Source organism: Phascolarctos cinereus, unplaced genomic scaffold (genome assembly GCF_003287225.1).
Source record: "Phascolarctos cinereus isolate Bilbo 61053 unplaced genomic scaffold, phaCin_HiC Scaffold_4;HRSCAF=312, whole genome shotgun sequence".
NCBI classification, from domain to species: domain Eukaryota; kingdom Metazoa; phylum Chordata; class Mammalia; order Diprotodontia; family Phascolarctidae; genus Phascolarctos; species Phascolarctos cinereus.
This window is the reverse complement of record NW_027555847.1, coordinates 663247157-663515846: the sequence shown is the minus strand read 5'-3', so window position 1 is coordinate 663515846 and position 268690 is coordinate 663247157. Positions and strand designations below refer to the sequence as shown.

The following is a 268690-nucleotide window of genomic DNA, read 5'->3' as shown; positions in this document are numbered from 1 at the left end:
GTGGTGTTTTAGAGAAAAAGCTATCTTGCCAAAGTTCACCCTTCTCTTGGGCATCTGGATCCCATCTTCTGGACTCTCTCCTCAGAGAATGTGCCCCATCAACCTTCCTCTCTCTCTCCCATAGCCAATCTCTCCCTCTCCATTGAATCCTTCCCTCCCATTCCCCTCCCCCAACCATGTTCAACTCTCTTCTGCTCTTAAATAAAGGAATATAAACAATAATGGACAGCTAGGTAGCTCTGTGGATAGAGCACCAGCCTGGAGTCAGGAAGACCTAAGTTTAAAACCAACCTCAGACACTTAGTAGCTGTGTGACCCTGGGCAAGTCACTTAACCCCATTACCTCAAAAAAATTTTTTTTTAATTTCTCTACCTCCACAGCAGATGGAGCATTGGATTTAGAGTTTGAAGACCCAGGTTCAAGTCTTAACTGTACCACTGTGTGTGCTGTGTGACCTTGGTTAAGTTACTCATTTTTCTGGGTCTCAGTACCCTCACCTATTAAATGGGGAGAAGCATGTCTCCCTCCTTCACAGAGCTATTGACAGGATCAAAGGAGATAACAAATGTAAAACCTTTTGTAAACTGTAAATTGGCATATAAATGGCCAGTTACTACTATTATTATAGTTTTTACACAGGTGTATCCCATCTCTCCTGTTATACTTCTGGGCATTGGGACAAGTTGACATCCCAGCTCTGCTATTAACTCTGTGTGTGTGTGTGTGTGTGTGTGTGTGTGTGTGTGTGTGTGTGTGTGTGTGTGTGCATGTGCCTTTCTGAGTCTCAGTCTTTCCATTTGTAGAATGGGTACCCAGCAGGGACTTAGAGAAGGGATGGCTATAGGAAAGAACATCTCCCTGCCAGATGGGGTCTCTAAGGATCCAGCCACCATGTCAGGGCCCAGCATTTCCCTTTTCCCCCTGGTCCCTGCCCTCCTCCCATCTGACTCATTGTCCTCAGGGACCGGGAACAGTAAACTCACTCTGACACATGGCTTATAAAACATGGATGTCAAGAAGCCTGTAGTGGGCCCTGAGAGTGTCTGATGCCACTTCCAATTAATTCTGGATTTTTCATTAAACCATTATTAAAAGCCAAGCAGACAGCGGGAAGAAGGCACTGTGACTGGGGCAGTATATTAAGGAGCCTGGCCTTGCCTCAGGATACTTTATGATCTGTCTCTGGCAATTATAGCCAAGCCTTATGAAGGGCCAAGCAGGAGAACTTTGAATTCATAGAATTGTGGAATGTTAGAGTAACAGAATCTTAGAAACTAGAACCGTATAATATTAATAACTGGCAATTTATATGTCACATTAGAATTTACCAAGCATGGGGTAGGTGACACAGTAGAGAGAGCACTGGTCCTGAAGTCAGGAGGACCTGAGTTCAAATCCGGCCTCAGACCAAACACTTGACACTTACTAGCTGTGTGACCCTGGGCAAGTCACTTAACCCCAATTGCCAAAAAAAAAAAATTTACCAAGCGAGTTACAGACATTTACTCATTTGATCCTCACGCCACCTTATGAGGTAGTTATAAGAATTATTATTATCCCCATTTTACAGATGAGGAAACTGAATTTCAAAGAGGTTCAGACTTGTGTCTGGAGCAGGATTCAAACCTAGGTTCTCTTTTAACTCCAAGACAAATTAGAACACCAAACCTTAGAATTTTAAAATCATAGACCCTTACGTATCAGAGACATGAATCTTTACCATTGGGACATGGTTGACTCTACCCCTCTGAGCTTAAATGCCAGCACTGGAAAGAGTCATTGCTCCCCCTACTCCACCCCTTTCTTTGACAAATAGCTCAGGCCAACTTATGTAACCTACCCCATCAGTCCCAGAGAAAGGTAGAAGGCAGAAAGGCAAATAGAATAAAGCAGGAGTGCCTTTCCAACCCGCCCCCCCACATATTCTAGAGGGATGCTGACATGAGCAGGTGGTACCTCACTAGGACGCTAGGGAAGGGAACACATATGCTGGGTGTATGTTTTCACTCTAAGCCAGCCAGCAGTGGGAAATAGAACCTTGGCCCCACCTTCAGCCCTAATTTATGTAATTAACAAGATGTTCTGTACCCTGATACCTTTATCAGATGAGGCTGCCTCCTTGATTAAGTTATAGAATCAATCAAAGGTGTAAACTTGTTGTGACCAAATTCCTATGCGACTCCATTGAATCAATCAATCAAAGGTATAAACTACATCCAGTGAGAATTGAATGAAAGTAGATGATAACAGACAGGGAATGTCTTTTGGTTGGTTGAAGAGAATCAATCATACCCTGTGGAGATTGGCTAAAATAGCAAGCCAGTTCAGAATGTAGAGGATCAGTCCAGTGGTCAGCCAAAATCCTCACAGGAAATGGCTTAAGGAGAAGGAGAAGAGAGTCTCTGTCTCCTCACCCCTCGCTGCACACTCCCGACACACACTACCACCCAAAGGATGACCTGATGAGCTGGACTTCCAGTTGGTACTGACACAGTAGCCCAAGAATAGCAATGGCCAATGGCAGCTGCTGCATTGAGGAGCAAGAACAAAGATTAGACATAATAATGTCCATTGACCAACTGACTACCAAGAAAAGGAAGCTCTATGGGGGTCACTGAGGCTCAGAGCCCTGCAGAAAGAACATGCCCCAAAGGAGAATTTCTCCCACAAAGGGAGAAAAGGACTTTCAAAAACCAAGAGCTGTAAGTTACCCCTTTGTCACATGCATCCTCTAAGCCTGAACCCATTCTCCCCAGGAACCTTGCATGCGCTGAAGCAAAGCGTGCCCCAGATTTTAGAAGGGATTGTTTCTATGACAACCGACCTTCTTATACCTGCTAAATAAATACGGTTTTCTAAGAGCTAATTACCTTTGGCTGGATAATCGAGCAAATGTACTAGAAATGACCCTGAGTAATTCCTAGAAGCTTGAAGGAAGATGTAGTCAACCACCCACTGGGGACCCAACCTACTAGTGTAAGGGGGAGTTTGGGAAGCAGGCTGGAGAGGTGTGCTCCACTGGCCAAACAAGATGAGTATAGGTTCCCACAGTCACCTAAGGTGGCTTGGTATGGGCAGTGGAGCTCTGGGACCCAAGGATAAAAGAAGATAGATACAGCCAAGAGGCAGTCAGACTCCCAGAGGACAAAATTGCTGTAACACTCTCAGTTGGGGTCCCCCATTTCTCATCAGCTGCACTGCTTTTGGACTTCTACATCATACTCCTGTGCCAGGAACCTTTCCCCCTCCCCAGCATTTTCTCCCCCACGTCCCCCTTTTCAGCTTCCTTTTGTGTTCTGCCTTCCTTGAAGTGAGGGACTGTCTTTGTTTTTATTTCTATTTGTACCCCCAGCACTTGGGACAGTGCCTGGTACATAGTAAGTGCTTAATTCATGTCTATTGATGGACTACCAGCATAATTAATTGCTCAGTTGTCACATTGCTTGAGTGAGTTAGACTTTAGAGATAACTGAGCAGAGAGACAGCTGACTGGTAGATGCTGATGGGAGGCAAAGCTACTCTGGTAACTGATGGGGCAGAAGGTAAGGGTTTATTCTTACCTTTCCCCTTGATGGAACCCTACCAAAAGAATTACTATAAGGTACACTATATAGGTCTCTAGGGTAAGGGGAAAAGGAGACCCATCAGAAGGGGGGAAAGGAATCTTTTTTTTTTTAAAAAGAGTTTTATTTATAGCCTTTGTTTTCACATTGCCATTGTTTCCCCCATTATCTCTCTTCCAGAAAGCCATCCCTTATGATAAAGGTTTTTTAGAAGAGGACAAAGAGAAAAAACCCCCAACAAACCAATATGCATATTTTTTAAAAAGTGACATTATACAAAATGTTCCACACCTGTGAACACCCCCCCCCACTTCTTCAAAGGAACAAGGGGAGGGATCTGATTGTCCTTCTTCAGGGTCTGAGCTCTCTCTTTATCATTTTGCAAAGCTCAGTTTCCACCATTTTGGAGGTATTATTCTTTCCAATCACACTGCTGTAGTCCGTTGGTTTTTGGTTCAGCTTACTCTTCAATGCATCATTTTATGTCTTTCTATACTTCTGTGTATTCAACATGTTTATCTTTTCTTACAGTGATATCGCATTACATTCATGTACCACAATTTATTTAGCCATTTTCCAATCAATGGACATCTACTTTCTTTCCAATTCTTTGCTACCACAAAAAAAAGCGCTGCTATAAATATTCTGCTGTGTATGGGGACTTTCTTTTCATCAATGACCTTCTAGGGAAAGAAGCCTAATCATGGGATCACTGGGTCAAAGGGTTTGGATGTTTTAGTCACTTTCTTTGCCTGATTCCAAATCAGTTTTTAAAATGGCTGTACTAATTCATGGCTCCATCAATAATGCATTAGGGTGTCTGTCTTTCCACAACCCCTCAACCCTGACTATTTTCATCTGCTGCCATCTTTGCCAGTTTGCTAGGGGTGAGGGTTGTTTTGATTTGATTTGAATTTTTCTTAATAGTAGTGATTTGGACCATTCTTTCATATGGTTGTTAATAGTCCTGTCATTCTTCTTTTGAGAACTGTTTGCTCATATGCAGTTCTGTGATCCAGCAATGCCAACTCCCTTGCTGCTCCTCACTCTTGACATTCCATCTCTCAACAACCCTATTCCTTGTCTTTGCCACCTGGCTTCCCTAGCTTCCTTCAAGTCCCAGCTAAAATCCCATTTTTTCTGCAAGCAGCCTTTCCCCACTTCCCATAATAAGAGTCCATCCCCTTTGTGGGTTATCTCCAATGTATCTTGTACATATCTTGTTTGTACATAGGTATTTGTATGTTGTCCCTCCTATTAGACTGAGAGCAGGGACTGGTATATCCCTAGCACTTAGCACAGTGCCCTACATGTAGAAAGATCCTAATACATATTTGTTGACTTGTCTTCACTATTGGGGAATGTCTTTTGGTCTCATATGTTTCTGATAGCTGTCTATTGAGCTTGGATACCAAACCCTTATCACAAATATTTAATACAATTTTTTTCAAAGCCTGTTGCTTCCTAAATGTGTTAAATTTGTTTGTACAGAAGCTTTTCAATTTCATGTAACCAAAATTATCTATTTTATCTTTTGTAATTAGCTCTGTCTCTTGTTTAGTTAAGAATTCATTGCCTGCCCATAGCTAGGAGACGTATGTGAGCTACTTTTCTTTTAATTTTTTTGTGGTATGATCATTATTATTGATGTCATAATTTTATATTTGTTGTGGAATATGGTGTAAAATGTTGATCTAGCCAATTTGTGACAGACTGCTTTCCAATTTTCCAGCAGTCCTTGTTAAAGAGGGAGTTCTTTCCTAGGTAACTTATGTTTTGGGGTTTATCAAATACTGAGTTATTGAGTTCAACTATTTCCCATTCTTCCTTTTCTAATCTGTTTCTTCATTATACTTTTCAGGGTTTTTTAAACCAGCACCAAATGCTTTTTACAATTGCTCATTTATAAAATGGTTTGAGGTCTGGAAGTCTGTCTCCCCAGAAAGGAGTTCTTTTAACTCTCTTTAGGCCTGGGTATGAGTCTTATGAATATGTTCTTTATTTTATGCCATATGAACAGAGTGCTTGTAAGGGGAGCTGGTACTACCAGTGGAGAGCTCCAGAAGATGCCATTTTCTACCCCATCAGAGCAAACAATCCAGATTACGTGAGAAGTTCCCAAAGTAGACCTGGGACTTTCCCATCAAGAGAGAGCCTCTGACGCAAGAATTATGCTTAGAATAGCAGAACCTTAGAATCACAATCACAGAATTTCAGAACCTGATAATATGAGACCCTTAGAAATGTTGTGGGGCAGGTAGGTGGCGCAGTGGATAGGGCACCGGCCCTGAAGTCAGGAGGACCTGAGTTCAAATCTGACCTCAGACCAAACACTTGACACTTACTGGTTGTGCAACCCTAGGCAAGTCACTTAACCCCAGTTGCCTAAAAAAAAAACCACATCATTAGAAATGTAACATTGTAGACTATTACACCATTAGATATTATGATCATAGGATCCTATGCCCTTAGAATAATAGAAACTTAGAATCACCAGATGTCAGAGCTAGAGGACTTTTGAGACTTTGAGGTTCCTCAGGAAAGGGAAGTAGCTTGCCTGGGGTGATCCAGAGAATTAGTGACAAGACGGAGCTAGAAGTGGAGTGGAGGGAGTCCATAGTAAGGAGAAGCTCAATGTACATCACTGGAGTCACACAAGTGACTGACACAGCACCTGTATCTAATCGCCCATGTCCTAAGGACGGTGGGGCCTGGGTTTGGGAGAGGAGAGGGGAGGAACAGGTTCAGGCCACCAGTGAGGAAAGAGAAAATAATTCTAGGATCCCTCTAAGAAAAAAAATCAAGGATGTGAGAATTTCTCTGACCAGCTAAGAGACCCCAGCCTTGAACCGCTGCAGAGAAGCGGGAGGAAAGCTGATGAAGCAGCAGAGACAGAGATCAAACGTCGGTTTGCAGGTGCACATAAGTCCCCTCAAGCATGGAGGAGCCCCTCAGTCTGTTCCCACCCGCCTCCCTCGATACCCCGAGACCAATGACCTCTACGTACTTAGGAGCCCACACAGTCCCCCAATTACAGTTCAGGCGGACAGAGTTGTACACTTTTCCTTCTGTCCTGTCACAAGACCTCCTGGGAGATCAGCAGGACATACACTGCCATCCCTTTTTTACAGAGGGAAAATGAGAACCAGAATCTGTAGATGGTCTCAAAGGCCCCTGCAAGATCCAGTGCTCAATACTTTAAGGTTCTAAAGCCAGGGGTGCGGAACCTGCAGCCTCCGGGCCACATGTGGCCCCCTGGGTCCTCAAGTTCGGCCCTTTGACTGAGTCCAAACTTCACAGAACAAATCCCCTCAATAAAAGGATGTTGTTGCCCTAGAATAAGGTTTTCACTTAGTAGCCCTAGACTAAGGAGAACCTGAGTTCAAATTCAGTCTCAGACACTTACTAGCTATGTGACCCTGGGCAAGTCCCTTAACCCCAATTGCCTTCAGAGAGAGAGAGAGAGAGAGAGAGAGAGAGAGAGAGAGAGAGAGAGAGAGAGAGAGAGAGAGAGAGAGAGAGAAAGGAATTGCCCTGTAGAAGACTGATGAAACTTAATTTTCCCAGCCCTAGAAGATAAAACTGGGAGATGTAGAGAAAAGTTGCAGAAAGGTTTCAGGTCATTGTAATGAAAAGCATCCTAACAATGAGAGCCATCCCAAAGTGGAATGGGATGCCTGAAGAGGTAGTGAGTTCCCTGTCACTGGAGGGAGGGACCTACTTTGTCCCCTCTAGGGACAAAACTTGTATGAATGAGTCCAATCCTTTTGCTATATGACAGCCTCTCAAATACGCCAAATAACTATCATATTCAGGGAATCTAGGTGGCATTGTGGAGAGAGTATCAGCTCTGGAGTCAGGAGGACCCGAGTTCAAATTTGACCTCAGACACTTACTAGCTGTGTGACGCTGGGCAAGACCCAATTGTCTAAAATAAATAAATAAATAACTGTCATATTCTCCCTAAGTGTTTCCTTCTCCAGGTCGAATATCCCCAGTTTATTCCTCCGACCTTGCATGACAGAGTCTCGAGTCCCCTCACCGTCCAAATCTTCCTCCTCTGGATTTTCTCCAGTTTGTCTACGGCCTTGTTAAAATGTGAGACATAGAATGGAATACAGGACCCCAGAGGCGATCTGACCGGGGCTGAGTACAATGGAATCCTCACCTTTCTAGTTCTGCATTCTAGGCCTCTTTTTTTTAATGAACAAAAATCCACCTTCTCTCCCTCTTCCCCTGCCCCACTGATAAAGAAAGAAAAACAAAATCCTTATAACAAATACATACTGTTGCTATTGTTCTGTAATTTCAATTTTGTCTGACTCTTTGTGACTCCATTTGGGGTTTTCTTGACAAAGACACTGAAGTGGTTTGCCATTTCCTTCTCCAAATAAGGAAACTGAAGCAAACAAGGATAAGTGACTTGCCCAGGGTCACACACCTAGTAGGTGTCTGAGGCCAGAGAGGAACTCGGGTCTTCCTGAGTCCAGGCCCAGCACTTTATCCACTTTAACCACCTTGCAGCCTACAAATACGCATAGTCAAGCAAAATAAATTCCCCTGGCTATGTTAAAAAAAAATCTCAATCTTCTCCCTGAGTCATCACATTTTTGTCAGGAAGTGGGAAACATGTTTCATCATGAGTTATCGGGCCTCTCAGTGCAGACTTACAAGTGCATTAGCTTTTTTTTTTTAATCAACTGTCCCACATAAGCTCATATGGAGCTGAACATCCACTAAAACACTCAGATCTTTTTCACATGCACTAGTTTCAGTTTTGAACCCCAGTGTAAGATTTCACATTCAAGGGGGCAGCTAGGTGGCACAGCGCATACAGCACTGGCCCTGAAGTCAGGAGGACCTGAGTTCAAATCTGTCCTTAGACCAAACACTTGACGCTTGCTAGCTGTGTGACCCTGGGCAAGTCACTTAACCCCAATAGCCTTAAAAAAAATTTCACATTCATCTCTGTCAAACTTAATCTAAGTAGATGTGGTCCATTACTCTAGCCTATGGAGATCCTTTTAGATCTGATTCTTTCATTCATCACATTAGCTAACCTCATCTTCATGTTACTTCTAAATAATACTAAAATGATAATAACAGCTACCATTTATATGGCACCTTCATGTTTTGCAAAGTGCTATTTACAAACATTATCCCATTTGATTCTCACGACAACTCTGGGAGATAAGTGCTATTATTACCCTCATTTTCCAGGCCCAGCCCTTGATCCACAACACTGCCATCTACACTGTTATCCAAGTCATTGGTACTAAACAGCACAGAATCAAGAATGGCTCCCTGGAGCACCCTGCCAGGGACGGCCTTCCAATTAGACATCACCTATTAAATGGGTCTGCTAATTCAAGCAATTCTGAATTCTCTGCTAGCGAGAATAACAGGCACCTTTTTCAGATGCCTTCCTTCAATCTAAATACATTAGATCTGTAGCATTTCTCCAACCTACTGATTCTCTAATCCTGTCAAAAAAAAAAAAAGATATCACTTGGGTGTGACCTATTCTTGAAGAAGCCATACTAGCTCTTCATGATTGCTGCTTCCCTTTCTAAATGCTCATAAACCATCCTTTTAATAATATATTCCAGAATTTTGCCAAGAATCAAATTTAAGTATACTATACCTCAATTTGATTCAAGATTTAAGAACTCAGTATTGTAGGTAGAAAACTGAAAAATGACCCAGTATTTGCCCAAGATCAAGGAATAGACATGACGGGAGACAGAGGAAAGAAGAGACTACCTGAGTATAAGTAAGAATAATGGGGGGGGCAGCTAGGTGGCACAGTGGATAGAGCACCAGCCTTGGAATCAGGAGGACCTGAGTTCAAATTTGGCCTCAGACACATAACATTCACTAGCTGTGTGACTCTGGGCAAGTCACTTAATCCCAATTGCCTCATACACACACACACACAAAAAAATGATAGGAGAACATGAAGGGAGCACAGGTGACATCCAAACAAAGGACAATAAGACATTTGAGGAGAAAGTGAGGATTTTCAGCTAGGGGATGAGGGGATGCTTCAGAAGCTGGATTGTACCTTGAAAGAGAAGGATGTAAACAGGCAGGAATAAAAATAGGAGCATAGATTTAAAAATGGAAAGGACCTTAGAGGTCATCAGGTTCCAGATTAAGGAGAAGTCTATAGGAATACCTAAAGGATGGACAAGAATAGAGGATGAGGAACAGTTCAGTTTAGCTGGAAATTCAGAGCCAGACTATGGAAGTTCTTGAAGGGCAAGACGAGGTTGTTAATTTTATCCTATGGGAAATGGGAAAGTCACTTAAGTTTTTTGAGCTGGAGAGCTGCCCTTTGAAGGATAAATTGGAGAGAAGAGACAATGGAGGCAGGACGACCAGGAAGAAGGTTATGGCAGCATCTCAGAAGAGAAGTGATGAGGGCCTGAGCTAGACGGGTAACAATGAGAATGGAGAGACAGGGCAGGGGTGGAAGACATCATGGAGATGGAATACATAGAATGTGGCTGTGGAGGGTGATCAAAGAAAGTCAGCGATGGGCCTCAATTTCTTCCTCTTTAAAATGAGACAACTGGCTCTATTCCCAAAGAGACCAAAAAAAGAAAAGAAAAATGTGGAAAAAAAATATTTATAGCAGCTCTTTTTGTGATGACAAAGAACTAGACAGGGAGGGGACACCTATCAAGTGGGGAATGAATGGCTGAATAACTTACGATATGTGAGTGAAATGGAGTGAAATGGAGTACCTTTGTGTCGTTAAGTCACAGAGGTGTCAAACTCAGGCTCTAACACCTGAGAATGAGCCAGATTAAAATGCAACTGGGAAATGTTTAACAAAATAAATAAAAAATACAACATAATACAGATAATGTTGATTTGTGGTTTTCCACTGCTTTTCGGGGTCCATTTACATTTGAGGTTGACGCTATAAGATTTGGCAAAAGGGATGGGTCCAAAGAAACCTGAGAAGACTTGCATGAACTGATGCAGAATGAAGTGAGCAGAAATAATTTATACAATAAAAACAACATGGTAAAGGGGGAAAACTGAGCAACACAATGATAAACCGTGATTCCAGAGGACCAGTGATAAAGGATGCTACCCACTTCCTGACAGAGACGTGATGGATTCAGAGAAGGAGACATATATTTGTTTTAGACACGGACAACAAAGGAATTTGTTTTACTTGACTGCATATTTATTATAAGGCTTTTGATTTTCTTTGTTTCTCAGTGGGGAAGAGGGAGAAGAAAATAGATTTTCACTAATGAAAAATTTAAATTAAAATTATAAATAAATGAAGTGAAACAGCTGGATTAAAGGATCTCTAAAGTTCCTTCCAGCTCTAAATTCCACAATGATCCTTTGTCTCTGAGGTTTCAAGGCAGCGTAACGTAGAGGGTATGATGGGAAATACCAGATATGAAGTCAGAACACTAGGGTTCACATTCTGGCTTTGCCATGTATTAGTTGTGTGATGTGGGACAAATTTCTTCCTCTTCCTAAGTCACCTCATTTTTCTCATCTCCAAAATGAGGGGATTGTACCTCTCCAGCCCTGAAAAACTGTGAGCCTATGACCAAAAAGACAGATTAAATGCCCTCTGAGATCCCAGCCCTGAGATTCCCTGAGCCCCTGAATGCTGGATCATGAGTGGAAGGGCACGTTATCAGCCCAGTTCTCTTTCCTAACACCTTTCTCCACTACGTCCACCTCAGGCTGAATCTAGACTCTCCCACCGGGGGATGTTCAGCCTTTTCCTCGCTGATAAATTGAGAGCTAGGCTGACAAAAAGCCTGACTTTGGTAGCATAGTCATTTGCATAATCATTTGCATAGCTCTACATGAGTTCCTCATCAAACTGTTCTGTTAAGTAGACAGACTTTTTTGCTGTCTTTAGATCTATTATTCCTTGAAGTTCCTCCCTTCCCTGCCCCCCACCCCTGCTAAATCCCTTATGGAATTCCCAAGCAGGAGGGCATATCATGTGGTTTATGGTCACACTATGTGGTGTGGAAGCCCAGCTTTATTAGAGATATCAGATAGACATTATGCATTTGAGCAGGAGAGTGATAGGATTTAAGGGATTTAAATGGGGCCTTGAATTTCATCTTCATTTTACAGATGAGGAAACTGAGGCCAAGGAAAGGTGAGTGATTTAGGTAAAGTCACACAGATAGTAGGTAGGAGAGTCATAATTTGAACAGAGGCCTTTTGACACCAGATAATAATAATAGCAGATAGATAGATAGATAGATAGATAGATAGATAGATAGATAGATAGATAGATGGATAGATGGATGGATGGATGGATGGATGGATGGATGGATAGATAGATAGATAGATAGATAGATAGATAGATAGATAGATAGATAGATAGATAGATAGATAGATAGATGGATGGATGGATGGATGGATGGATGGATGGATGGATGGATAGATAGATGGACAGATAGATAGTGTGTACTATGTGCCAGGCACTAAGCTAAGCACTTTACAATTATTATCTCATTTGATCCCTACAACCCTGTTGGTAGGTGATATTATTTCCCCCATTTTAAAGATGGTAAAACTGAGGCACACAGGAGTTAAATGACTTGCCTAGGGTCACACAGCTTGTAAGCATCTGAGGCTGAATTTGAAGTCAGGTCTTCCTGACTCTAGCACTGTTACACACTGCACCACCTAGCTGCCACAAATCTAGTGTACTTTTCATATCACCACAAAGTCTTAGTAATGAGTCTTGCCAAGGTGCTAATAATAATAATAGCTAACGTTTATACAACACTTTAAGGTTTGCAAAGCACTTTACAAATACTATCTCATTTTATCCTCACAACAACTCTGGGAGGTATGTACTATTATTATCCCCCCATTTTACAGATGGGGAAACTGAGGCTAAGTGACTTGCCCAGGGTAATATGGCTATTGAGTTTCTAAAGCTGGATTTGAACTTGGGCCTTTGTGAGGACAGGCCTGATGGTCTACCCACTGCACCATCTAGCTGCACAGGCCAAGGCAGTTGCACTGCCACAGCCCTCTCCCTTCCCCCTCCCCTCCCTTCCCCTCTTTGTTCCACACCCTTTCTTCCCTTCCCCTTCTCTCTCCTTCCTTTCTCTCTCCTCTCTTTCTCTCTCCCTCTCCCTCTTCTCCCTTCCTCTCCACCCTCTCCTCTCCCCTCCTCTCCTCTCTCACATTCCAGACCTTGTTTCTTCCTCACACCCAAAGATTGGAAGGGCAAGGATTATCATGCCCATTTTCCAGATTGGGAAACCAAAGCCCAGGGAGATGAGGTCTCATAGCGAAACAGTGGCAGAACAGGGATTGGAACCAAGGCTTCCAAGCCATAGCCTGGCCGTGTCCACAACAGAAACTGGGAAAGAAGAATGAGGAATAGGGGCAGGTAGGTGGCACAGTGGAGAGACCACTGCCCTGAAGACAGGAGGACCTGAGTTCAAATCCAGCCTCAGACCAAACACTTGCCACTTATTAGCTGTGTGACCCTGGGCAAGTCACTTAACCTCAACTGCCTTTAAAAAAAAAAGAAAAGAATGAAGAAGAAGAATGAGGAATAGCAGGCAATGGAGAGGTGCTGAAGATTTATGAGCAGACAAATGAGAAGACCAACGAACAAGCATTTATTAAGCGCTTACTGTGTGCCAGGCTCTGTGCTAAGTGCTGGGGATTATCAAGCAAAAGCAGAAACAGTCTGAGGAAGTTTTAATGGCCCATATGTTCACTTGAGTCAATTTAGCAATATGCTACGTTCAGGTTATGTTAAATTAATGGAGTCATAAGAGACAATATGGTATAGGGGCTAGAGTGTGGCTTCGGCATCAGGAAGTCCTGGGTTCAAATCCTGTCTCTAACGTATATTGGCTTAGTGACTATGGGCAAGTCATGACCTCTCAGTGACACAGGCAACTCTCTAAGATCCTTAGTCCAGGGCCTGATATATAGTAGGTGCTTAATATATGCTTATTGATCTGGAAGTTACCGATAAGTTGCTAATGTGCCTCAGTAGAGGGAATTATTTCCACATCAGGAGTGCCCTTCTTGATGAAATCACAGTCTTAGATGGCAACCCCTCAACACAATAGTTTCCTATACTCTACCCTGGTCAGACTGCATCTGAAATATTTTGCTCAATTCTGGGTTATCATGTATAAGAGAAATTAAGATTAAATTTGTCCTGCTTTGCCCCAGAGAGCAGCAACAGACTGGCATTGCAGAGCGGCCAAGTTAGACTCAATATAAGGGAAAACCTAATAAATGATTAGTGCTATCCAAAAATGGAAAGGGCTACCTCTTGAGGTAGTGAGTTCCCCATCCCTGGAGGCTTCAAGAGAATTCTGGATGACTACTTGTGAGGAATGTTGCAGATTGCATTCCTGTTCAGGCATAAATTGGACCAGATGCCCTCGGGGGCCCTTCCAGCTCCGAGATTCTGTGAAGATTTACAGGGGCAACAGGATAGAGGTGGAGGGGAGGGGACTGGAGGCAAAGCGAGCAATTAGCTTTTATGAGTATCTGAGTGAGAAGGCAGGAAGAGCTGAACTAACATGGCATCGGGAGTGGAGAGGAGGGGATGGAGAAGAGAGAAATTGTGCATATTGAAACAGCAGGATTGAGGAACAGATTGAATACAGAATGGGGGTGGGGGACTGTGGGAAGAGTCAAAGATGACTTTGGCTGAGGTTTCCAGCCTGGATGACTGGGAAAATGGCGGTGCCCTTAACAGAAAAAAAGGAATCTTGGAGAAAGGGCACGCTGAGAAGGAAAGGTGATGAATTCAGCTTTGGGCAGATGGATTTGGGGGAAGGGAGCAAAGGGACCTCCCGCCGGCGGTTAGAAATACTGTGCAGGGGCTCTGAACAGAGATTGGCAAGGGTGGGGGGGGCAAAGAGGGGGAGAGATATCGATTTGGGAGTCATAGGGACCATGGTGTTTAGATTTCATAGGAACCTTAGCGAGCACCTGTCCAAGCCCCTATTTTTTTTAAAAAAAGGAAGAAACTGAGGTCTACAGATGTTAAGTGGTTTCCTTAAGTTCACATAGGTAGCAAGTGGAATTCAAAACTGGACCCTCAAACTCTAAATCCAATGCTATTTCCCCAAATCATCTGCCTAGTGGTGACAACTGAAGACCAAGTGTGAGGGTCCATGGGGAGGCAGGAAGAGAATGTCTCAGACGCAGAACAGTTTTCAGCCCTGGGATGGCAGGGGAGGGATGAGGCGACCGTTTGCTACTGAATATTACCATCTAGTGGCCAGGTCAGTATCCTACAGACGTTTAACTTGGTCTAGCACAGATTACTAGAGGATGAGGTTGGGAAGGATAATATGAAGGGGAAGGGGGGGGGTGTGAAATGTCACAAGTATTGCTGTGATTCAGTTCAGAAAGGGAAGTGGCACCTCCCCAGGTAGAGATTCCAGCTCTCTGCCTCTGAAGACTTCCAAAGACTTCTCATCCGCCCCAACTTCCTGAGGTGGGGGTGGAGGGCAATTAGGAAAAGGGCTGTCCAAATGGAATCTGCAGTTGCTATGGGACAGTGTTGTCAGGGAGATGGAAGAGAGACAAAAAGACAGAGACAGGCAGAGAGATGGAGATTAGGGAAGGCAGGGGGAGAGGAGAGAAGAGAGACAGAGACAGAGAGATTGGGGAGGAGGAGAGGGGAGACAGAGCAGGGAAGAGAAGAGGGAAACAGATGAACAGAGAGATAGAGGGGTAGAGAAGCAAGGAGAGAGAGCTAGAGAGATTGGGAAGGAGGAGAGGTGGAGAGGGGAGAGAGAGAAGAAAGAGAAGAGGGAGATAGACGGGCAAGGACAGAGACATAGATAGAGCTAGAGCTAGAAAAGTTGGGGGAAGGAGGGAGAGAGGGGAGATGGAGCAGGGAGGACAGCAGTAACAAAAAGACAGAGACAGAGATTGGGGGAGGAGAAGGAGGAGGAGGAGGAAGAGGAGAAGAAGAAGAGGAGGAGGAGGAAGAGGAGGAGAAGAGGAGGGGGGAGAGGAGGAGAAGGAAGAGGAGAAGAGGAGGAGGAGGACAAGAGAATGTCCAAACCCCTTTGCTTGGCATTCAAAGCCCTGCACAGTCTGATGCCACCTGACTTTTCCAACCTTCTCTCATATTCCTCCCCTTCATACACTCTGACAAACAGAATAACTCTCATCATCTCCTGCCCCCTACAGCTCTCCAGCCCCCATGATTGTGCTCACAAGACTTTTCCCTAAACCTGGAATGCCCTGCCTGCTGAATTCCTATTCATCTTGTAAAGCCTTTAAAGGATCCTGCGGCTTCTCTTTGAAGTCCAGTTCAGATGCCATCTTGTCCAGAAAGCCATATCTTTCTTCCTCTCCTCTTTGTGGATAATAACCTCTCCCTCTCCCCAACCATAAGTGGCACTTTGTCCATCTCAGCTGCTCTGTTCTTGTACTACTGCATAGTTTCATTTTCTGTGTTTCTGTCTTACCCCCTACTGGACTGTGCGCTCCATGAGGGCAGGGACCACATTTTATCTAGACTCTGTATGTCCTCCAGCAATCAGCATAGGGGTTCTTTGCACAAGAGGTGCTTAATCAATGACTGTAGATTTTATTTGAGAGACAGAGATGTAGAGGAAAAAAAGAGGAGAGAGAGAGAGAGAAGTGGAGGGGAGAGGAGAGGAGAGGATGGGGGGGAAGGGAGAGGAGAAGGGGAGGGGAGGGGAGGGGAGAGAGACTGGGACAGAGGTGGGGAAGGAGGGAAGGAGAAGGACAGACAGACAGACACAACAGAGACAGAGGACAGAGACAAAGATGGAGAGAGACATAGAGAGAGGTTCTGGACCCAGTGCTGCCTGGTGCTGCTGTTGCTGTTTTGGTCACTTTGCAGATAAGTCAGGCTGGGTAGAGGGCAGGAAGATACCTGGTCCAGGGTAAAAAAAAAAAAGCCCCGAGATGACTCAGGTTGTGCCCCTGCAGGAGACCCTGCAAGAGCTGCAGGTGCTGGAAGCAGGAATTTGGGAAGTGGAGCATTAGGCAGCAGAGTGTGACTCTTTGGCGCCACCTGATGGGAGCAGGGAAGAAGCGCACCTACTCCCCAAAGCCGCCCTGCCCGCGCTTTGGACCACCTTGCCCAGCACCCAGGCCAATCTTCCCTGCCAACGTTAAGAAAAAACCCGCTCCAATCGCTGCTGCTGCTCCTTCTCCATAATGCCTAGAGCTAGGCCTTGACAGGGGCAGGAATGGGGGTTGGGGGAGGGGGGAGGATTGAGGAGCCTCCTCCTGTTTTCCTTCTTATTCATTCTCCTTTTCTCCACCCCCCTCCGCCCCTCTCTGTCTCTGTCTGTCTCTCTCTGTCCCTGTCTCTGTCTCTGTCTCTGTCTTGCTCTATCTCTGTCCTTGTCCCTGTCTCTCTCTGTCTCTCTCTCTCTTCCCTCCCTCTTCTCTCTTTGTCTTAGGTGAAGGAAAAAGCTTTGAGGACCTGGGCTCCTAGACCTGACGCTTACTGCCTGTGTAATCTTAGACAAGTCACTCCAACTCTCTGGGCCTCAGTTTCTTCATCTGTAAAAATGAGGGGGATGGACTCAATGATCTTTAAGGTCCCCTTTCAGTTTTCTCTATCTCTTACCTGTCTTTCTCTTCCCCCTGTATCTTTCCTTACATTATTTCTTCAACCCCTTTCCATCTTGTTTTCTAGTCTCCAGTTCTTTCCCTTTCTTTCTCTCTCTCTCTCCTCTCTCTCTCTCTCTCTCTCTCTCTCTCTCTCTCTCTCTCTCCTCTCTCTTCTCTCTCTCTCTCTCTCTCCTCTCTCTCTCTCTCTCTCTCTCTCTCTCTCTCTCTCTCTCTCTCTCTCTCTCTCTCTCTCTCTCTCTCTCTCTCTCTCTCTCTCTCCCCTCCCTCCCTTCCTCCCCTTGTATAGCTATCTCCTTTCTATTTCTCTTTTCTGTTACCCTCCTCTCTCTGTCTCGGTCTCTTTCTATCTCTATCTCTCCCTTTTTCCTCCCCCTCTGTCTAGCCATACCTTCTCTCCCCTCTCTCTCCCACTTGTCTCTCTGTTCCATACCATCTCTTGTCTCTGTCTCTGGGTCTCTCTTCTCCCCATTTTAACACATCCGGAGCTGCGCCCAACCAGCACCTCCTGGAACCTTCTGGTGTTTTCCCTAATCAAAGTTAATTGGGAAGGGGGGTTGTCTCCAGCCTTTGCTGGCTGCCTCTAATCCATGGCCTGGCAGTGTTATTAAGATGATATTTTAGTATTTCCCATCATCCTGGCGCTAAGTGACTCAGCCCCAGGGGGAGGTGTTGGAGCAGAATGATTAACCAAATTAGCATTTTGGAGACACACTTCACAGACTCCCTTTGGCAGAGATTAAATTCTTCCCCTGCCAGCACCCTCAACCTGTTGAGAAGATAACATGGTGGTCCCCTTTTGCCTTGGTCTGACTCTGTCCTTTCCTTCCTTCCTTCAATAAATGAATCCCCTCATGTAGGCAGAACTTTGTGCTGAATGCGGGGGGGGGGGACACAAAGTTTAGCAAGACCTGCTCCCTGCCCTGATGGAGTAGGAGGATGTGACATACAAAGAAATCATTTGAATGTACCATATCCCATGACTGGTGTATCAGGCAAACACAGGCTAGCCTCAGGCTGTGGCATTACTATAAGAGGATTTGCACACAGGAGGTGATGTAGAGGTGAGTATCTAGGACCTGTAGAGTTGGGAAAGGAGAGCCATTCCAAAGCCAGGATGAGAGAGAGAGAGACAGAGAAAGAGAAAAAGGGACAGAGAGAGAAAGAGGGAGGGAGGGAGGGAGAGAGAGAGAGAGAGAGAGAGAGAGAGAGAAGAGAGAGAGAGAGAGAGAGGATGTTGCACTGGTACCTGGGAAATGTAAGGACACCTAAAGGCAGGCCACTACCTCATTGCATGGACCCTCAATGGAAGATTTATAGAAGAACACGGAAAAGGGCTGGTATAACACAAGATAAGAAGGGTCTGTGGATTATGATTTCATTCTATCCCATCTTTTACAATAGATTGCCTCCTCTATCATTCCCACTTTCTCTTTAACCTTTGATTGTTCCCTATCTACTAGATGCTTTCCTACCACCTACAAATATGCCCATGTCTACCCCATCCTACCAAAAAAAAAAAACAAAACACCTCACCTCACTGGATCTGTCCCTATCCTCTAGCTATCATCCTATATCTCTTCTTCCTTTCATGGCTATATTCCTTGAAAAGACCATCTACACTCCACTTCCTTTCCTCTCAATCTTTTCTTAATTCTTCGGAGTCTGATTTTCAATCTCACCAATCAACTGAAACTGCTCTCGTCAAAGTTACTTATGTCTTAATTGCCAAGTCTAATGTCCTTTTCCCGATTTTCATCCTTTTCAGCCTCAAAACACTCAAGCTGTTCCTTGATACATTCTTTTATTTAGGTTTTCATGACACTTCCCTCTTTTGGTTCTCTTCCTACCTGTTCGATTACTCTTCAGTCTCCTTTGCTGGATCTTTATCCAGATCTCACCCACCAAGGATGGATGTCTCCTAAGGCTCTCTTCTCTTTCTTCTCCGTTCTCTAGTATGTGAAAGGGAATAATGTGGAATCAAAAGGTAGGAAGGGGCCAGATGGCAAAGGACTTCATAAGCTTTATTTTTCTTCTTTTATTTTAAAAGCTAAACAGAGGATTTTATATTGAGCCTGGAAGTAATAGAGAGCCACTAGAGTTGATTGAATAGGGAGGTGACATGGTCAGACCTGCACTTTATCAACTTGACAGGAGATCAATCAAGTTAAAAGGTGAGTGGATGGGAGACTGGAGTGGGGAGAGACTTAAGGTGAGGAGACCAACCAATAGCTTCATTGCAATAGTTCAAATGTGAGGCGATGAGGGCCCGCACCAGGATTGTAGAAGTGTCAGGGGATAGAAGGGAGTATGTATTAGAGCTATTACAAAGATAGAAAGGAGAGAAGTTGGCAACCAGTTGGATGTAGGGCATGAGAGAGAGTGAGAGAGTCATGGACTGGGCTGGATTTGAAGTTATATGCAATGACTATGGATATTTATTACAAGGGTTTCATTCTTTTTTCATTTTCTTTATACGGGGAATAGGGAGGGAGAAAAAAATAAATATTTATTCATTGGAAAATTAAATGAAAGCAATGGTACTATTTGAGGTACACTACCAAAAATGGAATCAGGAGAGTCTTCCTGGAGGAGGTGGGGTTGAGCTTTAAAAAGCTGGGCAGGAATGGGCCAAGATGGTGAGGAGACCCATTTGAGCCAGCAGGAACAGTTCAAAGTCTAGTTGACATGCATCTCTTATCCATTTGGTTTTTCCAGTGTGGATTGCTAAGCTATCTCTTTTGAATGCTCAAGAATCTCATCTAGGAGCTCAATAGTGTTTTGAGCTTAACTCAATGAGAAATCAAGTCAATAAGCATCTGTTAAGCACCTACTATGCGTCAGACACTGCCAAATGCTGGGGATACAAAGAAAGGCAAAACCAGTCCCCGCCCTCAAGGAGCTCACCGTTTAATGGAGGAAGTAACACGCAGACCACTATGTACAAACAAGATGCCCACAGAACAAACTGGAGAAAATCACCAAAGGAAAGCATCAGTGTCAAGGGGGATCAGGGAAGGCTTCCAGCAGGAGCAATTTTAACCGGGACTTGAAGGAAGCCAAGGAAGCCAGGAGGTCGACATGAGGAGGGAGAGCTTTCCACACACGGGGGTCAGCCAGTGAAAATGTCTGGAGTTGTAAAAAGGTAAAAGGAACAGCAGAAGAACAGTGTCGCTGGATTGTAGAGAATGCAGCGGGGACTAAGGTCTAAGAAGGCTGGAAAGGCAGGAAGGGGTCAGGTTATGAAGGGTTTTAAAATCTAAACAGAAGATCTTATATTTGACCCTGGAGGTGATAGGGAACCACTAGAGGTGATTGAGTAGGGGAGTGACATGGTCAGATCTGTACTTTACAGAGATCAGTTTGACTGGTTAGTGGACAATAGTCTGGAATGGGGACAGATTTGAGTCACGGAGACTCATTTTAATCAGTGGGCTATTACAATAGCCCAGGTATAAGATAATGAGGGCCTGTTTCAGCCTGGTGGCAGCGTCAGAGGAAAGCAATGTTGTAAAGGCAAAACTGACAGGCCTTGGCAACAGACTCAATACAGGGGATGAGAGAATGAGGAATTGAGGATGACACCTAGGTGTCATCCCGCCAGGTGATCTTCAGAATCTTCCTAAGACGATTCAAATGGAAGCGATTCCGTTTCCTGGCATGGCGCTGGTAGACCATCAAGGTAAGTGCACTTATCCACAATATTCAAAACTTCTCCATTTGTTGTAACTGATGGTCACACACATGGATGGAGTGATCCTGGCTAATGGAGCGCCTGTGTTTTCTTGGTGTTAACTGTTAGGCCAAAATCAGCACCAGCAGCAGAGAATCTCAGCTTCAGAGGCTGCATCGAGCATACAATTATCTGCAAACAAAACACCATGCACCAACACTCCTTCCACTTCAGTCTTGGCTTGTAGCCTTTTCAAGTTGAAGAATTTACCATCAGCGTGGTAGCTGACCTTGATGCCACGTTCGTCCTCGTTGAAGGCATTTGACAATGTGGCAGAAAACATCATGCTAAAAAGCATGGGAACAAGCACACAGTCTTGTTTCACTCCACGGGTGACTGAGAAAATGCGAGCACATTGTCCATCATCCAGAACCCGGGCAAGCATGCCATCATGAAATTGATGTACGATGCCGATGAACTTCTCCGGGCAACCAAATTTTGACAATTTTTCATAAGCCCTCTCAACTGACAGTATCAAAGGCCTTGGTCAGATCTACACACATTGTGTACAGACCTCTGTTCTGCTCCTGGCATTTCTAGTGCAGTTGTCGGGCAGCAAACACCACGTTGACCATTCCTTGACCCTTTCTCAAATCACACTGGCTCTCAGGCAGATGACCATCTTCCAGGTAAAGGATCAGTCTATGAAGGAGGACGCTGGCAAGAATCTTGCCAGCAGTAAGAGAGAGACCCCCGTGATTGTCACAGGACAATCTATTTCCTTGTCTCTTCTTACAATCACATAGTTTATTAAATGCCAATGTTTGCTGCGAGGGTACATCCACGAAGTTTTATTGTGTTCACATAAATGGAAGATGTTGTCGGTGATGAGAAAGAAGGTCATTGAGACACACAAGTCTTCAGTAGTAAGTGACCATTGCCCTTGCTGTTTCCAACTCCATTCCTCCCAAGGACTCCCTGACATGTCTGGTAGTCTGTGCCTACTCCTGAATTAAAGTCACCCAGAATTATAAGCTTGTCCTCTTTTGGCACATTGATGATAAGGATCGCCAGGTTTTCATAAAAATTTTTCTGTGGGGGCAGCTACGTGGTGCAGTGGATAGAGTACCTGAAGTACCTCTTGAAGTCAGAAGGACCTGAGTTCAAATCCAGCCTCTAGACCAAACACTTAACACTTACTAGCTGTGTGACCCTGGGCAAGTCACTTAACCCCAATTGCCTAAAAAGTTAAAAAAAATTTTTTTTTTAATTTCTCTGATCTCATCAGGGTTTATCATCGTGGGAGCATAGACACTAATGATGGTGGCATGACATTTTCCTGCAAGTGGCAATCGCATTGTCATGAGCCTATCATTCACTCCTTTTGGTAGGCATATAAGCTTGTTGACTAGATTAGTTTTGATTACAAAACCTACACCAGCTTCACAGCCCTCCCCTTCACTGTGACCACTCCAGAAGAATGTGTATCCAGCTCTGACTTTAGTAAGCTGGCCTTCGTCTGTCAGCCTTGTTTCACTCAGGGCTGCAATACCTGCTGAGTTCTCTTGCAACAAGAGCTGTTCGTTTTTCAGATCTACTGTGTTATCAAAGCGTGCACACATTCCATGTGCCGATGGTGAGTGGAATCATCTTTGCAGAAGTTTTTGCATGTTTCTTTGTGTTTTGACCGCAGGGTGGGATCCCCACCCGCTGCAGTAATCAGGCCAGGGCTGGGTAAGTAGACAATTTTTAGGGCATCTCCTCTAGCCCCTTCCTCACATCAGTAAGTGTGATTCTTAAAAGACTGCTCAAACACCCAGGAGGCTGCCAAATCCCACTGCTGCTTCCAGTGAGAAGACTGTATAGCCTGGGCTGCCTACGTACAGGGTTGTGACTACAGCTCCCAGTGTATCCACACCTGCTGCTTCATCCCTTGCCTGTCACCACAGGACTTGGAGATAGGTAAAAATGGCAAAATGGCATGGGTGATGTCTTTTGATTCACGCATACATTGGAGTTAAGTGAGACAGGGCTGCACAATGCCATCAGCCTCACTCTCTCTTCCAGAGTTGCCACAGTCCAATGGCAGGACAGAGTTAAGATGGTTCGACATGCAGTGGATGACCTTGGCTTCTTCAATGTCTAACCAAGCTCTGAATGCTCCACAGCGCCTGCTGCCTTCATGGCCATTGGAACAAATTGTTCTCATCCGCACATTCCACCAGAAGTCTTCACATGCTTGGGGCAGACACCCCCCTAACTGACCTTCAGTTACACTCAACCTGGCTTAGCCCGTCTGCTCAAACAGTTTACTGGGGCACGGCCACTGTGCAGGGTACAGCTTCTTGGAGCCACAGATCAAAGTCAGGTGGATCAGGTGGACACCAAAGGTGGAAAGCAGCCCTGAAAAAGGATCAGCAGGTCTCACACCAGAGGTACTAGTCTTCCCTGAACACACCCTACTTACACCCTTGATAAGAACTAGAGGGGATGGCAAAACGTAGAGCAATTAAAGCTGGTCACATGGAAAAGATTAGCTTCCTTAAGCAATCCTAATACCCACAGCAGACAGCATTGGATAGCTGAAAGAGCATCGGACAGAGTCAGGAGATGTGGATTCAAATCCCAACTTTGACACATACTGGCTGTATGTCAATACTGATTGATTGAATCACTTCATCTCATTAAATTCCATTTTCCTCATCTGTAAAATGGGGGCAATAACATCTACATTAACTCTTTCCTAGGGTTGTTGTGAAACTGCTTTAAAAACCTTAAAGGAATTAGGATAAGCACTAGACCTGTGATTTCATTGATGTGAAATGCAGGTGGGCACCTTCTCTGTAACGTATGGTATGACTTGTCAAGAGCCCTGAGAGAGTAAGTGATTTAAAGCATTGTGGAAATGGGAGTTATTTTTAGTAATAGTTATTTGTTGAATTGCAGAGCGGAGGGAGAAGTCAAGTAGAAGAGGACCAACCTTCCTCATGCTGCCTCAGTAGAGATAGTGAAGCAGAAGGAACCATAGATATCTAAGCTGGGAAAGACCTTAAAGATTGCCTAGTTCAGGGGGTCCTCACCTTATTTGTCTCCTGGTAACCCTTTGGGCAGTCTAGTGAAGCCTAGGGGCCCCTTTTTAGAAGAATATTTCTCAATGGATAAAATTCATAGGATTGCAAGGGAAACCAATGAAATTGAAACTGTTTTATATATATATATATATATATATATATATATAGATATATATACATAGTGATATAGTTCATGGACCCACTGAAATTTATCTATGGAAATCTACTGAGGCAGCAAGGTGGCACAGTGGATTGAGCACTGGACCTGAAGTTAGGAAGACTAGAGTTTCCCTACATAGAATATAGATTCCCTATGTACTTATATTCCCTACATACTTACCGAGTGACTGAGACAGGGCAAGTCATTTAACCTGTGTATGCCTCAGTTTCCTCATCTGCAAAATTGGTGTAGTAATGATAGCACCTGCCTTCCCAGGGTTGTTGTGAGGATAAAATGAGACAATATTTGTAAAGTACTTTGCAAACCTTGAGTTGCCATATAAATGCTAAAGATGCTGTTATGATTAGTTATTACTCTCTTCTATGGTTCAACATGACCTACTTCAACCATATATGGAATATTTTGTTCACTCTCATTTTAGGAAAGGCATTGATCCAAAGAAGAAGGGTGACTGGAGTGGAAAGGGGATTGGGGATTATGCCATAGGATGATTCATTGATGGAGCTAGAGAAGTTGATCCTGGAAAAGAGGAGGCCTCAGAGCAGCCCAGTCACCAGTGGGATCTTGTCTTCTGAGTGTAATGGAGTTTTGGCACCTGTGCAGTTATATCAGCTTTCTCAGCAGATGCAATCTCTCCACATGGAAGACAGTAGGGAACTTGCTTCTTGGAGAACTGAGCTGATGTGAAAGGAAAGTGTTCTGGAGAGACCGTGGAGCAGGGATAGACATTTCTATAACTGGTTCTAATTGACTAAATCAGCTCAAGTGATAAAGGAAAGGTTCTTTAACTGGTTTATCATCAGCATCATCTAATTCTTCTGTTGTCTTGCTAGGTCTTGAGAGATCACAGTGACTTTTTGCTCATGGCATCTGATGAGAAACCATGCAGGGAAGAGGAAAGATGTCGGGGCCTTCTCTCTTCTGAAGTCATGCTCTGCTTTCTATGATTCCCTATGCTTCAGTATGTCTTCTGAGGCAGGATGAAAAACGGTGGTCCCCTTCCATTTGCTTTCTCTCTCTCCTCTTCTCAACAAATACTCATTACTAACAATAATTCCCATTCCTAAAGCAGCCCTAAAAAACAGACCTATAGTTCTTGACTTTTTCATATGTTCTTTTCCATTCTCAGTGAAAGGAATAAAGTCTCCAACCCTGAGAGTTTCAAAAGGTTGAGAGAGTGAACCATAGAAATGTGGGAATCCAGGATGGGTGCTGTGGCATCAATGCTCCAGTGAGTAAGAAGCAACCTTTGAGGAGATCTTTGGGAACTCAGCCCAGTAGAAGCTGAAATGAGTACTTATCTGACGTAGAGGTTACCTTTGGAGATGAACTTGGTGGTACCAATCCTATGTAGGAATTGAGTTAATGTGAGCCTACTCTTCTGGAGACTGAGGTGGTATAGAGGAGAATATAACTTTGAGGTAATGGGAAAATGTACATTTATTCTGGCAATGTCTTTGGAGTAAATATCTTTTATAAAAGCCACTTGATAGTAAGTGGTTAAATGGAACAAGGGTGCTAATCATTGGCCTCTAACAACAGGGAAAACACAGCTACTCGGAGCACAAGCTGATGGGAAGAAAAAGAGATACCTTAAACACTCAGCTATCCCCTGGAATCTCAAGGGGGCAGCTAGGTGGCACACTGCATAGAGTGCTGGGCCTGGAGTCAGAAAGACTCATTTTCCTGAGTTCAAATCTGATCTCAGACACTTACTAGCTCTGTAACCCTGAGCAAGTCACTTAACCCTGTTTGCCTCAGTTTCCTCATCTGTAAAATGATCTAGAGAAGGAAATGGCAAGAAAATTCCAAATAGACTCACGAAGAATCGGACATGACTGAAAATTACTGAACAACAAGGGAAAGATGTAGTTGACTCAGCCAGAATGCATGTGTGAGGCCTCATCTGGGATAAAATTGGACCCTATGCATTTGTGGGGACCCCTCTAGAGAACCTCTACCTGAGACTTTGGGTTTGGGATATGCTAGTTTACGAGATCCTAGACAAATTGGCAAAAAAATAAAATAAAATGAAAATTTAGTCTGTAACTATGCAGTCAGTTTTCCAGTGTGTTCCCTCACAAGTTAACACCATTGAAGTGATTTTGTAAAATGCTATTATTTGCTAATGTATTGAATATTAAATCCTGATAGTTGTTGCATTACTGCATACTTACTGATATTAAGTCTGATATTAGAAATGTGGAGTTCATACTGCTAGAACGCTGGTGCCCCATTGAGAAATGTTCACAATTTTCTGTGTTCAGTGACCTAGACTGCTCACCCTATTCTTAGATCCTCATGTCCTGCAAGTCCATAGGGTGAGGTTTGCCCGTGTGTCTGGAAACACCAAGAAATTAACTCCTCTAGCTTAGTTCTTTCTTTGTGGGAGGCTTGCCTGTCTTTGGGTCTTACTTGACTTTGTTTTGCTGTTTTCTCTAATTGAGGCCTCTTGTCCTATTGAATAATTCCATTCAATATTCCATTTGGATTATCCTTGCAGTGGCAGGGATCCATTGAGAGAAATTTCAGGTGCTCTTTGGAATGAAGACCCAAGGAAATATACCTGAACCTCTAAGGGGGCCACCCATAGTACAGGTGTCTTTGTGAAGTTAAGTGCTATTATAATCTCCATTTTACAATTGAGGAAACTGAGGCAGTGATAGGTTAAATGACTTGCCCAGGATCACAAAGCCAGTAAGTATCTGAGGCTGGATTTGAACTCAGGTCTTCCTGGCTTCCTGACTCCAGGCCATGACTCTACCCACTAGTTGCCCCAAAAGGTTCTAGGAGTCTTTGGTTTGGTCTGGCTACAATAGAAATGATAGGAATAGGTAAACAATCAACATATTTTATGAGGTTTGACACTGAGAACCTATCATAGAATTATAGCTAAGCTCTCCTCCAGAACACCTCCAAACAGATCTAGAAAATGCACCAGACCGAGTCCTGATCAGGAAATCCAAGAAAAAAAAAATCACAGTCATTTTTCCAGCCCAGGTCATTGATAGGGAGACAGACGGAGAGGTCTGCAGATACTGGGAATTGCTCAGGAAGAGGCTGTGAATCAGGGAAAGAATAAGTTCCAAATCCAGCAAAGAAGAGCCTATCTTTATGCACAGTATAGGAACAGATGCCAACTTAGGTTCTCTTGCTCACTACCCATTTCTGGGTCACAGATCCAGGGCTAAATAAGGAAGAAATCTGCCTCTAGGAGTGATATTCCAGACTGAGGTATAGTCATGGGCCCTAGGCTGTATACCGAACAAGGGGTTAGTTCAAAAGCAAGTAGCAGCTGTGCGGTTCTGACCCTAGGAGAGTGGGGTCTCAGTTCTAGCCTCTAGCCCAATCTGAAACCTGCAGTGAAGTAACCAGTGCGAGAACACCAGACCAAGGTGGAGCCCACAGTTCTATCACTTTGAACCAATAGAGCTTTCCAGCTGGTTATTAATGGCTGAGTACAGCAGCGGTCTACTGGAACTCCAACCCAGTGCAAGCCATCAGGAGTGTTGCACAGACCCAAACCCGGGTTAGGAACTTGCAAACCTCAGACCAGAAAGGCAGTGATCAAACTTTGTCCTGGATCAGACCTCTTAGGGAGCACTGAAAGCTTGCAGGTCCCCAGCCTGGGCTGTCCCTGCAATCCTAGAATAGCACGACACTCAACATCCCCTAGAAAGCATCAGTACCAGCACAAACACTCCTACCAGAAATGCACAGAACCTGGCTTTAACAGAAAGTCTGAAGTCAGCAAGTAAGTAGACTGGAAGAATGGACAAGCCAAGGTACACACCCAGAAGAAGAGAATAACTCCAGAACATCTACAAACAAAGCCTCAAAGAAACACACAGCCTGGGCACAAATTCAACTAAAATTCTTGCAAGAGATAAGGTGAGTGTTTTAATAAGAAATGAGAGCACTAGAATGCTTATCTTAACTGCTAGGTTCGGGGCAGCTAGGTGGCCCAGTAAATAGAGCACCGGACCTGGAGTCAGGAGGACCTGAGTTCAAATCCAGCCTCAGACACATAACACTTACTAGCTGTGTGACAACTGCCTCACCAAAAAAAATAATAATAATAATAACTGCTAGGTTCCAAGCAGTTTTCCATAAGTTGCACTGAAGGGATCAGTCTCAGTGTTGGAAAAAACAGGAAATACTCAACAGCCCAATCTATACCACATGAGACTAAATTTGTTGTCTGGTTTGTTTTTATTACTAAAGCAATACCAAAGATTTCAGGGCCTACCCTGCTGAAGGACCTCAAATAACTACTTCCATAAGGTCTCTCCCATGCTCTAGACCTCTCACTAGCTCCCTATTATATAGCCCCATCCAAACCTAGAGCTCCTTGATTTGGCTTTCAAGGATCAAAAAATCTTAGGGCTGTAAGAGATTTAAGAGATCATCTATTCCAACCCCTCCAGCTTGCAAATGGGGAAACTGAGGTCCAGAGCTAGAAAGTGACATGCCCAAGTCACAAAAGTTGGAACCTGAAAAGGAAAGGAAACAGGGAATTGTCTCTGTATAGAGCTTAGACACAGTGTAGGAAACACAGCAGCAGGGACACCCTAGAGACCATAGGAGACAAAATCCAAAAAGGGACCCCATAATAAAACCCACAGACTCTGATTTGTTGTTGAGTCATTTTTCACTATGTCTGACTCTTCATGACCCCATATGGGGTTTTCTTGGCAAAGATAAGTGGTGTGCCACTTCCTTCTCCAACTCATTTTACAGATGAGGAAACTGAGGCAAAGACGGTGAAGTGACTTGCCCAGAGTCTCACAGCTAGTAAGTGTCTGAGGCCAGATTTGAACTCGGGTCTTCCTAACTCCAGGCCTGCTGCCCTATCCACTGTGCCACTTAGCTGCCCCTGCCTTAAAGTAGATTAAGCAAAAATAACCAGAGACAAATATCTTTACAGGAGAAGAGGAAGACAAAAAAAAATTGGGGGGAAGGGTAGAGAAGCAGTATTAAAGATATATGGAAGAAAATATAACCCTAACTCTCATTACTTTAAATGTGAATGAATTAAAAAAGCCAATGTACATGACTGAAAAATTACTAAACAATAACTTCTTGACTCTAAGCCCAGCCCTTGAAAATGGTTCTATTTAGGGACTGCTAGGTGGATAAAGCCCTACCCTTCCCCCCACCCCCAACCTGGAGTCTAGAAGACCTGAGTTCAAATATGGCCTGACATACTAGCTGTGTGACCCTGGGCAAGTCACTTAACCTTTGTCTGTCTCAGTTCCCTCATCTGTGAAATGAGCTGGAGAAGGAAATGACAATATCCCTGTTCAATGACCATCTGATCATAAACACAAGACAGGAGTGTAAAACAAGGACCATCAGAGGCAATAAAGAGTTCAAGATGAAGAGAAATGTCTTGTGGTAATAAGGTCCTCCAGATGCTTCTATTTGCAGATGACATTATATTGGTTGCATAAAGCCCTGGAATATTGGAGAGCCTCCTGGAAGAGATCGATAACCACTCACAAGGGTTAGGTTGGACCATCCACTCAGGACAGATCAAGTGGTTGAAGAATGTCTACTGCCCAGATTATGACAAGAGCTTATCCATCATCATGTATATTTGGGACAGACAGTGCCGTACAGTATAGAACTGGACCCAGAATTAAACAGGTGGAGGAAGGAAGGTTAGGTTGCCTTTAGCAAGAAGGATTGCTTCTAAGATCAAACGTAAGCGCCTCTTTTATTTTTAAAACTCTTCACAACCTGGAACCAACTTACCTTTCCAATCTTACTATACATCACTCCTCTTCCAACGCTCTACAGTACGGCCAGAAGAAGAATTTATGTACCGATTGAAGGTTTGTGAAACACTTTACAAATACCTCATTTGACTCTCCTCACTAGAACCCTGAGGGGTGGGAGCTTATTATCCTCATTTGACAGGTGAAACAATTGAGGCTGAGAAAGGTTAAATGACTTGCCCAAGGTCATGGAGTAAACATCTGGGGCTGGGTTTGAACTTGGGTCTTTCTGACTCCAATTCACTGTGTCTCTGATCCCCTAGCTACTAGTGCCTTCTCCTCATAGATTTGCCTGGTTATTTATTCTCTGTATATTTTGTATATGTGTCTTTATGTACACAGGATTACAGAACCTGAGAGGCGGAAGGGACCTTGGTAACCATCTAGTCCATCTCAAATGAAAGGAATCCCCACCATCACATACCATACAAGCGATTGTCTAGCCCAGGGGTGAGGAATCTGTGGCCTCGAGGCCACATGTGGCCCTCTAGGTCCTCAAGTGTGGCCCTTTGAGTCTAAACTTCACAGAACAAATCCCCATGTTCTGTAAAACTTGGACTCTGTCAAAAGGCTGCACCCAAGGACCTAGAAGGCCACAGGTGGCCTGATGACCTCCAAGAAAAGATTGGTTATCACCTCTCAAGGCAGCCCATGCTGCCTTGGGGCTCCAATCGTCAGGAAGTTTGTCCGTGGCTTCAACCCTCAATTTGTCTCTTTGCAAATTCTACCTATTGCTCCCAGATACTTGAAGGCAGCTATCACATTCCCCCTCAAGTCTTCTCTTTTCTAGGCTAGACACACCCATTTCCTTCCATGGTGCCTCATAAGACTTCAGTAGGCTCAGTGCCCTTCCCTCTCCTGGCAGCCCTCCCACTCTAAATGACCAATGTCCTTCATTAACCATAGAACCTAAAACTGAACACAATACTCTAGATGAAGTCTAGTGAGGGCAGACTACAGTGGGACCATAAGTCTTCTCCTCAATCCTGGACGCTATGCCTCTTTTCATGCAGTCCATGTTGTCTCCTTCATTCAGCTGTGAAAGTGATCTTCCTATAGCAACAGGCTTGATCATGTTACCTCCTACTCAACTAACTCCAGTGGATCCCTATTACTTCCAGTATCAAATATAAAATCCTGTTTGACTTTTTTTTTATTTTTCTTTTTCTAGGCAGTTGGGGTTAAGTGACTTGCCCAGGGTCACACAGCTAGTGTCAAGTGTTTGGTCTGAGGTCACATTTGAACTCAGGTCCTTCTGACTTCAGGGTCAGCGCTCTATCCACTGCGCCACCCAGCTGCCCCTCTCTGCTTGACTTTTAAAGTCCTTCATAATTTGGTCCCTTCCTACCTTTCCAATCTTCTTACACTGTACTCCATGTACTGTATGATCCAGCAAACACTGGCCTGCTTGCTGTCTCTTGAATAAGATAGTCCATCTCCTGACTACGGGCATTTCCACTGGCTGTCCCCCATTCCTGAAATTCTCTCTCCTCAGCTCCACCTTTTGGCTTCCCTAGCTTCCTTCAAGACTCCCCTCAGATCCCACCTTCTCCAAGACTCTGGTCTCCTCCATGGGTGACTGCCTTTTCTCTGAGTTCACCTCCCATCTTCCCAGTTGTTGTACAGTTGTTTTCAGTCCTGTCTGATTCTTTGGGGTTTTCTTGGCAGAGATACTGGAGTTGCTTGCCATTTCCTTTTCCAGCTTATTTTACAGATGAGGCAAACTGGGTTAAGTGACTTGCCCAGGGTCACACAGCTAGTAAGTGTCTGAAGCTAGATTTCAACTCAGGAAGATAAGTCTTCCTGACTCCAAGCCCAACATTCTATCCACTGCACCACCTAGCCGCCCTGTACATATCTCACACAGATGTACAGTCTCCCTGAAGGCAGGGAATGTACTTGTACCTTTGTCTCCTCAGTGCTCGGCAGAGCGCCCAGCCCATAGTAAATGTTTAATAAATGCTTGCTGCTGTTGAAGATGATGACATATATAGTAGGCATTTCGTAAATACTTATTGATTAATTGAGGAAATCACTAAGTTCCTTTGATGATCCGCAGCTTCACCAAGAAAGAAGGCCCATCTGTTCAATACAAATATTCTAATGGTGGTATATGGCTGCCTGACAGGAGACACAGAAGTCTACAAAACACTGAAGAGCACTCCCACAAAGAAGGCAATGGTGGATGTGACATCTCACCTGCAACCTATCCCCAAGGGAGAACTTCAAAGAATGGGAACGCAAGACAGCACCCAGAAAAAGCACAGTAGGGAGAAATCAAGGACAAACTTCAGCGCATTGGCCTCACCCATTTTTGTGAGTTTATGAATGTGGACAAGAGCGACACAGGATGGAGGGGTTGCAATTCACAACAGACGAGAGTACAGCTCTATTTGAAAACTTATCTATTGTGCTCTAGGAAATGATGAATAGGCGGATTTCAGAAAAACCTGGAAAGACTTACATGGACTGATGCAAAGCGAAGCGAGCAGAACAGAACATTGCATACAGTAACAGCAATACTGCATGATGATCAGCTGTGAATGACTTAAGCATTCTCAGCAATACAATGATCCAAGACAATTCCAAAGGACTCATGATGAAAAATGCTGTCCACCTCCAGAGAATGAACTGATGGGACCTTGAATGTAGATCAAGGCATACTATTTTTCACTTTCTTTACTTTTTTTTTTTGAGTTTTTTTTTCCCCTTTTGGGTCCGTGTCTTCTTTCACATCATGACTCATACGGTAACATGTTCTGCATGACTGAACATGCACAGCCTACATTAAATTGTTTACCGTCTCAGAGAGGGAGAAAGTGAGGAAGGGAGAAAATTTGGAACTCAAAATTTTTTAAAAATAAATGTTAAAAATTATTTTCACCTGTACTTGGGGGAAAAAAATATCATTTAAAAAAAACTTTAAGTATAGTTTGTAAAGATGAAGTCGTGCGGTGGGAAGAGCGTTGCACCTGGAATCACAGGGCCTGTATTTGAATCCTGGTTCTGTTCCTTACTATCTTTGTGGCACTTCGTCGCAAGTGCTTTTACTTACTTCTCTCAGCGCCAGTTGGTTCATCTGTAAAATGAGGGATAGTAAATGATCTCTAAGGTCCCACAATTCTGATCAGTTTTCTGACAACCATTTTGTGAGGCTGAGAAGGGTATTGTTATCCCCATTTTGTAGAGGAGTAAACTGAGGTTCCTAGCAGTAAAATCACTTGCCCAAGCTTGCATATTTGGTTTAGCCAGATCTCAAATCCAGGACTATGCTGTCTCTCTTATCTACCATATGATTCTCTCTCTCCATCACCCTACCTGAGGGGAGCTGAATAATTAAAGATCTAGGAGGGGGCAGCTAGGTGGCGCAGTGGATGGAGCACCAGCCCTGAAGTCAGGAGGACCTGAGCTCAAATCTGACCTCAAACCAAACACCTGACACTTACTAGCTGTGTTACCTTGGGCAAGTCACTTAACCCCAATTGCCTAAAAAATCTTGAATAAAAAAATCTAGGAGACAGTAAATCACACAGTGACTTACCTGATGTTCCTTGTTCATGACATTACATTTCCCACCTCTGAACCTCTGTCAAGACTGGAATGCTGTCTTTCTTCCACCACTTAGAACCCTTAGATCCCTTCAAGTCTCAACTTAAGTGCTAACCTCTTTACACTGGGCCTTCCTTGATTCCCACCAACCTGAAAAATTTACTTTGCATTTATTTTGCATTTACTTATGTGAGTACATGTGATTTCTCCCAATAGAATATAAGCTCTCTGAGGAGCTTGAGATTGGGGCTGCTTTATTTTTTTGTCTTCATTATCTCTGCTGCCTAGCACAGTGCCCAGCACATAGTAAATGTTTAATGAACATTTGTCAAACTGCATTGATTTGAACAGTGTGACAGCCTTCAGAAGGTTGGGAACAGCAGGCCAAATTCAACAGTCAGTCACATAACTTTAGCTGGTGTGTGCTACTGGTCTTGAGATTTCAGCTTTTCAGTTAACCAAAGCTCCCAGTGAGAATTCAAAAATCTCCCCTTGGAGACATGAAGGAATTATTTCCAAATCTGTAGCAACAGTAAAGTGAGGGATGTTGAATTTAGTCAGCTATGCCTGCAGGCTTTCCTACATGACATGGGGCTCAGAGCAGACCGCTCTCCAAAAATGACTCAGAGCCCCCACTCAGGCAGGAAAGCTCAGAGAATTGCTACCCATTTCAATTCCAACCCCCAAAAGCTTCGTGGTGTATCCACCAACCTGCTTTTAATGTTTTTTTATCTCACCCGCTACCTGGAGAGTGGATTTTCAAATTCACTTTTAGAACAGAACATGCCAGAAGGAAAACTGGAGCATTTTGTGAGGACGGACAATAGTTCAGAGAGCTCAAGCAGGGACACTGACAGATTTCTAGGGACAGTGGAAGGGACAGCCAGGTTTCCAGGGTCCTATTTGGACCATTTTTAACTCTCAAATGACTAGCAGCAGTTTGGCCCAGGGAAAAAACTAGGAATATGTCAGTTCTAAAATCCATCAAAAGTATGCATCAGTTGCAGATAAGTATGGGAGGAGAAGGGTATGAAGCACTCAGTTCAAGATGTTATGACCATCCATGGTAGATGGCACCTTGGACCTAATTCTGGAAAACCCCCACTGAAACAGGACTAATTAATCCATTCCTAGGGCATTTTCAGGTTTAGCAAAGACTTTCTTCACAACAACCCTATGAGATAGGGAGTGCAAGTCCCATGATCTCTATTTTTCAGAGGGACAGAGATACTAAACAGAAATGAATTTCACAGGGTAAGAGAAAGCTCTAGTAACTGGAAGGATTGGGAAAGGTCCCTCTTAAGAGGCGGCACTTCACATTTTGTGGGTACTGATGGATCACAAGGCCACGGCTGTGCCTTGGTGACACCTTGACGTTGCCCACCCCTCCTTCTCCTAATCATCCATTACTCAGCACAGTATTTCCTTGATAAACAAGTTGCAGCCTACTCATACTAAGCATGCATCTCTCCCTTGTCTTTTTAATGACCTGAAACTTGAATTCTCTGATGACCTTAAGATTCCCACGGTCTCCAGCCATCAAGTTAACAAGCATTTATCAGGTACCTACTATGTGCCAGGCACCATGTTAAGCACTTGGGGATACAAAGAAGCTCTGTAAAAAGAGTAATTTTAAAAAGATGAGCTTCTGTTCAGGGAGAAACTTGGGCTCATTAAAAGCACTGCACTATTTCCCAAATGGAATCCAGACTACTCTCCTGTTACATGCTGGGTCCTGTTTGGTGTTCACTGGCAGTCTCTAATCAAGACAGCTGTACTGATGGCCAAGCTACAGGCTGCCCCATTCAACCATATCTTATGATCTTTAGACAATAAGCTGAGTTTATTTTTTAGCCCGTCGATGCCTCATGACAATTTTCTAAGACTATAAATTACTGATTTGCAGCGACACTGAAAAAGTCAACAGGCCCACCTCCCCCTGCCCCACAAAAATGATTTTTCTAGGCATTTGATATTATCCCCTTTTTTCACATATGATGGATGAAAAGTGTTGTTCCAATTCACAAGTCTGAATGCCAGATGTTCAGATTCTAGTTGTGTGACCTTCGGCAAGCAACTTGAACTCTCTAGACTTTCTTTACCCTTAAAATTGGAAGATTGCACCAAACGATGTCCCTTCTGATTTTAACATTGTGAACCTATGAAGAAGGCAGGAAATTACCAAGAGTCCCAGATCTGCAAGAAGAGGACCAGAGTTCAATCTCACCTTTGCTCCTTGAACTTGCCATACAAATCACAACTCCCCTTGCCTTGTTTTCCTGTTGTAATGACAAGAGATGTCCTCAGTTATTTCTAAGGAACCTAATTTGAAACTTGACAACTTACACTTCTGAATTATTTCCACTTCACAATACCACCACTGAAGACCTCAATACCATCCTTCAAGTGAAAGCTAGATGACCACCCATCTTCTACTGGGGACTTGTGTTCAGGTAATGAGTTGCATTGCATGGCCTCCCAAAACCCCTCCAACACTGAGATCCTGGGGTAATTAAACCTTTGTCCTTGAAGGCTATGTCGAGTGAACCACCAAACTGGAAAGACTTCACCTAAACACTTGGGAATGGACTGTCATCTGAGAAATGGCCTAGGGAATCATGAGATGGTCACTAGAAAGCTGGGACCAAGGGTTATTTTTTTATCATAGTAACGCAGACGTTTGTAGCTATTTCATAAGAAGTATCAATGCCAATAAAAATCACACTATCTCTGAAATACTGAAATACAAATAGTTGTCTCAGTAAATGACCTTCTATTATCTGTGATTTTCATCATTTGAAACTGTTCACTACATGGTCCCTGGGGACCCTAACAACATACTTAAATTACTTATCCCAAAGCTAATTTCAAAAGTTTTAGGTTTCTAATGGGGAGAGCTGAATAAATTGAAAACCTCGTCATGCTTATCATAATCCTGTTGTAGGATCTGCTGTTTAACAAAGATATAAAAGGAGCAAAAGTACCAGGCCCTGGAGACATTGCAAACCTTTTAAGATTATATGATTTCTAAGATACTTTTCAGCTCTAATTTCTGCGATCCTAGGATCCAATTAGCAAGCACTGATTACAGGTACCTACTATGTGACAGGCACTGTGGCAAAGTGATGAAGAGACATGGAGAAAAATCAAACAGCTCGCGTTCTCAAATAGCTTGTACTCTATTGGAGAAGACATAGAATACTTAAGCATATACAGAATAAATATGGGGTAGGTCAGGGAAAATGGGTGGGCACTAACTACTGGGGTGGAGGGTGGGATCAGGAAAAGCTTCATGCATTAAATAGTGCTTGAACTGTTTTGAAGACTCTATGAGGCAGAGGTGTGTGTGTTGAGAATACACCATTCAATGCATGAGGACAGCCAGCTCAAAGAGATAGGAGGCAAAGCATCATTGAACAGTCAAGGTAAAACTGGATAGAGTGCAGGGAAAAGGAGTAATGTACTAATGAGTATGGAATAGTAGATTGGGGCCAGATCATGAGAGACTAATACTGTCAGATATAGCTATGTACCACACTTCTTACTAACAAGAACTTTTGAAGTATCAGAGTACATAAGGAAAAGGGAATTGCCTCGGTTCCAGTAGATCTGAATTCCTCTACCACGGACTTGTTTTGTGATGTTGCTGGCAACCTTTCCCCTATGGGTCTTGGTTTCCCCATTCATCTGGTTAATAATGTTGTGTAATTCAGACACTGAAACTGAGGGATCAGCAGTGAGGAGGAGGAGGAGGAGGAGATGGTGTGTAACATTCAAGACAACACAGTGGCTTCAGCTCCCAACAAGTAAATGATGGGGCAAGACAGCATTTTTGGACTTCAATTGTGTAATAAAGCTTTATCAAACTCCAGAGAAACAAAAGAACAGTAGTAACTGTAAACTTTTATTAATGGAAAATGGAATGCTTCATTAACAGAAACTCTTTAAAGAAATGGTATGAACAAAAACACATTTATTACAAAAAAACCCAAATAAGTTCACATTGTATTGAGCTACAATATGGGGGCAGAGTTTAAAAAAAAAAGACCCACAAGTCCAAGGGAACCCTGGCTAAAAGAACTCAATACTGCCGCCACCTAACACCAAAACAACAAGTTACTACTTAGTATCGGCGGGTGAAGTGAGGGTGACTGCCTCGGTTGGCTCTGTCCTGTCCTCCAAATCCTCTGCCTTGCATTGCACCACCCTGCATCACGTGGCCCTGGGAGTTTCCACCTTGCGCAAAGCCGCCACGCCTAGGAACAAATTCAAACTGTTTTCCTTGAAGTGTTTTTTAAAAGTTTTCATTGCAACATTGTTCAGTATGATTCTGTAGCATTTACATCTCTCTTGATTTTTTTTTTCCCCTCTTGATCAGATGCACCAGATGAGAAAAGCACTACACACACACACTGAATTCCAGGAAACTGAAGAAGGTTATTTGCATAAGTTGGAAATATCTGATTTGTTTTCAAAACATTCAACCAAGCAAGTTGAACTAACATGCAAAAGAGAGAGTGTGTGTTTAAAAGGGAGAGCAAGTGAAGAAGCAGGAACAAATCAACTATCGTCGGACAAAACTTCTTACCCCGACATTCCTCCCCGATTCACCATGTGGCCTGGTCCTGAGTGACCAGACATGCCTCTCTCACCACCTAGAAAATATGAAAAAAAGTTTTCAAATATTTGAATGTGACTTAAAAGATAATTTTATTTTGAGATTCCCAGAGTTTAGATGGTATACATGTGAGAGAAAGAAAAAAGGGACCTAGGTCACATTAGGGAATCTCCAAACTGGTAAGTTTCATAGTAAATTGGCCCCATACCTTGCCACCTCTCATGATCTCGGCCCATCATTCCTCCGTCCACGCTGCCCTGCCAAGACCGATCCTGATGATCTTCTATCCTTTGGGTGTGATCTCCCCACTCACGGCCACCCCTTTACCAATAAATGAATAAATGATAAAATAAAATTACTTAGATGACATTTTTGGTTCTTGTATAACTATTCCTTATAGTATTTATTTAATGACAGTCAATTTCTCTAATCGAAACTGAGATAGGGCGGTAAAAAGTTTGATGGCCAGTTTCAGATGCTGTCAGACATTTAATCTCTCAGGGCCTCAGTTTCTTTCCTTTATTAGAATAGGACTAGACAAAGAGAATATGGTTCTTTTTGCTATTCCTGATCTAATAAAGACCAACAGCTGCTCTAATGCTACTTTCCAAATTGTAATGTCAAAATTAGATAGGCATAGATAATCTGTATCCTAAAACTAAAATCCTAAATTGGTACACAGTTTACAAAGCCCACGTGAATCTCACTGTCGTTAGGGCAAACACACCAACATGTAAAAGATATCTTGATTTTTATTAACTTCCCATGTATAATATCAGTATAGCCTGTATAGTAAAGGAATATATGTGACAGCTTAATTGGCTTGATTTTCAAAGGTAGACTATGATGAAGTCACAGAGAATCGTACAATTATATGTAATTATATCAGACAGGCTCAGCCTATAGTCATAATAAAATATTAATATTGTTTAATATGCTTGGGCAAATCCTCATCTTTAAGTTTTCTGATGATTTTTCAGGCAAAACTGATTAAATCAGAAGGGACAGGAGCATTTACACCAACTTATCTCCAACATCAGAGCTCCCATAGACTCTTTCTGACACTTAACAATTAAAACCTATGCACCAGAGCAAAAACTGTTAAAAGAACCCAAGTTCCAAACTTGAGAAAAAGGATTTCAAGCCAGAAGAGACCTCAGAGATACTTCAGTCCAATGCCATCATTTTACAGATATGGAATGTAAGGCTCAGATAGATTTAATTACTTCTCTTTTCAATATCAAGCCAAAGCAAGTCAAGAAGTATTTATTTATTGCCTTCTATGTTATCAGGCACTCTGCTAGTTGCTAAATACAAAGAAAAGTAGAACACAGTCCCTGCTCTCGTGAAGCTCAAACTCTCATGGGGGAGACAACATACAAATACCTGTATAAACAATAGATATATACATACATACAGGATAGATATAATAAATAGAGAAAAGGCACTAAAATTAAGGACTGGGAAATAAGAATGAATGTCAAAGAGAGTGACAGTGTCAAATACTGCAAAGAAGCCAAGAAGGTTGAAAATTGAGAAAGGGCCCTTCATTTTGGTGATTAAGAACTCATTGGTAACTTATTGTTTCAGCTGAATGATGAGGTTAGAAGCCACACTGCAGAGAGTTAAGAGATTGTGGACCATCTTTCTTCAGAGGGGTATAGCTATAGTAGGGAGGAGAGATATAACTCTATTTCTGCCTGCCCTCATCTAATCTGTATAGCTCTCACAGTTATTTCCACACTTGCCTCTCCCATTAGACTGTGAGCTCCTAGAGGGCTTGGACTATTTTTTGCCTTTCTTTGAATCCTCAGCACTTAGTATAGTGCCTGGCACACAGTAAGCAATTACAGATAGTTCTTTATGTAAATCACACTATGCAAAATTAGACTTTATGCAAAGAAGTCTACTGAGGGAGAAGGGCAGGGAGGAGTCACATAAGAGTGGGAGATAAGGGAACCACCTCAGGGGCTTCCACTTCCCAAGATGAATTAAAGAAAGTTGCTTTGGGGGTAAAAAAAGAACGTAACAGAAACATGTACGAAGAGAGTATGGGAAAAAAGTGTGCCCACAGTTCATACCCAATTTTCATGTATTTGACAAAGATAAAATGTTCAAGGAATTGAGTAACAAAATAGTAAAATTGGCACATGAATTGGAGCTAGAAGTGGATAAGAATAATGTAGACAAGTCAACTGAGTCTCCTGGAGAAGAAATGTTGAATGAGGATCTGACAGAGCAGCTAGCTACAAAGACTACAGAAGAAGAAAGGGAAGCTTAGGAACCCTCAGCTGAACCAAAAAAGTTCACAAGTGGCAGAAACACTGCATCACTGGAGTGAAAAAAGATATCCAAACATCTCCTGATAATTTAATAAAAAAAAGTTGTACAGCCAGCCACCAGTGAGAAAGCCTAGACGCAGGGGTTGGGGAAGGAACAATATACTGCACATCTATGCTAACTTTACTATACAGTACTGAGCAAACATTATTATTAACTTTATCCTTCATTTCATTATTCTGTTTATTATCACAGCACAGTATTTAATATATCTGCATTCTAGTACATTTTGTGACCTGAATAAAGGTATTACTTTGTGTGTATCTTTGTTATATAGGCTAAGTGAAGTGGGTGGGTAGGGGCAAATTTGCATCACATAGAGGTCTGTGGAACAGTCCACTTATGTAAAGGGAGAACTGTCTGTACTTAATAAACAAATGCTTAACTGACTTGCCCAAGATCAGATAATTACTAAACTCAAGCAGGATCTAAGTCCACAGATTCCAAATGTGAAGTACTATCCACTGCAATGGAGTTAAAAATGGGGTGGGGGTGGGGATGGGGGAGAAGAAAAACTCTCTCTGTTGCCGACAGAAAGATCTTACACCAAACAACTGAGATTATACCAATGAAGTGTGATGAACAGGTCTGATGGCTAGAAGTGTTGGAAAGGAACTAGATATGGAGTCAGAAGACCTGGGTTCAAATCTCAGCTGGCACGACTGGCAAATCCCTTAACATCTATGAGACTCAATTTCCTCATCTGTAAAACAGCTACAATATTTGCACTGTCTACTTCACAGGTTGTGAAGTAACCATTTTGTAAAGCGTAAAGGAGCAAAAGAAATGCAAGCTATAATTTTCATCACCATCAAGAAATGTTAAAATTATGTTCAGTACACTCTAAGAAAATTGGGAGGCGTGTATGTGTAAAGATTTCCATCAAAAAGCAGCTAAAGTAAACTTTAAAAGATTTTCAGTAAGATTCTGTTTTGGAATGCCATAATGCATGATGCTAGGCACCTTTGTCTTTCCTTTGAAGATGGGAGTTGTTTCGTAGTAAATGGCCCTGAATACCTCAAGCAGTTTTAAACAAAAAGCCAGAATTGGGTAAAACTCCCAGATTTCCAAGCCAAAACCAAGTAGGCCTGGCTGCTCCCTACTGAAGAATATTCTTCTAGGCAAAACTGTCTCACTGAACTGAATTGTTAAGAGGACTAGTATGGCCACTAGACTGCCAATAGCATGAAATACGACACAAAAACATCCGGCGCATGTAATTTTTCTCCTTAACATTGCTAACCTGGGTGGTGGAGGTGGCAGTCCCCTTCCTTCACTCATTCTCTTGTCAGAACCATAGCTGCCCCACCCATCTCGTGAGTCCCGTCCGTGGCGCTCTGGTCCTCCATGGCGATCATCTGCATAGTGCTAAAAGGTAGAAAAGTAACACAATAACGCTCTGTTGTTCATTAGATTGCTAACACCCACGCAGAACAAAATACCAATCCTTCTAATTCACTTTTACGCCATGCTTTAACTTTGCAAAGCTACCTTTCCTCGTGACAATCCTATGTGCAAGATGACGAAACTTCCAGTGAAAATGGTAAACAAACTTGCCCCAAAGTCATACCAACTAGTAAGTATCAGGGCTAGGATTTGAACCTTAATCTAAGTTCAGTCCTCTTCCAACTGAAAAACACTGCCTCACCACCTTTTTTGTGTTAGCGTTAGTTTTGTGCTAGTCACTTCAAAGTTAGGCTTCACTGAATAGACCTGTTACTGACATTTAAGATGTAAGATTTAGCTTAAAAACTCATTTCATTACCATTCCACTTCAGTCATCAGCTTGAACACCATTTTTTACACAGCTAGATCCCAAAGAGTGTAGATGAATCCTGTCAAGTGGTCATGTGTATTCAAGTTGGTACCATTTAAAGTTAAAATTATGTAAAATATGGCAACTGGTTCCAATCTTGTGGAAACATGCCATGTGAATTTAACTAATAAAACCACTTCACTGGATTTGCTACTCATACTAATGGGGACCCAGGTCTAGCCTCTTACTATGTTATAGGACTCCTAACTTTTTTTTTCTTTCACAAATGACACCCGTATTTAATTTAGAAAAAAGATGTTCCTTAGCATCACCCATCCCCCCATCCCCTGCCCCCACTGGCTACCTCTTGCTTGAACACCCCAGCTCACAGGCACAAGGATGTTAGCCTACTCCTAAAACATACCTTCTGACCTTTCAGCTAGGTAGTGCAGTGGAAGCTGGGCTGGATTCAAATCTAACCTCAAATACTTAACTAGCTTGTTGACCCTGGGAAAACTACTTAATATCTCAGCCTCAGTTTCCTCATTTGTAAAATGGGGATAATAACAGCATCAATCTCCCAGGACAGTCATTAGGGTCAAATGAAATATCGTTTGTAAAGTACTTAAAGTACCGGGTACATAGTAGGCACTTAAAAAACACTTGTTTCCTTCCTTCTCAACTAACTGGTAAAAGTTCCTATTTCTGTTCTGCTGAATAAAGCTATGTAATAATGACAGCTTTAGAGAATCAGGAAGTAACTACACGACTTATAATAAAATGATATTCATGGATAAAGAATATAATACTCAAACTTATTTGATGAGGTAGCACCTTTCCACCTTTCAACAGAAAAAAGTTAACAAATCAAAAGGGACACAAAATATATTTGGACCTTGACACACACCCCTGTGATCAATATGAAGAATTTTGGTTAGAATACCCATTGCTATTAGACTACCATCAACTTGCAAAAAACAACAACAACAACAACATTCTGATAACAAAGGTAGTTGTGGAAATGAAAACTATTAACATCATGATTATGAATCATGGCTCTGGAAAATATTCAAGACAAACCAAAGAAATGAATCAAAGCTCTCATATACCTTCCTCAATCTTTTGATATGATATTGACTAACTTATTAGAGGAATCAAACATGGCCTAATCTATCAAGCCAGCCCACTCCAATCATCCTCGAGCATTCCATACTCTACATCACTTGGCTCTCCAGAGACCATGCTCCAGGGGCTTATTCCGCTCACCCACCTCTGGCCCTACACTGTTCAGACTGTTTGGTATGTGAGGGAATTCACATGGGCCACACGACCTGCTGACAATCAGTGCAGTAGAGCAGAGGTTCCAAACATGCAGTTCACAGGCCTGCAGCACTCTCAACTACAGCCTGAACCTGATTCAAATGTAACTGGGAAACATTTAACAAAACGAATAAAATAAGACACAGATAACTAACGTTACATTTTTAAACTAAGTCAATATGCAGCCCACAGGGATCCTTATCTCCAGATCAGTGGTTCTCATTTCTATTTTGGTGTGACACCACTGCAGTAGAGCACTGGGCTTGGAATCAATGAAATCCAGGTTCAAATCCCAGCTGACACTTACTAGCATGTGACCCTGGGTATATTATTTAAGCTGCCTGGGACTCATTCTTTCATCTGTAAAACAAAGGGCTGAACTCAGTGACTTCTAAAATCCACTTTCAGCTCTAAATCTATGATCCTATAAAACCTTCTAATAAAATATTCATTTGGCCCTGAATATTCTATCACATGACTGTCAACTTTCTCACAAACACATCCTTTCTTCATAACACTGAACACCTTCAACACAGACACTGCGCCATACTTTTTTAGTACCTGCTCCCCTAACCCCGTATCTAGAATGTCTAGTGGCAGGCACTTGTACACAAGAACTTAGGTGTTTTTTTTTTAAATCAGATTCTTATCAGTTATTTTGACTCTCTATAGTTAATAAGTAAAAAAAAAGTAACTCACACTTTTTTTGATTTACCAAGTACTCTTCCTCATCTCTGTCCCCCTCCCTATCCAATGAGGTGTATGGCACAGATATTGTTCCTATTCTATATTTAATCCCCAAAGGAATGAAAAAAGCTAGCCAAGGTCACAGAGCTAATGAATGCTGGAGTCTGGCTTTGCACCTACGCCTTGTGATTTCAAGTCAAGGGCTCCGCTGCGATACCCACCCTGTCACTAATTCTGCCATACTAATAATCATCAGGAGGAGCTCAAGTCTAAAAGTTACTTAAACTACCAAGAAGAGTGAATGTGTTAGAAGGAGATCTCAAGATTTAACTCACCTGCCCATCTCTTTCTCCCATGACTGACCTTGAACCTTCCCTCCTGGGAAACAAAAACAATTATTAAAATACCAATGGGTAATTCTTTCTATCATTCTCATGAAGTCTAAATCAGATTTCTGAAGTGAAATCTAACACTATTTCCACAAGGCACAGATTTCATTTCTAACCAATTTTCCAGGGAAAAAAATGAAGTGACTCTAATGCTTAGATACCCTTGCAAAAATCTTCCACAACCACCTCTATTTACTCAAATCTCTGACATGAAACTTCACACCACTGAGACAGAACTTCAATCATTTATGAAGTGGTCAAAGGGAACAAAGATAGCCCAGATGAATACAAAATCTACAGAAGTGCCAAAACTTCTGACTGTTAACTAACAAGTCCAATTCTCTTCTACCAAATATTTTCCCAGAGCTAACAATAATAAATAATGAAATTAACTACCTTACGATTCATCTTTCATCTCTTTTCCTTTCTTTCCTCTGGTAGAAGAGCTAATGAGCACTGAAATGGCCAAAAGACAGGCAGCTCAAAGTAGAGCTATAGGATTCACAGAATCAAAAATTTGGAACTAATTCCACAAAGCAGGCACATCCCTATTTAAAATAGGGACTGATTCATATGGCCAGTTTCCCAAAATTTAGATCCTAATGGGAAATGAAATATACTCTGCCTTTTGTACTTTATTCTCTTTGCTAGATCTGTGAAGGAACCCTGGGTATTATCAGTGGAAGGGAAACATCTGATGATTTAAATTAAAATGTAGAAGTCTAAAAAACATGGAGTAGCTATGGAAGAATGAAATGGTGTGGGTAAATGTGAGTGACTCAAAGATAAATCTTAGACAACCTAATATTTTCTGAAAATTGAGACTAATTTATTTATTTTTTTAATGGACCAATGGACCTAAAAGGAAACACCAAAATGTCAGGCCAAGAACCTGGTTTGTATAAAAAGAATGATGGACTATGACTAGATTCTGGTACTAATTAACTGCCTGTGCTCAAGGAAAGAACAACCTGAGAAAACTGACATTACCATATGTTTCATAAGCGAGAAAGAACAAAAACAATTATTAAAATATCAATGGGTAGTGCTTTCTATCATTCTCATGAACTCTAAATCAAATTTCTGAAGTGAAATCTAACATTATTTCCACAAGGCACAGATTTCATTTCTAACCAATTTTCCAGGGAGAAAAATCTAATGCTTAGATACCCTAGCAAAAATATTCCACTATCAGCTTTGAAACTATTGTTCTGTAAGTTTGCTCAGCAACTTCTACATGCCATCCAATCTGTTCATTGTATCTAAGAAGGGATCATAGATTCAGCAAGTCAAAAGTTCTTGGTTAACATGTTCCAAAAGTAAAGCTCAATCACAAAGAACAATTTTACAACTGCATCTATGTCCTATTCAGAAAACAAAATGCCTAAATACCTGAGCCTACATTTCTGAGCATGAAGAGAATGAGAAGGGCTAACCTGTCTACTGAGTGGTCCTGGTACCGGCTCCGGTCCCTGTGGTCAAAATCATGAAAACGATCTTGTCGGCTGAACTCAGATCGGTATCTGTCATCGAGAGCAGCTCGTTTTCCTTCTGGCCAATATTCCTCTCGTCTGTTTGTATTCCCAAAAAAAAAAGTAGTTAATTTAAGAAAAAGAATAAAAGAAAAAAGGGAAGAAAAAGCACTCTCTCTAGACCAAGTCTCATTTAAAATGTCCTGCAGGGCTGATCTCTGTACATTCAATCATTATCATTTTGATCTGATAAATTAAAATCCCTCAAACTGCCAAGAAGCGTACTGGCATTCTAATTTGACAATCTCAAGAAAAAGACTGCTGTGAGCTAATTGTATAAAGACAGTTAACACCCTTATCCCTGCATGTGTTTGAACAAGAGTGAAATGAAATATTTGATTCTCCTGGAATGATAAAGCATGACTTTCTACCTTGAATGTCTACCTACCCTAAACTGAGCCTCTTCCCAAGTTTCCTATAAAGCCAACATAATTAAAACAGGGAATACCTATTAGGATACTATCCAATTACCTTTTGTTGAATTTTGCAGGAAAATTAGACTCAAAGCTAGTAGGGTGATAATTACCAATTTATTGCCAATGGTATATTGAAGAACAATAAACTTACTTTTTAAATCCATGGACAAGTTTCTTTAATACCCTTTACTCATCCTTTCTTCAGCTGTACAAAGGATGTACTGGACTAAGGCTACCAAAGCAATTTAGGCATAATCGATATTTAAGGTTTTTTCAAGACAAATATCTTAACAAGTAATGGAACTGGAGAAACTCAAAGGAATTATCTTCAGGTAGGGACTGAGGTGTCCTAAGGTGCTTCTCAACTCTAAGAGCGATTTTAAAAGGATCAGTTAAGACCCTTCAGAAAGTATCAGCTGCCAAGAACACTTACAAGGACCTCAATCCAAAAGAAATGAATCATTCAATAACTTCATGGCGAAAAAATTATAAATTTCTATGGCTCACTATGTTCCAAACAATGTATCAAGATATGGCAACCGATATATTTCTATAACTATACTTCCACCAACTTTCAATTATACATGCTAAAAGAGAAATGAAAATAATCAACACCACTTCTCCCACCTTTCAAATAGACTCTTACTGTAACCCGAGATCCCCAGTTTCCTTCAAGGTCCAACTCAAATGTTACAACCTCCACAAAGCCAAGCCTGACAGTCAATGTCAGGTCAAAACTGGCTGGACTCTTCCCATTCCCCATCTCCCCATCAGTTACATGTGCCTATGTTTTTCCCCTAAATTGTAAACTCCTTGAGAACACGGCCTATGTCACAATCATCTTTGTATCCCCAGCACCTGAATGATGCACAAACAAGAACATGGGGCACGACTGATCATCCTTCCACAAAAGCAGCTGCCCTTACCTTGAATCTACATCATAAGGTCTTCTCAGAGCAGGCCTCCGCTCCTGTTCATAGCGTAACTGCTCCTGCTGGCGCCGAAGCTCCTCTCTCTCCCTATGGATCCGTTCCTGCTCTTTCCTCCTTTCTTGCTCCACACGAATTCTCTCCCTCTCTAGTCTCTCTCTCTCCATTCGCTCTCGTTCAAGCCGCTGCCTCTGACACTCGAGCCTCACACGTTCCCGCTGCAGCCTGGCTTTCTCTTTTCGTTCTCGGAAGGCATCGATTCGCTGCTCCCGCTCCCGCTGCTCTCGTTCTCTGGTTAAACACAAATATTCCTGAGCGGGAACCCTTCTCGTTGAGCTCACAATTTCTTTCAACAAGAGATAACCTCACTACTCAACTGTTCATTAACACACAAAATAAGCACTTTCTCCAAAATGTAAAGACGTAAAAATGTTTTGTTTTGTTTTTCAACACTGACTGCTTGTCCTTTTCAACTAGTCAGAAGATAGCAATATTGTCACACTCATTTGCTCAATGCTGATCCGTACATAATTTACATAGGAAAAATTTAACACATAAAAAACTTACAGAATGAACTAAAGAGAGAATTAAGGGAGAAAATATTCACTAAAGCATTAAAAAATTAATCTCTAAATCAAAATAGATGATGTTTTCGGAAGCAGGAAAAAGAAGGCTGTGGTAGTAGAATAGGCATCGGATTCAGTCAGAAAAGGTCCCCATGTATCATATGAGCCCCACTTTCCTAGGTTGTAAAGAAAATCAGTATGATCACAAGACTGTATAAAGCATTTTATAAGACATAAATGTAATGAAATCATTACACTGATAAGCAAAATCTCTACACAGAGTAGAAATGTCCATTTCTAAGTACATGAATTTTTCTATGTGGAGTCATCTTTTACAAAGTCCTTTAAGTCTAATGAATATCCCTAAAAATGATAATAACCACATGGTATGTATGGTATTACACAGTCTTTTCTTCACACAAATTCTATGATTGTTATTATGTCATACAATGTATAATTAAGTATCACGCCCATTTTTACTGATGACGAAATTGAGGCTGGGAAAGAAAGATAAAATTGCTCGTGGTTATACTCCTATAATTAGAGCGGGGATATGAGCTTAGGTCTCCTCCTCTAACAGATTTTCTACTATGTAATGCCCAAGCTTCCATATAGCTACCAAATAGACTTTCAAAATGTATTTTTAAAAAGACAACCTGCTATCAGCTTAAAGTATTCCTAAATGTTAGGTATGCTGAAAGTCCTTTGTTACATTAAATGATGATTAAACATATAATCTGACATAAGATAGGAAGCTGAGACCCGAAGGTGGTATGATAACCAAAAGCTATAAAAACTTTTTTCCCCACCCTTAAATGTAGAGTATTTAAATGAAGCACAGGAATTTTTTAATAGTCAAGACTTCTTACAGCATGACAGACATTGATCCGTCTCCTTCCTGTAGTACAATTAAACTATGACTGCCCAAACTGGCCATTTTTATTTGAGAATACCTTTGGGATCAGTGATTAGAACCTGTCAAAACTAGAGACATTCAAGAGTAAGTCTGAGGACTGGGACTGGCTTTGCCTTTTGTTGTATTCCTAGTGCTTAGCATAGTGTCTGACACATAATTAGCACTTAATAAATGCTTGCTGACTTGGCTGGCTGAGAGCCTCTTTCATCAAAATAATAACCACTTCAAGTCACACAGACCAAGTTCCAACTTCTTCATAGAGCCCCTCTGTCACAATTTACTTATAGTACTCTCCTTTCTTCTGTCAGATGAAAATGTGAAGATTAACACGCTGATATTAAACAGAATGGGTTGCCTTGAGAGACAGTAAACTCCCCCTTCGTGGATTCCCACTTGTTAGCTATGTTGTAGGAGGGACTGTTGCTTAGGTACTGGTTAGAACAAAAACCTCTAAGAGTTGGTGATCTGGTCTGCTGGTGCTAAAAACATAATGAATGTATTTAAGTGTCCAACCTGAAATGAAACTGAAGTCTCTCTCCAAATACTGATGAGGAAAAAAAACAGTAACTTACTCCAGGAGAAAAAAAGGCCAACACTTTATTTTGGCTCTCTACTCACCTCCGCCTTTCAGTTTCCCTGATTTCTCGTTCTCGTTGCCTTTGCCGTTCCCGCTCCCGTTGTTCTTTGATCTTATCGAATGACAAAATGTCTCTCTTTTCTTTGCTTTCTGATTTTCGATCCTGACTTTTAGAGCTCTGTTTACCAAAGTTTTTTCAAAAATTAATCTCAAAAGTCTAATAATAGCAAATAATCAGTGAAAATAAAATATCCATATTTGAATCATAGTAAGATCATTTGTCCCATTTAACTTATATGAAGTATCATAATTCCTGAATAAGAAAGAGGTTTAAAGATGAGAGTATAAATACAATATAAATCCAAGGAGTTTAACTGAGTACATGCAGCTGCCTACAGGCAATCCAGTCCACTAATCAAGTAAATAAGTTTCAGGCAATGCCATTCATTCACATACATAAAGAAAATTAGGCCTTCAAAATTCAAAAAGAAAAAATAAAAACAAAAACAAATTCAGAAATGTCCAAAAACTCATGTGCAATGAATCTTCTCCTACAGTAACATTTCTGGGACAAAATACTTTTGTAATTCAATAGAATATTAGTTTTTGAGAGCAACCACCTACTTACATAGGATACGTCTAGGTAAAATAGCTATGATTTGATATGACAAGTGCAGTTAAACTTACTGTAATTACTAGTTAACTGAATTTTTCACTTTTCTACCAGTCATTCTGTCCTTTTTTTTTTTTTTGACTGGGCAATGGGGTTAAGTGACTTGCCCAGGGTCACACAGCTAGTGAGTATTTAGTGTCTGAGGCCACATATGAACCCAAGTACTCCTGAATCCAGGGCCAAAGCTCTATCCACTGCACCACCTAGTTGCCCCACTCTACCAGTCATTCTGACTGGACAAAAAAGTCTTAAGAAGAAGAAACCTAATATTGCAAATGGCCTAATGAGGCAAGGACAACTTCCATAAATCCTGCTGTTCTTGACATTCTTTGAAAATCTGAAGCTTATCAATTTATATGAGAACTGGCTAAGAAAAAGTTCAGCTAATTTAATAACCATTCTAGATACAATGTGTAAAAGCGTTTTGTTTTTTAAAAAGGTTACAGCTGCCGTCATGAAAAAAAAAATCAAATAGCACACTACTACGTTAAACACCTAAGTGTAGAATACAAGATCACAGGAAATGCAGCACACCATCTAATAGTATGGAAGACAACTTTAAAAGGAATTCTAGTTTACTTTCTGGTTAATTTAATAGGGCTTTATTAAATTAACCAAAAAAAATTTAAACTGCTATTAAATTAACCAACGAGTAAAACTTACCTTTTAACTTGGAAAGTCTGTGCCTTTCCCTTGCAATGGTGAGCTGTATTTCCTGTGTCAATTTACTTCACAGAAGGAGGTGTGGTCTGATGGAGTATCAGCAAAATGGGGGCAGATATTTTGAAAACATGTTTTAGATCTTAATTCTGTGTACGTACATATAATTTCAGTTAAAAAAAAGGATGTATCGGGATGATCTATACTTGCTGAATCATTCATAAAACGGATTGTTAAGTGGAACTGGAATACTGCGTTAAGAATATGAGAGTTAAGAAGGAATCTTTATGATGTTCTGGCACTTCAGGACAACCACTGGTTTAAATTCTCCTAACCAAGGATTATTCTAAGACAATTGTGCTGCCTCATAACCGAAGGCTCTCTCTCATCTCTATTCTCTCCCCTTTCCCTCTAAAAGATAAAATTTGGATTTTTTTAAAAAAAGATGAACATACTAAAAAATCTGTTTCACATGTCAAGCCATCACTGATATTTAAACACATTACACACAAAACCAATAAACACTCTTATATTTCCAAACTATAACATGTAAAAGTGCCTTAGGACACTCTTAATTTACAAGATCAAATAATAATTTTCATAACATAAATCCAAAATGTTTTTACATGCCCCTCACAGAGAAACTGGATCCAAACATGATACTTACCCGATCTTTAGACCTGGTTGTGGTTTTCACACTAATGACAGGCTCCCCCTTTGACTTGTCCATTACAACTGTCCGTTCTGTCCCTCTGCTTCCTTCAGATAACAGATGACAAAACAGCACTAGTTATGTGGTTGTCTTCCAACTTTCTATGATCTAGTATTTAATTCTCAAAATTTTGCTTAAAATTCTAAACTTTATCATTAAAAATAATTTTTATCATTTGAAATTGTTCTCATGCAATATTTACTATTTGTTATAAATATAGCAGAAATGTTAAGATTGGCATACTTCCAATTCTGAGATTAAGATTTCATGTTCTATGGGAGCCAAGATGGCAGAGTAAAAAGGTAGTCGCTCTCACCCTCCCCTATCAACCTCTGAAAACCCAGAAAATATCACCCTAGAAAAAAAAAAACAAACCCTGGAACAGCTGAACTAGAAGAAAGAAGGGAAACAGCAGTGCAGCAGCCCAGCAAATGGGTCTCCCAGTGCCTCAGCAAAAATAAGGGAAGCAGCACTACAAAGGGCACCAGGAGAATAAGCACCCCGCAGCATTCATCTGAAAGGAGCTGAAGAAAGCAAGCTAGAGTCTTCCTTAAGTCCCAGCCTTGCTGATTCCAACCCGACACCAGGTAAGCTGTCAGAACCCTACAGCCTCCAACTGTCAACCAGGAAGAGATCCTGAAGCCCAGGTGGTAGAGCAGGCAAACACCAACACCTGGACCTCCAAGTGCCTGAGTGAGGGTGGGAAAACCGGTGGAAACCAGCTCAGAAAACCACCAGGTGCCAAAGGAATCTCCCAGTGCATTAGCAGAAACGAGGGAGGCAGCATTGCAAGGGTTCTCAGGCAGATAAACACCCTGCAGCACTCATCTAAAAGGAGCTGAAGAAAGTTAAAGGAAAGGAAAAGCAGGCAACCTAGAATTGCCTGAAAGTTCCAGCCTTGCTGATTCCAGCCCAACACGAGGTAAGCTGCCAAAACCCTACAGCCTCCAATTGCCAACATAAGAGGCCCCAGCACACAAAGCCAGTGACCAAGACTTAGGCTCCCAACACAAGAAGCTTGGGCCAGTGCCCTCTGCTCCCCCGCAGGAGAGTTAAATCTCTTTAAAGGCCAGGGAATAAAGAAAGCATGAGTAAAAAGAAACGTACCATAGATTCACATTACAAGAAGAGTGGAGATCAAGACAGAAATTCTGAAGAGGACAACCTTGTCAACAAACCCACAGCTGCAACATCAAAAGGGAATATGAACTGGTCTGAAGCCCAAAAAGCCTTCTTAGAAGAGCTCAAGAAGGATTTTAAAAGTCTAATGAGAGAGGTAGAAGAGTCCTTAAAAAATACAATTGGCCAATTGGAAAAAAAGTACACTGAAGAAAACAAGTCCCTAAAAACACAATTGGCAAACTGGAAAAAAAGTACACTGAAGAAAACAAATCCCTTAAAAATACAATTGGCCAATTGAAGAAGGAAGTACAAAAACTAACAGAAGAAAACAATCTGTTAAAAACTAGAATTGGACAAATGGAAACTAATGACTCTATGAGAGAGCAAGAATCAGTCAAACAGAAACAAAAAAATGAAAAATGATGAAAACATAAAATATCTCATCGGTAAAACAACTGACCTAAAAAAAACCGATCCAGAAGAAACAATTTAAAAATCATTGGACTACCTGAAAATCATGATGAGAAAAAGAGCCTGGAAATCATAAAGGAAAACTGCCCTGAAGTCCTAGAACCAGAAGGTAAAATAACCATAGAAAGAATACACCACTCACTACCTGAAAGAGATCCCAAATTGACAACGCCAAGGAATATAATAGCAAAATTCCAAAATTACCAGATGAAAGAGAAGGTGCTGCAAGCAGCCAGAAAGAAACAATTTAAATATCATGGAACCACAGTCAGGATTACACAGGACCTTGCAGCTTCTACATTAAAAGACCGCAGGGTGTGGAACATGATATTCTGTAAGGCAAAGGAGCTTGGATTGCAGCCAAGGATCAACTACCCTGCAAAATTGAGCATGATTTTTCAAGGGAGGAGATAGATATTCAACAAAATAGGGAACTTCCAAACCTTCCTCATAAAAAGACCAGAGCTCATCAAGTACAAGATTCAAGAGAGACATAAAAAGGTAAATGAGACAGAAAGATACACAATGTTTGTTAATAAGGGCAGACTGTTTACATCCCTACAAGGGAAGATGACACTTGCAACTCTTGAGAACTGTATTGTTATTACACCATGTTAAAGGAGTATACATAAAGGGTGGATATTAGTTGACTTTGATGTAATGATAAAAAAAAATCTAATCAAGTGGGTTAAATGGATCCAAGTAAGTGGATTAGTCTGATCTTAGAAAATGTACCGAGAAAGGAGGCAGACAAGGGTAAATGATATTACAGGAAAAGACAGAAAATCCTATTACAGCAGAGGGAAAGAAGGGAGGGGGAAGAGCACTGTTTGAACCTTGCTCTCATCAGATTTGGCTCAAGAAGGGAATAACATAATCAGTTAGGTATGGAATCTAACTTGCCCTGTGGGCAGTAGGAGGGAAAAAGGGAAAGAAAAGGGAAGGGGGATGGAAGGGAGGGAAGATGCGGTGGGGGCGAAGGATAATAGAAGGGAGGAGACACTGAAGGAGGCGGTGGTCAAAAGCAAAGTACTGGTGAGGGGGGGAAGGGAGAGAGGAGAAAGAAAAGCATAAACAGGGGAAAAAAGGATGGAGAAAAAGACACAGACAGTAATCATAACTGTGAAAGTTGAATCGCTATCTTTTTTTTCTCTTCTGTTGAGTTCTGTTTCCTCTTTCTGATGGTTCCTCCTATTGGTTTTAATTTTTACTTACAACTTCACTAATGTGAAAATATGTTTAATAGGAATGTAAATGTATAGCCTATATCAGATTGTGCACCGTCTGGGGGGGGGGGGAGAAAAATTTTGAACTCAAAAGCATATAGAAGTGATTGTTGATAAATTAAAATTAATTAATAAAATTTAAAAAAAAAGATTTCATGTTCTGGGTGTGAAAAATAGCTAACTGTAGAACGTTACTTTTAAGTTGATTTTTTTAAAAAGCCCCTGCAACCATATTTAAAAACTTAAGTTTCTCTAGTAAGATGATCTGTCCCTTTGTATAGAAGCACATATATATACCCTGTGGATTTCTACTACTCCTTACAATGTCACAGTAAAATCCAGGATAACAAAGTTATTGATTTTTATTCCTCCCACACATTTTAAGAGTGCTGCAGAATCCTAGCCTATGTTCTCTAAATCAATGCCCTGCTGTTCCCCTGCACAGACTGACAAAGTGAAATAGATATGTTCACTTCCCCTACATTTATCTTGGGATATTAAATGCTTCAAAATCTATTTTCTTTCCCTAAAGCAAAACAATCTAACTCTACCTTCCAGAAGTTATCTACTTGATTAAATTTGCAATACTTGCCAGCCATCTTTAAAACAACTTGTTTGACATCAGATTGCATCTCAGATAAATTATCACAAACATTTAGAATCCAGCATGTAACAATGTGCAAAAAATTCCAATGCGTCTAAAAAGCAGGGCTGGGTCCAACATAGTGTAGAATTATATACACATACACACAGACAGACAGACACACAAAATGAAGCTCACAAAGTATTAGGAGGAACCTTTAATTACTACTGGCCTGATTCTTGCCACCCTCACTTCCCCATATCTTATCATTTTGCCTTCATGGGAAAGGGAGGCATATGTGATGGCAAGAAAAGGTTCAGTATATATTCTATTTAATAATATGTTTAATTTAAATGCTTGCAATTACATAAAACTGATAAAAAACCAAGTCTATTATTATTGTTGTTAAGATGATTGCCCTAGTCCTACACAATTCTTAATCTATTAAAAAAGAAAGCAAGAATTCAGGAGTCAAAGTTTACCTACAAACACGAGTAATTCTTAATGTTAATGTTTTCAGATTTCTGGCAACTTGTTTAAAAAAAAAAAAAGGCAATGCCAGGCTATATGAGAAGACCTATATGAAGACACAGAGATTAGCAGCTGCAAAACTATAGACATACTTTTAAAAACTTTGACTCTTTTTAAGGAAAAAACCGAAAACAGCAGTTTCACACTGATTTAGAAGGGAAACAAGCAAATGTACTCTATGCTTATTTATTATATGCTAATTCAACTGGTGCTCCTCAGTTAAATGGAAAGGGTTTCACGTAAAGATTCAGTATATATGTAAATTTTTATTGATGATTATAAACTTTTAAAATTTTTCTTAAAGTCAATTTCATCATTGAAGGAAAGCTGCTTTCCTGAATTTTCACCTGGTACTTCTTTTCTGGATTTTCTATAAATAGCAAAACTCAGCAACTAACTGCTGAGATACATTCTCAGGATATATCTAATACCACTGACTAGTTTAGTTCCTTTTAATTAACCCCAAGATGATTTACCTGATTTGGTGGCTCTAGAACGATCTGCTGACCCAGGTTTCAGTTCATCAGGGTCTTTTTCATCCCTCCTGTCTTCAGACCTCTTATCATCCTTTTTCTCACTCTTAATCACAGTTCTGTTTAAAAAAAAAAAAAGCAGAGCAATAAGACTCAAGTACCTAAAAAATAAGCTCTGCATTTTTCAGGATGGAATTCTCATTAAAAGGATCTAAACACATCGCACCCTTCCCTCCTCCTAAATTCCAGCACCTCCCTAACAAACCTATGATCAAATACAAAATCTCTGTCATTTAAAGCCCTTCTTAACCTGCCTCCCCCCCCCCCCATTTCCAATCTCCACTCATTCCACCTACGGATGTCACTAGACTCCTGACAGCTCCTTGAAGAAGACACACCATCTCTCAAAGCCAGGTATTTTCTCTGGCTGTCCCTCACACCTAGAGTACTCTCCCTCCTCATCATTGACTCCTGGTTTCTTTTAAGTCTCAGTTAAAACTGCACATTCTACATGAAACCTTTCCCAATCCCGCTCAATTCTAGTTGTCTTCCTCCATTAATTATTTTCTATTTATGACACACAGAGCTTGTGTGCACATATTTGTTTGGGCTGTGTCCCTCATTAGAATATGAACTCCTTGAGAGCAGGGGCTGTCTTTTACCTTTCTTGTACCCCAGTGCTTAGAACAGTGCCTGGCACATAATAGGCACTTTACGTGTTATGTAAATATGACAGCTGTTATCATTATTGCTCTTCCTACATCTCTTCCACCCACTATGTTTTCCTTCTTGACCACCAGCATGTCCTCACTGTACCACATTTTGGCATTCATATTTGGTATTATTTTTTAGCTGTTTAATAGATGCTTTCTCACGTCAACAAGACAGATCATAAGCTCCTTGAGCTGGCATCCTCCACAACATCACCAGGCACACTAGGAACTTAAAAATCTCTCTCCAATGATTCAAACACCTCATTTGGCCAGGCTCCCATATTCTACCACCTTAGATTCTAACCAATACTTTCTACAAAGTCTTATATGAAAAAATGCTTATGAAATTATAGGTTTTGTTTCCAAGTATAAGAAGCTAATTTAGGGCAGCTAGGTGGCGCAGTGGCTAGAGCACTGGCTCTGAAGTCAGGAGGACCTGAGTTCAAACCCAGCCTCAGACCAAACATCTTCCTGAGTTCAAATCTGGCCTCAGACACTTACTGGCTGTGTGACCCTGGGCAAGTCACTTAACCCCAATTGCCTAAAAATTAAAAAATTTAAAGATTTTTAAAAAGCTAATTCAGCTGACATCTATAATTCATTGTCCTACAAGCAGCTGTTTGGTCAAGATGTTGCAAACTTGCAGTTCCACATTTAATGTCCAAGGTCTATCTATCAGTAATAACGACACAAGTATTCTACTCTAAAACATTTCCCGTGAGAGCAACAAAAAGAAAATAAAACAACTATGACTGTTTCATGAGCCTGACAAGTACTGTTCAAGAGGTTCAGTTTCAGCATTTGAGTAAAACTAGATAATGGCAAACAAATTATGTTGCCAGTATGTGGAAAACAGGAAGCATCTGCTGGGCTTACCTGTGAAGCAGGCACCCTGTGCAGTGTGAGGGATACAAGCACTTCTTTAAAATCATAATTCACACAAATAAAGTGAAAAGAAAAATGTACAATTTTAATGATTCTAGTTCTTTAACGATCTAAGTACTAAGAGAACTTAATTTCATGATTTAAAAAAAAAACCCTCTTTTCAACATCATCTTGGTGAAAGAGTACAGAGGCAAGCCACAACACAAATACTAACTATACCAAATACATAAAAGGGAAATGTGCTCCAGAGAACCAGCAAGGGTACTACTGTGGAAAGAGAATTCACCTGAGAACCAAAACCTCAATCACTTACTGTGTGACCCTCGGTTAACTCACCTGTCTGGGTCTCAGCTGCCTCCTTTATAATGAAGAAATTGGACTACATGATCTTTAGCCATAAATCTATGATCCTATGATCTCTAAGTACAGATCTTATGACAAAACATACTTTCCGGTAATTCCCTCCACTGGTGTTGCTACTGCTGATGTAGTTTCCATACCACTGTAACACACCTGTAAAGGGTCCTTTTCCAAGTCTTCCTCCCTGTCCCACAACCCATAAAGTACCAAAGAACAACATTTTTAAAACTCCTTTACCTTTCAGGCCGGGAGTCAGTGGAATGATGTCTTTCCCCGCTGCCTGATTTTTCCTTTTTTATTTCACAGTCTTTGCGGTCAGAAGGTTTCTTCCCAGCAGGCTCATTTTTGGCCTAAAATTAATTTGGCCAGAAATGATGAACAGGGAAGGTCTTTCATTTATATGATACACAGCAGTACATAACTGCCACCACTTACTTTTTCTACTGAGATCATTCTTCCATGTAATTCTGTTCGGTGAAGGTGGTTAATACACTTTGTGGCTTCATCAGATGTTGACATCGTAACAAAACCATAACACCGTGCCCCTGGACTACGAGCATTAGTTACCACTTTGGCTCCAACAACCTTTAAGGAAACAATTTCTTTTTAAGTTTTAAAATTTTACACAAAAGTAACCTGACAAATTGTTCAAACTGATAACAAGCCAATAACATCCAAAAGTTGTCATCATTATACTTGTCACTGCTATAGGAAGTACTCCTTAAAACTGTAAAAGCTCCTTACAATCAACTGAACAAAATGATAGGTGAAGATTAAGGGTCCCTGCCCGTCATACGGGAAAAAGCAAAGTTCAAATTCAAATAATTAGTGTTACATACAACCTCACTAAAGACATCTTGGTGACTCAGTCAGAATCTCTCTCATTCTGCCCATTTTCTTATGCCTATTTCAGTGTTCCCATGGAATCACACAGAATAGTTCATCCCTGTTTCTCACTCCCCAACCTGTTTGTAACTCATACCACAAGCTAAGGCCCCCATCCTTCAAAGGACTTCACATGTATGTGAGGGTATCTAAGAGACTGTACTAAAGATGAGGCAAAATGCAAAAAAAGCATAGCACTAGAACATGGCAGCATATCACCAAGTTTCTAATTTCAATCCAGAGAGGTAGCTCTGCCACCAATTTTAAGTATGCCATTAGACGAGTCCTTGAACCTGTCTTGGCAACAGCTTCCTGATCTGCAAAATGAAAAGTCTGGACCAAATGATCTCAAGTTCCTCCTAGTTTTAACATTTTAGGATTGAGACTACTGCTATGTCCCCTGTCAGCCCTTTAAATTATATAAGTAATTTATAATTACATAAATCAGGGGGTCACCGATGCCAGGACGCATAAGCTCATGTGAATTCTCACTTCTTCCATTAGGCAAACCTTAAAATCCAAAACTTGCTTTACATGGATATTGTTTCCTATGTTTATGACAAGTTAGGTCCAAATGAACACAGGCAGTTACTACTAAAAAAAAAACCAACAACAAACACTCTTATGGATAGGAACTAGACCCATGATTTTATTAGTGTAGGGAGCTCTCAGATGCAACAACTACATTTACCAATGAAGGCTGCCTAGGGCATCTCCTAGGTTAAGCTGACTTGCTCAGGGTCATGAAGCTAAAAGTGTAGGGGTGGGACTTGAAGCTCAGTCTTCCTAGTTCCAAGGTCAGCTCTCTGTCCACTGTATCACACTGCTCAATAAAGCACAACAAAACTATTACTGCTATACTTGTAGGTATAATGCTTTTCTCAGTTCCTATCTGTAAGTCACATCTAATTGTGTTAAAACTGGCCAAGGAAACAACCTGAAGAACCCAGTAAAAAAATCTTAGCAAGTACTTTGTTGAGTGGTCACGTTTGGAGTCTTTACTCTCCAATAGGGTTATGGCTCCTTCCTTTCATGAAGCAAAGGAGTATAAAATCTAGCACAATAGAAGATTTAGAAATCTTGCAAGGAAACTTTAACCTGTATTCCACCCCCCACACCACTGCCATGTCCCACTAAGAGGGCAGAATGATATAGTAGAAAGAATACTGGAATCATCATATAACACTAGCTATGTAACTTTCAGCACTAACAGCAGCAGCTAACAGGTGCCAGCACTGTGCTAAGCACTTCACAAATATTATCTCATTTGATCCTCACAACAACCCCGGGAGGTAGGTGCTATTATTATTCCATTTTACAGGTGAGGAAACTGAGGCAACAGTGGTTAAGTGACTTGCCCAGGATCCCACAGCTAGAAAATATGTAAGGTTAGATCTGAACTTGGGTCTTCCTGACTACAAGCACAATGTTCTATCTACTGCACCATCTAGCTATATGTATAATGTTAGACTGTCCCCAATGCCTGGAATGCCTTCCTACCCTCATGTCAGTAACAATAACAATGATGACAATAATAATAATAATAAGATTTGAAAAACACTTTATGTGTTATTATCCTTATTATATTACATATTGACCTATTACTGTTCCCATTTTACCGATGAGGAAACTGAGGCTTGGGTTAAATGACTCACCAAGGGTCATATAGCCAGTAAATGTTTGAAACAGAATTTGAGCTCAGATCTTAAAGCTCCAAATTCAGTATTCTACCCACTTTACCACCTGCTCCTCTGCCTCTCAGAATTCCTGGTAACCTTTATGGCTAAGTTCAAGTGCCACCTCCTATGTGAGGCCTTTTCTGACCTGTTCTAGCGCCCTCCTTCTTATCTCCAAATTACTTCATAAATATTTTGTGTTTATCTTTGCCCATATTATTTTCCCCTAATAGAATGTAAGTTTCTTTTGGGAAAAGACTCCTAACATTTTTGTTGTTGTGTCCTTAGTGCGGGGCACAGAAGTAATAAGGGAAGGTAATGAGATATCATCTAAGGCTCTCTCCAGCCCCAATAATACATAAATCTATAAAATCCTTACCACTGAGACACTGGTGACTACTAGTACATCAAATCAAATCACCCTTAAATGGTGGAAAACATAAAGCACATTTCAACAATTCATCTACTTATAAATTTTTCAACTAGCTACCTTGAACACACACACAAAATGAACAGCATTCATCAGCAAACTATTTCTATTCTTTCTTAGAATCAGGAATTCAGCAAGGCAATGATTAGTTAGGTCCTACATGCCAAGACCAGTTAACATCGAGTCCACTGACATCTCAGTTGTTTGTGACTGGACCCTTCCGAGAAAGATGCAATGAACTGTACTGTCCATGGGATAATATTCGGAGTCTATTATAAAATGTCATGTCTTGCCTATATGTAGTTTTCACCAAGAAATAAAAGGCTACAAGTTAACTTGGTGACTTGGAAAAGTCAACTGGAGTGAACCAACGTGAAAGCAAACGCAGTGGAAATTCTTCACAATCCGATCAATGTAGACCGATAAAGATGTTAGAGGGCTAATAGAGAAGTTGGCTGACCCCCTTCCCCTCAGCTACAGGTTTAGAAGGAGGCATACCATTTTTAGACAGGTAAAATGGTTGTTCTGCTTCACTAGCTATTTTAAGGGGAGCTTCTATTCAGAGACAGGAAGAGAAGCATTAATTCAGAAGGGATAGTGATGTAAACAAAGAAAATATCAGCGATTAAAATTTGTTCAAAGTGCTCTGGGAAATATCTCTACTATTTCAGATTAAAATTATTCATTTAAATCTAGCTACAATTGGGGGCCAGGTGGTACAGGACCTTACCTTTCCATATTTGCTGAAAAGGTTCTTCAAGTCTGTGGCTCTGGTAGTTGAAGAGAGTCCACTAACCCACAAATTCCTACCAGAACTGCTACTAGCACGACCTAAATTCAAAAAGAAAATATTATAGCTTTACCAGAAACTGTTATTTAAAAACAAACAAAAAAGCCCACTTCAACACAACTTCAACTTTCTGAGTTCAAGCTCCTCAGTAATTTCCAAAGCTTTTCAGGATATCAAATAAAAAATCTTTGTGGTAGCAGTAAGTTACTTTATACATGCATCTCACCAGAATAGTAAACATGATTAAAAGCACCAAGCTCCAGTAACAAGATGCAAATGGTTTCTATTTGTCAGGCAACCCTCTAAGACTGGTAATTTAATTTTAATAATCAAAATTTTTTGCCATTGAGTTCACCAGTCAGGAAAAAAAAATTACCATGATGCTATAATACGGCCTTTTATCATTTCACTGGGAGATGACAGCCACCTTCAAAAACCAAATGCTAATTCTCAAATATTCAAAAGCTAGCCTTATTCATAATAAAATTAAGTAGTATTCTGCAGTCCTAGCGAAATTTTCCATCAGTGGAAAATTGATTTTCAAAACTAAGTTTCAAAATAGTCTGCATCTTTGAATCATATCTTTAAAAGGTGTCAATAGAAATGATATAAATTTAAGGAATAATCCTCTGCTTCCAAAATAGGGAAAATATATAATCAATTTATCCATCCCATAAGTAAAAGCATACCTCTGTCATCCTTCAAGGTTGGTTTTATATCTGTGTCGTCCTCAACAGAGCTAAAGACAAAAGTTAATGTTACTCAAGCAGGAAAAAGCATTAGGAAAACTAACTCAAAAAAAGTATGGCATGTGCTACAACTTAATACCTACCAGAAAATTAGGTCTGAAATAAAAATTTAAAAGACAGCTTTGCAAACTTGTATCGGAAATCTGACAAAATGTAATAAGTCAGATTCCTAAAGTCAATTCTCTTTAGCTGAAGATGACAATTAGGAACAATTTAAACACACAACCATATTAGGTTGAGAAAAGGAAAGAAATCAAATCACCCATTAAAAATGCACAAAAGGGAAATAAAACAAACTCTAGAAGTAAACTACAATTTCATCAGTCTGGCTGGCCAACTGAAGAAAACAGCTTATGTGTGTCATTAAATGACCAATGAAAAAAAGATAGCATCTGGTCTAGAACTGAGAAAAAACAAACCTCATTTTCTGATCACCGCCCTCATTGGTAGAGGACTCTTTAGTAGCAGATGAATCTTCGTTATTAGCTTCATCTTCACTTTTCTTAACGTCTTCTTTGCTATCTTTGGTTTCAGGGCTTGAGGCTTTCTCTGGCGTTTCCTGGGCTTCCTCGCTAGAAGCTTCTGCATTTTCTGATGCTCTGCTACTCTGATCAGTTAGGTTCTCTACCACTACAGTGTCAGAGTCCATTTTCTCTTCATCTACTTTCTGCTCGCTTTTCTCCCTTTTCACTATATCTGAGTGCTTTTCTGCCTTCCTGGCAATTGCTTGTGTTGACTCGCTGTCCAAATCTAATGCATCCTCCTCTGGATGAGCGGTGACAAAATTGTCCTCTTCCTCTGCAAGCTTTTTGTTTGGCCCCACGCTACTTGCATCCTGTGAAAATGGCTGCTCCAGGTCGGAACCTTCTTCTTTTAGTGGGTCAGACTTACAAGTTTCCCCCAAAATGTCGAGTATTTTCTCATTTTCTATGGATTTAACAGGAATAGAATGGCACAAGGTTTAATTACCAGGGAAATAAAGCAATCACAAATGCGGAACTGGCACGGCTGCCACACTAACATGAAGAGAACTGCTAGCTACACAGAGATTGGAAAACCCTGATGTACACAAACTTATACTGTTTAAAACTACCTGCACTCCAACAGTCTAATATATTGAGCCTCAAAAAACTACAGGGAAGATAAAAGGACCCCAAAGATTTAACCCCCAAAACCCTTCTGGCTGTTCCTTGATATTCTTCTTGACAATGTTGTTCACGTCTCACTCTTCACACTTAGCTTCCAAAGTCCAAGGTCTTTAACCGAAAGTATCACCATTCACTGACAGCTCAATTTCGAAATTTCTTTTGAATTTCTTTTAACAGAACAGTCCAACATGAAAACCAGAAACTCTTCCAACGGTGCAGGAGTATTATTTGCAGTCCAGAAAGGGAACAATACGTTTGGAATTCTCATGTAGAAACTGTCTTTCCTCTTCTGGAATCCAGTTACTTCTTATGTTTTTTAACTTCCCCTACAACAGTTTTAAACTGCCTGAACTGCTTTAATCAAAACTATCAAATAAAGATATTGCACAATATCACAAGATCTGTTTCATGTGTAGAAGTAAAAAGAATGACTGGGGCAAATTATTTCAAGATCAGTTAAAAGAATGTGGTTAAAAAGATGTAAATAACCATTTCATCTCAACAAATATTTTACCTCAACTAACCAGAACACAACTTCCACAGATCTGGTGATATGACTGGGTTTCCAATCTCTGATCCTTGTATGATCCGGATTGTCCACCATTAAAATAACACACAACAGTCACACTTCTTTAAAAAAAAAAAGCTTAAAAAAAAAAGATTAGTGGGGAAATTGCCAAGCCATAGCTCTCATGTTTCTATTTAACAGTACCTGGCTCCAAGGGTGGTTCTTCATTTCCTATGAAGAAAAACAAAGCAAAGCACCATAACCAATCATTTTCCATAGTAGGTAGAACAACAAGTTACCTAACAATTTACAGGACAGTGCCTCTAGAAAACAAATTGTTTCACTTAAAAAATAATTTTAAGTTAGCTTTAGACATTTTCAATTTTATTTTCCTTGACACAAATTCTTCATCTAATTCACAAGAACCAATTGCTACAGAACTGTGGTGTCCCATGTTTTCCGAATGCACACCTCAACCAGTAAAACGCTTTTGAGCAGACAGCCCCAGTATGTGTATTCACAAATCACACACGTAATACTGTGACTGTTTCACCTACAACAAAACTGAGATTGGGGGTTAAGGAAGAAAGACAAAACTTCCCATGGGGGCAACGTGGAGGGCAGGGAGTGGAGGAACAGGGGAATTTCCCTAATAGTACTTCTATATAGGTGCCTTGGCATCCTTAGGTTTTTAACTGACCCGAAGGGTTGATGGCAAGAGATAGGAGGGGAGATAGCAGCTTAAAAATTAGGAAGGGGGTGGAATGTCAGGGAATAATGATTTTTAGTTATGGCTTATATGAAAGCTCTATGAATGGTTACTACAAAGAGGGTGATATCTAAACCAACTTCCCACCCTCCAATGGGATATTTGGGGTCATGTCTCAATCCTCATTTTTGAGACTGTAGAAATAGATTATTAAAGCCTCTCTTTCTGGACTCACTCAATTTTGTCTCTATGCAGATCTGCTTTTGCCCAGTTCAAGCAGAAAACTATTAGCCTGTGAAGCTGCCAAAAACAACCATTTAGAACAAGGGATATGACTCAAATTATATCATTTAAAATTATCTTAAACTGTACGGAGTATCAGAAAAACACAAGTTTCTACCAATGCAAAACTATAATCTTGGACTAGAGAAGGCTATGTTAAATGTTGGTCAAACTCAGGTAGATCCCATCCCAATGGAAAATCTTCAGGCACAGGCCAGATGGTAGACTTTCCTGAGGACTAGTGTAGCCACCTGACAAGAGGCTCACCATCAGAAAGCTAGCCATTAAGTAATGACTGCTTTGAGTCATGCCAATCCACGAAGACTATCCACTAAGGCATGGAGAGAAGCCCAAATCTGGAGGATGTACCCAACACTGAGGAAACAAATCTTTAAAAAATCTTTGCATATTTCTGTTGCTATTATTTCTATGATTTTCAGTTTCAGATACCTTCCACACACTTTCACATCTGACTAATTTCACATATTTTTCACTTGACCTCGTTTACCAAATTGTACACTAGAGTTCAACATCCTAATGCTATTATTACCCAATGAATCAGTTTTCAATTGTTGCGTCCCAAGTTCCAGGATTTGGAACCTGGGAATTGAGCCCCATGATCTGCCATTTAGTATTTGAACTTTCAGACACCTAAACCTTTCTGGATTTTAGTATCTTTATACCTAAAATAAGAGAACTAGATTTTCTAAGACTCCTCTAATTCCAAACTTCTTGGTTCATATTTTGGTCATGAATTTACCCCAAACATTCATTACAGTTGTTCCTATAATAGTATACTGATCTAGTCTGAGATCATTCTCCTTTTCCTATAACTGCCTTATAACTTATCATGAGGTGATAAGGTCCTGCAACAAGGTAGTAGTAGCAATGAGAAGAGAAAGAAGGAGATAGGTGCAAGAAACATTTTGGAAAATAAGTGGATAGGACTGAAAAGCAAAAATATATAGAATATTAGAAAAATGCTGGAACAAGAGGGTGTGGGGGCCTGAAATCCTGGTTCTGCTATTTATACTACATGTGTGATCTTAGGTTACAATTCACTTTTCTGGGCTTCAGTTCCTTCATCTGTAAAACGAAGGGGATAGACTAGATAATCTGAGGTTCCTTTCAGTTCTAAATCTAGATACTAAGATCCTAAGAACCAAAAGATAATTTACCTGTATTATAGTGAAGTCTGATGATGAAGCATCCAAATTGTTTCCAACTCCTTCTCCAGTCACCTGAAAGAGTAAATGAAAGATTACCTCACAGAAACCAAAAGAATCATACCTTTGCCATCAGATGTCTGAATAAGACATTAATCTTCTAAGAGGAAAAAAAACCAAACCACCAGTCTGTTTACTTTCCAGACATCATATCTGACTCATGTAGGCCACATTCCAGTAGATTTGAATCAAAGCAACAAAGAAAAATTACATTACTTTCTATTTCTATTTTTTCTGCTTTAAAATTGCAAATTAAAATGGAACTTAGTAATTAGAAACTTTTAAAATTCAGGAAAATGCATTAAATAGAACTTCTGAGGTTCTTTTTACCTCTAAATCTAGGGAAAACTGTTAAGGAAAATTCCAAACATCTTCAGTGGGGGAGGGGAGAGAAAGGAAGTAAGAAGGGACCCAGAGGTATTATTTTATCCATATGAAGGCTCTACAGCGCTGGAAGGCTAAGTGATCTTCCCATGGTCACACAACTAATCTGTCTTATATAACAGTTCCCTTTTCTATTTTCTAAGTTTGAAATGTTTACTGAAGTTACAAGGAAAGAAAACAGATGCTGTAAATACAGAAATGCTCATACAAGTCTGCAAAGAAGAAATAACACAGCCCTATTACACAATTCCAATTGTGCTCACTTATTCTCAGCTGAAAGAATGCTAAGAATTACATTTCCCCCCCCAACTCAAGTGTTTAAGCTCAGTCCTGTAATTCAAATTCACTACAGTTTACAGTTGATTATAAATCTTACAAAAAATATTAATTCCAATACAAAATGTCCACACCAAGATGACCAGATGGTCCTAAGGCTGCAAAAAAAAAAAGATTCTTGCTGAAGTAATAGTTAATCAGCTCTCTAACAACTTTTATTACGATGCAGATAATGTATTAAGTACTTGAAAGGATTAAACCCATCTCCCTGCCAAAAATGTAACAAGATAAAAGGTCAAATACTGACAATGGAAACTAAATTCAAGCTATCCTTTACAGTTGATAAGCTCTACATAAGTGTTAAATGGACATAATTAGTCTCATATCCCACAAATTTTTAGACCCCAAATTAAGTCTTTATTGACAATGATAACAATATCTATTTGATTTAAAATACTTTGATTCCACATATGTAGGAGATGCTACAGCAATGCTTGTATTTCTTTGAATTTTAAAAATGTTTTGGTACATTTCTGAGATGTTTCCAAGTTACCTACAGTATGTTCTGTAAGCTGATCTGGAAGTTGTTTCAATTCTGCATCAGCATTTTCTTTACTATCAGACAAGGAGTCAAGAATATTATCAGCACTGTAGTCTTCACCACAGTCAGCAGCACTGCCATTATCTATTTCAGTCTCATCTAACACACTAATATCCATCATGTCTATATCCTGCAAGTTATCCAAACTTGTTTCATTGTCCTCCTGCAAAAACAAAAAAAGTATATATAATAGCTACTTGGACTGAAATGCAGAACTAGTATATTACACCACCAAAATGATTCCACTTACCTGTCCATCTCCAGAATCTTCCTCTAGTCCATTATCTTCAGCACCCTCTTCCTCTGGCTTACGCCCTAACAACAGTATAATTGTGAAATATCATACATTCTTATAGAAATTCTCTTCTCATACCTAATTCATCTTTGCAAAAACTGCAAGAGACTTAACAGCTCAACTTCTTTTAGTATAATTCAAACTAAGAATGAATTTCATGAAGTATCCAAATTCTTTTTGCTGTGAAGTAGTAGTTTAACATTAGTCATTACTAGTTTAACATTAGTTATTACTAGAATACCAGCTAAGAGGCTGCAATCTCAAGTTGTGTGAGGGTTTTAAAAACACAAAAAAATTCAGCGCTACCCTTTGATCTGCTCATAAAATACTTGCTGACACCTGCTGTATCACAAAGTAAAGATCCTGAAATGACCTCAAACTCACAGCAACACCTTAGGCATCAAATTCACCTCATCTATGCAAAGTACCACTAATATTTAAACACTCAGTCTAAAAAACCCAGTCACTCATTCACAATAGGGCAGGTTCCAGGAATAAGGTAGAACAATCGCCATGGGGGGGGAAGGGGGCAGGAGGAAGGGAGAAGGAGAGAAGGGCAGGATGAGACACACAACTAAATGTATCAACAAAAATGTGACCAAAATCAATAACTACATAAACATAAGCAATTTTCCTTCAAAATTATCACCAAGGTACTGTACAGCTGCCTTTGTTATTCAAAGGAAAAGCAGACCACTTATGGAGGGGGGAGGGGGAGGAAGGGAGTACGCAGGGCAAAAAGATTAAAAAATGGAGGGGGGAGACATTTCTTCCTGCTCTCCCAGATATGAAAACAGGAAATTGAGTACAACTGCGATACTTTATCTTTAAAGAAAGGCAGTTTATTCAGTTGTTGGAATAGGTCCAATTGCGGCCCATGGCTTCCAGAAGACAATATAATTTCTTAACAGAATAATTAAGACCTAATTTAAAGACATCATGTTAAATTTTAGTAGAATTGGTCCTAATCAAAAACACAATTATGATATCCAGAGCCACCGACCAAAATGCTTTTAAAAATAATTTTTATATTTCTAAGTTAGAATATTAATATAAGCCTTTTAAGAAAGAATTTAAACTCTAAGCAGTTTTGAGTCATTCAAAATTTTAATCTTGAGCCATCTCTAGACAGCAATTTGAAAAACTTGGCTAAGTTCTGTTGTATTCCAAACCCTTATTTTAAGTGCTGGTAACTTTGACTTGAATCTTGAATTTTACATTCAACTGCATGAGAAATCGCAAATCATACTGAAAAGGCTCAAAGTTCTCTCATATCTAATTTCAGAGCTGCACACTAATAAAATTTCTGATGAAGCAGATTAACATCCGACCACAAGCATTATTTATATTTCCCCAGGGCAAATAAAATTAGCATTCTGAAACCCTGACATATTCTCTTCTTCATTATAAATGAAAATAAAGATATGGATTGTAATAGTGGCAATGAATCATAACAAGCATTTGTTAAGAGTCTTAACTATGTGTAAGCCGGGTCCTAAGCATAAAACAGTTCCTGCCCTCAAAAAGAGATAAAATGTAAGCATATACAAAATACAATGTCATGTTTCAGAGAAAAACAGAAAAGACTTCATATAAGGGGTAGTGATTAAGCCAAGTTCTGAAGAAAACTATGGATTCTAAGAGGGAACGTACTTCAGAAATGAGGGACAGTCATTCCAAAGATTAGAGTCTTATATAAGAAACAGTAAGGCAAAAACCCTAGTTTGTGAAAGCAGAATGATATATAAAGTTGGAAAAATAGGTTGGAACTAGATTGTAGAGGGCTTTAAATGACAAACAGGACTTTACACTGCTTCGAAATTTACCCAGTAATAGAGAGACATGGTCAGAAGTATGTTTTAGGAAAATCACTTTGGCAAACTAATAGCATGGATTGGAGAGGAGACCAATTAGGCTACTGAACTAGGGTGGTACTTGTGTGAAAAGGGAGGGGAGGAAAGAGAAGGACAGAGGAGTGGAAGGAAAGGAAGAAGCATTTATTAGCACATACTAAGTGCTTTACAAATATTATCTCTTTTGATCTTTGCAACCACCCTAGGTGGTAGGTGCTATTATTATCCCCATTTTACAGATGAGTAAACTAGGCAGATAGAAGTTATATAACTTGTCCAGGGTCACACAGCTAGGAAGTTCCTGAGACTAAATTTGAACTCAGGTCTTCCTGACTCCAAACCCAGTGACCCATCCACTGAGGACATACAGGAGAGGCATAAAATTATAATCATGGAAACTCTTGGTTATATGGGGTAAGAGAATGAGTGTATACTGGGTGACTGGAGGGATCATGGTGCCCACAAGTAAAATAGGAAAGTTAGGAAGGGTGGTTTTGAGGGGAAAATGAGTTGCTTTGAGATGCCTATGGGGATATTTAAACTTATTATGACTAAAAACTTTTTTAAAAAAAAACACACCTAATTTTAGACCTTATAAACTGTCAAAATTTTAGTTTTAGAAAACATATCCAAATTTACAAGGACTTTAATGCACTATAAGAGTTTAACTTCCAAAGACAGCTGTAGAGTTATAAAAATAAATGAATAAAACTAATCTAGGTTAAAATTTTATATAGTGCCAGCAATAATTTTCTACTCTGATTTTCTAAGCAATGTCCTCCACTGCTTGTAGTAGAGTCACACTTTATTAACAATAGCTGCTTTTAAATTTCTTCCCAAGAAAATGAACAATTCAGTGCTTCTATTGTCTTGCACACAAAATCTAAGTGCTTTAGTCTTTCTAAATTTTATCAAATTGATAGCTTAAAAGCACATACTAAGGTCCTGTCTTATTTATAAATTCCTTAGTACACAATACATGTACACAAACAAAAGGAATCTTTTACTTTCATAATCATGTCATCATAATTTTTTATACCATAATTTAGGTGAATGGGCTAATACTGTTCAGTTGACTGCCCTGGATATGACCTCTCAACAGCAGCGCCACCTCAACTGCAAGCAGTGACTCAAAGGAAAAGATGGGTTTTCCACAAAGACTACATGAATACCTAGAAGAAATGAAGCAAGAGATAAAAAATAATAATAATAATAATAATAAAAGGAAATAAAAGCTCAGGAGCAAAGAATAAGGAGAATAAATAGTTCAGAAGATAGTGGTAAATCTTACCCAAGAAACAGAATCCCTGAAAACTAGAACAGACCAAACAGAAATCAATGACTCTGTGAGACAGCAAGAAATATTAGAACAAAATCTAAAGATTGGGGGAAAAAAAAAGTAAGCTATCTGGCATCATAAATAACTGACCTGGAAAACAGGTCAAGGAGGTATTAATTTAAGAATCATCAGACTCCCTAAAAACCCTTTTTAAAAAAAGCCTTAACACTACATTTCAAGAAATCATAAATGGAAACTGCCCAGATCTATTAGAACCAGAAACCAAAACAAAGAAACAATCCAAAAATGAAAAGTCCTGGGAATATCACAGACAAAATTATGAATCCCCATAGCAAAAAAACAAAAAAACAAAAAAACCAAAAAACACTGCAAGCATCCTGAAAGAAGCAAGTCAAGTACCAAGAAACCAGTTAGGATCACACAAGACCTGGTAGTCTCTACTGCTTATGAGAGGAGATCTTGGAAAATTCCAAAAGGCAAATGATAGACTTACAAACAAAAATAACTTACCCTGCAAAGCTGAATATAATCTATAAGGGGAGAGGGGGAGGGAAATGGACTACAGGGGTTTCAAGCTTTTCTGATAGAAAGACCAGAGGTAAGAAATTACATTGAAATACAAATACAAGAAAAAATGCCAATACTACCTAAATTAATTTACTTCTTCAATGCTAAACCAAACTATCAAAGGATCATTTTGTAAAACTAGAAAAAAATGACAAAATTCATTTGAAGAATCAATAGATCAAGAATCTCAAGGGAAGTTTTTTTTTAAAAGCAAAAAGGGGGCCCAGCAGTACCAGATTCCCAAACTTATAAAAAAAAAAAGTAATTACCAAAACAATTTTATACTAATTTAAAAATAGAGAGGTTGACCACTCAAACACATATGGTATACAACATGCCAAAGTAATCTACTTTAATAACCTAGTGTTTGATAAACCCAAAGATCCCAGGTACTAGGGTAAGGTCCATTTGACAAAAAATGCTGAGAAAACTGCGTAGCAGTCTAACAGAAACTAGGTTTAGACTAACATCTTAAATCTTATATCAAGATAAGCTCCAAATGGACACACAACTTAGCTATAAAAGATGACATTACAAATTAGAAGAACGAGGAAAAAATTACCTTTCAGATCTATGACCAAAGGACAGACAATCACTTAAGATAAAATGGACAATTTTGATTACATAAAATTAAAGCTTTTGCATAAACAAATCCAACACAACTAAGATTAGAAAGGAAACAGTTAACTGGTGGGGGAAAACCCTTGCAACAAATTTTCTCTGATAAAAGCCTCATTTATAAGATATATAAGGAACAGATTCAAATCGGTAAGAATAAGAGCTATCTGCCAATTGATAATAGTCAAAGGATATTAATATGCAATTCTCAAGTTTTCTATAGCCATGAGAAAATGCTACATATCATTCATAATTAGAGAAATGCAAATTAAAGCAACTCTGAGTCCCCACTTCACACCCATCAGATTGGCAAAGTAGACAAAAAAGTTAACTGACTGGTGTTAGGAAATAAAACCAGAATACTAATACATTATTGGTGGAGCTGTGAATTGGTTTAGCTATTCATGAAAGCAATCTGAAATTATGCCAGAAAGTTATTAAATTGCGACTATCCTCTGACCCAGTTATACCACTATTAGGTCTATACTCCAAGGAGACCAAACAAAGAGAAAAAGACTCATGTGTACAAAAATATTTATAGTAGCCTTTTATGTTGTAGGAAAGAACTGATGCAGAGTGAAATGACACAAATCAGAAGAATAACTTATACAATAACTGTAACACTGTAAGGACAAAAACTTTGAAAGACTTAAGAACTCTATCAATGAGTATCCACAATTCTAGAAGACTGCTGATGAAACATGCTGTCCACCTCCTAATAAAGAGGTGAAGGATTTAGGGTGCAGAATGAGATATATATATTTCTTGGACTAGGCCAATAAAGTAATATTTTCTCTGACTATTCATATTCATTATAAGGGTTATTTTTCTTATTTTTTCCAGTGGAAGGGGGGAGAGGTAGGTAAAGAAAAAATAATGCTTGGTAATTGAAATAAAAAATTTGCTTTAGGGAGTAGTAGACTTATTTTGTTCTGAGAGTTCTAAGATAAGAAATACACCAATGGAAAGAGAATGGGGTGAGACTTGCTATTTTCATAATCACTGTGCATGAGTATAAAAAAATGGAGAAAGCAGTAATGGAAGCAGGCATCTAATAAAGCTCACTCATAAAATGGATAAAATAGGGCTAAATGTAGATACCACTTGGTGCAGAAATACATAAAACTCAAATGGAAGTAGGGAGAGAGGGTTAAGAGGGAAGATAATACCACAAGGAAAACAAACTTCTTGACAGTGAAGTGGGGGGCGGGGGGAGAAGGAAGGGGAAAAAAGATCTAAGAGGATACTCATCAATGGCAAAACAGATTATGGTATATGAATGTAATGGAACAATATTTCATCATAGGAAATGACAAAAAAGATGAATGCAGAAAATCAAGGGGGTAGTATAAACTGATGTAAAGTTAGCAGAACCAGAACAATTCATACAAGGACAACAATACCATAAAAGAAAACAACTTTGATCACTGCATTGACTAGAGTTCTTGTCTTTCAATCAGTTATCCCATGTACATGTATATGGAGAAGTATGTTACCTACCTCCTAACCACCTCCTGAGGTAAGTGACTCAAGATGTAGGAGGAAACATATCATTTAGGGGCATAGCTACTACACTGATCATTTCCTTGATTTATGGTTATTTGTTACATGGGTTTTTTTCCCCCTTCAGTTTTCAATTGGGGAGAAAGGAGCTGGGAAGATAGGATGTTAGAAATAATGTCCAAAAAAACCCCACAAAAGAATATGGCAACTAAAACAATTTTTAAAATGCACAGGAAGGAACCGAAAAATGTTTAGAAGGAAGCACAAAGAGAACAGTTTTGAAAATAACAAAAAATTTTCATTTTTTAAAAAAACAGTATGGAGACTGTTTCACATACAATCTCTGATATTTTTCCATTAATATATGGAATTTTTAAAATATTTAAATTCAGAATAAAAAATATTAAGGAATATTTATCAAAGGAAGAAAAAACAGTACTACCTGAGCTAAAAATGTTACTATGTAAAGCCATAATAATAGGATATATTTATATAATATCTCTGTGACAGGAAAACTTAAAATTGTACACAATGGAACATAAGTGCCCATATCAAAATAATCACAATATGCTAGCCTGCTCTAGCCCATCAGTCCTAAAATGGATCAAAATTTGGGAAGGAAAAGGAATGTGAACAGTATTTTTTGATGATCCAAAGTATTTGGTAAGTGTTCTTACAGATATACTATTTTCAAAGGACCAGTTAATTCACATTAACATTCTAGTCAACTGATATCAACATGCCAGTCAACTGACTAATGTGTTTCTTCCTCATTTGAAAATCAGGCAACATAAATTCCACTTTCCCCAACTATCTCAAACACATGGTCAAGATCAAATGAGATAATATAAGTCAAAGTACTTAATTTTTTATTTAAAAGCCATATGAAAATGAAAACTCTTATAACTGTTATCAAGAGCGTAATTATTAAATAAAACTGGAATTAGGTACACTGGTAACTCTATCAGCCTGTGGGCATTTGAAAGCACCTGCTTGGCTCTCTGCCTAGTTCAACTAAATGCTAATCTAAACTCACTTTTCAAAAACGTAAAATCAAAACTACATTAATCTGAGAAATACAGCCAAAATGTAAACAGAAAAGGTGTTCTCTGCCTTCTCCAGTTCACCAAAACCTCTATCTTGAGTTTGCACACATACCTTTCATACACCTCTTTGCAATTTTCTTGCTGGTAGCTTCTGATGCAATCTCAATTTCATCAGGATCACCCCCTTCTTCCTCAATAGCCTATTAAGATATTAGTTTCATGAGAACTTATTAGGTGCATGACATTATGTGCTTTACTAGCAATAAACTTTTGCTGTAATAAACATTTGGTTCCCTTACTCTTGTTCTGCTGGTCTGGCTGGGCAAGAACTCCAGAAGTCAAGAGTCAGGTAAACTTCACTATCACATCCCAAGATGGCTTATATTCGTTTGAAGTGATGATTTACATTTCTTAACGGACACTGGACTTAAACCCAGGACGTTCATTTATGTGTACTGCATGTATTTACCAGTGATTTTTGGAAAGTTCACCAGAAACCAACAGGTTGTTTGAACTTTGTACCGCGTGAGAGAAAGGTACTGATCGGGGCAAAAGGTCAAAGGGTCGCGGCTCTGTGCAGAATAACCACTCTCCAAGCCGGATGGACAGCAGCCAGAGCCCTTAGAACATTCAGTACTCTCTCCCTAGTTCTCTCCCTCCCACCCAGACACAAACTTCCCAGCATGTCGGTTCCCCAAGAATCCGGGTCCGTTCCAGCGCGCTCGTTCCCCAGATTTTTCCTGGCAGGGTGGGGTGAGCAAGTTGACAAGGGCTGCTGGGGGGGGGCGCGCGCCGCAGAAAAAGGTGCCAGGACCCGAGCAAAGGGGCGTGCCCCCCCCCTTACCCCAGCCTCAAATACGCGTGCGCGGCGACAGGCTCACGCACGGGCCTCGTCTTCTTCTCCCCCCGCCCCCTCCAAACCGATAGCCGGGGCCCCGGATGTGCCCCGGTCCCTCACCTTCTTGAGTCGGTCCATCAGGACACTCTTGTTGCCGCCGGTGTCCAGGTTCCGCTTCTTCAGCTCGGCCCGGAGGTCGATCACTCGCAGATCGCTTAGCCTCCGGGTCCCGGTCTCCGAAGAGCCGGAGCCGAGACCCGCCGAGCCAGATCCCGAATCGCCCGCCACTGACAGAGCCTCTGCCATCCTGGGTGCCCTGTCTTCGCTGCCCACCTCACCACACACAGCAGTCGCTGCGGCAGTTCCGAACACAAAATGGCGCCGTTTGCGAGGAAAACGCACTAGCCTGCCTCCTTTCCGGTTACGCATGCGCGCCAACCGACTTGGCTTTTTTTTCCTCCCCTCTCTCACGGAGGGAGTTTGCACATGCGTGCGGTAGGAGCGCACGCAAATCACCCACGTGATACACAGACGTATCCAAGGCTCCTCCCACACCAACTTGCGCTACGCATGTGCTCTATTACTTGAGGGCGGGAGTTCGCTTGGGTTTTGAGCGCTTGCGCATCTAGACAGTGAAGCTCCTTCCTTCCCTCCTTCCTGGTTACAGAGGGGCAGAGCGCATGCGTCTGGGGAGGAGGTGGGGCGCCTCCCGAAAAGAACCACCTTCTCGGCGCGCGCGCAGTGACGCCACGGGTGGGGGAGGCTGGTGCCGCTCCCTCGCAAGCGGCGCCATTTTGTGTTCCTAGCTGTGGCAGTCGCCCGAATCGTGCGAGTTGGGCGGCGGAGGTAGGACCCTTCGGGATGGCGGAGATTTTGTCAGGCGCAGGCGATTCCAGTTCTGTCACTGCAGGGCTCAGCTCCGCCTCCTCAGAGACCGGGACCCGGCGGTTAAGCGATCTGCGGGTGATTGACCTCCGGGCCGAGCTGAAGAAGCGGAACCTGGACAGCGGCGGCAACAAGAGCGTCTTGATGGACCGACTCAAGAAGGTGGAGCCTCTTAGGGCCTAGTCGAGTGTGAGGGTTGGGAGAATGGATGGGGGAGGGGGGGGTTGAGAGAGTGGCCGGGTCGCCATAGCCGCGGGCCTCGCCGCGCACGCGCACGCGCGCTGGGGGCTGGGCGGGCCCTCGAGCTCCCCCGCCATAGCGCCCTCCTCGCAGTCCCCACCCCTGGCCGTAGAGCTCCGCGCGCCCCGCCCATCCCCGTCTCGTACGTCCCGAGGCTCGGGCCAGGGGGCGCCGAAGTGAGTGCCTGCTGGGGGCCGGAATCCGCTATGCCGGGGCTTCTTAGTCTGGGCTCGGTGGAAGGATTTCGGGGAGTCAGGGGAAACTGAGAAAACTAGGTAGGGGCGGGGGAGAGAAGAATTACTTCTCGACTTCGATATCATCGGGTTCTTATGGTAATTTTGTGTGCTTTATATGTTTAAAAGTAATCCAGGGAGGAGTCCATAGGCTTCGACAGACAAATTGGTTAAGGATTTTTATGCTAGATCTTGGAGGAGAAAGGAAATAGGTGCTGAGATGGCCCGAGACTTCTAGGAGTTTTTATAATCGATTGGGTTTGGGGTGGCTTAGAGATAAGTCTAGTGTACAATACTTGGGTGAATTAGCTTATTGCTAAACAAAGTGCTGTGGGTTGTCTGAAGGGGAAGGTGAGGGGGCAGGGAGAGACAACAAAGTCAGGTTCCTGGGGAAAGTGGGACATATGAGTTGAGTTTTAAGAAGAGGGGGTCGTCCTAGGACTTGGGAACAGTGTGAGAGCAAAGATCATTGCTAGAGTCGAACCTTACAGATAGTATAGACCGCTGAACGTTGAGGGCAAGGGGCTGTTTTGATTTGGTCTTTGCATTCCTCCATCCTAGCAGTGCTAGTACTTGGTAGATATACTTAATAAAATGTTTGTTGAACTGAATCTCATTTTACAGATGAGGAAATTGAGACCCAGAGAGGTAAAGTAGCTTCCTAAGTTCACACAGCTAGTAAGTAGACCTACAATATAAACCCTAGTCCTACCTTAGTGCCAAATTGTATGCTGTGCTGCTTTGTCTGCAGAGGTTTGAGAGCCCAGTTTTTGTGTACTGTGGATAAAGTAATCCTGTATATCCGGAGCAGAGAGTTCATAGGAAGGAGTAACTAGGTAAGATAAGAGCGGGGCCAGATTGTAGAGGGACTTGAGTGCTGGAAAGAGGAATTTTAATTTTACTGGGACAATAAGAAGCCATTGCAGATACTGTAGCAAAGAAGTATGGTGAGATCCAGATCTTCCCCCTCCATGGTGATTATGATAATAACGCCTTATACGATTTCATGAGCTTTTGTACATTGTCTCCTGTCTTTAAGCCATTTAATGAAAAAACATTTTGGGGCCCTTGCCATTCAGTTGCTTTCCATAAGCATTAAATGCCACCTAGGTGTCATATACTGGTAGGCACTGAGGATTCAAAAACAAAACAGTCCTTGCCTTCTAGAAGCTTAAATTTTATTGGGGGCAGTGACATGCAGCGTGTATAGAGGTAACATACAAAGTATTTTGTGCACAGCATCATCAGTAGGGGTGACTGTACTTTGAGATTAGTAGATGATTTCTTCATCTCTAGTTAAGTGGTTTTTCATAAAAAGGAGACACTGACCTTGCCTTCTGTAGGTAACAGTTTATGGTGGGGGACGAGTAGTGGGGTAGAACCATCCCAGGAAGGTGAGACAGTGTTATCTTCATTTGGGGGGGGAGGCAGAAACTGGAGTCGTTCAGTTTTTTACCCTAGGTTTAAGGGGGCAACAAAGGTGGGAGATAAAGAAGTAGATACAAAGATAGAAGTTAGGTGACAGCTCATTTCAGAAGTTCAAGAAATCTTGTGCTCTTTACACAAATTAGATCGTATCTTATAAACAGAACATATAGGTGATTTTTTGTAACTTCTTTTTCCCCTTCAGGACATATCCTTTATGTAACCTTATTTCATATGGGGAAAAAATGGATGCAAGGGTACAACTGTCCAGCTTTTGAGATGGAGAATATTCCACATCTTGCCTCAGGCAATATCTAGAGTCAGCCTACTATTCAGTTCTTAGTGGTGTTGATTTATGTTTTGTTTTTTAAAGTTGGGCCTATTGGTCTAATTCACTTGGTTGCTTCCCAGGAAGGGGTATGGTTGCTTCTGACCATGTTTCCAGGGTAAACCTAGCTCTGGGAAAAATTGATCTTTTCAATTCATTTCAATATACATTCACTAAGCATGAGCTAGGCAATGGAGATACAAAATCAAATGATAGCTGACACCCAAGTAGCACTTTAAAATATGTAAAGTATATATCCTCTCATTTGAGCCTCAAAACAATGCTGTGAGGCAAATACTTTGTCATTATTATTTTCTATTTTAGTGATAAAAAAGCTTGGACTCAGAGAAATTAAATCATACTGCTGGTAAATGTCAGAGGTGGGGTTTAAACCCAGATGACTCCTGACACTGTTCCCGCTATAGTATACTTCATCTTCAAAACAAAAGTCTTTGCCCTCAAGGTTATGCAATTAACTTTCACTTCGTTTCTAAATTATGACACACTTAATAAACCCTGCTCCCAAATCCAGTACTACAGGCAGTAAACTAGTTTTTCATTCTGTTAAGTTTTTAATGACTTGAAACTAGCCAGTTACAAATTACTATGGTCCTGTGGTAAATACTGTAGTTATCTGCAATTTTACACATAAAAAAGAAAATAATGAAATGGGGCTTCATTGTCACTAGTAAAATTTAGGTGGCAAAGTTGGGTCTCAAGCATAGATTAAACATTTCTCTTACCTGCCAGTTAATCACAGAATGTGAGAGTTGAAAGAGGCCTCAGCAGCATCTTTCCCAATCCCTAAGTGAAAGGATTGTATATTAGGACATGCCTTACAACATGGTTTACCTGGCTCTGGTAAAAGACTTCAGAGGGAGATAGTGGCTTTTAGTTTCTTTCTGTCAGCAAGTGGGAACAGGCCTGGCCTCAGAGTCAGAGAGGACCGAATCTGAATCCAGCCTCTTGACATTTCCTGACCCTGTCACCCAGCTGCTCAGTGCCTTTGGCAAAGAAGATGCTGTCTGTAATTTTTAGAGCAAGTTTGCTTACCTGAGAGTTACCTGTACTACTGATTATAGTTCTTATCCCTATCCATATTCCTTTGTACCGTTTTTATTGGGAAAATTTGGATTGATGTTCATTCCTTCCCTCTCCTTGTAGGTTCGAGTGGCCAGAAAAAGCTTTTTATACCAAAAGATTCCTGTCTAGGAGACAGGACACCCCAAAAATAAAAGCTGGGAAGCTTAAAGGGCAATTCAACTCCTCTTGACATCTTTAAGTAGATCACTTCCTTTCTAGTGTAGAATGAGGACCAGATGCAATTTGAGTACATAATAAATTGAATTTTAATAATGCTTCATTGCATTTCTCATAGATTTAAATTTTAGGTGACATATAGTCCAGATCCCCTATTTTACCAGTGAAAAAACAGAGCCAAAAAAGACATGTGTTTTGAAATGATTTTATACAGAAATGATGACTTTTTAAGTTAATGAAATTGTTTTTATTAGATAGTATTCCGTTTTAAGATAAGTAATCAGGAACTGTATTTAAAGTTTACGTGCTATCATTTTTAGTCAACATGTATTCTATATTTTTAATAGGCAATTGAAGATGAAGGCGGTAATCCTGATGAAATTGAAATTACATCTGAAGGAAGCAAGAAAACAACTCCAAAGAGACCCAGCAAAGGTATTAAGTCATAAAATAAACTTGATCCGACCTTAAGAACCAAATTCAAAATGTGCTTTGCTTCTCCCTTTTTCTTCCATGTGTTTTACTTTTGAGTAAGAATCTTGTTTCTCTAATCAGAAGATTGATGTAGTGCTGGAGTGAGGTATTTTAGTTTTTGCCACCTTCCCTGTAATGCATTTGGTTCCCATGGTATCCATGGTACTCCAAGGAGTATTAAAAACAAACAGATGTTAAGAATGATTCCCTATTGCATTCATTTTCTTCACTGGGACTGCCAGTGAGCCCCAGTGCCCTTAGGAATTTATATCCCCTCTTATATAACTCTTAGCTTTAATTGGCACCTTCCTATTGCTTTAGCTTAACAAAAAATTATTTCCCTGGTAGACAGTATAAATAGGCTATTCAATAGGAGTGAATTGGCTCTACATAAGGACATAGACCTGTTTGAACTACAGCTATTTCAAGATTGAGCCAACTAAATTGATTCATGTAACAAACATTTATTGAGTACCAGTTACGCCCCAAGGCCCTGTCCTGGGGGTAGGGGTCTTAGAAAGAAGATATGATCGCTCCCTTGCCAGTACCTACAATCTCTTCAGGAAGGTAAGTTAAATAATCAGTTGAATCTCTTTCTCAAATTTTCCTGATGTACTTTGGATCTACTTTATTCCTGTCACTGTATTTAAAGTTAATTATGTGCTTGTTGCTTCCCCCTTAGCAAACAAGGGCTAATTTTTTAATCTTGTTATCCAGCCCTCCTAGAAAATTACTGAATGCGTAGTGTCCATTCTTGATTTGTACCAGGATGGTACTTCTAGTGAATGAAGCAACTTAATTTTTCTGTCGAAATTGAGAGCATAAAACCACTATAATAAAATTCTTGCCATTGTGTAAAGAAGCCAGTCCAAAATAGCCAAATATCGATTTGAATTCATGGGGAGCCTGTTTTAATGAATAAATTGGAATGAGTTCTAATAAGCAAACTATTGTTTTTGTGTGCAAAGTTGTGTTGAGGGTACTACTGATTTAAAATGTTCCCCTAAAATCTTTGTGAACTCATTTGTATGGCAGACCTTTGTAAAATGGCTGTTGCATCTCTCCAGTTTAGTCTTTTGGAATAAACATGAATTTCATATTAAACACAATTTAGTTAAGTTTTGCTGTCATTTAAAATAAAGGGTAAGTTTAGCAGTTTACGTTAAATCAGTGCTTTATATTGGATATGTTTAAGATAATGAAACATAAGCCAGAAGTAACATTTTTTTGTGTGGAATACTTAGTGATCAACATTGAGAAGTTTGTTCACTTTATGTAAAACAGGGAAAAGTATTGCAGATAAGAAATTAGTGACCAGATTGTGTAGAGTTCGGACAGTATTGTAATATGAAGGGCCTTGAAAAGCAAATTTAGACTTATCTTAGGCTACAGTGCAGTTATTCATATTCACTTTCTATTCATATTTATTTTCTGTTACTTTGAAGTATGTAAAACCACGTTTCAAATTATTTTTGTAACTCCTGAAAATAAGATGTACATGTATGACTTAAACCTACAACACAACTTTTGAGTGTCACATTATTTCCATACCGTTTTGGATGGTGACAGGAATTAACTAGGCATGTATTCTGAAAAATAAACTCAGTTGAGGTCACAAAAGCCACTAATCATTTTAGTCACTTCTTATTAAGAGAGATCTGTGTTCAGATTTCACTACTTGATGAATACTGGTCTGGTTACTGTGGGGTAAGTCACTTAACCTCTCAGTGCTTTAGGCATTTCTTTAATTCTGTGAAGTTGCAGCCAGCGTGCCAACCTGTACGTGTAAAGGAAGTTTCCTCGCATCAGAAGTCCATTCCCTAGGGGTTTTATCTAATTGAGGGAATCCTGTTCCTTTGAAATCAGTTAAAGAAAGATGTTTAAGGTGCATTATTTGTAAATGTTTGCGAGACAGTGACATAAAGCCAAGCAGATTATATAAATGTCAGCTAGACTATTGACTCAAGGAGCTAATTGTACTTGCTGGCTTTTCTGTTGTGGAGTCTTAGGAAGAGTTGGTATTTATTTGTACTGAAGTGATAAAACTTTGTCAGATAGCTCTTCATAAAAATATTGAAAGTCCTCACTTGTAGGTGAATTTCATTGTACTGCACTTAGATGTGTTCAAGAATCTCATTTGTGAGTCAGAGCTTTGAAATTAGAACACCCTTTCTCCTTAGAAGCAATATAATAGATGTTGGTTAGATTTTTAGTCTAGCCTAAATTATGTAACCCATAATGTAACTGGACTCTAGTACTCAGTACTAGTATAGCAGTTCTATTTCAAGTATCTTAAGGGTTTAAATAGACTTGTGAGCTAGCCTGCTGACCTACACTCAATTTTATAACCTTTGTAACGGAAAAGTATTTTTTGTGAATGCATGGGGGGAATCACTGGCATTGAGAAAACATCTCTCCTCCTTAATTCTTAAAGTTTCCCACTAAGAAAGGAAAGGGCTCATTTATTTTTTTTTTAACACGTTTAAATATTATCACCACCTTATCCCATGTGATAAGTACCATTTGTTTCAATTCAGGGAGTTCTGTGATTGTTTTATTTGAACGTTAAAGCTTTAAAAGCAATAATTTGCTTTTGATTAATTGGGGTATATGAGAATGAAGATTATTTGTTCTGATAAAATTTTATTACACTTTTTCACATTGCAAACTTACTTCAGCAGGACGAAAAACAGAAGAAGAGGGTGCTGAAGATAATGGACTGGAGGAAAACTCTGGAGATGAACAGGTATATAGATTCTGGTTGAAGGTGCAAATTAGTAGTTAAGCATTTTAATCCAAATACCTATCACATGCTTTTCCCCCCCCTTCCCCCCATTCTTCTTCTTACAGGAAGATGTTGAAACAAGTATGGATAATTTTCGAGATATTGACATGATGGATATCAGTGTCTTAGATGAAGCCGAAATAGATAATGGGAGTGCTGTAGATTGCGGAGAGGACTACAGTGCTGATAATATTCTTGACTCCCTATCTGATAGTAAAGAAAATGCTGATGCAGAAATGAAGGAGTTTCCAGATCAGCTTACAGAACATGCTGTAGGTAACTTGGAAACATCTCAAAAATGTACCAAAATGGTTCTGTGGCTGCATTATTTTGGTAATCCTAAAAACTACCATCATGGTGGAATGCATCTCTTAAATGTGTGGAATCCAATTGTTTTTAATGACCAATGAAATGGAACACTGGTACATGACAGCAAGTGCAGAACACCCCAAAAAGTGGTCTTGTTTTGTTCAAAAGTAACATCTTTTAGCTAAATGCCTCTCTGGTTGTGTGCTATTGTTTTGTATACAGCATTAGATTTTAAAGTAACACCATTTTTACATTTTGAATGTTGGGCCAAATTAAGGCCTGCATGCTACCATAAGGCTCGAATAAAAGAAGAGTTCAGGATTGTGTTTTTCTTATCTAGCCCCATGGCAGGGGGCCATAATTCTAGCTATTTTAAACTTTACTCAGTCAAAGCTTGTTTCATTTTGGAAACATAAAATGGGATTAAATGATGGTAGGAAAGTGTATCTTGTCTATGAGCTATTCTGTTTGCATATGAGTCTGATAGTATTTAAGGTATACTAACAAAATTTTAAAGATGGAAGGAACCTTGAGACATGATCTAGTCCAGCCTGATAATTTTACAACTGAGGAGACTGATACCAGAGAATTTGAATTGTTTGCTCAGTCTCATAAGGCAGTGACAGAATAGGAATGAGAACCCAGGATTTTCTTCACTAAACCACTGCCACATAAAAGTGAGGCACACTCTTGATTTTCACACAGAATGAAAGGCAGTCAAAAAAAGAGCAATGTGGCATTTCTTATGGAAGTCAAACATCTTTATATGTTAGTGTATAAAGGTGTGAATTTAAAAAACAAGTTATACGTTACAGTGAGCGTTGTACCCTTTAGAATTAACTGTTTGAGGTTTCTTTCAATGATGGTGCCAGTGCCCAACTGGAACTCCTCTTCCAGAAATGCCTTCAGAGCCTGTCATATGCTTTGGAATAGCCTTCATTTTGTCCAGTCTTTGTACTTGGGTATTGGATTTGATTTTAGGAAAAAGAGCCAAAGTTATTCAAGGTTGGTGAGTAAGGTAAGTGGTCAAAATGAATTTGTATTCTTTTGGGGTCCAAATGAAGTGACGTGAAATAACACTGATTTTCTTACGTGGCTCATAAATTGGTCCAAAATAAGTGTTTTGAACAACACTAGAATTATCAGAGTAGTAGTATTGCCTTCTGAACTGTCTGCATTGGCAATAAGTAGCACTTATTTAAATGTAAGATGTTCAATATCATATGAAATCTTATATTTTAGATAAAGAACTTTGGTTTTTTGAATACAAGGTTTTATTCCTTTAATGAATGATAAAATGTTCTTTGCTTGTTTTGCAGGTGGCGGACAAGGAGAGTGTAAACAATTTAGATACTTCATCATCTGACTTCACTGTGGTGCAGGTAAAATTCTAATATGTCCACTTTAACGTTACAATGCAGTGAGTCCAGTTTGTGTTATGCAAAATATTTTCACGAGCAACATTTTTTAAGCACCTGCCATGTACCTTTAGGAAATAAAGACAACAGCAAACATCCCTACCTTGAGGAGATGAAATTCTTCCTGTGAAGACCACATGTACCCAAATGGTTCTGTGGCTGCTTTATTTTGTAATCTTAAAAATTACCAAGGACCTTAAATTATACTTGAGGAGTTAAATAACTATCAGGAAATGTCTCAGGTGGACAGTGGCACCTGAGCTAAGCCTTGAGGAAAATTAAACTTTGGGGCAGCTAAGTAGCGCAGTGGATAGAGTACCGGCCCTGGATTCAGGAGGACCTGAGTTCAAATGCAGCCTCAGACACATGACACTTAACTAGCTGTGTGACCCTGGGCAAGTCACTTAATCCTATTGCCTAACCAAAAAAAAGAAAAAGAAAATTAAACTATATAAAAGAAACTTTAGGTGAGAAGCATGGAAGTTGCAAGTGTGTGGGACCTGGGACAATGGGACATCCTTGGAAGAAAGGGAGGCCAGCCATGGACACTCTCAGCCCAAGTAGGCTGATTGAGCTGGAATAGCAATTGTATCAAATGAAATAAATCTCAAAAGGTATCCTGAGTTAAAAACGTCACACTTTGTGTCTAAATAAAACAAAAGTTACGCTGCTTTAAGTCATGACATTGAGACGTTTTATGATACCATCTATGCAACAAGCATTCATTGTTGCTTCTCCACATCAACACTGCTGTCTTCTCCTCATATAGTGGATAGAAAGGGGTTATTCTCTTTCTTATTGCTATTTAGCTGAAGGCTATATTGAACTACCTGTAACTGATAAGAAAATGTTTCCTCTGGGAGTTAGTTTATTTCTTTGATATATTTTGATTATTGAGGGGCCTGAGTGGCTATTTTTAATTAGCTAGAAGGAATTTTTACTTTGCCTTTAAATAAGATCATCTTTGTCAGGGTGAGATTAAGGTGGTAGACTGAGTGAGACCTGGAGATAGGAGGCTGTGAAAATCATGGAATTATAATCTAGGCGAAGTGTTGACAGAGCTGTGAAAAGGGAAACTCTTAGTGGCACTAGTGTGCCTTTTAAAAAGGCACAGGTGCATCTTGTACAAAGATGGATGAATTCAATGAGTGAAAAAGCATTTATTAAATATTTACCATGTGCAGAGCACAGTGCTAGAGATACAAATAGAAAAGTGAAGATAGTCCTGTGCTCTAGGAGCTCACATTTTGATAGAGTCCACACATAAGAAGTCTAAGGGTGCAGCAAAAAGGCAGATAGTGATATGTTTTACCTCTCTTGATGCCAGTTTTGTCTGTGGTTATTGTCAGGGATGGCATGCCCATTTTCCACGGTGGTTGTTTCCATGAATGATGGAAGTCTGTGCTAGAAACAAAATCAGTGGGGCAGCTAGGTGGCACAGTGGATAGAGCACCAGCCCTTGAGTCAGGAGGACCTGAGTTCAAATCCATCCTCAGACCAAACACTTGACACTTAACTAGTTGTGTGACCCTGGGCAAGTCACTTAACCCCAATTGCCAAAAAAAAAAAAAGGAAGAAGGAAACAGAATCGGTGATCTGATGAGACCACTTCTCATCAGAGTGCTTCTATCATTATACAAAGATGTATAAGAAACTATTTTGCTTGTCAGTTTGTCTGGATTGTGTGAAAAATTAAAAGAAATGGTTCCAGATATTTCTGCTTTACACATGTAACTTGGTTTCTTCTGTGGATTGCTTAAATGCATATCTTGAGTTTTTTTATGGCTAGTAGCCTACATAAATTTAAACTATGGGAATAAATTTATCTTAGGTTAAACCTTGCTTTCGACTGTTGGATGTATCCAATTCAACAAGCATTTATTAAGTACTAATCTGCAAAACACTTTAGTGAACCATTTTTACGGAAACATTTGAAGCGTAGTCAGTTCTTGTAGATCTCATTTTATATTTCTCTTCCCAGATTGAGCCAAAGCATCTGCCCCTAAAGAATCAATGAACCAGGAACCTTCCTTGTTTTGTTTGTTTTTGTGTCTGAGAAGATGTACTCTGTTCTTAGTTTGAAGTTGGGGGGGGGCAAGGGAGAATCTGGGCAAGGGATTTCAACTGACCTTTATAGGGTATTTTCATTATTTTAAGTTATATAGATTTTATGATCAGTGTAATAGCTAATCAAATGTAATTTTAAAACATCTTCCAGAGCCTCAAACAAGATTCGTGGGTTGGTTTGCAGTTTGACTAGATGGCTTCTGAGGTTCTTTCTAACTCTAAGGCCTTATGGTGCTGTCGTCTTTTTTGTTGTTGTTTTGTTTTTTTATAATGTAAAGCAGAAATATATAACTTTAGGTCGGTTATTCATGCTCATCCCTGCATTACAACTTATCGGTGCGCATCTTGTATTAACAGTGTATTAATAGCACCTAGTGCATAATTACTGCTTATGGCCTTGAGGGACTCCTTTTACCCTGACGTTGCATAGTACTTCTATCTGTTTCATCAAGAAAACACTTTGAAAATCCAAACATGTTCCCATTTTTCCCCCCTATTGAGGCTGTTGTAAGTTACACCTTTACTTAGGCTGGCATTTTGTAGCACTCTGAAAGGGGAGCTTCACAAGAATCATGAGATTGAGTTAGAACTAAAAGGGAATTTAGATATCAGCTAATCTAGCTAGCCATTTCATTTTCTAGATGAAGAAACTGAGGCTGAGGTCCAGAGAAGTAAAATGAATTGCCCATAATTCTGCAGATAGAAACAACTAGAATTCAAACCCAGGTCTTCTGATTTCAAATTCAGTCCTCTTTCTGCAACATCGTAAAGCAGGAAAGCCTAAGAGATTCCTAGTTCACCTTTGGGTCTTCATAGTAGGACTTTGTTATTTTGTTGGACATGAATTCCCAGATCACCAGACATGCCAGTTCTCAAATGTAAGTACAAAAACATCCTTAAGGCATGTAGAAATGATTTTCAAATACTCTGCATATTGGATTATCTGCATTTCTGATCCACCTCCATCTGAATTATCAAAAGTTGACCACTGTTTCAGAAATATGCTGTATTATTGATTCCTGAAAAGCCTATGACTAAAAGAAAGAATAGCTTGTATGTACAAATCCTATTTCAAGTTTATTAATAATACTTACTGTTGTTAAAGGCCCACATCTCCTGCTTATTAATGGTACTCCAAAATTTGGGAGAACAGGGTGCAGAAGGGAGATTGCTTGCTGTGGAGGTTTCTTTCCCAAGGTGAATAGTTTACCTTAACCTGGACCAGTATCTTCAAAAATATTTTTACTCTGTAATTTGCATTTTTCAGGGTTATAGTTTTCCATTCTTGTTTAGTATTTTTAAAAAACTATAAGCTTCATTCGTTTGGCAATGCCTTTTTTTTCTCTTTTTTGTGTTACAGGAGATTGAAGATCCATCCTTGGAGCCAGGTACTGTTAAATCAGAAACCAGAAGCAAGGGTTTGAAACCATTTCAATTTTCCACCTTCTAATTTTAAATCCTTAATTATTATTATCAATATTATTATTTCCTAGTAATTACCTTACTATGGTGTTCATTGTTCTGATGGTGGACAATCCCAATCATACCAGGATCATAGAGATTGGAAACCCAGTCATATCACCAGATCTGTGAAAGTGGAGGCTTTATCGTTTTATGTAACAATGTCTGGGAGATGGATTATCCCATTCACTTTAATAAATATTAATTAGATGAATATAAAGAGTTTGCCTTACTCTTAAAAGGTTTTGCACACCAAAACAGATCTTGTGATATTTTGCAATATCTTTATTTGATAGTTTTGATTAAAGCAGTTCAGGCAATTTAAAACTGTTGTGGGGAACTAAATTTAAAATACTAAGAAGTAACTGGATTCCAGAAGAGGAAAGATTTTCTTCATGAAATGTCAAAACAAATACTGTTCACTTTCTGGACTGCAAATAATACTCCTGCACCGTTGGAAGAGTTTCTGGTTTTCATATTGGACTGTTCTGTTAAAAGAAATTCAAAAGAAATTTCGAAATTGAGCTGTCAGTGAATGATGGTACATTCAGTTATACACGTTGGACTTGGAAGCTAAATTTTGAAGAGCCGTATATAAACAGCAACATAATGAAGACTGTCAAGAATCAGCCAGAAGGTTTTTAGGGGTTAATCTCTGGGATCCTTTTCACTTCCCTCTAGGTTGACACTTTTTTAATATACTATACTGTTGGAATGCAGGTAGTTTTAAACAGTGTAAGTTTGTGTACGTCAGGGTTTTCCAATCTCTGTGTAGCTAGCAGTTCTCTTCGTGTTAGTGTGGCAGCCGTGCCAGTTCCGCATTTGTGATTGCTTTATTTCCCTGGTAATTAAACCTTGTGCCATTCTATTCCTGTTAAATCCATAGAAAATGAGAAAATACTCGACATTTTGGGGGAAACTTGTAAGTCTGACCCACTAAAAGAAGAAGGTTCCGACCTGGAGCAGCCATTTTCACAGGATGCAAGTAGCGTGGGGCCAAACAAAAAGCTTGCAGAGGAAGAGGACAATTTTGTCACCGCTCATCCAGAGGAGGATGCATTAGATTTGGACAGCGAGTCAACACAAGCAATTGCCAGGAAGGCAGAAAAGCACTCAGATATAGTGAAAAGGGAGAAAAGCGAGCAGAAAGTAGATGAAGAGAAAATGGACTCTGACACTGTAGTGGTAGAGAACCTAACTGATCAGAGTAGCAGAGCATCAGAAAATGCAGAAGCTTCTAGCGAGGAAGCCCAGGAAACGCCAGAGAAAGCCTCAAGCCCTGAAACCAAAGATAGCAAAGAAGACGTTAAGAAAAGTGAAGATGAAGCTAATAACGAAGATTCATCTGCTACTAAAGAGTCCTCTACCAATGAGGGCGGTGATCAGAAAATGAGGTTTGTTTTTTCTCAGTTCTAGACCAGATGCTATCTTTTTTTCATTGGTCATTTAATGACACACATAAGCTGTTTTCTTCAATTGGCCAGCCAGACTGATGAAATTGTAACTTATTTATAGAAAATCTGATTGGTTTCTTTGTGTGTTTTAAAACATTTATAATTTTTTTTCCCTTTCTCAACCTACTATGGTTGTTTTCTATAACCTTTCCTAGTTAGCTTTAATCCAACAATTAATTAACTCCTCTAAGAGTCTGACATCTTAGTTCTTGGGTCAGATTTCCAATGCAAGTTTGCCAGGTATCTTTTATTTCAAAACTAAATTTCTGGTAGGTATGCAACTATAGCACGTATATTATACTTTTTTAGTTAGTTTTCTATATGTTTTTTTCCATGCTTATATAACATTAACTTTTGTCTCTAGCTCTTTTGAAGAGGACTCAGATACCAAAAGAGTCTCCAAAGATGAAAAAGGTATTGTGTCAGATTATGGGATGTTCTCTTTAACTTCAGTAGTGGTTATAGAATTTACTTGTACCCCATAATAAGTCAATTCATCGTTACACGAATTTGTAATGTTTTCATTGGGGAAGAAATTTTCCTATTTGATATTGTCATTTATTTCATAGAATACCCCAGGTGAGAAAATTCCATTACAGAGTGGTTAAGTGTCATAGAAGGGGCCATATTTATAGGATTATATAAATCTAGAGCAGGCCTACGATATTTGAGGGGTGATGTAGCTTAATTCCCTTGTTTGATACATTAGGAAATTAAAGCACCATGAAGTTAAATGTTTGCCCAAGGAAATAGAAAGGTACAAGAGTATTATTGTTTTAGAATCTCAGAGGCCTTCTAGTCTCACATGGGACCTAAAAAGGAATCTCCTCTCATACTTGAGAAGTGATTGTCTTGCCACTGCTTTAAGACCTCCAGTGCTGGGCAGCCCACCGCCTATAAGGGTAACACATTCAACTAGAAAATTAGAAATATTTCTCTTTATATCAAGCCTAAATTTGCCTCTTTGGAACTTTTACATATGTCCTGTGGGATCCAGGCATACTTTACCTCAGAGTTAAAATAACTTAGCTCTTAGTTGGCAGGAGGCTGTTAATTCACATTTTGGATTTTATACATTTTCAAGCCACTCTCCAGCTTGAATAGTTGTGGTTTGCATGTATGTAAAGAAATTCAGATAGTAGGCTTTGGAAATCCAACTTCTACACTTTGAAAAAAAATTCTGGCATCAAATAATTTTGGATTATTTGGTATTTGGATTATCCACACCTATTCTGTATTAGTGTCATTAATTGAAAAGTAATTTTATTGGCTGTAATCACTGGTTAATAGGTTTGAGTGAAACAGCTTCAAGATAGAAGAACACACTAAAGCAAAGAAAGAGGTAGTGATTTCATAGAGAATTTTTATATTAATGTTGTGTCTTCTTGACTTGAGAAAAATGGGCTTTAGTGATAATTGAGAATGCCTCTTCTTATCCCTTACAGCTCCCATAAAAATTTCTAGTCATGTGTTAGTGCCATCTAGAAATTGTTAACTGTCTTTGTGTGCACATGTGCTTGTGTGTGCTTTAGTCTTTCAGAGTTTCCTGAAGGACTTGTAGTCTCCAAAACACTAATTATTGGCTGAAATTTTCTTTCAAACCAGGTCATGCCACTAACAGTTGTGGTAGAAACTTTTGGGTTAGTGGACTTTCTTCTACCACCAGAGCTATAGATTTGAAGAATCTTTTCAGCAAGTATGGAAAGGTAAGAATTAAAGGCTTGTGTGGAGTATAAGGTTGTATGGAGTATAATAAGAAGTTGGACCAAAAAAAAAAGTTGGACCAATTTTTGTTAAACATCCCAAAATTTTTACATCAGAATGAGTGTTAATCTTTTCATGATAGTCAAAGGGTCAAAGTCAAAGGTTCATAAAAGTCAAATAGTCAAAATAGTCAATAGTGTATATGTTTTTTTATAATCTCAGTGGTGGCAAATCTTCATCCTTAAGAGTACTTGTACATCTGATTTTTTTAACAGCTAAAAGTCTTTTGGAGCTAAATCCAAATGGGTGGCTGATCAAGCTGGGTGGTAACATTTTTTTTATCACAGTAAGATTTGCCTGGAATGATGAGATAGTTTTCTTCATAGATTTTATATTCTCACTGTCAGCAGTTTTAATTTTGAGCAATGAAAGTATCACTGGAATTTATGTATAGAAAGCCTCCCAAGACTTTAAAAACACAGTCCTTGTTGAGTATAAGTTTTATTTTATATTAATCACTTATTTCATATTTATGTGTTGGGTTGTTCAGTTTTAATTTAGTAAAAGAATGTGGAAAGTAAGACTTTGGAAAATCGAAAACTTAAGCAAAGTATCCTAATTGGCCTTACTTAGCCAAATTCATATGTCTTTCATGTAAGAATGTCCATCTAATACGTAAGTGGTTTCCAAGCCGAATTGGGGAAAGTTTCCTCTGTCCCTTTCAGTATTCTTTCTGACTCAGTATCATCCCTCTATCTTTCAGGTACTCTTAAGTCTTCTTTGCATTTATATCCCTTCCCCTTTGAAAATAGGAGTTTATTAGTTTAAAAAAACAAACAGGGAACCTCAGTTCTGACATTTTGACAGGGGAGAGACGGTGGGGCCTTTGTGGGAAGTTGTAAAAAAAAAAACATTTTGAACATCTGTAGTTTATGATGATGACTGAATAGTAGATTTTATCAGGAAAAATTCATTACCAGTAGCCTATTAAAAAATGAACAGTAAAGTGAGAAGGGGGGAGCCTAAAATATTGGCTTGAATTCAAGTGTAAATATTTTTGTGAGTTTTACTCTTAATTTGTAGTACGATGAAAATTAATTATTCAGAATATGTCATTAAACTCTTGTGTTGTTTCATTGCAACAGTAAACTGTACATATATATTCAGAATCCTACATTGATGCTTATATGTGGTTGTCTACTCTTTGTGTAATGTAGTAATTTGCTTACAATTTCAAAAAAGAATTTACGGCAGCATTCACTTGGACTCCCAGTCCAATGTTCTTTTCTGTTATGCTGCACCATCTCTTTCTGATTTTGGAAGAGATTGATCCTCTTCCTCAATAATAGCCATTCATGATGATTAGTAGCAAAACCTCTAAAATCTCACTCTTGATACCTCACCATGGTGTGGAGATAGGTTCTCAAAGGCAACATCTGTAGAATACACATTTTCTGGATCCTGCCAAGCTTGAAAGGTTTCATATTATAGACCTAGATACGCTTAAGCGTGTCTTGTCTGATGGCCAGGCTAGCATCAAAGTTCATTGCTTGGAAATTTGTCCGCTAGGTAACTGGGTTTTTGTTTCTTTTAGCAACCCTTGAGACTGTCTACTAGGGTCAAGAGGGGTTTTAGTCCTGCTTTAGTAGAGGGAACTTATATTAATGAAATTGTGAATCTTTAGGAATGTTGCAGTAGAATAGAAGAAGTAAATGACATCTATACAAATAACAGCAATAAAATATATGTTGTCTGTGACCTCACCTGCCAAAGTACCCACCCTCTTTCGTTTAGTAGCAGTTTAGTCTAGTCTGTTTTCCAAGTCTTCTGCCAGCAGCAACACAATAAAAGTTGATTGTTAAGTAATTAAACTATCCCAAGAAAGGGTGAAAGATTACAGGGTTGGTGCATCTAGCTATGAGTGGATCTTCCAGTCTTTAATATTGTCCTCTTAAAAAAAAAATACCGTCTTCTTGCTGATGCCTAGTGTATATTTCTTTCCTAAAGGTTGTTGGTGCCAAGGTGGTCACTAATGCTCGAAGTCCTGGGGCTCGATGTTATGGTTTTGTCACAATGTCCACATCTGAGGAAGCAACAAAATGTATTAACCATCTTCACAAGACAGAGCTTCATGGGAAAATGATCTCAGTAGAAAAAGTAAGTTCTAAACCTCCCTTTGTGGTGGTGTGACCAATTACTTATAAGAAATTAGTTCGTGTAACCCTGTTTTGCTTTAAATTAATATGATTTCAGACAAAAAATGAACCTGCTGGCAAGAAAACTTCAGACAAAAGAGAAAGTGATGGAAAGAGAGAGAAATCAACTAACAGTGACAGGTATTTGTCTTAACTTTTAAAAACTGAAAACATAATTGATTTATTAAATACTTTTGGTGAATCTTAGTCCCTAACTTCCTGGTGCTGTACTAACACAATTCTGTAATCCAAAACAATTCATAAACATACAAGAGAAGTACAAAACACAGCTGTCTGAGATGTAACGGGGAAGTCATAGTGAGGAGGTTGCATTTGAATTAGGTCTTAGGAGATAGGTAAATAACAATAATTATTGATATTTTGTAGAGTACCGTAAAATTTATAAAGCACTTTGCCCACTTTTTTTTTTAATTTGATCCATATTTTACAGATGAGGAAACTGAATTAGAGAGGCAAAATAATCTTGAGCAGTAATTCAATAAACATTTATTGAGTGCCTGCCGTGTGTCAAGTACTGCTAGGTACTGGGGAACCAAAAATGAAATAGTTCCTATCTTCAAGGAACTTACTCTTTAAAGGAGGGTTGTATGCGTAAACATTTACAAAATAAACATAAGGTAATTGGGACAAGGATGGGGGTTGTAGATGGAAGGATTGGGAAAGGCTTCTTGTAGAAGATGACACTTGAGCTGAGCTTTGAAAGAAAAAAAATGAAGATTTCTCTTAAGCAGAATGGAATAGGGAGTGCATTCCAAGCATTAGGGACAGTCAGGAAAAGCTAGGAGATGGAATTTAGAGTGTCCTATGTGAGAAACAATAAAAAAGATCAGTTTGGTTGAACTACAGACTATGAGAAGGGGAATAATGAATAATAAGACCAAGTTGAAGCCAGGAGGAAGGGCTTTAAATGCATAGAGAAAGGGGAGTCTGAAAGCAAGGAGGCTTGAATTCTGGACTAATTATCCAGAGAGGTGATGTATACCTGGACTAAGGTGGTACCCATGTGACTGGAGACAAGGGAACAGATGCTAGAGATAATAGAGGTAGAATGGATCAGTCGTGGCAACTAGGTAAGCTACGTGGGTGAGAGAGTTGGGGATTCAGGGATGACTCCAAGGTTGTAAACCTGGGTAATTCAACAGAAGTAGGAAAATCTAGAAGAGGAATAGCTTTGGAGAAGATAGTGATATGTTGAGATTAAGGTGCCTAAAGGACATCCATTTTGAAATGTCCACTAGTGAGAGATAGTTTTGGAGCTCAGCAGAGAGACTTAGGCTGGATACATAGATCTGGGAATCAACTGTGTAGGGATGATTAAATCCATAGGCATTGGTAAAATCAAACAGCCTTAGGGTATATTCATAGTTACAGGCTATACTATAAATTATCCAGAAAAATTAAATTGCAAGTCACTCCTGTACTACATTACACCACACCATCTCCAGAAGATGAGAGGAAGGGCATTCTAGGCATACAGAGCATTATGAGCACAGAAGGAAAGTGCTAGAAATGTTCATTCAGCAGACATGGCCAGTTGGACTGGGAGTATAGAGAATACAGAGTAGTGATAGTGCTGAAAAAGTAGGGGATGGTGTCAGATTGCTGAGGTACTTGAGTGCCTAAGCAGGGGCTTGTCCACACAGATGCATAAGGAAGATTAGTCTGGGAATGACATGCAGGCTTTCTTGAAAGGGGCGGGAATAGAACCATGAAGACCTTTTAAGAATGTATTTATATTAGAGTATTATACTAAGATTGTTGTAGGAATAGAGAACGATGGGGTAGATGGGAGAGGTATTGAAGAAATAGAATAAATTGGATTTGGTAACTGATTGGAAAGGGAGGATACAGTAGAAGAAAGAGCAAGGTTTCAAACGTGGAAGATTGGGCCCCTGGGAGATCATTAGTAAGTGTTTATTGATTGAGGGAAAGCAAATAATAAGCTTAATTTTGGACAAGGTCGATTTTAGGTGCCCTTGGGACATCTTCCAAGTTACTTAAAAGGACCTGTTGCTAGTTGCATGAGGAAAAAAGAAAAAAATGTACAAGTTATTATCAGTCTTATACCAGATATTGGGACATCCAAATTACGGTTTGTTACTTAATCTGATACATATTCTTTGTGTGTTGGGGGATTGTGGTGATATTCCTAGATCTACCAACATAAAAAGAGATGATAAAATGGACAAAAAAGATGACAGTAGAAAAGAAGATGGAAGTGATGAGAAGGATAAAGATGAACAGAAACCTGGATCTGACCGAGCTAGAGCTACTAAGTCAGGTACATTAATAATGTAACAGTATTATTCTCTTCATATCAGATTGGTTGTCTTTGGTCAGTTGCTTACACACATACATTGAGATATGTTTTATTGCTGCAGTGTTATGCTGTTTATCTTGGATTTCTAATTGTACTTCATATAGGAAGTCGAGGTACAGAGAGGACTGTAGTAATGGACAAATCCAAAGGAGAACCTGTTATCAGTGTAAAAACAAGTGGAGGAAAAGAGGGAGTAAGTATATTAACAGCATCTTGTCCCTTTTATGTGCATCTGGATAAACTCATAATATGAAAATGCCTTCTAGTTTTTTATAGGAATCAGACATACTGAGATTTCATCCCATTGAGTTTTTTTTTAAGAAAAGAGAAAATGTAACTCCATTTTCCCTGATTAATTGTGTAATTATGGGTGTCACGTGTTTTAAAAATGCAGGTGACAGGGGCAGCTAGGTGGCGCAGTCAATAGAGTGGAGTAGGGAGGACCTGAGTTCAAATCCAGCCTCAGGCACTTGACACTTAATAGCTGTGTGACCCTGGGCAAGTCACTTAACCCCAATTGCCTCACCCAAAAAAAAAAAAAAAGGCAAAAATTCAGATGACAGCATATTTAGTTTTCATGTTACTATATTTCATTACTTGGCATTTGTAATTATTTTAAATGTATATTTTGGAAAGCTAAGTAAAATTGAAGATTTCTCTATTGAACTCTAATTTGATGGAATCTTATGTTAGGCTTAAAAGTTGAAACTTTATATTCTTCTTGCTGCTTCACACACAAAACTCCTTGAAGGTGGCAACTGCACCCTATGCTTTCTACTCTTCCGTAGTGCTAACTACGGAATAAATATATACTTTGTTGGTTCATAGAATCATATATAGATGTACAGTTAATTGGGACTTCAAGTGTCATCTAGCGGCTAGATACAGGGTTGCAACCCACAATTTAAGAAGTGCTGAAAGGGTCACCAGGGGAGAAAGTTTAAGAAGCCCTGACCTAGTTCCGGTGTGTACCATGTTGTGAACCACTGCAGGCTCTAACAGTGACCATTTACTCTCTGCCTTGATTGCTGATGAGCGTGAAAACTGACCCAAGGAGGCAGCCCGTTTCCTTAACGTTGAGTAAAATTCTGTACAACTTCGGTGTCCCTGTTCAAATATGGAACTTGGAACTGAGCACGATACTTCAGGTGTGCTAACTAGCGCATTGTACGTACATGAAGACCACCACCTCCTTAAGTCTGAATATATTGCTGTTACTAATGGAGTCAAAAGTGACTTTTTTTTAAAAATTTCTGCATCATTGGCAATTCATTGCATCTCCAAGCTTTTTTATTTTTTAAGTAAAACTGCTTTCTAACCATTTCTCCTCTCTATTCATGAAGTTTTATTTTTTTTAATCCAGCTGAAGTGTTCACATTTATCCAAATTAAATTTCATTTTAATAGTTTCTGTGAGTATCACTAGTCTCTAGATCTTTTTAGATCGCATTTCTATCATCCGGTGTAAGTGCTGTCTTCCCAGTTTTGTCATCTACACATTTGATAAGTTGACCCTCTATATTGGCATTCAAGCCATTGATAATGAATGTTGAACAGAAATCCAATTACTTGAATAAATTCACAATTACAGTCAGTGCAGATGTTAATCCCTGCATCTTATCCACCTTGTGATACTTTTTCCCTATGTCATTAGGAGTCTACCTGACACACTGGAGAACTTCTGGTTCTTTTAGTATTTAGATGTTAGTATGGGGCTAAAAGTTCTACGTGTGCCTTTCAGTTTACTTTCTCAATTGTTTTTCTCACTTAAAAGTTTATAATTCACTTTTAAAAACTCAGGTCTCAAAGAGCCAAGATCGCAAATCTGCCAGTAGAGAAAAACGGTCTGTTGTGTCGTTTGATAAGTCCAGAGACCAGCGGAAGATGAGAGATTCAGAGTCCCGAAGGTGAGTTAACAGAAATATTGGTTGCCTTTTCTGATTGCTGTTATATTATACATCTCCTAGGATTTTACATCAGTTTGTGAATGGCTTGGCAGTTCTGAATATAGAATCAGGATTTACAGCGTAAAAGAACTTTATAAATTGTCTAGTGCTTCACCATTTTATCATATATGTACAGGAACTAGGGCCCAGAAAAGTTGTAATTCATTGGAGTCACATAGGTATTAGGAGCCCAGATTTTAAAAATACCTTACTAATGCCTTTTGTTTTGATATTCATCATTCCCAAATATAACACACCACCACTTCTGCTTCTCCATTGAATCCTCCCTTGTAACAAATACAACTAGGCAAAGCCAACCAATACTGTAATTAGGATTTAGAGTGAATATAATAAGTGCACTCTTGGTCTTCTACCTCACAAAAGGAGGAAAGTATGTTTTGTTATCTCTCGTTGGAGCTAAGATTGGTCATTAGAACTTAGCTTGGCCTAATTTTATTGGGGCGGGAGTGTTATGGGTTTTTTTTTTATTTTTTCATTTCACTTATTGTAGACCTTATAAATATTCTGTTGAATCTGTATACTTCATTCAGCATTAGTTCATACAAGCCTTTCTATATTTCTCTGAATTCCTCGTATTTTGTGTCTTAAGACATAAATAACATTATGTTGAATTCCTATGGCATAGTTTGTTCATTCGTTTCTCCAACTCAGGCCTACCCATTTGTTTCCAATTTGAGGGGGAGCCCAAATTTCCAGGGATTTTCTATCCTCAAAGATTTTGTACTGTGCGTTTTTGTTACCTTTAGAACTTTATAAATAATAGAGCAAGTTAAAGATATTTCAGATGCATTCTAGTTCTTTAAAAGATGTTTGGAGGGGGAGGCATCTAGGCGGCACAGTGGGTAGAGCTCTGGCCTTGGAGTCAGGAGGACCTGAGTTCAAATCTGGTCTCATATACACATAACACTAGCTGTGTGACCCTGGGCAAGTCACTTAACCCCAATTGCCTCACCAAAAATAAAGTAAAAGGTGATTTTTCCAGTGGAGCACTGACTCCAGGATTTCCCTCTGGTCTGGCTCTTTTGCTGCATAATCACATAGAGTTGTATTGAATCTCCAAATTTGAGAGTTTGGAAGAGACCTTGGTGACAAGCTAGTTCACACCATACACTAAAAGAATCCCCACTATATCGTAATCAATGAATGATCCATCCAGTCTCTGCTGGAAAACTTATAAAGGAAAGGGACTCATCAAGCCTAAATAGACCTATTTGCAACTGCTGCCTATTGTTCCTGGTTCTGCTGTCTGGACCGGAATCATATCCAGAAGAGAATTCTTCTTTGTTCTTCCTTTTTTTTTTTTTTTGAATGGTGAAATCATTAAGTCAAGAAATTGTTAGCTGCTGTGAAGTTCTGCTGCTGTGTCAGGCACGTGATATACTTCACAGACTACTTCTCTGTTTCTTTGTGTGGTCTGTAGTATATTCCTTTGACAGAATCTCTTATTTTTTCTCCTTAGACTTTAACCCAAATATTCTGTCATGCTTCCCTCCTCTCGTTCCTGGATTTCCGTGTGTGTGTGTGTGTGTGTGTGTGTGTGTGTGTGTGTGTGTGTGTGTGTGTTTTCTTAATATACAGTGCTATCTCCTCACCCTTTTTGCTTGTGCTTTTTCTTTGGAATAAAGTATACCTATCCAAAGCCATAGTTCGGTCATAGATTCATTCCAAAATATCCCAGTTATATCTCTGAAATAGAATTTCCCCCCTTGCAGTAAGACCTCTAGTTCCTCCTTGTTACCTAAACTTTGGGCATTTATAGACACTTGAAGCCATAGGTTTTACTACTGACTCCTTTCTTGGATTTTGTCTCCTGTGAATTTCAGGGTGTTTCATCTGCTAGTCTTTGTGGCTACTCTCCATAATAGCTAAATGTGAAGATACACAGTTTTCTGCTCTTGTCATTTCTAGTTTAAAGCTCACACTTGGCAAGTATATTCCTATTAGCATTTGTTTGGTGTTCTCCATCCCTGACCAGTTATCTGTCAACCCTGTATTGGAGGCTATGATCCAGAATTCTTAGTTCTCTCAAATACCACCTTCTTATCCACTGTGCAGTTGTCCACTTTGCAAATTAGTTTTTCTCTTCTACATCCCTTGCCTTCAGTGGGCAGTAGTTAGGAAAACACAGTCTGTTCCCTTATAGTCTAAAGTTTCTTGCCTAAGACTTTGTAGTCATTAGGAAAGTGTTTTAAGTTTCTTCTGGAAGTGTGAACTACCAAAAGTGGGTAGTTGTCATCTATTTTGATAATTTATGGGAGTTCTGTTATTTTATTTCAAGGAATACAACAAGACTCTGTTATTATCAGGTCAAAAAATACCAGGCAGGGCTACTGCCTTGGTACCCCCTGTGGAGGAAAGCACCAACTACCACAGCTGCCTTTTCAAAGCCTCTTCCTTAGTGATCTCTTACCTGATAGCTTCTGTGGTTCTACTATATCATTCTTGGGAAAACAAGTAGCTTCTTCCTCTAATCTGTTTTTATATTCTAATTGTACAGTACTTTCCCTTCCCCTTGTCCACATCACTCTGACAAAGTCACTTCTCCTCTACTCCACCTCATATTCATTCCTTTTTTTCCATTGAAGCAATATATTTCTTTCTTATAGGAACAACCTCAATTATCTATTCCAACCCCTTCATTTCATAGCTTAGAAAATATAAGCACAGAAATGTGAACTGATTTGAAACATACAATCCTCAGTAGAATAATGCCAGAGCCAAAAGCTTCTGACTTTTAGTCCAGTGCTTTTTGCACTACTGTTAGATTATCCATCTTCATCTCCTCAGCTGGTTCTTACGTTAGTAAGTGGCAAATTTGGATTCTAATGTGCCTGCTTTTTTTTTTAATGAATTTTGAAATGCTTTTGTGCCTTACTTTCTTCATCTAACAAATGTAAGGGGATCACACTGGATTTTTTAGCTTGCTTCCAGCTCTAATCTATAAGGTTTTATCTAAATGACCCACATAATCATGTCAGCCTGATTATATTTTAGAGTCTAAGAGATTTGATTATCTCTTATTTTAACTCAGAGCATGTGAATGGAGTGAGAAAGAAGAACGAATTCAAGCCTTACAGGAGCGAGAAGAAAGAGAACGCTTGGAAATAGCTCGTGAGAGACTTGCTGTTCAAAGACAGCGTCTAGAAAGAGAAAGAATGGAAAGAGAGCGACTAGAGAGGGAGAGGATGCACATAGAGTATGAGAGGCGCAGAGAACAAGAGCGAATTCATAGGGAGAGGGAAGAACTCCGCCGACAGCAGGCACTCCGTTATGAACAAGGAAGACGACCTGCAATCAGACGTCCTTACGATGTGGATGGCAGGTAAAGAAAATTTTATTTTTTAGAAATATTGAATGAATTCAGAAAATGAATGCCTTATTCATACATCTGGCATACTATTGTGTTATGTGTTAAATGTTAAGCAAGCTTTGGGAAATTTCAGTATTGCTTTGGAAAGATAGGGGTCATAGAACACCAGTTATAGTAATGATGATAGCTATCATTTAAATGGTGCTTCAAAATCTTGCTCTTTGGAATTGAAACCATGGGTTTTTGTATGCTTAATAATATGAACATGTGGAGAAAAGCAGTGTGAATCAGTACCAGAGATAAAAATAATTTCATTTTGGTTTGGGAATGTGGAGAGTGGGGAGGTTAGGACTTCTAAGTTATGACGCATTAATTATATCCCCACTCTTCAGTCTGTGCCAGAAATTTTGGGTTAAGAGTAGGCACCACACCTGTGATTTCCTTGCTTTAGAGAACTCCTCACCACAGAACTCCCTCTACTGACACAGATCAGCACCTCTCTTTGCAACTTCATAGAGTTGCCTAGAGCGTTGAAAGGGCACGCGGCCATTATGTGACATAGGCAGGACTTGTACCCAGGTCTTCCTGCCATCTCTCTATCTACTATGTTACACCATATGTAGCAGTTTATAAAAATTGTTATTACACGATTTTATTTCTGTTAAATGGATCAGCCATGTTAGTATGGTCCTACCTTTTGTCAATAATAGTCTAAATGTTAGGTTTTCTTAATGGAACTTTTATAGTACTGTTGCCAAGTAGCTCTTTGCTGCTTAAAGATCCAAACTTCAACTCTAGTATGGTAACATCTTTTCTACTGCTGTGGCATATTGAAATAAAGCTTCTCTCATTACTCTATCGAACACTACTTAATGTTCTGTAAAGATAAAATATGTTCTTATTTAAACTCCTTTTTAATGTAGATGAAAGCAGCGCGTTAAATCATTAAATTCAAATTGGGGCAAATGTTCTTACTGCTAAAAAAAAATCTTTAAACACATGCAGAAAAGAGTCTGCTGTCTCAGTAAAATTAACGTGTAGTCCATCACTGAATCCATTTAATGATAACAAGTGGTAATTTGGAGACTTAGTCTCCTCAGCATAACTTAATAGACATTATCAATGAGATTTAGACTGAAAGAAAAGTAGGTTTGTTCTTTTTTTCCTATTCTTTCACTAAACTAATAGAAATCTTTGCTTTTCCTTTAGGCGGGATGATTCTTATTGGCCAGAAGGAAAGAGGGCAGCCCTGGATGACAGATACCATTCTGAATTTAGCCGCCAAGATCGCTTCCATGATTTTGACCATAGAGATCGAGGCCGGTACCAGGATCATTCAGTGGACAGGTTGGTATATTGCAAACTCTGGACTGAGATAAAAATGAAATAATAATTTGCTTTGTCTAGTACATATTTAAAGAAAGTATACCAAAAAATACAATTATTAAAGCTAGCTTTTCTTGTTACAGTTGTAGGTTATAAATGGATTTACTTGTGAAAATTTAGAAATGATGGCAGCTCTTTTTCTCTTTTTTTAGAGGATGTATAGGAATTGGTTCGCAAATATAATAAAATCAACTTGAGCAATATTTGTGGGCTTATAAACAAACATAAATGCTGTAATTTTGGTGTAGATTGTGTTTTACCACCTTCCTTTCATTTTAGATGACAGCATTCATTCTGGAAAAAAAAAGTTTTACTTCCTATGAATGAGTTTGTCTTGGTTTTTGCAAGTCAATAAATTATGGTGACGTTGTATATGAGAATAATCGTTCTCTTTGTATAGGTTGCACATGTATAATTTTATTAACAAAAATCATCTATCGGTTAAATGATATGACAAGTATTACTGCTTTTACCCTCAGGAGAGAAAGTTCAAGGTCAATGATGGGAGACAGAGATGGACAGGTGAGTTGAATGGAACTTAATGGAACTCAGATCTTTTTTTTTTTTGCCTCTGTTGGGTACTTGGGGAAAAAAATTAGTGAAGGGTTTTTTTGGTAAGAAGGAATATTGTTATTTATTCTTGCCTAGCTTAAAAACTCTCAAGAGTTTTTAAAAATCAGTTTCCCATTCAGTTGATGAAATGTTTCTGTTATCTGCAGTTGAGCGGGAATTTAATTTAAAGAACCTATAAAATGTTGGTTCACAGAAAGACAATGGCTCCTCTCAGTGAGTTTAGAGATAATAAAATACATTATTTTTTAAGTGAGCCAGTAGCATTTAAGGTCATTTTCACTAATAATACTCTTTGCTGTGTGAGTGATGTATAAATTTGTACTAGAACATCATTTGTTGCCTATTTCATTTTTAAGCACTATGCAGAACGCCGTGGAGGACCAGATCGCCGTGGACGGGAATCTCGAGATGAGTGGAGCAGTTATGGATCTGAGAAGAGAATGAGCAAAGGAAGAGGGCTGCCTCCTCCACCCAGGTTAGCATAGAAATGAACAAATCATACCTATTTGTTCAATGAATTAATGAGTTCTTGAGGTTCTGTGGAAAATTTTTTTTAAAAATGACTTGGTCCCACCTGTCCTCCCATTGGAGCTTTCAGTGTAATAGTACTGGCCAGTGAAATGAGGAAAAATAACAGTTGTTTCAGAGAGTTGGGTGGATCGAGAGGAAGTATATCGATGAATGATTAAGTGGGTAGATGAATAAAAGGAACAAAGAAAAAGCATGTATCAAACACCTGCTGTGCGCCAAGCACTGGGAGTAGAAATATAAAAGCAAAGACAGTTCCTGCCTTCAGGAAACTTATATTCAAAGTTGGGGGGACCAGGGCACATAAAAAGGGTATTGGTGGCCAGGAAAGGGCATTTTGGTTTATAAAGTTTAGGGGTGGTGTATGAAGCCATAGGTAGTAAACTGACAATTTCCAGAAGTAATTATAGGTTTGATTTGATTATGGATCCAGAACTTGAAGGTGGGTAGAGAGGGTTCATGACAGCTGGGAAGAAAATAACCAGACATAAAATGAAGCATGGGGGGCAGCTAGGTGGCGCGGTGGATAGAGCACTGGCCCTGGATTCGGGAGGACCCGAGTTCAAATCCGGCCTGGGCAAGTCACTTAACCCCATTGCCTAACCCAAAAAAAAAAAAATTAATTAAAAATGAATTTTTTTTAAAAAAATGAAGCATGGCTGGAATGAGGCCTAAATGTAGTAGTGCAGCCACCATCATTCAGGACAGTGAGACCTCAGACTAGGAGTTTTGAGAGGTGAAAGAGCTAGTTCCTCCTGGGTATGGTTTCTGTTACAAGGAAAGGGAAGAGGCCTGCGCCCCTGAAATGAGAGACGGGCAAAGGGGCAGCTAGGTGAAAAGGTGTCTGGAAAATGGAGTACGTGAATGAAGCAAAGCATGTGTATGAAATGAAGCATGCTTTGAGTGTTCTACTATCACAGCTGTCCTCAGACTTTAGTGTACATAGTCTTAGCTATCCACGTTTAAGGAAATACAGTAAGGTGATAGTGTGGCGTGTAACTAGGAGACTATCGTTTTAAGTTTTTTAGAACAGCTTGTCCTTGTCATTTATGTTCTAATTAAGTAACAGTGTTAGCTCACAGTTCCATGCATAAAAATTGGTGGGGTCAGGTCAGGCGTGGGCTGGAACCAGCTCAAAGGGGCCCCTGGAAGCCAATTGTTATGTTTTCAGTGTGAATATTTATACCTCACAAGTCTACAGGCTACACACCGGGGCCTGATTTTGTTGCTGCTGCTGTTGACTGTCTAGACTTAAGAAAGTGATGGAGAAGATGTTGATGATGTAGATTAAACTTTAAAATGTCTAGGGAGTTGTTTGTTTTGTTTTTAAAAACTGAAGCATTTACCAGCACACCTCAAGGTATAAGGAGATGGCCAGGAAATAGACTGATTTTCAGAAAGCAGCCAGCCTAGCTGTAAGCTGTTCCATATCACCTCCACAGATAAATCACCATTGACTGTAGGTCAGAAATAGATATGAATATATTAATCCAAATACTGACTATATCCTTAAAATAAAGTCTATTTTTTTAAAAGCTTTTATTTTTTTCCAATTACATGTAAACTTTTTTTAATATTCTTTTTTAAAATTTTGAATTCCAAATTTTCTTTCTCCTTCCCCCTAATGGAGAAAGTAAGCAATTTGATATAGATTATGCTAAGTCATGCACAATTGATCATCATACAGTATTGCTGTTACTGTGTACAGTGTTCTCCTGATTCTGCTCATTTCACTTTGTATCAGTTCATGTAAATCTTTTCATGTATTGTTGAAAGCATCCCGCTCATCATTTCTTATAGTATGGTAGTGTTCCGTCACAATTATATACAACAATTTGTTCAGCCATTCCCCATTTAATGGACATTCCTTCAGTTTCCAGTTCTTTGCCACCGTAAAAAGAGCTGCTATAAATATTTTTGTACAAATAGGTCTTTTTCCCTTTTTAAAAAATCTCTTTAGGATACAGACCTAGTAGTGATATTGCTGGGTCAAAGGGTATGCAGAGTTTTAAAAATTTTTAGGCATGGTTCCAAATTGCTCTCCAGAATGGCTGGATTAGTTCACAACTCCACCAACAGCGTATTAGTGTCCCAATTTTCATACATCCCCTCCAGCATTTGTCATTTTCATTTTCTGTCATGTTAGCCGATCTGGTAGGTGTGAGGTGGCACCTCAGAGTTGTTTGAATTTGCATTTCTCTAATCACTAGTGATTTATAGCATTTTCCACGATTATAGATAGCTTTGGCTTCTGTTCATATCCTTTGACCATTTGTCAATTGCTATTCATATTCTTTGACCATGTATCAGTTCGGGAATATCTTGTATTCTTATAAATTTGACTCACATCTCTATACATTTGAGAAATTAAGTCTTTATCAGAGAAACTTGTTGTAAATAAGTTTTTGCTTCCCTTCTAATCTTGGCTGCATTGGTTTCGTTTGTGCAAAAACTTCTTAATTTAGTGTAATCAAAATTAAATGTTTCTCTCTTAATGCTCTCTCTTGTTTGGTTATAAATTTTTCCTTTATCCATAGATCTGACAGGTAAACTATTCCATGCTCCCCTAATTTTTTATGATGTCACCCTTTATGTCCAACTTATATATCCATTTTGACCTTACTGTGGTATGTGGTGTGAAATATTGGTCTATACCTAGTTTCTGCCAAATTGCTTTCCAGTTTTCCCAGTAGTTTTTGTCAGCTAGTGAGTTCTTGTTCCAAAAGCTTGGATCTTTGCATTTATCAACCACTAGATTACTATGGTCATTTACTACTGTGTATTGTGTACCTGATTCTATCCCACTGATCCTCCACTCTATTTCTTAGCCAGTACCAGCTTGTTTTGATGATTACCTCTTTGTGATACTACAGTTTGAGATCTGGTATGGTTAGGCTACCTTTTTTCACTATTTTTTAAAAATTTTTTATTGATTTCCTTGATATTCTTGATCTTTGGTTCTGTCATTTTTTCTAGCTCTTTAAAATAGGTTTGGGGGGGGGTTGGTATTTTGATTAGTATAGCACTGAGTAAGTAAACTAATATAGGTAGAATTGTCATTTTGTTGTATTGGCTTGGCCTACCCATGAGCAATCAATATTTTCCATTTGTTTAGATCTGACTTTATTTGTGTGAAAAGTATTTTATAGTAGTGTTCATATAGTTTCTGTGTTGGTCTTGGCATGTAGACTCCCAAGTGTTTTATATTGTCTACAGTTATTTTAAATGAAATTTCTCTCTCTATCTCTTGCTGCTAGGCTTTGTTGGTAAGATATAAACATGCTGATAACTTTTTTGTGGCTCTTTTATATCCTACAACTTTGCTAAAGTTGTTAATTTTTTCAACTACTTTTTTAGTTGATTCTCTAAGTGTACCATCATATGGGGGAAAAATATGTAGGTATCTTTGGAAAAATAACATACTCTGCTTTTATATGAACCAGATTAAAGGATAAGTTCAACCTCAGTTCAGATTGATGTGCCTATTTATTTTTCAGGGGACGAGACTGGGGAGACCATGGTCGAAGACTAGATGACCACCAAGATCGCTCATGGCAAGGAAATGTAGATGGAGGAATGATGGGTCGAGATCATGAGAGATGGCAAGGTAAAAGACTGGCTAGTAGAGACTGTCCCTTTTTATGATTTAGTTTTGTTGCTATTAAGAAGCAGTAATCTACAAGAAAGAGTGGGACATTCATTGGAAAGAGCAAAGAACTGAGAGTCAGGATTTTTGTATCCTAACCTTAGCTCTTCAGCTGACTTGCAGTGCGACCTTGGGCAAGTCACTTCGCTCTGGGTCTTAGTTTCACCACCCATAAAATGAGATTTTCTTAATGATCTAGGATGGCAGAGCCAATTCATTGAAAAATTATTTGGGACTTTTAATACTGTGCAAGCTCTTTGATGGATTTCTCGTAAAAAGAGTGATTGATAATATGTGATCCCAGCTCCCCTTCATTACTTCAAAACAGCCAGAAATATGTCCAGTGAAGCAAAAGAACAAACCTGTGCCCTTTAAAACAAAAGACAAAAGCAAAAGAATTAGAAGTCTTTTAGAAGCTCCATTTTAAAAAAAAAAGTGAAAGAAGACCCAAGGGAAAAAACAAGTGCTCTCAACGAATTCAAGGCCATGAGAATTGACTGTCTGGCATAACAGTGGGAGATCTCACTGAAGGAGCGAACATGGAAAAAGAACAGATTCATAATTCACTTTCAGAAAAGGAACAAAGACTCAGAACAAAACAAGATGGCAAAATTGGAAGAGCACTTGAGGTCTTGTCATACTAAGTGAATGTACCTTGTACGGCTTCATCGGAAAATTAGAGAATTACTGTTGTCCCATGAAAACGCAATAAATGAATGAGTCTGTACTATTTTAGCAAATCAGAAAATAGAATTGCTTAGAAATATTGGAAACCAAGGTCAACGTACAGATTCCTAGAATTGGAGAAGACCGCACCAGGCTTTACTCACCAAGAATGTCACTAATTTTGGAGCTTCAACCTTAAAGAATTTTGTGAGTGTCCAAGAGAAAACCCTTCAGTTTCAGATTCAGAAAACCTGGCTAAATCACACAGAACTAGTCCTCAAAGACAAGAAGCAAAAACAGTGCTGGAATGTGAAAGACATGGAATCTAAGCTTCTCAGTTTACATCCCAAAAGAGTATCACAATATTGAACATGATCTTCTATTTTTTCTTTCCTATGGAGAATTTTCAGTAAGATGAAGGAATTTGTGTAATTCTTACTAAGGAAAACTGATGAGCAGGCATTTGATAATACTAATTATTTAATCAAACAGAAAAAATTCATGTAACAAGAAAGACCAAGTGATAACTTAATGTTCACATGCTGGAAAGAGGCACTTTTCCTTTAAAACTCTTGCCTTTTTATTAAAAGAACAATTATGGACAAAGCCTATGAAATGGGGTGGGGGAGGGGGAGTTGCGTGCACAGACAAAGGGTAAGGGGGACAGATCTAGAGAAGTGGAAGGGGAAACTTTTAATTTAAAGATAGTGAAAGATCAACAAAGTAAAATTAAGGAGTGCTGATTTGAACAGAGGGTAAGAAGGGAATATCTGACCCCAGGGAATGAGACTAGAATGTTCCAAGCAAAAAAAAATAAATAAATAAAGGTACTTAATGGTCCTGCCTTTTTTTTCTTTTTCTTTTTCTTTTTTATGGATATAGCCAGGAATCTGGGTATAGTGAGGGTCCAAGATTAGACTATTTGAAGTAAAGCAAGTTGCAGTTTCCCGGTGGTGATTTTTAAGATAATTTGATGATGGGAAAATCAAACTTTAAAATAACTTTTTATGTTAATGGGCCAAAGTCATCCTTAAAACAGAAAAAAATTGCAGAATTAATTAGAAAACAGAACCCAACAATTTATATATATATACACACACACATATATATATATATATATATATATATACACACAAGGAAAACATTTAAAACAAAGTCAGTTAAGACAAGGGACTGAAATATATTTTAACATGCTTGTGATTACAGAAAAGAAAGACTCACAATCATGGTTGCAGATAAATCAATAGTAAAAATAATTTCTAGAAACAAACTGGAAAACTGCATTATGTGTAATACTAAAAGGACCAGATGTGTAAATGACACAAATTTTATTAAATTTTACTTTTAAATAAACATTTTCACATATCTCTATTTTCTTTGCCTTGTGGATTAAAAAATATTATCAGTTGATGTAGTTTGGTCCTGCAGGGTATTCTTAAATTCCTGCCCTTCTAATGTTAATGAAACGATCTGTATTACCTGTATATGTACCAACTGGCACAACTTCTAATTACATAAAGAAAATGCCAACTGAAGTGTGAAAAGACTTTGAACAAAGTAGTCATTTTAGATGACTTTTAACATTTGCTTTTCTAACTTGTTAAATCTAATATAAACAAGAAAAACATTCTTGATCTGAACATAATTGTGAAAGTTAGGACAATTTTTGAATGATAATTTTTCAGCATCACATGGTACCTTTGCAGAAATTGGTTGTTTGCTAAGCCACAAAGAACTTATAAATTAATGGATAAAGGGAGAAAAATAGTAAACATATATTTTACAGACCATAGTACAATAAAAATTATAGTCTGTAGAAACAATATTGACTCAAATTGAGCATAATTAACAGTCCTAAATAATGAGCATGTCAAAGAACAAATCATGTAGAAGCAATAATTATATTAAAAAAAGAATGGGCATGGCACTATGCCCTAATTTATGGGATGAAACTAAATAAAGCTCCATCCCTTAAAGGGAAATGTATATATCTGAAGACATTATTAAAAGCAAGAATTAACCAGTTCACCATGTGATTTGAAAAACTAAAATATCACCATGTTGATAATCCTAAAATGAAATATTGAACATTTAAAGCAAAAACTGATAAATCTGGTTTTCAAAGACGAACAAGGTGAGCAGGATATTGCCAAAACCAAAAATAAAAGTAGAGATTTCATAACAAATAAAGAGAATAAAAAGAAAATTATCAAAAACTTCAATACACAGCCATGTTCTCACAATATTAGAACTGAAGTAGAATAAATATCTGCAAAACCATAAAATACCCAAATTATTTTTTCCACCAATTAATAGTATTTTATTTTATTATATGTAAAGGCAATTTTTAATATTCATTTTTTTAACAAAATTTCGAGTTCCAAATTTTTTCTCTCCCCCCCTCCTTAAGACAGTACACAGTTTGATATAGGTTATATATGTGCAACCATGTAAAACTTCATTCCATATTAGTCACATTGTAAAAGAAGAAAGAGTTGGTTTAAAAAAAATTTACAGTTTGCAATAGGAAAAAAAAAAACAGGAAAAAAATAAAGTGAAAATAGTATGCTTTAATCTGTCAAATTGTTTTTAATGGTGATTCTGTATGATTCAGTCTTAGGGGGGAAAAATTTATCAAGCCATAAATTAACTCCAAAGGAAAAAAGTGACTGAACTAGAGTCATGTACAAGTGATTTATTTCTATCACAGATCCTGTGTAAAGATCATTTAATACCTGTGCTGCATAAACTGTTCTCAAAAATAGGAAAAGAAAACATTCCACCAAAGGCATTCTATCAGACAAATATCAAAAAGAAAGAAAGTCACCAATGGTGCAAAAATAACAAAAAATGCGTGGATGTGTAGATAAATGCAGGAAATGCTTCCACGTTGACCTTTAATTTTTAGGCAGTGTGGTGTAGTAGAAAGAGTGCTGGACTTGTAGCCAGAGAACCCAAACTCAAACCTTGACTGTTTCACTTCTACCATGTGATCTTAGGCCAGTCATTTAACCTCTTTGGGCTTACTTTTATTATGTAAAATCGGAAGGCTGAGCTTAAAGGCTCTTAAATTTACTTTCAGCTCTCAGTATATGCTCCTTTGAGCCTATGATACACTCTTGTGCGTATGTAAGCTTAGAATGACTGATCCTTTTTGTACTTCTAAAAAACACTTTTATTGATCTTCTATTTTATATCACCTTCATTTCCAAAATGCATTTTTCCTCTCATCCCTCCCCAGAGAACCATCCCCTGTAACAAAGAGTGGAAAAGGAAGAAAAGGCAGTTGGTCAAAACAAACCTATGTATCAGCTGGCTCTGACCATAGACAGTTTCCCATATTTAGAGAGTCTCCTTCCTTTGCAAAGGTCTGAAGGCAGCATTTTTCTTTAGGGGCTACCTTGCTCAATGTAGTTACACAGTTTTCTGTTTGTATCTTATTGTTTGAAAGAATCAATCCTTATCAAAACCATATGTCCAAAAGCAAGAACTAGCATTGCTCATTATGGAAAAATGCTGGAACCATTCCTATAAGATCAAAGATAAAGCAAAAAGGCCTACTGCCTCCACTGTTTCATATGCCACTAAAAATGTTAGCTATGGCAGTAAGCCAAGAGAAAAAATAAGGGAATAGGTAGACTCTGGCAAAGTGGAAGTAAAATTACCTTAGTTGTAAATTTGTTCTACTTAGAAAATTCTAGAGGATCAATGAAGGAACTGATCAAGACAATTGCTTCAGAAAAGCAGCAGGATGCAAATCATCAGTAATTATGTTACTAACCAAAATCAAGAGGAAAAGATAAAGAAGAATTATATTTGCAAGAAATACAAACTGTCTGGGACCTAACCTACGAAGAAGCAAACAAGGCTTAGATAATTACATCTACCTATAGGTCAGGGCTTCACTGTTCTGATTTCATTGACGTAGGTTCTCCATTAACAAGCCCAGATCAAAGCCCATATATTTTAACTTATGAACTAAATCTCAAGAAAGTTGTTTGAAGTTGAGAGAGGTTAAGTGGCCCATATGATCTCATAACAAGAAAGGGTCGAGGCAAGACTTTCAACCAGATCTTCCTTAGTCCAGTTAGTCAAGATACATTCTATCCACTGTGCACATTACTCTTTAGCCAGGGGACACTATAGAAATAAGCAAAACAAGGACAAAGTTTATCAGGAAAACTGATTAGCAAGAATGTCAAGGAAAATTGTTTTGTTTTTTCCAAGAGGAATGAATTGGGGTCTTGTATCACTAAATCTTAAATTATATTCCATAGCAGTAAATATCAGATCATTGGAATAAATTAGCCAAGCAAAAGCTAAGAGTAAATTTGGATAGCTGTCTAGTGTTTTTAAAAAAAAAAACATGAGAACAGAAACTCCTGGAAAAGGAAGGTATGGTTCAATAAGAACTTTTTGGAAAGCCATTTGGTATGAAATAGGTTTGTGCTATTATTTTATGCCACAATAAATTCCAAATGGATAAATGATTTAAATATTTTAAAAACTAGGACACTAAAGGTTTAACTTCAACAATTTGAAAGTCACAACTAAACTCAGACAAAATGGACTTATTTTTATTATAAAAATTAAAAGATGTTTGTATGTAGCTACGAATTAGCAGAAAGTTAGGTATTAGAAAAAAAATTGTATCAAACATCACTGACATAAGTCATCCAAAATCTGTCATCAGTTGACATGAATCTGCATAATTCTAAGCTATACCCCAAAAGGTAAGTTGTCGAAAGATGGGAACAGGTCTCAAAAGGAAAATGTAAACTATGAACAATTCCAAAAATAGTTCAGATCAATAATAATTAGGGTAATACAAATTAAAACAACTCTTGACATATCAGCTATATTCTTCACAGGGAAAAAGATAACAAGGAAGAAATTCATTTTTGGAGAAGCTTTGGGAAACACATCAGTTACCTCCAGCCAAAGCTATGTTAAGCAGTTTGGAAATGTGTGAGAAAAATTGACACATTATTTATAAATTAGAAGTCCTAATTGAAGCAAATTTGAAGAAGTATAACCTAAATTTGCTAGGATGAGAGGCCTAGGACTAGAATATAGGGGGTCTTGAAGGGCATACTTTGTTCAAAAGAAACAGGCCAGGAGCTGAGAAAGAGCATTATAATTTAAGACCGTGTCATGGTCAGATAGCCAGGAATAATATCAAGAAAAGCATCACATAGAACATTTGAGTAATAAGGTCAGTGGAGACAGAAACAAATGATATTGTCGTCAAGAGTAGATCACAGACCAAATGGACAGAAAGAAAACAGAGAAGAACTCAAGAAACAAATAACTGGCAGGGAGGCATGATGTAGTAATAATGGGATATTTCAGTTACATATCTGCTAGAGCGCACTGTACCTAAAGCAGAACATCTAATGATTTCATGACTTTGTGACTGCTTCAAAAGATTGAAGAGCTATGAATAATTCCATTCTACAACTGATTATTATCACCAAGGAGGAACTGAGCACTGGGGTGGAAATCATGGGAACCTGGGGGAAGTGACCACTGCATCTTAGAATTTGTCATACAGAAGGAGAGGAAAGCTGGGCACACTATACATGTGCTCCCATTATTATCATTATGATATGATGATGATGATGATGATGATGAAAGGAAATGGGTGATTTTATCAAGAATGAATGGGTCATGCCAGAAAAAACTCATTTTCTCTCTTGCCAGGGCATAACCCAATACGTGAGGGGAATGCTTATAAGTAGATCTAGACTGGCAAAGTCTCTCATATTATTTCTTAGGGGGAAAGATGGAGAAATATGGGGTTAGGCAGTAATTCTGTCTGGTGGGTCCTGTCATTTAAATGACCAGACCCAAATAGGAGCAAGTCTCTATTGTAGAATAGCTCAGATACCTGGTTGATTTTATGCTGTTACAATTTATTTTTTTGGTCCATGATTTATTTCCTTATTTATTTATTTATTTTTAGGCAGTTGGGGTTAAGTGACTTGCCCAGGGTCACACAGCCTTGATTTTGATAAAGACACAAATCACATGCTTATCACATTTGCAGGTGACTCAAAGCTAATGATAGCACATTGTCAGGATTCAAAAAGACCTAGAAATATTGAATTGAAAAAGTTGAAATTTAGAAAGGAAAAATTTTAAATCCATTACACTTGGTTTTACAAGGACAGTATGGAGTAGACATGGCTAGACAGCAGTTTGTCTAAAAGATTTTGGAATTTTAGGTGGAATGCAAGTTAGTTATGGGTCGACAAGATGATCTAGCAGCCAAGAGAGGCAATGCAAATACCAGGCTACATTAAGAGAAACCTGGTGTCTAAAATTAGGGAGGTCCCCTTGCGCTCTGCCTTGGTTAGAGCATATTTGGATATCTGTGTTCAGTTCTGAGCCCTTAAGAAGGACATTGATAATAAACTTTCCTGGAGAGTGTCCAGAGGAGAGCAACAAGGATGGTGAAAGGACTTGAGTTCATATCACATGAGGATCAGTAAAGGAACTGGGGATAGATGTTTAGCTTGGAGGAAAAACTGATGAGATGGTGGACATGATAGCTGTCTTCATGTATTTTGAAGAACTGTCATGGAAGAAGGGTCAGGCTTGTTCTGCTTGACCCTAGAGGACAAAACCCAGAGGTATGGTAGAAGTTGCAAAAGGGAAAAATGGGCTTGATGTAGAGAAAAACTCCCTGATAGAGTTACCCAGAAATGAAATGTGCTGCCTTGGGAGGTAGTAGTTTTTCCTTCACTTCCCCTTCATCAGATGGAGACTGGATGATCACTTCTCAGTTACAGTGTGGAAAGGATCGTTCAGAATGGTTTGGATGAGGTAGGCTTTAAAATCCCTGCTAATGGATGTCAGTGACAGAAATAAAAGACCCATAGTATTACTTCTAATAAAAAGATGGGAACAAACTATGTACCTGATTATTGGAGAATAGTTGAATAATTGTGGTGTGTGGATGTAATAAAGTATTTTTGCACCATAAGGAATGGCAAATATGAAGAATTCAGAGATCCTTGAGTCTTAATGAATGCTGTGTGAAGAATGCACTCATAAAAACAACAGACACAAAGACTACAACAATATGTGAGCAGGAAAGGGTTTAGTGGTCACCTGCTCAACTCCTTCATTTTACAGATGAGATGGAGAGAAGTTGTTGTTGTCTGATGTCACACAGTAAGTGGCAGAACTGGAATTTGAATCTTGGCCCTCAGACTTCAAATCTAGCCTTTCTCTATATCATCCGTAAAAACACAAAAGACATTGAAGTTCTTTGCATAATAGGGAAGGTTGGTTCCAAATGATTGAAGGGAAAAGGACACATCCTTTTTATTAGCAACTGGTAAAACTACCCAAAAAAATGAAAGGTAATATACTCCTAGTTACTGTCACTGAGGGAGTTCTGTGTGGCTTTCTATAAGAAAGTGCTGGGGGTGGGGATGAAGGTTATTTATTAAAAAATATATCAGTAAAAATAAAAGCATAGTGTCCACAGTGACAGAAGCAATAGCAGCCGTGTCCTCTTCCACATAGTTCTAGGGGGCTACACTTGAGGAAGGACATTGGCAAATTGGAGTGCATTCAAAGGAAGGCAACCAGATTATGGAGGGACCTAGAAACCATGAAACACAGATTGTTTGAAGGAGCTAGGGGTGATGCACTCAGGCAAAGAACCTGCAGGGAAGGTGAAGAAATACCATGGCTGTATTCAAGTATTTAAACGTCTGTCGTGGCAAAGAGCAGTTAGATTTGTTCTCTGTGGTCCCAGAGGGTAGATCTAGGAGCAGTGGGTGAGAATTGTAGAGAGATGGATTTCACATCAATTAAAATATAAGGAAAAACCTAGTAAACGAGTTCTAAGATAGAATGGACTGCTTTGACAAAGAGCAGACCTGTGGAAGCAGAGGTTGGATGGCCACTTGTTCTTGGGGGTGTTGCAGAGAAGATTCTCTGTGAGGTCATTTTCAATTCTGACATCCTGGAATCTCTATGTAATATTGTGTCCTTTACACTTCTGAAGTTGTTCTAGACATTAAAGGTCCTCTGCAGGCCTGGATCTGTACATAGCAAGTACAGGCACCAAACAGCATCTGCCTTTTGAGAGATGAAAAAGTTGCTTGAGCAAGAGAGAGTGTGCCTACTTCAGTCACTACTAGTGGGCCAAAGTGGGCAGTATCTTAGGTAGCCATTGTTATGTGTATTAGCAGTAATAGTGCTGTAAGCATCTAGCCAGACCCCACTCATTAATCTGTCTAGATTTTCATTCAGTGGGAAATAAGGTGAGGAATGGCTATACCAAAGCACTGTCGTTTCTGGAGAATTTTCTCCAGATGTTTGAAAACTGTCTTGTCTTTTAGGTGGTGAGAGAAGAATGTCTGGTCACTCTGGACCAGGCCATGTGATGAATCGAGGAGGGATGTCGGGGTAAGAAGTTTCGTCGAGGATAGTTGATTTTCTTTTTCTTCACGCTTCCCTTCCTCTTCCTTTTATAACAGCCTCTTTTTTGCATGTTTGTTTAACTTGCTGATTTGAAGGTTTCAAAACAAGATGAAATCTTTCCAAGTAATAACCTTTGTTACCTAAAGCCATGTGTGACCAGTCATATGTTGTTCCCTATAAAGCAATCTCATGGTTCTATCATCTGATGCATCTGATCAAGAGAGGGAAGGCAGTAGATAAGAGTTGATGGTTCTGAATCATACTGAAAATGTACAGGTAGCGGCCTGCTGGGGTGGGAGAGAATCTTGGGGACAAAAAGTTTGAATTTGTTCCTAGGCGTGGCAGCTTTGCAGGTAGAAATTCCCGGGGCCATGTGATGCAGCGTGGTGGAATGCAAGGTGGAGAATTTGGAGAACAGGACAGAGGGAACAGACCTAATGACACCCGCTTTACTCGCCGCTACTGATTATTTTAAAATCTATGTTAATGTCATATAGCAACAGTGATGCATTCTGTTTGCCAGGGCTACCTTGAACTGTGTAATATTTTTTTTTTATCTGCTCCCATGTTGTAGCTCGATACAATGTGAATTTTATTTGTTTTGAGGTTTTTTTCTTTTGTAATAAACGTGTTCCTGTTCACACACCATTTAAAATGTTCTTTCTTTCTGCCTCAAGTAAGACAGTAACAATCATAGAAACAGTGCCAGAGCTGTTATCTCTAAATTAAAACAATAAAGCCAATCAATTAAAAGTTTTATCAGGCGGTTTCTCCAAAAGCTTTATAGACAATTTACTCCCTCAACCTACCTGCTTGTCCTTATCCTAGATCTCAAAGCCTGAATCTTTACAATATTTCTTCTTTCTTTTGGGGTATATTTTACATTATGGATACATTGGCTGCCAGCAATCTCTACTTGTCTATGTTGATGCTTATATTAAAGAGTGATGTAGCTCTTCAAAACATGAGAAGCTAAGTTGGAAGTCCTTCTATCTCTCTTTTCTCACATTGTTCTTTCCACATGAAATTCCTTTTTCCTTCTTTCTTCCCCATTTCTGCCTGCTTGCTGTCTTAATTTCTGCCTAATTTAATTTCAAGGCCTAGTTCAAATGCCATCTCCATGAATACAGTCCATTTCAAAAAAGAATCTCCACCACAACCTAATTTGTACATCTAATCACTTTGATATTCTAATGATTTGTATTATCGTATGCCAAATGACATCTAAGACATCAAGGATACCTATCTGCAGAAAAGGATGTGAAACAGTTTTGTAGCAATATAGCACCAGAGAAGGAGCTTTAACCTTGGAATCAGGACCTGTGTGCAGATTCTGCCTTTGATGTTTACTGTCTTCAAGTCATTTAATCTACCTGGGCCTGTTTTCTTATCAGGAAAATGAGAGGATTGAATCATATAGCAACTGAGGAAAAACCATAGGCAGGCCTCCTGGTTGTTGAATGGGAATTTCTTAGAAAGGTATCAAAGAATAAGAAGGCACCAAGGGGTGCCATTTGCATTTGCATTGGGAAAAGAAATTGTCCGTGCTGATGAAATGGACGTATTGAAAATACCTCAGAAGCTTGAGAGTTGGAGGGAGCCTCCTACGTTAACCTATAGGAACACGAGTCCCCAACAGGTGGCCGGTCAGGCTTTGCTTACAGAGCTATAGTGAGGAAAATCCTGGCACCTCAAGTTGCCTGTTTTACATAGCTCTAAAGTTATTAGAAAGTTCTTTGTTACATTAAGCTGAAATTTGCCTCTTTGCAATAACTGATTATTAATTTAGAACTAGGAGAGACCTTGGAGGTCCTCTAGCCCAATAGGATCCTCAAACTATAGAGTTGGTGCTGTTCGCTGTGCCAGGTTGCCATGGTTCCTATTTCTACCCTTTGGCTCCAAAGCACAGAAAGTCTGATTCTCCCATTGAGCATAAGAACACTTCAAATAACAGAAAACAACCATTAACTGGATCTTACTAGTTGGTAAATATTCCATTTCTTAAGCCAGTTCTCATGTCATGAGAGAGAATATGTAGAAGAGATAATGCTAAACTTGTAGTCAGGAAGATCTGAGTTCAGTTCCTACCTCTGATACGTACTATCCATGTAAGCATAAGCAAGCAACCTAACTTGAGCCTCCCATCTTCATCTGTAAAATTAGGATAATTTGTTTTTAGAAAACATTAAATGCCTACTAGGTTAGGCATTGTGCTAGGGACGCAGATGCAGAAATGAAACATCCCTCAATGATAAGTCAATACAGGACATATGCAAAATCAATACAAGGTCTCTTCTGTTGGAAGGTGAGGATGCTTACAACTGAGGGAACTAGGAAAAACCCCTTGGAGGTGGCACTTCAGCTAGCCTTGAGGGGAGCCAAGAGTCCCAAGAAGTGGATTCAAGGAGTGAGAGCATTCCAGGCGTAAGCAAACATCCCATACAATATTTTGGAAGTGAGGGAGATCATCTGTATGTGGAGCAGCAGGTAGGACAGTTGGGCTATCGTGGTGAGTTGAAGAGGGGAGTGGTGTGTCATTGGCTCTCAGGTGTCAAACAGGGTCTATATCTTATAAGACTAATGGGAAGCCACTGAAACTTATAAACGAGGGAAATGCATGTTAGGATTGTTATTTGGCATCTGTATGGAAGAGAAATTGGCAAGGAGAGACTGGGTGCCAGGAAGCCAAGAGCACGGTGCAGTGGTCCAGGTGGTGAGACCCTAAACTAAGATAGATGTGGTCAAAATAAAGAGGAGATGGTGGTTGAGGAGGTGGAATTGAAAAGATTTGGCAAATGTCTGAATCAGGGAGGAGGGTGGGACAAAGGGACTGATGTGGTAAAGAGTTGAGGATAATTCCCAAGTTGCATAATTTTGTGACCACAAGATTGGTGGTGTCTTCCACAGGAGGGGTGGGTTGAGATTGTTAGATTATGAATGCTCTTCCTAAAATGTGGTGCTCAGAACTGTCACAAAATACTCTATGTAGGGTCTAACCAGAGAGTACTATAGTAAGAAACATCACCTCCACAAACCTAGATATTCTGCCTCTTAACATAGCCTGAGATGGTACATGGACCCGGTGTTATTGAAGCACAGGCCTATCCTTTACTGTAAATGTCGGTGAGTCAGTCAAAAAGTCTCCAACTGGTTTTTTTCACAGTGGATTGGTACATGGATCTCCACCAAGGAGGAGCCAAGATGCTCCTACCAGCAGTTTCTCTCGACCGGACAGCCTCTAACAATCTCTGTCCAAGTTGTTTCAGGGCCGCTTTCCACAATCGACTGTGTGCTGAAGTTCCCCAACTATTAGCATGGCTTGTTATATATCTGAGCAGACAGGAGAGGCATCAGGGGAAATATTCTGGAAGTAAAGATATGAAGAAACTTTTTGGAAAAAAAAATTTGAAGTCTAAAATGTCTTTCTTTAAGGACTCTGTTCCCTTTGCTGTGAATATTATGAAGCCTAGCTTCTGATTTCTCCCCATATCAAGTTTCAACAGCAAAAAAAAGTTTGTCAAATATCCCTGTGTAAGAAATCTGAACTATTTTAATAATTGGGCAGTTACTTCACAAAATAAATGTATTGTTCAAAATCTGTAAATAAAGTCATAAAATTATTTAATTTACATAGAAGGGCATTAGGAGGACTTAATACATTTATACATTTATATAGTAATACATTAGGAGGACTTATATAAAGAAATAGTATAAAACAAAGGAATAATTTAGGAAAGTAGGAAGGCATCATGGTGTAAGAGAAAAAAAGCTATATTTGGATTCAGAAAACCTGGTTTTGAATCTGAGCATTGCCACTTACTACTTTTGTAACCTTAGGTAAGTCACTTTACCCTTCTAGGCCTCAGTTCACCTGCGGGGGTGGAAAGGTTGAACTATATGACCTTTAAGACCCTTCCAACTATATATCTGTGGTCCATTAAAAATATGTATACACACACACACACACATATATTTGATTAACATCACACTGTCAATTTCTATTAGATTTACAGTCTGCTAAAACCCTCACGTCTCTCATAAAATGACTGTCCAGCCATACTTCCCTGTTTTGCATTTGAGTTAGTGGCAAAGTCCAGTTTAGGGCTCAGATGGAATGTCCAACCTCCTCACTTTACAGATGGGGAAATCGAAATCCAAAGAAATTGAGTCATTTGTCCAAGGTCATACATACAGGTAAGTAACAGGTGAATCTACAGTCTTACTAGTGTGGGGCGCATCTGCTGTCATTGATCACAATTTCTCCAGGCCTTTTTATCCCATATAATTCTTGTCCAAGTCTGGAATCCTCCATAGAGGAGCTTTCCAGTGTACTGCAGGTCTCCCCCTGGGTATTCTGATAACTGATATCTCATAGATACTGGTGCAATACTCAGGCTGTCCCTAGGCTCAGCTTTTCAGAGAGAGAGAGGTTAGATAGCGGTACCTGTAAAGATATCATTAATCTCTGTATGTGAGTGTGTACATTTTATATGTGTGTGTGTGTGTATGTAATATATATATACACACACATATGTATATTTTTGATGATGCCTAACATCAGAATTGGATAGTGTTTCACTTACCAGCTACTTCACAAGTATATTAAAAAGGTTCAAGAGACATAGTTTCTAGGTAATTTAATCATTAATAAGGTCAGCAGGTTATTAATAAAAGGATAGTCATTTGAACTTCTCTCTTAGACCAAAGACAAGCTTGGTGGAGGGGCTTACAGTTTATATATCCTTAGGTATTCAGTGAGGGACAGAAAGTGACCTTGGACAGAGAAATTATCTCTACTCGGGACCAGCTGAAGACTTTGGCTATTCAGACGCAAGGATCTGTCTCCACCCAAGTTTGAGTAGAACATGAAGGGCTTCCCCACCCTAGATTAAATTCGTAGCAAGGTTGAGTGGAGTCTGACCAAGATGAGAAGTTAAGGCAAATTTCATTATCAATAATGTCCTTCAAGAAAACTGAACTTTTAAAAATGGATTTAGAAAAAATGGGATACCTCTGAATCTCCCCAAGATATTGGTTATTAATAATAATTTCTCTCAATATTTATGTCTTCATGTATTTGGAAAGCTGTCATGAGGAAAAGGAATTAGTCTTGATCCACTTAGACCTCAGAAGACAGTACTAGGAATAATAGAGGAAAGTTACAGAAAGGCAAATTGAGGTTTAATGAAAGGGGAAATCCGTAATGATCACAACCATCCCCAAAAAGAAATGGACTGCCTTGGAAAGGTAACGTAGACCTCACTCTCCCCCATCTTACTTTGTTTACCCAGCACTGACTCTGTGGTTTGAAATGTGGCTCTCCCGTTGGGAGAGATACGAGTACCTTCCTTGAGGATTGTGACCATGAGCAAATCACTTAAGGTCTCTGAGACACAACTTCTTCATTTGTGAAGTGGGAAAAATAATTACAAATAAACATACTTCACAGGGTTGTTCACAGCAGGACCTGATGAGATACGTTAACAATTTTCAACTCTTTAAAAGTTTTCTGTAAGTGTCAGCTAATAATGTTTGACATTTGAATGTCTTACCCTAGACCCTTGCTCTAGACTACCTTGCCCCTCTGACCTTCCACCATTCCTAAACTATAAAAACCTTGTCCTTGGGTAACCTTCCACAGTCCAGTTTCTGTGCTCCTGTTCCATAAACTACTATCACTTGAGAAAAATCACAAAATTTTACTTTCTTCCAATGTAAATATATGGAATTCTGTAAATGTAAGGGCTCTTAGCTGGCTCCTTTGTGCTTTCCGCCGTCCTCCTCTGCTTGTATCACTCATTATCTCATTCCCATTTAAGGGCCATAAGCATTTGTTAAGCACCTGCTATGTGCCAGACTCTGTTCTAAATGCTTTACAACAATTACCTCATTTCATCTTAGTAGCCTTCTCTTCTATAACCATAAAATGCACCTCAAACCCCACGTCTTTGGCAGGTATGGGGAACCCGTGGCCTCAAGGCCATGAGGATTTGTTCTGTGACGTTTAGATTCAGCTGAAGGGCTGAATTTGAGGTCCTAGAAGGCCACAGATTCTCTATCCTAGTAGAAGATTGAGGCAATCTGACATAAGCTTCCTCAGCTCTCCTCTTCCACCTCTCAGACTTCAGCATTAGCATCTTCTTTCTCCATTTTTTGTCTTCTATCAGAATACTTACGCTGCTCACTAAGACTAATCCCTACTAACCTGCACAGTTGATCCCATTCACACCTTCAGCTTCAGGCCCTTGTTGCATGCTCATCCCCTCCGCCTTCTGCATCTTCAAGTTCTGCCTTGCCTATGGCTCCTTTCCATATATATATATATATATATATATATATATATATATATATATATATATATATATATATATATGTATGTATGTATATATATGTATATATGTATATACATATATACACACACACACACACACACACACACACACACACACACACACACACACATATACACACACACACACATACACAACCATGCTCAAATCTCACCGATCCTAAAAATGCCTTCTTTTGGCCCCTCTCATCTCTTCTTGTTTACACTGTTAAATTTCTTGAATAAAATTTCTACACCTAATGTTTCTACTTCCTCATTAGCTACTCTCTCTCCTCAATCCCTTCCAAGTAGCCTTCTGCCCCAATCACTGCCTGCCTTCTCTAACATTATCAATGACCTCTCCACTTGCAAAATCCAATGACCTTTTTTTTTCATTGTATATCCTCTTTGACCTTGGAAGTTTGGGGCACTTTTGTGAAGTAGTATTTTAAAGTGAAAGGACTGAGTTACAAAGCGCAGTTCAAGTTAGCAAGGGTTTATTAAGTACTATGTGCCAGGCACCAGGCTAAACTCTGAAGATATAAGAAAAGCAAAAATAGTCCTTGCCTTCACATTCTAATGGGGGAGGCAGCATGCACTGACTACGATAGGACCATGGGTAAGTAAAAAAAAAAACAACAACTTGTTTCAGGCCTTAATTTCCTCTTTTTTTTTTTTTTGAGGCAATCAGGGTTAAATGACTTGTCTAGGATCACACACAGCTAGTAAGTGTCTGAGGTTGATTTGAACTCAGGTCCTCCTGACTCCAAGGCCCTTGCTCTATCCATTGCACCACCTATTGGCCCCTAGGCCTTCCTTTCCTCATCTATAAAACGAGAGCATTAGACTAGACTCAGATTCCCTCCAGCTTCAAATCTATGATCCTCTGATCAATGAGTGTACCAAGCTTGATAGGTGCCAAATTAAAAACATTTTTTTCTTGATCTCTAGAGCAAGAGTGTGAGGTATCAAGTATAAAATTTAAAAAATCATTTTAATTCTATTTTGCTAAGACTTAACCAAGCTAGATTTAGTATTCCCTCTCCCAGTTCCTAACCCTTATAAACTTCACCTACCACCCACATCCCAGAGAAACTTGCCTAAAGGTCAAGTTTTTGTCTTGTAATTACCTGCAGCTTTGTAACCCCACCCATCATTTACTTTCCAGAGAAACCTGATTTACCGGGAAGGTCCATGGAGCCGTTGTGCTGACCTCATTGTTTGCCTGTGAAACCTGGACAGTCTACCGGCACCTGGCCAGGCAATTGAATCGCTTCCATTGGAATTGTCTTAGGAAGATTCGGATGATCACCTGGTAAGATATCATACTGGACACTGAGGTCCTTTCTCGAGCTGAACTACCAAGCATTCAAATTCTACTTCAGAGAGCACAACTCCAGTGGGCTGGCCATCTCAAAGACTTTTTACGGACAACTATCACAAGACAAGCACTCACACAGAGGTCAGAAGAACTGATACATGGACATTCTCAAGGTCTCTCTGAAGCCCTTTAGTATAGGTTGTGAGACATGGGAGATGCTGGCACAGGACTGTCCAGCATGGCACGCCCAGATCAAAGAAGGCACTGTGCTGTATAAGCAAAGCAGAGTCACACTATCGCAAGAGGAATGTAAGATGCACAAATCTAAAGACGTCGTATTGGACTCATCAGCCGCCTTGACCTCCACATCGTGATGTCATTGGTTCTCTGTGAGTATGAAGGATGAACAACTTCCATCACTTGAGAACCTTTCCTATGATTCCAATCTCATGTCTTGGCTGAGATTAAGGGAGTTTCAGAAGGGGAGGTCCAAATGATGTAATCTCAATTCTGACTATGTTGATAGCCAGTCAGAAGAAGACATAGCTATGTTGCTAGAGATTGTGCTCTGTCGTCTTGCTGATTGTTATATAAGACCTTGCCAGCCCTCGCTCCTGTCTCTGGTCATCGAAAGAGGCCATCAACCCAATTTGTTGGTTACTGCTAACCTAATCAATAAATCAGTCATGCTCAGAACTTTGTCTCTCAGTTTACCTTAATTTTCAAATGTAATACAAGTTTGAGCTCAGTCTGCTCTGACGAGCCTGACACCAGTTATTTATTGACCCAGATCACCAGATAGTGAGTGACCTCCTGCTGAAAGCAGTCAGTTAACAAGCATTTATTATGTATTTGCTATATGCCAGGCTAGGTTTACAAAGGAAGGCAAAAAACAGTCCCTCCTCTCTAAAGAGCTCACAGTCTGATGAGGAGGACCACACGGAAACAACTATGTATAAACAAGATCTAGAGGGGAAGGGGTTTTTGTAGAAAATGAGATCAAAGGGAGCCAGAGAAGCTGGGAGGCGGTGAAGAGGAAGGGCATTCCAGGTATGATGGACAGCCTGTACAAAGGCACAGTGTCAAGAAATGACCAGATGATTTATGACCAAACAAGGTAGACAGCATTATGAAACCCAAAATGGATCATTTTTATTACATTAAATTGAAAAGAACAAAGCCAATGCAACCAAGATTAAAAGGAAAGCAGAGAGCTGGGAAACAATTTTTATAGCCAATGTCTCTGATAAAGGCTTCATTTCTAAAATATGTGGAGAACTGAGTCAAATTTATAAGAATACAAGTCATTCCCCAATTGATAAATGGTCAAGGCATATGAACAGGCAGTTTTCAGAGGAAGACATTAAAGCTATCTATAGTCATATGAAAAAATACTCTATATCACTATTGATTAGAGAAATGCAAATCAAAACAACTCTGTGGTACCACTTCACACCTATCAGATTGGCTAATGTGGCAAAACTAGAAAATGAGAAATGTTGGAGAAGATGTGGGAAAATTGGAACACTAATGCATTGTTGGTGGAATTGTGAACTGATCCAACCATTCCGGAGAACAATTTGGAACTATGCCCAAAGGGCTATAAAAGTGTACATACCCTTTGACCCAGCAATAGCACTTCTAGGGCTGTATCCCAAAGAGATCATAAAGATAGGAAAAAGACGCACGTGTACAAAAATATTTGTTAACAGCTCTTTTTGTGGTGGCCAAGAATTAGAAATTGAAGGGATGGCCATCAATTGAGGAATGGCTGAACAAGGTGTGGTATATAAATGTAATGGAATACTACTGTTCCATAAGAAATGATGAGGAGGCAGACTTGAGAAAAATCTGGAAAGACTTATATGAACTGATGCTGAGTGAAGGGAGCAGAACCAGGAGAACATTGTACACAGTAACAGCAACATTGTGTGATGACTGATTTTGATAGACTTAGCTCTTCTCAGCAATGCAAGGATCTAAGACAACTCCAAAAGACTCATGATGAAAAATGCTATCCACAGAGAAAGAACTTTGGAGTTTGAATGCAGATGGAAGCATACTATTTGCCCTCTCTTTCTCTTTTTTTTTTGTTTCTTCTTTCTTGTGTTTCTTTCATTGGTTCTAATTCTCCTTCACAACATGACCAATGTGAAAATGTATTTAATATGAATGTATATGTAGAGCCTATATCAAACTGCATGCTATTTTGGGGAGGGGGCAAAGGGAAGGGGAAGAAAATTTAGAACTCAAAATCTTATGGAAGTGAATGTTGAAAACTAAAAATTAATTAATTTTTTTAAAAAGAGGCAATTACATGTATAACCTATATCAGATTGCTTGCCATCTTGGGGAAGGGGGAGGGAAGGGAAGGAAGGACAAAGATCTGGAACTCAAAATCTTATAAAAATGAATGTTGATAACTAATTTTAAGAAATTATTTATTTATTTTTAGATTTCAACATTCACTTCCACAAGACTTTGAGTTTTAAATTCTCTCTCTGTCCCTCTCCTCCACCCTCCCCAAGATGGCATGCAATCTGATATAGGCTCTACTTAGACATTGAAAACTATCTTTGGGGCAGCTAGGTATCACAGTGCATAGAGCACCGGCCCTGGAGTCAGGAGGACCTGAGTTCAAATACGGCCTCAGACACATAATACTTACTAGCTGTGTGACTCTGGGCAAGTCACTTAACCCTAACCTCCTTGCCAAAAAAGAATATTATCTTTACATGTAATTGGAAAAAAATGAAATACTATTTACAAAAAAAAAAAGCAATGAGCATATAATGTAAGACTAGAAAGAACCTTACAGAATGAAATTTCTTCATTTTACAGATGAAGAGTCTGAGACCTAGAGAGGCTAATGACTTGTCCAAGGTGAAAAGGTAGCAGAGCCAGGATCTGAAGCTATGTCCCCTAACACTTAACTCAAGTCTCTTTCTGATATATCTCATTGCCCTAAAAGCTGATTATTGATTTAAGCCTTGTGAGGCGTCAGTGAAACATCATTTGTTATTCCTGCGTAATCACTGAAGTGAACATGCAATGAAGGCAATTCAGCCATGGTAGATTTGGCTTTCAATTTCACTTGTCAATGTCGATCTGTCACTGCCTGTGTTTCCTATTTGTTCCAAGGCTATAAGCAGGAGCTTCTCAGTATAAAGCAGACTCTGAAGGTTGAACAATGAGGTTATAAACACAACTATTGACAAAGCTAAAACACAGTGTCCTAAGTAGCAGAACACCAGAAAAAGAGCTCCAAGGAAAATGAAGCTACAACAGGGCATAGTGAATAAAAATCAAGGAGGCAATTGGCATTCTGGAAACAATGCAAAATACTGCCTTGGTTCCTTATAACAGTCTGCCTCTGAGGCCATCTCCAGTCCTCCTGATGTATATCTTGCCACTGGGCCGATGGCTCTGGAGAAGAGAGTGAGGCTGGTGACGGTACAGCACCTGCCTCACAGTAAATCCTATTCACTTGCAATCCAGACATCACCTGCCTGATATCATTGGTTCTCTTCTAGAATGAAGGGCAAGTAACAACAACAATAACAGTGAAAGAGGAGGTCTAGTAGTTCTGGAACCGTCCTCTCATTGGGAATGGATTAAAGAGGGAACAATACCTACATCTAGAAGGGCATCAAAATCTTCTAAATTCAGAAGAAATAAAAGGCTAAGGGGATAGAGAGGATTAGGGAGGGATTTTTAGACGGGAGCGTGAAAAAATAGGATAAGGGGCACTATAGAAGGATGTTTAATGGGAATAGGAGGAAATGGGAGAGATCCTTGGAGTGGGGGTAGGTTAAGTAATAGGAGAGAGCAAGATAGCGGGTAGAAGTAAAGGAGAGGAGCCAGGAGGGATAGGAAACAAGCGATATGCACAAAACATAAAGACCAGGAGTAGAATTTGTTAGGGAAAAAAGAGTAGGGGTGGTAATCGTGATCTCAGACAAAGTTAAGGCTAAAATGGATTTAATCAAAAGAGAAAAATAGGGAAATTACACCAGGTGTCAGTCATATTCATCAATGTTGTTTTGGACTATTTAAAACAACTAGACAGTATGAGGTTGGAATATTGCTGTGGTGTAGGAAATGATGAGTTAGTGGAGTCGGAAAAACATGGAAAGAGACTGGGGCTTATGAAGAATGAGGTTATCCACCCTCAGAGAAACAGAGGATAAAATAAGTACAGTGTGGTCTTACATAGATGCATATGTATGTATATGTCTATATATGAATATGATTATGGATATCTAAGTATATCTATGTGTATGTAAGTGTATGTATGTAGGTATATATGCATGGATATATATCTTTGTGTGTATATGTGTATTATGCTCCCCATTTTATAAATGATGAAACTGGGGCATACAGAGTTTGAAGGACTGAGGCTGGATTTGAACTTGGGTCTTCCTGACTCCAGGCTAATAGACTCCAGGGATAATATTTGTAAAGCATATAGTAGGTGTTTGCTTCCTTCCTGTCAGTAAAGGAAATGAGGTTAGTTTGGAATGATCTATTCTTGATGAAACCTTGTTGGCTCTTTGTAATCACCAATTTCCATCTTAGGTGTTTGCAAACCATCTTCCTGAGTAGTTCTGCCTCCTCTCTGTTATCAGTTATCCTACTCCCATCTACCCCAATCAAAGAAAGGTCCTACGTCTTCTTTGACTCTTCTTTTTCTCCCAATATAGCTTAAAAGGAAACTCACCTTTTTGCTTTTCCTTTAGTCTCCCTCTTTACCTCTCAGCTCATTCTGAGCTTTAGCACTCCTGACCATGCCACACCCATACAATCATTATTTTTAAACTGCTCTATCTTATGTCTTCTGTACGTTTCTTTTTCAAATCTAAATTGGTTAATTACATTTTTTTTTAAACTTGGCTCCAAAGGACAGAACTAAGAACATCAGGGCAAAATTGAAGAATGGCAAATGTTGGCTCTGTGTAAAGACAAACTTCCTAACAATCAGGGCAAGCCTTCCTGAAGTGGGATAGGTTGCTTCTGGAGACAGCAAGTTCCCTGTCACTGGTGGGCTTCAAAGACTGGAAGCATTGTCCAAAGAATTCCTGCTCAGGTACTGAGAGAACTAGGTGCCCTTCATGGCCTCTGCCAATTCTGAGACATGGTAACTCTAGGATCCTAAGAGTTAATGAAGGCAGGATTTGGAAAGAAAGGCAGGTAAGGAGTGCCAGGAAGGGGAGGAGGTATGCAAGTAAGGGCAGGAAACTAATCAGGGTGGAGGCAAAGTATTGCTGTTGCCTTCACAGAGACAGAGGTGGACCCAGATAGACATGGAGGGCCAGAGACAAGAAGGCTGCTGAATGATCACCATTCACTGCACAGTTTGCAGGGTAGGAGCATCCATGGTCTGTCCTAATTATGATGTTGCAATAAAGAATCTATTTCTTCCAAGGAAGACAGTCCCAGTGAGATCGCCCATGGCTGTGCTCAAATCTGTCTCTTTCCTCTTGGTATTACACGTCTCTGCATCACAAGCTGCTAGTTCAGGTGAGACTCCTGGTTTCTTCACTTCTTTTTGATGGCTGGACATGACAAAGGGCCTGAGCAGGCCATTAGAACTCTTTTGTAGGCTTTTCCAGAAACCTACTAGATGGAGCCTGCTCTGCTAGAGGGAGTTATGCTCTGTCTGCTAGGGAAGTGAGTCAGACAGGAATTGCTTTTGCTGACTTGAGGAGTGAGGTGCCTCAGGGCATCTTTTGGGCTCCTGGAAGAATTGTTGTTGCAGTCCTTTTTCCATCCTATTCGACTCTTCATGACCACATCTGGGGTTTTACTGGCAAAGGTACTAGAGTGATTTGCCATTTCCTTCTCCAGCTCATTTGATAGATGAGGAAACTGAGGCAAACAGGGCTAAGTGACTTGCCCAAGGTCACATAGCTAGTAAGTGTCAGAGGCCAGATTTGAATTCACAAAGATGAGTCTTCCTGACTCCAGGCCCTGCAATCTATAAGAATGTGGGAGATGGGGCTGTCGGTCCCGTTATGACTAATTTATTCAAAGAAGTGATGTCCATGTGCAGGAGCAGAAACAGGATGTTCATGCGGCATAGTGGAAATGGTATGGAATTTGGGCTCAGAAGGACTGAGATTCTAATCCTCACTCTCCTACTCGTTGGCAAGTGGCTTCCCTATTCAGGACCCATTCCCTCCTCCAGAGGAGAGGGAGACTTGCACAGTAGAGGCACTGACTGTGAAGTCAGGGGACCTGAATGTAAATACTGACTTGGCTTCTGACTTCCTCAGTGGCATTGAGAAAAATCACTGTCCTCTCTGGATCTTGGATGCCACATCTCTGAAATAGTGGGCTTGGACTCAATGACGTGTCCAGTCCCTTCCAACTCTAATTTTATGACCCTATGACTCAGTGACTTAAAAGTCCCTCCAGGCTCTAAAGCTGGTAAGATAAGACTTCCTTTTCTGGAACCCTGGGGCTCAACAGCCTTTTTTTTTTTTCAGCAAGTGGGACCAAAGTAAAACTTTCTAGAAGACACAGCCCTAGGCTGGCCAATGGGATACTCTGATAGGGAAACAAAAAAGGTTTTGGGCTCAGTGGAAAGGCAGACTTAGCTATAGCTCTCTAAAAGTAAGATGGAGTGTGTTAAGACATAGTGAGGCCCTGATCAGGTAAGGATTGGACTAGATGGTCCCTGAGGCCCCTTCTAAATCTGGAGTATTGGAAAGGCCCCTTCAACCCTGGACAGTCAGCGTTCTGAGGGTTCTCCCAGCTCTGGCATTCTATGTTCCAAAGTCCTCTCAAGCTCTGAAATCCTTTGTTCCAAAGTCCCTTCTAGCTGTGACATTCTATGTCCCAAGAGGTCTCTCAGCTCTGATATTCTATGTTCTAATGTCCCTCCCACTTAGTGTCTCAAAAACCTAGTGAAAAGAGAGGTTCACAGAGAAGTGGGTGATCAACAGGGTCAGAGGCTGCAGAGAGGTCAAGGAGAATAAGGATAGAGAAAAGGTCGTTGGATTTGGCAAATAAGAGGTCATTAATAACTTTGGAGAGAGCAGTTTTGGTGGAATGAGGTGGGAAGCTGGCTTGTAAGGAATTACGGGGTGTTTGGGGAGGACTAGCACCTCTAGTTCGAGGGCTTGGAACCCTTTTCAGGGCTGCTTGTCCACCTTTGGTGTGCCTAACTCTCACCTGGGGCTCCAAGAAGCTGTAGCATGTGCAATGGCCACGCTCTGGTAAAACCGTCTTGGTAGCTGGGCTACAGCAGTGAACCAGTCAGTGAGTTAGAGTGACGTCTACCCCCCAGCATGCAAAAGCTTCCCTTGGCAGAATGGGCGCTGGAGAACAGTTTGTGCCAATGGGCCATGGGGGCGGCTGAAGCAGGCAGGCACTGTGGAGTGCGTAGAGTTTGGTAGAACGTCAAAGACACCAAGGTCATCCTGACTTTTGTCTTACCACTGGACCTTGATGACTGTGGAAGAGAGAATGAGGCTAATGACTTTGGGAAACTGCCTCACTTGTATCCAGTTCTTACACACACACACACACACACACACACACACACACACACACACATATCAAGACATCACCCCATAATGTTATTGGTCCTCTTTGAAAACAAAGGTCCAACATCAAAAAATTCTGAGGTTACTTTCAGCTCTGACATTCTGTAGTGTTGCCCAGGTCCTACATTCTTTGATGTAGTATCCATGGTCCCTTCTGGCCCTGAAATTTTATCAATCTGTAAGTCTATAAACACTTTAAAAATATTCCTGTTTCCATCCTCATTAGGAGGCCAGACAGAATGCTCCAGACCATTCATCCGATACCATGAGCAAGTCTCATACAACAGGGCTGCCTTGGAGCAAGAGATCTGGAGGATCCGGAGAGCTGCCAATGAAGTGGAAGAGCCAGTCCAGCTTGATTTCCAAGCATATCAGAGGTCAGTGCGGCTTCAGAAATAACCCCCAATATTTGAGTGCTTCTTCTACCTGGGCGACCATATGTGGTCCCCATCATAGGCACCCGGCAGCCCCTTCCTTCCACCAGGAGTGGAATCGTGGAATATGAGAACACCAGAGCTAGCATATCCAGTTAAAGCTTATCCAGTTCTGGGGTCCATTACTTGTTTTTAATATTTTGACAATAAAATTAAGACATGGTTGTCAAAGAAATTGGTTTATTTGTATTCCTGCTAATTTTATTTTGTGCATTTAAAAATGTCATTCTGCAAAGGGGTCCATAAGCTTCAGCCTTTCACAGAGGTCCTGGACACAAACGAAGTTAAGAATCCTTGAATTTTAGTCCCAAACTCTCATTTTATAGATGAGGAAATCCAGGCTCAAAGCAGGGCACATGCTTCCAGTCCCACAGGCTGGAAATGAGCCTCATTCCTGACTCCTCATCCTTATCCCATACTACCAATCATTTGCCAGATATTGTTGTTTCTATCTCCAAAACATCTCTCATAGGTCCCTTTCCCTCAACTCATACAACAACCACCCTACTTTAGGTCATCATTGCCCCTTACTGTACAATGGTAATGTTCTTCTAATTGGTCCCCTTGCATCCTGTCTCTTCATTTCAATCCATCCTACACTCAGCAACTGAAGCAATTCTTTTTTTTTTTTTTGGCTAGGCAATGGGGTTAAGTGACTTGCCCAGGATCACACAGCTAGTAAGTGTTATGTGTCTGAGGCCGAATTTGAACTCAGGTCCTCCAGAATCCAGGGCTGGTGCTCTATCCACTGCACCACCTAGCTGCCCCGAGCAGTTCTTTCAAATTGCAAATATGACTGTGACAACCCCTTCACCTCTCCTTCCTTTCCTGCCCCCTCCCCAGTCATAAGAGAAACTTCCTTAATTCCCTATTACCCCTGTGATCAAATAGGTCCTGTGTTTATAATTCTGCTTCATCATGAACTCATTGAAGTTTTTCCTTGTCTCAAGGTACAATGAGATTCAATTTGTTTACTCACTTGGGCTGCCCATTTGTACATAAGAATGGCATTCCTGACCCACCATCAGAAGGAAGAGTATCTTGAGCACTTTTACTAGCAGAGGGGACAGGCTACCCTGAGTCATCCACACTCTTACCAAGCTAAAGTGTGATCAAAGTTATGCAATTTTGGATGTGGCTTGCCATTGTTAAAAGGAACTTTTGAGACAATCTAGCCAAATCCCCTCATTGTACAGAGAAGGAAAGTGAAGTGTAGGGAAGAAAAGTGGCTTGTCTGAGGTCATACATAGATATAGACCCTGTTTTCATCTCAGCCTGCAAAAATCCTCATCTCCTTTCAAGGTTCAGCAGAGGTGCCCCCGGCTCCATAAAGCCTTCCCTGATCCCCCCAGTGTATAATCTCTCCCTTCTTAAATAGTCTTGCATTTCCATCTTTGTACATGAAGTATCCTCCCAGTAGAAGGTGAGCCCCTTGAGATTGAGGCCTGTTTCAATTTTCATCTCCGTAGCCCTAATGTTGAATATAGTCCCTTGCACATGTTAGACATTTAATGCTTGTTGCATTAAGTTAACTGAATTGAACTGAAGTGACCCAGGCCTAGGACCCAGGAGACCTGGATCAGTGTTCTTTGAATGAATAAATGAAAAAGCAGTAATTAAATGTTTACTATGTACTAAGTGCTGGGAATATAAATAAAATGATATAGATAAAAAGATCAAAATGATCAAGCTCTCAAGGGCCTCACTCACATTCACACTGGAGAGAAGAATACATCTAAGAATACAGTTCTATCTAGAAAAGCCGAGAGGTCTTAAGGGTACAGCAACAAGGCCCAGGAGCAGACGGCTAGCTATAAGGCATAGTGGATGGAGGATTGAGCTTGGAGTCAGGAAGATCCGAGTCCAGATTTGGCCTCAGATACTCTTTTTTTTTTTTAGATCAGAGTTTTTATTTTATTTTATTTTTTAAGGCAATTAGGGTTAAGTGACTTGCCCAGGGTCACACAGCTAGTAAGTGTCAAGTGTTTGGTCTGAGGTCGAATTTGCACTCAGGTCCTCCTGACTTCAGGGCCAGTGCCCTGTCCACTGCTCCACCTAGCTGCCCCTCTCAGACACTTTCTAGCTGTGTAACCTCGGGCAAATCATTCAACCTCTGTTGGTCTCCATTTCCTCATCTGTAAACTGAGTGGGTTCCTTCTAGCTGTTAAGTTTTTCAATCCCTAGGATTCCACCCCACCCCTCAGCCTCCGCCAAGAACTAGGGGGAACCAAGGTAAAGGCACTGACATTGTGGGGTCCTTTCTTTGGGCCTTCCAGGACTTTCAAACTCAGCCTGAAACATGATGACAGCATCTTCTCCAAAGACTTTGAGCTCACTGGGATGAGACGCCCCACCTCTTTCAATGTGTCTTTCCTTTATTCTGGAGAGCTGAGAGGTAAGAGTTTCCTCTCATTAAAAGTCCAGCTGCTAGGCTCCAGCACAGACGTAAGTAAGTCTACATGGGAAACTACCATCATCAGTGCCTAAGGAGGGAGAGCAGAGGAGCAAAGTCCTTGGAACCGGTAGCAGAAATGAAAAACCTTGCTCTCCCTTGTTCCTTAGAAGAGACTCCTCCCTTTTTAAATTCCATACTTCTAGAAAAAGCCATCTATCCTCAGTGCTTCCACTACCTCTCTCACTCTCACAGAAACCCTTTGCAATCTGGCTTCTGACCTCACCACTCAACTGAAACTGGGCTCTCCTAACTGGCCAATCTAATGGCTTTTCCACAGTCCTTGTCCCACCTGACCTTTCCACAGATTTTGGCGCTGTCGACTAGCTTTTCCTCCTGGATATTTCACCTCTTTTCTGGGTTTTTCTGATGCTGCTCTCTTCATTGTCTCTGACTGTCTCCCAAGCCTGGAATGCTCTCCCTCCTCCACTCTGCCTCCTAACCTTCCTGGCTTCCTTTAAATCCCAACTAAAATCCCATCTTTACGGGAAGTCTTCCCTAATCCCTCTTTAATTTTCATGCCTTCTCTCTGTTAATTGTTTCCTATTTATCCTGCATATAACTTGCTTTGTATGTATTTGTTGGCATGTTGTCTCCCACAGCAGATTATAAACTCCTTGAGGGCAAGGACTTTCTTGCCTCTTTTTGTATCAGGGTTTAGCACCAAGTCTGGTACATAGTAGGCACTTAGAAAATGGTTATTGATTTATTGGTTCTGGTTCTCCTTTCTGCCTGCTACTTCTCAGTCTTCTTTGCTGTCATGCTCACTGACTGTGTGTATCCCCCAGGGCTCTGTCCTGAGCTTTCTTCCCTTCTTTCTCAATACTCTCTCACTTGGTGACCTCAGTAGCTCCCATAGGTTCAATTCATGATCTCCATGCAGATGACTCCCAGATCTCTATATCCAGCCCTAGTCTTCTTCCTGAGCTTAAGTCCTTCATCACCAGTTACCTATTGAACATTTCAACCTGGACATGCAGGAGACATATCAAATTCAGCACGTCTAAAACAGAACTCTATCTTTCCCCCAAATCTACCCTTTTTCTGAACATCCCTATTGCTGTCAACGGCACCACATCCCTGACTCCTCATCCTCGTCCCTTGTAGCCAATCACCTGCCAACTATTGTTGTTTCTATCTCTAATGTGTGTCCCCTTCCCTCTGCTTAGATAATAAGCGCCCTAGTTCAGGTCATCATTGCCTCTTGACTGTACATTCGTGACATTCTCCTAATTGGTCCCCTTGCCTCCTGTCTCTCTCCACTTCTTTTAAATTACAAATAGGACCATGATGACCCCTTCACCTTTCCTTTCCTCCCTGATACTCCCCTCATTATCATGCAATAAGCTTCAATAACGCCCCGTCACCGCTGGGATCACATGGGAAATCTTTTGTTTGATGTTTATATATTTATTTATAACATATTTATATCATAAGAATTTATAATTATGTATTTTTAAATGTTATATATGTTTTATATCTAATTATAATTTATAATGTTTATAATATAAACTCCTTTCTGGATAAGGCTTCCTGTGACTCTAGTGTTCTTAGATGTTACTCCTCCAAACCTCCTTTGAGGTCTAGCCATACTGGCCGACTTGCTGTTCCTTACCCATGATTCTTATCTCCTGCCTCGGTGCCTTTGCAGCTCTCTCATCCCCAGAGTACGGCTCCCTCCTCACCTCTCTTGGAATCCCTGCTTAGCTTCAAAACTTGGCTCAAGCACTTCCCTCTATAAGAAGCCTTTTCTGGTCCTCACCACTACCACCCTGGTCCCCCCCCCCTCCCACCTTCCACCAGGTGTTAGTGCCTTCCCATCCCAGGTTCCATTGTGTTAGCACTATGTTTTGTGCTTAATAAATACATGCTGATGGATTGACAGTATCTAGCAGTACCTCTAACAGAAATGTTAGGGGGCAGCTAGGTGGTGCAGTGGATGGAGCACCAGCCCTGGATTCAGGAGGACCTGAGTTCAAATCCGGCCTTAGACACATAACACTTACTAGCTGTGTGACCCTGGGTAAGTCACTTCACCCCATTGCCTAACCAAAAAAAAAAAAGAAATGTTAGATAAAGTTTATCCCTCCAGTGATCATGTAACTCTTTGGCATGTGTTCAGTTCAATTCAACTAGCATTCATTAAATGAATACTATGTGTCAAGCACTGTGCTGGGTACCAGAATTATATAAAGACAGAAATGAAACAGTATCTGCCTTGTGGGAGACTATATTCTTTTTTTTTTTTGGCCTTTTTTTTGGTGAGGCAATTGGGGTTAAGTGACTTGCTCAGGGTCACACAGCTAGTGCGTGTCAAGTGTCTGAGGCCGGATTTGAACCCAGGTCCTCCTGACTCCAGGGCTGGTGCTCTATCCACTGTGTCACCTAGCTGCCCCAAGGAGGTTTCATTTTTAAGGGAGGAAAGTAGTGAGGTCTTCAGAGAAGTCCTACCAATCCTTCCCACTGTTCCAAGAAATCCACCTGGGACAAATCCAGCAGTCAGATGTGACAATTCTCATGGGTTCAATCTGTCTTTCACAAGTTCTCCATAAAAAAGCACAGCAACAACATCTGAATTTCTCCAATGTCTCTCTTTTTGTCTGTTTGCTTTTTAGTGAGGCAGTTGGGGTTAAGTGACTTGTCTGGGGTCACACAGCTAGTAAGTTATCAATCCAATGTCTCTTAACAGATGAACCAGGCTCTTCCTGCCATGGTTCCATCATTTATGGTCTCTTTGAAGGCATCATCCACACTAACGATGGCACCTACTATGTGGAACTGGCAAGAGCATCTTCTGGTAATGAAACAGGGCCAAGACTTTCAATCATTTACCACCAGCGGGAGATAGGTGAGTCCTAGTTCCCTTGGTACAGTATCAATATCAACCCTTCAGAAATGTTCAGAGGCCCTCTGGGCTGCTTAAATCATGCACTCCATTTTAACTTGCCCTACACACACACCCTTAACCCACTATCTACAATTAAATTCAATGTAATTCAATAAATATTTGTTAAGGACTGACTGTATACACAATTGGAGCTCCCAGGGTATCCTGTCAGAGGACAGAAGTATAGTTCACCTCTATATCCCTTGGCCCTCAAAAGCTGTTGGGAGGGGAAAGAATAGGGGCTCTGCTCTTGGTACTATCTTTCCCACCTACTTCTGTTCCCAGGGTTCTTCACTTCAGCTGTAAAGGATCAGGTAGAACCCTGGGAATTGGGGGGAGGAAGAGTGGCAATGCTGGTACTAACAGTACAGCTGCCCTTGGCTCAAAGTGATCTTTCCCTCGCCTGGCTACATGGAAGGGAGTATTTCTTTTACGCACTTACTGCATTCTGACATGTTTTATAATTATTTGTAGACATGTCTTACAGCTCTCCCAAAGTGGAATGGGCTGCCTTGGGAGGCAGCAAATTCCCCATGACTGTAAGTGTTCAAAGGAAGGTTGGCCATTTTTTTTTGTTTGGTTTTTTTTTCAGCTTCTTTTTTAAAATTAATTTATTTATTTTTAATTTTCAGCATTCACTTCCATAAGATTTTGAGTTGTAAATTTTCTTCCTCTCTCCTCCCCACTCCCCAAGATGGCGTGCAATCTGATATAGGCTCTACTTACACATTCATGTTAAGCATATTTTCCCATTAGTCATGATGTAAAGAACAATTAGAACTAATGGGAGGAACTACTAGAATGAAGCAATAAAACAAAACAACAAGGGAAAAGGAGAGCAAATAGTGTGCTCCCATCTGCGTTTAGACTCCACAGTGCTTTCTCTGGATGTGAATGGCATTTTCCATCATGAATCTTTTGGAGTTGTCTTAGATCCTTGCATTGCTGAGAAGAGCCAAGTCTATCAAATTCAGTCATCGCACAATGTGGCTGTTACTGTGTACAGTGTTCCCCTGGTTCTGCTCATTTTACTCAGCATCAGTTCATGTAAGTCTTTCTGACTTATTCTGACAGGTTTTTCTGAAGTCTAAGGCTGGCCATTTTTGAAAGATGTAGAAATGCTTTATGATTTGTGGAAGGGGTGACCTAGTTGACCATTTTCCAAGTTCTCTTCCCAACACCAAGTTGCTATGATTATGAGAGCTTGCTCAGTGCTAGGGACATAAACTATGAAAAACAACATGGCCCCTGCCCTCAAGGAGCTTACAAACTAACTGGGGGTAAAAAGCACACAGGCATCTGCCATTAACTGGCTCTCATTGGCAGTCAGTTTCTTCATCTTCAGAGAGTCTCCTACATTCAAACAACTATAACTTTTGGCCCATTAGCTCAACCATTAAGAGTTCTAGGGCAGCTAGGGGGCACAGTAGATAAGAGTACTGGACCTGGAGTCCGAAGGACCTGAGTTCACATTCAGTCTCATACATTTACTAGCTGTGTGACTTTGAACAAGTCATTTAACCCTAATTGCCTCAAAAAAAAAGAGTTCTGAATTCAACTAGAGGATCTGTTCCTCACATCCTTTATACTTCAAACATCCAAAAAATTCTGTTTATTTCAATGATTCAGTGGACATATTGTGGAAAGAGCACATGATTTGAAATCAAGAGAAATTTGGGTTGAAATCCAAGCTCTGCAATTTTCTAGCTGTGTGCTCTTGGACAAGTCATACAAGCTCTCTAGGCCTCAGATTCCTCATTTGTAAATTGGGAATGATAATACCAGCACTTCTTACCACACAAGGTTGTTGAAGGAAAAGTAAACCTTAAAATACCATAGAAATCTTAGCTAATATTATTATTTTCCATGATCTTATCAATGCAAGTACTCCCTTTATAGCCATAGACTATGCCTTATCCATAACTTCTCCTCCTCCTGTGTAATTCCTGTCCAGGTCCTTCTGTAAGCCTTCCTGAGACAGTCTACCTAACTTGCTGTGCATAGGCTCTTCTCTTAGTTTTTTTCTTTTTGGTGAGGCAATCGGGGTTAAATGACTCGCCCAGCATGACACAGCTAGTAAATGTCAAGTGTCTGAGGCTGGATTTGAACTCAGGTCCTCCTGACTCCAATGCCTGAGCTCTAACCACTGTGCCACCTAGCTACCCCTCTTTTCTTAGTCTTCTAATGCATCATGGACCCCTGTGCAGCACTAGGCTTGTCCATCTGAATATTCCACTCTTACTACAAGATTGTCTTGGCTGCCCATCCTATCATACATGTTGATGACATGTTTTTTATGCCATATCCTTAAAGTAAGTCATCACTGGTGACATGCTGCCATGTATTTACATCAACTGGGTATCTTTCCAGGATGTTATGAGTCTCTCAAAATTTCAGTTCTTCTGTGATTATACTATTTCATGATTTGTAGCCATCCCTACATTTTCTTTTTAATTTTTTTTTATTTTAGGCAGTTGGGGTTAAATGACTTGCCCAAGGTCACACAGCTAGTAAGTGTCAAGTGTCTGGTCTGAAGTCAGATTTGAACTCAGGTCCTCCTGACTCCAGGGTCGGTGCTCTATCTGCTGCGCCACCTAGCTGCCCCCATCCCTACATTTTCAACAGGAGAATAGGGATAAGGGATTGGGACCAGACCTGCTATTTTGTTAGTCTAGGGAATTCCTGGGTGAGGAAATTCCTTCTATCAATGTAAATAACACCTGTTCTGAAACTTTAGGGATCTGTTTAGAGCTAAGTGACTTGCCCAAGGTCACACAGCCAGGATATGTCAGAGGTGAGACATCTAGAAGCAGTTTGCTTCTATTCATTTTCCCAAATGCAATCCCAGCTATTTTTTCATCTGTGAAATAAAAGAGGTTGGACATGATGATGTCTAAGGCCTCTTCAAGCTTGAAAGCCAATAAAATCCTAATCCAAGGCTCAGTGGGTTTCAGGCCAGGAGTATATACACCTGTTTCTCAGAAGGAATGTTTTGTCTTAGCTGTAGGTGTTCAGGTGAACCAGCAAACCAATGAGAAGAGGAAGGGAAGGAAGGTAGAAGACAGTATTGATTAAGTACATACACTGTGCTGAGCACTTTACAAATAGTTCTCATTTGATCCTCACAACAACCCTGGCTGTTATCCCCATTTTACAGTTGGGAAAACTTGAGGCTGAGAACAGTTAAGGAACTTGCCTAGGGTCACACAGCCGGGAAGTGTCTGACGCAGCATTTGTACTCAGACCTTCCCAACGCCAGGCCCAGTATTCTGTGCACTACAGCGCCACCTAGCTGCTCATAGAGGCAGAGGAAGAGCATATAATTTACACTGAACGCTTCACATCTCCTTGGAGTTCTGTTGCAACCATTCCGCATTTTACCTTTGTATTTTCTTAACTTTAGATTATTCCCTTTTAAACAACTCAGACTGTCCTTGTTTGGCCTTAAAGATGCATCTGTTTTGGCAGCCTCGGCCTCCCGAGCTTAATTTAAAGGTAAGTTCAATCAGTGTCTTGGTGAAATAAAAATATTGCTAACCTGGGAGGCAGAGGACGAGGATTTGGAGTCTGGATTTTGCTGCTCATCTTGCAAATCATCACCTCTTTCTAAAAAATTTAATATTTTCTTTTTACCCAATTACATATAAAAACCGTTTTAGTATTTGTTTTAAAATTTTTGAATTCCAAATTCTCTTCCTCTCCTTCCCCCTTGTTGAGAAGACAAGCAGTTTGATACAGGTTATACACATGCAGGCAGTCATGCAAAAATATTTCCATATTAATCACATTGTGAAAGAAAATACAGACCAAAAAAAAAGCCTAATTTAAAAAAAGTTTAAAAAAGTAAATCATCACCTCTTTAGGCTTTAACCTCCCTATCTGCCAAATGAGGTAGTTGGACTACATGAGATCTGAGGTCCCCCACCCCCGGTCCTGACATTCCTTCCATCTTCTAAAGTCAATCAATCAATACACATTGAGATCCTCAGTACTGGGGATTCAGAAATACAGTGGGATACAATTATTATCATACAGGGCACTGCCTCCCCACATAGGCTGTAAATTGTCTCTAATCGTATTTTAACATTAGGGTAGAAATACTAAATGAGAGCCACACATGCCTTTTTTGAGCACCTGTCATGCAGCTGCCACTATATTAGGGGCCGGCAATACAGAGAGAAAAAGAAAGAAACAGTTCCTGCCCTCAATGAGTCTGCATTTTATGGGAGGGAAATAACATGTATACATAAAGAATGTGCAAAATAAATATAAAGCGGAGGGTGTTTTGGGGGTGGGGGTGGGGAAGGGGCATATCAATGAAGAATCAGGAAGTAGCATTTAAGCTCATGGCTGTTCTTCTTCTTTAAATTAATTTATTTTTAGTTTTCAGCATTCACTTCCATAAGATTCTGAGTTTTAAAATTTCTCCCCCTCCCTCCCTTCCCTCCTCCCCGGCTCAGAGCTGTTCTGGTAAATGTGTAACAGTATTTATCTGCATTATTAACACTTTCTCAATCACTTTCTTAAGTCTCTAACCAACAAAATAATCAGTCAAGCGTTTGGTGCTTTCCAAGGCATAAATGTTCACACTGAAAATTTAGCAATCACTGGCTCCAGAATTTACCTGTTATTTCAGCTGAATTTCAAAGATGGCTAGGGATTCTAAAAGGCAGATGGGAGGGGGGTTGTATTCCAGGAACAGCCCGGACAAAGACACAGAAGCAGGAAATGGAATATTGAGTGTAAGGGATAGCACAAAACGCCTAAGTTGGCCACACTGCAGAGTGCGTGAAGGTGAAGTGTCAAAGGAAAAGTAAAATAAACATGATTGCCATGCTTTATGTTTTAGGCACAAGTGTGCCAGAAACCTTATTACCATTACTGTAAACCCAAGCATTTCTAGCTTAGAAAGAGAAATGTCTATCTGACACAGTCCCGTCTCATCTCCATTCCTGCCCCCTGTATCTCTCTTTACCCCAAAATAATTTGAGATAAATAACATTTATAGGAATCTTGAATACAGAAAAGGCCACACTTTCTAAAGGAAAGCCTTTCCCAGTTGTCTTTAATTCTAGTGCCTTCTCTCATCTAATTTATCCTGTAGATATCTCGTTCCTACATTGTGGTCTCTCCCATTAGAGTGTGAGTGGCAGCCCTAGACAGTAGGAACTGTGTTTTGCATTCACTCCCCACCCTCCTGCTTAGCCCAGTACCTGGCACGTAGTAGGTGCTTAATAAATATTTATTGACTGACTAACTGAACGACAATATTTTGGGGGTTTTTTGCTAGGCAATGGGGTTCAGTGACTTGCCCAGGGTCATACAGCTAGTAAGTGACAAGTGTCTGAGTCCGGATTTGAACTCAGGTCCTCCTGACTCCAGGGCCAGTGCTCTGTCCACTGTGCCACCTAGCTGCCCCCGACAGTATTTTTTTTAAATACAGTTTGGGGCTAACATTCTACTCTTTCTAGCTGAACGATCGTCACTTAATCCTATGGAGTATGCTCCTTAAATCCTTCTTTGACCTTTCCCCTCTGGAGTAATTCCTCACCGGAAGGAGTGTGCTGCCTCTAGGTCAGTCCTCATGATCCTTTCAAGGGATGGAGGAGTCCAGAGGCATTTTTTTGTCTCCAGTTTGGTTACCGCCCTTAATAACATTTATTTCCCTAGAACCTTGGTTTTTGTTCTTGGTGGTGATGGTAAGTTGTTTTTCAATCAGGTCCGACTCTCCAGGACCCCATTTGGGGTTTCTTGGCAGAGATACTGGAGTGGTTGGCCATTTACTTCTCCAGCTCATTTGACAGATGAGGAAACTGAGGCAAACAGGGTGAAGTGGCTTGCCTAGGGTCATACAAGTAAGTATCTGAAGCCAGATTTGAACTCACAAAGATGAGTCTTCCTGACTCCAGGCCCAGTAATCTATCTACTGCTCCACCTGGATGCCCCTCTTTTTCTGTCCTTGACCTCTACCTTTTTATAAAGGGAAAAGTCTAGAAAGGACCTTTAGGTTAGAGAAATAGTTATTTCTCAGATTTTTCGTTGGACGAAAAAGGAGGTTTTTAATATATTCCCACAGAGGTAATGTACAAAAAGCCTGGAAAGGGAGATTAGAACCAGGATATGAAGAATTTTAACTCTCAACAGAGGGGTTTATATTTGATCCTAAAGGTAAGAGGAAGCCCAGTGGCGTTTATTGAGCAGGAAAATGCCATGGCGAGCCCCATGTCTGAGGAATTCCTCACTTTGACAGCTGGGTGGAGGGATGGATTGGGGAGAGACAGGAGACACTAGAGGCAGAGATACCCATTAGGAGACTGCTGCTATAGTTCTGGTGCAAGATAAAAGAGGGAGGGCCAAGGGTGACAGCCATGAATGGAGAGAAGGAGATTGAAGTGAAACATGTGGAGGTAGACTTGACCAGACTTGGCCACTGATTGGATATTGTGGGTGAGGGAGAGTGACAAGGAAGTCCCCAGGGTTGTAGACCTGGCTGTTTGGAAGAATTGTGGTACCCTTTTTGTCTACAGACAACCATTTTTTTGGAATAGAGTTGGAGTCACTGGAACAATTTTACATATTTTGGATCATTATAATGATTCTTTTCTTTGTCATTTGAGTGGTAGGCTCAAAAGACTTAGCATTCATTTAGGCTGAAGAGACTTTTAAGATTTTTAGCCTGACTGGTGAATCAGCATTTATTTTTAGACTTGGAAACCAATGTGTAAAAAATGATGCACTGCTATGATTGGGGCACTTTCCTCAACTGAAGATCTTTCCATTTTTATAGATGTTTTGTTCCTCAAAATAACTTCCTCATCTATGAAATGGATTGCGAGGAAACTGAGTCAATGAAGAACACTTTCAAGGCTAATAATAATGATAACAATAATGAAGAATGGTGGTACCTTCAATAGCAATAGGGAAGTGGTACCTTGGGGGATGGAGAAGAAATCATGAGTTCTGTTTGGGACAAGTTGAGTTTGAGATGCTTACAGGACATTCAGTTTGAAAGTTCAGAAGTGTGTGAGGCAAAGCCATTCTGAGATTAAGACTTTTTATAGCCTTTGCTCTTTTCAGACATGTGGCAAATATTTGTATATGGAAAGGTAAGGAATTCACTGAGCTGTTTGCCGAGGCTTCTCTAACCGGCATTTTGCGGTTGAGGGAGGGAACTTTAGTGACTAGGGCTGGATATGTAGATCTAGGAGTGAACTGCATAGCACTAATAGTCGAAACTATGGGAGTTGAAGAGGTCAATAGGATCATAGCCATAGAACTGAAAGGAATCTTAGAGATAGATGACTGAATCCAACCTTCCTCCCATTTTACAGATGAGGAAATTGAGACTCAGAGTGGTTAAGTTACTTGTCCTTGGTCACACAGCTAGTAAGTTTCTGAGATAGAATGTGAGTCCAAGTCTATTAAGAGAGTAAGATGTGGACAGGGACTAGGGATGCGGAGAGAGTGGTGGTAGCGGAGAGACAGAGACAGACAGAGAGGACTCCCAGGATAGAGCCCTGGGAATACACTCAGAGTTAGGGAATGGGATATGGACGACGATTAAGCAAAGGTGACTGTTAAAGAATAGTCGGACTAGTAGGAAAACAAAGAAAAATTACTGTCATGAAAACCAAAAGAAGAAAGAATAATCCAGTAGGAGAGGGTGTCCTGAAGGGACAAATGTTGGTCAGAAAGGGTGAGAATTTAAAAAAGGCCATCCGATCTGGCAACTGAGAGTAATTGTGGAGAGTACAATTTCAACTGAGTAAAGTGTTCTGAAGCTAGATTGCAAAGGGTTAAGCAGTGAGCAAGAAAGGAAGAAGTGGAGTTTTTTTCCCCCTTGTGGAGTTTGTTTGAAAAAGAGAAGAAGCATATAAGTTGATAGCTTGAGGCAGAATCAGATGAAACTTTTTTACATATGGAGGAAACCTGAAAGTGTGTTCTATGGACCCTCCCATCTCTGACTTTCCATGTTTTAAAGTCCCTCCCAATTCTGATATTCTATGTTCTATGTTCTAAGGATCTGATATTCTCTATCCTATATTCCAAATATTCTTATGTTATGTGGTTCTCAGTCAGGCAATCCACAAGCATTTATTAGTCACTTATTTGCCAGGCATTGTGCTAAGTACTGAGGATTGAAAGAAAAGTAAAGACCTGGTCCCTGCCCTCAATAAGCTCACATTTTAATGGGGATATTTATATATATGTATGTGTATATATATATATACACACATATATATAAACCATCTGCCTACTCCACATATATATATATAGATAGATAGATAGATAGATAGATAGATAGAATATACTATCTATATATATATGTGCAGTAGGTGTATATATAGATAGAATATTCTATTCATATATATATATATATATATATATGTGGAGTAGGTATACATATAGATAGGATATTCTATCTATCTATCTATATATGTGGAGTAGGTGTATATATAGATAGAATATTCTGTCTATATATATGTATGGAGTAGGTGTATATATAGATAGAATATTCTGTCTATATATATGTGGAGTAGGTGTATATATAGATAGAATATTCTATCTCTACATATATGTGGAGTGGGTGGATGGTAGTCTCAGAAGGAAGGCACTGGTTGGGTTCCAGAAAAGGCTTGCAGAAGGTGAGATTTGTGCTCAGTCGTGAAGGAAGACAGTGAAATCAGTGAGTTGAGATGAAGAGAGAGAATGTTCCCAACTGGGGGGTAGCCAGTGAAAAGATAGGGAAGAATAGCAAGCTAGTTTTGTCAAGGGGAACTACTCACAAAAGTAAGGCATGGTCAGGGAGAATGGACCCAAGGACAATCTGCAAGGGTCCTGGATGGAGTTAGGTGCCTTGTTGGGGCCCTAGAGGGAAAGAGGCATCCTTTCCCAAACCAATAAAGTCTGGTGGGTTTTTATAGGATTTTTATCTTGTTTGAGCAAGACTAGGTATTGGGGAAAGCCAGGGAGGAGGCTGAACCTGGAGACTGGTCTCATGCCAGCGAGAGGAGGGAAGAAGGAGAATTGGTGACTGATTGATATTCAAACTCCCCACCAGTGGGAAAAGGGCATTGGGTGGTTTCTGCTGTTCTTACACTGACAGAGTGACTCAGGAGTTTTGAACTTCCCTAGGCGTCTTTGTTTACTGTAGTAGGAAGGCTATTGGGGTCATTGTAAATCTTTGAAGATATAAGAGCAAAAGTACCAACATTTCCCTACCACACCTCTTGGTATATACTCTCTTCTATACCACCTCCATCTATGGGGAGAATGGGCTGAAACACAGCTGCTATGTGGCTCCCACCCAAACTCACCCCTGAGGCAGGATTACTTGTGCGTGAGTCTTTGTCTCAGTTACCCCTGGACTGAATCCTGAAGGTCACTCCTTGCTCCTCAGGACATTCATGCTGAGCTGGGAAGTCTGGATGCCTAGAGTCTTTGCTTTCCTGACCTTTTGAAACTTGAAATGTTAGAGCCTCCAGATTTTTCTGCTTTAAACAGACAGCAAGAGCCCTTATGGAAAAGCTCCAGGAATGTCGGAAGCTTATGCAGCTGTGACCCTGGATGCCCGCCTGAAAGCCAGTAGTGCCCTGACCGAGATGCATCAGGGGATCTGAAAGCTATAGAACTCTGGCCTAGAGCTCAGGTCCCAGTGGGACCTGAAGACCACAGCACTATGAATGTAGACACTCGCAGGCGGGGAGATGGGAGGGACTGAAGTATTTTAATATTCTGAACACAAATACATCAGGGAAAGTGGAATGACCGCAAAAAAACCCCCAGGAAATCAAAGTCAGGGCCAAACAGGCCTGAGCAATCATTGAAAAGCAAAGGAAGGGCTTGAACTTGGTCCTGGAACAAAGTCCCAAAACAGAAACTGAGGCTAGTGATATAGTAAGTAGATGGAAGAAGACACCAAGCACTGTAAAAAATATTATGAGTTTAGAGACACAAGAAAGTAACTTTACAGAAGCTCTAAGCAGAATCTTGGGGGAGGGGCAGGAATAACTTGGCTAAAGGACTACAAAAATACTGGGAAGAAAAAAAAAGAGATACAGTTTTAAAAAAAGTGAAATAAGAATTCTGGAGGGGAAAAAAAAGGAAGGTTAAATAGCTTAGAACAAAAGATGGAAAGCCTTACCCAGGTAACAAACTTCTTGTAAATTAGAATGTAGCAAATAGGACTCAATGACTCTAGGAGAAACTAAGAAATATTGGAACAAAATCAAAAGACTAAAAAAATTGAAAAATGTAGGATATCTTCTATTAAAAACAACTAATCTGGAAAGCAGGTTAGGAGAGAGAATTTAGGAAATACTAGACTTCCTGAAAACCATGACCAAACAAACCCCACAAAAATATAATATTTTAAGAAATCACAATTGAGCACTGCCTCGCTCTATTTTAACCAAAGAGCAAAATGAAAATAGAAAGAAGATGCTACCTATTGACCTCAAAATGAAAACTCTCAAAAATATCATAGCCAAAATCCAAAGCATCAGGTCAAAGAAAAAATATTGCAGGCATCCAGAAAAAAGAATTGAAGTACTAAGGAATCATACCCAGGATCAGTGTCAAGACTTGACAATAATTACAATAAAGGAGAGAGAATATTGGCTTACTACATTCCAAAATGCAAAAGACAAAGACTTACAACCAAGAATAACTTAAAAATGGAATATAAACAAAGAATGATAATCATATGTTATATCAGAAGATGCAGGGGGGAAAATCCCACAACTTTTTCTAAAATACAACATCTATTTCTGTTAAAAACATAAAAAGCCTAGAAAAATGCACTTTTTCTTAGTTTGGTAAATTGTATTTGTCTAAAACTAAGAATGATCATTATCTATAATGGAGAAATACTAAAGACCTTTCCAGTAATATCAGGGATAAAGTAAGGCTGTCCTTTATCACCAAATTATTTAAAATAATTGTAGAAATGCTAACTATAGCAATAAGATAAGAAAGGGACTTGACATAGGCAAAGAGGAAACCAAATTATTGCTTTTTTGCCGATGAGATGATAGTCTACTTAGAAAATCCCAGAGATTTGACTAAAAATTAATGTAAAATACCCACAAATCATCTGTTTTCCTATGTACTATCAACAGTAAGGAAGGAAAGAAAGAAAAATTCCATCCAAGTGACTGTAGAATCTGTTAGGAGTTGATCTGCCAAGACATGCCCCAGAATTATGTGAATACCACTAAAAAATACTCTATAGAAAGAAAACAAAACTTGAATAATTGTAGAGGTATTAATTGGTCATGGTTGAGCCATGGCAACATAATAAAAATTACAATACTGTCTAGATTAATTTATTTAGTGCTATACCAATCAAAAATACTAAAAGGTTATTTTTATAGCACCTGAAAAATAGTAACATGTTGATGTTCAGGAAAAAAGAGGTCAAGATTCTCAAGAGAAATAATGAAAAAAAGTGAGGAGGAAGGGACCTAGAAGTATCAGATACCAAATTATACTATATAGCAGTAATCATCAAAACTATTTAGCACTGGTCAAAAAAATAAAAAAGTTGGCCAGATCTGGTTACATGAAATCCAGAAGAAGACAAACACAATAGCATAGTTTTCTTTAAACACAAAGACACTTTCCTTCCCCCATCTCCTTCCCAACTAATGGGCTGAGGATTAAGCATTTGACAGAAACTTCTGGGAAAAAAGGAAATCAGTCTGCCGGGAAGCAGGTTTAGAGTAGATCAGCACCTCACACCATATGCCCCAATCATTATCTGTCTTTTGTTTTTGAAGAGGACCAATGTTATCATGGGGTGATATCTTGGCTTGTAAGTGAGCTGGATTGAAGTGAGGCGGAATTGCACAAAATCATCAGCTTCAGTCGTCAAAGTCCGGTGGCAAGACAAAAGTCAGGATGACTGGTGATGGCCTGGGATGCCCTGGATGACCATGGCATCTTTGATGTCTGACCAAGCTCTAAGTGCTCCCCGGCACCCGCTTCAGCCGTTGGCACAAATTGTTCTCATCTGCTCATTTTGCCAGGGGAAGTCTTCACATGCTTGGGATAGACGTCCCCCTAACTCACGGACAGGTTTGCAGCCTGTCAGCTACCCTCAACCTGGTTTAGTCCATCTGCCAAGATGGTTTTACTGGGGTGTGGCCACTGTGCATGCTACAGCTTCTTGGAGCCACAGGTGAGAGTTGGGTGCCAGGTGGTAACTCTGAAAAGGGCTCGGCAAGCCCTCACATTGGAGGTGGTAGTGCCCCCCGAACACCCATATTTGGAGAACTAATTAGACTTGTCATCATAAGTTCTGGGTTAAAATCCATTACTAGCCATGTTACTGGGAGTGAGTCATTTAATATCTGAATCTCAATTTCCTCATATGATAAGCGGAGTTAATTACATACTCTCTCACAAGGGCTTTTGAGAAGGTAAAATGAGATAAATGTATGGAAAGCATATATTATTAAAATTATATGTGAGCCATAATTATCTGTGTAGCTTCCTCTACCCTGACCCCACCCACCCACTCAAGGTCTCTCTCCCAACCCCAATTTGTATTGACAGGTTGGGTCCCCATGTTCTCAGAGTAACCTTGAGGTGTTGGGAGTGTTTTTCTAGTATAGCCCCTCATGAGACCTTACCAGTGTGCTCCCCATTACTGACCAGTTAGTTGAAGTAACTTAGCCTTTAGTTGGGAGTATTTACTACTAATAAAAACAGATGTCTAAAATATTCCTAAAAATATGGGACATACTCTTCTCTAGTACATAACGTGGAGGAAATTGAGATCAAGCTTAGGGAACATGTAGCGGAGGAATAACAGCTCCTGGTTGGATGGAAACCCTTTTTTCCCTTCATGGAGTCTTTGTGAAGCTTCCCTTAGGTATGGAGCTTTCTGCTGGGCTTTGAAGGTTTGTGTCTTTATAGAGTTCTCAACCTGCCTTTCCTCCATATTTCTAATTTTCTCCAACAGCCACTGCTGCTCCTGGAATACTGCTACCATCTCCTGTGGGATGTTCAAATCTTGTGACCTTTAAAAGTTCACAGAGGGGACAGCTAGGTGGCATAGTGCATAGAGCACTGGTCCTGGAGTCAGGAGGACCTGAGTTCAAATTAGACCTTAGACACTTACTACCTGTGTGACCCTGGGCAAGTCACTATATTCCAATTGCCTCAAAAAAAAAGGTCACAGGGTCATTTTCTGATGTGGGAGGAGACTCCCTCCATCCCCAAAATGATTCTCTCTTAGGGGGATACACCACAAGAAGCTCCAAATGGATGGATGACCTAAACATAAAAGGCTGCATCATAAACAAATTAGAGGGGCAGGGAAGGTGACACACAGCTATGGACAGAGAAGGACTTCTTGACCAACAAGTGACAAAAAGGATAACAGGAGGGAAAAAATGGACATTTTTGTATATAAAATTGAAACGCTTTTGCACTAACCATGCACTTAAATGGCTAATGAAAGGAAATGGTTGATAACTAAAAGAAAAAAAAAGCTTTGCACGTTTTTCTGTTAAAGGTCTGATGTCAGAGAACTATAAGGAACTGATTTAAATATATAAGAAGATCCATACCCAATAGATAGATGGTCAAAGAAAGTATCTCTTTTGTTTTGTTTTGGCTAGGCAATGGGGTTAAGTGACTTGCCCAGGGTCACACAGCTAGTAAGTGTTATGTGTCTGAGGCTGGATTTGAACTCAAGTCCTCCTGAATCCAGGGTCGGCGCTCTATCCACTGCGCCCCCTAGCTGCCCCTCAAAAAAAGTATATGAAGAATCACTTCTCAAAAAAGAGGGGGCCATGGCCAGTTGTCCTGACCTACGTCTTGCCACTGGATTCCAGTGACTCTGGAGGAGAGAGTGAGGCTGATGACTTACGAGTGAAGACATCACTCTCCCGATGTCATTGGTCCTCTTCAAGAATGAAGGATGGAAATCGGGAGGACCTGAGTTCAAATCCACCCTCAAACATTTGACACTGACTAGCTGTGTGACCCTGGGCAAGTCACTTAACCCCAATTGTCTCACCAAAAAGCAGGGGGAAAAAAGAATGAAGGATAGACAACAACAGCAAAGAAACAATAAAAAAAGAAAAGCAAACTTTCAGTAAACATATGGGGGGAAATGTTCTAAATCACATAGGAAGAGAAATGTAAATTAAAATGAACCTGAAGTTCTACCTCAAATTCATCAGACTGGCAAAGAGAACAAAAAGAGAAAGTGACAGTTGTTGGAGGGGATTTGGGAGGACAGGCAAACCAATACATTATTAATGAAGTTGTGGATTGGTATAGCTATTCTGGAAACCAATTTGGAACTACACCCCTCCCAAATCAGTGAAATGTGTACACCCTTTGAGCCAGTGATACCATTATAAGGTATATGCCTCAAAGAGATATTTTTTTAAAAAGCAAAAGACTCATGTGTTTACAAGTCATGGAACCATAGAAGTTTAGATTTGGAAGAGACCTTGGATTTCATTTTTATCTTACTCCTACCTGAATAAGAGCCATCTGTACAACATTCCAAACTGAGGATCATCTAATTGGCATTTGAAGATCTTGAGTCAGAGGAAACCATTCCGCCTGAGAAGCCCATTCCACTTTGGGACTACTGCGGTTATTAGGAAAATGTTCCTTACGTAGCATCCCCTATGGGGCCACTCTCCCACTTAGTTCTTACTGGTGACCCAGTTCTCTAAAAGGCAGTTACTATTGCTACTATTGCTAATCATGTTGCTCACGAGCCCCAACTAGTATGTTTCCCATGAACAACCATGCCACCCAGAATGAATTAATTTTTTTCCCCAAAAGATATTTAATAAGCAGGCATAGTTAGCATAACAGAATTACTAGGCAGGGCAGCTAGGTGGCACAGTGGATAGAGCATTGGGCTTAGAATCAGGAAGATTCATCTTCATGAGTTCAAATCCAACCTCAGACACTAGTTGTATAACCCTGGGCAAGTCACTTAACCCTCTTTGCTTCAGTTTCCTCATCTGTAAAATGAGCTAGAGAAGAAACGGCAAACTACTCCAGTATCTCTGCCAAGAAAACCCCAAATGGGGTCATGGAGAGTCAGATGTAACTAAAAAATTACTTAAGTAGCTAGAATAATTGATACTGTACATTCCCCTCAAACCAAGAGCATGCTCTCTTCTTATTCACAAAAGGTCTCTGGGGAGAAAGGACTGAAACATAAAATACAAAGGTAATGATGTATACATGTGGGGAACACCTAGCCCTGGAAGTCTTTTTTTTTTTTAGACTACATAAAGTCCTCCTGAAGCTCTCAGCTGGTCATGGCTCTGGTGATGGATGAATTGCTATGCTGTTCAGCTGGGCTTGCTCCTTGTAGGTGGTGGTATCTTGACTGGGCAGGTCAGTCCACTGCTGCACTAAGTCAAGCAGGACACTTGGTTGTTGTCCTGGCATCTCCCTGGGTTCAGCTGCTGCTGAGCTAATTTGCTTAGCAGCTCTCCAGACCTTGCAGTGCTCACAAAGTCACTTCTGGAGCATGTCCATCTCAAGGTTGCTGCTCAGTCATCCTCCAAACCTGGTGCCCACTGCTACCCCCTTAATGGACTCTGCCATTGACTCCCAGTTGCCAGTGGAACTTTAGATGAAACATCTGAAAATCATTTTGGCAGATGGACTAAACCAGGTTGAAGGTAACTGACAGGTTGCAAACCTGTCAGTGAATTAGGGGGATGTATGCCCCAAGCATGTGAAGACTTCCCCTGGCAGAATGGAAAGATGAGAATGCTTTGTGCCAAGGGGTCAGGAAGGCGGCTGAAGCAGGTGCTGTGGAACACTCACAACCTGGTCAGACATTGAAGATGTCAAGGTCATCGACTGCATCCCAGACCATCACCAGTCATCCTGGCTTTTATCTTGCCACTGGACTTTGATGACTCTGGAAGAGTGAGGCTGATGACTTTGTGCAGCTCTGCCTCACTTTAATCCAGTTCACTCACAAATCAAGACATCCTCCATCATCCACTATTGTTCTGTTTTTCTATCAGGAAAGAATAAATGTAAAAAGGCAGAGGTAGGGGCAGCGAGGTGGTGCAGTGGATAGAGCACAGGCCCTGGATTCAGCAGGACCTGAGTTCAAATCCGGCCTCAGACACATAACACTTACTAGCTGTGTGACCCTGGGCAAGTCACTTAACCCCACTGCCTAGCCAAAAAAAAAAAAAAGACAGAGGTAACCATATGCTCAAAGACAACCTGACCAGGTGAGAGACAAGGCTGTCACCCCTCCCCCAGCCCATTCTGTGGACCAGCTCAAAGGAGTCTTGCCTTCTTGCTGGAAAAAAAAAAAAAGCTTGCTTGTGAGTAGGGATTGTTTCCTTCCTTGTACTTGTATCCCTAGGGCCTGGCATACAGCAGGCCTTAATGGGCCCTTGTTGATTGACTAATTGATGGATGGAAAGATGGGCAGATTGTTTCTTTTGTATCCATAACCAGTTATAGCCTAACAACTCCTGAGTTATCAGTTCCTCTGGTTCTGCAGCCAATTAGAGGACTTGGTCATCACACAGTATCAATCCCTGAATCACTTAGGGCCAATTTCACTAACAATATCAGGCCCTTAGGATCCCTGTTTCCTTCAAAACAACTCAGTCACCACCCTTGCATGGAGTCTTTCCTGATCTCCCCACATCCCAGTGCTCTATGCCTCCAAAGTCACCTGGTGGTTATTGGGTCCATATTCTGTAGTTACTGTGTATTGTCTCCCACAATAGAATGTGAGCTCTTTTCAAGCAGGAATGGTTGTATTGTGGCCTCTTTCTCTCCAGGGCCCAGTACAGTGTCTAACACAGAGCAAGCGCTCAATAAATGCTTGATGATGGATGGGGAAGGGAAGAAATGGGAGGAAGCATTTCTGTAGCGCCTCCTTATGTGCCAGGCCCTGTGCTAAGCACTTTACACGTATTTTGTTTGATCCACTGGATGCATAGATGCCAATTGTGAGGTACCAAGAGTGCACCAAAAGTTCTGGTTGACTAACTAATTCTCCTCTCCCCAGGAGGAGAAAGCATTACCAAGACAGAGAAGGAGCCTTGATTACTCCAGGACATCGTGTCTCATGTACTTCAAAGCTGACTTCTTGTTTTATAGGAGATTTGGGAGCCTGGAATCTGTGGTTGCTCAGGTGAGCTCTGGGAAGGCTCTGATAGAGGCTCATCTACCCCTCTGATGCCTTTCAGGATCTGAGAATTGAGAGATCCATCCCAACGGAAGATGCAAGGATCTGGTCCCAGGGAACAGAGGGCAGAGGGCAGTGGGATGGATCCCACCCCCCACCCCCACCTCACATCCACATCAGCATAATGTAGTAGGAAGAACACTAGCCTGAGAGGTAGGAGACCTAGCGACGGGGATCTGAATCACGGTGCTGACACATCTATGTGACCTTCAGTGGTTTCAAGCCCCACATCTAGTCCTTAATAGCTTTGTATCCCTAGGCAAATTGCTTCATCTCTCCGAGGCCAGTTTCCCCATTTGGAGAAAAGCTATATTACTATTTGCAGCACCGACCTCACAGGGTTATTGTAAGGGCAGCCCTTTGTGGACCTTCGCGCTGCAGGGATAGGAGCTTTTGGTCTATTGGCCAGACTGCATCTGTTGCCCAAGGACAAAGCTGGACACATTTGGGGAGGGTTGGTACTAGAAGGCTGGCCAACAGTGAGTGGGGTTGGGTTGTTCTGTTGTTTGCTTTTTGGCCACAGCAACATATGAAGGCCATCTACAAAAGTGTGCATCTGTATCAGAGTACCCATACTGATAAGAGGGCTTTTACTCCCTTTTTGAGAGGCAATGGGATATAGCGGCTAGAGAGCTAGCCTCAGAGCCAGGAAGACCTGGGTTTGAGTTTCTCCTCTGACATATACTGAGCTGTGCAGCCCCGGGCAAATCCTACAATCTCTCGGTGATCTAAGCAACCTTTTAATGTTATGAGTTGCTGAGAAGCTGCCTGCCTGCACCAATGGTAGAGGGACTTTTCCTCATCCAGGAGTTCCCAGTATCACTGACTTCATAGATCCAGTCCCTATCCCTATCCTACAGTTCCCACACAGCTGGCATCATTGCTCCCAGGAATGCAAATTTATCTTTAGATCCATAGCCAACCCTGCTGAGCTCTGAGGTCTGGCTAGATTGTATAGGCAGACATATCACAGGACTGTGGAAAAGGGAAAGGACCAATATTTAATAAGAATTCCTCAAGTTCATGTAGGTGTTTTCAGCTTGAAAGGCATTTTTACTTTTATTATTTTATCTGACTCGCACAATAAGCTGTGATCTCAAGGGACTAGGAAGGAGGTTTGTAGGTTTTGTTCAATAAATCAATCAATCAAGGAACATTTATTAAGGGATAAGGGTTCAAATCCCAGTTGTGCCATTTATTAGCTGTGTGACCTTGGGTGAGTCACTTATCTCCTCTGGGCCTCATTTTCCTTATCTGTAAAATTAGGGGACTGGACTAGATGACTTCTGAGCTTCCTTCTAGCTCTAAATCTGCTTCCTATGATCTCACCTGGACAGGCGGTCTAGGGAAGTAGTAGCCCAGATTTGCTGGTCTGGGAATGCAAAATTGGAGAAGTAATGTGAAATAAAGAAAATAACTCTAAACTATGAATAAAGACACCTGAGTTTTAGTTCCAGTTCTGGCACTGGCTTTCTGTGTGACCTTGGGCAAGTCATTACCTTTTTCTGAGCCTCATTTTCCTCCTCTGTAATATTAAAGAGAGTTTCTGATGCCTAAGGCCACTTGCAGATCTAACATCTCTCTAGCTTCCCAGGTTCTTTCAGTCCTGATGGTCTATGTTCTATGTTCTCTAAGGTCCCTTCCAGCCCCAACATGCTAGGTTCCAAGGTCCCTCCCAGCTCTGTCATTCTATAGTCTGAGGGCCTTTCAACTCTGATGTTTTATGAACTTATTTCACCAGATCCTTTAATAATGTGCCAGAAAGCAGGAGGTCTGATTGAATTTCCTTAAAACACAGCCAGAAGAATGAGCTACTTCTTCAGTTTCTCCATATGTTTCCTGTGGAGATGGTTTGGTGGAGCTAAATTTTTTTTTTTTTTTGCCCTTGGCAGATTGCCAGCTACGTTAAAGCTGTGAATACCATTTATGAAAAAGCTGATTTTGGGCGCATCAAATATATAGACTTCAAAGTGAAAACCCTGCATGTAAGTAGCACAAGCTTGTTTCCATGGAGGAGACAGACTCTCCTCCCCACCCCATCTCGACCCTGTTCCTGGCTTCTAGATCTTCTCTCCTCCACCATGACTCATCAACCTCTCTTCCTTTGAAATACTCTCCATCCATCTGGTTGTTTCTATTCAGATTCTTGTTGCATCTCCTGGCTACAGGCCATCCTTAATTTCTTTCTTTCTTTCTTTCTTTCTTTCTTTCTTTCTTTCTTTCTTTCTTTCTTTCTTTCTTTCTTTCTTTCTTTCTTCTTTCTTCCTTCCTTCCTTCCTTCCTTCCTTCCTTTCTCTCTCTCTCTCTCTCTCTCTCTCTCTCTTCTCTCTCTCTCTCTCTCTCTCTCTCTCTCTTTCTTTCTTTCTTTCTTTCTTTCCTATTAGGTTTTTAATATTTAGACAATATTGTTATTGCAGGGTGATAGCCTACACTTTTGACAGACAGCCAAAGATAGGTAAATTTCAGTATATGGGAGAATACAACTTAGAAAAAGTACAATTTAAGAAAAGAAGAAATAAAATTGAATCTAATCGTGACTATAGACTACTTCACCATTTCCCAGAAGCTTTTTCACCATAAATACTTTTCCTTACCTCTGACCTTTTATCCTGAAGGATTGGGCCTTCAGCCTTTTCCTTTGATTGATAAGTTCTTCTAGGAACTTAGAGAAAGTACCCAGGCCAGATGTGTTCATTCATTCCTTCATTACCCTCCTGTATTCACTCCTCCTTTCTAAACTTCATCATGTTTCTGCACAGGTACCTTTTTTCTGCCTGCCCCCCCCCCCCCGCCCTCGTCAGCTTGACTTTATGTGTTGTATTACCTCATTAAAATGTAAGCACCTTATGGGGAGGGACTAGCTTTCTTGTTGCTTGCATTGGTATTCCCAGTTCTTAGTACAGTGCTTAGAACATAATATGTAGTTAATTAGTTCTTGTTGACAACGTATAAGCCTTGAGAAGATACTTGACAATTTTTTGATGAATTTCTGCCATGTGTTTTCCTCTCCAAATTTTGGTCACTTAAAAAAATCAGTTGCATGAATATCTTTCAACTTTATTTAGCTGCTTATTAAAATGCTATTTTTCTTCATTCTCCTTATTTGAGGGATTGCATATATCCTTTCTTTAATTCTAATTTAATGATTTTTGGAAATGTGTTTTTCAGATAAAGAAAATTGTCAATTCCAATATCACCATGATATTTTTTTCATTAAGCACAGTTTAATGGGAAACGGTGGTAAGAAAACCTTTTAAAGATTAACCACTGGTTAGCTTGCCATATTTTTCTTTTCTGGAATCAGTCCTTTCTTTTTTAAGCAAGTGATTTTGGTTTTGTTCATGTGTTTTCTCTCTGATATCCCATTTACAAATAAGCAGTGATATCTCATACCCTAAATTATAAACCTAGGTAAAGAAAAATCATTCTCAGTTTCACTTCCCATAGATATGCCAAGAAAAGTTTCCATTATTAACATTTCTCAATATACACTTCAGATTTTGGACATATTTTGTTGCCCTCTTGCAGAATAGTACATCCTTTAAGTCTAAAGAGCTATGATTTTTAGATTTTTTTTTTAAGCAGACATTTATTAAGTTCCTGTTGTGTCAGGCCATCCTTTCTTAATGAGTTCAGTACCCAACTCAGGAGAGTCCTCTTCTTCATCTCACCCTCCAATCGCATCCTTGGTGACTTCAATATTCATTAGGATGTCCCTTTAGACACCCTGGCTTCACAGTTTATCAGCCTCCTCAACTCCTATGACAACCTCAGCTACCTGTAAGGACAGAAACCCCTCTAGAGGGGCAAAGCACCACCCCAAACTGCTTCACTTTTCTGTCCTAACCTCTAAAATTCCTCTTTCTGATCCTACTCGTTAGTCCTTTCACCTCTCTAATGACCCCACTCCTAAACTCAATCTCCATATTCAACACAACTTCTAATCTATCTATCTTTCCCTATTCTCCTCACTCTTATGTCACTTGCTGCCCTTCGAAGTCTTCAAAGATAAAAAGTTCCTTCTTGCTCTAAATCTGCTTTCCTCTGATCTCCCTTAGATAGGCAGTCTAGGGAAGTAGTGGCCCAGTAGTAGCCTAGACTTCCTGATCTGGGAATACCAACTTGAAGAAGTAATGTGAAGTAAGGAAAATAACCCTAGACTGGAAATAAAGAAACCTGAGTTCTAGTTCGAGTTTTAGTTTATCAAAGATAAAGTGAAACCTAAGTAGTGGCTGCATGAGTGGAGGGAATTTCAAAGAAGGCTGCAGGAGTATGGTGGTGAAGCTAGCTCCCAGGGCGAGAGGTCTAATGGGATCTGATAGGAAAAGAAGTCCAAAGAGTCAGGAGCAGGGCACAGAGAGGAATGAAGGGGTGGATCAAATGAAGGTTTTTTAAAAGATTGGGAGGTCAGTGCATGTTTGTAGGCAGTGGGGAAGGACCTAGTAGACATGGAGATGCTGAAGATGAGATGGGTCAGACTCCCAGAGGAGATATGAATAGATGAAATCAAGAGTACAAGGAACAGGATTGGTCTTGGCCAAAAAAAGAAAAAAGCCACTTTCCCCTTAAAGGTGAGATCAAAGGAGGAAGAAATTGAGGAGTTTTGAGGTTTAAAATAAGAAAGATGAGGGAGCTCCTGATAGATATCCTTGATTTTCTGAGAAAAGTAGGGAGTGAGGAGATCTGTTGAGAGGGAATGGTCTAACTGCTCCTCCTTTCAGCTACCAGTTACTGTCTTTCCTGCTGTTATCCATTACGTATTTAGCAATTTTCATGGCATCCCCTGTCTTCATCCTTGGTGACTTCAATATTCATGCTGACATCACTTCAGCACCCAATTCCACTCCCTGAACTGCCTAGACTGTGGGCCAAGGCAGAGCTCCAATCATGGCCCCAGACTATGTTCTTTTCTTGGTCAGCTATATCATAAAATTGTACTACTGATTGCAAACAAGATTTGAAGAATTGTCAGCCAATTAACAAGCATTTATTGAGTGCCCACTGTGTGTGAAGCACTGTACTATGTGCTGGATATACAAAGAAAAGCAAAAACATGGTTCTTGCCCTCAAGTAGCTCCCATTACAATGGCGGAGGCAAAATGCAAATAACTATGTACATGAAACACACACATACACACACACACAAATATGATATTCTTAGAGGGAAGACACTAGGAGGGGGGAGGAGTAAGAAAGGATTCCTACAGAAGATAGGATTTGAGGTGAGTCTTAAAGGAAGCCAGAAGGAGGTGATTAACAAGAGTCCAATGCAGCAGAGGGTTCAAGGAGGATCAGAATTGGAAAAAGCTTTAGCTTTGGCAATTGAGAGATCATTGGTAACAGTGGAGAGCGCAGTTTCAGTTGAATGGTGAGATAAAAAGCCAATCTTTGGGGGTCAAGGGAGGGAAGGAAAGAGAGTGTAGGTGTGATAGCCGGGGAAATAGATGATGGGGAGAGGGATTGGAGGTCATGGTGAAAATGAAGAACAGAGCTAGTGTTTCTAAAGCAGAGAGAGCGAGAGAAGAAAGAAGTACAGCCAATTTCTACCCTACGCTCCTCTGCACAGGTCTAGAAAATGCAGCAGATCCTGTCTGGTTTGGAAATCCAAGAAAAAAAATCCAAGAAAAAAAAAACCAGCCCAGAATTGCATAGACAGACAGACAGAGAGGTCTATGGACACTTGGGGCAGAGGTTAGCCAGGGACAGCAGAAACAGAATAACTCCACTGGTCACCTCCTGAAAGAAATCCCAAAATGAAAACTACCAGTAACATTATATCCAAAATCCAGTGCTTCCAGGTCAAAGGGGGAAAAAAATACTGCAAGTGGTCAGAAAGAAAGAATTCAAGTACTGAGAAGCCACAGTTAGATACACACATGATTTGACAGCCACCATGATAAAGAAGCTGAGGGCTTGGAATATAATACTCTAGAAGGCAAAGGATAGAGACTTATAACCAAGCATAACTTATCCAGGAAAACGGAATATAATCCTACAGGAAAGGAGGAAGGGAATAAACATTTCCCAAGCTCCTGTGTGTCAGCTACTGTGCTAAGTGCTTCACAAATATTATCTCACTTGATCCTCACAACAACCCTTAAGAGGTAGGTGCTATTATCCCCATTTTCACTTGAGGAAACTGAGACAGAGAGAGGTTGACTTGCCCAGCATCACCCAGCTAGTAAGTGTCTGAGGCTGGATTTGAACTCAGGTCTTCCTGACTCCTGGCCAGTACTCTATCCACTATACCATTAAGCAAGGGGAAAGCACTGACCTTTAGAAGACTATCAAACATTCCTGATGAAAATACCAGAACTGCATAAAAACTTTGTAGTGCAAACTCTGGAGTCAAGAGAAACATTAAAAGGTAAACGTGAACAAACACTCACAGGACTGAGCAAAGATAAATGGCTTACATTCTAATATGCAGAGAGGATACATGTGTTCCCTCAAAACCTTGGGCTATGAAAAAAGTCTAATTGGTCAGAAGGTCTTGGAATGGCTCTGTTATATTTTAATGATCTTAAAAGAAGAATGGAAAGGGGGGAGAAAAGGAATACACTTGAAGGGGAAGGAGGAAAAGGATTGGGAAAATTATCTCACATAATCAGGGTGTATAAGAATAGATCTAAAAATAAAGAGGGATGAGTGGTGGAAGTATGTGAGACTTGAACCTCACTTTTATTTGAAATGGTCAAAGGAAGGAAGAATACACATGCATGCACACACACACACACACACACACACACACACACACACACACACACAAAGAACTGGGTACAGAAATACATTTCACTCAGTAGGGAAATGGGATGGAAGAGAGAGAAGGGAGAAGGGGGAATGTGCAGACAAGCCAGACCAGGTGGAGAAAGAGGCAATCTGAGGAAGGGACAAGAAGCAGCATGTGCCAGGCAAGTCAAACCCGCACCACCTTGATCATCACCTCTGAACTCTGATGGAGACAGTCCAGGACCCTGAACCCAAGAGCCTCGGGAATAGCAATGCTTCCAGCACAGTGCCCTCAGCTATCATGCTGGGAACAACCTTTGTGGAAATGCATAGAGCAACTGTCTGCAGACCCAGAAAAGAAAGTTCTTGTCATCAAAGTACTTTGGCACTGTCAAGTGATTCAGTATCACATACTAATAGGATTTCGTCAGTGGAAATGACATTGAGGAAGAGGCCTCTGCTTTGTTTCTGTACCCTAAGGACCATGGGACCTGTCCATCTGACTTGTAGTAAAACCTTGCATATGCATTGACTCTCCTAATAGAATGTGAACAACTTGAGAGCAGGGGATGTCTCAATTTTCTTTTCTGTACCCCCAGGGCTTAGCACAGTGCTTTGCACATAGTAAGACTTTATAAATGTTTCATTCATTCATTTATTAAGGGTTTGGTGCTAAACAAAACAAACAGAAAATATTTGTAACAGCTGTTTTTGTGGTGGCAAAGAATGGGAGTGCTCATCAATTAGAGAATAGTTGAAGGAGTTATGGTATGAGAATGTGATGCAATCCTTTTGTGCTAAAAGATATGATAAAGAGAATGGTTTCAAAGAAACCTGGGAAGCTTCTATGAACTGATGCAGAGTGAGGTGAGCAGAACCAGGAGAACAATTTATACAAAAACAACAATATTGTAAAGACAAATAACTTTGAAAGACTTAGGAGCTCTGATCAATACAGTGATCAACCACAGTGCCAGAGGACTTATGATGAAACATGCTGCCCACCTCTTAATAGATGATGGGCTCAGGGGGAAACATTTTTTTGGGAAACTTTTTTTTAACATGGACGATGCAGAAATTTGTTTGACTATACATGTTTGCTTTTCTTTCTTTCTCAATGGGAAGAGTGAAGAGGTAGGAGGAAGAGAAAACAGATTTTCATCGATGGAAAAAATAAAACTTAACATTGAAAAAAGAATGACAAAAGATTATAACCCAATAAAGGAATTTCAGCGTTCATGAACGTAAAAGTGGGATGTTTGTGAGTGATGGTAAGATCGGCCATCTCTGTGTGTGGCTTTGATGGAGCGGAGGAATAGATCATGAGAAATGAGTAAGTTGAGGAACTGGGAGGTTAGAAGGTCTGAGGAAGTATCAGTAGAAAGGTATGAGGTAGAAAGACTACCTGCAGAGCCAGCTGCAGATGGCTGAGCCCAAAACCATCTCGTCTGTTGGGGATGCCGTGTTGACTGTTAGAACCACCTTTGTTCACACCCTGGAGGAGGGAATCCTCAATAGCCTTTCTTTGTTCTCAGGTTGTACAGGAAGATGACCCCACCAGCTCCATGTACTCCCCCTTCATTGGTCCAGAGAAGCTCCTGATGCTGCATGCTCAGTCCAACTGGGATGGTTACTGCCTGTCTTACCTCTTAACAGACAGAGACTACAGTGGAGTCCTTGGGATTGCCTTTAATGGCCAAGCTGGTGAGCTGAGCTGTGGGACTCTGGGAAGTGAGGATAGCAAGGAAACTGCCTGGATAGAACAGAGTGTTATATAAAGGGGAAGTGGTAAGTGAAGTTAAATGCATGGGCGGGGAGCAGGTTGTAGTGGGATTTGGGTGATTTTGTGGAAAGAGCACTGGATTTGGAATTAGAAGATGTGGATTTGAAACCAATACTGCTACTTACTGCCTAGGTGACCTTGGGTAGGTCATTTCTTATCTATGGACTTCTCCCACCTATAAAACAAGTGGGTTTCCCGCATTCAGTCCTATGAAACTTGAATGGTTAGCCCTTGATGTGACAAGTAACACAAAGCCACTGAACATTTCTGAGCAGTGGAATAAAAAGATCAAAGTTGGGCTTTAGAAAGATGAATTTGGCTGCCCACATAGTGTGGATCAAAGCAGAGAAAACTAAAGGTAGAGAGATCGGCTGGGAGGCGGTTCTAAGAATAGTGGTAGCTGTGGGGTTGTAGGCAAACCAGTTCATTTCTGTGAACCTTAATTTCCCCTTCTATAAATTGGGTGGAATAGATGATATAGAAGGACCCTTCTTTTCTAGCACTCAGCGATTTTTAGGTTATTGTAATAGTTCAGATGAGAGGTGATAAAGGCTTATGATGGGCAAAAAGTCACTTGGAAGTGGCATCAGTAGAGTGAGATACTGACCTGAATGTAGAAGGAAAAGGGAGGAGATGGAGAGGGTTCTGAAACTTCAAGCCTGAGTGACTGGGATGATATTGAGTTCCTATATTCCCTGTAGATTTCTCCTGGGAGCCACAAAGGAAGAATCTGGTCTTCTTTCTGCTTTGTTCTAGGGGACCTGGGCGGCGTTTGCTCAAAGCACAGGAGGTTTCAAGGGGCACTGAGGTCTTTGAACACAGGGCTGATCACAATTCAGAAGTACGGCCATTACCTCCCACCCCGCATCATCCACATCACACTGGCCCATGAGCTGGGTCACAGCTTAGGGGCCCAGGTGAGTAGACTTTCATCCCAGTCTCAAAGATTGGTCCTAGGGAAGCCTCCAGCCTGCCTGAACTGGATCTCAGTTTTCCCACCTGTAAGATGAAAGGGTGAAACTCAGTTGACTATTCCTAAGCTCACTTCAAGCTCTGAAATTCTAGGATTCTCGGATTTTCCCAGCGTAACTCTTACTGTGGAGAGGTACAGTCAGTGGTATACTAGAGTTAGCTCTAACCATCATCCCTCCCCTTCTCTCCACTCACAGTGTTGATGCTAGCTTAATAATAATAATAGTCAATACTCATTAGAGCTTAATATGTGCCAGACACTGTACCAAGCACTTTATGAATATTATCTCAACAATCCTGGGAGGTGGATGCTATTATTATCCTCATTTTACAGATGGAGAAACTAAAGCAAACAGAGGTTCAGTGCCTCGCCTAGGGACACAGCTCGTAAGTGTGTGAGGCTAGATTTGAACTCGGGCCTGGCACTGTATCCACTGAACCATCTAGCTGCCTCAGTTCAAGAGAGATCTGGTCCCGGGAGAGCTGGTTTCAAATCTGGCCTTGGACACTTACTAGCTGTGTGACCCTGGGCAAGTCACTTAACCCTCTTTGCCTCAGTTTACTCATCTGTAAAATGAGCTGGAGAAGAAAATGGCCCATTGTAGTCTCTTTGCCAAGAAAACCCCAAATGGGGTCACAAAAGGTGAGACACAACTGAACGACAAACTGGGGTGTTTTCTGAGGCCCTTTCTAGTCTGGGGGTGTTAGAATTCAATGACGAACTGAGAGAAGAGAGAGATCAGCATCAAACATTTACTCATTCCAGTGTAGAATGGGGAAGTTGGGGAAAAGTCCATGGAGGAGGCAGGAGAAGGTAACTGCAGGTAGCCCGGGGCTCCAGGATGGGCATTTGCACAAAACTCTCCTCCCTTGGGTAAAATATACTAGAGTGTTTTTAGGTTACAGAGATGAGTGGGGAGAGCATTGCAGGCAATGACTAATCAAACCCCTTATCATGGAGCCCATGTTTTATACAAAGTACCTTCCTCACGGGAACGATCCCCTGAGGTGAAGTGGGCGAGGATTGTCCCCAAAATAGGCTTGGAAAGTGTGTCTGGTCTTCTCTGTGGCAAGAGAGGAAAGGGGAGCCCTCAGAGGGCGACCTCCATTGGCAGGGGCTGTGGTGAGGATTAGGAAGATGAAGGAAATGGGTCTTTTGAACTAAACGTGGAAATGTGTGCCACCATTTCAGCACGATGACAGCCAGCAGTGTGCCCGCTTCACCATGGATACCACCCACGGGAACTTCCTGATGTTTGCCCATGCCACCGACGGTGACCAGCCCAATAATGACAGGTTCTCTCCCTGCAGCAGAGCCTTCATTGAGAAGACCCTCCAAGCCAAGAAAGATCAGTGTTTTGTGGGTGAGCAGGGCTGCCGGGCTGGAGTATCTGCTGGGAGCAGAGTCACGGATTCAGGGCAGGACCTTGTAGAGTCAGCAAGGCAGCAGAGGCTGATGCCAGCTCCCATCGGGGCACCCGTCTCTCGGTCTGAGGCCACTTGTAGATGTCCTCTGGACTGGTGGTCTTTAAACCGGCTTTTATATTATTCCTGAGCATATTAATAAGAAAGAAGTCAAGAAAGATTCCAAGGTCAGTGAAAGCCCTATCTAAAACACTGTCTGAGTCCTTCTCTCTTCTCCCCAGCATTCCTCTATTAGTTCTCATTGCTAATGCACCCATACTAGTGGGTCTTGGTCAAAGGTTAGGTCTAGGGGCAGCTAGGTGGTGCAGTGAATAGAGCTCTGGCCTTGGAGTCAGGAGGACCTGAGTTCAAATCCAGCCTCAGACACTTAACACTTACTAGCTGTGTGACCCTAGGAAAGTCACTTAACCTTGATCGCCTCACCAAAAAAAAAAGTCAAATCTAAATCTTGTGAAATGAACTTAATTAATAGAGGTATAATAATAGCTACAGCTAACATTTATATAGTACTTACTATATGCCAGGCACTGTGCTAAAAACTACAATTATTATCTCATTTGATCCACACAACCACCCTGGGAGGTCCGTGCTACTATTATTCCCATTTTTACATATGAAGAAACTGAGGCAAACAGAAATTCAGTGACTTGCCTAGGATCACTTAGCTAATATGTGTCTGAGGCTGGATTTGAACTCAAGTCCTCCTGGCTCCAGGCCCAGCACTCCAGCCACTGTATCACCCACCTGTCCTAATGGTATGGCAGGGAAGGCCAAAAGAGCAAACGCTCTGCTCTCTTACCACTCTCTACCCGTCCCACTCTGCATCTGCTTTGTTTCGCAGAAACTGACCGGCCCATCTGTGGAAACCACGTGCTGGACGCTGGAGAGGAGTGTGATGTGGGGGACAACCCCACAGATCCCTGCTGCCACGGGGCCAGTGAGACAGAGGGGCTCCATTGCAGGCTGAAGGCAGGAGTGCAGTGCAGGTAGGAGCTTGGGCGCCCTGGGTATGACTGCCCCTCAGCTGCCAACCCTGCAGCAGAGCAGGAACACTGATGTACCTGCCTCACCCTCCACCCCCCCTCCATCCATCCCAGGAGGCAATGAGGTAGGGCAATGATAAAAGCCTTTAATATTGTGCTCTGCATTTTAGGCATAAATCTGCCAGAAACAATTTTATTTAATACTAGTTATAATAATTATTGTTCAGTCGTGTCTGACTCTCTGTGACCCCCTTTGGGGTTTATTTTTTTTTTTTTGGCAGAGAAAATAGAATGGTCTGCCATTTCCTTCTCCAGCCCATTTTACAGATGAGGAACTGAGGTAAACAGGGCTAAGTGACTTGCCCAGGTTCACACAGCTAGTAAGTGTCTGAGGCCAGATTTGAAATCAGGAAAATGAGTCTTCTTGGCTCCAGGCCTGGCATTCATTCCCTGTGCCGTCTAGTTGCTAATAATAATAATAGCTAACATTTATGTAAGTACTTACTATATGCCAAGCAGTGTGCTAAGAACTTGACAAATATTAACATTTTCTAATATCCAAGCATTTCTAGCCTGGAGAGAAGAATGTCCAAACTGAGCTGGTCCTCCCCTGCCTTGGACGTGATTCTACCCCAAGCTAATTGAAGTTAACATGTATAGGAATCTTGAACAAGGAAAAGATCATAATATGTGAAAACAGAGTTTCAGGTTAATATCCCACGATAGTCACTATACAGTTCCTTCCTCGACCATTCCCCTCAAAGGTTTAAAGGGAGTTCCTCCTTCAGCTCAAGATGGTGACTCTCTTCCAAATGATAGAAGAGGGTACTTCCCTTTGAATGAAATAGAAGGCATTTCCCTTGGGTTAGTCATTGGCTACCCATTCCAGGGATGGGGAAGGCAAGGACCAGAAGACCAATGGTCCTTGTGGCTCAAATGCAGTATCCACCCTTAACATGTTTCCTTAGGAAAGACCTTTCTGTCTTCTACCTAGCACCCAGTTTTCCAAGGAGAGCAAGTTCAGAAAGGGCTCTTAGACCAGAGAAAAGATGATCTTAATATTTTCAGTTTTACTAAGAAGGAGATTTTAAATATGTTTCTCCAGATTAGATGATTTCACAAAATGATAGGAGCTGTCTGAAGTGGAAGAGATCTTGGGGTTAATTTAGTCTAACCCCCTCAACCCATAGTCAAAGGCTGGAATTAAGAGTCAAGAGACCTGAGATCCAAACCAATCTCTGATATCTAACCTTTCTGAGCCTCAGTTTCCTCATGTTTAAAATAGTCATCCTTGTGCTATTTCTTTCATGGGGCTTTGGTGAAGAAAATGCTTTGTAAACCTCAATATGCTATAGAAAAGGGAATAAAAATAATCATCCTCATTCTTGTTTTACAGATGAGTAAACTGAGGCCCAGTAGTCAAGTGACTTGCCCAAAGTCCCATATACAAGGAGTAGAGAACCCAATCCTCAGTTTCAGCCCAGAGCTCCCTCTTAGCCTTGACATACCAGACAATTCTGAGAGTCGCCTTAACTCTGGGCTCTCCTTTCCTTTGTCACATTAAGTAGCACTCCAACATGCAAGTGAATTTAAAGGTCACCTAGCCCAACAACCTTGATGTTCCAGAAGAGAAATCTGAAGTCCAGAGACTTGCTCCAACTCACTCATCTAAGAAGTCACAGAGTTGGGATTCAGCCCTTCAAACCCAAATCCTATGCTTTCCCCCCCATTATACCCAGTTACCAATCTTTTTTTTTTTTTGTGGCAATCGAGGTAAAGTGACTTGGCCAGAGTCACACAGCTAGTAAGAGTCTGAGGCTAGATTTGAACTCAGGTCCTCCTGACTCTAGGACCAGCACTCTATCTAATGTGCCACCTAACCTGGCCATTCCCAATTTTTTCCTGACCCTTTTATTTTTGATAGTTTATTTATTTATTTATTATTAGTTCTCAACATTCACTTCCGTAAGATTTTGAGTTTTAAATTTCCTCCCCTCCCACTTATTCCCTCCCCCAAGACAGTATACAATCTGATATAGGCTTTACATATACATTCATGTTAAGCATATTTTCCCATTAGTCATGATGTAAAGAACAATTAGAACTAATGGGAGGAACCACAAGAATGAAGCAATAAAATAAAACAACAAAAGAAAAGGAGAGCAAATAGTGTGCTCCCGTCTGCATTCAGACTCCGTAGTTCTTTTTCTGGATGTGGATAGCATTTTCCATTGTGAGTCTTTTGGAGTTGTCTTAGATCTTTGCATTGCTTAGAAGAGCCAAGTCTATCAAAGTCAGTCATCACACAATGTAGCTATTACTATGTACGACGTTCTGACCCCTTTTTTTAACATTAAACAATGTCATGGACTGTCTCTCCAACAGCTGTACTTTTAGTATCTGGAGGTGGAGAAAATATATAACATAAAAAAACTACTATGAACTCATTAACACTTTTAAATCAATTTGTATTTTCTTAATCACAACAATATCTACATATATTTGAGAAACAGTAATGGATATAGAGCTTCAAATGCTAAATCATGTAAAGACTAAAAGATGTGGGTTCAAATGTGGCCTCTGACAGCTAGGTGGTGCAGTGGACAGAGCTCTGGATCTTGAGTTAGGAAAACTCATCTTCCTGAGTTCAAATCTGGCCTCAGACACGTAGTAGCCATGTGACCCTGGGCAAGTCACTTCACCCTGTTTGCCTCAGTTTCCTCATCTGTCAAATAACCTGGAGAAGGAAATGGCAAACTACTCCAATGTCTTGGCCAAGAAAACCCCCAATGGGGTCATGAAGAGTTAGACACTCCTGAAGATAATAACTGGCCTCTGGCACATACTGTGTGACCCTAGGCAAATCACTTAAACTCTCAGGGCTCTGAATAATTTACTAGTCTGATTATCCAGTCTAATTAATCATCTGCTCTGGGTGGTGTACCTGTACCTAGCTGTCCTAGTGCTGGAGATACAAAGACCAGAGTCCCTGCCTTCAAGGAATTTACATGCTACTGGGGAGAAATTGTGAGACATACCGTTTATCATTTATAGAAGGTGTATTTACAAAATAAAACTCCAAATGACAATGTTTTGTGCTTCCTGGTCCCCTTGCACTGACTCCCAGACTCCTCCGGGGCCTATTGCCCAGTTGGATAATACAAGGTTGAAGACCCCTCAGTCTTAGGGGAAGCCTGATCCCGGCCTTGCTCCAGCCCCGCCCAGGACCTGGAGCTCATAAAAAGGAAGTGGCCAGAGTCCCAGAACTCAATGTGAGAAAGCCCTGATCCTCACTCCCTGGATGACACATTCTCTGAGCCTTGGTTTCCTCATGTATAAAAGGGGAGAGGGATTTGAGCTGGACCCTGAAGAAGAGATAGGATTGAGTGACAAAGAGGAGTGATGAGGAGCCCATGACGGGCAAGTGCAAAAAAACCATAGTGCCTGGATTAAGGGTCGATAGCAGGTAAGTCGAGGAAATACTTCTCAATCCTGCCCTGACCACAACCCTCACCAAGGCAGCTGGAGGGTAAAGAGAACTGACCTGGAAGTCTGATCAAGGAGAGGTAATTTTAAAAAATCATTGGATTATCAATATTAAAGCATTTGTGGGAAGATAGGCAGATTAGTGTATTGTTGGTGGAACTGTGAATCTGTACAGCCATTTTGGGGAAGCAATTTGGAATTATGGAAATAAAGTGACTAAAATGTCTATACCATCTGACCCAGAGATTCCATTACTAGGTTTATACTTCAAAGAGGCCATTGAAAAGAAGATGTTCCCCATATTCACCAAAATATACATAGCAGCACTTTTTTTTGTGATAACAAAGAATTATAACTATAAAGCTAGTTGAAAAATTAATAATTTTAGCAAAGTAGCAGGATATAAAATAAACCCACATAAATCATCAGTATTTCTATATATCACCAATAAAACCCTGTGAGAAAAAACAGTAAGTGATACCCCACTTAAAATAACTGTAGACAGCATAAAATACCTGGGAGTGTACCTGCCAAGACAAACCCAGGAACTACATGAATATAATTAAAAAACACTTTTTATATAAATAAAGTCATATTTAAATAATTGGAGAAATATTAATTGTTCATGGGTGGGCAGAGCCAATATAATAAAAATGACAATTCTACCTAATCTACTAATTCAATGCCATCCCAGTTAATTGCCAAAAAATTATTTTATTGAGCCAGAAAAAATAAGACAAAATTCATTTGGAAGAACAAAAGGTCAAGAATATTAAAGGAATTAATGAAAAAGAAACATGTTAAGGAAGAAGGTTTAGCAGTACCAGATCTTAAACTATTATAAGGCCGTAATTATCAAAACTATCTGGTACTGGCTAAGAAATAAAAAGTTGGATCATTGGAACAGAGTAGACAGTCAATGCACAGTCGTAAATTATTTAGTAACCTTGTGTTTGACAAATGCAAAGATTCAAGTCTGTGGAATAGGAATTCACTATCTGGTAAAAATTGCTGGGAAAACTAGAAAGCAGTCTGGCAGAAATTGGGTATAGACCAATATTTTACATCATTTTTCAAGATAAGGTCAAAATAGATAGATATAACGGGAGATATTGTAAGTAAGTGAGAAGAACATGGAACATATTACTTATCAGACTTATGAATAGGAGAATTTGTGAATAAATAAGAGATAGAGAGAGCAGCATGAGATGTAAATGGATAATTTTGATTACATTAAATTTAAAAAGATTTTGTACAAATGAAACCAATATAACCAAGATTAGAAGGAAAGCAGAAAATTGGGGGGAAATTTTTATAGACAGTTTCTTGGCTAAAGATCTTATATCTCAAATATATAGAGGACTTTGTCAAATTCATAAGAATGAGTCATTCCTCAATTGATAAATGGTCAAAGGATATGAACAAGCAGTTTTTCCATGAAGATGTCAAAGCTATATATAGTCATGTAAAAATGCTTTAAATCATTATTGATTAGAGAAATGCAAGTTAAAACAACCTTGAGATATCATCTCACACTTATCAGATTGGCTAAAATGATAGAAAGAGTAAATGACAAGTGGTGGAGGGGATGTGGAAAAATTGGGACACTAATGCACTATTGGTGGAACTGATCCAACCATTTTGAAGAACAATCTGGAATTATGCCCAAAGAGTTATAAAACTGTGTATACCTTTTGACCCAGCCATACTACTATTAGGTCTTTTCCCCAAGATGATTAAGGAAAAATGAAAAGAGCCTATATGTTCTAAAATATTTATAGCAGCTCTCTTTGTGGTGGCGAAGAACTAGAAATTGAGGAGATGCCCATCAGTTTGGGAACAGCTAAGCAAGTTGTGCTATATGATTGTGATAGAATACTACTGTAAGAAATGATGAGCCGGTTGAAATTTTAGAAAAAATTTTTAGAAAGAAATTTTTAGAAAAAAAATTTAGAAAAACATGGAAAGACTTGCATGAAATAATGAATAGTGAAATGAGCAGAACCAAGAGAATACTGCACACTGTAACAGCAATATTGTTTGAAGAATAATAAAGTTATTCTGAGTATTATATTCAAATCAGCTACAAAGGATCAATGAAAGAAGATGCTATCTACCTCCAGAGAAAGAACTGATAAATAGAAGTATGCATAGCATAGTTTTACATACATAATACACATATGTGCATGTATGTGTGTATATATATACATCTGTACATGTGTGTGTATGTATGTATACATACACACATATATATATGTATATGTGAAAGGGTGGCCTTCTCTAGTACAGGGTGGGGAGACAGTTTGGAACTTTAAAATGTAACAACACAAAAATATAGCAAAGAATTGAAAACAAAGTAGGTGGCCACCCACGGGGGGTTGGCTAAATAAATTGTGGTTCATGAAGTGATGGAGTATTATTGGGTTCCCAGCTGTTCAGGGCCTCCAGTTCTAGGGCTGGCTTTAGCAGGGCTTGGACCTGGGCCCTGGGTAACAAAGTCACATATTTCCTCTTTTAGTCCCAGCCAAGGCCCCTGCTGTAGCCCAGATTGCAAGTATTTCTCAATGGGGAAGCTGTGCCAGGCAGAGACCGAGTGCCTATGGGAGAGCTCCTGCCTGGGAAACACTGCCTACTGCCCTGCCCCTGTAGCCAAGGCCAACTTTACTCCATGTCTCATGGGAGCTCAGATCTGCCTTGATGGGGTGAGTCTGGTCTTAACTTTGTAGCAGAGAGTGCCTTCTGACTGGTCTTCCTGTCTTTATTTTCTCCCTCTTCTGATCTATTCTTACCATATCTGCCAAAATAATCTTTTTTTTTTTTTGGTGAGGCAATTTGTGTTAAGTGACTTACTCGAGGTCACACAGCTAGTAAATGTCAAATGTCCGGTCTGAGAACAGATTTGAACTCAGGTCCGGTGCTCTATCCACTGCGCCACCTAACTGCCCCTGCCAAAATAATCTTAATGCACCGTATAGCTACTTTGCTCAACAATCTTAAGCGGCTTCTTGTTATTGGAATGACAAAATACAAACTTCTCTCCCTGGAAGGAAGGAAACGAGAGTTCATGAAGCAACTACTACGTGCCAGATGCCGTGCTAAGCGCTTTACAGACAATATCTCGTCTGATCATCACGATGTCTCTGGGAGGTAGCGGGGCTGCTTGTGTTCCCATTTCACAGAGGAGGAAACTGAGGCAAAGAGAGGTGAAATGACTTTCCCAGGGTCACACAGACCCAGCTCTCTAGTGGCTGTATCACCTGGCTGACTAGGTCTAAGGCCCTCCACAGTTGGCTGCTGTCTTACTTTTCTATCCTTGTTGGACTTTCTTCCTCCGCCTGCATTGCAGCTCCCCTGTCACTTCTGGGTCTTGTCTTCTTGTCTCCTGCTTTACACAGATCCCGCTCTCTACTTCTCTCTGCTCCACCCTACCCCTGCCACCCCGTTACTACCTTGTCACGGCAGAGGGGCTTGCGTAGCTCTATGAGCTATGCTGTGCAGAGCAGCCCAAGACAGACAGGTCATAGCGGGGAGTTCTGACAAAAGGTGATCCACTGGAAAAGGAAATTATGTAAAGTCTTACAATGTCTAGAAATAATACTAAGAAAAGATGTTACATTCATCATAGGAAATTAGAATGCTAAGGTAGGAAATTAAGAAAACTGGTATAACAGGCAAGTTTTGGCTTTGAGGCCAAGAGTTTTATCAAGATAACTTGCTGGTCACATAGCACACGCTCTTTTTCAACAACCCAAAAGGCTATTCTACACGTGGACATCGCCAGACGGTCATTATTGAAATCAGATTGATTATATACTTTGTAGCCAAAGATGAATAAGCTCTATACAGGCCATTAAAACAAGACCTGGAGCTGACTGTGGCTCAGATCATGAGCTTCTTATTACAAAATTCAGACTTAAGTAGAAGAAAGTAGGGAAAACCATCAAACTATATTTTTGTTTTGTCATTTCAGTTGTATCTCACTCTTTGTGACCCCATTTAGGGTTTTCTTGGCAAAGATACTGGAGTGGTTTGTCATTTCTTTCTCCAGCTTATTTTACAGATGAGGAAACTGAGGCAAATAGGGTTAAGTGACTTGCCCTGGGTCACACAGCTAGTAAATGTCTGAGGCTGGATTTGAACTCAGGGAGATGAGTCTTCCCGATGCCAAGCCCAGTGCTCTATTTACTATGCCACTTAGCTGCCCCATATCAGACCATATAGGTATGACCTAAATAATATCCCTTATGAATATGAAGTGGAGGGATGAATAGATTTAATGGATTAGATCTGGTAGACAGAGTGCCTGAAGAACTATAGATGAAAGTTCAAAATATTGTACAGGAGGAACCAACAAAAAACATTCCAAAGAAAAAGAAGAGCAAGAAAGCAAAATGGCTGTCTGGTAAGGGTTTACAAATAGCTGAAGAAAGAAGGAAAGTGAAAGATAAAGGCGAAAGGGCAAGCTACACCCAACTGAATGCAGAATTCCAGAATAGCAAGGCAAGATAAGAAGGTTTTCTGGGTTTTTTTGTTTTGTTTTGTCTTTTGGGGTTTTTTGGTGAGGCAATCAGGCTTAAGTGACTTGCCCAGGGAAACACAGCTAGTAAGTGTCTGAGGCTGGATTTGAACTCAGGTCTCCCTGACTCCAAGGCTGGAGCTTTATCCACTGTGCCATCTAGCTGCCCCTAAGAAGGTTTTGTTAAAAGAGCAATGCAAAGAAATAGAAGAAAACAGTAGAATGGGAAAGACAAGAGTTCTCTTCAAGAAAATTAGAGATATCAAGGGAACTTTTATGCAGAAATGGGCATGACAAATGACAAAATGGTATGGACTTTACAAAAGTACAAGAGATTAAGAAGAAGTGGCAAGACTATATAGAAGAACTACACAAGAAAGATCTTAACATCTAGATAACTATTATAATCCCAATGGTGTGGTTACTGATGTAGAGCCAGACATCCTGAAGAATGAAGTCAAATGGGCCTTAGGAAGTATTGCTAATAGTAGGGCTAATGGAGGTGATGGAATTCCAGCTGAGCTATTTGAAACCCTAAAAGATGATTCTATTAAAGTGCTGCACTCAATATGCTACCAAATTTGGAAAACTCAACAGTAGCCACTGGATTGGAAAAGATCAGTTTACATCCCAATCTTAAAGAAGGGCAATGCCAAGGAATGTTCAAATTACCAAGAAATATCACTTATTTCACATTCCACCAAGGTTATATTTAAGATTCTGCAAGCTAGGCTTTAGCAAGTGGAAGTAAAAATTACCAGAAGAGCAGGCTGGTTTTCAAAGAGGCAGAGGAACTAAAGACCAAATTGCCAATATTTGCTGGATTATGGAGAAAGCAAGAAAGTTCCAGAAAAAAAAAATCTACAGTTATCCTTTATACATCACGGGGGTTAGGGGTATGGTACCTCTGTGATTGGGAAATCCTTGTAAAAATTTTTGGCCCTCCCTTTGTACCAGAGAAGAAGTCTGAATTTTTTCTTTTTCTTTTATGGAGTACCTTATTGTAAATTTTGGGTTAAGTATTTGGTCATAGGCTATGTGTCATCTGCTGGCCTTTGCATGTCATCTGTGGCTTCTGCAAAACTCCCCCAAAATTCCCTTTTAATTCCTTATGCCAACTCTCAATATATCGAAACCATAATGGGGAAGGTCACCGTGTGGAAGGGCTAACGTCTGCTTCATTGACTACACTAAAGCCGCTAACTGTAGATCAAAACAAAATGTGACAAGGTCTCAAAGAGATGGGAATACCAGATCATCTCACTTGTCTCTTGAGGGGCTAAGAAGCAACAGTTAGAACCTAACATGGAACAATTGATTAATTTAAAATTGGAAAAGGAGTACAACAAGGCTGTATATTGTCACTTTAGTTATTTAACTTATACTCAGATACCAGGCTGGACAAATCAAAAGCCAGAATTAAGGTACCAGGAAAAATGTCAACAATCTTAGATATGCAGATGATAGCACTTTGATGGCAGAAAGTGAAGAGGGATTAAGAAGCTTCTTGATGAGGGTAAAAGAGGAGTATGTAAGAGCTGGCTTGAAGCTTAACATAAAAAAAAAATCTAAGAGCTTGGCAATTGGTCTCATCACTTCATGGAAAATAGAGGGAGAAGAAGTATCAGATTTTATATTCTTGGGCTCACAGATCACTGCACACAGCAGCTGCAGCCATGAAATTAAAATACACTTGCTCATTGGAAGGAAAGCTATGGCAAATCTGGACAGCATACTAAAAAGCAGAGACATCATCCGTATAGTCAAAACTATGATTTTTCTAGTAGCGATGTATAGCTATGAGAGAGGGACTATGAGGAAATCTGAGTACTGCAGAGTTGACGCTTTCAAATTACAGTGCTGGAGAAGACTTTTGAGAGTCCCTTGGATGGCAAGGAGATCAAATCAGGCAATACTTAATTCAGGCTATTCACTGGAAGGTCATATACAACATTCCATCTACTGTGCTAAGTGTTGGGTATGCAAAGACAAAAATGAACATATATAGAACACACACACACACACACACACACACAGACACACCCCAAATCCAAGATTGTTTTGGGAGGAAGGACATTGGGAGCTGATGAAAGTACAAAGAGAAAGATTTAGGCTTGATGTCATTCCTCACAATGAGATGGCTCCAAAGGTGGAATGGGTAGACTAGAAAGTGATGGGTCTTCCTTACTGGGTGTATTTAAGCAAGGGTGAGATGACCACTTAGGTATAGTGAGGAGGTCAATCGTGTCCAATTGACCTCTGAAGTCCCTTCCAACTCTGAGACTTTGATTTTGTGCTATGGTCAGAAATAGTGTCCCAATGGCTACTGTTCCCTCTCTGTGCTATGCTCCCCTCCTCCAAGTCCAATTCAATTCAATCAGGCTTTTCTCAATCCCTTCTCAAGGTGCAACATGGGCAGACAATGCTGGGTAGGGGATACAGGAGGAGAAGACCAGGGGCTCTGCTCTTGGGAAACATCATCAAATATGGTAGGCAAGGCCCATGTAGGCTAGAAGAGAGGGTCAGGTTCCAGAAATCAAGGGCCTCGTATGCCAGACTGAGAAGTTTGGCATTGATGGCATCGATGGTTTGGCATTAATTAAGAAGTCCCTTGGTTTAACACCTCAGTTGTGGCATACAAAGAACTGGATATATAATCTGGAGTTTGAAAGCAGGTCTGAATGCTTTCTCTGCTGCTGTATGACTTTAGCCAAGTCAGTTCCTTTCACCCAGGCTCCTTTTCCCCACCTGTAGAATGAACTAGATCTCTGAGTTCTCTACTGACTCTCAATCCTATTATCTTCTGTCTCCACAGAGCTGCAGAGGCTCCCTGTGCCTCAGCCATGGCTTGGAGCCCTGTGAATGTGTCAGCAGCTCCCCACGGGAGCAGTGCCACCTTTGCTGCCAGAAGCCAGGTACCTGCTGGGCAGGAAACCCCAGGCCCATCTTGGGCAGAATGGCATAGTCTCTATCCACTAGGGTACTGGGGGTGGGAGGGAAGATCACTGGATTTGGAGAAAGGGGACCTGAGTCTAAACCTTGGCTCTACCACTTACTAGCTAGCTGTATGACAGTCACTTCTCTCCTCCTTCGTACAATAACACCAGCAAAGATATTATTTTATTTTTATTTTTAAACATTGTAAGAGCTGTAGAGGTGAAAGCTAGGAGAGGTAAGAGAGTCCCAGGTAGTGTGACTGGCCAAAGGAGACATCCTTCCTTCTATGTGTGATCCCATTCCTTCCCATACTGGTTGAGGGCTGGGAGTGAGACCAATATTGGAAGCCAGTGGAGGAGGGGAGATGTGTACTGACCTTGGGACTTCTACTCCATGGTCACCTCCTGACCTCTTGTCATTGCAGCCTTTTGGGAACTGAGGTGGAAGCTAAGTGGACACATGAAAGGGAGGGGTATGAGACTGGGGTGTGAGAGAGGATGGATAGAGTTGTACCAGGTAGAAACTTGGACCTGGAAGAGACCTTTGAGGAAATTTAGTGCAAGATTCAGAAGTGGAAGCCCTGGTCTCAGATCCCAGCTCTGCCTTTTACTGCCCTGAGCAAGTCACTTCATTTCTCTGGAATGCATTTCACTTCATTTCACTCTCTAAGAACTCATCAGACCAGCTCTGATTTTAGAAGCATACATGCAGAAGGTGGAAATATGGACTAGTAGCAGAGGATGAATACAAAGAAAGGGCCTTGTCCAATAAGAATAGATTCAGGAGCACTTCATGATCACAAGGTCCCAGAGAGGTAGGAGGGGAGGGAGGAAACGGCTCTGGGTATTGGAATGAGGAGTCCTGATTTTGAATTCTACCCCACTCCACCCCAATACTAGCTGCATGGCTGTGGCTCCTTGTGTCCTCTGGGCCTTGTTTTCCCCAACTTAAAATGGGAATCATGATATTTCAAAAATCCACCTCACAGAGCTGTCGTGGGAAAGGTGTTTTGTAAGCCTCAGGGAGCCTTGGGATAAAGGATATGAGGAAGATGCATTAGCAAAATGCTGCACAAGATACTGCCAATGAGAGAGATAACTGTAAAGGCCCAGGCATGTAGCAAGGGGGTGGAATAATGGCTGGACAGGCTCAATGTTGAGCTGGCATTCACAAATGGTTTTTATTAAAACAAACAAACAAATAAAGTAAGTCTGCAGTGCATTGAATAGGTCTTCTATATTTTATGAAGATGAGGAATTATACAGGGTGAAAGGACACAGATGAGCCGGTATCTGCACTTAGGTCTACTGTTAATAATAATAATAATAATAATAATAATAATAATAATAATAATAATAATAATAGCTAATGTTTACATAGTGCTGAGTATGTGCCAGGCACTGTGCTAGGCATTTTACAGATATGATCTCATTTGGTCTTCACAACAACCAGGGTGGGGTGGGGGTGGGGGTGGGAAGATGCTATTATTATTCTCATTTTACAGATGAGGAGAGAGAAAAACAGAGGTTCGATGTCTTGCCCAGGGTCAAACAGCCAGTAAGGGTTTGAGGCTGGATTTGAACACAAGTCTTCCTGATTCTAGGCCCAGCACACTATCCAGTGGTCCCCCTAGCTGTTGTTAATAATAATGATGACAACAATTATGATATAGATGGGGATACTGAAGCCCAAAAAAGGACAATGATTTTTCCAAGATCATATAACAAGGATCGGCTATGTGGCACAGTGGATAGAGCACTGGGCCTGGAGACAGGAAGACCTGAGTTCAAATCTAGCCTCAGACACTGACTAACTGTGTAACCCTAGGCAAGTCACTGAACCTCTATTTGCCTCAGTTTCCTCATCTGTAAAATGGAGATGATAATAGTACCTGCCTCCCAGAGTGGTTGTGAGAATCAAATGAGATAATAATTGTGAAGTGCCTGGCCCAGCGTCTGGCACGTGGTAGGTGCTGTACGTTAAGCTAGTACAGCAATTAGACAGTATCAGAGCCAGACGGAACTAGAGCCAGGTCTCCGGATTCCAGGGCCCTTTCCGCAGTACCATGGAGAGCTCTTAAATGTGGTGATGAGGGAAAAGGGGACGGGGAGCTGAAATTTCAACCAACCTTGCTCCTTACCCGCCTCAACAGGCCAGCCCAGTACCTGTGCCAGCACCACATCCTCCCTGCTGACATCCGAATTCAATGGCACCCGGGTCCCACTGACCCCAGGCACACCATGCAAAGGCCGCCGGGGCTATTGTGACAAGTTTCACATCTGCCGCCTGGTGGATGATGATGGGCCAATGGCCAGAGTGAAGAATGCCATTGTGGGCTTCATTGAGCTGGAGGACACGTCTGCCTGGATGAAGGTGAGGACTTCCAGGAGACAGCTAACCTGCTTCTGGCCTCATTCTTAGGGTCTCTTCCCTGCTCTAGCATAACAATATTTGAAGAGAAGACTCGGGGGAAATACATTAGTCATCCTCACGTATCTGAAGGGCTAGCTTGGGGATGAGGGCTATCTTCAGGGAGTCCTTTTTCCATTTGAATCTCTTTCTTCTGTTTTGAGATAGTATTTATAAAATGCTGAACACAAGGCCTGGCACATAGCAGATGTTTAACAAACAGATAGCTGTACAATTACCTATACAATATCTATATAATATTCCCTTCCTTCTTAAAGAAAAAGAAACAAGGTCACGACATATTTGTACAAAGTGGATTTTTTTTTATCACCCCATGCATATCCATATTGTAGTTATCTACCAAGCACCAGGTCTTTCCTCTTCCTTTCTTAAAAGGTTCATGGGTCACAGTCTTCTAACCAACACCTGCCCTTACCTATGGGGCCTTCCTTCAATGTACATCTCCTCAAACCCTGCCTCTTCACCTTGCATGACTTGCATTTCCATTATAGACAGTCAGTCAATAAGCATTTATCAAATGCCTATAGCCACACACCGATTCACACTCTTGATCTGACCATCACTCAAAATGTTCTGCCTCCCTGATTCAGAACTCTGGGATTCTTCTCTCTGATCATAACTTCCTTGTCATCATTCTTTAACTCTTCCAAGCATACTTCAAATTTAGCATGATAGTATCAACAATGCCCTTCTTGCCTGTGTCCTCCTTTTCCCCCCCAATTTTTAACATTCGTATTTAAAGTTTTGAGTTCCAAATTCCATCCCTCCTTCTCCCCCTTCCCTTACCCTTCCCTCAGATGGTAAGCAGAAATAGGTTATACATGTGCGATTATGTAAAACATTTCCATATTAGTCATTGTGTACAAGAAGACTTGAATAAAAGAGAAAAAATGAAAGAAAGAAAGAAAGCAAAAAATAGCACGCTTCAGTCTGCGTTCAGTCAATATCAGTTCTTTCTCTGGAGGTACATGGTATGCTTTATCATTGGTCCTTTAGTATTGTCATAGATTGTTGTATTGCTGAGAATAGCTAAGTCATTCACAATTCTTCATTGAACAATATTGCTGTTATTGTATACAACGTTCTCCTGGTTCTGTTCTCTGTGTCCTTTTTTGAACGTCCTTATATTCTTTTCTGAATATTAAAAAAAATTTAACACTCTTTTTTCCTTTTTTCTGTTTATTTTTGCATCACTATTACTATCCTCCTTTCTGTTTTTCTGAGGACTCATCTCCCATTTTATCTACCCTCTCTCTAATTCCCTCTTCCCCTTTTTGCTGTTCCCCCCATTTCCCTGTTGAGAGAAATGGATCTCTCTCTGTCTCTGTCTCTGTCTCTGTCTGTCTCTCCCTGCCCTCTCTCTCTTTCTCTCTCTCTGTATTCTTCCTTCTTTTGACCAGTTCAGATGAGAGTCTGGTTCAAGTGTCAGCTACTCCCCTCCCTACCATCATTATAAAGCAGTGTAGAATTCCTTGTCTGTAGAGATATCTACTTGGGCATCCCAATTATGTGAGATAATTTTCCCTAACCTTACTTTCCCTTCCCCCTTAGTGTATTCCTCTTCTTCTTTCTCTCCATTCTTTTTTTAAGATCATCAACCCATAACAGACCCACTGAGCACTTTTAAAACAGCTATAGTCATAGATGTAGTTCTATGCAAGAAATGAATACCGTTTCCTTTCTCCCCAGAGGTAGTTGCACAAAACATTCTCCACAAAGCTGCCAGTTAGTGAGGTCTGGGCCCCAGCTGAGCTTCAGTCACTTTGCCCCTTTCCTCTGAGGTCTGCACGCTCCTTAGGTGCAGTGCCTACCCAGCTGCTCCTCCATCCACTGTCGATTTAGACTTTCACTTGGTCAGTGCCACCTTCCCACATCTCCTGCAGCTTGGCCCTAGGACTCCTTGGTGTGCACACAACGCATGGTTTCTTCTGCTAGCCAGTTCTGGGAGTCATCTTCTCCTCTTGTGCCTTAGCCCTGAAGAAGGGCTGTTGTCTCCAGATGAGAGGAACTAGATGGTGTAGTTAGATAAGAGTGCTGAGGCTGGAGTCTGGAACACCTGAGTTCAAATCCAGCCTCAGACACTTACTAGCTGTGTGACCCTGGGCAAGTCACAACCTCTGTTTGCCTCAGTTTCTTCACCTGTAAAATGGAGATAATAATGGCACCTCTCTCCCAGGGTGAGGTTTGTGAGAATAAAATGAGATAATAATTGTAAAGCACTCAGTATAGTGCCTGGCACATAGTAGGTGCTGTATAAATGTTAGCTATTATTATTGTTGCTGCCTTAAATCCTTTCAGCCAATGCATCTTCCATTTTTTTGTATCCCCTGCACTGAGTACAGGGCCCTCACATCAAAGACAATAAATGGAAGAAAGCACAGTACAGGGGTCTCTAATGCTGAACCTGGACTCAGGAAACCTGGATTCAAATCCCCACCTCAGCGACTTACTAAATGTTTGATCAAGGGCACATCAACCGAACCTTTTGGCCTCAGTTTTCTCATCTGCAAAATGGGGATAATATTACTTGCAGTATCCATTTCATGTTATGGTTGTGAGGAAAGTCTTTTGCAAACCTGAAAGTCCTATGTAAAGAGTAATTACTATGGATTTTTTAAAAATTTAATCTGAATGTTTTCCCTTCAGACTCGCTGGTGGGCCATTCTGCTGGCCATCCTGACCGTAGCAGCAATGATGTCCTTGACTGTGTTCTTCTTTGGAAGGACCATAGACAGTGAGAGAGGTAAAAAAAAAAACCCACGGGGCTGGTTTAGAAACCCAATTTGAGGATGAAGATGGGTGGCAATTGCTCTCTTATCCCCCCAACTTCTGACCCATTATTCCATCGTTTTTTCCTTTCCTGTCTCCTCTAAGGAACAGAAATGACGACCAGGGCCATGGAGTTGGACAAACCACAGCCCCACCCGACTGTGACCCATTGGGAGTGGACTGAGTTCTACGTTGAGACCACTTGTCTGGAGGAGACAAGGATCGAGCAGGTCACAGTGGGCCATTGAGCCTTGCCTTGCCCCATGGGGCCTCCTTGCACTGTCTCATCAAGGAAGGAAACAAAGGTTTATCTGTAACTATTAGAATCAAAGCAATATGGTGCAGTGGAGAAAAGTAAGAGGGTTGGGGGGATTTACCTGGGTTTGAGCATCTTTGCTACTTGGGAGATCTGAGTTCCTAGGCAAATCACTTAAATACCCTAAGCCTCAGTTTCCTCATTGTAACATGGAGGAGTTTGGACTCATTGGTTTCTAAGGGAGTGTGCAGTTTCAGCGTTTCATAAAACTCTCCATGCATGTTTGAAGTCTGTTCTTTCCCTTTGGTCTTCCCCAAACTACCCTTTAATTCTATCAGGACAATAAACCTGGGCTAGCAGGATGCAAGGACAATAGTATTTCAGCACCCAGTCCCTTGATATTGGGGTTTTTTGTTTCTTTGTTTTTTTAACTTTTTGGTGAGGCAATCAGGGTTAAGTGACTTGCCCAGGGTCACACAGCTAGTACGTGTCAAGTGTCTGAGGCTGCATTTGAACTCAGGTCCTGCTGAGTCCAAGGCTGGAGCTCTATTCACTGTGCCATCTAGCTGCCCCAGCACCCAGTCCCTTGGAGTCACCCTTCCTTGAAGCCTTCACTGATCTTACAACTTTCATAGGATTTAAACAATAAATAAACATTTACTATGTTCCTGGGATTGAGCTAAGGGGCAGGGATACAAAAAGAGGCAAAAGAAGGTCCTTACCCTCAAAAAGTTCACTATCTTAAGAGAAATCTAAATTTCGAGCTGAGAGAGCCCTTAGAACAGAGACTGTGAGAACTAGAAGAGACGTGGGATGTCAGAGCTGGGAGGGACATCAGAACACACAATGTTAGGGCTCAGAAGGTCCTTAGAACACAGAATGTCAGAGCCAGGAGGGCCCTTAGAACACAGAATGTCAGAGCCAGGAGGGCCCTTAGAACACAGAATGTCAGAGCCAGGAGGGCCCTTAGAACACAGAATGTCAGAGCCAGCGGGGCCTTTAGAGACCAGCCCCTTCAATAATGATTTGCCCAGTGTCTCAATAACCAGGAATAAACAGCAGAGACAGAATTCAGAGAAGGTCCTGACAGCTAGGGCTCTGTCAGCTATGCCATACTGCCAGATTACACTGTCTTGTCTCATTCTCATGTTCAGTGAGTGTAAATCTTGGCCCTGAGCTGGACTGAGCTCCCTCAGGGAAGGGACCAAATCTTTTACTTCTTGTCTTTCTCTCCCAGGCCAGTGCTGTGCACACAGTAAATGTTCAACACAAACTTGGTAAAGTAAACTGGGTGTGTGTCTAGGGCTGTGTACAATTTATGTTATGAGTGAAAGAAGTCAAATCCCAGAAGAGCCTATTCCTCTAATCTTGGAAGGACAGCACAGTGTTGTGGAAGGTGCTATGAACAGGGAGCCAGAAGGCTTGGGCTCTAAACTCCTGCTGTGCCTCTGATTCTGCCTGTGTGACCTTGGACAAGTCACTCATTCACCCTCTCTGGGCTTCAATTTTTCTCTGTATAAAATGAGGGGATTGGACTGGGTTTCTGAGGTCCCTTGCAGCTCTAACAATTTTGGACTATGATTTCATTAGTCTAGAGAACTCAAGCTGACTAGCACTTGCTTTGCAATGGGGCACTGGGAGTGCATGTGACTTGCCCAAGGGTCGGTGGGGGAGACTTGAACCCAGGTCTTCTTGACTCTATGCCAAGCTCTCTGTCCTCTAGGTCGGTCAGCTTCTGTATAGTCATGTGAGTGTTCATAATCAAGACTGAGAAAAAGTTAACAGGCCACTGCTATGAATTCCTCTCATAGGAACTCACAGGTTTTGTTCTTTACAGTTTTTTCTTTCTTTTTTTTTTAATTCAGTTTAATTTTATTTTTAGTTCCAGATTCTTTTCCTTCCCCAGCCCCTCTCTTAGTCATTGAGAAAGCAAGAAAAATAAAACTCACTACAAATATGAAGTCATGCAAAACAAATTTCTGCTTTAACCACATTCTGAAAAAAAAAAAAAAGAAAAAGAAAGAGGAAAAACAATGTTTCACTTTGCTCTCTGAGTCCATCAGTTCTTGCTCTGGAGGTGGAGAGAATTTTTCACCATGAGTCCTTTGGAACTGTGGTGGGTCATTGTATTGATCAGAGTTGCTAAATCTTTCTTTAAATCTTTAATAATATTGGTTTTACTGTATAAACTGTTCTGGTTTTGTTCACTTCACTTTGCATCAGTTCATACAAATCTTCCCAGGTTTTCCCTCCCTCACTTTTCCACATTCCCTCCCACATTTGTCACTTTCCTTTTTTGTCATGTTAATCAATCTAGTGGTTGTGAGGTGGTTCCTCAAAGGTGTTTGAATTTGCATTTCTCTTACTAGTAAGAGCATTTTTTCATAGATAGATAGATAGCTTTGATTTCTTCTTCTAAAAAGTGTTCATGTACTTTGACCATTTATCAGTTAGGGAATCACTTTTATTCTTACAAATTTGGCTCATTTCCCTTTATATTTGAAAAAAATGAAACTTTTATGAGATAAATTTGCTGCAAAGATTTTTCTCCAGTTTCTTGCTTTTCTTCTAGTTTTTGTTTGTGTAAAAACATTTTAATTTAAAGTAACCAGAATTGTCCATTTTACTTCCCATGAACCTTTCTATGCCTTGTTTGCTCAGGAAACACTTCCCCCATCCAGAGATTTGACAGGTAATTTCTTACATGTTTATCTAATTTGTTTATACCGCCTTTTATGTTTATATCATTTACCCATTTTGAGCTTATCTTAGTATACAGTGTGAGATGTTGGTCTATGCCTTGTTTCTGCCAGACTATTTTTCAGTTTTCCCAGCAGTTTTTGTCAAATAGTGACTTCTTCCCACAATACTCGGGAACTTTTGGTTTATCAAATACTAGGTTACTATGGTCATTTGCTTCTATATTTTTGTTGTTCAACCATGTCTGACTCTTCATGATCTGCTTTGAGGTTTTCTCGGCAAAGATACTGGAGTGGTTTGCCATATTTTATAGATGAGGAAACTAAGGCACTTGCCTCACTTGCCAGGTGACTTACCTAGGATCCCATAGTAAGCTTCTGAGGTCACTTTTGAACTCAGGTCTTCCTGACTCCAGGCCAGGTGCTTTTTTCCACTGCACCACCTAGATGCCCCTTGCTTTTATATATCATACCCCTAATCTGTTCCATTGATAGACCACTCTATTTCTTATTCAGTGCCAAATTGTTGTGACAATTACAGCTTTGTAGTATAGTTTGAGATCTAGTACTACTAGGCTCTCTTCACTTTTTTTTTTCATTTATTGCTTTATTGATTTCATTTTTGGAGGCAATTGGGTTCAATGATTTGCCCAGGGTCACACAGCCAATAAGTGTCTGCAGCTGGATTTGAACTCAGTGCTCCTGATTCCAGGGATGATGCTTTATCTGCTGTGCTACTTTGTTGACCTTTTGTTCCTCCAGATTAATTTTTTTTTCTAGCTCTATAAAGTAATACTTTAGTAGTTTGATTGGTATGGTACTGAATGAGTAAATTAGATAGTATTGTCATTTTATTACATTAACTTGGCCTATGCACAAGCAATTCATATTTTTCCAATTATTTAGCTCTGTCTTTATTTGTGTGAAGTGCTGTATAATTGTATTTATGCGGTTCCTGTGTGCCTTGGCAGGTAGATTCCCAAGTCTTTTATGCGGTATGCAATTTTTTTTTTTAAATGGAATTTCTCTATCTCTTCTTGCTAGTTTTGGTGGTAATATATAGAAATGCTGATAATTTGTGTGTGTTTATTTTATATCCTTCAACTTTGCTGAAATTGTTGTTTTGACATTTTAAAACTAGACGCTCTGGTTCTCTAAGTATGCCGTCATCTCATCTGCAAAAAGCACTAGTTTTGCTTTTTCATTGCCTATGCTTATTCTTTTTCTTGTCTTACTTCTATAGCTAGCATTTCTAGTACAATATTGAATAATGGTGATCGTTGCTAAAACTCCACCTTGCTGGGAAGGTTTCTAGTTTATCCCAATTACAGACAATGTTTGCTCTTGGTTTTATATAAATACTACTTATCCTCATGAGAAAACCTCCAGTTTTTCCTATGCTTTCCAGTGTTTTTTAACAGGAATGGGTGTTGTAATTTGTCTAAAGCTATTTCTGCATCTATTTTTTTTTTGTGAGGCAATCAGGGTTAAGTGACTTGCAATAATATGATTTTTGTTGTTTTTGCCATTGATACAATCAAATATGCTTACAGTTTTCCTAATATTAAACCAGCTTTGTATTATTGGTATAAATCTAGCCTGGTCATAAAGTATGCTCTTTGTGATATATTAAAATCTCCTTGACAGTATTCTATTTCAAATTTTTGCACTAATATTTATCAGGGACATTAGTTTATAGTTTTCTATTTCTTTAAGTTAACATTCATTTTAAAATTCTGAATTCCAAATTCTTCCCCTTCCTCAAGCCCATCCCCCATTCATCTACATGTGATGTCATGCAAAACTTATTTCTATATTATGGTTTTCTTTTTCTATTTTAGCTCTTCTAGGTTTAGGTGTAAAGACCACATCTGAATTATAAAAGAAATTTGATAGGATTCCTTTATATATTTTTTCAAACGGTTTATGTAGTATTAGAATTAATTGTTCTTTAAATACTTTGTAGAATTCACTTGTAAATCCTTCTAGTTCCGCAATTTTTTTCGATAATTATTTCTTTTTAGTTTTCAACATTCACTTCCATAAGATTTTGAGTTTTAAATTTTCTCCCCGCTCACTTCTTTCTCCCACCCCCCCACCCAAGACAGTGTACAATCTGATATAGGCTCTACATATATATTCATGTTAAGCATATTTTCTGCAATTTTTTTCTTAGGAAGCTCATTTATGGCTTATTTAATTTCCCCCCAATTTTAAAGACTCATCTTCCTGAGTCCAAATCTGGTCTCAGATACTTATTAGCTGTGTGACCCTCGGCAAGTCACTTAATCATGTTTGCTTCAGTTTCTTCACCTATAAAATGAGCTGGAGAAGGAAATGGCAAATCACTTCAGTATCTTTGTTCAGAAAACCCCAAATGGGGTCATGAAGAGTTGGACACAACTGAAACAACACAACAAGAATCCCCTTCGCTCCCCCCCCCACAAAAAAAGTTAAGTATCCTATTTCCTGTTCTGTTAATCTGGAAATTTATATTTTTGTAAATATTCATCCATTTCACTTAAATAGTCAGTTTTGTTAACATATGATTTATTAGTATGTAACACCTAATAATTGCTTTTATCTTTATTGGCTATGAATTCACCCTTCTCATTTTAGATGCTGGTAATTTGGTTTTCTTATTTAAAAATCAAATTAGCCAATAGGCTGTGTAATTTAGGTTTTTTAAATTAGCTCCTAATTTTATTAGTTCTATGGTTTTTTATTTTCAATTTTCTTAATCTCTCCTTTGATTTTCAGGATTTTTATTTTGGTGTTTAATTGGGGTTTTTAATTTGTTGTTTTTACTTGAATGCCCAATTCATTTATCTGCATTCTCTCTTTTATTGATAACCATTTAGATATAAATTTCCCTCTAAGTACTGCTTTGGCTACATCCAACAAATTTTGGTATATTGTCTCATTGTTATTATCTTTAATGAAATTATTGTTTCTGTGCTTTATTCTTTGACTTACTCACTATTTAGGATTTGGTTATTTAGTTTCCAATTATTTTTTAACCTATGCTTCAAGCGCTCTTTGCCGAATGTAATTTTTATTGCATTATGGTCAGAAAAAAATAAATTCAATATTTCTGCTTTTTTGCATTTGTTTGTGAAATTTTTAATACCCTAATACATGGTTAATTTTTGTAAAGGTGCCACTCAGAGCTAAGAAAGCTATACTCCTTTCTCTTACCATTTAATATTTTCCAGAGGGCTATCATATCTATCTTTTCTAAGATTCTATTCATCTCCTTAACTTCTTTCTTATTTTTGGTTAGATTCATCTAGGTCTGAGAGGAGTAAATTGAGGTCCCCTACTATTATAGTTTTACTATCCATTTCCTCCTGCAACTCATTGAATTTTCCCTTCAAGAATTTGGATGTTATGCCATTTGGTGCATAATATTTAGTATTGATATTAATTCATTATCTATGGTAATTTTTAGTAAAATGTAATTTCCCTGATTATCTTTTTTAATTAGGTCTACTTTTGCTTTGTCTGAGATCATGATTGCTACCCCTGCCTTTGTTACTTCACCTGGGGCATAATAGATTCTGCTCCAGCCCTTTAACTGTTTCTTTCTATTTCAATTGTTTCTTGTAAACAACATATTGTTGGATTATGGTTTCTAATCCATTCTACTATCCTCTACTGTTTTATGAGTGAATTAATCCCATTTACATTCAGTTATGATTGTTGTGTATTTCCCTCTATCCTATTCTCTTAATCCTATCCTATCCTTAATTCTCTTTTCATAATTTTTTTACACAGCTCTCATTTCTTTTCCCAATTTATCCTTTTTTGCTTTTATATGCTTTTTCTAATCAGTGTTTTACTTTTTTTTCCTTTTAAAACGCTCTTCTAGTAATTCTTATTAAGTTTGTACATTTTTCTTTGAGGTTTTGCTTGTAGATGTTTTCAAGTTATTGTCTTCTGTACTTGTCTCTTGAGCTTCCCTGCCACTACAGTAGGTTTTTATGGTCAGTTCCTTTTTTTGTTTTTTGCTCGTTTTTCCAGCATAGTTGTTGATCTCAGACCTTATGTTAGTGTTGGGTTCTGCTCACCTCGGGGAATATCTGTTCTGAGCTGCTTTTATGCACATCTGCTGCTTTCACAGCTCAGTCTGGAGGCCTGTAATTTTTCAGTGCTTATAGAGGGGTGTGATCCGAGAAATGGTCTGTTCACTGCCCTCCTGGTCTGTGCTCTGCAAATTCCTGACCGGATTTGGGTCTGTTGGCTTGTCTGTGGTTGTTTCCACAGCCTTGGCTAGACTCAATTACATTTAGCTTGCTGGGAGGCTCTGCAGGTTCCCCTTGGATTTGATCTCCTGCCCTGGTTTATCCTACTACAGGCTTATGTGTAGGACTGAAGGTTAGAACTGATCCCTCTTCTGCTCCTGGGCTCAGAGCCACAGTTATAGTTCTAGAATCTGCTCTTTGCTCTTTACACAGGTAGGGCCCCTGCCCCCTACAGACTGCTTCTCTCTGCCCTGGGCCTGTGCCCAGAACAGAGCTGCCACATAGCACCTGTTCCTGTTCCCTGTGCTACTGTAGAGGTCCCCTGGGATCCCCAATACTCAGCTCTCTATCCCTGAGTGGACAGCTCCCTGCCAACGCTGCTTACACCCCAGCTAGCTGCCAATTCCACCTGCTGCCACGTTGTGCTCCTGGCCAGCCCCCACCCCAATGCTTGCAGACCTCTCTAGCTTCCTAAGCTGCCCTGGACTGGAAAAGTGACCCATTGTGACTTTTTCTTAACTTTCCTGATCAGAATTCAGCCTGGTGCTTTCTATAAGTCATTGTGGACGAGGCTGTAAAGGAGTTAAGGCAAAACTGCTACCTTGAGACCACATGTGGCCTTCCAGGTCCTTGGGGGTGGCCTTTTGACTGAGTCCCAGTTTTACAGAACAAATCCTTTTATTAAGGGGATGTGTTCTGTGAAGTTTGGACTCAAAGGGCCACACTTGAGGACCTAGAGGGCCACATGTGACCTCAAGTCACATGTACTGCAGGTACTCCACCCAATTCTTGACTCTATTTCCCCTAAAAATCACCAGGAAAGGCGGGGCCACCATTCCACTTCTGGTGGGTTGGGACTAAAGGCCCTCTAGCTGAGATTCTCTCATCTTGTAAGTCAGCAGCCCTGGAACCCTGACTGACCTGCCTGGACAAACCCCCTCTAAGCTTAATAAATTACAACGTAATGTCCAGGGCCTCTTTCTGATGTGGAACAGACCATCCCAAGCCAAGGGAACTTTTCCTGAGTAGGCTTGAACCCTTCATAAAAACCCAGAGGTGAACCTGTTCACAGTACAGCCACACCCCCAGGCTGAGCAGCCTGGAAGGGTCTGAATTGTGCACATATTAAGAGGGGACCCGGGGTAGGAAGGGATGAACAGGACCATGGAACCCCTACTCTGATGTAGAGACCTGAGAGTCCAAAGGTCCATTGATCTTTAAGTGGCATTAGTCAGTCAGTACTTGAAATGAACTGGATCCCTTGCTCTGCTGAGCTGAAACCATGCCACTCTTCCCCAGGGAGGTCTCCGCTTACCCTTACCCAGGCCCTTTCGGGTCTCTCCTCCGGCCTGGCTAAAGTCTGCAGAGCTAGGTTCCCAACTGCAGGCCAAACCCCTCTCCTAAAGCCTTCCCTGGAAACCCTCCTCAAAGCTCACCATTCAATTCAATTGAATTTCACATCAATTCCACACACGCCAGGAGAATCTTGGGGTGTACACAATATGTACACAGGGACCTCTTCCACAGCCTCAGCTTGTAACATTGATTGTCTGAGCCTAGGCCAGGTGAGCCAGAAGAGCCTATTAGTGATCCCATTGCCTCGTGGCTGGCTCCCCAGCTGGTCAGTGAAGAGAGGGGAGGGAGGGATTTTTTCCTTTCACATCAGTGTTTTGTCTCCTGCCTCTCTGATTCACTTATAATGACAATGATGACTCACACGTATACAGGACTTTAAAAGTTGCCAAGCTCTTTACACATGAACAACTGTGGTTGGTCCTCACAACACTGCAAGTTGCGTACTGCTGGTAGTAATGTGCCCATTTGACAGATGGGGTTAAAGTGACTTGCTCAGGGCCACACAGCTAGTATCGGAGACAGAATTTGAACACAAGCCTTTGCTGATGCACAAGGCCAGTATCAGTTCCTCAATTTACCCCATGCCTGTGTACTACACACCTATGTCTGTCTCATCCCCTTATTAGTCTGTGAGCTCCATGAACATAAGAGCTGTAAGACAGAGGTGTCAAACTGGCAGCCACGAAAACTCCTGAGCAGACCTGAACCAGGTTAAAATGTAACAGGGAAAAGTTTAACAAAATAAATAAAAATACAACGTAGGTAATGTTAATTCATGGTTCTCTAAGTCTCTTGGCAGCCCACAGGGATCTGTTTCTGCTTGACTGTGACCTTGCTGCTGTATCACAGAGCAGCACAGTGAAAGGTGTGGCTTGGAGTCAGGAGAGACCTGGGTTTGAATCCAGCCACTTGTTTGCTAGGTGTACCTAGGAATAGATTTCCTGACAGTAAAACAGGAATATATTTCATGCGTTTGTGAGGAACGTACTTTAAGATTTAATAACAACTGCCATTTGCACAGGGCTTTAAAATTCAAGAAGCCGTTTATGTGAGGAACAGAAGACACACCAATAAGGATGTTCTCCTAGGAAAAGATGGGCCAGTGACAGAATAAAAAGGAGCAGACAGACTGCTCAGGTGCCCGCTGCTATCCACAGACCACTCCGAGCCCCAGAGAGAGGTCTCCAGAGGCCTTGTGGCGAGCCCTGCCCGAGAAATGCCCCTCCTGAGGTGTGTAGGGGTGAGGAGCTGGGCAGGGTCCACTAAAGTATCCAAGGCTTCAGGAGAAAAGGTTCTGATAGAGGGACCCCTCCCCCACCCACCCTGGGTCCGAGGGGTGACCTGGGGCCTCGATTCACCTGTGAAGTGAGGGCAATGGGCTGGACTAGAGAAGTCTGTGCTCCTGTAACCAAGCAGCAAGGAAGGCAAGGGCACCACCCAACTCTTTCCACCCATTCTGCTGTGGCGGGTGGCACAGGGGCAGTGGTTCCGTGGCGGTCCTTCTGGCTAGTGGCCAATGCCCAAGGCCTGGCCTGATACTTGTAGCTGGAGAACCAACTGGCCACTGGCCAGGATTCCCAGGGAACCTAAGCCACCACTGCCACCTCTGCCCAAGTGCCACCAAGCTGGGCATCCAGGAAGAAAAACACCCGTGGGCACGAAAGAGAAGACATCTGGCTTCTGAGGTTCCACAGGCCTCCCATGCCAACCATCAGGGACCTCACCAACCACACACAGGGCGAGGGAAAGCATTCTAAAGTCCTTTATTTGGGCAGGGCCTGGTCACAAGCTGCCCTCGGGAGAACAAACGTGGCTCCACAGCTTCGGGGTCCTGAAACCCAAGCCCCCTTCACCACCACCCATGACAGCATGCCTGAGCCAAAGTCGGAGCTTCATTTCTGGCCCTTCAGGTAGTTCCAGGCTTCTCGACTGTACGCCTTGATTGTTGAGGGGGCAGTGGACAGTGTGTCCATCAAGCTGTTGATACCTGCAGAGGAGGAAGCATTTGGTTACCCTGGGGACGGGGGGTCCCCAAAGATTCCACTGAAAACCAGCCCAGCCCATGGTAAGGAGGTCAGAAATGACCCCACACCGATGTCCTCCAGTGAGGTTTCCAGCCCAGCTCTGCCTCTGATGGGAAGAGTGAGAGCTCTGCTGAGGACACAGGGTTCTGGGTGCTAGAAGTTCAGAAAGTGCCCTGAGGCCCCTTCCCTAGTTCCCCTTAATAACATGTCTGAGGATTTCCCCAAGAATCTCCACATTTATACCTCTCAGAAAACTCCTGGTTTCAAGGCAGAGCCACTGAGCCAGGAAGGACCTTTGGGATCACTGAGTTATAGTCTAGATTTGACACTAGAGAGAGCTGAACCCAAAAAGGGAAGGGACCTGCACAAGGTCACTCTTCAGTCAGCAGCAGAACTGGGGCTGGCATCTCTTCAGTCTAGAACGGGCCCTCCCTCAGTCTCAGCACGGTGGGATTTGGGGAACAAGGCCACGTTCCCACCCTGCAGCAGAAGTGGTGAATGAGTGACTGCCGGATTAGGAGCCTGAAGGCCTGGGCTCAAAGCCCGGGGCCACCACTTGTTAGCTGGCTATGTTATGCTTCCCCCCAAGAAAGGGGCTTCTCTCTGCCTTAATTTCTTCATCTGTAAAATGGGAATCTTTGTCCTGGCTGCCTCCCAGGGCACTACAGAAATGAGAGCTGTTATCTCCCACCCCCACAGAGTGCAGCACTCAAGCTTGTCCTGGGCTCCCATCTACACTCAGCTGGCCCCCTCTACTCACTGTTCTCTGGGCCTCTGAGTATTCCTCAAAGCACAGTGACTGGACCTGGGTGTTCTCAAGTGCCCTTTGCTTAGTAACCCCTGGGCTCTTCAGAGCGAGTGAATCAGAGGAGCTAAAACTGGAAAAGCCCCCAGACATCAGCCAGTCCCATCTCCCCATTTTAGAGATCACTAAACTGAGGCCTGGAAAGGTGAAGTCACTTGTCTAAAGTCACACAGATGCTAAGTCACACAGCTGAGATTCAAACCCAGGTGTCTAGACTCCAAATCATCAGTCTTCCTTGTGGGGCAGAAGAAATCTTTGGTCTTGAGGGGGATCCTACCCGAAATGATCACTCCACAAGCATTTCCAATGTACCTCATCTGAAACCCTAAAGCCGCCCTGGCTGGGTCATCTGTTTTCATGGGTCCCTGTCTCCTCTCCTCTTCCCAAAGGGAATGCCATAGAACAGTTCACATCACTACAATTCTTAAAGGTTGACAAATGGCCTTCTTCACAACAGCAGCCCTGAGAGGCAAGAACTACAATTATGATTGTCCCCATTTTACTGACGCAGAAATTAAGGCTCCGAGAAGGGAAACAAGACCTGTGGCCACATCATCTAGTACGTGATGGAGCTAAGATTCAAACCCAGGACTCCTGAATCCCAAGACCAGCCCTCTTCTCACTATCCACAAAGCACCTGCCCCCAGATAAGGCAGGTTTGGCAGCAGGTTTCTTGGCCCCCTAATCTCTTGATCAGCTGAGCCCTTGGCCTGCAGCTGTTATTACATTTTTCTTAACGCCAAGCCACAATCGCTCTTTGCAATGGCACTCACTCATGCCGGGGCTGCTCTCTAGGGCCAAGACAGTCTGTTTAGTTTCTTTTATCCACAGCAGCCTGTCAAGTATTTAACGTTACGTCCCCCCTAAATTTTCTCTTCTCCTGGCTAGCTGTGCCCAGTTCCTTCAGCTGATTTTCCTAGCAGCCAAACCAAATTTTTTCAAAACTTTCTGTAATTCAGACTTCTCTTCCTTCTCCCTTCCTGCTGACTTAATGTCAATCAGTGAAGTCCCCCACACCATTAGATAAGTGTTTTTATTTCCTTTAGCTCCCTACTGCCTCTAAAATAAGATACAGGGTGGCATGTAAAGTCCTTCACAATCAGCTTCCGACCCCTCTTCTCTTTCCAGGCTCACTATTCATGGTCCCCCTATTCACACACTCAACATTCCAGCCCAACTGACTTTCTTACTGTTCCTCAAAGCTAGTATCTCATCTCTCACCTCTGTGCCTTGCCTAAGCTGTCCCGGACCCCTGACCTGCAGTCCCTTTTCCCCTCTACCTCTTTGGGTCCCTGGCTCCCTTCCAAGCTCAGCTCAAGAGCCCTTCCTAATTCCTTCTCCCTTTCTCCCAGTGATCTTCCACTAACTTTGTATACTTTATACATATTTATTTCATGGGTGCCATTTCCCTTGACAGAACATAAGCTCCTTTTCAGTGCCGAGCATACAGTAGACACTTAATAAATGCTTGTTGTTTGGCCTGAATTTGACTCCAAAACCAATCTTGTCAAAACTTTCCGCAATGAAGCCCATTCTACAGAACACGGTATTCCAGGTAACTGGTTGGGGCTCCATCAAGTTAACCAGGCAAACAGCAAGCATTTGCCAGTGACATACAAGAGAACTTTGAGCGAGTCCCTTCCCCTTTCTGGGCCTCATGTTCCCAATCCATGAAATGGGGTGGCACTGGATTAAATGATCTGCTGGCTCTGACATTCTACAAGTGTCAGTGTTTGCAGAGTGGCCCAAATGCACCCTCCTCTGTGTGAGGAGCCCACCAGCCAGCGCTGATCCCGTGGCTAGCCATTTGGCCCTCTGCCCTCTGATGCTGCCAACGCAGGGAGATCCTGGGGTGGAGGGCCCACCCCAGGGGAAAACTGAAGGGATGGGGAAGAGGCAGAAGGTGCTGGGATAGGTCTGGTGGTCCAGAGAGCAGGGCAGTGCCTGAACAGCAGCAGCATTCTTCCTCAGCAGAAGGGCCACTGCTGCAGACTCTTAGTAAGCAGAGTGCATGGTCCTACCTGAGTTCCAGCTGTCTCGAAGGTTAATGTTGAAATGTGGAGTGGATGGGAGCTGAGAAAAGAGGGAAAGGAGCATGAATCACATGCTCCAACATCAGCCGCCCACCTCCCTGCTCTGCTGGGGGCCCTCCAGGATGCAATGAAACAGGTCTCAAAGTCACAGGCTTGCTCTGAACCTGGATTCAGGCCTTAATCTGATAGGCAAAATGAGCCTGGCCCCAGACAGAGCCTGAATCACAAAATGAAAGCCTTCAGTCATCAAGGGCTTAATGAAGTTCAGGTGAGAGTGATAGTGATAGCTCAGGCCAGCCTATCCTCACCCGGCCTGGGCCCCCCCCCCCATCCCACTGACCAGAAAGGTCAGGAATGTTACAATCAGAAAAAATGATGAGTTATTATTACTCTGCCCCAGGAAGAGCAGATACTTTCCCTCTTCCTAAAAGCTTATCTCCTCTGCCTCGATTCATGAAGTTCTGGACCAATTCCCCAACCCCAACCTCCCCACCCAACCCCCCCAGACCCATCATGGTACCTCCAACCGGATGCCCATGTGCTTCGAAAGTAAGTCTGTGTAACGGCTAAAGGTGACTGGGATTGCCTCCTGCGCCCTGAGTAGGGCAGCCTGACCCTGGTAACTTGGCCCCAGCAGCCCCTGATCGTAAACGAAGTATACGGACCCACCAGCCAAGCCAGCCTTGATGAAAAACCTGGGGGGAAGGGGAAGTGAAACTGTTTGGAAATGGTGGAAAAACCCCTGGGGTGACAGAACACCTAGACTCTAACCTAGATTCTAAAATCAGTTTAATCACTGATTCCTTCTGTGACCCTGTGGCAAGTCCTTAAAACTGGGCCTCAATTTCCCCCTTCGAAAACAAAACAAAACAAAAGGGGGTTGGTTTGATCTTCCAGCTCATTTTTACCAGCCTGAAAAGCACCCCTTCTCCATCATTAGTAGAATCCTGGTCTTCCCTTCAAGGCCTGGCTGGGGTGACATCACTTTGGGGGCTTTCTTCTCCTCCCTTACCCCCCATTGATCTGTCTACCTGTGTACTCTCCCTCCACCTCCGTCTCATGGAGGACAAGGGACTCTAGTCAATATCCCCCACAGGTGAGCACAGAGTCACTCAAAGAGACTGCTCATCAGGGAAATGAATTCTAATTCTGGAAGTCCCCTGGACCTTTCCCCATTCAAAAAGTTTGGCTCCCTAGTGTTCACAGATCTAGAGTTGGAAGGGCGTGGGAGGGGAAAGCATCTAGTCCAACCCCTCCCCTCCTTTTAAGAGAAAATGGTAAACGTTTCAGCTCAGCGCTTTTATCTAAAACATATACCGCTTTAAGGACTGCAAAGCACTTTACATAGGTTCATTTAGCTGATTCTTATCATTATTTTTATTGTCAGCACCGCTCTAGACTTTAAAAAGCCCTTGCAGGCATGAAGTCACCTGAGTCCTGCAGTAGCCCTAGGAGGTGGATAATAATAAAACGAGTAATAGCACGTAATAACACAAAGCTTCGAAGTTGGCGAAACGCTTTACAAACACTATTCCGCTTTATCCCTGCCCCTATTTTGCAGATGAGCAGCCTCGGCCAGATGCTGCTTAAGCGATGCGCCCAGGTCACAGGCCCAAGCTACCTGGCGGCCCCCGATTTCCAGGCGAGGTCAATGAGGCGCAGAGAAATGAAGCGATTTCTCCGGGGTGGCCCAGCCGGTAAAAGGGTCACGGCCTCCCGCTGCGCTCGCCGAGCCCTCACTCCCTTGTGCCGCCCCCGGCCCCGGCTGTCAGAAGGCCTACAAGGGTCCTCCCAGCCTGGCCCGGCCCGCCACCGCGTCCACGCTCAAGCCCAGCTCCCAGCGGACCCGCCTCCCCCCTCCCCGCGTGACTCGAGAAACGGGCGCGCGCGCTCACCTGAACACGGGCCACAGGCGGGAAGCCATGGTCGCCGAGCTCCGCTGTTCTGCGGCCACTGAAGGACACGGAGCCCCACCTGACTCCGGAGACCAGGTCCCCGCTGTGCCCGGGGCGGGCCGGGGACTGGAGAGCGCGAGCTCAGGCCTCTGGGAGCTGTAGTACAGACCGCGGCCCCACGGCGGCATCTGGGAGATGTAGTACTGAACGCCGGGAGCCCTCGCTAGGGTGTCTGGGAGTTGTAGTCTTTCTGTTCTCCTCTTCCCTTACTCTTGGGTCTCAGCAGCTAAGGAAGGTCCCTGGGCTGTAAAGTCGTGGGCTGGGCTGCAGAGGTGCGGCTGGGGCGGTGGATGCTGCCTCAGACATTTGCTAGCTGTGTGACCTTAACTAACCTATTTCTGTCTCACTTTCCACTTTCTGGACAATAAGGATGAAGCCTTCCCAATACAAACAGGGTGAAGCAAGGATGCCCCATTATCCCCTCCATTATTTAATACTGTACTGGAAATGTTAGCTATAGCAGTAAGAGAAGAAAAAGGAATTAGAACAGGCAATGAGGAAACAAAACTATTACTCTTAGCAGATGACATGATGTTATACTTAGAAAATCCTAGAGAATCAATTAAAAAACTACTTGAAATTATCAACAACTTTAGCAAAGTTGCAGGGTACAAAGTAAACCCACAGAAATCATCAGCATTTCCATATATTAACAACAAAGACTAGCGACAAGAGCTTGAAAGAGAAATTCCATTTAAAATAATTGTAGACAATATAAAATACTTGGGAGTCTATGTACCAAGATAAATCCAGGAACACAACTATAAAACACTTTTCACACAAATAAAGTCAGACCTAAACAATTGGAAAATATAAATTGCTCATGGGTAGGCCAAGCCAATATAATAAAAATGACAATTCTCCCTAAATTAATCTATTTATTCAGTGCCATACCAATCAAACTATCAAAAAAATTTATAGAACTAGAAAAAATAACAAAATTCACCTGGGAGAACAAAAGTTCAAGGATATCAAGGGAATCAATGAAAAAAAAAATCAAAAGAAGGTGGTCTAGCCCTACCAGAGCTCACCATTACAAAGCAGTAACTATCAAAACAATCTGGTACTAAGAAATAAGAATGGGGATCAGTGGAATAGATTAGGTACAAATTACATTATTGTAAATAACCATAGTAATCTAATATATGATAAATCCAAAGATCCAAGCTTTTGAAACAAAAACTCATTATTTGACAAAAACTGGGAAAACTGGAAAACAGTATGGCAGAAACTAGGCATGGCCCAGCGTCTCACACCATCTACCAAGAGAAGGTCAAAATGGGTATATGACTTACACATAAAGGGTGAAACCATAAGCAAATTAAGAGAACATGGAATCATTTATGTCTGACTTATGGATAAGGGAAGAATTTGGAACCAAAGAAGATATAGAAAGCATAACAAAATGTAAAATAGCTAATTTTGATTATATAAAATTTAAGAGTTTTTACACAAACAAAACCAATGTAACCAAAATTATAAAGAAAGCAGAAAACTAGGGGAAATTTTTTTTTGGCAACAAGTATCTCTGATAAAGGCCTCATTTCTCAAATATATAGAGAACTGAGTCAAATTTATAAAAATACAAATCATTCCCCAATTAATAAATGGTCAAAGGATATGAACAGGCAGTTTTCAAAGAAACCAAAGCTACCTATAGTCATATGAAAAAAATGCTCTAAATCACTATTGATCAGAGAAATGCAAATTAAAACAATGCTGAGGTACCACCTCATACCTATCAGAATGGCTAATATGACAAAAAAGGAAAATGGATGTTGGAGGGAATGTTGGAAAACTGGGACACTAATGCACTGTTGGTAGAGTTGTGAACTTACGTAACCATTCCGGAGAGCAATCTGGAACTATACCCAAAGGGCATATCTTTTGATCCAGCAATACCACTGCTGGGTCTATATCCCAAAGACACCCCAAGGACCTGTTTGTACAAAAATATTTGCAGCAGCTCTTTTTGTGGTAGCTAAGACTTGGAAATTGAAGGGATGCCCATCAATTGGGGAATGACTAAACAAGCTGTGGTATATGATTGCAATGGAATGTTATTATGCTGTAAGAAATGACAAGCAGGATGATTTCAGAAAAACCTGGAAAGACTTACATGGACTGATGCACTGTGAAGTGAACAGAACCTGGAGAACGTTGTACGCAGTAACTGCAATATTGTAAGATGATCAGCTGCGAATCACTTAGCTATTCTCAGCAATAAAATGATCCAAGAAAATCCCAAAGGACTAATGATGAAGCATACTATCTGCCTCCAAGAAAGAACTGATACTGATTGAATACAGACAGAAGCATGCTATTTTTCACTTTCTTTTTTCATTTTTTCTTTTATTTGAATCTTTTGTACAAAATGACTAATAAGGAAATGTTTTACACAATTGCACATGTATAACCTATATCTGATCGTTTACTGTCTGAGGGAGGCGGAAGGGAAGGGAAGAGGGGAAGGAGGGATAGAATTTGAAACTCAAAACTTTAAATAAAAATGTAAAAAAATTGAAAAAAATAGGGATGATGATAATCATAATACCTAACTCACTGGGTTATTATGAAGATAATATTTGTAAAGCACTTTGCAAACTTAAAGTACTGTAAAATGCTAGCTATCACTGTTATCATTGTTGCTAATCTTGGCCTGGGTGCCATAACGGCCACTGGGAGTAATAATGGCAACTATCATTTATGTAGCACTTTAAAGTTTAAAAGCTGTTTAATTGCCTCATTTGTTGCCTCATTTAAGCCTCTCAAGTAGAATTCTGTGAAGTTGGTGCTACCATTCTTCCCATTTTACAGAAAACTGAGGTTGAAAGAGATTGTGACTGGACCCTGGTAACACAGGTAGTAAACATTTAAGGTAGGATTCACATTCAGGTCTTCTTGATTCCAACTCTCATATTCAATCCACTGTACCACCTAGCCATCTCTAAAGCGTGGTTTTGTCCTTTTAGGTTCTGTGGAGGAAGCCTAGCAGCCAGGGGATCCTGAAGGGCCACAGAACTGGGGACCACCTTTCTCCCACCATGCCCTGTATCCCATTTCTCCCCACTTCATATAATGGTATTTTCTAGATGGGGAAACTGAATCCCAGGGATGGGAAGCTTCTTTGTTGTGTTGCTCAGTCATGTCTGACTCTTTGTAATCTCATTTGGGGTTTCCTTGGCAAAGATACTGGAGTGCTTTTGCCATTTCCATCTCCAGCTTGTTTAACAGATGAGGAAACTGAGGAAATGAGGCAAACAAGGTTAAATGACTTGCCCAGGGTCACACAGTTAATATAGGGTGATGTCAAATTTGAACTCAGGTCCTCCTGACTCCAGGCCAGGTGCTCTATCCACTGCACCACATGGCTTCTTTACCCCAAATCAATAAATCAATCTACCAACAAGCACTTATTAAGTTCCTACTATATGCCAAGCACTGGGTTAGCAGCTGGGGATACAAATACAAATACAAAAAATAAACTGCTTCCTACCCTCACAGAGCTTACATTCATTCTAAGAAGAGAGACAAGGAATACTTATATAAGTGTAGGGATATAGGCTATTTCCTGTGATTTTATTGGCACTGGGAACTCCCAGGGAAGAAAGTCTGTCTACTAAGGCAGGTGAACGCCTTCTGAAATGCAGAGTTTGAGAGAGTAGACCTGTGGCAGAGAGGTGAATTCACCTGTCCAGGTTCACACAGGCAATGTGTGTCAAAGAGGAAACTATGAGTACAGATACATCGGTAGAGGATAAATCTAAAGTAATTTAATAAGAGGGAATGCAGCTGAAGCCGAGGGGATCAGGAACGGCTTAATGAAGAAGGAGACACCATAGCTGCCTCTTGAAAGGGGATTATATGAGGCTCGGGCACATTTGAAGAAACTGCATCATGACTAAAAGAGCAAGAGGTCAACAATGGTTTTAAAATACATAAGCATGTAATAGTAATACAATAAAATAGGACCTAAATCTTCTCTAACAAGGTAAAATTCAAAAAACGCATCATTTGGCGCGGAAATATGTTGAGCTCAACAGAGAAACCAGCAGCGATTGGGAGGAGGGACTATTTACAAACAAAACAAACTTCTTGATCAAAGGTAGATTCAAAGGGGGAAAAAATATGTGTGTGTGGGCATACATATATAGATAGATAGATAGATATAGGTATAGATGGAGAGAAAGAGAGAGTCATAAGAGGCACTCATCATTTGGTGACTGGCTTATCAAATTATGGTTTATCAATATAACAATATTGTTGCGCAGAGAATCCTGGGAAGCTTGCTATAACCTGATAACAGCGAAGTGAGCAGAAGCAAGGAAATGGTTTATAAAAGGACAAACACTATGAAAAAGTTAAAAAATGTTAAGAACATGGGCTACCATGTCTCCAAAGCACCTTTGGTGAAGCTCGTTACCCATTCCTTGACAGAGGTAACGATCTCAACGTGCCGTGCCACTCAAAATACAAGGGACGAACTAACTACTCCAGTTCACAGAAGTTACAAACCCCTGCAAACCCAAGGACTCCATACGCATGTGCACGGCGGAAAAGCCTCTGAGTTTTAGAATTCATGCCCCTGACGAGCTCCAGTAGGTGGCAGTCATCGGAGCGGTAGAGCGTCCATCGAGTAGGGCGGGATAGTCTACCCTTCTTCACTCGTTGCCTCTGGAAGACCAGGAAGTGGAAGCTACAAATCCCAGAGTTCAACGCTCTCTCCTTCCTTCTGGTGGCTGCCTTTGGGCCTACGGTAGGTGAGCGGAGCGACCGACTGGGGAATCCGGCGCCATCCGCGGCTCAGACCGCTTCTTCACCCCATTCCCGAAGGCAGCCTGAAGGGAGGAACTAGGACCCTTGGAGTCTCGGGTCTAGAGGCGGGTGGGTGGCCGGGAGGCCTCAAGGAGCTCTCCGCGATTACTCTTGTCTCCTTCTACAGCGCCGCAGCCATGGCCATCCGATACCCCATGGCCGTAGGCCTCAACAAGGGCCACAAAGTTACCAAAAACGTTTCGAAGCCGCGACACTGCCGCCGCCGTGGGGTGAGTCGAAAGCTGAGTCGAAAGCCGAGTCCGGCAAGCGGGGGAGGGGAGACACTCTGTGGGTGTGCGCAAGCGCAGGGGTGCCCAGTGTTTGCCGGGGGCACGTGTCCTCGAGGGACCTGGCGCTGCCTGGAGCCCCCTGCCTAGTGGTGGATTTGGGGCAAGAATGGGGGCAGGGTCGAGTGTATCGGGCCAGGGAGTCAGTGCTGTTGCCTTGCTTAGCATTTCTCCGGCCCCGAGCTGAAACTCGAGGATCGTGGCTTTAGAGCAGGAAGGGAGCGATCCTCATCCTCAGAGACTGCTGATCCAGTCTTCTCCATTTACAAATGGAGGAATCGAGGCCCAGAAAGGTCTAGTTCCTCGTGGGATAGCCATGGGTAGTTGGACCTGGCCTAACAGTAATTTTCTCCCCTTTCTGTCCCACTATGAACAGGGTGGGTGGCGGTGCCCAAACGGAGTCCTTTGCCCCAGTGGACCGGCATTCCCAGAAGACAGACTAATGCCCTTCCACCCAGTGGATGGGCTTTTTCAGTTGGTGCCCATAGAAGTAGTTTTTCTCATGCTCTCAAAAAGCTCTGCCGTGGGAGAAATAGGCAACCTGTAGAATAGCCAACCTTCTTGATTTGTTTTTGCTTAAGCTTACAGAATCCGTGGTCTGGTCTGCTTTGTGTCTTGGCATATCTGGACTTATATTTGTTGTAGTTATTTTTTTTTAATATTTATAGCACTTCTCTGAAATATAATAGACTGCATCATTAAGTAGAAGTTTTAAGAGCGGAATAGATGACTTTTTACTAATTCTTGTTTCAAGTGGAGGCTGTAGTAGGTAGCTTTGTACTTGTACATTTTAACTCTTAAGATTGATAAGATATCCAGGATTATGCCTTAGTAGTTGTGTATTCTCCATCCTCCCCCTCCTTGCCTCCACAGAGCCAAAATGGTGTTCTTCATGTTCAGTGAATGAATTTCCTAGACCAGGTCTAGAACCTGTTGGTAATTCTTTAGGCCTTTCTGAATTTTTTATTACACACTGATTAAGATATACAAAATGCTTTCTTCACAACAGGCCTGTGAAATAGGTAGTGTAAATTTTAGAGAAAGAGACTGAAGCTCTGAGGTTACTTGATCACATAAGGATTTCAACTCAGTCAAATGTTCTAACCACTAGACCACCCTGTGCTTCGGGTCAGTCAGAGGTTAACTGTCTGGTGTTTCATTTCAATTTAACAAGCACTTACTGTGTGCTCACTGTTAGACAGCAAGAATACAAAGACAAAAATGAAATTACCTGTCCTCAAGAGGCTTGTTTTATTGGGGGGAAGGGCATACGTGTACAGTATGTAAACCAGTTGTTGTTGGGGATGGGGTAGAACACTAATAATAGAAAAATCACGGAAGGTTTTATGTAGAGAATAGTCCCTGAGCTATACTACCTGTTCTCAATTTCTGCAAAGGCTCAGAGTTGGAGTGTTGAGGGGTGGGGGTGGGGGTAGAGTACTTAAAACAGGAAGTAGACTAGTTGGACTGGAATGTTGAATTCAGGGAAAGAAGTGAATATGTTTGAAAAGTTAGGATGGTGCCTGATTTAAAAGCCAAGCGGGAGTTTCTATTTTGTCCTAGAATCCAAGAGGGGAGCTACTGAAGCTCCTTGAGCAGGGGTCACTTCTGTGCATTAGGAATATCAATTTGGGAGCTGTGTGGAAAATGGAATGAAAGCACTAATGAGCATACTGTTAATAGTCCAGACAGATGAGGGTCTGAGTTAGGCTGATGGCTACAAGTGAGAGAAAAGGGCCAAGAGATGTAAGACATGTTGTGGTGGTAGAATTGACAACAGTTAGCAACTGCTCAGATGAGGGGGTAGTGAAGTTTGGGGGAGCCATAGATTTCACTGGTAAAGAGAATTCTCCCCGAAGGATTACCTTAGGGCCAGGTTGGTGTGGGGCTGTGTAATTAATCAGGGTCTGGTGGCCAAAGGTCTCAAAACTTCTCATCCCTTGCAGGGACCTCTAGTAAGAGACAGGTTGGTGTGAAATATGTTGGTGACTACTCAAGGGTTGCCCACCTTAGAGTTTATGACTTCAATCCTGAAGATATATATTAGGGATTTACAAAATAGAGATTTGGGGATTTAGAACTGGAAGGGACCATATAAATCCTCTAGCCCATTTTATATTCCAGAGGAAATTAAGGTCCAAAAAGGGAAATTATACCCTAAGGTTACCCAGTAATTAAGCTAAGATTAAATACGCATTTATTTACCTTGTTTTCAACATAAATTCATTGGTCATTTATTTGTGGCCTTGATTCCCAGAATACAAAACTAAAGTTCTCTGCCCTCCAGAGGTCAAAGTTCAGCCCCTGCCGTTCCCCAGGGAAAGTTACCTCTTTCATCTCATGGTAGTATTTTTGAGGCTTGAACAGACCTTTGTCTTTTTAACAGCGCTTGACCAAACACACCAAGTTTGTGAGAGATATGATCCGGGAGGTGTGTGGATTTGCCCCTTATGAGAGGCGGGCCATGGAATTGTTAAAGGTCTCCAAGGATAAGCGAGCCCTTAAGTTCATCAAAAAAAGGGTAGGTGTGAGTTCATAGGGGTGTGTGTGGGGGGTTATGCAGAACATCCCTCTCTCTGACATCCTTTTTTGTTTTGTTTTTGGTGTGTTAGGTGGGAACTCACATCCGGGCCAAGAGGAAGAGAGAGGAGCTCAGCAACGTCCTAGCTGCCATGAGGAAGGCTGCTGCCAAGAAAGACTAAGCTGGACCCTGTCAATCTTCCCCACTTACCCAATAAAGATTTGACAAATAGGCTTGTGTTCTGGACCTGATCTGTTGTGATAGTGAACAAACTTTTGTCAAGTACTTTAAGAATTTGGGGAGGTGGGAAATAGAGAGAAAGCACTAGTCCTTGGTCTTTAGTAGCACAGTAGGTGGTTCTGGGCTTGGCATAAATTGTCTTATTTTAAATTGAGGCATAAATGAATGGGTGAAAAGGAAAGATAAACCTAAGACTATATGAGTACAAGGATGGTGGTTTGAGGATAATGTCCTTTGGTGAGCAAAGGCCTCAAGATGAGGTCTAAAACAAGCATTTATTAGGTGCTTACTAGAGACTAGGCACCAGAGATACAAAAAATTGCCAAAGGAATCCACCCCACCCTAACAAAAGAGGCAATGGAAATGGTTTTCAGGGGCTCTTCTGGGAAGAAATATTCAAATTGCCACTGGGGATTTTTGATGAGTGTGGGCCCCTAGTACCTTTAGTTAGATAAACTGATGAGTTACAATCAAGAAAAAGATGGCCAGACACCAGTACTGGAAATGATTTTTATCATAAATTACATTTTCAAGCACAACAGGCCTTCTCTAAATGAAATTGCTCTCTAAGCTATAATTTTGTATGAAACCATCATGAATGGGTTTCCTTGGCCATCCAGCAGCATTACTGATCCTTAAAGCTTCTTGTCCATGTTGCCAACCTTTGAAATTTGTTTGGCTGAAATTCCCCTTCCCTCCTTACAGCCTGAAAGTTCATCGATCCACAATTTCTTTCTGGGGAAAAACAATGTCAAAGATCTCATTGTAGTGCTCCACAAAGTGTGTTTCCAGCCCTTCTGTGATGAAACTTGCAAGGTCATAATAGTCCTTCTTGTTCTCTGCAGGGAGGATGATACAGGTGACTCCGGCTCTTTTGGCCTACAAGGGTAATGAACAAAATCAGGAATAAGGCTCCCGATGGTAGCTGGCAGAACTCAACCTGGCCAATTCAGGCTGGCACTTGGGTCTCTAATGCCCCAGATCCCAACAATAAGAGGCACCCACAAGAAGATAGGAGAGAAAGTAAGATGCAGAGGGCCTTGAATCTGGACACATCCTTTAAGTAGTGTGGAACCACTGAAGGCTTCTGAGCAGGAGAGAAAACAAGTATGAATATTTGGTTTGAGCTTCTCTAGGAAGAGTACTGACATTGTCTTCTCATTTTTCCCCAACCATCTGGGCATAATAGGGCATGGGGCAATAGCAACAACAAAAACTTGATGAATAAGCACGTAAATAAAAATACTGGGTGAAAAGACACTGGGTTCTAACCCCAGCACTAACACAAGATTTTGTAAGCCTTAAGGCCAGGAACCGATTCTTGTTTTGTCCATAGGCCATTACACATTAAGTGCTTAATAAGTGCTGAATTAACTTCTTTGGGCCTCAGTTGCCTCATCTATCAAATGCCTGAGGGCAGAAGAGTAGGTCAGATGACTTAGAGAAACAATGCATGACGGTTCCCATTTCTATGGGGCCCTCACCTCACCCCACGTAGTACAGGTGACATCCTCCATTTTACAGGGTCAGAGAAGGGGAGAGGTAATGAGAATGGGAACCAGAACTTGAGTTCGGTCCAGGAATCTCAGGCACTTACTGCAATGGTTTTCTCCTTAATGCCTCCCACAGGAAGGATCTTGCCAGTAAGGGACACCTCCCCTGTCATGGCCACGTTCTGCCGAATGGGCTGGTTCATGGCCAAGGAGAGCAGTGCCGTGACAATGGTGCAGCCTGCACTGGGGCCATCCTTAGGGGTCGCACCCTGCAAAGAAGAGGACAGGGGGCTTATGGGTTGGTGTGAAGTTGGGCTCCTATCCCCCAACTGTTGGGATAAGGCAGGGTTTAGGGGTTTGTGGACAAGAAGAAGTGGGGGTGGGCGATGGGCTGTATGCTTACCTCAGGCACGTGGAGGTGGATGTGTGAAGCCAGCAGGAAATCATTGGATGGATCCTTATGCATTAAGAACGCCCGGGCAAATGTGTACGCGATCCTGGCACTTTCTTTCATGACGTCCCCTAGCTGACCTGTCACCTCTATGCTCCCATCTTTGCCTTCTACTTCCTTGGGGCGCCGTGAGGAGGTCTCAATGAACAAGGTAGAGCCTCCTGAGGCAGAAAAAGAGACCATCTGATCAGGCTTAGAGCTAAGAACTGCTAGTTATGACCAGGCAGACAGGTCCTGGCTGCATTAGGGGCATTCAATGGTTTCCTACTATGGTTTGGTTTTGGACTCAACCTGGGAAAACTCCCAGCAAGCCAACTCTCCTTAGGAGTGCAGATCCACTCTAACTCTACAGCAGAACTGACTACACTGTAACCGATGTCACAGAGCCGATCCAGCCTGATGTGCCCACCACACCTGGTTCACTCTTGCCTTATGAGCAGGGGTTAAGTGACTTGCCCAAAGTCACAGAGCTAGTAAAGTGCTATGTGTCTGAGGCTGGATTTGAACTCAGGTCCTCCTGAATCCAGGGCTGGTGCTCTATCCACTGTGCCACTTAGCTGCCCCCCTACTCATCTCTTTTTTTTTTTCCTACTCATCTCTTAAAGCCCAACTCCAACCATCTCTTCCAAGAAGCCTTCCTTGATTTACTCCTCCCACTTTAGACTTCACATCAGCTCTAATGGTCATGACATATATTAAAATCATTTGTGTCTTCTACCCATAGGGTTCCACTTCCCTAATGCCCGGCACAGTACTTTACACACAGCTGGCAGATCACAGGACTATTACCCATCAGTCCCACCTCTTTCTCCATCTTACCCATGGCTGTCCATGCCAGACCCATGACCACGCCTGGTGGCGTTACTTCATACATGCGCTCCACAGTGAAGATGGGCTTCCCTACAAAGTCCTGTAGGTTCTCAGGTGTTATTTCCACAGACTCCATCTCCCCACTGACTAGCTTATAGGCAGATTTTCTTAACATCTGGGGAAAGGGCAAGGGAGGAAGAATTTCACTAGTTAGTTTGACACAAATGTTATTGGATTGGGGAGCAGGGAGACAATCAGGAGGTCTGACCAGGTCAGTCCTCTGTCAAGATACTTGTTAGCTCTACTGCCCCTAACCAAAAAAACAAAACAAAACACCAAACTCCTTTCTCTCTCTCCCTGTCACCCCTACCCCAACCTGTGCTCTGGTGCCCCCACGTGGGTGGTTCTTCCATGCTGCAATGTTCAGATGATCTCCCCTCTGGCCATTCTGTCCAGGGGTCAGCAGGCCCCCCTCCATGAGACCTTTCCTGCCCCCTCGGGTGGGACAGCTGTTCTGTTTGTGTCTGACACACAGCAAGGGCTCGATCCATGCTGGCAGCATCGAACAGCCCCAAGGCTCACCTTCTCCACCTGCTTTTGCAGGTTTCGGACGCCGCTCTCTCGGCAATACTGCTTGATGAGAAGGGTCAACACGTCTGATGAGACTCTGGTCTTGCTTTCATCCAGACCACACAGAATTCGGGCCTGAGGGACCAGGTAACGCTGAAAGGAAAACTAACTCCTCAATTCAATGTATGTGTTGGGGGAACAAGAAAGGGAAGAATCCATCTCTCTCTTATACTTTGAGTTGGAAATCTGTTATGCCTTTCTTCCCAGTGCCGGAAGCCCCCTCCATGCTGGTATTTTTCCCTAAGTGGCCACAGTGCTGCCTCGGTCACACACGCTACCTTAAGCTATTGAAGGCAGTGATGACAACTGGTGTCAGAGGGAGCAGTCAATCTGGGGTCCAAGTAAAAAGCTTAATGCCTCAAACAGGAATGAAATGTTTACATTTCTATGGTGCTTCAAACTCTGAGTAACTCACACTTCCACAGTTTTACTTTGCCTACAACAAACCTGTGAGACAGTGCAAGTATTTCCATTTTACACATGACAGAAAAGAGGCCATAGAGGTGAGGTGGCCTACGCAGGCCAACAGCTAGATAGGAATGTGTGGAAACAAAAACATCGGTACTCTGACTCCAGATCCAGTGCGCTTTTCAGGACAACGCCAAAAATGACTAGCCAATCTTCAACAATCACAAATGATCCTCTCATTTCACTGATAATACAGAATCTCAGACCTCAGACTGGAACCTCAAGAGCTGTCTAATCTAACTCGTATCCAAATAAATGAACCTCTTGTACAACATCTCTGTTAAGTGACTGGCTGGAAGATCTTCAATTAGGGTGAACTCATGACTGTGAAATAGTTTGTCCACTTCTTGGTAGCTCTAAGACAAATAACTCTACCCGTAAATAACGAATACCCAACAAGATACATAGGTGTGGAACAGGATACAAAGTGACAGGTGGTTAGCTGAGGAAGAAGACCCTCAGAGACAGCTTGGTGAAGTAGATAGTGATCACAAAACCCCATGCACTTCCCCACCCCAGGGTATTTAGAGGGGAAACTAGGCAGCTGTCATCTGGCAGGAGGTGGTGACCCTGGAGCTCCAGCAGCCTAACACCCAAGGCCCCAGGAAAAGACTAGAGGAGAAGACCATGGTTCCCACATCAGGATGGGCAGGAAACAGGAAGGACAAAGGCTCAGAAATGCTCTCACCTCTGCAATGGCCAGTTTCTCCTCGGCCACATAACCAGAGACGTTGATCATCTCCATCCTGTCTCTCAGGGGCTCAGGGATGGTTTCTATAACATTGGCTGTGCAGATGAACAGAACCTGGAGAAAGCCAGAGCCATGAGGCAAATGGTACCCTGTACTAACCTAAGCACAACCATGGCCATCCAGACTCAGGGGTCTGTGGTCCATGGTAGAAAAATAGATAAATACCTTGGACAGATCCACTGGGACATCTAGATAGTGGTCCAGGAAGTTAGAATTTTGCTCTGGATCCAGAAGCTCCAGCAACGCAGAAGAAGGGTCTCCCTGGTAGCCCCGCCCAATCTTATCCACCTGCAGCACATTGTGGAAGATCTAGCTGGTACCTCTCTCCTCATATGGGAAGCAGACCTAAGATTTGGAGCTGAATACAGAGTATCTACCTACCCCAAACCCCTCAGCAGAGATGAGGACCCTGAAGCTCTAAACAACTTATAGGACTTGCCCAAGATGACCAAAGTAAGTGCTGGAGCCTGGATTCCACCAAACCTGTATTCTGATTGCTTGCCCCATGCCCCGCCCTTCCCACCCCCTTCCCTGGCAATTATGCACAGGGGCTTAAACCACCTGCCTTCACTCTAACCATAACACGGCAGGAGAGCAGTGCAAGCAGCTCAGAGACTCCAGGGTCATTGGTACCATTTCTGATTTAGAATGGAGATACTAGGGACGTGAAGCTTCTCAGCCTCGGGTGGCACCCAGGCCAGCCTGTCACTGAGGAACACCCCCCTCTATTGCCTTACCCTGATCCCCATTCCCTGGGTGGAAATCTCTGCCCATGACGGGCTCATCTGAAAACCAAGGTTTCTAAGGCAACCTTTTGGATCTAAGTTATATCCCTTGTTATAACTCTACCTGGCACATGACCATCTACCCCAAGGGCTAACTGGGTACTGAGTTCCCTATTTCAAGAGGCATTTGAGGAAAGGCTGCCCAACCTGAATAAGATGAGCTCTTAGGAAATGATGGGGGTTCCTTTTCCATGGCCCTTAGAAAGTGTTGCAACGGTCTATTAGTGAGGGACAACAGGGACTTAGAATTTGACCCAAAGTATTGATGATATGGTTACCACTCCAATTTTCACAGGCTTTTCCTATAGTTACTAAGCTGAACCTAGTGGAAAATGCATCCCTTGGGCACCTGGCTATTTTCACAAGCCCAACACAAGTATTCTGAGCAAGCTCCCCAGATGGGATGGAACAAATGCTTTCCAAGGGGGGCAGATACACGACCTCATCGATTAGAATCAAGGGGTTTTCCGTCTTAGTCTTTTTCAGACACTGGATGATCTTCCCTGGCATGGCCCCAACATATGTCCTCCTAGAGAAGAGAAGCCACAGCAGAGTTAAAATTTAAACAAAGGTTTGTTGAACTGAATTTCTGGGGGACATCAGGGAAATGGGTAAAGAGGAGCTCAAATGTGTTTCCACATTCCAAAGGACCATTTAATATACAAAGTAGGTCAAAACAAATGTTTCCAATATTATCCAGTTAACTCCTTAACTGCTATAGGTCTGTATGGGTACTAAGTGTGCCTGAAGATAAGGTTAATTTTGTGGCTCTCTGTCATTATCTCAGAGAGCCAGCCTGGGGGTAGCAGAAAGAACAGTGGAATCAGAGCCCCAAGTTCAAATCCTAGCTCCCAAACTGGGGTACAAGAAGGCTATAAAGGAATTGAGGCAACTCCTTTATAGCCTTCCTGTACTCTAGTTTCTTCTTTTCTGTAAATCTGAGATTTTTGCATTTCCTAACTCGTGGGCTTGTAGGAGAAAAGTGCCTAGCAAATCTCAAAGCCTCTAAAAGCACATGAAATGGCTGACGGTCACAGTAAAAATGAAATCTTTTAAAAAGCCCTGTGTCTACCACAGGGCTCTCCACGAGAGGACTTGAGATTTTTGGATGGTAGTTCATAAAAAATTTAATCCCACCCAAAGGCAACAGGATGACCTAAGCCAAATATCTCATGTAAATGTACTTTTAACATACAATATCCTGTAACATCAGCAGGAAGGACACTGTTAGAGAAGAATGAGGCTTCAAAAGGAAGCAACCTGCTTGAGTTACAAGGCTGATAGCAGGCAGCAGGGCAAAGGTTCAGAGTTTCTAAATCCAGGATCCCTTCCACTCCTCAACAGGCCTCTACTCCATGCACTGCCAAATTCAGAGCTGAATCCACCCCTATTCCAGATGGGCAACAGCTACACAGTTAAACAGGAACAGTTACCAAGTGGGACTTATCCCATTAAGGGATAATGAGGCAAAATATTTCTCAATGTTCAGTTTTTTCAAGGACTCTGCTTCAGTCATTTGACAATCAGCTGGGTAATTTCATCAAAGAGTTATTTTCCCACATCCTCTCAAAAGGCCATTATCAAACCAAAGGCCTTGGTTCTTTTATCATAAATCAAGATGAGCCAGGACAAGCTTCCTCTACCCTCTCAACTCCCATTCAGTCACTTCTCCTTCAGGAGCAAAGAATGCCAGGGCTGGAAGGGACTTTTAAGAGTCCCTCTAGTTCAGAGGTTCTCTTGGTCTTTTTTGTGTGCTGGTGCCCCAACTCTCCTCTGACAGTCTGAAGCCTATGGATTCTCAGAGTACTGTTTTTAAATGCATAAATGAAAATGTAGAGGATTATAAAAAAATCAATTACATTAAATATGTCATCATAACCTTTTTTTAAAAAAAACTCATAGACCCCAGGTTAAGAACTCCTGATCTAATTCAAGCCTCTCATTTTATTGATAGGAATCCCTAAGGTCACAGACTGACCTCTCTGCCAAAGCCCAGCTCAAGAATGCCAGAAAAATCCTCACCAAAGCCAAGGCTCAGTGCCCCAAATTCCACTGAATATCCTTTCCCTCAACAAGATTAGTAGTTCCTTAAGGGAAGACTTACATGAGGATCACAGGTTTAGATACAGACAGGATTTTAAACATTCTCTTCAAATCTTCCCTAAGGTACAGCATGCTGGGAATCTGAACTTCTACCTTTTGACTCCAAACCCAGTGCCCTTCCCATTGTACCACACTGCCTCTTCTCTAGCCTTATCTGTGCTTCACAACACAGGACTAGGCACCCAAGGCGGGCTCTCAACAAATAAACCCGTTTCTGACTTGACTACACATGTGACAACTGTGGCTGAGAAAGTAGGCTGCATATGAGTACTAATGCTATCTGCACGAAGGTCACTGAGACAAGGAAGACAGAACTCTTCACTGAGCTTCTAGTTCCCCAGCCCAGTGCGAGGTGTTTGGGGGGACACAGGAGACACGACAGACCTTGGACAAATCACCTTACCTTTCTGACCCTCAGTTTCCTCATCTATAAAATCAAACAAGACAGATGACACCTCTGAGATCTAAATCTCCTGAAAGCCTCAGCAAGTAAGATACCACCATATCTAATCCAATCACTGAAGAGCACAAATGCCATAAGGGTTCAGAGGTTGGGAAGAACAATGAAGGCGTGACGTGGAACATGAGCTAAGCTTTGGAGAGATGGAAGAGTTCGAACAAAGCAGTGTCTCCTCAGTGCCCTCACAGGACCCAGGCCTGAGGGACTCACCTGTGTCCCTTGATTTCTGCCACATCAGTCATGCCTCCAACACTGAATCGGAAATATTCTCTATTCAAAGCTCTTGCAATGGAGCGAGCAATGCTTGTCTTGCCCACTCCTGGAGGACCATAAAAACAAAGGATCTTCCCTTGTGTTGATCCTCGGAGTTGGCTCACAGCAATAAATTCCTGAACACAGGAAGGAAGTATTATGGATCAGGAATACTCAAACTTATTTATAGACACTACAACTAGGCACCCCGTATCCCAAGATTGAAGTTATAGTAGAGAACTTGTGAACTTTGCTTAGGGTCATATGCAAAACAGAGAGTACCCTGCTAGCCTGACTCTCACACTCCCTCCAGGATACTTTCCATGATACTCATTCCCCTATACTTCAGCACCTACAGCATACAATCCAGCATTACATTATATCTTATATTACCTTACATTCTATGTTATATTCTTAGCATCTAACACACTGCTCGGTACATGGTAGGTGCTTAATAAATGCTTATTAAGTAAGATTCAATGTTATCAACTGAAATATTTGTAAAAAGTGCTTAGCGTATAACAGGTGCTATATAAACACTTACTGCCTTTCCTTCCCCTTATCAGTTGATAGGCTGACCACAGGAGAGGACAGTAGGGCTCTCCTCACCCTTAATATAGATACTTTGCTGTTACTAAGGCTGGCTAGTGCTACTGGTGACTCGAAATGAGTCTGCACTCCACTAAAACCTCCAGACTGTTTGTAGGGGAACTCTTGTCACACCACACCCTCCCCAATCCTGCACCTGTGAACTTGAGTTTTTTGAACCCAATGTAGTTTACATGTATCTCTATTAATTTCCACCTTATGAGATTCCATCCAAACAACACATTAGTTAACCCTCCTGGATTCCTGTCAAATGTATTAAGCAAGTCAGCTATTCTGTCATCCAAGTCCTGACAACAATGTCTCAGATACTCTCCTAGTGGCCTCCCTCCAACCCAATGATGACAAAACAACTCTTTGGGTCTAATTACTCAATCAGTTATTTATCCACTTAACTGTACTATCACCTTGTCCTCAAGGATGGGCATGAGAGACTATGTTAAATGTTTTGCTGAAATCCAGGTATACTAAGTCTATGTCCCTCTCCTGAGTTTAGTAACCCTGTTAAAAAAAAGAGAAGGAAATCAAGGCTCTAAAACTGGAGTCTGGGTCGGTAGTACAGCAGGAGGCTGCAGTGTTACAGAAAAGAAGAGCTTACCAAGATGCGTTTCTTGACGTCTTCCATGCCGTAATGATCTTCCTCCAGGACTTCCTTGGCTCGGACCAGATCCAGATTCTCATCACTTTGTTTCCCCCAGGGTATGGAAGTCAACCAATCCAAGTAATTTCGGGTGACACTGAATAATACACAAATCCAATGAATTAACTTTGACTTAACTGAAGAGTCTAAACCAGAAGTATCGAGTGCTAAACACTCCTCTGGGGCTCCCCCATACCAATATTCTCAAGTGGAGTCCCAACCAGATTAAAATGCAATTGGAAATACTTAGCAAATATTTAGCAAAATAAATAAAAATACAACAGAATACAATGTTAATGTGACATTCTAAATCAATACACAGCCTGAAGGTATGGACGCCACAGATCTAAACCATCCTCTGTAGTTCAACCACACTGGTCTTCTTGCTGTTTTCACACATGACCTTCCATTTCCAGTCTCCATGCCTTTGCACAGGCTGTCCCCCATGCCTGGAATGCCTTCTCTCTTTACCTCTGCCTTTCATAATTCCTGGGTTTCCTTCAAAGCTCAGCTGAAGTGCTGCCTCCTACAATATGTCTTTCCTGATCCATTCCCATCCCCACTATCCCATGCAAAAAATTATCTTTTATTTTCTTTCTGTGTGTCCTTACGTGTGCACCTATTGTTTCTCTTGATAACACGTAAGCCTTGGAGGGCAGACACTGTTTGGATTTCTCCCTCTCTCCAGTACAGCGTATGGCATGTGGCAGCTATGTAATAAAGGCTTGCTGATTTCTAGGACAATTGGCTGTGACTCTTCCTCATGGCATGGGATGTCTTTGGGTCAGGCTGCTGCTGGGCTAGGATTTCAAATGGGCTGAGGGTCTGGGGCATTTTGCTTGTAGGCCAAGGGTACATTTGGGTTTAACGTATGGGAAAACTTCCTGACAATTAGAAAGGTGCCAACCCCTTGCTCAAGAAGCTTCAGTGGCTTCCTGTTGCCGGTAGGATGAAACTACAGTTATCCCTTCCACATCTTGGGGGTTAGGAGCATGGCGCTCCCACAATCTGGAAAATCTGCGTAAAATTTTTTGGCCCTTCCTTCATACCAGAGAAGTTTGTCTAATTTTTTTTCTTTTATGGTGTGTTTACAGTACCTTACTGTAAAATTTGGGTTGATCTTATACCATACTATACATGTATTCTGTGTATTTTTGAGTTTCTAAACTTTTTGTGTCATCTGCTAACCTTTGTGTATTGTCTATGGCTTCACCAAAACTCCCAAAAACTTTGCACTTAATTTCTTATGCTGACCCAAGATATATCAAAACCTCGATGGGAAAGTGACAATGTGGAAAGAATAACTATACACACTTGTGCCTGGCATTTAAATCCCTGCACAATCTGGTTCTAATCTGTCTTCAAAACTGATTTCACATTATTCATTCCCTCAACCCCTCTACGCTTCAGACATACGGGTCTACTTGATGTCTCCCAGCTTCATGCCAACCCTTCTACAGGGAATACATCAGATTCTTCCAATCCCCAGCTCCTTTCAGCGTTTGGCTTAAGAGACACCTCCTACATAAGGTCCTTGATTTGTTCCTCCAGTTGCCAGCATCCCAGATCCCAGAAACGACTCATCTGTGTGTTTCCCCAGAGTAAAATGTTAATGAGCTTCTTGAGGAAAGATAGGGTTGAATTTTTTGTCTTGGTATCCCTAGGACAATACCCTGGGGTACACAGTAAGCTCTCATATTAAATTAGTTATCAAATCCTTCCAAATCTACCTGTAATATCTCTCAAATCTCTGCCTTTAGATTCCTTCTGCTTCTACCAGGGTCAGGGGAAGAGGTGGGACAAGACAATAGTTCTTTAACAGGCTTTCCCACCTCTACTCTCTCCTCAATGTAATTCAGCCTTTATACTAGTCACTGCCAGAAGAGCACCTAATCACATACCTTCAGGATATCTGCCTCTTATGTAGGGCTCTGGTCACATCACTCCCAAGTTAAAAACATTTCAACCGCTCTTTACTTCTTAATAAGTAAAAGCCAACCCCTTTTTTGGACACTAAATGCCCCTCACAAATAAGCAGCTACCCTTCTACTCCAGCCTCTTCTCATATCATACTCCCCAACTCCTACTGGCAAATGGAGCTTTCTTTTCCCTGAAAATACCCTGTTACTTTCTTATTCCTATACTGTGTGTTCATCTTGCCCCTTATACCTTTAACATCCTTTCCTCTCTCTATCAGCTAGGAAGCAAGATGGTGGTCTGAAAGGCCTGCATTAGAAGAGACAAGTTTGAGAGATGCTAATGAAGAAAATAGTATCAAGAGAAGGAGGGGTTCAAGAAAGGACCTTAAACTGATGAAAGGAGAAACAGCTATCCTAGGCTGCTGGCTAGTTTAGGGGGAGGGGGGGAAGAAGAGGAGAGAAGGAGAGAGGGACAGAGGGAAGCAAACAATCTCTGAGAAAGCTGAAGGCAATTAGAGCAGAAACTGCTTGTGCAATTAAGGTACGGCTCCAGTGGTCGGCAACTTCTCCAAAGTGGCTATCAAATCCTGAAATACACCAGCCCAAGCCTCTCTACTCCTCCCAGAGGTAGAGTGGGAGCCAGGAGCACATCACTTACGCCCAGCTTCTCCAAGGGCCTCAAGGCAACACACATTCTACCCCTAGGGCACCAATATCTCTGTCAATTTTAGACACCTTTCTCAAAGCCAAGGTATGTCTCATTTGCAGAGTCCTCTCCCATTGCTGAATTAAATGGCCATCTCTTAAGGGCATTTCATGAGATTTTTTTTTAAGGGAGTCAAGGAGTATAAGACAAGAGAAGGGGACAGGAAGTTTCCAGAGAGCTATATGTAAAGCCCAAGCCATTCAAATATTTTCATTAGATCATGGGTTCTTAACCTGGGGCCCACGAATTTATTTAAAAAAACAAAACAAAACTGTACTTTGATACACTGGTTTCTTTTTTAAGTCTATGCATTTTATTATTCTGAGAAGGGGTCCAAAGGTAAGGCCCAAGGCACAAAAAAGGTTAAGAACCCTTGCCTTGGAGAGTACTTGTTTCAAGTTAAGTATAAATCACAACTATAATGCCCTCTCCCTGACCATCCCTGATGACAGAGGGCTCGCTACCACAGAGGTTGCCCAATCCTATTTTTGGACACATATGCCCTAAAATCCATAATCTTTTTTGTTTCACTGGCTGATCTAGGCTTGAAGTGAGTGAGCTCAGCTGTTCAATAAACGCCCAAAATGACCAATGGGGGGCACACATTTGTGTTTGGGTTGGTAATAGCTAGTTCACTCAATCCAAGTTCACCTTTGGATGAACTACCTGACTTGTTTTTCTGATATGGAGCTTCCCTTGGAGATCTCATCCCTGAACACCAAGGGCACCTAATTAATAAGCTCCTTGAGAGAGGCTGTGCCTGTCTTTGCATCTCCCCCAGCACACAACAAATTAATGAAAATAACCACCACCTGAACTGGAGCTCCCAAAAGTTAAAATTCTTTTCAGGAGGGGCCAGGGCGAGGGCCAGGGAGCAGACATGTTGCCATTCTCACTGGTTACTGCTCTGTTCCTGTGGCCTCAGACACTTTAACAGAATTCCCTCAAAATTCCTAATAGGTTAACAGATATCCTGGGGCTCTGATTAGTTGGACGTTTTGCTTATCATAAAGTTAGATTTCTCCCGACAGGGTAAGGTCAATATGATTAACATTCAGGCATGACGCATTATGCTGTAAGAAGGCCTTGAAATTTCACAGGAGATAACTGACTTCTCTGCTGTCCCCCAAGGGCAGTGGACAAAAGACATACAGATTCAACTCTCAGCAATCCCAGATCTGAAGGTCAGAACTACCTCCCTATTACCAGGGTTTGGGATTGGTACCTATGGCCACAAGGAGGTTCTCTAGACACCAAGGCTTTTGCTCTAGGATGCTGAAAGGTCCCCAAACTCTTAGATTTTAAGGTCCATGTTCTAGACCAGGAGTGGGGAATCTGCAGCCTTGAGGGCACACGTGACCCTCTAGGTCCTCAAGTATAGCCCTCTGACTGGATCCAAACTTCACAGAACAAATCCTTTTGGCGCTAGCTGCTGCCACATGTCTAACTACCAGGTCAATTCCAGGTCACTTTTTCTCCTAAACTGCATTCCTCTGCTTTACCCAGAGTATGATTCATGTGGGAAGTTCATCTCCCTCTGCTAAACTTCTGTGCTCCAGAGACTTAGCTCCAAATGGACTCTCTTCCCACCCTCCTGGAGTTAGCAGACCCTGGGTCGTCAGCTACTAACTTGAACTCTGAGGAATGATTGTCCAACAGGCCCAGTTTGCTCAGCTCCTCATCGATCACGTCCATGACGTGCTTGGGAACAGTGAGCTCCTTCAAACGCTCTCGGAACTTCTCCTCGATGGCGTCTTTGTCGTCCTTCTCCAGGCCCAGCTCTTTCTTGATAATTTTCAGCTGCTCTTGCAGAAGGTACTTGCGGTGAGTTTGCTTGATCTTCTCTTCTACCTAGAACAGGCAATAGCTGACCTCTAGGTGGGCAGGAGATTCACGTACGACATGCAAGTCACATGCAGCCATCATGAACGCCTCCCTTCAGAGTTACCACAACACCCCCCCCCCGAAATTGGCACAAAGTCACTACTTCCAGCTGTATCCCTTTGAAAGGTTGCCAACACTGCACCAGACTAGCAAATGTTCACTGACAGCTCAGCCCTGTCCACTGGATAGAGCTCCAGAGGAAATCTGAGGGAACAGAGTGGGCTTATCCAGCTCTTATCATCTCTTTAGGGAAACCAAGCCAGTGCTTCCGTATTTAGAGAATGATCTCAGATTCTAACTCTCCCATTATTTCCCCATTCTATCGTCAGAAAGGAAAAGATCAATGGCCAGTGCCTTCTGTAGCCATTATCTCCACCATGGCTTTTCCCAATGGCTACCAGACAGAATACGACTAGCACATGCCTGTATCACCAATGTAGCTCAGGTTCTGATAGCTTTCAACATGAAACGTTGCTATTACAACACTAAAAGTAATCCTTTAACCATTTTTCCCCCTCTGTTCTTATCTCCCTCTTACCCTACAGTCTCTGAAATGTCTTCCTCTACTATCTTATCCTGTCAGAGGGACCCCGGACTCTTGAAGGCCACGTGGCAAGTCCTAGCAGGTTATAAATTGTCACACTGATGAAGAACAGTATGGCTCTCATTATCCAAAGACCAGCCTCGGTTGAGCTCATCACCAGAATTTTGGCCACAGCAGCTCAACTCCAATTTACTTGGATAGGTGGGAAATGTCTACCCTGATAAAGCCATCGCTCCTTGGAAGTGGCTAAGGAAAGGCACAGGTGGCATTCCTCAAGATGCCAGCAATCTGAAAAGTACCCCTTTTCATCTTTGTATTCCCAGTCTCAGTATCTAAGTTTGGGGAAGAGGAATACAGGTGGCTATCAGAAAGCTATGGGGTATAGAGAGAGAGATGTGTTAAAGTGATCAGACAGAACTAGAGAAAACTGAGCATCTCTTGCTTGATGTTTGGGCCTCGGAAGCTTTGGGGAAGAGGAGCTGCAGTCTAGCCAGGTTTGCTGTCCCAGGACCAGTGACCCTGATTTGTGGGACTCTTCTCTGGAAAGCCCAGCTTTTCAAATATCACCCGAAATTTTCCTTGGGATTTCCTCCAGACCTTGCTTGTTGCCTTGCTAAAGGCCAGAGAAGTGGCCTTCCCTCCAGGGAGTAACTTAGATATTGGACTTCTTTGTGTAAGAATTTACATAAAAAAATTCACATCCAGAGACTAGTAACACACGCTTATTACAACAAAGGCGCTTCTCACACTCAGTCCTGCCCCCTCTCCTCATTTGCTTGGATGCCATGCTTACGAGTGAGACCTCCCTCTCTTCTGTACATCCTCCAAAGCTGCAACAGGGACATTCCTAAGGCACAGGTCTTAAACATCATACTCCTGATCAACAAGTCCCTAGGCATTCTCCTGCTTCTAGCACCAAATGCAAATGCCTCAAAGTGATTCACAACTTGGCTTCCACCTCCCTTTCTGGGCTTCTTATGCCTGCTTCATACACACTGCATTCCAGCCAAACTAACTAGCTTTTGTGCAATCCTCCATATTCCACCTCCCATCTCCCAGCCTTTGCAGAAGCAACACCCGACGCCTAAAATGTATTCCCTCCATACTTCTGCCTCAGAATCCACAGCTTCTTTTAAAACTCAGTTCAAGTGCCACCTCCTACTTGAGATCTGGTATTTACTTTGTAAATCTTGTGTGTATTTATTGTACACATAAAATATAAGCTCCTTAAGGGCAGAGACTTTCTTTTTGGTTTTTGCATCCTCAGCACCTAGTACCTGGGCCATTTGGCAGGTGCTTAAAAATTGCTTGTTGCTGGATTTCTCCGGATCCTCTTCCTCCCCTGAACATCTGGTCACCTTACTTGAATGTGAGAACACAGGCTGTGTCATTTAATCTCTGAATCCTCACCAGCACCTTGCACAGTGCTCTGTAAAAAGCATGCCTCACTACATCTCTGTTCAGGTGAGAAAGCACACTGCCTCTCAGTTACTCTAGTTACTAGATATTAGACAGAGGATAAATCTTGAGCCTCAATTTCCTCATCTATAAAATAGGAATATGTATATATATTTGGGCATGTTGTGAAAAATATATTTGGTACAACTAAAAGTGTTATAGAAAAATTAGTTATTTTTCAGAAAAGGAAGAATTTATGACCAAACAAGAGATAGAAAACATTATGAATGCAAAATGGATGACTCTGATTACATTAAATTTAAAAGTCTTCACACAAACAAAGCCAATGGAACCAAGATTAGAAGAGAAGCAGAAAGCTAGGAAACAATTTTTATAGCCAGTGTCTCTGATAAAGGCCTCATTTCTAAAATATACAGAGAACTCAGTCAAATTTATAAGAGTACAAGTCAGTCCCCAACTGATAAATGGTCAAAGGATATAAACAGGCAGTGTAGAGGAAGAAATGAAAGCTGTCTATAGTCATATGAAAAAATGCTCTAAATCACTTTTGGTTAGAGAAACACAAATCAAAACAACTCTGAGGTACCACATCACACCTAACAGACTGGCTTACATAACAAAACAGGAAAATGATAAATGTTGGAGAAGATGTGGGAAAATTGGAACACTAATGTATTTGTTGGTGGAGCTGTAAACTGATCCAACCATTCTGGAGAGCAATTTGGAACTAGCCCAAAGAGTATAAATTGACCCACCAATACCACTTCTAGGTCTGTATCCCAAAGAGATCATGAAAACAGGGAAAGGAACCACATGTACAAAAATATTTATAGCAGCTCTTTTTGTGGTAGCAAAGAATTGGAAATTGAGGGGATGCCCATCAATTGGGGAATGGCTGAACAAGTCATAGTATATGAATGTAATGGAATACTATTGTGCTGTAAGAAATGATGAGCAAGTGGACTTCAGAAAAACCTGGAAAAGCTTATATGAACTGATGCTGAATGAAATGAGCAGAACCAGGGGAACACTGTACACAGTAACAGCCACACTGTGTCATGACTTAGCTCTTCTCAGCAATGCAAGGATCTAAGACAACTCCAAAAGACTCATGATGGAAAATGCTATTCACATCCAGAAAAAGAACTCTGGAATCTGAATACAGATAGAAACACACTATTTGCTCTCCTTTTCTTTTATTGTTTTGTTTCTTCTTTCTCATGGTTCCTCTATGTTTAATATGAATGCATAAGTAGAGCCTATAACAGAATATACACTGTCTTGGGGAGGGGAGAGGAGGAGAAAATTTAAAACTCAAAATCTTATGAAAATAAATGTCAAAAACTAAAAATAGATAAAATTTTTTAAAAAAGCGAAAAAAAATGTCATCTTAATCTACTCTAAAGAGGGCCAATGGAGAGCTGAACCTTATTTACAGAAGTCCCTCGGCCTCCCTTGGAGGGCTGATTCTAGAGAAAGATCTTACCTCCCGGCCCAGACGCTGCTGCAGTTTGCTCAGCTCAAATTCCTTCTTGAGGAGCGAGAGGGCCTTGTAGAGCCGCTTCGGAATCTGTCAAGAAGGAGGAAAGAAATCAAACCAGTCTTCAAAATTTCATGAACAGCACGTAACAGCAGAGGGTGATGATTAACCTTTCCCTATTCCAGGATGGGAAAACTAAAATTGCCCCATGATTCCCAGGCTCACTCATCAAGTGCAGTATGCTGGCTCCCTGGTGTAGAGTGTCTTCATCATGCTGAGGGGAAGCACCTTGACCACAGGGAACTGAACCAGACTGGGAGCCCCTGGAAGATCAAGGAGGGCATCTTGTTCTCTATCCCTCCCATCACAGAGGACATATTCAAGTCCTGACTCATTCCTGAGCTCCCTCTCCTCCAAAGCAATCCTAAATCATGAGTGTAGAAGGGAAGCTCTTATTAGGAGTGGGGGTACAGGGCAAGGGATAGGGTCTGAAGAGAAAGGGACTAAGAAGTATAGTGGAAAGAGCACTGGGGTCAGAGCTTGAGTCCCAGTAATGCTACTTACTAGCCATGAAACTGCTTAACTTCCCTCAGTCTCAGTTTCCTCACATTTCTGCAAAATGGGGTTTGACAATACCCACCTGTCTGCATCACAGGGTTATTGTAAAGAAAGCACTTTATAAATCTTAAAGTGCTTTGTCATGTGGGTTATTTCTTTTTTTTTTGGCTAGGCAATGGGGTGAAGTGACTTCCCCAGAGTCACACACCTAGTAAGTGTTATGTATCTAAGGCCACATTTGAACTCAGGTCCTCCTGAATCCAGGGCCGGTGCTCTATCCACTGCGCCACCTAGCTGCCCCCATGTGGGTTATTTGTACAATTATTAGCAGAAAAGATAAGAAATAGCAGTGAAAAAACAATGCAATTATAACCTCAGAGCTGGGAGACCTCAAGAGGAATCTAGTCCAATCTATACCTGAATAAGAACATATTCCCCCACATATTCAAAAGGTGATTAAATGGTCTTGGCTTAATTACCTCCAGTTTGAGGGACCCCAATACTCTCCTGAGGCAGCCTACTTCTACTTCTGACTTACTCTAATAGTGTTAAGACTCTATTCCTACATCAGGTCTAAACTGGCCTTTTCCCAACTCTCCCCCATTTCTTGGCCTGCATCACAAGAGGACAGTTAAATGTCAGAGGGATAGGATTTAAATTTCTTCTTAATGTAACAGAGACAAATTACACTTCAGTCAAAGGAAATCAAGAGCACAAACATAGTGGGGGGGGGGCATGGGGTTTTGGAGGGGGGGAGATGGGAGAAGATACTGCCAAACAGATCTTGTGAAAAAGCCCTGGGAGTTCAGTGCCTCCATGAGTCACCAGTTGTGGGCAAACCCAAACCTAAAGCCCCCCCTACTCCAAAAAGACCAAGGATCTGCAATTTCAGCAGGGAACTGTGGGGGGTAGGGGGACAGAGGGGAGTGGGGAGGGGGAAGGAGGAATGACCACCAGTCAGTGATATTTTCAAGGGGAATCATGCTTCATATAAGACGTGGACCAGGTACCCACAGTTTGATACAACTCAGATTCTAAAATGTGCCCCCGTAAGCCCCTATATGACTCTCCAACTGTTTTACATGTGAGTTTTATCTCCCCCTAGAGACGATGAGCTCCTGGAGAGCAGGGTCTGAGTCTCAGATTTCTTTGTGTTCACCCATACCACCCCACAGTAGGTACTCTCAGTACTTAACCTGCTCCTTATATTGAACTGAACCACAAATATCACATGCATAAAAGCATGCTGTAACATATTATACAGGAGGTCCTTCATATCTAGAATGAAGAAATTCATCTTACTTGCTTCAGGAGGCAGATATACCCTATAACACGGCAGACAGGTACAAACATTGAGCTTTTTTAGGGACCAAACTCACATTTGTTTCTTCCAGAACATCCTGCAGCTCGTGGGACTCAGCTCCTGTCAGTGCTGCCCCCATGTCACTCAGGTAGATGGGATTGTCCACAACTCTCTGTCCAGCCTGCATCATCTGAAGCACAGACTCTCTGAAAGGAATAAACAGAATTTAGACCCAAATACCTGTGCCAGTAACAAGTGACATTCTGTACTTGGGACTGTCCCAAGAGTATCAAGCAAAAGCATTTTTTAAGTGCCTACTGTGTGCCAGGCACTGTGCTAACTAGTGGGAATACAAAGAAAAAGCAGTTCCTGCCCTCACAGAACTTACATTCTGACAGGGAAGACAATGTATATAAGTCAGAATACCTAAGATAAATACAGAGTGATGAAAGGAAACCTTAGAAGTTCAAATACACAGTTGATCCCTAAGGATCCTCCTGTCTGCTCCTATGTGGCACCTTCTTTTCTCATTCACGACTGGTCTTATCTTCATTTTAGGCCAATTTCATGTGTATAAAAATGTTGGGGATGGGACAGTTTCCAGTATCATTTGCCCCACCTCTGCCTGATCTATTAAAGGTACTGGCCTCTTGGGCTTCTGGTCAGGCTGAACAGGATAATAATGAAATAATAGGAAAGCACTGTAAAAGTAACTCCATATTGACATATCCTGGACTATGTCTGCTTCAGAGAAGATGAACTATTAATCCTCCATTTCTTACACTAATATATTTCAAAGGTTCTAATTACAGTGTGGCAACCACCTCCACTTAGACCACAATTTCTGCTGTTCTTAGTAAATAATCTTCTTTAATTGCTATGGCCAAACAAAAATCATCACCTGGTAATCCACCAGTGAGCTTTCAATTTCTAGTTTTCAAAAGGCTGACACAGTTCATCCACAAACCTGGTCAACTCAGACTTTAGAGGTAGGATCTGAGGCACTTTACTGGCATAGCCTTTGAGAAACTAAGGTTATTCCTTTTTCACCAAGAGGCAGAAGACTTTAGTAGAGGAATCCCACACTAATATGGACTCACTTACTACAGAGATAAGGACAAGACTCAGCCTTTCTGGGCCCAGCCTTTCAGCAAGGACCACTTCTTAGCACTCTGGTCTCTCATATTGTTTTTCACCAGAAGCCACAGAAATGAAATCCCAACCCAATCAGATTTGTGCAGGCCTCTGGTATAGTTTACAAGTGGCAAAGAGGTTGATAACATTGAGACAGGACAGTTCAGAAAAATGAAATCAAGAAAGAGTCTAGGGAACATACCTATAAAGGGGATTCAAAGCAATGATATCCCGAATTGTCTTCACAATTTCTGCAGTAAGGGCCTGTCAAAGGAAAACATCCCTAGATGAGAGTTCTGAAGCCACCTTATCCTCCCAGTGGAGATGGTTGTTTCCTACTCTGGAAGTTGTGTTCTACTTCCAAACGTCCAGTTTCACACCATGCCCCAATGCCCCACTGGTTAGGCCTAATGCACACAACTTGACTGAGAACAAGAGGCAGATTTCCTGAATGCTGTTAGCAAAGGGGTAAAACATATTAAAATGCAAAATCAAAATGTCTGCTTGGCTACGGGAACTTCACATAGGGCTAAAATTCAGGTTTAAAAAAAAAAACACCACCACTAATCATAGCATCAATGTAATTTAATCCACTGTATAGTAGAACTGGAAGACCTACTTTTACTCCCTGATTTTACTGAGATAACTTTGGCCCAGAGAGGGAAGGAACTTGCCTCATGTTACACAGTAAGGCCCAGAAATGGAATTCTGAATCTAGTACTCTTTCTTTCTCTACTTCTGCTTAATGATCACTTTTTTTCTCCCTTCAGGGCATCACATAAAATTCTAAAGAACCACATGACAGAGATGTGGGAGGCTGGATCAGTTCTCAGCATTGTTCTCTCTTTCTTTAGGAAGCAAGTTGACTGGAGGCTGACAACATGAATCAGGTACACCCAATCTCCTTTCACACACTATCTCATTCCCAACACTTCCTATCCCTCCCATCAGATTATCAGCCAGCCTCAATCCTCACCCAACACATGTATACTATCCTTTCAAATTTAGTTTCTGTGTGTGTATGTGTGTAAAACACAATCCTACTAGACTGTTAGCTCTACAGAGGTGAGACTTTGTCTTATCTCTGTATACCTCATGGCCTACAACAGCATTTGTACATTGAAGAAACTTAAAAAATGCTTATATAACTGAAAGAAATTGTTCTCACAGATGGAAAAAGTCTTGCCTATATGACTGGGTGAGTAACTGCTGTTACTCATGCCCCACTAGATAAGGAATGTCCCTCAGATCTGACCCAACACTCCTCTGCTGCCACCAATCTCTTCATATAAGAAGCTGGTTTTATCACAAAATAAGGAAGCCAAGGAGGCCTGGGCTAGAAGGAGTGACCTGGGGACAAGCTGAAATGTTGTTTCCTCCATTCTAACTTGAAGCTGAAAGAGTATGACAAATATATCCTGATTTTCCAACACTCAGGAAAACACTCAGAAGGCTTAACGAAGTAGTTCTAGGCATTACAGCAGGTCTTGCATAAGAGCAGCACTACACCCAGGCTACTTTGACACCACGTATGAGACTCCCTGGGAGTTCTAAGTCAAAGAAAGGATGCTGGGAAAACGGGGTCCTGGACTTACTTTCACTTCCTCAGTGACCTGGAAGTCCTCATGGACTACATTTTCCACTTCTACCATGAGTACTTCATCTGGAGAACCAGCGGCAGGTTCTATCACCAGCTCCACCACTTGGTCCTTGGCACCTTGTTCCTCCTCAGCTTCCTTCTTGGCTTGCTTGGTTTTTCTCCTCGTTTTTTGTTTATTTTCTAGCTCCAGTTCCTCAGGCTCCACATCTAGCTGTTTGTTTATATGAATCCTGTAGAGAAGTGCACCACAAAGATAAGTATCAAGTTCAATATCTAAGCCAATCCAATCACATTTGTGCCAGAACAAGTTTCCATCTCTCCTCTCTGGGGACTAAAATCATCAAGGATTCTGCTGAACTTTCTGAATCCTACCACACCACACGCAGAGGCTACACTGAACCAAATTATGGTTACAGTGCCCACACTAGAATGAGAGATTTCAAAAACACAAATGCTGCAAAACCAGCCATAACAGAAAAAGAGTCATGGAGACAAAGTAAACTCATTCTCTTCTATGCCTTTTTTTCCTGCCTAAGGCCATCCAGTTCCTGGAAACTAACACTCATTTAAGATGTGTGAGGAATAAGGTTATTCCAAAATTTCTTCATTAGCCAGGTATGTCAAGGGCTATACCACCTTAATACAAGTAATTTGCTCAACTGAGTTCTACAAGGACAAGGATTGTCTTTCAATTATCTTTATTTTCATGCTGTCAAGCCCAGCGCCCTACACATGGAAGGCCCTAATGAATGGGTGCTGAATCATTGATTCATGAGCAATTATCAACAGGTGACAATAAAACCACCATTTATTAAGCATTACTATACACAGCAAGGTTCTAAAAGCAGTGAGAAATGCAAAGTTAAGGTAAGACATAGTCCCTCTTCTTAAGGAGCTCATAGTCTAGTAGACAGATAAATCAACGACAAACAGAGGTATAATAAACAAAAGTGCATTTCAGTGTTACAAAACATAATATCTGAAGGCTGAAGTCGAGGGAGAAGAGTCAAAAAAGACTTCATGGAGGAATTCAACTTGACCACAGCATAAAGTACATTTGAAGGAGTCATAAAAGATAGGGCTAGAAAGGTAGAATGGGACCATGTTGTGAAAGGCCTTGAATGGCAGACAAAAATACATGAACTTTTCAGGTCTTGAGCCATTCAAAATTTTTAAGCAGAGGAATTACAAGACCAGGTCTATATAAAAGAAAGATTAGTCCGACAGTGGATCACAGGATAGCAGAAAGGGAGAGTGGAAGCTATGGCAACAAATTTCAGGCATGGAGTAATGAGGGTCCAGTCTAGCACAGAGGAGAAAGGAGTGATGCTGTGGAGACAGAATCAATAGTCATTAATAGTCACTAATCATCAATTGTTATTAAGTAGCTACCTATGTGCTAGGCACTGTGCTAACCACTGAGGATACAAGATGCTAAAGACAGTTCTTGCCCTCAAGAAACTCACAATCTAATGAGGGAGACAACAAGCATACATATGTACAAACAAAGCTATATAGAGAATAAATAGGAAATAATTAACAGAGGAAAGGTACTTGAATTAAGAAGGGCTGGGAAAGACTTCCTGAGGGTAGAATTTTAGTTGGGACTTGAAGGAAGCCAGGGAAGCCTGGTGGGGATGAGGAGGAAGAGCATTCTAGGCAGAGGAGCTAGAGAAAAGGCCTTCATTATGACTTCATTAACTAATTTTGTAGGTAAGGAAGAAAGTCAGAGATAACCCCAAGGTCACAAACAAGGGAATCTGGGTGAACGGTAGTGTTACAGAGAGAGGCAGAAGAGCAGACTTAGGAAGAAAAATAAGGAGAACAAAAAGAATAACTCCTTCCCCTTCTGCCTCTAGCTCTATATGAAAGAAACTGGACATACTGGACCATACCAGAAAAGATAGTAAAATTCTAGATTGCAATTCTCAAGCCCTGATCACACACAATCTCCCCAGCATGAGTTTGGTAGTGTCTAGGAATGCCTAACCCACATACCTTCTGTGTCCCATGACTATCATACGCAACTTGTCCCCGAGGTCCTGCATTTCATGAATCTGGACAAAAGTTCCTGTGTGGTAAATTTCATCCAGGTTCTCAACCACATCAGACTCATTGCTATGGGGGAAGGGAAAAAAAATGGTTTCAGGGTACCTCTTCAATCTCTGATCCAGACTGGACAAGAAGAAAGGACTGACAAATCAGAATGACCAAAGCAATGACTTTGTTTACTCACTAGTAAATACTAAGAAAAGATCAAAACTAAGAATTACACTTACTCACAAACCCTTTTTAGTTCTGTTGTGCCTGGGAGAATTTCTCATCATATGGGACCAATGTCCATATGAACAAAAAGCTATCTGCTAAGTACTGGCTCCTCCAAACACCCACTGTGACAAAAATGCTAAGGTGATGTTTTTGGTCCTACAAGATCCAAAAGGTGAAGGACCAAGATGGGACAAGAATCCATGATTCCTGACTCCCAATCAAACAAATGGCTCAATCCATTAGTCTATGCCATCTTTACAATGCTATTTGAATCTTCTAATTCATAAATTGAACTTTTTTTCTTGAAACTAAGACAAATGTGGACTACATATACTACACTTACAGCTTGGGTGCAAATTTCAAAAATCTCCATGTATTTTATTTTGAACACTTAAAAATTTAACCCTGGTTCCCTTCACCCTACCCCAATAACAGGGTGATAATCAATCACCATGAGTTACTGAATACCAAGAATCTGAAGAAATAGGAAGACGGTATTTTAGGACTATATTCTTAACTCTTACTATCATCTGTATCCTGCCCACAGGTCAATTTCTTGAAAGTCTTCTATTCCAGGGATAACAATCCACATAAGAGTCTTATGAGAGGAGTTTTCCATTTCAGGGTAATTACTAAATGAATTAAATCAAATGCCACTTACTTGTCATCTCTCTTTAGAAAGACACCGGCATATGGCTGGGCAAGGCGGACTTTCCTTCTTAGCAGCTCAACCAACTTCTTATTTTTAACCTAGCATGACAATAACCTCAAGGTGAAACACAGGGACAGGTTTTCTAGCTACACATTTTGATAGCATCCTTAGCATTCATAAGAGGATTTATAGGAAGAAGTGCAATGGTGCCAATAGTTTATCTATTTATTCTATCCTTGAAATGTTTCAAAAAAGGGAGAAAAGTGTTTTGCCTTTTTAAAGAAAATTCAATGGTGAAATAAATAAGAGTTTTTGGTAGAACATGGAATACATATAAGGGGCAAAACTTAATAGGTTACAAACCTAACCCTAATTTCTTTCCTCAGCTGTTGAAATCAACACACACTGGAACACAAATGGGATGATGTCAGTTTTTTCCAAGTTGCCTAAACTATACTCTAAATCTACTATAGTTAGTAGAGTAGTTCACACTTGCTGAGTCCTCAATAAATAACTGTTAATAACTTCTTGTAGCTCTCTTAGAAAAAGAATGACATGGAAGCGAAATATTATGCTTTTATGTCCACCTTAATTTCTTTCAAGTTGTAGTTATTTAGCAGAGCTGATTTAGTTATAAATCTACCCAAAGAAGAAGAGGAGTCAGGCAGACATCCTGGAAGGAGGGTAGCAAATAAACAATTCTAACTATAGTCAGGGGCCATGAAAACTGAGCTAAAAACTCAGTAAATGATTTAAATAAATGGAGTTAATTCAGTTTTGTAAGCAAGTGGGGAAAGCCCTCTTTTCTGCTCTAATTCCTCCTCTGCTTCTTTCTCCTGTGTTAATTGTTAACTGGGAGATCTTAGGTTATGACCCTTCTATTGTCAGTGGTTTCTAATTTTACTTCCCTCTTAACACTCTAAGTAAGGCCTACAGCCAGTGCTAGGCTATCATTTATATAGCCTTCTCTCCCCCTCCCAGAGAACCACACCTAATAAAAAATAAGAGGAAAAAAACTCAAGTTTATCAAAACAAACCAACATAACATTACACATAACATTCTATACCAATAGTCCCCCATCTCCACAAAGGGAGGTTCTCAACTCTCTCTTTTGGAGTCAAGCCTGGTTATAATTACACAACAAAACAGCTTACATTTCTATAACTTTACATACATAATCTCACTTATATTACTGACAAGTTCTACTTCAAGAAACTAGTTTCATCAGAGGAGGAAGCAAAGCCTGACAGGGTTGCATGGTGGTTAAACCAAAGGTATTATCAAGGATGGTGAGGCTCTAGAGTGACAATGGAAAGTAAGAGGAGAAGTTGAATCCCAAAGGCAGAGCTGTGCAGGACAGATTGTCCAGGGCTCACATATTTGGGGGAAGATATCCTTTCATGGGAGGCTGGAGCAGGGAGGGAACAGGTCATTTATGTACAATCAGTATGTAAATGGAAAAGGAAGAGTACGAATTAGCTACTTGACAAGAATTTTCGCCATTTGGCCCAGCCTCCTCTAACCTCCTCCCCTGAACCCTTATTGAACTTAAATGATATTTCTCCTTCACAGCTGTCCTGGATATTTATTTTAACCATATCCATCAAAACTTGATGGGGATGGAAGAAAAAAGTATGTGAAACCCATACAATTTGCCCTAAGGTCTGTAGGGCAATGCCCACGAAAGACTCCCATTAAACTAAGTTTCTCAAGGAGCAAGGAATGGTCTTTTACTCCCAACCAAAGAAAGTTGGAACTGGAAGGATCATTGAAGATCATAGGATTGAAACCCTTCATTTGATACCAAGTCTCTGATTAAGAACAGTAACTTATCCAAGGTCACAAGGTGAGCTAGTGACAGACCTGAGACTAAAGTCCTTAATTTTCTGACTTCCAATTCCAAGGAGTTTTGCAAGCATAGAACAATTTGCTTTTTTTCCAAGCGGAGAAAGTGAAGGCAATGGGAGAAGGAACCTGCTGCTTGGTCAGACTTCCTTTGTGTCAGCCTGTCTCCATTTGCAGCAGTTTAGCAGACCTGTGTGATCTTGACCTTGAGACCTTCCCCTGGTCTGGGTCCCTTTTCTCACAAGTAGATTAGGTTTAACTAAAGGCAGTTGAAAGGCAGAGGAAAGAACACAGGATCTGGAATTGGCACACCTTAACTGAACACCTGATTTTGCAACTACCATGCCTTTGGGCAAATGACTTTCCTTTTCTATTCTGGGTATCAATTTCCCCATCTTTAAAAGGAGGGAGTTAGCCTAGATAGTAATAACTAACATTTAACAGTATTGTAAGGTGTGTGCAAGGCGCTTTGCAATTACCTCTTCTGATCCTCACAGCAACCCTGGGAAATAGATGCTATTTTTATCTCCATTTTACAGAGAAGTAAACTGAGGCAGTCGGAGGTTAAATGACTTGCTCAGGGTTACAGATACTAAGTGTCTGAGGCAGCTTTTGAACCCAGTTGGTCTTTAAAGCCCCTCCCTATCCTGACAATCTAGCTTCTGCGCTTTTGGTGAAGGGACGTAGGATGTAGGGCTAAAACCGCTTTCTTTCTAACACCGCGGCGAGGGAAGCAGTGGGAACATTTTCCTCCAAAGAGGGCAAAGAGACCGAGGCTCCGAGAGGGCCACCTGGCTCGGGAAGAGGGCGGGGTGGCCGGCGGGCCGCTCACCTCGATGATCTTAATGAAACGGGGGAACACGGGGTTGCGGGTGACAGCGATGAGCGGCAGATGCGGGAAGACGTCCGGGATCATCATGGGCGTGAGCGCGGTCATGACTGGGCCCTCCGCCCCTCCGCCCCCGCCGGCCCCAGCCCCGTCCTCTGCGCCGTCCTTAGGGCTCTCGTCGCCGCCATAGGCGCCACCGCCCCGGCTGCCAGCCTCGTCCCACAGCCCCCGCCACGCGCCCACACCCCGCGCCGCAGGCCCGGGGCCCGGCCCCCGCTCCCACAGAGCCCAGGCCGGCGCCGCGCTGCTCGGCAGAGGCCGCAGAAGCGGCGGCCCGGCCACACGCAGTCCCCGCCCGCGGCCCCGTCCCCCAAGGCCAGCTAGCTGAGGACATCGCGGCCCCGGCGCCAGCACCAGGCGCCTCGCGGCTCCCCAAAAGCGAACGCAGCCACCGCTAGCCGCCATGCCCACCTCATTCTATGGATACCCGCGCCTGCACGTCACTTCCGCCTCCGAAGAGATCACGTGACAGGATCCGCCCACTTCACGGCCATCGCTAGCTCCACAGGTGGACAAAGAGCAGTCAGCGAACTTGCGCAGATGGCAGATCGGAGAAAGCCCTCATTGTTCCCCCCCCCGTTAGCGTGCCCTCACTCGGCCCCGCCCCTTATCTGCCTGTGACCAGTCACAGGAAGGAGGCGGGGTTGAAGATTCGCATTCGGTCCCCGCCCCGGAAGGCCGGACATAAGCCCCGGCGGTGGGCGGGGCTTCAAGGTGGGCGGAGCGTGTAGAACTGACAGTCCACGAGTCTCCGCCCCGCCACCTCATCTCTCCTAGCAACGGCTTTTGCTCGCAGCTGGCCCTGGAAGTAGCGGTCCGCAGCAGCCGAGAACGTACCCTCGGCCAGGGCGCACGCCAGATGCAATTGAGTCGCCCTCGGTCTCTGAGCGCATTGGGGCCAGATGCCGTTGACTCGCCTTCCTTGTGCTTGTGGCTTTGTTTGGCTGTTGGCAGTTGTGGCAGTAGCGTGGCTGAGCGAACTGAAAGAGAATGAGACCATCTCCGACGTAAAGTTGTGCAGGTGGGAGCTTCTTTGTGGGAGAACTAGTGGGCTCGCTGGCTGGCCCGTTCCCAAGGGTGTGCCGGAGGCTACGGCCGGGACCAGCCCACGGGGTCCCTGGGAGGAGGAGTCGAGACGGTCCCCAAGATCCACAATGAGATTCTCATTTTACAGATGGAGAAACTGAGGCGGGAATTCACCCGAAGTGACAAGTCCACCAGGGTCCGAGTCAGGATTAGAACATTGATTCTTTTTTCCCTGCACCAATGTCAGCCCAGTCTCCAGCTTCTCCCTTTCTCTCCTGTTTTTTGGTCCTCCCAGAGTCTGGGCTCTGAGCTCCCTTCCACCCATTCTGTATTCACATAGGCCGGGTTCCTTCTCAGAAGCTGCATTCTAAGTCTTGAGGCCTAGTGGGACGATGAGAGCCGAGCCTTTAAGGAAAGCAACGGTTGGAGAGGTTTTCTAAGGAGAGGGATGCCTTTCCGGAAGCTTCTGAGAAAGAATTCTGTCCTGGAGTCCCCTGCCTCCTTATATTCCCATTATTATCCAAGCCTCAGCCTTGGATCACTCCTACCACTTGTGCTGCTGAACAAAGATGGGGAAAATCGTGCAACCTTTCGGGTTGGGGCTGCTGCACTGCCAGTGGGCAAAATCCTTTTACATTTCCCTAATTAGTGCCCTATCCCACTCACCGCAGACAGCAGCCCTTCAAAACCTTTTCATCCCTCCTCAAACTTTCCAAGTCTCCCCCTTCACAACAGCCTCTCAGAAGAAAACCTTGCCTCATATTTTATTGAATAGATTGCAGCCCTTTGCCATCTTTTCTCCTCCTTATCCCTCATGCCTTCTGCCACACTCTTCTTTTACCCCTATTTCACATGAAAAGGTAGGTAACCCTTCTCTTTGCCAAGGCAAACTCCTCTCTCTGCACAAATGATCCCATTCCATCCCCCATTTTCTCCAACAGATTGCCTCCCCTCACTTACCTTCAGTCTCTTTGTCTGCTGGCTGTCTCCATACTGCCTCTACAAAAGTGCCCCCATGTTTCCCCTATCCTCAAAAAACCCTCACCTGTTGGATCATCCATCCCACAAACTGTTGTCCCATAGCTCTCCTTTTTGTGGCTAAACTTAAGATGGCCACCTTCCAGAGGTGCCTTGTCCTCCTCTCATCTCACTTTCTTCTTAACTGTCATTCAGGCTTCTGACCTTCTGACCTGTGGGACTTGAAACTGCTCCCTCCAAAGCTGCCAGTGGTTTCTTAATCCACAAATCCACTGGTTTTTCCTCAGTCCTCATTTTCCTTTACCTCTCTGTAGCCTTTAACATTATTGGTCACCCTCTCCTTTGATCCTTTCTTCTCTCTGATCACTCTTAATTTTAGAGTCTTCCCTCTGTTAATTATTCCCTGTTTTTCTGTATCTAGCTCGTTTGTACATATTTGTTTGCTTATGGTCTCCTGCATTTGCATGTGAGTTCCTTGATGGCAGAGGCTGTCTTTTGCCTTTCTTTGTATCCCCAGCTCTTGGTCTGGCCCATAGCAGGCATTTGGCACATGTTGTTTACTGACAGACTGATAAAACTTTTCCTAGTAGTTAAAGAATGCCTTGGGCCATGGGAAACAACGCAGTGTGCTTCTCCAGAAGGAGATGCTTTCTTAGTTCTCCTGTGAAGAGAAGTGCATTGAGATGAGGCAGCTATACTTTTTCCAACCTTCTCCTTTATAAAGTTTGAGATGAAAGACAAGGGTTAAGGGAATAATCTATGACAGCCAGTAAAACAACAAGCATTTAATAAGCATCTGCTTATATGTTGGGCCCTGTGCTAGGTGCTAGGGAAAAAAGCAGAAACAGCCCAGCCTTCAAGGAGATTACATTCTACTAGGAGATACATGAACATGCATGCAGGTATGCTTGTGTGTGCAAGCGTACACACATTCACACACACATACAGATGCACAAAAACACACCAGTAAATACAATATAGGTGCAAGGTAGTTTTCTGATGTAGAATTTGAAGGCCTAATGCTTCTACCTACCTCTGATAGGGAGCATCCAATTAAATATATGTCAGTGTTGTCTGTATGTATTCGAAATTGAATTTTGCACATAATCTCAGCACTCAGCTGACTGATAGCTGACTTCAAAGCCTTGTGTTAGCCAATGATGAGTTGAGCTTGCACTATATTAGGGCAAAGAAGACTAATATGGATGTAGATTTTCATTGCATGGATTACATGAAAGAGTGAAGGTAGTTTGGGACATATAGGAACAGGGATTCATCTTAGCAAAGGGCTGTTGAGAATTTAGCACTTCCACAAGAGGGTGTCACCTACCTTTGTGACAATCAAAACAATCCCCTTTGCCTGTTTGGTTTGAGAAGACTGGAGTGTAGGAGACATTGATGGACAAAGGGATGTTAGAAGTCATACAAGCCAAAAAGCAAGGAAGTAATCCCTGGGGACTCAAGCTTTGTCCCTTTGAAGGCAGCTTATGGTTGAGATAAAGTCAGAAGTTAGGGCTGTGCAGTGGAATGCTGTACCGAACTGTGGCTAATCCCATTCATGGCATTAGGAGGTAGTTGATGCTATGCAAAGTACTATTGGGACAGGTGTACGTGATGACTTTGTACACTTGTATCAAGAGAGGACACTCAAGGGGCAGCTAGGCGGCAAAGTGGGTAGAACACAGGCCCTGAAGACAGGAGTACATGAGTTCAAATCAGAGCTTAGACACTTACTAGCTGTATGACCCTGGACAAGTCACTTAACCAGGATTGCCAGAGAGAGAGAGAGAACACTTAAGTCAATAAAAAAATCCTTTCTGGCCCAAGTGGCAGCAGATGTCCATAAGAAGCATGAGACTGCCCAAAGAGACAAAGAAAATTGCTATAAACTTGGAGAGTAAGCAGCAGCAAGATTTTGGAACTTGTATGCACAGATTTTTTTTTTGGTCTCTGAAAGTAGATAGGAAGAATACCAGCACCGTCTTAGTAGCGTTTGATCATTTTACTTGAGTATGAGCAAATGTGACCCCCAAGAATCACAAAGCTTTTTACAGTTGGTAGAGCGCTTGGGCAAAAATGTTCTCTGTCTATGTTACCTTGTCCAAATCTACTCAGAGTAAGGTGGAAACTTGGAAAGCAAGCTCTTTAAGGGGTTGTTGGCCTTGGCCCATGAATCAAGAAGTCAAGAACCATATGTCATTAGTCCTAGTGGGACGCAGCATTTCACTTGTCTATTGGGAACCCAGAGACTTAAGAAGAAGGTGCAGTGGAGTCAACATGGGACATTTCTAGTGCATTAACATGGCATGACCGGGAATGATGCTTTACAAAATATCTGCCAACATGTGAGCAAGAACAATAGCTTCCCACTGACTTGGGCTTTTGGAGTCTCACAAAAGGGAGAGGTAGAGAGACTTAAAACTAATGTGTTTTGTGATTGTGAAACTGGTCAAAGGAGGGCTACCCTTTGGCTTTGGCCTCACTTCAGAAAAACTTTGATTGAAACTGGTGATAGTATGAAACCCAAGTTTGTTGTCAGGAGCTTCGGCAAAGGGATAGAATTTTGCTGAGTGATTTTGGTGTGCAGGTAATACACAAGATAGTAGACTCTGCCTTTGCAATGTATCTCACACACACTTCTTTCTTTTCTCTGATACTGCTGTGATGGCCTGGTGCGGGATCTTCTCATTTCATGTCTGAACTATTAATGTAGGCTACTGGTGGGTCTCCCTGCCCAAGTCTGTCCCCCACCAGCCCATTCCCACTTAACTACCAAAGTGATATTCCTAAAGCATAGTCTGACCATGTCACTAACCTGTGAACTCCAGGGGCTCCCCAGTACCTCCAGGATTAAAATCCTCTATTTGGCTTTTAAAGCCCTTCTACCTCTCTTCCTTTCCAATCTATGTATATTTCATTTCACTTACTCTACAGTCTAGTGACACTGACCTCTTTGCTATTCCTTGCACAAGATATTCTACCTCCTCTTTATTTTCACCCATGTCTGGAATGCTTTTCCTCCCTACCTCTTCCTCCTGGCTTCTCTGGCTTTAAGTGTCAGATAAAACCCTACTTTTTGCAAATAGCCTTTCCCAGTGCTCCTTAATGCTAGTGTTTTCACCCTGAGATTACCTCCAATTTACCATCAATCAATCAATCAATCAGTAAATATTTATTAAGCCCCTACAATGTGTCAAGCACTGTGCCTAGTTGAGGTTATGTAAAATAAATTTGTAGTAGACCCAATCAGAATGTGGCATAATTTTCTCCACTTTTGCTCAACAGCATGTGTGTAGAAGAGAAGGCAACAAATGATGGGAGTGATACAAGACTGAGGCTTGGGTGGGCATAATTGACAATATAATATGGGAGCTAGGCTTCCAAAAGAGGATGACAGTGTAGGGTTGAATTGGTTCACCAAGGTGTCAAAATGGGAAGAAGAGAGAGAGTGGCTAGTGTAATCTAGGGCAGATGGCCTGGGAGATAACTGAAGGGTCAAGGGATTGTAGGTCACTGCACGTGAAGAGTTATATAAAGGAAGGCAAAAGGAGAGGTGAAAAGCCAATAGATTATGGTCAGATAAGGGGACCTGCAAATTCTTGAAGACAGAGGTGGTACATTTGTAGATGATGACAAGATCAAGCATATGACCATCTTTGTGTGTGGCTGAGGTAGAGCGGACAAGTAGCTCGTGGGAGGTGAGTAGGTTGAGGAATAGAGTGGTCAGGGTTTTTGAGAGAGAATCTATCTATCTATCTATCTATCTATCTATATATATATATATATATATATAGATAGATAGATAGATAGATAGATAGATAGATAGATAGATAGATAGATAGATATGTTGAAGTCCCCTACTATAAGGGAGTTGCGGGAAGAGAAAAGCAAATTGTAAGCCAGATATCAAACTCATTGAGAAAGGAATGGGAATGACTTGGGGATATGTAGACAACAGCTACCAGGGTTTTGATTGGGTGGTAGATATGAATAGCATGAACCTTGAAGGAAGAGAGGTTACTGGGTGATGGAGAAAAGGGGAGCACTTGAAAGTGGTAAGGAGGAGTAAAGAATATTCCAACTCATCCATCTTGACCAGTGAACTGAGGAGAATTAATGAAGGTGCAGCCAGTACTAGAGAGAGTGTGCAGGGTGGCTGTGGACAGGGGCTGCCAGGTTTCAGTAAGAGCTAATAGATGGAAGGAGTGGGAGAAGAATAGATTTCAGATGAAGGGAAGTTCGTTGCCTATGGAACAGGCATTCCAGAGGGTACAGTGGAAGAACTGGGTGGAGTTAGGATGAAACTTTGGGTTGAGAGGATTGAGGAGCATGGCAATTGCATGGTAGGGAGAGAGGAATAGAGTTTGGGTGACGATCTGTAGGAGTTCAGAGTCACTGGGATATGAGGGATATGACCAGGGGTGAGAATATTCATTATTGAGGGGAGGACACCACTCCTGTTATGCCTGTCCTTTGAGGGTACAGGAGATCAGAAGGGACGGTTGCTTTTCTCTGCACCGGAGGTTTTTCACATTCCATTTGGAAGATTGGGCTGGCAGCAGGAGGTTGAAGATGCCTTGTGTGCTGGTACAAATGGAAGTGGTTGCTTTGGGGCAGATCGAATCCTGGCCTTTAGAAGCCTTTCCTCAGGGAACAGATGCTTCCAGTAGTAATTTGCATGTTGTCTTCCCTGTTGAGAATGTGAGCTCTTTGAGGTTGTGGACTGTTTTTTGCCTTTCTTTGAATCCCTAGGGTTTTGCACAGTCTCTGGCACATAATAGATGTGTATTAAATTATTACTGTGTTCCAGGTACTGTCCTAGTTGTCTGGGAGAATACAGAGACAATGGATTAACCCCTGCCCTCAAGGAGTTTGTATTCTAAAGAATATAATATCCACACCTGCAAGAAAAAAGCAATCCTAAAGGATCCCACCTTTTTAACTATCTTGTGGCAATGATAGAGATTTATTGGGGAGTCCCACACTCTCAGTCACTGGTTCTCAAAAGTGTGACAGCCTGGGTAGGGATCCCAGAGAGTGTCCATGAGGTCAGAATTATTTTCATAAAAACATTAAGACATTTAAATTTCTAATACAGTAAACATTGATATAAGCCACATAAATGCAAACTCATTGAGGCCCTCCATAATTTTTAAGAGTGTAAAAGGTCTTGAGACAAAAAAGTTTGAGAGCTCACTGTGTTAGCTGGGGTGGAAAGGTCCGCATTCTAGGTGATTGCCAAAGTGAGCAGCTGTCTATTCTGAGGTTCTGCCTCTCCAGTGGAGCCTTGCTAGCTTGTTGTCAAGAGGTAGGTAAATTTGTGCATCTGTCTAGTCAAAATGATCTCTGAATCCCAAACCCTTTAGATAGCCCCACTCTGATGAGTATTATTTTTTAAAGATATCCGTTCCACTTGAATCAAACTGATATGAAACGAGATGCTTACAACTCAGCTCAACTGTAAAGAATTTTTATCTCATGATTCATTGATATTCTAGTATAGGGGTGGGGAACCTGTGGCCCTCTAGGTCCTCAAGTGCAAAAATCAAAGGGCTGTACTTGAGGACCTAGAGGGCCACATGTGCCCTTGAGGCCAGAGGTTCCCCATAGGTTGACCAGGCATAGAACTCTGGACCCACAGTCAGGGAAACCTGTGTTCAAATCCTGCCTCGGATACTTACTGTCTGTGTGACACTGAGGTACTGCCTACCTCAGTTTCCTTCCTTCTAATATGACAGTAATAATAACCCACCTCCCAGCATTGTTGTGAAGATAAAATAATATGTTTGTAAAGCTCTTTGAAACCCTTAAAGCACTCTATAAATGCTGGTTGTTATGAGCTATCATTACTTCAATGGATTCTTAGATGTGCTATACTATGGGTGGACTTGGTGGGAGAAGGGTATGACCAAGATTCCAAGATATCATAGAAAGAGAAGGTATTTGTAAAACAAATTTACCTTATTTGAAGCTATAAGAAGAAAGTTCCATAAGTCACCAGCAATGGGAACCCATGTGAGCTTTCTTTCTGTATTCTCTCTCAGTGATGCCCTATTTCTTCAGGGTACCTGGTTCCCAGTAGATACTTTCACTTTTATCTTTAGCTCCAGGGCTTAATATGGTGCCTGGTAGGTAGCTAGGCACCTTGCAGGTGCCAAATAGCAGCTTATGGACTGATTACTTGTTTAATATGGGTATGGAAGGAGAATAACAATAAAGACTAAGAGATGTTAGCATTATACTGATCAGGTAGATACTGTTCATCCTATGACCATTAAGCGAGTCATTCAGTGAGAATTAAGGGACTTTTTTTTTTGTTCCTTATACAGCATTAAACAAATAAGTACTGGGAAGATGTATAGAACTGAAGCTGAAGAAATGGGGGTAGGTTTGTTTAGTATTTCTCATGTGCTTTTCTTTGATTTTATTTTGTTTTTGTCAGCATAAGTATAATGATGATGATGATGCTAATGATAATATTTTATGTTTATATTATATCTTACAGTATCCATTAGGCAGGATGGGTCTCCCTATTTTATACACAAGGAAGTTGAAAGTCAGGTTGTCATTTGTCCAGAGCCATTTACAGACCAAGTGACAGAATCAAGGGCTCTTTCGCTATATCATTTGACAATAGGTTAAAGGAAGGAAGAAAAGAAATGAGCAGTAAGTGCCTACTATGTGCCAGCACTGTACTAAGCACTTTTAAAATATTATCTCATTTGATTCTCACAACAACCCTGGGAAGTAAATACTCTTATTATCCCCATTTTACAGTTGAGGAAACTGAGAAAGACAGAAGTTAAGTGACTTGCACAGGAACACATAGCTAGGAAGAGTCTGAGGTGAAATTTGAACTCAGGTCTTCCTGACTCCAGACCTAATGCTCTAATCAGCACTTAACTGTCCCTAGGTTAAAAAATTATACTTCACATGTAGCAGATAATTTATACTTGCTTGAATTGAATTGCATAATGTCCAGACAGAAGAAGCTGCAACTTTTTCATAAGGAATAATGCAAAAAAAAAAAAAAGTACTTCGTATTGCACAGTAGAGAGCTTTCTAAAATTTAGGCATTAATTTTTTTGGAAGGTGAAATTTTTTTTCTATTGAATTTTAACTTGTCAAAGAGGCTTTTTTTAATATGGAAAAGTATGAGGAGTTTTAGTAGACATCAGTCTTATCATGAGTGGGTCAATAGTATCACCTGGAAGCAAAAACAACATCCTCTTAGGTTGCATTGAGAGAAGCCAAGCATACAGAACCCAGCAAATGATATTCCTAATATACTGTGTCCTTGTTAGACTACACATGGAATATTGTGTTTAATCCTCTGCACCATTGTTTTAGAATGCATGTCGACAAGCTGAGGAAGCATGATGTCGTGGACAGGGGGCTGGCTTCAAAGCCCACCCCTGATTTATACTGGCTGTGTGAACCTGGGCAAGGCACCTAATCCCCTAGGGCTCTAGGAAACACTTCAGAGTCTAAATTGCAGAGAAGGTGCTGACCTGCTTTAGGCAGAGGGCATTTCCTTACCTGGGAGTTTATAGACCATTCTCCACCCCAACTCTATTCACAAGCTAAAGGGCAGTCAGGATAGCAAGAAGGCTTGAAACCACATAATTGGAGAGTCAGTTGAGGGAATAAGGGAAACATAACCCAAAGAAAAGAAGACCGAGTGAAAAGGTAACTTTTTGAATATGTGCCTTCAAATATGTGAAGGGTGTTCATGTGAAAGGGGGATAAGAATTGTTCAGCTTGGTCCCAGAGCCATGAGGGAAAGTTACGTAGGGGTAGGTTTCAGCTTGATATAAGGGAAGACTTCCTAGCTATTAGAGCTATCCGAAATCCTGCAGTTCTATGATTCCGATAAGTGGGGTGGGCCACCTTGAGTGGTAGTGGATTCCTTCTGTCTAGAGATTTTCAAGAAAGGCAAAATGACTACACGTGAGGGCTCTTGTTTTAGAGAGAATGCCTCTACAAGTGCTGGTTTTACCAGGTCACCTCTCCGTGACTGCCAAACACTTGACCTGCAAGTTATCTGCCTTTTAATCCCTTTGTCAGAACATTTCAAAGTTACTGTAAATCTTTCTTGTAAGGGTGGACAGTATAAGGATGGGGTTGAATCCTAAGTAATCCGTTTAAAATATTAAATCTGTAAATTAAGCTGTGAGATATGTAAGTTAGGTCCTTAACCTCTCAGGCCTTCCAGCAAAGCATTAAAATAATGAATTACAGGCAAATTGATCCATCATGTGAGGCCACATTAGTGGAGGGAATTTCTATACTGGGAGCTTCCTATACTTGATGAAATCACAAGTCTGGAACAACCTGCCCAGTTCTCCACACCTGCCCCCTCCCCCAATAAAGAAGGAAAAACCCCCCAAAGCTATAGGTAAATTCCAAAAAATTGGAAAAGTTTGACAAAGAAACCTTTTGCAAAAGATTTAAAGAAACCCTTTGGCAAACTGAAGAATCTAGGTATTAATGTGACTAATCAATCACCCACAGATTTCAGGAGGTCCATGAACTTGGATGGAAAAAATGGCATCTGTATTTTTAACAACCTCTAATTTAGCATTTCTTTCACTTATTTTAAAACATGATTCCGGGCGGGGGGGGGGAGCACATCATCTTCACCAGATTGATTGACAAAGGGATCTGTGACATACAAAAGATTAGGAATCCCTGCTCGAAAGGAGTTGTTAGAATTTTCATCATCTTGAGTTTCCTCAAAGTAGACAGCCTGTGTTAGGAAGTTGTTTTTTCAGGTTGATTGACAATGCTGCCTCAAATAATTTTATAAATAGGCAGAGGCATAAATCCTGAATAAACCAGTAAGTAAAATCTTTCAAATGTGTTGATATGTTCTAAAATACAGAAAAGGAGATAATATTTAAAGAAGACCTTCGGTAAGTCTAGTTTGTATCTTAAATAATCACCTAATTTATGTTAGCCTTTTCACATCCATCTTCAATTTCATTATCGTAGGTGTATCTATACTAGGGAATTGTTTTGTTCAAGTTGATTGACAATATGACTCTATGGTTATCTCCCTAGGATGAGCTGTTTTATGCATACAGTAAACCACAAATTCTTAAGCATCCATGCAAATCTAATATGGCTCTGTATATGGGGTAAGAAACCATTATAGATCAATACTTTGGGGGGGGGATTAAAATGAGTTCAAGTAAAGTACTTAAAGATAATAGCAAATATTATAAGTATGACAGGGGCACATATGATATATACACATGTGGAATAAATATTGGTGATGTGGCATTCACTTAGAATATTAGGTTGTAGATGCTGCCACATCCATGAAAATGCTGCTTAGAGGTTTGAATTGGCTCAGTGTGCATTGAAATTGACCACTAGGTGGTGCTCTACTTGAGTTACCAAGACTAAATTGTCACTTAAAAGAGCAAACAAAGAAAAACCAAGCATCAGTGTTCTCCTAAGCCACTAGACTAGGCTCAAGACTGCAAATGGAAGGACTTCCATTTGCCTTCCTATAATGATACCATTGCTTTTCTTTGAGCTCAGAAGTAGTTTGTTTTTTGCTTTTTTATTTTCGGGGGGTGAGGCAATCGTGTTTAAGTGACTTGCTTAGGGTCACACAGCTAGTGTCAGGTGTCAGGATGGATTTGAACTCGGGTCCTCCTGACTCTAAGGCCAGAGCTCTCTGCTGCACCACCTAGCTGCCCTTCAGAAATAGCTTTTAACCCTTTGTCCTGAGTTTAGTGGGAGAGAGGAAATATTGGTAAAATGTTAAAATATGAAATTTTCTATATATATGTGAAATTTTCAGCTCAGCTTCCACACTCTAACCAGTTCACTTGCTCAAGCCTTTCCCCTTTGTACCTATATTTTGACACATACTCTGTATGTGTTAAATGGGTTGTTGAGAGTTGAGTAGACTCTTAAGGGCTGTCTTAACCAACTCCATCTTTGTGCTGAGTTGCCATTTGTTTTGTGTGGCTTCTATACATATTGGAGGATCAGCTTACAATGGCTGGCTTCCTTCAGTGTCTCCTTTCTACTTTTGGCTGTTCAGGGACCTTGCTACTTGTCTTCCTTATCCCACACCACAAGTGATGTATGTCTTCATTTAATCTCTTTAACAACTACACATTCCTTCATTATTCCCTGTAGATAGTGGTATGTGTTCGCTTTAAGAAGTTTGCCTTTCTTTTTTTATGTCGCTAGCTGCTTTATAACAAGCAGCTATCACCTCTTTGTCTCATATAACCAGTGGTATACATAATACTAGCTGCATTGTAAGAGACAGACATTTCTATCCACTTGCTGGTAGAATGTATGTCAGTTAGAATGAATAAAGCTGCAGTGCCCTTGTCTCTGTCTCATGCTAGTCAACTGGCAGTGACTAGTCAATGAACTAAAAAAAAAAGAATTCACATGACATATGTGATTACGTAACTTTAATGATACAGAATTAAAATGCAAAAAAAAAAAAGACACTTCCCCCCTATGCTACCTGCTTCCCTATCTCTGGTGCCAATGAGAAAAGTTTCCATTGTACATTTCCCCTCCCCACCCCCATCCCCTTGCCTCATACACAAAGGAGGTGATATTCAGCCACCTGTCTAATAACATAGACTAAAGGAATGCAGGATGTCCGAGGTCTCCTTCCTGGAATCTCAGAATTTGCTCTGCCAGCCTCAGTCTGTGAATCATTTCCCCAGACCATAAGGATGGTCACAGAGACAAGAGGAGCCATTCTCCTGGATGACATAAAGTTGGAGGTGAGGGTCTACTTGGGGAAAATGTTCTTTACCCCAGCATGTACCAGGTGATATGATGAGAATATATTCTCAGCATAGGATTGAATAGGGATTTTATGATAACGCCCAGAGTCTATCTTGGTTCTCCAGTGGTGAAGCTGTAAGCATCATGGATTTGTTTCCCTCAGATACTCAATATGCCCATGGATCCATGATCTCATTCATTGGGGTTTTCCTTCCAACAATGCAAATTGCAACTCATCCATGCCTGCCCATGCTGTAAATCTCTTGTCCCTATTCTTCTCTAAGTTTACTCCAGAGGGATCACTCAGTACTGGGGGGATGGGAGGGGAAAGGTTTCCTTGCTTTCCCTTGACATTGCAAGGGTAGCAACAGAGAGCAAAGCTTTCTGTCTGTTTTCCCCAGCCCTCCCCATGTGACCAGCCCATCTTTTCTGTTTTTTTTCCCCAGTTATACATATCTTGGAAAATAGCCTTTACCGTAATTGTCTTTCATAATGTATTTATAGTGTGTCTTACATTTCCATTCTTTTTATACCTTACTGCCCTCCACATACCCTGTCTTGTGACCTTGTGACCTTCATTTTCTGACTCCATGCATTCCTGGAGTTCTCTTTTTTTGTCTCTGCCTTCTGGCTTCCCTGGCTTCCTTCAAGTCTCAACTCAAATCTTACCTTCAGCAAGAAGCCTTTCCCAGCCCTCCCTTCATTTTAGTTCATTCCTTCTATTGGCTATGTCCAGTTTCTCCTGTATATATTTTGTCTGTACATCAGTACTTGCATGTTGTCTCTTTTTTTTGTATCCTCAGTGCTTAGTACAGAGCCTTGCACATAGTAAGTGTTTAATAAATATTTGTTGACTTGTTGCTGTCTGCTTGTGACTGCTACATACTTCTCAATTGTCCCTAGCTGATCCTCAATTTCAATTCTATGGAGACAGTAATATTTCATGACTCATATCCATACAACAGCATTCAAAGAACATTGATATTTTTAAAAATAAATTTGCTTTAAGGAAAAGTTTACTATCATTAAAAGAACCTTACAGTGTCTCAAAGTCAATGCAATCCACTTCCCCATCCTGCTCAATTCTGTGATCAGATAATGTCTAGTTGCAGTGTCTGAGATAGATGTACTACTGTGCCTAGTTTGTGTGTACAATTGCCTATCATTATCTGAACAATAGACATTCTTCATTTATTTAGTTTTTCTCTTGTGGATAGTCAACCACTCTTTTGAGTGATTATGAATTTCATCTAGGAAGCTCTGCCGTGTTTCAGGGCTTGATACAAACCAAAACATCTGGATGGGGAATTCCTCAATTTCAGTTTTGCTCTAGATCTTCTCATGACAATTGTAAGCACATTTGCATTTACAGGGAGCATATATCGACTTGTCTTACCCCTTGCTTGATATTAATGATCAGTTATTCATCAAGTAATATTATCTTCTATTATTCCTTTTAAGGAATATAAGTTTGACTTATGCATAAGAAATACCTTAAGGGCAGCTTTTTTGCTCTACTGAATCAAATGATTTTTTTTATAGTTAACCAACAGTGGGATTTTGTATTTTCTACATCTTCCAGTCAACAATATGATGGTAAAGATGTGGTCTATTGTGGAATATTGGTCACAAAATCCTTCCTATTAGGGCACTTCTGGCAAAGATGGTGATGTGAAAAGTTTTAGTTAAGTTCAGTTTCCTGAGAACCATCTTGGAAAAGATGAAAAAGGGCACTAATGAAGGAAAGATTCAATAAAAACAAAAAGAAATAGCAGCAGGCTCCTCCCAGGATTATGAAAGAAGATGACTGGACTCCTGTGAGCATTCTAGTTGGGGACCCACCATCATGTCCTAAAGCCAATGCAAGCTGCAGCAAATGGGGCTTGAAGACAATGGGATCTCGTTCCTCCTCTGTTGGAGTCACCCTGTGTTGAATCAGAGCTGTGGCAGAGTGCAGGGATGGGGACCAGGATCCAGCCATGTCATCCAGAATGGTAGCAAGTCAGCAGCAGTGGTATCTGTACTGCAAAGGATATAGGTAAAGGCCCAGACACCTCATCTAAGAGTGCTGGAAGGGGACAAAGGTATGGCTTGAGCACAAAATCCCAGTTTAGAAACTGGAACTGGAGACATGAGTGAACAGAAGAAAGCTCACAATATGAAGAAAGAATACTATGTGTTAAGAGAAACCCAGGAGGGAAACTCAGAAGATAAGAGTAACTTCACAAGTACAAGTACAGAAAAAAGAATGGCCAGTCACAAGGACTGTAAGACTGGACCAAAAAAACCCCACAATAATATGTAAAAATAGGGGCAGCTAGGTGGTGCAGTGGATAGAGCACTGGCCCTGGAGTCAGGAGGACCTAAGTTCAAATCTGTCCTCAGACCAAACACTTGACACTTACTAGTTATGTGACCCTGGGCAAGTCACTTACCTAACCAAAAACAAAACAAAATACGTAAAAATAAAATTAGAACTGTTGAAGAAAAATGAGAATAAATAGCTTAGACTAGAAAATGGAAAACCGTACCCAAGTAGTGAGTATCCATCCCCTAAATATAAAATGGAGTAAGCAGAACTTAGTGACTCAAATTGGACAAGAAATATTAGAACAGTCAAAAGATTCCCTTCTGAAAGGGAACTCCCCTCATGAATGAAACTCAACCCTGCTTGGTGGACATTTATTGAGGAGGTGAGCAAAAAGTCTTCAGCTACTCTTGCTGAGAATGTGGCTTGGTCGTGAGACTTAGTAGCCTCAAAGCATCTGGGCAAGGGAAGCCATCTCCATCTGGACCTCTCTAGCTAGTTTTCTTCATCGTGAGCTGGGTTGTCCTGACCTCTAATGGAGGGGACTAAGGACAGGGTTATTCCTCTAGGCAAAGATTTGCCCAGACTGGATTGTATTTATATTCTAAACAGAAATTGGGTGGGGTTCCTCCCAATTAATGAGCAAGTACCTTGAAGGCTAGAAGCAAATCTTTTCACTCAGCTTTGCCCTTCAGAGGCTGACCTTTTCTGGAGATAAGATTTAACAGAAATAAGAAGAAAAAGTATGGATCACAAATTAATAACTAGTTATTAATAGTGTAATATTAATTTTTCTCAATTTGTTGTCTATGGTACCATTTAGCATAATTTAGTTTCTCTGATTATTTCTTTTAATTAGGTTCATTTTTGCTTTTGCATTGTCTGAGATCATGATTGCTACTCCTGCCTTTTTTACTTCAGCTGAAGCATATTAGATTCTGTTCCAGCTGTTTAATTTAACCCTGTGTAGGTCTTTCTGTTTCAAGTGTGTCTCTTTTAAACAACATATTCTTAGATTCTGGTTCCTAATCCATTCTCTTCTCTGCTACTGATGTGGTTTAAGGGTGCTGGGACCCCAACATCAGAACATGCGGGTCCTGCCTGAAAGAATTTGACCCAAGCCTTCTTTCAGCCAAAGACAAGGTTTATTAGAACATCCATCCTATTGGGCAGACTCTTAAGGAGTCTGAACATTAGTAAGCTATTGGCTAGATTATAAGAATCTGACCAGTGGCTAGATTTTAAGAATCCCAGCAGTGGCTAGATTTTAGGAATCTGAGCATTGGCTAGATTATAAGAATCTAAGCAGGGGCTAGATTTTAAGAATCTAAGCAGTAGGTAGATTTTAAGAATCTCAGCATCTTAATGGAGACAAGATGGACCTTACAGAAAGACTGTGGGAGGGACCTCGGCATGACCAGTAAACTGGGGTGAACTGAACTCCTAGGACCTGGACCTCATGGCCAAGGGAGAATGGAGCCTAGCTAGGATTAAGAGTGGGAAATTGCTGGGGGCCATAGATAGGGAGGTAAAACAAAGGAAGGGAGATTGGGTGGAGCCACAATGAAAGGCCAGTTGATGGGATTATAGCCTCAGGCAAATGCCAGAGTTTTGGCCATGTGGAAAAGTCCAGGGTTTTTCCTTTCTGGGGCCCAGATCCCAACCTCATCACTACCATTTTAAAGGTGAGCTCATCCCATTCACAGTTCATAGTTGTGATGACTGTGTATTTCCCTCCATCTCATTTTCTTCTGTTTCTTTCCCTCTCTCTCTTTTTATCCTGTACCTCTTCAAAAGTCTATTTTGCTTCTAACAACTGCCTCCCTTAATCTGCCCTTCCTTTTATCACTTCCCCCCCCCTTTCTTTTATCCCTTTCCTCTCTTCTTTCCCTATTGGGTAAGTTGTATTTCTATACACAACTGAGTGTGTATATATATTCTTGCCTTCTTGAACCAATTCTATCAGGCATTGCTTACAACCCAACCCCCCACCCCCCCATTTTCCTTTCCACTACAAAAGCTCTTCCTTGTGTGCCTCTTTTTTTCCCTTTCAATCAAAGACAAGGTTTATTAGAGCATTTGCCTTACTGGCCAGACTCTTAAGGAATCTAAGCATTTGTATTGCAAATGCCAAGTGAGCCAGATCTTAAGAATCTGAGCCTTTGGCTAGATTTTAAGAATTGAGCACTTTAATGAACATAAGATGGACTTTATATACAGCAAGACTGTGGGAGGGACCCAGGAGTGGCCAAATAGTTTGGGGTGACTGGAGGAGGGGTCTAAGGAGGATCTGGGTGGGAGTGGCCAATAAGCTGGGGTGAACAGAACTCCTGGGAACTGGACCACAAGGCCAAGGGAGAATGTAGTCTAGATTGGACTAAGGGTAGAAAATGGCCTGGGGCAATTGGGAGGTAACAGAATTGGGAGATTGGGCACAGCCACAATGAAAAGCCAGTTGAGTGGATTACAGCCTCAGACAAATGCCAGGGATTTGGGAAAGTCCAGGGTTTTTCCTTTTTGGGGTCCAGATCCCAAAGATATGGTCTTTTCCTTTTAGGAGTTCAGATCCCATCCCCATCATTACCCCCCCCAAACAAATGGGACCCAAATTCTTTTGGGGCAAGGGGTGAAGGTCTTGGCTTCTGAAACTGCTTCCTGCTGGCAAGGGGCATAACTGTCCCTGCCTCGAGGGGGTCCCAAAGAAGAGGTTGACTGGAACCAAGCACAGGCTGCATTCAGGGTGTTATAAAAACCCCAGACTCAATTCAAAATTCAGCCCAAGACTGGGCTAAGTGAATTCTTCAAACAAGAGTTAGCCGGGTAATAATGAAATCACAGTTGTGGAGTGAGAGAAGAGATACCTTTATAGTCAATTTTTGGGAGAATTGGGTGTGTATGTTCCCTCAGGGGAACCACATACCTGTACAGGAGCAGAGCAAGTGGCTATATAGGATTACTTGACTGTATTTACAATGCAATATCTATTGTTTCTATACAGTCTGTGAAAACTAATCTTCCCCCTCACCTTGTTTACATATTTGTGTAAACCAATAAACCACTCTCCCCTGTCTTGTTTTCTTATTGATTCTGTGGGAACCAAACTGTTAGCATTTCTCACACAGGGGACAATGAGGGGACGTTGGCTGGTATTATTGAGGTGAGTGACCTGTTTGAGGTGAATGGCCTGTAGTCCATATTTGTAATGAAAGGTATAGGGCAAAGAAAGGAAAATTTTTAACAGGATATAATGAAGAAAACATAGTTACCAATCATAACTACATATAAATAGGATGTGAATTTGCCTATAAAAGAGGAGTACAGCAGAATGGATTAAAATACAGGATTCAATAATAAGTATACACATGAAACATAAAGATTCATACAGAATCCAAATGAAAGGCTGGAGCAGAATTTATATTTCAGATGAATGAAAAGCAGGGGGTGGCAGTCATGATCATGGACAAGGCAACAGTAAAAATAGAAATGGTTAAAAGAGATAAGCAGGAGTCTTCATTATATTTAAAGGCATTATAGATAATGAAATAATATTAATAAGCGATATATGTGTATGTGTATGCACACATACACATGCAGTGAATAGAATAGCATCTAAATATTTAAACAATAATGTTTGTTTGTTTAACCAGACATATGCTTGCCAAAAAGATTATTTTATGGAGAAGTCACTTGGGGCAAGCACTCACATCATGGTCGGAAAGAGTGATACAAAGATATTCTCAAGGTCTCTCTTAAGGACTTTTGAATTGTGTGACATGGAGATATTGGCACAGGACCACCCAGCATGGCTTGCATTCCTCAGAGAAGTTGCTGTGCCCTATGAGCAAAGCAGAATTGAAGTAGCTGAAAAGAAATGTGAGATGCTTCCGCAACTGATAAATGGTCAAAGGATATGAACGGGCAGTTCTCAGATGAAGAAATTAAAGCCATCTATAGTCATATGAAAAAGTGCTCTAAATCACTTTTGATTAGAGAAATGCAAATCAAAACAACTCTGAGGTAACACATCACACCTATCAGATTGGCCAACATGACAAAACAGGAAAATGATAAATGTTGGAGAAGATGTGGGAAAATTGGAACACTAATGCATCATTGGTGGAGATGTAAAATGATCCAACCATTTTGGAGAACAATTTGGAACTATGCCCAAAGGGCTACAAAAATGTGCATACCCTTTGATCCAGCAATAGCACTTCTAGGGCTATATCCCAAAGAGATCATACAAATGGGGAAAGGAACCACATGTACAAAAATATTCATAGCAGCTCTTTTTGTGGTGGCAAAGAATCGGAAATTGAGAGGATGTCTATCAATTGGGGAATGGCTGAGCAAGTTGTGGTATATGAATGTAATGGAATACTATTGTGCTATAAGAAATGATGAACAGGCTGACTTCAGAAAAACCTGGAAAGACTTGTATATGGTCTAATGCTGAGTGAAGTGAGCAGAACCAGGAGAATGTTGTACACAATAACAGGTTAAGATTCACTCATTCCCTCTCACCTTCCCCCCCCCTTCCCCTCCACTGTAAAAGGCTTTTCTTGTCTGTTTTATGTGAGATAATTTACTTGATGTTAGAGTCAAGTTTCAGTGTGTCCTACGGTGGCTGAGCAGACCAACATGAGGTTGGAAGGCTCTACTAAAGGTTAGGCACAAACAAAATAGTCCATGTGAATGCATCCCACATTTCTTTTTCTCTTTTTTTAAATTAATTTATTTTAATTTACCCCATTCTACCTCTCCCTTTCTCCTTCTCCCAGTATAATCCTCTCTCACCCCTTAATTTTATTCTCCAGATATCATCCCTTCATCTTCAACTCACCCTGTGCCCTCTATCTATCTATCTATCTATCTATCTATCTATCTATCTATCTATCTACCCATCCATCTATCTATCCATATATATTATTTTTTTCCTCTAACTACCCTAATACTGACAGAGGTCTCATGAGTTACAAATATCATCTTTCCATGAAAGAATGGAAGCAGTTCAGCCTTAATAAGTCTCTTGTCATTTCTCTTTCCTGTTTACCTCATCATGTTTCTTTTGAGTCTTGTATTTGAAAGTCAAATTTTCTATTTAGTTCTGGTCTTTTCACCAAGAATGCTTGAAAGTCCTCTATTTCACTGAATTTCCGTTTTTCCCCCGGAAGGATTATACTCAGTTTTGCTGGGTAAGTGATTCTTAGTTGTAATCCTATCTCCTTGGGCCTCTGGAATATTATATTCTAAACCCTCCAGTCCCTTAATGTAGCAGCTGCTAAATCTTGTGTTATCCTGATTGTGTTTCCACAATACTTGAATTATTTCTTTCTGGCTGCTTGCAATATTTTCCCTTTGACCTGGGAACTCTGGAATTTGGCTACGATGTTCCTAGGAGTTTTTCTTTGGGGATTGTTGAGGGCCAGAACTGGAAAGTCTAAATATGGGATAAGGAATTTAGGTTAGAGCTTGACTCTTTTCCTTTTCCTACCCATAAGGTAGGAAAGTTGGCTCACCAACTTTCTCCTGCCTAAAAGGTTAGAATACTCTGACCCTTAGACTTTGATGGTAAGCAGGTGTGAACAATTAAGGATGCGCATAAGGGCTGGGGTTAGTCACCTAAGAATTGTGAGACCGCCTCAGGGATGATTGTTAGCTTTCACTATATAATCTGGACCCATAGATAATAAATTGGCTATTTCACGCTCCTCGGTTTGATGCATACTTAGTCACCGGCGACAGGGGATCTCTTTCAGGACGTAACAGGTGGATTCCTTCAATTTCTATTTTGCCCTCTGGTTCTAAAATATCAGGGCAATTTTCCTTGATAATTTCTTGAAAGATGATATCTAGGCTCTTTTTTTGATCATGGCTTTCACATAATCCAATAATTTTTAAATTCTCTCTCCTGGATCTATTTTCCAGGTCAGTTGTTTTTCCAGTGAGATATTTCACATTCTCTTCTATTTTTTCATTATTTTGTTTTTATTTTACAGTGTCATAAAGTCATTAGCTTCCAATTACTCCATTCTAATTTTTAAGGAAGTATTTTCTTCAGTAAGCTTTTGGACTTCGTTTTCTATTTGGCCAATTTTGCTTTTTAAGGCATTTTTCTCCTCATTGGCTTTTTGGACCTCTTCTGCCCTTTGGGTTAGGCTGTTTTTCAAGGTGTTATTTTCTTCAGTATTTTTTTTTGAGTCTCCTTTAGCAAGCTATTGACTAGTTTTTCATGATTTTCTTGCATCACTCTCATTTCTCTTCCCAGTTTTTCCTCTACTTCTCTTCCTTACTTCCCAAAATCCTTTTTGAGCTTTTCCATGGCCTGGGACCAATTCATATTTTTCTTGGAGGCTTTGGATGTAGGAGCTTTGACTCTGTTGTCTTCTTCTGGTTGTATATTTTGATCTTCTTTGTCACCAAAGAAAGATTCTATGGTCTGACTTTTTTTTGTGTAGTTTGCTCATGATCCCAGCCAATTACTTGAGTTATAAACTCTTTGTTAAGGTAAAGGTCTGTTTCTAGTGTGGAGAATGTACTGTCCCAAGCTTTGGGGGGTTTTGTGCAGCTGTTTTCAGAGATGCTTCTAAGGACCTGTAAATTTTCTGTTCATCCAAGGTGGTATGATAAAGGGCAAGGTGTTTACTCTTTTTCTGGCCTGTACTCTGATCTGTGAGTAACCAAAAGTACTCATTTCTGCCTTGAAACTGTGAGGAGGATTTCCTCTCTCCACCACCATTACAAGCTGCACCACGCCAGCACTCCTCCTCACCCCAGGACTGCCATGCAGAACTGTGACCCAGATCCAAGCATGGACAAAGCAAGAGAATCCTGCCTCAACACCAGCAAAGAAATCCCTGCAGTCCACCTCTCGTTTAGCCACTTGATTCCCCTTCAGTCTGTGGGCCAGAAGTTCTAGAAGCAGCTGCCACCCAGGAGCTGCAGCCAGGACAGGGGCTGGGACCAAGTTTCTTTCTCACCACAGTCACAGACTTTTCTCACTGACCTTCTAAGTTTTCTTTGGCATTCATGAGTTGAAAGTCTGGAAGCCATCATAGCTGCCTGTGATTCAGTCCTCTGAGGCCTGCTCCAGGTTCACTGAGGCCTGTTTTGTCTGTGTGCCCACGCCAAACCATGTTTCTCTCCCAGCACAGTGCAATAGACCTTTCTAATCACCCATCCAGGTTGTCTTGGGATGGAAATTTGTTTCACTCTGTCTTTTTGTGGGTTCTGCTGCTTTAGAATTTGTTTTTACAGGTATTTGGAGGGGTTTGGGGGAGAGCTCAAACAAGTCACTGCTTTTACTCTGCCATCTTGGCTCTGCCCTAAAAGTTCATAATCTAAGCAGAAATATGATAGATCTCTGACAATTACTGAATAGGAACAGAAAGATGTACACATATTTCTCAACTGTGTGGGGCACCTTTACAAAAACTGACCAAGCGTTAGAGCCTAAAACTCATAAACAAATGCAGAAAAGGAGAAGTATTAGACTCATGCTCTACTGACCACATTGTAACAAAAATTATGTTTAATAAAGGAACTTTGAACAAATTAATAAAAAAATTTTTAAAAAGGACCTTTGAAGAAAAGATTGAAACTTAGAGACTAAATAATATAATCCTAAATAATGTATTGATCAAATAATAAATCATGGAACCAATAAATAATTTTATCAAAGAAAATAACAATGAGACATCATAATCAAAACTTTTAAAATGTAATCAAAGCATTCCTTAGGGGGAAAATGTATAGTTCTAAACATTTTCATGAACAAAAGAGACAAAGAATACATTGTAAATAAAACTAAAAATACCTACAAAGTCAAAAAATAATAAAAAAAACCTTAATGAAAAAACAAAAATATAAATTCCAAAAATAAAAAAGAAATAAACTAAAAACAGCAAAAACTGAATTGATAAGTAAAACTGGGAGCTGATAAAAGAATTCATTTGGTGAAAAATAGAAAAAAAATTTTGAAAATGAAAAAGGAGAATGCAGAACAGATGAGTTAATGAAAAAAATATTAAAGGCATCATGATCCAATAAAAGAGCGCTGACGCTGAAATCAAAGGACCTGGGTTTGAATATTGCCTCTAGCCCTTACTACCTGTTTAACCTCAGGTAAGTCCTCAGTTTCTCATCAGTAAAACGAGGAGGCTACACTAGATGGGCACTGAAATACTTTTCAGCTCTAACTCAATCCATAAACATTTTAAGTGCCTGCTATGTGTCAGGCACTGCGTTAAGCAAATATCATTCTATGAACTATTTTGCCCAACTGTATGCCAGCAGTGGAGCAGCTAGGTGGTATTGTATGGATAGAGTGCCAGGCCTGAAGTCAGGAAGGCTCATCTTCCTGAGTCCAAATCTGGCCTCTGATACTTACTAGCTGTGTGACCCTGAGCAAGTCACTTAACCCTGTCTGCCTCAGCTTTCTCATCTGTAAATTGAACTGGAGAAGGAAAGGGCAAACCACTCCAGCATCTCTGCCAAGAAAACCCCAAATGAGATCAGGAAGAGTCAGACATGACTGAAACCACTGGACAACAACAACAATAATGCCAATAAAATTGATAACTTGGGTGAAGGTTTATGAAAATATAAAATGCCCAGTTTAATAGAATAAGAAATAGAAAATTTAATCTTATCTCAAAAAAAAAAAAAAGAAAGCAAGAAATTGAACAAGCTGTAAATGAATTCCCAGAGGGGGTGGAAGGAGCTCTACATGCAGATGGATTCACAAAGGAATTCTGCCAAACATTAAAAGAATAATTAACTCCAGCATCACATAAATTATTTACATAAATAGAGGAAAAAAGACACTATACTGAACTCTTTCTATGAGACAAATGTAGTTCAGAAATTCAAGTCATGGAGAGAAAAAAAAACCCAGAAAAAAAACCCTTTACACTTGTATATCTAATGAATATAAATTTAAAACCATTGAGTAAACTATTGGAAGCTAAATTTTAAAATTATGCAATATGATTAGATTAGATTTATATGAGCAAGTCAGGGTTGGTTCAATATCAGGAAAATTATAAACATAATAAACCATATTAGTAGCAAAAAAATTTTTTTTTAAATCATAGAATTCTATTTATAGCATTCTGGCTTCTCTTCCAACTTGCACTTGTATTAATGAGTTGAGTCCCTAGAGGGTACCTCCTATTCCAAGGTTCTAGGGTACACAGTAGATGGCTGCTTCTAAAATTATATCTTATGAGCCCCCCTTAGTGTGCTTCACTTTAACGAACAGCCAGTTAGCTTGTAACAAAAGCATTTACTAAGATGGCATGGGTTGTAAAGGTCAAATGAGATAATATTTGTAAAATATTTAGCACAGTACCTGGCACATAGTAGGTGCTTAACAAATGTTTATCCTCTCCCTGTCCCATCCAGCCCTAATGGTGACTATTTTATGGAGTTAGACAAAAAACCAATATTTTACATAGAGGAACAAAAAAATCATAATCTCTAAGGTAATAATAGGAAGAAGCAGGAATGAAGAGGGGTAGCATACCAGATCTCAAACTATATTACCATGCAATAAGCACCAAAATTATTTATTACTGGTTTAAAAAAATAGAAAAAGTTGCTTAATGGATCAGGTTCATGAGGCTCAGAGGCAATCAAACATAGTACTATAGAGTTTGATGAACCTAAGAACAACAGCTGTTGGGATAAGGATTATATATGTGCAAGCTGTATAGAATAGAGATTCCTATTTTCACATATAATCCTCAAAGCTGTCTTACTTGTCTATAGTTCTTTCAGAACTTCCTTCTGTTCTCTTCTGTGTATTCTTTTTTTAAAATAATATATTTTTTACACAATTGCATTTTTTTTTACTTTTTAAAAATTTATTTTGTATTTTCTTTTTCACCACTTACATGTAAACATTCATTTTTAAAATTTTGAGTTCCAAATTCTCTCTCTTTGGGGCAGCTAGATGGTGCAGTGGATAGAACACTGGCCCTGAAGTCAGGAGGACCTGAGTTCAAATCTTGCCTCAGAGCAAACACTTGACACTTACTAGCTCTGAGTGACCCTGGGCAAGTCACTTAACCCCAATTGCCTTAAAAAGAAAAAAGACAAAACAAATTCTCTCTCTTTCTCCCTTCCCGCTCCCCTCATCGAAAAGGCATGTAATTTAATATAGGTTATACATGTGAAGTCATACAAAATATATGTTCATATTAGTCATATTATAAAAGAAAACATAGACAAAAAAAACCATCAAGAAAAATAAAGAAATTTTTAAAAGTATGCTTTGATCTACATTCAGATGCCATCAGTTCTTTCTCTGTGGATGGATAGCATTTTTCATCATAAGTCCTTCAGAGTTGTCTTGGATCATTGTATTGCTGAGAATAGCTAAGTCATTTATGGCTGAACATCTTACAATATTGCTGTTACTATGTACAATGTTCTGCTACTTCTATTCATTTCACTTTCCATCAGTTCATGTTAAGTCTCTCCAGGTTTTTCTGAGAGCATTCTGCTCATCATTTCTTATAGCAAAATAGTATTCCATCACAATCATATACCACAACTTGATCAGCCATTCCCCAGTTAATGGGCATCCCCTCAATTTCCAGTTCTTTGCCACCAGAAAAGAGCTGCTATAAATATTTTTGTAATATGGTGCTTTTCCTTTTTGTTTTTTTTTATCTCTTTTGAGATATAGACCCAGTAGTGGTATTGTTAGGTCAAAGGGTATGCATAGTTTTATAGCACTTTGGGCATAGTTCTAGATTGCTCTGTAGAATGGTTGAATCTGTTCAAAACTTCACCAACAGCACATTAATGTGTCTCAGTTTTCCCACATCCCCTCCAACATTTGTCATTTCCTTTTATGTCCTATTAGCCAATCTAATAGGTGTCAGTGAGATAGTACCTCAGGATTATTTTAATTTGCATTTTTCAATCAATAATGTTATAGAGCATTTTTAAAATATGGCTATAGATAGCTTTGATTACTTCATCTGAAAACTGACTGCTCATATCTTTTTTATCATTTATCAATGGGGAAATGGCTCTTATTTTTATAAATTTGACTCAATTCTTTATATATTTGAGAAATGAGACCATTGTCAGAGAAACTTTCTTCAAAATTTTTTTCACAGTTATGATTGCTAACTGTATTTCCCTCCATCCTCCCTCCCCCGCATTTGTTCTAGTCTCTTTCCTTTCACCCTGTCTGTCTTCAAAAGTGTTTTGCTTCTGACTACCATCCCTCCCCTCAATTCACCCTCCCTTCTATGACCCTCTCTCTTCTCTTATTCCTTTCCCATCCTACTCTCCTGTAGGGTAAGATAGATTTCTATATCCAATTGAGTGTGTGTGGTATTCCCACTTTGAGCCAATTCTGATGAGAAAAAGGTCACATACACCTTCCCTTCCCCCTTCCCCTGTCACAGGCACCTGTCTCCCTGACAGTGTTTGTTTTCCAGCGAGTATGAGACAGAGAAAGAAATTACGTGGGCCAGGTGGGTAGCAAGTCTAGAACAAACTCCATTTATTGATCTGAGGGTTAGGGTTTTTATACCCCATTTGTGGGAACAGAACCCAGAGTGGGAAAGGCAAAGTATCAACAATAATTTTTCTCATGGGAATGGTAAGTAGGGGGAGTCCCCCCTGAAACGTCTCCTCGCTTCCCGGTTATCTTTCAAGGTCGTTCTGTTCTCAAGGGAAAGACAGAGCAGGGGAGGGCTTGGAGAGCCTACATTCTGACTTAGGTGGCCCTCAGACTAAGGACAGGCTACAGGTAAAACACGGCCTGGCCTAAATCCTCAGACCCATCAGTGCAAGCCCTCTATAATCTCCCCCCTCTTAACTGTTTAACTTAAGAAGATGAAGGGATGTAAAAATCTCACCTAAAGTATGGCGAGTGTCCTTTAACAAGCAGGGAAGGAGGAAACACAAAATCAATACAAAACATGGCCAAGGTAAAAAATGCAATAGCAAACTTAATACATTCTTAAAAGGATTAAGTTGATCAATCCAATTTAACAATTTGTTTGCAATATCTTGAGGATCAATACCATCAATATGAGAATCAGCAATTTTCAGGTTGTATTTTGGATAATTGGTTAATTTCCCAGGTAATATTTTGATAGTGCCAAGAACCCTGGAGCTTATTTAATATTTGTTCAATGGTTACATTAACATGAGTAAAGTTTGAATACATATATGGGGTCACACAGATAAATGAATAGCGATAATCACATTTCAAATTGAAGCATGTTTCTAATTGTTGTATGTGTCCGCCTAATGCAGTCACTGACTGCTCTAAAATATCCAATTCTTGTTGCATCATAGTACCTATTAAATTTGATGTTGTAAAACTGCAGACCAGTTGTTAGCATACTGAGCAGTTCCAAGTTGGCAGTAATATCATGAAGGGTATTAATATTGAGGGTAACATTAGAATTGTGCCATGCCTCCAGTAGGCAGTCATGCATCTTGTCTCATGAGATATTAGGATCTGAAGCATCATAGGGTAGCAGGGTAATGTAAATATATGAATATCTATAATCACATTGCAATAGCAACCTTGTTTTCAAGGGTTTCTAACTCATCTCCTAACTACAATACTAATTGCCCTAATAAATTGACTTTATACAATATATCAATAGCTTCTTGTGTTTTAAGTGCTAAGCTTATGTTTTTTGCTAAGTTATACACAAATTATGCAGTCTAAATTGCAGATTGTAACACAATAGATGAAATAGTAGTAGATACAATAAGAGAAGCAACAATGATTAAACCAGTAACAGAGAGACCAATAAATTGTTTTGATTGACTTAAGGAAGAAATAATAATTTGAGGAGCATGTTCACCAGAGGTCTGGAACTATTCATGTGAAATGTAGTAGGGAAAATAGCAAATAATGATTGTTCTACCAAAAGTATGATATAGTCATTATTAGCAATACATTTTTTCCGAGTGCAATTGACACAAGTAACATTCTATTCAAAAATAATATTAGATTGAATAAAATTTGCATATCCATTAGACAAACTGGTATTAACAAATGATGTAACAAGGAAAAGAAATGATTCAATATTGTTGCTAAGTTTTGAAAAAACATATAGGTGTCCTGGATGCTAGAGATCTGAGGGTAATTGTAACATTGGCTATGTCCTGGAGGTAGGGATCTTCTTGTCTTCCGAATATACAGGTGTTATTAGTATATATAGTCCCGATTTGTCCATGTTTGTGAGGGGTTGCAACCAGGGTGAAAAAGGAAAATAAGTCCAGTGCTGAGCACTCTGTACATTACACACTTGAGCGGAAAGTAAAGCTACTGTTGCTAAAAATACAGGTTCAGGAGTCTTTTATCACTTGATGAGAGGGAGCTTTCACTTGACCTCATGTGGGAAGGTGACTCATCACTGTAGATTGGCTCCTCCTGCGCTTTCCCCGAATTCTCATACTCTGCATTTGAGCTCTGAGTTGTTATACACGCTCTGACATCTTTTTCTGGTATCCAGACAGGTTTGTCAAAGTTTTCTGAAAAATACAAGCATACCTTTGTTCCCTTGTTAGTAATGGATCTGGTCCTCTGGATGTTTATTTTTCTCAAAATGTTTTTTTGGCTGGAGTGTACCCATCTTTGTTAATATTTAGGAAATTAATAGCCAATTATAAAAATTAATAGCCATGAGTTCTTATTAGTTAGAACTATCATTTTCTCATGTAGGAATGTAAACATTCTATTTCATTCCTATTAAGTCCTGTATAATTTCCCTTTCCTGTTTAACTTTTTATGCTGCTCTTGAGTCTTGTATTTGAAAGTCAAATTTTCTATTCAGCTCTGTTATTTTTTTTTCATCAAGAATGTTTGAACATCCTCTGTTTCATTGAAAATCCATTTTTCCCTGAAGGATTATACTTAGTTTTGCTGGGTAGGTGATTCTTGGTTGTAATTCTAGCTCCCTTGCCCTCCAGAATATCATATTCCAAGCCCTCTGATCTTTTAACATAGAAGCTGCTAAATCTTGTGTTAGGAATCCTGACTGTGGCTCTGCGATACTTGAATTGTTTGTTTCTGGCTGCCTGCAATATTTTCTCCTTGACCTGGAAGTTCTGGAATCTGCCTATAATATTCTTGGGAGTTTTTATTTTGAGACCTCTTTTTTTAAAATTTATTTTCATTTTTTATTTTTTAACATGTGTTTCCAGAACTCTGGGTTACAAATTTTCTCCCTTCCTCCCTCCCCACCCACCCCCACTGAAAAGGCAAGCATCCCAACACAGGTCACAGATGTGTAGTCACGTAAAACACTTCCATAGTAATCATGGTTGTGAAAAACTAAATATATTTCCCTTCATCCTATCCTACCCCCCATTTATTCTATTCTCTCTTTTGACCCTGTCCCTCCTTAGAAGTGTTTGCTTCTGATTTTCCCCTCCCCCAATCTGCCCTCCCCTCTATCAACCCCCTGCTCTTTTGTCCCCTTCCCCCCTTATTTTCCTGGAGGGTAAGATAGATTTCCATACCCCATAGTGTATGTTATTCCCTCCTTAAGCCAAATCCTATGAGAATAAGATTCACTCATTCCCTCTCACCTTCCCCCATTTCCCCTCCACTGTAAAAGCCTCTTCTTGTCTGTTTTGTGTGAGATAATGCACCCCATTCTACCTCTCCCTTTTTCCTTCTCCTAGTATAATCCTCTCTCACCCCTTAATTTTATTTTCCAGATATTACCCCTTCATCTTCAACTCACCCTGTGCCCTCTCTCTCTCTCTGTGTATGTATGTGTGTGTGTGTGTGTGTGTGTGTGTGTATATATATATATACACACACACACACACACACACACACGCATACATACATACATACATATAATTTTTTCCCTCCCACTACCCTAATACTGACAAAGGACTCATGAGTTACAAATATCATCTTTCCATGCAGGAATGTAAACAGTACAACCTTAATAAGTCTCTTATGATTTCTCTTTCCTGTTTATCTCTTCCATGTTTCACTTGAGTCTTGTATTTGAAAGTCAAATTTTCTATTCAGCTCTGGTCTTTTCCTCAAGAATGCTTGAAAGGCCCTTATTTCACTGAATGACCATTTTCCCCCCTGAAGGATGATACTCAGTTTTGCTGGGTAGGTGATTCTTGGTTGTAATCTTATCTCCTTTGGCCTCTGGAATATTATATTCCAAGCCCTCCAGTCCCTTAATGTAGCAGCTGCTAAATTTTGTGTTATCTTGATTGTGTTTCCACAATACTTGAATTATTTCTTCCTGGTTGCTTGCAATATTTTCTCCTTGACCTGGGAACTCTGGAATATGGCTACAATATTCCTAGGAGTTTTCCTTTGGGGATCTCTTTCAGGACGTAACAGGTGGATTCTTTCAATTTCTATTTTGCCCTCTGGTTCTAAAATATCAGGGCAGTTTTCCTTGATAATTTCTTGAAAGATGATATCTAGGCTCTTTTTTTGATCATGGCTTTCACATAATCCAATAATTTTTAAATTCTCTCTCCTGGATCTATTTTCCAGGTCAGTTGTTTTTCCAGTGAGATATTTCACATTCTCTTCTATTTTTTAAATTATTTTGGTTTTATTTTACAGTGTCATAAAGTTATTAGCTTCCAATTACTCCACTCTAATTTTTAAGGAAGTATTTTCTTCAGTAAGTTTTTGGACTTCCTTTTCCATTTGGCCAATTTTGCTTTTTAGGGCATTCTTCTCCTCATTGGTTTTTTGGACCTCTTCTGCCATTTGGGTTAGGCTGTTTTTCAAGGTGTTATTTTCTTCAGTATTTTTTTGGGTCTCCTTTAGCATCACTCTCAGTTTTTCCTCTACTTCTCTTACTTGCTTCTCAAAATCCTTTTTGATCTCTTCCATGGCCTGGGACCAATTCATATTTTTCTTGGAGGCTTTGGATGTAGGAGCTTTGGCTTTGTTGTCTTCTGGTTGTATATTTTGATCTTCTTTGTCACCAAAGAAAGATTCTATGGTCTGACTCTTTTTTGTGTAGTTTGCTCATGATCCCAGCCAATTACTTGAGTTATAAACTCTTTGTTAAGATAGGGGTCTGTTTCCAGTGTGGAGAAAGTACTGTCCTAAGCTTTTGGGGTTTTGTGTAGCTGTTTTCAAAGATAATTCTAGGGACCTGTAAATTTTCAGTTCTCCCAAGGTGCTGTGATCAAGGGTGAGGTGTTTATACCTTTCCTGGCCTGTGCTCTTGTCTATGAGTGACCACAAGCACTCTTTTCTGTCTTGGAACTGTGAGGAGGATTTTCTCTGCACAGCTGCTACAAGCTGCACTGTGCCAGCACTCTTCCTTGCCTCAGGACCACCACCCAGAACTGTGACCTAGATCTAAGCATGGGCAAAGCAAGAGAATCCTGCACCAGCAAAGAGATCCCTGCAATCTCCCTCTGATCAGCCACTTGATTCCCCCTCAGTCTATGGGCCAGAAGCTCAGGAGGCAACCACCGCCCTGGGGCCAAGCTCAGGGACTGGAGCTGAGACCACCGTGTTTGTCTCTCACTGCAGAAACAGATTTTTCCCACTGATCTTCTAAGTTGTCTTTGACTTTTGTGCGATGAGAGTTCTGGAAACTGCCACAGCTGCCCGTAATTTATTTCTCTGAGGCCTGCTCCAGGTTTGCTGCGGCCTGCATGCCCATGCTGAACTGTGCTTCTCTCTCAGCCTGGTGCAATAGACCTTTCTAATCACCCATTCAGGTTGTCTTGGGCTGGAAATGTGTTTCACTCTGTCTTTTTGTGGGTTCTGCTGCTTTAGAATTTGTTTAGAGTCATTTTTTACAGGTATTTGGAGGGGTTTGGGGGAGAGCTCAAACAAGTCACTGCTTTTACTCCACCATCTTGGCTCCATCCCGCCAAGGAGCTTTTCTAAAACTTCAGTGAATTTTTGTATATCTTTTTCCATTTGGCCAATTCTGCTTTTTAAGGCATTCTTTTCCTCATTGGATTTTTTTTTTTTACCTCTTTTATCATTTGGCCTAGTCTGTTTTTTAAGATGTTATTTTCTTTAATTTTTTTTGTGCCTCCTTTACCAGGCTGTTGACTCTTTTTTTTTCATGTCTTTCCAGTTTTTCCTCTACCTCTCTTACTTGATTTTTAAAATTCTTTTTGAGCTCTTCCATGGCCTGAGATCAATTCATATTTTTCTTGGATGTAGGAGTTTTGACTTTGTTGTCTTCTGAGTGTGTGTTTTGATCATCCTTGAAACCATAGTGACTTTCTATGGTTGGAATTTTTTCTGTTCTTTGCTCATTTTTCCAGCCTGTTTCTTGACTTTCAACTCTTTGCTAAAGTGAGGCTCTGCTTGCAGGGTGGAGGGTGCACTGTCCCAAGCTTGTGTGGCTGTTTTCAGAGATACTTCTAGGAACCTGTAAATTTTCAGTTCTTCCAAGGTGGTGTGATGTAAGGAAAGGTGTGTTTGCTGATCTCCTGGCCTGTGCTCTGGTCGGTGAATGACCACAAGCACTTTTTTTTTCTGTCCTGAAATAGTGAAGAGGGTCCCTTCCACACTGCAGCCACAAGCTGTGGTGTGCTAGTGCTCCTCCTTGCCCTGGGACTGCCACCTAGTCCTGTGACCCAGAACTGAATATGGGCAAAGCAGCAGAGTCCTGTCCCCAGCGCCAGCAAAGAGACCATTGTAATCTTTTTCTGACCAGTTGTTCAAGCCCTTTACCATCTGTGGTCTGAAAGCTCTGTAAGCAGCTGCTGCTACTGCTGATTCAGTGGCTCCCAGGGCTTGCTCCTGGACTAGACTGTGCTCCACTCTCACCCTGGTGAGACAGACCTTTCCTGCAGACCTTCTAAGTTGGAAAATTCTTTCACTCAATCCATTTGTAGGTTCTACCACTCCAGAATTTGTTTTAGGCATCATTTAAAGTTGTTCAGAGGGGTTTGGGGAGAGCTCAGGTGAGTTCCTGTCTTTTCTCTGCCATCTTGGCTCTGGCTTCCTCTCTCACCTGATTTGCACTGTCACTTGCCCTACTGAGTGCTCAGAGGGGAACCTCTTACTACTCTAGGGTTCTAGGGGCAGCCACTATTATTTAATATAGTTTGGATTCTGGGTATCCTAGAACATAGAAACAACTCTAGTTACTTTATTTTTGGCACATATGTTTTTCTGTTTTGGAGAGGTTTGAGAGGTTGTGGGGATCAGAGAAAATATCTAGTCCATCTTGTTGCTCAAGTGACCCAGAAATGTGCATTGATTTTCATTAGAGAAATTGGTCTATAGTTTCTTTTTATGATCTGTCATTCTTTGGTTTAAGTATCAGGACCATATTTACATCATAGAACTTCCTAGGATCTTTCCTATTTTTGCAAATAGTTTATATAGTACTGAAATTATTTGTTTTTTTGAATGTTTGAATGTTTGAATTCAAATCAAGACATCAAGTGAATAAGCATTTATTAAATGCCTCTTATGTGCTGACCACTGTGCTAAGCATTGGGAATACAAAGAAAGACAAAAATTGTTCTTATTGTCAAGGATCTCACGATATAATTAGAGGAGACAACATGCAAAAAACCAAGTATAAGCAAGACATACACAGGATAAATTGGGTATAATCTTAGAGCAAAAACATTAACATTAAGGAGGACCAGGAAAGACTTCTTGCAGATGATAAGATTATAATTGAGACTTGAAAGAAGCCAGGGAATCTAGAAGGAAAGGTGACAGGCCTGGAGAACAGCCAGTGAAAATCCATGAAGTTCAGCAATGCTGTCTAAGTTAAATGTGTCTACGCTCTGTGATCCTTTTATAAGATACAAACTTTGATTTGGAAAATCATGTTTGGCTTACCAAGCAAGTTAAACATGCCTCTGGGGACTTTAAGTAGCTGGATTAATTTCAGCAGTAGCAATTTGAGAGTAAAAAAATTCCAGGCGCAGGAGCATTTTGTGGAGGTAGACCCCTTCAACCACATCAGAGGACAAGAAGGACTCTTTCTCTCTTCCTCCCAAACTTCAGCCATGTCATCAGAGCTACTGGACTAGTAGCTGACAATTCATCCAGTTGGGAGCAGAGAGACAGATATGGTGGAGGCAGCTTCAGAGAGTGCACCCATTTCCAAAAGGGATTTCTCTCACTCTTGCTATCCATACTCTCTTTCTGTCTGCTCTCTGATTCATGACCCCTATAATTATCTGGTCTCTCTCTTTTCTTTGTATTTCTCATGCAATCAAAGCTCCCAAGTTAACAATTCTATACTCTCCCTTCTAGGAGGTTTTTGTCATGGCCTTGTAGGGCTTGCCTCATGGATTCCCCTTTTCCATTGACAATGTCAATTATTGTCGGTATCAGAGAGGATGCTGTCCCATAGTGGTATCTTTCCCCTAGTATGTCCTTGATCATACAGTCCACGACTGATCTATATCCTCCCCTGGTTACTTTTTTCCACCCACATTTGACTCAAATCTACTCCCTGGGTCTGTGTTCTACCATTCCCCACCATGTTCCAGTTTCCCCTAGGGGTTCTAACTCCTTACACCTGCCTTCCCCCCCACCCCAATCAGTGTAGGTTGAACAGACTTTTCAAGTACCAAATCTTCCAGGTCATACCCAGTGTAAGGTTCCCATCTTTCTTCACCCATAGGTGAATTCATCAGGGCCACCCTCCTATCTCTAAAGTAAGGCCTCCTTCCTTTGCCCCACTTTTCATTCCCCTCCACCCTCACTTCTCACTTGCTCCTCTGAAGACTCCTTCTCTTTCTTGTACCACAGGGAATGCTTTCCCTTCATTTCTAGCCTTCTATTTGACTCTGGCATGTCACATACTCCTCTCTTTCCCCTCCTTCCTTCCCCTCCTTTCATG

At 41.0% G+C, this 268690-nt stretch overlaps 6 protein-coding genes across 12 annotated transcripts; 3 read left to right on the top strand and 3 right to left on the bottom strand.

Moving 5' to 3' along the window:
- Positions 1-37326: 37326 nt before the first annotated feature.
- On the bottom strand, positions 37327-75986 carry SAFB2 (scaffold attachment factor B2). The gene is made up of 22 exons (XM_020971305.2): positions 75695-75986; positions 74849-74936; positions 67805-67869; positions 67511-67717; positions 66246-66308; positions 65518-65527; positions 64281-64298; positions 62840-63347; positions 62361-62410; positions 61612-61712; positions 58326-58475; positions 58128-58240; positions 55936-56051; positions 51482-51573; positions 49523-49659; positions 47420-47713; positions 45982-46116; positions 44492-44534; positions 41637-41761; positions 38262-38374; positions 38024-38090; positions 37327-37691 (listed from the first exon to the last, which is right to left on the bottom strand). The coding sequence occupies exons 1-22, from the start codon at positions 75878-75880 to the stop codon at positions 37559-37561; spliced, it is 2814 nt and encodes a 937-aa protein (XP_020826964.1). The 5' UTR covers positions 75881-75986; the 3' UTR covers positions 37327-37558.
- Positions 75987-76319: 333 nt separating this feature from the next.
- SAFB (scaffold attachment factor B) lies at positions 76320-125015 on the top strand. 6 transcript variants are annotated; one of them, XM_020971298.1, is made up of 21 exons: positions 76320-76621; positions 80293-80380; positions 83101-83165; positions 83270-83476; positions 84833-84895; positions 88359-88386; positions 89346-89853; positions 90278-90327; positions 91519-91619; positions 93625-93774; positions 93871-93953; positions 95987-96114; positions 96258-96346; positions 97953-98059; positions 101151-101441; positions 102639-102776; positions 103295-103337; positions 103745-103863; positions 107414-107523; positions 116589-116655; positions 117007-117318. In XM_020971298.1, exons 1-21 carry the CDS (start codon positions 76436-76438, stop codon positions 117134-117136), a joined length of 2751 nt encoding a protein of 916 aa, XP_020826957.1. In that variant the 5' UTR covers positions 76320-76435; the 3' UTR covers positions 117137-117318. The 6 variants fall into 6 exon arrangements, with proteins under 6 accessions (XP_020826957.1, XP_020826956.1, XP_020826959.1 ...); XM_020971297.1 differs by having other exon boundaries at positions 83098-83165; XM_020971299.2 differs by lacking the exon at positions 117007-117318 and adding an exon at positions 124167-125015 and having other exon boundaries at positions 76321-76621; positions 83098-83165.
- Positions 125016-128615: 3600 nt separating this feature from the next.
- LOC110197392 (disintegrin and metalloproteinase domain-containing protein 10-like) lies at positions 128616-187944 on the top strand. The gene is made up of 16 exons (XM_020971259.2): positions 128616-129839; positions 132096-132246; positions 134580-134698; positions 137445-137603; positions 141046-141137; positions 154678-154803; positions 156750-156842; positions 163122-163290; positions 164126-164286; positions 165534-165705; positions 166608-166752; positions 172754-172937; positions 177567-177666; positions 179841-180061; positions 182765-182861; positions 182993-187944. The coding sequence occupies exons 1-16, from the start codon at positions 129653-129655 to the stop codon at positions 183133-183135; spliced, it is 2319 nt and encodes a 772-aa protein (XP_020826918.2). The 5' UTR covers positions 128616-129652; the 3' UTR covers positions 183136-187944.
- A 5245-nt stretch (positions 187945-193189) lies between these two features.
- Positions 193190-198344, bottom strand: MICOS13 (mitochondrial contact site and cristae organizing system subunit 13). Its single transcript, XM_020971260.2, has 4 exons — positions 198200-198344; positions 196825-196999; positions 196293-196344; positions 193190-193429 (listed from the first exon to the last, which is right to left on the bottom strand). The coding sequence occupies exons 1-4, from the start codon at positions 198226-198228 to the stop codon at positions 193335-193337; spliced, it is 351 nt and encodes a 116-aa protein (XP_020826919.1). The 5' UTR covers positions 198229-198344; the 3' UTR covers positions 193190-193334.
- A 4560-nt stretch (positions 198345-202904) lies between these two features.
- RPL36 (ribosomal protein L36) lies at positions 202905-206113 on the top strand. 2 transcript variants are annotated; one of them, XM_020971261.2, is made up of 4 exons: positions 202905-203015; positions 203202-203304; positions 205748-205882; positions 205974-206113. In XM_020971261.2, exons 2-4 carry the CDS (start codon positions 203212-203214, stop codon positions 206061-206063), a joined length of 318 nt encoding a protein of 105 aa, XP_020826920.1. In that variant the 5' UTR covers positions 202905-203015; positions 203202-203211; the 3' UTR covers positions 206064-206113. The 2 variants fall into 2 exon arrangements, with proteins under 2 accessions (XP_020826920.1, XP_020826921.1); XM_020971262.2 differs by having other exon boundaries at positions 202938-203019.
- Positions 206114-206618: 505 nt separating this feature from the next.
- LONP1 (lon peptidase 1, mitochondrial) lies at positions 206619-234208 on the bottom strand. Its single transcript, XM_020971258.2, has 18 exons — positions 233717-234208; positions 231048-231136; positions 230117-230236; positions 228114-228348; positions 226721-226782; positions 225461-225590; positions 223530-223613; positions 219827-220047; positions 215530-215668; positions 214284-214462; positions 211952-212039; positions 210891-211013; positions 210663-210779; positions 209459-209599; positions 208886-209051; positions 208019-208227; positions 207720-207884; positions 206619-207001 (listed from the first exon to the last, which is right to left on the bottom strand). Exons 1-18 carry the CDS (start codon positions 234176-234178, stop codon positions 206837-206839), a joined length of 2895 nt encoding a protein of 964 aa, XP_020826917.1. The 5' UTR covers positions 234179-234208; the 3' UTR covers positions 206619-206836.
- Between the last annotated feature and the right edge of the window lie 34482 nt (positions 234209-268690).

Bases quoted from the DNA above. Each gene is read 5' to 3' on its own strand.
- SAFB2 (XM_020971305.2), bottom strand. From the start codon at position 75,880: ATGGCAGAGGCTCTGTCAGTGGCGGGCGATTCGGGATCTGGCTCGGCG. The intron at 67,718-67,804 runs GTAAGTGGAATC...TTGTTTTTGCAG, and splicing joins AAGATTCTGGAGATGGACAG to GAGGACAATGAAACAAGTTT. The intron at 56,052-58,127 runs GTAAAGGAGTTT...TTTTTTAAACAG, and splicing joins ACTGACTCCCGGCCTGAAAG to AACTGTGATTAAGAGTGAGA.
- SAFB (XM_020971297.1), top strand. From the start codon at position 76,436: ATGGCGGAGATTTTGTCAGGCGCAGGCGATTCCAGTTCTGTCACTGCA. The intron at 103,338-103,744 runs GTGAGTTGAATG...TTCATTTTTAAG, and splicing joins TGGGAGACAGAGATGGACAG to CACTATGCAGAACGCCGTGG. The intron at 107,524-116,588 runs GTAAAAGACTGG...CTTGTCTTTTAG, and splicing joins AGATCATGAGAGATGGCAAG to GTGGTGAGAGAAGAATGTCT.
- LOC110197392 (XM_020971259.2), top strand. From the start codon at position 129,653: ATGATCACCATTCACTGCACAGTTTGCAGGGTAGGAGCATCCATGGTC. The intron at 154,804-156,749 runs GTGAGCTCTGGG...TGCCCTTGGCAG, and splicing joins TGGAATCTGTGGTTGCTCAG to ATTGCCAGCTACGTTAAAGC. The intron at 156,843-163,121 runs GTAAGTAGCACA...CTTTGTTCTCAG, and splicing joins TCAAAGTGAAAACCCTGCAT to GTTGTACAGGAAGATGACCC.
- MICOS13 (XM_020971260.2), bottom strand. From the start codon at position 198,228: ATGGCTTCCCGCCTGTGGCCCGTGTTCAG. The intron at 197,000-198,199 runs GTGAGCGCGCGC...CCTTCCCCCCAG, and splicing joins CGCCTGTGGCCCGTGTTCAG to GTTTTTCATCAAGGCTGGCT. The intron at 193,430-196,292 runs GTAGGACCATGC...CCTCCTCTGCAG, and splicing joins TCGAGACAGCTGGAACTCAG to GTATCAACAGCTTGATGGAC.
- RPL36 (XM_020971261.2), top strand. From the start codon at position 203,212: ATGGCCATCCGATACCCCATGGCCGTAGGCCTCAACAAGGGCCACAAA. The intron at 203,305-205,747 runs GTGAGTCGAAAG...TCTTTTTAACAG, and splicing joins GACACTGCCGCCGCCGTGGG to CGCTTGACCAAACACACCAA. The intron at 205,883-205,973 runs GTAGGTGTGAGT...TTGGTGTGTTAG, and splicing joins TTAAGTTCATCAAAAAAAGG to GTGGGAACTCACATCCGGGC.
- LONP1 (XM_020971258.2), bottom strand. From the start codon at position 234,178: ATGGCGGCTAGCGGTGGCTGCGTTCGCTTTTGGGGAGCCGCGAGGCGC. The intron at 225,591-226,720 runs GTATGTTCCCTA...TATTCCTTTCAG, and splicing joins GCTTTGAATCCCCTTTATAG to AGAGTCTGTGCTTCAGATGA. The intron at 215,669-219,826 runs GTTAGTAGCTGA...TGTATTATTCAG, and splicing joins AATCATTCCTCAGAGTTCAA to TGTCACCCGAAATTACTTGG.